This window comes from Marmota monax, unplaced genomic scaffold, assembly GCF_021218885.2.
Source record: "Marmota monax isolate L192 unplaced genomic scaffold, Marmota_monax_Labrador192_F-V1.1 WCK01_AAM20220418_F8-fsc00095, whole genome shotgun sequence".
In the NCBI taxonomy this organism is placed as follows: domain Eukaryota; kingdom Metazoa; phylum Chordata; class Mammalia; order Rodentia; family Sciuridae; genus Marmota; species Marmota monax.
This window is the reverse complement of record NW_026695244.1, coordinates 5,253,945-5,506,431: the sequence shown is the minus strand read 5'-3', so window position 1 is coordinate 5,506,431 and position 252,487 is coordinate 5,253,945. Positions and strand designations below refer to the sequence as shown.

Here is a 252,487-nt window from a genome sequence, read left to right as displayed (position 1 = left end):
CAAGGTACATCCCATGAGAATACTTATGGGAATAATTTCATATCAAAATATTCAATGATAATATCATAAAATGGAATATTTGTCTTCAGCACAGCAACAGAACATAATGAAATACCGTTAAATATTTCAGAAACTCTTTGAACAGGCACATCCCTATTTTGAAGGAGTATATTATGATAAAAGACACTTCAATTTTTTTTCTCTATTTCTATATCATTTATACATTAACTCTGCCCGAAAAAATATATCTATTGTGCTCTTTTCGGAACTAAAATAGCAAAGTCAACATCTCCCAGAGGTTACTTTTCTTCCAGGGGCTGAATCTAAGCCTGAGCCTTAAGTGCCAAGTTTTTAAGACTAAGGGCGGGACGCTGTCCAGGGTGCTGAAGTTGGCGGTGTCCAGGACTCCCCGTCAGCTCAGGCCACAAGGATCAAGTGGAATCTTTCCGATTCCCTTCTTTAGACATGATTCTCCGAACTTGGAAAGGTGTTTCTCCAAGTTCTTTAACGGCTGGGGTCCTCGGTGCGCCCTGATCCGAGCCCCACGCTCTGCTTGGCGCGTCCTAGCCCCGCACCTGGTCTCCGACCTCGCCCCACCTGGGCGGAGCCGCCAGGGACCGGCTTTGACTTGGCTCCGCTCACCTCCTTACTCTCCAGCTCTACTCCCAGGTCGCAGAAGGGCGCCCCTCCGCACTCACCTGCTCTGCCCTCTCTGTGTTCCCTCGAATGCGCGGAGAGGGTTCCCTCGAGTGCGCGCAGAGGAAATGCTCGGGCTGCTCCCAGAGCGAGTCACTGTCCCCAGCTTCCGCGTCCTGACTGCTACTGTGCCTCTTCTTAAGCAGTGGGAGTGTTCGGCGCCTCTTCAAGTCTACGTCAAAGCGCCTGGAAACTGCCGCCACCTCTCGCCTCCAAGTCCTTCTCCCGCACCCTCCTCTCGGCTTGCTCCTCTGAGGATTTCGTTTCTGGAAATGAGCAGGCTTGGCCACACACTCCCTTACTGACCCTGACCCATATCCGCCCTCCACCCAGCAGAATGGAGCCTTCTGCAATTTGGCTTCCCCTACCAACCTCGGGAGGTGTGCTGCTGCTGACTGGAGCTGGAAAGTTGGCGCCCGCTCCACCCGTCTAGGGCAGAGTGGAGGTCCCCAGGTCCCCCGCTCTCCAAGTGTGCCACTCTTGAGCATAAAGGGACGTGAGGAAAGGCCTTGAAATCTGGGGTCGGAAAAGGGACGTGGGCCCCCTTCCAGAGGTCAGCAAGAGCTCCCACGAAATAAGGTGGAGATTTCCCAAGATATTCTGGACGTGAATTTCTGTTGCCTGACTGAGGTCCTGGGCAGGAAGGAGCAAAACACCCTTAAAAGGCGCAGAAGTGGGTAGGGACTTGGCGAGACTGGAAGCTTCCCTTGACTGGATAACAGGAGATCTTATCTCCACCCTGGGTGGTTGCTGGCGTCCTTTTGACCCATTCAGTCCGATTTTCACAGCGGGGGTCCCTGCTTTCCAAGAAAAGGACATGCCAGGAATTCCTTTTGATTCTTACCTCGCAGCTAGTTAATAGCTTAGTCCCTGGTTAGAGCCCTGTGGCTCCCCTAGGACTCTGATGAGCCTTGGCATAACCTCAACTAAGATAAACCCAGCCCAAAGGCTCTAGACAATCGTCCTCCCTTCCCAAGTGTTTCCAGGTCCTGTTCTCCACCTCAAAGCCCCCTTAGAGTCCTAAAAAGAACTTGTAGTGTCCTTTAACCGAAGGCTTTTGTGCCAGCTTACTAGTATCCATGGTTACCTTCCACAGGGGCACCATACTTTGCAGTGAAGTTTACTGAAGTCACAGAAAAATCAGCCCCTTCCTCCAAGGGACAGGAATAAGGAGCTCTAAAGAGGAGTCTAATGGGGAGCTCTGGGCTTCTCCTTCTGCTCTGAAACTGGATGGAGTGTGTATCTTCATCTTTGAACTTAGCATAATGCCTGCCTCTGCCTATCTCCTGGAGGTGTGGGAAAGTATAATGGCAACAGGATAGGACTTGGGAAATGTCAATGTGTAAGTGATTAAAAAACAATGAGATAAGAAAAATCAGGAAAGTGTGGTACCTTAGAAGCCAATGAGGTAAAGCTTCTCACCAAGAGAAGAAATCAATCACATCACAGATTGAGTGACAGACATCAATAAAATGATGATAAAGAATTTCTATTGGATCTTAAAAACAAGAGGTCACTGAACAACTTCTCAAGAGCAATTTCAAAGGAATGTTGGGGAAGGAAAAGTTGTGATGGACTGAACCAGAAATGGAAAGTGAAGAAATGAAGACAGCATGAGGCGAACCCTCTTTAGAAAGGTTTTACAAAACAAGTGTGAAAAATTGGAACAGAAGGTTAGGGCGTGGATCTTGATCAGGCTTACAGGCTGAAGGAGGGAACCTAAGAGAGGGGGAGAAGTTGAAACCCAGGAAAGAAAGACGACTAGTAATGTCAGAGGGCACAGAAGCAATAAGGATAAAAGAATAAGGAGGAGGGAGTCAGCATCTAACAGGAAGGGAGATATCTCACCCTCTGAAACAGGTCAGAATGAAGGCTGCCTTTGGACTATAGGTGTGTCTATAGTAATATGGAAGAGAGCAGAGGCTGAGGGAAGTGGTGACTCATGTCTCAATTTTCTCAATGACAATGAATGCTTACCTGAAAAAAGAAAAGGAGGGTAAGTATTAAGTAGGGAGCTATAGAGGCTAGAAACGCTTTGAAAAATTCACTGAAGGAAAAAAAAGGAGAAGACAGAGACTAAAGAACAGGAATAAAACTTTAGATAATGACTGAGACTATGAATTTTTAACATACCACTTTGTATGTTTGGATGTTTTTTATGAGAATAACAAAATGATGAACATTATTATGGTCTGGATACCAACTGCCTGGGTTTGTACTGTGTAGCTTTTACTTGTCAAATTTTATTGATTCTTAAATATATTTTTTTGTACATCGAACATTTCTGCTAAAATCAAGATGTATCTGTAACCTTGTAATTAGAATAATAGCATTTTTAAACTTTTTTTTAAAATAATGTGTCTACAATTGACGGCATCTTTGATTTGATGTAATGCTTTGGAGAAGTTAATTAACCTCTGTGAAAACATTTTCTTGCCTGTAAAATGGGCAAAAATCTTCCTCATGTTTAGTGAAGACAAAATGAGACCACACACAGAAAAAAAACTTAGAAAGGTGCTACATGTAGAAAGTACTTGAATGTAAAGTTTTTTTGTTTTTGTTTTTGTTTTTTCTCTCACAGAGGTCAACTCTCTGGAGAATAGAATGGTCACTATGACATAGATTCAATGTTAAAGGTATTCTGGGAAGACGCTGATGAGAGAATCAAAGATGTATGTAGGTTAGAAAAAAACTAGGAGGAAAAAAGACTAGGAGGAAATGAAGGGGGGAAATGTAAGAAGAGTAAAGAAAGAGGATGCTGAAAATTAGGGAGTTTATACTCAGAGAGTGGAAGATTAAGACTCAGAGTCCGAAGATAATGGGTTGAAATGGTCACTCCTGTTTTATAGAAGATAAGGGTGTGAGACACTGCTCTCCAACCAATTGGTCTGGAAATAGCTCTTGTCAATAGGAGCAAAGATTCTACAAAGAAAAATTATTTTTTGAAGTATAGCTGGTGTCTACTCAGATACTTTTTTTTCAATATAATTATTTGAGAATAGAAGTATTGGCCTTTGGTGAAACTTTTACATTGCCATACTAGAATAAAATTCCCTGAATAAACATTTCTTATAAATACACACTTTCACCTAAAAATTAAGCAACCATTTGTTTCAATATTTTTGTTTAGAATAAAAGCCTAACCACTACATACTCTGTTGTAACAAATTAATTCATATTCTTTGATTTTCAGGAAAACTTGGAGACATTCTGGGAAAGGAGAATGTATACTATTTTAAACCCTAAAACTCACTATCAGCTGGATAATCACAAGAGGAAAATGACAGACCAATGCTTACATTCAGATGAGAGGAAAACCACCACTAAATCATTTGAATGAAGTTCTTTTTTATTTTGTTTTTTGTTTGTGCCATAGTTATGCATAATAGTGGAATTCATTTTGACACATTCACAAATGCATATAACATAATTTGCTCCATTTCAATTCCCAGTACTTCCCTTTTCTGTCCTCTCCTCTCTCCTCTGACCCCTGTTATCCACACTGTTTTTCTTTTTATTTATTTTACTTTGTTTTTTTAATTGGTACACTTTAATTATATGTAATAGTGGGATTCATAGTGATATATTCATACATGCACATTCATAAACTGTTTGATTTCATTCAGCATTTCCTCCCCTTTCTCACTCCTCCTCCCTCCCAACTGCAATTTGAATGAAATACTCTATATTCTGTTGAACACATAAGTATGCTTGATTTTATGATTTATCCTTATGGCTTCATTTTCATAGACTAGGCTCTGTCTAGCATTAACTAACATCTGCTCAGCACCTTCAATTTACAAAACACTATTTTCATGTACATGGTCTCATGTAATCCTAAGGAAAACACCATTTTGATCTACCCTCTTCCCCATTTTGCTATTAAGAGACTGTCCCTACTCACTTGGCTGGTGAGAATTAGAGTATGACTGTGTTTCCAAAACTTGGCTTTATACATTGTTATCTGTCCTAAACAGTGTGCACATGCAAGTATAAGCTCTGTCCCTCTTTGTTCTTGTTATTTCCCTATTTGATCCCCAATACCAACTGGGAGGGAGCAGATGATAGGTCCAAATTCCAGAGAAAATAATTTTAACAATTTACATCTAGGCTTGGTTTATCACATCATCATTCTTACTTGTTAAGACAAATATTGAGGAAACCAATGGGTCATTGAAAATTATATGACGCAAAATAAATGTTTTGACTGGCATTTGTCATCCAAAGTTGTTTCATCTTTTTGCAGCTGCAGCCTAGGGCTAAGGAATGACTGGTCGAGAAGTAAATTGCAATTAGCTGAATGTGCCCCATGGGTAGATTTTCTGATTTTTGCCACTTGAAGCAATTCTCAGAGACATTAAATAGGACTTCCGATTAATTTTAATGAAATTCAAGAGCAGTTATATAGATAGTTTGCATCTTCAGCAGTGCATTAAATTTGCAAATGATGGGGACAATCTTTAAGAACAGGGTGCTTCTTTAACATTTAGGATCAGATTGTAAAAATAATTATTTTCTCTCATTCTTTTGTGCTTTTCCATCATTTGAAGATGATAATAAACAGGAACAATTTCCTGGAATGCCCATTGGGGTAAGTGGATGAGTCACTCTTTAAGTGTCATCAAATTTATAAGGACAAGTTAAATGAAGTAGTCAGATGATACTGAACACTGATTTCAAAAGGCAAGGAATAGGAAAGTTACTCAGGGATACAGGGATATTTCATTCATATTTTTTCTGTTTGACCAACTGAATGTACTGTAATTGTCATTGCAAGGGTAGTGGTGATTTCTTTTCAGGGTGCTTCTCAAGGTTCTACCATCCTTTATCCATTATTTCCTTAAGGTTGCAAAGCCCACAAGGATTCCTTTGGCTTTGTCAAGACTTGGGTTTTATCTCTTGCAAGTACTCTAGCACTTCAAGAGTAGCCATTACAGGTATTGACTTTCAGAATTGTCCTGCCTTTCAAAGGAGACTGAAGTGATTTGTTTCAATTTGGTTTACATACAAAGGAAGCAATGACAATAGTCTAAGGTTTTAGCAATACTAAATTTCTTTTTCCCAAGTCTTCAATGATGATAGTTACAAAACAAAATGTAAAATCTCTACAATACTACATAGGGAGAAAAATTCACAGCTCAGAAAACAAGGGGTTTGGGGATAATCAGACTTTTGCCAAGAAGAAATCATCTTCCAGGTGCCATGGTGGCCACTTTTAACCCCACCTACTCAGGATGCTGAGGCAGGAGGATCACAAGTTCAAGGTTACCCACAGCAACCTAGTGAGATCATGTCTCTAAATTTAAAAAAAAATAATAATTTTAAAAAAAGGTTTGAGGATGTAGATCAGTGGTTAAGATCCCTGGTTTCAATTCCCAGTACCGAAAAAAAAATCATCTGTGAAAAGGACAAATGAGGCTGGGGCAGTGGCTCATGCCTGACTACAGTGGCTCACGAGGCTGAGGCAGGAGAATCTCAAGTTCAAAGCCAGCCTCAGCAATTTAGCGAGGCCCTAAGCAACTCAGTGAGCCCCTGTCTCTAAATAAAATACAAAAAAGGGCTGGGGATGTAGCTCAGTGGTTAAGAGCCCCTGGGTTCAATCCCCAGTATCAAAGAAGGAAGGAAGGAAGGAAGGAAGGAAGGAAGGAGGGAAGGAAGGAAGGAAGGAAGGAAGGAAGGAAGGAAGGAAGGAAGGAAGGACGGACAAATGAAAATGCTACATGCTCGATGCACAAAACATCTTAGAGTAAGATCCAGGCTCCTGAGATGAGGAACTTTCCCTTAACTCCTGCGTGTCTAGGGAGTTAAGTCCGCTCTGCTCTAGATTCCCATACAATTTTGTTCATACTTTATTTGCTTACTGTATTCTAATTGTTTTTCATGCCTACCTGTCTGTCCTAATCTTCCCACCTCCAGCCCAACCAGATTCTGGCACCTTAGAGTAGGGATCATGTTTAACTATTTTCAATATCACTACCAAACACACATACAATAATTTCTTAATCAATGTTGGTTGAATTTACTTTTGAGGATAGTACCATGTTGAACCTGAGACTGAGTAGTGAGACTCATTAATTGACTTTGATGAATTTTCTTTCCTATGTCTGTACAAAGTAGTAAAAGCATCAGTCAATTTAGTTTTCTGTTTTCTTTGCTGACTGTTCAAATTTTTAAAATATGCCTTTACTGAATAGAGATTTTGAACACATCCTCTGAAATAGAGCTTTTGGTTGAAAGACTATAATCTTTAAAGTATATTACAAGCATAAAAGTATAAAATTATTTTTCCCTAAGGGGGAAAAAAAACATTTCTCACTCAAAGATGGGATTTTAAATTTCAGTCAATGGAAAATGATAATGTTCTAAATCTAGATTGAGATCATTTTTGTAACATCGTGCATCAGATGAGAATGCATTTAGCTTCAAGTCACAGAAATCTGACTGTAGATTTAACAGAAAGGGCTTTATTTTTCTTACTAAGAAGTCTGAAAGCATGTGATTACTGATGTTAGCTCAGTGATCCAAGGACATTAGGTCCTACATTTCTATGATTCTCTTGACCTTCTTTGCGCTTACAGGTTGATTATCACAGTTACAGACATCACATATACATTCAAGGCAATAAGGAGGTAGAAGGATTTTTCTAGCCAGCCACATATGTCCCTTTTAAAACAAGAAAGCAAAAACATTATTATACCATATTATCAGTGGATTTAGGCTTGATATTCATGGGCTACAACTAGGTCACATGTTCATGGTCATTATTAGTACATGCAAGTCTGCAGAGAAGAGCTCCAATAGGAAGACTAAAGCCCAATGTCTAGGAACTTGGAGACTTGGAAATGGCTTTTTTTTTAATTAATAAGATTAACCCCACAAGGTGATATGAGCTAATGGGAAACCATGCATCAAATAAATTCATGCTTAAGTCTATATTGGGATAAATCTTTCATTGCTTATTGTTTTATTTTCTTAGGTCCCAACTTCCTTATCCTAAAAAATGGAAGACTTATTATTAATCACATAACACTATTTATTAGAGAAATAGAAGACGTGTCTTCTTGTACAAACTTTAGGGTTGCATCTGAACATGTCATTGTTTCTGGGACTTAGAGTAATTCATGTCACCTGTCTGATACATTATTGTTCTCCATTGTAAATTGAACAGGTTCAATTAGGTAATGTCAAAATTCTATCTTATTCTATCAATTTGTTATTCTATAATAAATCCACAATTAAATGCATGGAAATTCTGGCACTTTAGCAAATTTTTGAAATTTAAAATTAGAAGTAGTATAAATCACTGGAGGAAGGAGTTAAGCATTATCATACCCCATGAGTAAGAAATTGTATTCTTTGATATAAACACTGAAGAAATTCTTGCATTTGTACACCAATAAACATACAAGGATGTTTTTAGAAACACTACCATATAGCAAATCTGGAAACAACTTAAATGAAGCAACAAATTATGGTCTGTTTTCACAATAGACTCTTTCACAATGGTTATAATTAATAAAGTAGTTACTTATAACATCATAGAAGGATTTTAAAATATAATATTAAGAAGAAAAACATAAGTCCCAAAAGATTATATATAGAATGTCAATATTCTTTCTATAATGTTTAAATAACCAAAACTAAACAACACACTAAGAATATAGGTTAAAGAATATACGTATATTTTCAAATGACAATGAAATGATTATGACAATGGTCAAGGAAGTAGTAGTATTTATATTATTGGGGGAGGCATGGACATGATAAAAGAGACATACGTAGGAATTGCTAGTCACGTCCCATATTCTAATTATCCCTTTGAGTGGTAGATTCATGGGTATTTCTTACACAATTTTAATCAAATAATTATGTAAGTAAGTTAATACATATGCACACAAAATCCCAATGAACTAACAATAGGATAATCAAGAACCAAGGATTATTATTAACCCCATTCTGTGCACCTAAATTAAAAGTAAGAGAAAAAAAGAAGCTCTTTATCCTCAGCTAGAGTTCTTCCTTCCTCACCTAAAGCAGAGAATGAAAAAATTTATTCAGCAAAAACAGTGGAATTTTCTTGGCTATTTAAGACATCTTCAATGAGAGCATCTAGTCATTTAACTAGTGCTAGTAAAACACAGAAGAAAATAAGAAATTTATCACACACTGCCCTGAACTTCACTTCCTTTTGGTAGGACACTATCTATTCTTTGTGGCCCCCAGGGTCCCTCTCTGCACTGAGGTCACCACAATGAGACAGGTGCCTTCTTAAATCTCTTCCTAAGTAATTATTGTGATGATTAAATACTTGCTATTTCAAAGCATATCCTCTGCTGGGTGTCAGGAGAGATCATTGAGATACATTTTACACCACTGACAAAATCCTCAAGCTAATGGAGAACACAGTCAACAAAAATAGGTAAAGAACAAAGTACAAAAATAAAATGACACATACGCAAGCCAAAGCAATTTATTTGTTCAAATATGTACATACTCACAAACTATGTAGTATTCACTGCCATGGACATAATGGGTACATCAATGAACAAGGTAAGTAATGTCTTTGTTCTCATAGAACTTAACAACCTACTAGAGAAGGCTAAGTAAACAAGTAAACAAATAAACAAGAAAATTAGAGCAAAAGTGAAATGAAGGCAATAAAGCCATGTGCAGTACTATAGAGATCAAGGAGAAAAACACTCCTGTAAGAGCACAAACAACTCTGGTCCTTCTAACTTTTTAGATCTTCAATCCATGCAAGCTTTGAAATTGCATCAGTACTCATTTGAACAAAATCACAGCCCCTTATTCTTACAAAATTGACTTGTATCATCCAGATTCAAGTGTCATTAGGCATACACATCTGAGACCACTGAAACCTAACCAGTGTGTATATACAGAGCTTAAATAAGCCTTTTCTCCATTTGCCCACTCTGTAATCAGTCTCCTGTCCAGCAGCCCCCGCTTCCTTGAAAACCTTCAGGAACACAGGTGACTCACCCGCTCCACTGCAGCAGCTAGCAGATCCTGAAGTAGAATAAATTTCTTCTAACAACTCCCGGGTTCTGCCATGTCTGAGGGTCATATCCTAAAGCAAATTACTTATTCAAACAGGTATATAACATGTATTCATATAACATGTAGAAACAATATGCATATAATTTCCATGCTATTTAGGGATCCCATATTCAGACTAAGACTTATAATCAACCCACATCTTGGGGCACTCATTCTTACATGGCTTTAATTTAATAGCAAAGCAAAAACTTCTAGACCCTGAGTTGTGATGTCAACCAAGACTGCAATTAAATCTTAGTGAGAAGTGTTTCACTTCCTATATACCAATTTATATATATATATATATATATATATATATATAATATATATATATATATATTAACTTTATAAACATAAATAAAAAATATACATAGTTATTATAATTGAAAACTGACTACTTTGAGGAACACTCATTCTATTTTATAGAATAAAGAGTTACTCTATTCTAGATTACAAAAACAAAACAAATTAAGATCTAGAATTAGATTTAGAGAGAAAGCAAGAAAGAAAAGAAAGTTGATCATCTCTCCTCTAAAAACATGATATTTGCATTTAATATCCAACATGGCTTATCATCCCCACTAGAAAAATAATATATGATTTTGGCATAAGTCACTTGAGTTTCTAGTTCAATATGTGTTCCTCATTAGACAACAGGAACAAGTGAGAGAATTGTTCAGGAAATCTATTATAGAACAATTGCATTGATCCATTTCAGGACCAGAAAGACACCAGGCAGCAGTTCATACCAGAAGAATTCACATTAGACATTTCATCAAATGCCCAGCAGATTTTGGTGAGCCACAGGTTAGGGAGGCTATTGACTCTCTCTGTACCTTCCCCAGTTATAAACATTTCAGACATAAAACCCCCAAACAGGGGAGGAAATCAAAACAGCAAAAATAAAATTAAAGCCATGCTTATCTGCGAGTACACCCATGACCACTTTCTCGGACCACTTTTTAAAAAGTCGTATTTGTAAGTCTGACCTACCTCATTCACCATGGTTCAAATACATGCCAAAGAAAACCTTGATGCCCCCCGCCCAGTAAGTTTCTAGGCACTCCACTTCTCCCTTTCTCTAAAATAGTTCCGGGACAAGGGCTAGCCCTATAACACATTCTATATAACAGCCTTTCTCTGATGGCAGTGGTCAGGGAAGCAGACCCAACCCCTCATAATACTTCAAAGCAAGGAGAGTCTTTTCAGGGGTTAAGATTATTCTGCTAGGAATGTGTTATGGTTTAGATGTGGTATCCCCCAAAAAAGATCATGTGTGAGGCAATGTAAAAAGGTTCAGAGGAGAAACGATTGGGTTGTGAGAATCTCAACCCAATTAATAATAATTGAATTTAACCCCTGATAGGGATTGAGTCGTAACTGAAGTGGTAGGGTGTGGCTGGAGGAGGTGGGAATTGGGTGTGGCTTTGGAGTATATATTTGTATCTGGCAAGTGGAAACCTCTCTCTGTGCTTCCTGATCTTCATGTGAGCTGCTTCCCTCTGCCCTCTTCTGTCATGATGTTCTGCCTCACCTCAAGCCATAAGGAATGGAGCCAGCCTTCTATGGACTAAGACCTCTGAAACCGTGAACCCTCAAATAAACTTTGCCTCCTCTACAGTTGTTCTGGTTGAGTCTTTAAGTCACAGCAGCAAAAAGGTCAACTAAAACAGGATCCTTCCTTGTTTTAGTTTTTCCATGGTGAAAACAAAAACAAAATGAAGATCTTTTCAAAAGCAAGATCTCACCATGATTTTTTAGCTGTCAATCACTTTTTGTGTAAGGTGTTCAATTTTCAATGTAGATCACATTCCATGCAAGGAATTAAAAATCTCTTTCCTGTAATAAAAATAAATACATACAAAACTTTCTAACCAGACAAATTGCAAATTTACTTAGTTAACTATCAAAATATTGCAGGTGGACTAGAATTATATTAGTGGTAGAGCACTCACCTAGAATAAAATAGGCCTTGGGTTTGATCCCTAGCACCACACACACACCAAAAAAAAAAAAAGTATTGCAGCCAAGTTAACCAAAGAGATCATCTGTATAGCAAAATATTTGTAATAATCCACAAATGTAAAAGATGGCCATTTATGGATATATGAATTGTTTGCCTTTCTGGGTAACTGGTAATTATACAAACTCAGGTAAGCAAATGACTTCTTCTAGGGATATTCTTCTGTACTTTATTTATCTGTAGAAAACTGAAGGCCTTCTGTTCCATTCGGTCCTCTATCCACTTGGTATATGTCCTGAGAACAAAGCAAAATGCACTGAATTGACTACACTTCTCTCCTTTCATCTGAATGTGTGGTCTCATATAAACATTTTGAGTATGAGGCTTTATTGGATTTTTTTTTCAATTTTAACAAAGAAAATATTATTTTTTTCATTCCATGTATGGCTTCAGGCAAGACATCACAAAAAGACAGAAAGAGTGTGGGGGGGGGGTGGGCATCAGCTTTCTGACAACTCACAGAAATGCAGCCAGAGCCACTACATTGCACCCTGCTGTTCTGCTTGTACTGCCTCCTTTTATTTCCACTGTTCAGCTCATATCTCTCAAAATACTAAATGTCTGATGAAATGTCTTAAGCATCTCACCTCTCCTTTGTGTCTCACTGAGAATGTAATTTGGAAACTCAAGAACAGTTATGACTTTCTTTGTATTCCACCCTATGCCACCCGTCTGCTTTTGTGTCGTGGTGACCCAAGAATAATATTTTTTCTGTGGAGAGCTATTGTGATGTTATTGATAAACAGCTACTCCGCTGATAAATCAAAATTGGCTTCTAATAAGTATGGGGGTGTCATTCTCATTTCTCGTTCTTGGAATGCCAAAATGCTTGTAATTTCAGCTTTGGCCTCAAGAAAATGAAATTGAGCTCATAGTAATGGAAGTAAATGTTACTTTTAAAAACTCATTATTTTGCTACACTGAGATATTGTCAAAAGTTTCTTCAAGTGTGGACCTTCCAGTTTCTTTCAAAATTTTTTTTTCATATATTCCAGTAAAATCCCCAGGTTTATTGATAATTAGGTTGCCAGTTACCCATGAAAAGCCACTATTAATTCCATATCAGTTGAAATCATTGCTACTGCAGGAGGATCTGATTCACCCTCTTTCTAAATTCTTTTCTTAAGACCAACAAAATATTCAGTCCCGCAGTCAGTAATCCCAGCACCTCTATGATGGCTCCTTGATGCACGTATTCCATATTTTCTCCCAATCTCTTCAGTCTCTTCTATCTCTTTTCCCTTCCTTTCCTTTTCTATGGGTGCTGTGTTGTGTGCCTGCAATCCCAGCTACTCAGGAAGCTCAGGCAGAAGTACTGCAAATTCTCAAGATCAGCCTTGAAAACTCTTACCAAGATCCTTTCTCAAATAAAAAATAAAAAGGGCTGGGGATGTAATTCAGTGGTAGAGAGCCCTAGGTACCAATTCTCAGTACCACAAACAAAGGTTGAAACTGTCACTTAAATGATTTTACCTTAAAGTGTGACTTAAATTTTTATATCTATAGATAGCTCTCAAGTAAATATTTCTATCTTAACCCCTCTGATGAGTTCGCATGTCAGTAGCCTGCCAGGCATCTTCACCTAGATTTCCTATATTTTTATTTATTTATTTATTTATTTATTTTGTGGTGCTGGGGTTGAACCCAGGGCCTTGTGCATGTGAGGCAAGCACTGTATCAACTAAGCTATAACCACAGCCCACCTAGATTTCCTTTAGATCTGTTCAGTCTGCTGATTCTGTGTGAGTCATCTGTCGCATCTTCTGCATTAGCAGAGCCCCTGTGAGTTGTTCATTATCTTAGATCTGGGGTATGGCCCTGGTATCCTAACTGGCTTGCTGACCTTCCTACCTTTCTTTTCCACAATTCATCTTGTAGAACCTGCTCACAAGTGCCTGTAGAATCAAGTCCAACACGTGACAGTTCCGGCCCCATACCCAAGGCTACATTCATTCCTTACTTTTTTCCTTTCCCCTTTAAATACTCTATGCTCACATAAAACCAATCAGATTGGTTTGGTGATTGTTGCAGATGTGTTTTGTCAGGAAACAGTCTCTGGGCCAGAGAGTAGCAAACAGGAAGTTTGTTAGGGAATGTTTTTCTGCAGCTGTGGAAGGTGAGGAACAGAAGTAGGATTGAATGGAGGGAGATGAACTTCCATGCAAACCCAAAAGAAGAAGAGCTATTGCATACGACTCTTCAGAGCTATCCTTGACAGCCCCAGGCTGATTCACCAGTAGATGTGACCTACATTGAGGAGACAGCTTTCTTCAGCAGAGGCAACCCTCAAAAGGGCCAACAGTTGATGCCTGACTTCTCATGACAACGCCCGGCATATAGAGAATATAATGTATACTTCATCACCCCTTCTCAAAAGTAGATCTGGGCAGCACTTCATGGTACCCGAATTGACCTGCAATTCCCCACAGGCACTTTCCTTGAAGCTCAGTGGCAGATGTGCTATGGTTTGGGTCTGTCCCCACAAAGTCCACGTTAGGAATCTTCATTCTTCAATATGACAGTGTTGGGAGGTGTGGAGCCCTCATGGATGGATTAATGCCTTTCTTGGGTGAGTTCTCACTCTTGCAGGACTGGATTAGTTACCAAGAGAACGAATTATGTTATAAAGAATGTCCAGTCCTAACTTTCACATGTGCCCACTTGCCCTACCCTTTATGCCATGAATTGAAGCAGCATAGGGCCCACCCTATATGTAGTCACCTGATTTTAGATTTCCCAGCCTCCAGAATCATGAGAAAAATAAGCCTACTTTTTTGTAAATTATTTTGTTATAGCCATACAAAATGAAACTATAAGAGACTGCTAGATATTTCTTAATCCCCTTTCTTCCCTTAATAAATAACCCCCCATTATATTTTCTACCTTTCTTTACAATTACATGTGCTTAGGTAAGTTTTGACCAATACACGCAAATAAAAAGTGATATATAAAACCACCAGAGTGGTATCTAGAGGCCTTCCACAGCTCCTCCTTTACCTCCTGCTTCCTGGAAGGCAGACAGGGAGGTGGGACCCAGAACAGTTCACTGGTTCCACGAGGTAAAGCTGGTGCTAAGGACTGCACAGCAAGAAGACGGAAGGGGTGTGGAGCCACCATACCAGAGCTGGACTGCTGTTCAAGAGAGGACTTCTATCTTGTCTAAGTCCCTGGGATACTGATCATGGTGACTTCATTTGAATCCCACCTGAGATGTTCAACAATTTTGTGTCCATTTCCAGATATCCATAGTTCCCTAGTTGTTCAGATACCAGTTCAAATTCTCCTTCCGCCATAGAAATGTGGTGACCTCTTCCTATGCCCCTCTAGGAAATGGTGACCTTCCATAAGTCATTGATTTGTTGATCTTCCATAGTTATTAGCTGTATTCTTCTTACAGAACAGGAAATTTCATCATAAATGGAATTGAATTATTTCCCCATTTCTCAACCCTCTACCAAACTGTAATACCTTACAGGACTAAATCTGAGCAAAATTCTGACCTACCATGTCTAGCAACAAATCTTTTACTCAGTAGATATTTGCATTATGTGTTGACTTGAGGAAGTTCTTCTTAATATGGCCTTCCTAAAATTTTTTCACTCATCAGTTTGCAACAGAAAACTGTTTTACTCATCAGAAATGAAAGAAAAATCTTTTCTTATCCTTGCAGATTATTTCAAGCTAGTTAATGTGTTCCTTTTAAGGTAGGGTGGTCTAGGAATGAACTTTCAGTCTTCCCATGGGTCTTCCTACCCGACCTCACTCCATACTCTAGATCCAAGAGAGCAAAATATTTTCAAACAGATCCTCCCAGCTTGGATGCTCTCTCTCTCTCCCAGTGGTTGGCAAGGAGTGGAGTTCCAGCAGCTTCCAAGCAGAATCAGCCCACGGAGCCGGGCAGCAAATGCCTCTCTCTCCTGTTGCCACCCTTCTGCTCTTTTTTCTCTTGTCAAATGTGCTATGTTCCTTGTTTCCCCATGTCCAGAAAAGGATCCAGAATTGGACTGTTTGCACTGTGATTCTTGGCCTTGCACCAGCTTAGTAGAACAGTGATCTCAAGGAAGATGCTAAGCCTCTCCAAATTGGAGTTTTGTCAACTCTAAAGTGGGTACAAAAGAGGGACAATTAAGTGATGAAATCAGAGCCTAACAGAGCTGGGTTTCATCCGAGCTCCACCGTGAAGTGGAGCTCCTGTATTCTCTTCATGAATGTACCTAGAATGTCATGGGAGCACAAGGAAAGATGTTGTGAAGGAGGTAATGTTTGAGGTGACACTCAGGGATGCATTTGACAGGGACCAAGGAAAATACAAGAAAGCAGAAGTAGCCTGAACCAATACAAGAGGCTAGAATGTAATTATTTTCCTAGACATTGACCCATCTTTTTCTGGAGCCTTCAGAACATGAAACATGGCACATGGGCACACGCGCGCGCGCACACACACACACACACACACAGAAAATTGGAATGGGAAGGCAGAGCCTTTTGAGGGATCCCCTGGCTGTCTACCTTTGTAGGCTGCTTCTGTAATTATGGGAAAAACCCCAAAAATAAAAATAAAAAGAGATTTAAAGAATGAACAAAATATTCGTGGAGATTGCATCATGATTAGAGTGATTTTAATTTTTTTTCCTTAAAATTTTCTTTGTTTTCCAAATTATCTGCAAAATTTCAATATGTTAACTTTCATAATTAATCAGAATATGATACTTTAAAATGAACAGCTGTTCCTTACTACTGTATTTTTCAGCTTATGTGTTGTCCAAGAATCCTTTATTACACAGGGATCCCTGGACTAGCCTGATTGACTGATTTATCCCTGTATCCAATTGGCCTTGAGAGTCAAAGGTGGAAAGAAAGACTGTTTTAGGATTGATGTGGATCTAGTCAGGTACTTCTGGTTGCCAGGGAACAGACATCCGTAACCAACTACAGTACTCTAACTGATGGTAGACATGGTTCAGGATTTAGAGAGAGTCACTTAGGATGACTTAGTGAGCACCGAGACAAAGCCTCCATGAATATTGAGATGAAACTTATTTGCCAATGCAGGTTTAATTTATCTCCAACAAATGATCACATCAGAAGGAACTCGGTATGCAAAGCACCACCAAAATGAACTACCTTCAGGCAGGTGTTCCTTGATATGCTACGGCTTTCGGTAGCTGTTCCTTGTCCATACAAAACAACTATAAATCAGTATTTCACAGGGCAGACACAGGAGACTACCTGTCTGACTCTTCACAGGGCAATCTGTTACCCTGACTAGAAGCAAGGCCATGTCTGCATATTCATTAGAACTATCAGATGATTTCAGGGGATCACACATGAAAATGTCCTATTTCTTTAGACAGAATTTGCCCAAAGGGGCCAATAGGCTCAATGCTATGAAGACAGGTTCTATTTGCACCATCTTGATCCACATAGTTTTTTAAAAATATGAATGGGGGGGCTGGAGTTGTAGCTCAATGGTAGAGCACTTGCCTAGCATCTGTGAGGCACTGGGTTCAATTCTCAGCACCAAGTATAAATAAATAAAATAAAGATCCATTGACAACTAAAAAAATTTTTTAAAATATGACTCTTTTTAAAAATATGAATGGGCATCATTATTTAAGAAATAAGAATTTTATACAAAAATCTGGACAGTTTTTGCTTCTGTAGAAAGATAAATGGAACAGGCAATAACAGGCCCCAGTTTTCCATAGTGACAACTGGGTGGAGCTGAGTGGAAGCTACTCCCTCAAAACAAGTGTGTGCTGACCAGGTCAGCTCAGTCACTCTCAGGCCTCTCCTCCACTGATCACCCCTTTCTATTCACCTTGGTAAATGCTTTTCTCCCAAGGACCTTAAGGTTTTGTGATCCTTGCTTTATAGTAATCTCACCTACAATTTAAATGTAAAGCAATTTAAAGCTGTGTACCTGCCATTCAATATCTTTATGGAAGTCACAGTGGCTTCACGACTTATGTCTCACTGCAAAACAGAGGCCTCCCTGATGTCATTTACAATCCGAGTTACCTTTTTCTGTCTCTATCTTGGGACCTGGACCTGAAGAATCAAGGCACTCCACTGCAAGCTCATTTACCTCCTGAGGCTAAAAGCTATTTCAAGCTCCAAAGAGATCTGAGGATATCTTGATTTACTCTTGATCATTCAGGATGAAGAGTTTTTTGTTTTGTTTTGCCTTGTTTTTATAGGACCAATTGATTTACTTGGCTAGTAAATATTTTCCTGAAGGTGAGCTCCATGGGGTTACAAGTGAGGTCTTTACAGACACATCAGGACTCGGAGTTTGCACAAGCAATCAATGGGCAGGGCAGCATGGGCAGACCCCAGTAGGACAACTGGGTCCATGTGATGAGGGACCATGGCATTTCCTTTCTCTCCAGAAGTCATACATGGGGCTGAGAACTTGTTCTAGTCAAGGAGGCAGAACTGCTGATAGGTTTCTGAAAAGGCTGAGGACAGGCAACCTTCCCTCCAAGGCATAACAGATAGACAACCCTAACTTTGGTGGACCAGAAGTGAGACTGCACTTGGGAAATGATTTTGACCCTTTGATGATGAAGGGAGTTACTAAATGATGCTTTAAAAGTGTTGGTGATTCTTCTCATCCACCCCCTTACTCCAGTCTGAGATTAGCCAGGAATCTTTATGCTAAGAAAATACTAGAATTTAACAAGCTAGGTCAAGAAGTCCTCTGCTATTACTGACAGCCTCAGGCATAAGGGTCTGACTCATGATGAGCACATTAGTAGGAAAACATCTAAAAATATAAAATCTAACCGAAATCATAATCCTGACCCAAACAAGACACCCAGAGATCTGGAGTAGACAATTAGATCTGAACATGGATAGTTTGTTCTACTTCCATGGTATTCATGAATGGACTGCCCCCATCCCCCATCAGAATAAGTTAGCCTTGGTTGAATTTAACAATAGGAATCATGGTTTTAGGTTCCATTGCACAGGGTCAAACTTTTGCTCAAACACCACCTCCTCTCTGAAATCTTCCTGCTCCCAAGATCCAGGATGAAGTCTTCCTACTCTCTTCTTATCTAGTCCTTCTATCTACTAGGGCAATAATCACATAGCTTTTTTTTTCTTTTTTTTTTTTTTGGTACGGGGATTAAACTCAGGGGCACTCTATCACTGAGCCACATCCCCAGCCCTATTTTGTATTTAATTTAGAGACAGGGACTCACTGAGTTGCTTAGCGCCTTGCTATTGCTGAGTCTGGCTTTGAACCCATGATCCTCCTGCCTCAGCCTCCAGAGCCACTGGGATTACAGGTGTAATCTGGGCTCACATTGCTTTTAAGTGTGGATGGAAGGTGTATCGTTGTACCCTTGGGGCATGGCATATGCAGGATCCTTAGAGGTAAAGTGTTTGTGGGAGATAGATGAGGCAGGAAACAGTCTGAATTGATCCATGCTTAGCTCTACTTACCCAAGGTTCTGGCTTCTCCTGCTGGGCCTCTGCACATGTCAATTCTTGTACCTTGAATATATTTTCCATTTTATTAGAATGGTGAACTCTTACCATCTTTCAAGGTAGTTCAAAACTCACTTGTGTTTTTTTTGTTGTTGTTTGTTTGTTTTTAAGGAATCCTTCCTGTATCCCTTTCTTACCTGCCATCAGTCCTCTTCTTTTTACCCCCAGTTCTTCACTAGTTTACTTTAGTTATTACTTTGGGCTTAGAGACTTAAAATTATAAACACACACACACACACACACACACACACACACACACACACTGCTGTTAAACGTCAGGCTGATAGTTTTCTTTTGCTCCTTCTATTTCTAGGAGTCCCTGGCATTAAAGTATATGGCATAATAAATATTTGGCATAAAGTATATGGCATAATTAATATTTGCTGAATAAATAAATGAATAAGAATTCCCTGAATCTTATATATTAAACTAAAGGGTTAAATTTAAGTTTTTTTACAGATTCTATCTTCAGCATATAGATTATTCACCTAATTATTCACAGCCAATTTTTGACTCTAGAGTGGCTGTTCTATTATCTAGGGAATTTCTGGTTTCTGGGTCACCTTTCTCAATCAGTTACCAGGAAGCAGAGTAGAGCTCATCTCAATATCAACCTCAAAAAGAGAACGATTTAAAGGACAACATATTGAAAACTCAGATCACTCCTTTAAAATCAAATATAAAGGACACTCCAATATGTTCTCTTAAGTATAATATTTGTGCTATTTTAAGTGTTTCTTTATGACTTAAAGTCACTTTATTACATGCAGTGACATTGAAACATATGGATTATAGATAATAGACATTAAATTTAAAGATTATTCAGGCTTGGTTAGAAAAGACTCTTTTAGGGGAACTTTAAGTGACTGAGAAAGGATGAGCATCAATAAGGCTAGAAAAATTAATTAAAAGGGGCAAGATCACAAAAGGCAGGCAGAACTTGGAATGTATCCTCTGGGAAAAGAGCCCCAGCAGGCTTCCGCTAGTCTGTCAGCACCTCTGGGCATCAGTGCTGTGTCTCATATATGCTAAAGGCCAAACCAAGCATGGCAGTGAGGTAGAGGGAGACATACTTCAGACATTCACGAAGAAGGACTATAACGTGGTGACTGTGAGCTGGGAGGAAATATCTTCCTTTGAATGTTTTTGATGTGCAGAAGCAGATTTTCTTCTGTTTTTAAAATACCTTGATTTTATTTATTTTTTAAAATAATTTTACTTGTAGATGGACACAATTCCTTTATTTTATTTATCCATTTTTTATGTGGTGCTGAGGATCAAACCTAGTGCCTCACACATGCTAGGCAAGCGTGCTATCACTGAGCTACAACTCCAGCCCCCAAATACCTTGATTTTTAATGTGGTGTCAGGTTGAAATGTGGATGTTATTACTAGCCATCCCTCTTTCAACTCAGAGGGATACTTAAAAGCAAGAAGTTGATAACAGGACTGGGGTTGTGGCTCAGCGGTACAGCGCTAGCCTAGCACATGTGAGACACTGGGTTAGATCTTCAGCACCTCAAAAATAAATAAATAAATAAAGGTATTTGTATTGTGTTCATCTACAATTTAAAAAAAATTCAACAGAAGTTGATAACAGTATGATCATAAGGTGTTCTTTTTTTCTTTCTGATTTTTAAGAAGCAAAGAATTTCCAACCAATCCAATAAAACTGAATCCTAATCAGGAAAACATTTGTCACTAGTCAGATTTTATTTTGCTCCATTGATTGCTTAAAGTTTCATTGAGCCTTTGATCTAGATTGGTGTTAAAACTCTGATGATGTCAGGCACATGGTCATTTAATCAACAATGCAAGAGAACACAGAAAAAGGTTTTGGGAATAAGTGATCAAAGCATAAAGCTACAACATTCTACATTAATGAAAGTTTTAATATACACTTGACTGAAAGATGCATACAATAACTGAATCTCCATTCATAGGCGGCCAACAAGATGTGAATGAATTTATTAACTTCAAACAAAACTTCAGGTTGTGCACTTAAAAAATTACAAATCATTTAAAAATGGAAATTAACAATGGAAGAAACAATGACTATCAGACATGATGGGATGACTAAAGAAAGAATTCAAGTATTGTTTGTAGAGTTCTTCAGACATCAGTCTCTGAAAAGTTTGTGCATTTCCCATCTTTGCATAGTAAAAAAACAAAAACAAAACAAACAAACAAAAAAAAACCCCACACACATCACTTGGTAAAACTCCACAGCTCTATGTGATTCATGTTTCATAACATGCACCTATGGGTACTGCTCATTTGTCTAGTAGGAGTAGCTCTAATTCAGTGGGCTCATGCACTGTCCCAGGTGAGCAATGAAGTTAGCGCACGCCTCCTCATCCAGATGTCATTATTTATCGAAGTAAAAGTATAGCAGGTGAAATGGGAACTTGGTCATCACTTAACACTCTTGTTGGATAACATTAAACAGTGATCTGCTTGTGCTTTGAGCTCAAACTAATAAAAAGGAGAATTCACATCACAGAAATCAGCAAATGAATGGCAGGTGCGACAGGAAATACAGCAGAGTTTGAAACTACATAACCTAATACCACCAAAAATAATTATTATCCTTTGTTTACAATATGATTGCATTATCTTTCATATTCATACACACAAAGCTTAAAGCTTGTGTATTTTACATATACACACAAATAATTTGACATTGGAGCATAGGTTTGGTTACCCTTGAAATTGCCAGCATAACAAAAAGTTATACTGACATTTGCCATATGTACATAATATCTGGGGACCACTGTGGTCTGATTTAAAACATAACATCGCACATTTACAATGTTGTTTGTGAAATGTTCAAAAGTTAACAATAGAGATTTTTTTGTAACCATATGGTTTTGTGTCTATTAAGTCACCATGGTACCTCTGGAACAGGAGGGAAATGCATATGGTGTGTTGTTAGCAGCAGTTTGGTATCTCCTAGTGGAGAGGACCCACTAAGCAATGCAGCAACAGGGAGAGATACCAAGTAATCTGAGTTTCCTCCAACCTTCCTCTGAACTTGAAGAGCCATTTCCATTCAGTAAAGGAATACAACCTGTGTCACGTCAAACCAGAAGTAAGGCTGATGAACCTCTTAGATAGCCCTGTTATTACCATATAAACATGTAGCAAGTTCTTGAGAAAGGCTGCATACCTGTGTAGCACCTATTACTCAGGAAGCAATAACAGGATTAGAATGTTCAATTGTGGTCTATGGTAGCATATGGAAATTAAGGTTTCTTGCTCTATGATTGTGAAATTTCTATAATGAAAGATACCCTAGGGGGAAATCCCAATGTTTTAAGCAGTACATTTTTAGGACATCACCTTTTCCAAAGTCAAAGAAAAAGTTATAAAACTCATATTATGAATCTTGCTGAAAAGGGACTTAGCGCTAAATCTAGAAACTAATTGGGTACCATGAAGAAATGAATAGTACAACTGGAATGTCCTGTTCCTAAAACAGAGACATGGAGAATTGGCAGGGTGGGTCTATGGGGACCTTTAGTAGAAACTCGACTCTAGATGGATGCTCACTGGTGATGCAAAAGTTTGTGCATGGAAAACAAAGCTGTTTTGACCAAATTACTTTATTAACTCGTTTGCTTAGCACTTGAATGGAAGCTATACCTTAACCATAAACAGAAAACAAAAATCAGTGAAAGTGAAGGAAACTCAGAGGGACTTGGGAACCCCAAGATTTTATCTGCAAATGTTCCTGGAGGGAAAAGAAGAACATGAATTTGCATATAGTGGAATCCCATTATAATCCAGCACAACATTCTATGTGTCAACAAAATGCTGTGGGCCAAACGAGGCTTCCAGAAAATACTGCACACAGAATTACAGCCTGTTACAACAATGCCAACAAGAAGGTTAATTGCTGCTTCTGTCTCCATTCCCACTGTTACAATGGAGTTCTACCATATATATTTTTGAGAGAGAAAGATGGAGTATAGACAAAATATGAATAAAATGGAAAACTTAACTTTTCCCCAAGCTTTCAACATTTAAAAATTACTGTTTTATTATTATTATTATTTAAGGCTTTAAGTTTATCCTCCTTTCACATTAAGGATAGGGAAAGAAAATTGTCAAAACCAAAAACTAAAATTATGAGCTTGGCACTTTTGTGATTAATTTGAGAGGGTGGCTACCTTCTTACATTATACACATATGTTTATAATGACATCAAAATATTTTAGAGACTCTTCAGTGCATTTCACTTGCATTTACATACTTTTTGTTGTTTTGATATGGGTTATTTTGTTGTTTGTGACCCTCACCCTTTTGTTTGTTTTTGGTTTCCAGCATACTAACTTTAAGTTAGACTTGTTTTGTGCTCAAACTCCCTGCATCTGTGGCTACATCTGTCTTTTTAGCAAGCCCAACAATCATAGGACATGGTACAAGAGAGGACAGAGACGAAGAAGGAAAGAAAGAAAAGAAACAGAAAAGATGGGAGCAAGCAACAAACTTGAATTTACAGAGAATCTTGACAAGAAAAAAAAATCTCAGTACAGACAAGTGAAAATGATGTGTCAAAATCTCTTATTTCCATATTTACATTTATAAAAGAACTATACAATAGCATCATTGTTCAAATTCCAGCTCCCATTTCCAAAGGATGCTTGGTCCAGAAGGAAAAATAATAGGGAAAGTGAATCAACAAGAGCATGGTCCTGCGAAGTTCGGCCAAGGACTCATCTAGAGGGGAATGGGGGCTCTTAAGGGGCTGGGGAAGGGGCCACAGGGGGTGAGCATGGGTGAGGTTGTGTTATGTAGGCCCAGGCAGCTTCTGCGTGGTCATCTGTCATCTTCCCCTTAGGAATTCCATTGCAGGTTTTGCTGAGGATTGGCTTGCTAGCTTGTAGTAATATATGCCATGCAGTTTTTACCCTTTCAAAAATTGAATCTTCATGCCACTGGAGTTTGTCATTGGTAGTAAAAGAAAAAAAAATCATGCCAAATCATTTAGAAGATATTAAGTGCCAGCAGGCTGAGGGGGGGGGGATAATCATTTGCTATTTTTTAATGGTTCTTTTATTGCACTTAATGTTTTTTGTTCCTTTCTCCTTCAGTTAGGGAAAAAAAAAAAAGGATTCCAAACAGTTCTTTTGATAACATGGTCTTTTGTCCCACTTTTATTGACAGGTTGTGGGAGGGGTTCTTTGAGATTATTTCCAAAAGGGACAGTTTTCTTTTTTCCCATCCCCATCACCCTGACTTCAGCTCTGTAGTCATTACCACCCAGTGTTCTTGCTTACAGACTTAAGAGTTCCTGCATAGTCGCGGCAAGTGTGTCACACCCAGGACCCAGTAGTGCAAGGTGGCATCATCCCATGCAGCTGATTCAGATGGGGCCTTGCTGAGTCGGATCGAACCTCCTCTTCTTGACATTTCTTCCAGAGTGCGTCAAAACAAGATGCAAGCAGAGGGGGGGAAATCCACAATATTAATCAGATGATGATAAGAGAGAGATGATGATGATGATAGCAACGCTAGTTCCAGAGCTAAGCAATCAACTCACACAGAGGCAGTAGCCCCAAATAACTTGAAACACACAAGAGCCAATGCCTTTGAATGTCACTATACCTCCCCACTAGACTATGCACTTGGGTGTAAAGCAAAAGAAACTTCAAATTGTTCATTTGCAATCACAGGCACACTCTGTGGCCCAATTTGCCCCTTATTTCAGAAGTAAATGACATTGCTCATTTACTAGATGAAAATCTTTACAGGGAGGCCTCTTCCATGTAGAGGCTCCTGGGAGAATGAGCAAAACTCTGAAAATCTTAGAGCTGTTTCCCTTCAAGCCTCCAGAGTTCTGGACCAGTGGATTTGGTCTTTGCCAAGGTGGCAAAAAAAAAAAAAAAAAAAAAAAAAAGCCTTGCTCTACTAGTTATCTTCTGCCTTGGGTGTGTGAGCTCCTTCCCCACTATGGAACAAGCATTTTTCATACTAGAAAGTTCAGAAACAGAGTACACAGTTAGGTGGCACACTCAAAGGAGAATGGACACAGGCTCGGGTTAGTTAAGCAAATGCAGCAGTTTAGCTTAGTTGAAAATAAGCAAGTTACATTGCTTTGCTCACAGTGTCCAGTCTCCTAAAAAGTGATTCCTATATTTTAAAAGAGAAATGGAAAAAAAAAAAAAAAACAGCAAGACACTACAAAGCAACAACAAAAGTTGGTTGCAACCTCCCCATGGTCTGGCTTCATGTGGGGCATCAAGCAAGGGCTCATGCATTATTTTGCATACTGGCGGGTGCAATGCTGCTGCCACCAAGGAAGGCATCATGCAAAACTGGAGACCAAAGAGTCCCCAAGTTCCTCATTCTCTTGCCACTCGCTCGGCGCCAGTGGATACCCTGGCAGGCCCTAAGTACCAAAAAGATGACAACAGATTCCTCCTCCCCCATGAGTAATCCAAAATAAAAACACCACCAAAGATCAAAATATGGAGAAGGCATTCTGCAAAGTTTTTATTTTTCCAAAGGACCACTTTGAAGGCAAATCTCCTCTTTCTGTTCTTAAAAATGTTTCCATTAAGACATCAAGAATGGCCAGAGGATGTGGCTCATCAGCCTAACAGACAATCCATTGCAGAGAACTCTATTTGCAACAGAGCTACTTAGTTCTCTTCACCATTGCCACCCACTCTTTTAAGTCAATATTCTCAAAAGGAGACAATGCTGATCCTGCCCAGGAAAGAGGAAAAAACAAATGGGAGAGTCTCTCATAATGTATCTTCCCCTGAGCTCGTTTGCTGTGGAGCACAGGATCTGTGTCTGCTACCCAAGCTCATGTTCCCTGAAGCAGAAATTTAAGGAGCTACATTTCCCTTTGTGAGTCAGGTAGGAGAAACACAGACTGCCTGATTTGGAGAAATGACCCTAAAGGACCAGAAACCCCAACCTTGTTAGCTGTGTATTGCTAGAACTCAGTAGAAGGGTTAAACTAATGTCTCCTCAATTAATTTGAATATAGAGGAAAAAACAAACCAAGCCAGGACTGTGCTTATAAATGACTGTACTGCGCATATCTAAATCCCTTAATTCAAATGCAGGGACTATCAGATAAACTCTCACGTCCAAGGTTGTAACTGTAGTGCGATTTGTTTTCAGAGGAGATATAACATTCTATTTCAGCCTGGCACCCAGGCAATCTACGGTGTTGAAAGGCATGTGCTCCTTTTAAAGGTTGATTTCTGAAGCTTATTTGTACTTTTTATAGAAACAATGCTCTACATTGAGTTCCTTGGTCAGATGAAAAAATATTTTCATTGCGGAATATGAATGGGGATATTGGATTCCAGGACCTTTTCCCTTCCACTGATGTTCCAGCAGGTCGGAGGCAAGCTGCATCACAGGGGAGGATGAGGACAGAGGGGGACAGCCTTGCAGCAAGACACTGCCAGGCCTCCTCACAGAGGAACCACAAAACCACCATGGTCCATCTTAACATTGCAAATCATCTGTCCTGCATTTTTTTATATGAAAGCAAAATTCTTTTTGGTCAATTTTAATGTGAAAATATAATTTTCTTGGGCAGGTCATTGTTGTCTCCCCTCCCAAACAGTTTCCTCTGGTTACCCTCTCCTGAGATTCTGAGGGCAATTACTTTCTAATAACCACTAAAGTATTTCTGGGTCACTATAAAATATTAGCATGATCCATAACCTTCCAGTGATACAGTTTTTATCAATTTTTACTACTTCTGAAAATTTGGGCTTTAGTCTACAAGGTACATATTATACACATCTATTTAAAATTTACCACCCAGGTATCAACAGCAATCTTACAGCTATAGATATCTTGCAGGGTCTATGGTCATTGACTGCTATTATGTTCTTATCTTTCTCTACTTAGTCCCCTTACCCCTACCTGCCACCAAGGACTCCTCACTCAAACTTCTGCTAGACCACCTTGGACTGAATTCACATCCTCAGGGTTGAAACAGTCATGAAAATACATTGCATCTTCCTGGCCAGTCATCTGCTAAGTATGGATGATGAAGTACCTACCCTGGGAGTCCCATGCATTAAGGGAATTCAGCTCCTTATTTTGCACTGGGATATGGTCATGGAATTTAGAAAAGCAGGCATCTGGTTAACCCAGTCATAGGGAGACCAGCTAAAACTGATTCCATTTCCTAATGCTGTAAAAATCAAAATATGCTCTACTCCCACCCCCAATGAGGCACTTTATTTTTTTTAATATAGTTAACAAGATATAGCCCTTTCAATTTCATTTTATAAGTGAGCATCAATAATCTTTTCTTTAGCATGTCCAACAAAATGGAACACAGGCCTAAAAGAGTCTCTTAGAGCCAAAGTCAGGCTTGGTATGAACTCATAGACCAAGTAACTTATCAGAGACAGAAAACTGCATGTGATAGTTACATGCTTAATAAAATGAACACCTTCAGTGTCAGGAGCTGCTGTGGCAAGCCAGTATGGTCTCTGTTGGTAGTGGTTTCTACAGACTAAGATATTATAAGATGGTTGAACAGCTCAGTAATAATCCTAGAATCCATGTAATTTGAGCTGTCAACAAACTGTCACTCTCACCCTCATGTTCTTTCCTACCATCACTGAGAATTTCTCTGTTCCTATCGCTATCAACCACGGTGTTGACAAATGATGTGTGCATATAAGTGATCACTTTACTGACATCTAAATTCCTATATTCAGGGTGGGGTATATGTACTTGCTTAGCATGTGTGAAGCCCTGGGTATGGTATCCCTATCCAGCACCACAAAGGAAGGAAGGAAGGAAGGAAGGAAGGAAGGAAGGAAGGAAGGAAGGAAGGAAAAAGAAAAAAGTAATCATAAATTCTTATACCCAAATTTAGAGATTGTACATAATACCCTTGTCCAAGGTAATAAGGCCAAAGAGTCTGCACATAAGAAATTCATGCCTCATTTCTCCTAAGCTTGAGGGAAGATACTACTAAAATGATCCATCATCTACCTGACGTGTTCCAGTATCAGGCAAAAACAACAGCTTTAATTATCTAGGAGAGCAGCATGTTATTCAGCATTACGTGCCAGGAGCCTCTGTGAGTCAACGAGGACAGAGGTTAGCAATGCTCTGTGCCGCTGTCCATGACATTATTCTGTGTGGGTAGGTGATGAAGAGGAAAAGCAGTATAAGGTGAACAGAAATAATAGATATGGGGAAAGGTGGACAAATTGGTGTGCGATGTACCTATGTTCATTTTCCACAGGACTTCTCAGAGTACATTCTGAGACTGTAAACACCTGGGAACCTATAGACTTAATGATCCCTCAGCATCCTCACCTCTGGAGTCCAGAGCAGTTACCAAAATACACCCACTACCTTACTCAACATGTCAGAATGTGTAAATTAACAGTAATAACTCACGGAAGGAAGTACTTTCTTCTTTAGGGGAATTCTCCAATCTTGCTTGCAGAAGTCTTGCTTACATTAACCAAAGCTTTCAGACTCTACCGTTTTACTAAATATGTATTAATTGTAGGATCACAATAATTTTGATAAATATTCATCACTTTACACACACAAAGTACATACATTCACAAATGCAAACACTCATATACTCATGCTTTTTAACACTTATTTCAGAAGAAAAGAATTATTTTAAAAAGGCTATGTGACAGCTCACAGTATAGAGGGATTTCTCATTTATGCTTGTATACTGGAGCAAGACATGGATGGTATGACACTTTCACATCTAAATTATTTAGAGTATTTCACCTAAAGAAATGTGACATTAAGAAAAAGCAATGTCGTCCTTGGGCAATTAATACATTTTTCTTTAATCTGAAAGTTTACACACTCTCAAATTCTTCAGGAGACTTTGCTAATTTCTTTGTTAGTAATACAAAACTAATTTCAGAAAAGATTCCCAGTAGAAATATATTTAGAACAATCTTCTTTACAAATTATTTTCAACATCATATTGTAAAGGAACTTCTTTTTTTGGTTTAATTTCTGCTGTGCTCAATGAAAGACTCAAAGGTTTTCAGTTCAACTAGCAAATAACTGTACTTCCAAATTATCCCTAGACTAATAGTCTACAAAACTATTCAAGTTGGGAGGAAACTTAAACATGATCATTTGGCACCAAAAGTCTTCTATTTCATGGTTAGAAGTCACTGTTTCAGGCTTAAAACAAACTACACAGCTACCACTAGAATCAAAAAGTAAAATCATATAGCATCCAATAGTCCATGTGACTTTCTACAAAATTTTCTCTTAAAGTGATTTTTAGAGTCACAGGGGTTGGGAAGGGGCCTTGAGTTGCTCAGTACCCACACAGCATGTACCCACACAGCAGTCTCTACCAAGCTAGCAGCAGAGGCTGGTTCTTACTCCCTATGTGACTTAGTATCAACCCCCACCTCTTCTCCTGCTCTTCATCTCTCACAAATAGAAATCATCTGCATAGGGCCTAATCCACTTCTATACACAGTGATAAAGGCTTTTCCATTTTTTCCCCAAAGAAACATGCAATTCAAGCTGTGAGCTAGGCCAGGCCACTGTTTTGAGGTCCTGCTACAGAATAGTGTGCTCTTATCTCCAAATACTAAAATGGTAAATTTGGCATTGTACATGGTTGCATGGCAACAATGAATGGTGGACCATTTTCCAGGTCTTTGATGGTAAGGTATCTTAATGTCAAGAAGGCATATCCCTGGGCATATTTATGACAAAGGCCAGGGGGCATTATAAAATAAGAATGAACTATGGTATTGCTATAATGTAGAATGATGTAAAATATTTAATAGTAGTAGAAATCAAACCCAGGGCTTTGCACATGCTAGGCAAGTGCTCTACCATTGAGCCACAACCCCAACCCTACTATGGGACACTAAGATTTAGCTAGAATTTGGCCAGCCCAAACAAAAACACATTCTTATGAGATGCTACATGAGTGACCCACCATCTGGGCAATGCCTTATTAAAGCCATGAGGAGAGATCCATATATCAGTGCCCATTTTGTGTATGTGTTTATGCAAATATGCTGATACCAAACGACTATTTCACTGAACAAATTCAACTTCATAATATCTCTATAGAAAAGAAGTACCATTTGATACTATCTTTCCAAGTTGAAGCCACTCAAAAACTGTAGGCTTATTTGTTACATCTTGATAAGATAACAAAAAAAAAACCAGAAAATGTTGAATTTATTTAAAATTTATTTTAGTGGTTCATCTGTCATAATCAGCTTCTAATAACATTTTAGCTGGCTTAAATACATCAAATTCAGTATCCCAAATATTAATTACAAAAAAGTTCATAATTAAGACAATTATTCCATTAGTTGGAATCGAAAGCCTCCTATATTGAATAACTGGAAGGAGGCAAAGTGGGTTTTGAATTTGGCTAATGGGTTTTATTTTCCACTTCAAGTTGTTTCAATAGATCTGGTTGAAACCTAATTTATCACAGGGAATATTTGACTTACCTACAATATTTGGCTTACCTACAAATCATAATAATCAAGTCACCATAGCATAAAAAGTGATTATCCAATGAATCTAAGATATAGAAACAATCAAACTAGATAAATCAGGTTTAAAAGTTTTGATCAGAATTAAGGCTTATTTGTGATTATTCACTGTGGTCTATTTTAGCAAAATCTTAGTCAAGTGATCGATATGCAATCCAAAGTAAAAGGTCACTCAGACAACACACCAGGCCTGTCAGTTATGTCAATACTCGCAGTTAATTAGAAAATACTAAGTGTCACAAAGTCATTGATTTCAAATTCCAGATGGAAACCAATTTAGCTGGTTAAGGAATTAATGAAAATATTTTTTCAACCTTGTTTTGCAAACAAGGAAGCTTTTCCAAATCTCATATAATACGTTACATGTGAAAAATAATGACTACCAGGTTACTGAGCTTGTGAAAATTTCACCAGAACATAAGCCAGTTTTATACAGATATTAATAGGGATTTGTATTGATTCATTTCCAATATGCTTCCTTGATTACCTGTGTATACAGGAAAGGATCTCAGAAGACTGGCTCTTACAGCCAATGTCTTCTACTGAAGAGCCACTTTGCTCTTAAATGAAAGCATGCAAATTTTTTTTTTTTTTTTTTTTTTTGAACCAGGGTTTAAACCCAGGGGCACTTAACCACTGAGCCAGCACCCCCTACCCCCAGCTTATATATATAATTTAGAAACAGGGTCTTGCTGAGTTACTTAGGGCCTGGCTAAATTGCAGAGGCTGGCTTTGAACTCTCGATCCTCCTGCCTCAACCTCCCGAACCAAGCCACTGGGATTACAGGTATGCGCTGCCACGCCCAACTTCTTTCTACTTTTTAATGTTATCCCACTTGCCTGAGATGGCATTTGAGGCTCCATGTTCCTTCCCTTCTAACCCATTTCTGAGTAAAAATATTTATTCTTTACAGTTTTACTGTTAAAATCTTGTAGCAGGAACTCAAAACTTGGTTACGTAAGCAGAAAAAAAGAAGTGCCAGAGCCACCGAGAAGACGACATGCGGCGTTGCTTACTTAAATCCCCAGCCTGTGCCCCCAAGGACAATAGCTGCTACCAGGATGGCACCAGCGATGGAGCCTATTATGAGATTGGTGGCACTAGGACCTGTGACAAAGGATCATAGGAAGAAAGTCATATGAGCCGACCACTTTCATCACCACAAGGGAAAAGCAGTTCAGCGGTTTCAGGAAGTAAACACTCGGTTGTACAAGATGGCTAAACATTTAAATTGCTTTTTTTTTTTTAACTTAGCTTACTTGTACTTTAGATTCCACAGTGATTTATATGCCTTTTAAATCTCAAGTTTCTGCACCGTTGACAGTTAAGTTTCATTAAATTCACCTTTCGCAGAATTTGAAGCACAGAGGCCCCATTCGCTTTCGTTGCACGTCTTGGGTCTCTTCCTTCCCCTTCCCCAATTCCATAAATCAAACAAATAAACGCCCACATAGAGAACGCGACTGCATTAGAATTAGCTCTAGCAGACTGACAAATGAGGGCACAAGAGGAAGTAAATTGATTCTACAAAAGTCGTCAGAGTGCTTTTTTATTCTGCACTTTGGAGACACTTAAAATTCAGAAGTCAGAGAGAGATTATCAATAAAGACCTGACTCTGAAGGCTTGCTCTCAAAGAAAGATATTCTTCACCATTCTTTCTGTATTAAACACCAAAATGGGGGTCCAAGGGTAAGACATAAAGGAAGCGCAAAACTCATTTGGGTAATTTTGGGTAAGTGGAAAAAGAGATTCAATTGAGACTGTCTTTTAAATTCCCACTTACGAAGAGAAATCGGAGGCTTGGAGATATTAAAAATAAAGGAAGGGAGAGGAGGAGGGAGGGAGGGAGAAGGAAAAGGAAAGGAAAATAAGAAGCTTGAAGGACAGACAACAGGAAAGAAACTAGAAGGTAGAGCTTCTACCAATTGTTGAGTAAGAAATGATACATTGCAGTAACTCTATTACTCTCCTTCACTTGACATTTCAAAATCTAAGCAGTATTAAATCTAGTACAAGAATTGCCTTAAATGTTACATCCTCTAGGATGCCAATATATGCAGGTACCGTGCCCCTAACAACAAAATACTAACCAGGGAGCCCTTTCCCAGAAGTCACAAGGCCAACCTTGTTATTTTTTCTAAAATCCTCACATCCATATACACATTCATTTCCACATAAAAAATTCTCTTTTCTGCTCACACTAGTCCCCCCCAGCTGTGTACATAAATAGATAACACTTTCAGCAGTACTAAAATTGTATGCATGATGTTTTTGTCCAGAGAATAGCCAGTGCTTGTGGACACGAGCAGGCAGGTGCACGACAGTTGCGTGGAGTCCCAAGGGTGCGGGTCTCTTCAGGTCCCTGGGCTTTACTGTGGTTCTACAGAACATGAATCTCAATGGCTTTTAGAGACATGTCAATAATAATAAATAACAAAACCGAGAGCAATAAAAGCAGTTTTGCTGCCATATAATGAGCACTTACAATGTGCCAGGTGCAAATCAGAACATCTGACATATCGTCTCATTTGATCCTCCACATCACATATGAGGTAGGAACTATGACTATCCCTGTTCAATAGAGAAGGGAACAGAAGCTTCTAGAAGTTAGTAAGTGATGAAGGCAAGATCTGAACACAGATCTGACTCTAAAACTTATGCACTAAATCAAGGGTCAGTGAACTAGAGTTCACAGTCCGAATCTAACCTACGATCTGTTTTTCCAAAGACATTTTATTGGAACACAGCCATGCTTATTAATTTACATATTGTTATCTTTTGCCATGGCTCTTGTTTTGCTAAGACAGCAATGTTGAAAAGTTGCAACAGATATCCTGTACCCCTGCAAGCTGAAACTATTTACTATCTGGGCCTTTATAGAAAGTTTGCTAATTCTTGTTCTGATGGAACTTTATTCCATTTACATATATTTCCTCCCCGCATTTCAGGAAGGAATCAAAATTTGGAACAAGCACTTAAAAAAATTCACGTTTCCAAGTACACACTCAAAACGGCAGATAACTTGCATTTTGCTAACTTAGAAAACACAGGTGGGCATCAAACAATACATAATCCTAGAGAAATGATCTCTTGATCTCTGATTTACAATTCTAAACTGAGCAGACATGTTTAGGAAACTAAACCTGTGCAAGGAATCCTTAGTGACTAAATGAAAAAGACACTATTATTTAAGGTAGAAAGTTTTAAAACAATCTATATTGTACTATGTGAATTTTATTTTGTAAATGCTATATTTACTTGGTATCAGGTCAAAATTTGGAATATGAAGGGAAAAAGTCAGAAAACTGCAAAAACAGTTCATGAAACAATAACAGACCAATTTTTATACACTTATACACACTTACCTGTCACAACCAGAAATAGCAACACTTGAAAGAATGGATGATAGAAACAAACTGGGAACAAGACTGTGTTTACTACAAAGGCCATTTTGATTCTGCCCATCTCTAAGACTCAAGGGAAAACTTATTAAAATCCATCCCTTCAATTAGTATATTTCAGGATGACAAAATTATGACCAATAAATAATGTAAAAAAAAAATCCACATTTGGGATGATTTTTAGAAAACTACCTTTCTTCACAGAGGTCTCTCATATAAACGTATCTATAGAACTGCTCTTGGAAAGGAATGTCACTGGGATGTATAATCCAGTCAACGGATCCAAGGTGAAATTTTACAGGGCAAAGTTCTTGTTTTCTCTAAATATTTTTACCTCTGTTGCATACTTTATTTTCTGACAAGTAAGGAGAAACAAAAATCTCTTTTCCAGTAGTTCAACTTCTCCTGGCCTAACTAGCTTCACAGTCTATACTGCTGGAAGATGAGTTAAGATCCCATATAGAGGAGAATTCTTGTCACCTTCCACAAAGTGTGAACCTGGGGACCTGCTCTCCTCTTAATGGTATTTCAGTTCTTGGATTTCCCAACTTTCATAAAAGAACATCCAGGTGTCACCAACTAAGGGGACTAAGGTAGACAGAGGCTGAAATCATCAACATGCCTGTGTTTTGGGCTGGTCGGGTAAAGGGTATCTGGTGATTCCTTAAGACACTAGTAATTTCTTCTTGAGTCACTGTGAAGTGTTACCACAGTAAAAAATAAAAATTTTAAAAAAAGGGTGACTGGCTACTTCTGCTATCTGTAAAGGCTCTCTCTGTAACTACACACAGAGAAAAAAATCCCAACGATCTTTTAGTCTACAGATTAACAATCTCATTTGGTAGTATTACATGGAGAATTGACAGCTATTCTGAGGATATGGATCAAGTGCAGGACAACTTAAATAAAGACACCAGGAGAACTGTGCTTCTGAGAGCTTAATGGGCAAGTGGCACACAACACATTTATTTATACACTGAATACTTTAAACACAAACCCACTAGATGAATTGCAGCTTTTCACTTAAGGTGGTGCAGGTTTGGATTAAATATCTTTTGATTCTTAATGTTCCTTGCTCTCAAATATTTATGTGAACTTCACATTTGAATTTTTAACCTATTTTATAATAAAGAAATAAAAGCAGTTGTCAAAATATCCTCTTTAAAAAACATTGCACTGAAAACTCCTATATCATTCTAAATAAATGGAGAAAACATTCAGTGATCATCATTCTTATTATCTATAAAAAATGCTCTGTGGATAATTCCTACTTGTATAGGTGGCTTCATTTGATTGGTGAGGATTAAATTTATGACAGCAATCCTAAGAAAACATTAGTGTGAGAGCATTTTTGCCAATAAATAATGATAAAAAATGTTAAGGCTTGTATTTGAAAATTACTTTTATAAGTGGAGGAGCAATGGAAGTTTTGGATTAGTGCATTAATTGTAAAAATATAAGCACCCCCAAGGTTGTTTTATGCCCCACATTGTTCCAGACAGGAGAAGGTTCTACATTGCACGAGAAAGATCACAAGACACCAACACATCCAAATCATACCACAAGTTGTACCACCACAGGAAACACAGCCAGCAAGACACAGGTGGAGAAGTCAGGCACCACGCATCACCCCGCACACCAGGCACCGAACAGAAACACTCTGAAATGCACAAGGATGCTTACTCTATTCCCCACCCTGTGCCTCCAAAAATCACCCCCAGGGCCAGAATGGTGCCGGCCACGGCCCCTATGAGCCTGCTTGTGGCCATGTTCACTGTGTGGAGGGAAAATGGACATTTTTTAACAGAAAAATACACACTGATTTCACTCACATACAAAATAATCTATTCAGGAAATACTTTGAAAGTAAGTTAAATCTGGATGTCTTTGTTTGAAGGTTTGAAATTAAGATTGATATCTACGTTGAAAATATTTAAGGATAATTTTGAATTTACCTTCAAATTCTACATACCCTACTTTAAAACATAATCTCTCATAAATACTTTAAAACAAACAGTCCACTTTGAGTTCCAGTTCCTATTAGGTGCAAGGTAAAACTCAAATGTAATTTAAGTTATATAAGGGCAAATCTGTATTTATTAAAAAAGTAGTTATTAATACATATTGTCATAAGTTCTCAAACTGAAAGTATGCCCAACATCTTTTCAAAATTCAGAATATATAACTCAATTTTGCGAAAATCCTTAGAAATTTAAAACAGAGTCGTTTTTACATTAAGCACTTTTTACCTGGGAAGTTATAGAAAGGTATATTTCAAAGAGCTTTGCAAAGTTTGAATTGCTGTCTTAGAATATGGACATTTAGGTTTTTGTTTATAAACTCCAGTGTATGACCATGCACTGAGAGAACATTAAGGTCTCTGGGAAACTTCACTAGCTGCGGCAGATCACCAAGCTAGCCAATGCTGACAGAGCAGAAACTCAACACCTGTGCATCACCACATCTGTGCCCATCGGTGAGATGAAATCTGGGGTAGAAGTAGGAAGGTGGATTATTTAGGGTATTTTGTGTGTGTGTGTGTGTGTGTGTATGAACTTATAAGTGTATGGGTGCATTTACACTCATGTTTCTATGTAAATCAAAAGGACTGGCTTCCACTGACCTTGCCAATGAAAACAGAGATCAGCTTCCACAAAGCTGCACTTCACAGAGACTGTGTGCTATGAGAAACAGTGAAATGAAACAAAGAACCAAGACTCAAAGTCATAATTTTTTAAGGCTCCATATTGAGCTGATTGACCTTTTCAGTAAATGTTCTCCCAAAGGAAGAGCAAGAACCTCACTTCTCTAACCCTGTGGACCAACTGCACGATTACTTCATTTTATCACAGGGTAAATAATAGCAATGAGCGAGTCTAGTGTTTTTCACTACACACTACCCAAGTTCTTAAAAAACAAAAAAAAAATGGGGTCACAACAGAAAACAGTCTACTCAGAGCGCTGAAGGGAGTGGAAGAAGACCATCTTATAAGGTGTTGGTAATGTTTTTTCAAATGTGATGATACATTGTAATCCAAAATAACCTCAACCACAGCTCAGACTTTCAAATTATGGAGGCAAATACTGGAATGGAAAGGTATCCCAAATATAAAGCTTCATTTTTTAAAGCCCCTTAAAAAATCACTGCTTTCAGGATACTAACTTAACTAAAGCCCATAATTTTATAAATTTTTTTTGGGGGGGGCGAGGGGGAGGCCTTAGGTTTTAAGCTCTGGCTGTCAGAGCTGAACTACAGGAAACAGTCTTATTATCTCTTTAATTTTTATATAAGTCATATCAGATAAATTATATGGAAAACACTGCCCCATAAAATGTGATGCTAAGTGAATATTTGTTAATTTTTAAAATTTATAGTAAGATGAAAAATGAATAAAAATAGCAACTTTGAAAAGCCTTTTGTATTTGGTGTGGAATAATTTATCACTGTAGAAACAACAGAATTAGGCAGCCCATCCTGCCAGTGTTAGAAACCCAACCATGGGAACAAGAAATTTCCAGAGGCTTCGAATGTGTATTCCAGATAAAAGGATAGAGTCCATAATCTCCCTTGAGAAAGCATAATCACCCTCAAAGGCTTAACTAATAAGTACTCTTAACACAAGACAAGATAAAAGAAAGTGGGGAGAAAGCTTTTCCAGAACTTTCCTCTACCCCCCTTCTCCTTCCCTCCTGCTCCTTTTAGTTCTGCTGTGCTGATGAGGCCTGTGAAGATCATCAGACTCTGTCATTCGGAGCCATGAGGTAACCGATTGGCCCACAGATGGGTGGATTTTTCCAGGGATCATGTTTAAAAATGAAGGTTGCTGCAGCTGCTTTTCACAACTACAAAGAATTTATCTCCTCCTTGAAATTTTTTCCTTTTTCTTGGGCCTATAACACAGCTGTATTTCTATGTTGGTTTATTTATTATCTAACTGCATTTGTTCACTCACTCATTCACTCGTTACCTACTCAAAGCCTCTTTTTTCTCCTAGGCATGACACTGTGCACATGACCAGTTTCCTTTTTTACCCACTCACCCTACCAAACCTGAACCGGGAGCTTCCAGCAAACACAGTCTTCATATTACAAGCTTATTTGCTCCCTGAGGGTTGAACCCACTTACCTGTCACTCTCACATGTTTGTGAGTCCTGTTTATTACCTACCAGTATGTTTTCATGTTATTTCTGGGGTTTGTTGGTTTTATTAATTTTAGTCTTAGTTCCCTACTCTCTCAGTTCACTTGGGCCAAAAGGCAGAATTTCTGATAAGTGTATTTTGATATTAAGAATCAAACTAAAATTCTCCTTTTTAAGATTATTTTATATGTAGAATTCCTCTGCAAAGCATGCTTCAGACATTTAGAAATTGTGCTTGTTTGAAACCGAGTGGATGTTTTCTTTTAGAGAGTTTCTGAAACAGGAAGGTACACCATTTCACCAAGTGATTCCAATGACTCAAAAGGGGCTAAAATACTGCAATCTGTGTACTTCAAAGGCAGGAAGCAAAAAATGTACTCATCGGTACTCTGTGGACCAAAGTTCTTTCTGCAGAGATTTGTTACTTCACTAAAATTTAGGCTGAGAAGTAAATAGCAAATAAACTCTTCATACTTCACAGTATAATATTTCTGTTACATATTCCATCTTGCTTAAAATTTCAATGTAAGACATTCAATCAAATTTTCTTATTCTTTTCTATGAATTAAAAAATAAAGTTCATTTTTTGACATATTGGAACAAGTGCCTGATAGAATACCAAATAAATATTTCATTAAGAATACTATTCCAACTTATGTTGTCAATGAAAATATGGAGTTTTTATGAACTCAAAATGAACTCATAATTACTAAAATATTTTATTAAAGTTTGGCAAATACTTAAATTATTGGTGAGGTTATGGTTAATGAGAAAAATACTTAGGTGACATATAATTATACATGAGCATAAATATATATGATAGTGATAACGTCTGCAATCTCATGATCTGAACTATAAAATCAAAGATTTGTATCCACACAAAGAAAGTCATCAAAAGGGCATATGCAAAAGGTAAATGTAAACACTAAATAACACTTCTCAAGGTATTATTAACATTTAGTAACCACTGTTTTCAAAAATTGAATTCTAACAATATGATACTGCCTTTCTCCTCTAATTTCATAATAAGCATCACTGGAAAATAATGGCTCAGCTAATAAGCTTAATTGTTGCTTGGTTATTGTTTTGCCCTTTCTATTTATTATTGTGCTCAAAGAATGAACAGAATAACTTAATACTGTGCTTTAAATGAGGCAGTCCGGAATAACAGAAAAAGTGTTGGACTCAAGCTCAGGTGATCACATTTTATTTTTGGCTCTACCATTAATGAGCTGTTAACCCTGATAATTAAATTAGTTTTCTCATTTGTAGGACAATAAGACTGGAATGAATTGCCTCTAAGGTCCTTTCTAATTTGATGACGATAGTAGTATTGATTAAGCCCAAGCTTCTTAGTGACAATCTTTGCCCATAAATGTCACTGAAAGTATTTTATATGTGCCAGTTTCTTCTCTTCCCTCTTAGAATGGTGATAACAGATGATTATCAAAGGATAAAAGTCCTCCTGTATAACATAATAAGCATTGTGCAGAAGTGTCTACAAATTGATAGAAATTAAATTAAATTACACTGTCCTTACAGCAAGTGGAAATTTTTTTAAAAGAGTTCAAATGTATTCTATCCTTGTAGGAAAAAAAAAAATTCCTTCAGGGATTTCAGTAGAAACAAGTTGAGAGAGGAGTTTTTGTAAATGGAATAAATGTCTGCATAGGAAAAAATGAAGTGACCTTTGCAATAGAAAATCTTTTTTGAAAATACTTAACTCAGCAAACTGCGGATGTGGTTCGGTGGTGGAGTGCTTTATGTGTGAGGCCCTAGGTGTTCCATCCTTAGCACCACACACATACATACACACAAAGAAAAGAAAAGAAAAGAAAAATCCTTCCTCACGTGGTTCGTTTGAGAGGTTGGCTAGCATGCTTTAAACTGTGGGTCTACTGTAGACAACTTTAACAAGTACAGTGACTATGATGGCAGTGCTTTCGTGCATACTTTGAATCCCTACCCAGATGCAGAAGTTGAATTTCTCATTCTTCCAAGAACTTATAATTAAAAAGGAAGAAATATTTCAAACACATTGGTTCATTTCTGACATTGTGAAAAACAATGGAAAGAGAGCCATGGAATCTGCTTATTTTTGCTAATTTGATCTTGATCTACAGGGATGTAGTTGGGTACAATTCATCTTTTTTTGCCCAAATTTCATCATAAAAAGGCAATTATTTTCATTTAGCTTCTTGAATTTTCCATATCAAACAAGATCATTAAAATTAAATAAAACTAAATATTTGTAATACCTTCTCACTGCATTTTTACAAATGACTATAGCTATCCAGATCATTGCACATGCTGTGCATTTGGGGAAGACCCAAACACAGTGCTCAGTACAGCAAGTGCCAGCAAGATACAGTGTGAAGCTATGGAGAAAAACTTGGCACCCCAAATGCTGCAGAACCTATAGTTGAGAAAGTACAGATTTAATCAATATCATAATTTCACTACCTATTACTCTTTGGCAAGCCAATACAACAAATACATACGGATAAAGTGAAAATCAGCACCAACATGCTGCATTTTCCATTTCTTTTACGTATTCCCCAAAAAAGGGATGAAATATTTATGAATGCCTACTATGTGCCAAAAATGTACTCTTTTAAACAGTAGAGACTTGATAAATATCTGCTAAATGAACAAAGATAAAAGTAAGATGTATAGTTTCTCTCTTAGCATCTTCTTTTAACAAGAATATCCAGGATAAAGTTATAAATCTATAACAAAGTTTTAAAAAGTTTGGTTTCTGTTAGCATTTTACTACTACATTAATAGGTTTTTCTATACAGGACGAGAAGGTATAAATAGCCAATACTGGGGCTGGGGTTGTGGCTCAGCGGTAGAGCATTCATCTAGCACGTGCAAGGGTTCCATCCTCAGCACCACATATAAACAAATAAAATAAAGGTAGAAAAAATGGTTTTAAAATAAATAAATAAATAAATAGCCAATACTGATGACACTATTATTTAGTTGTGTACTAAAATTGTTCGATTTTTCCAGAAATCTAAAAATGTACAAAAATAACTGATCTTCATTTACACTAATGACTTATTTTCAATTTAATCAAAATTGTTAGAGATTCATAAGGATTCTAACAATATTGGCACCAATGGGTAAATTTTTACTCCAATGGCTCATTGTCTTCATTAGAATAAAAAAAAGGAAAATAGGCAACAGAAAAGAAATATGACAGAATGCTTATGTTGATTACCTATGAGTTGTGGAATGAAGACTGGTTTTTATCGTCTTTTTGATCCTTTCTCTATTTTTGACAACAGACATGTATTTGTTACATATTGTCTATTGGAGAAAATTTTTATAACAACCATCTATCATTTGAATGATCAAAACAGTTATTTTTTTAAAAGATAGTATAGAATATCACCACATTAAGAGAATAAAAAACAAGAGGCAGCTGTGAATTTTCTCTTCTCTGGAATACACCTGTTTGCTCTTTAACTCAAATTTAGCTTTGCTAGGGATGGGTGGGCAAAGGAATAGGGAATAGAACCAGATAATTAATAATCCCCTACTCTGCCTAAAGAAAAGCAATCCAAGTAAGTTTAGCTCTGCTTTTTTGTTCAGATTTCTTTATGCCTCACTTGAGGATATGCATCTAGATCTTTTTAAAAATCACAGACATGCTATGGAGAGAAAATTTGGAGAGAATGAACCTCTGCTTCTCTTGTCAGAGCTTAAATCTCTAAATCTAACTTCTGAAGGTGGATCCAAGAATGTTTTGTTCTAGTTTTAAAGTAACAAAAGACAAAATGTGAAAATGGGATAGTTTCACTTTTAGAAATGGAAAAAGAATAGAAATAGACTGTGAGGGTGTGATAATGATTCTTATAGAATTTTAATATCAAGGGCATATTAAGCAAATGCATGAGATGTGTTTTAACACACCCACTATTACAGAACAATTCACATGCATCCAAACTAGCTTAAATCTCTTTAGGAACTGCAGACTACAGAGCTTCATCTGCTTTTGGAGTCATATTTTTCCATATAGACTACACTGAAGTTCAGAGAGTTTAAATGAATTTTCATCCAAAATGGAGATGATCAACATCATATTATTCCTATGTGTATTTAGCTACTTGTAGGAGAAAGCAAGGCTATTATTTATAAAATACCGCCAGGAGTACCATGAAAAGGAAGCTGATGTACAATGTCATCTCTGTATGTTAAAATTGATTCTAGTAGTTAATTTTTTCTCAGGTATGATGCTATGGATGCTGTAGTAAACCAGTTGTGACTGAAGGTTTTTCTAGATCTTTTAGAATTGAATGGGAATAATAATGAGAAAATGATTACCATGTTCACGACAACACAGACTACATTTTAAGAATATGTAATGGAAGAGAGCATGAGTCTCAGGTCAGGCAATTGGTTCCTGATTGCAGCTCAGTCTCTTGTTGCCTGGGAAACTATATGTCACCTGACCTCAGGAGCTGGGCATCCTCAACTACAAAATCAGAGGGTGGTTCTGAGCAGCCATGGAGACTCCTAACTCTAAAATTCTAATTTTTTTCTTCTTAGGGACTGACTAAAACAAAGGTTCAGATCCTTTGCCTCTTCTTTGAAGAATTAAAGCTGTATTAAAAAATTTAACTCCTTCAAAAACTTGAGTTTAAAAAAAGCATGGAATGCCATAACATCCCCCTAGAGGGATTCAAATACTGAGGAAAGATCAGAGTCTCATGTCAGCCCCAAAGACTTTCTCTATTAGAAAACTGGAATAGCTTAGAAAAACTATAAAATAATTTAGCATTTGTGATCATAGAAAAAGGATGAGGTTTAAGGGAGAGAAAGGAAACTGGGTTAGAGAACATTGGTATACTTCTTCCTAATGCTGTTCTAGGCTAAGAGGTAATTCAAACACATTTTTACAAATATGATATACACAGGATGCTTAATTCTGCAGTAAAAATGACATACATTTTAATAACAAAAAGAGATGTTCTTATGTGTCTCCTTTCAAATCCATGAGAGTGTTGTGCTGGTGCATTGGAAGAGTGAGAATGAATGAAGTTAGGAAAAGAATAGAAACTGAAATCACACAAACCCTTGGGTCCTTCATCCGTGGGTGGGTGAGGATTTCTAACTGGATCTCGTATACTGCAGTCTGTTCCTGCCCAGGTGAAATTACAGATGCAGGTGGCTTCATTACTACACACCTGTAAAAACAAAACAACAGAGATGGAGCATTTTCACTGTGCTTCATGGAGTGGTGATAAATGTGAAAGAGACATAGGCAGGAAGAAAGCTTAAAAAATCATTTGGAGCCAGGCGTGGTGGTGCCTGCTGTAATCCCAGTGGTTTAGGAAGCTAAGGTAGAAGGATCACAAGTTCAAGGTCAGCCTCAGCAACTTAATGAGGCCCTAAACAACTTAATGAGACCCTCTCTTAAAATAAAAAGGGCTGGAGATATAGCTCAGTGGTGAAGCACCTCTGGGTTCCATCTCCAGTACCAAAAAATTCATTGGAAATATTTTTTTTTTTAAGTTTTCCACACCTTGAGATGGAGATGAGGGAAAACAATGTGTAGATCAAATCATTGAATATATTTTCTGTTTATTATATAAAAATAAAGACTAAGAAGAAGAAAGCCTTAAGTTTGTACTATTCATGATGATATTATTTAAGTATATAAATTTGTACATTAATGTCTACAAGGTAGTTTTTTCACACATACTTGTTTCTAGGAACATATAAGAAAAACACATGCTTAATTCAGTAAATTAATAGGTAGTGGGCTTAAGAGAAACTGCCCAATATTAAAGACAGTGGCACTGTCTGACATAAAACTCCAAGAGACACAAATGACTAATGTCCAACACAAACTCAGTGGTGGCAGTTTCCTGCCAAACAAGCACCTTTCTCAGCCAGCCAGGCTGAAAAACTGGGAGGGACTTCATCTCCCATCTCTTTCTCTGGGGACCAAACAGCTAGTTGGAATGAACTTGCAATTTAGATGAAATAAATAACCATCTGCAAACTAGAGACAAGGGTATTGAAACCCTTACCTCCCTATGAAATACATTCAGAGGCAGAGTATTAGAGACGATAAAATCAAACTTAGAAGTATTTGAATCTGAACTGTTATAATACTGACTATGATTAATAAGGCTGAATTTGACCTTTTTTAAAAACAAGAGGAAAAGGTAAGAGGGTATGAGGAAAGAAATTCAAGCCTTTTTAAGCATTAAGTTTTATATTCTTAGAGCAGTAACTGAAATACCTGATAAGTCTGGCCATTGACTTTATTTTAACATAGCAATTACTGAACACGTACCATGTGCCAAGTACTTGTGCCCAACACTTTATGTAAAACATCTTATTTACACCATTCCAGCACCCTAAGCGCCAAGAGAGTAACTTGTCCAACATTACCAAAATACCAAAAAGCAGAGCTAGGATTCAAACCCATGATTCATTTGAGCCCCCAAATCCAAGTTTTCAAATCACTGGACTATACTATATCCCATGAGTCTTTCCTCCAACAAAATCCCAGTCTCAAGATCACTGGACACAAGTTTTGTGGGCCTTTCCACCTTGTTCTGCTCCAGATCACCTGCCTGTCTATCAATTTTGAATTAATTTTACATTCATTTTAGTACCTCCCTTTTTAAATTATTGCCCTCAGTTTTTCACAGCCCCTTTTTTTCCATTTCTGAAGTCTGAATCAATTTTTTTTTGGGGGGAGGGGGGTAGAAGGAAATACTTGGGATGAAACTCAGGAACACTCTACCACCAAGCCACATCTCCAGCCCTATTTTGTATTTTATTTAGAGACAAGGTCTCACTGAGTTCTTTAGTGCCTTGCTTTTTGCTGAGGTTGGCTTTGAACTTTCGATCCTCCTGCCTCAGCCTCCTTAGCAGCTGGGATTGCAGGTGTGTACCACTATTCCCGACCCTGTGTCAATTTTGAAATGCCTTCCTTTTGATAAGCCCAATTTAAATAATAGTTAATTTTGTGTTTTGGGATCCAGCTTAGATTTACCAATAAAGGCAACTTGCCCAAACATTTTGTTCACAGAATTAAAGACACATGTGGTTGTGAATAGGGATAGCATTTTCTCTTTGGTTGACAACTGTCCATGTATAACTGTGTATAACTTTAAACCTGCAAATATCATCTTTGATTCAACCTCTAGCCTAGTGTGAACTGGCACCTAGATACTCAGTTTGTGCATATTGAGTCCATGACAGTGAATTACCACAATGGTTTAAGTTGTTTTGAATTATACAAAATAGTCACATGCGATCCATAGTTTCTGTGGAACCCACGCCAATTTTCTTCCACCTTTTTAGCTGTTGTAATGATGAATTTTATGTGCCAACTTCACTGGACTAAGAGATGTCTGATACATTATTTCTGGATGTATATGTGAAACTGTTTCTAGGTGAGAGTACCACTTGAATCAGTTGACTACCCAACCCGAATGGGCATTACCCAATCCATTCAGGGCTTGAACACAGCAAAAAGGAGGAGGAAGGGGGGTTCACACATACACACCTTTTTTTTTCCTGCTTAACTACTTGAATGCGGACATCTTCTCTAGTCCTAGGACCAGCAGCTCTTCTAGTTCTTATGCCTTTGAACTCAAGACAATTATAACACTGAGTCTCCATCTTATTGACAGCAAATTTGGGGATGTCTGAGCCTCCATTACCACATGAGCTAATTGCTCATAATATACCCAGATACATACATACATACACATATGCATACATATATCTATCTTCTACTGGTTCTGTTTCTCTGCAGAATACTCATCTGGATATCAAATAATATCTTGGGGATGTGGTGAATATAAATAGCCAGAGATAGGAAAAAAGAACAATAATAAAATCAAATTAATACGTGGCACATTCTTAGCAGGTAAGGGGACTAAGAAAATAGTCATAATCCATGCCTAGATGCTGGCAATAATCACCTAGGAGGATGGCTAAACCGGAAGTCCAGCCATTATGCACCCTGAGGGGACCAGACAATGGAGGTTCGAGCTGGAACATGGATGCTTACTTACCCCATGGCCTGAACAGACTTTACCCTTGGAATCAAGTGGGCAACTGCTCATATTTAGGGCTTGAATCTGTAGGCACTTCCGATCTAAACACATCATGGATGGGCCGCATGGTGTTCCATCTTCTACATAGCCCACGTCTGTATCATCATCTAAAACTACATGAGCACCACTAAGAAGAAAAAAAAGATCCACACAATCGTTAGCGGCATACTTAGAAATACAGGGTCAGCATGAACTGAAGAGGGTGTCTATGAACAGAAGTTCCTCTTAGTATTTTCCCAATCTTCTCTTTCCTTTTTCCCCTTTCCAGTCCCCCTAATAAAAGAGCATGAAAAAACAAAAACAAAAACCCTCCCTTTCATTATCATTATTACACTTCCCATCATCAGGAAAACCATCATTCACATTATGTACATTCTGAATCTTCACTTGTTTCCCTCACCCAATATTAAGATGAGGGGAGAGGCCTTCGTGTAAGAACAAAAGAAGCAAATATGTCAGGAGTTCTCTGAGGCTTTCAGATGTGGTAGGGGAGGGAAAAAAAAAAGCAGACGTTGAGCAAAAAGAGCCATGAAAGTATTCTGAAAATTATTATTATTACTTTAGAGGAAGGACTTGATGATTCATAATTGAAAAAATAAACCAGTGCTTTTCTATTGATATTTACTTCCAAAATTTCAAAGTTAGGGACAACATGAATTTAAATGACAATGCTATAATTACTAACAGAGTATCTTGCTGAGTATTTTACAAATATGCTGATTTAGAATGTAACAATGTAATTTAACAAGGCTGTTACAGACATATAAAAACATACACAAAGAAAACTTGTGTGCCTCAAAGTAACAAGCAAGGGAGACTGCAAATGTATTCCAGGAATGATCTTATTGTCATAGACCAGGCAAGAATTGCCTTTAAATCCACTTAAAAATACAGGAAAAAAAAAAAAAAAACAACAGCAATCACTTGACCAATACAGCATAGAACTCACTCAATTTACTAAAATTTGTTCAAAATTACTTTTGGATAATTCCTCATATCTTACTCACTCACATAAGTTGAAGATTTGGTATCTGGGCTACTAAAAACAAAAGTGCAGATGCTAAAGTCTATTCTATAGGGGAAATCCAAAAAGCAGTTCAAGTAACACCAGAAAATTTAAATAAGAGAATGGTGTCTTAGAACTGTGACTACTTGAAGGGAACTCACTTGGAATATATTACAATTTCTTGGCTAAAAAATAAGCCTCATACCTATATCCTATGTATTCTCAAGACAACTGAACATAAAATGTTTGCTTACAACTATAAATAATATTTTAATCAATATTTTCTATATGTGATTAGGTATTTGTTAAGCCATATTCTAAACCAGACTTATGCTACACAAAGCTTAAGCTCTTTTTGATAAAAATATAATAAAAGTGTTCAAATAGTGACATATTCCTTGCTCAAAATTGTAATCTTGAGTTTAAAAAAGCATACAGGTTGAGCATCTATAATCCAAAAATCTGTAATGTGAAACACTCCAAAATTTGAAAATTTCTGAACATTGACGTGACACTGTAAGTGGAAAAGTACACATTTGAGATCACGAGATGAGTCACATTCAAAAGTGAAGTGCACTAAAAATACTACATAAGAATTACTCCTCAAAAGAAGAAATAAAAGTGGTCAATAAATATATGGAAAAAAAGATTAAGTTTAATATGAAGGAGAAGTAGCAAATGTTAGATATTTTCAACATCCATGAAGCAGATTCTTTCTTTTTCATCAAATGCATTAAGAATATCTTGAATGACAATAGATATATATGTTTGTGCTTATAAAAAATAGATTCTCTCCAAAAATTAAAAAAAAAATGTATGTGTGGTAAAATGCTCACTATCATTAGCCATTGAAAAAATTCAAATAAAAGTACAAAAGATACCACCTTATCCCACTTAGAATAGTTATTATCAAAACAAAACCAAAAACAAATGCTGGCCAGGATGGGGAGAAAAAGGAACTATTACAATCACTGTTAGTGAGAATGTAAATTAGGACAGTCATTATAAAGAATACTAGGTAGGCACCTCAAAACACTAACTATAATTATCATATGATCCAGCTATTTGACTACTGGCTATTTATCCAAAGGAAATGAAGCCGGCATATAAAAGAGATACCTGCATGCCCAAGTTTACTCACAATAGCTAATATATGAAATCAGCCTAGGGGCCCATGAACAGACAAATAGTTAAAGAAAACAAGGCACATAAATACAATGGAATATCCTTCAGTCATAAAGAAGAATGAAATCCTGTCATTTTCAGCAAAATGGATGAAACTAGGGAACATTTTGTTAAGCAGAATAAGCTAGACAGAAAAACAAGTAACACGCTCTCTCTTATACATAAAAACTAAAAAGAAGTTAACTTGAAAGTAAAATAGTGATTACTGGGCCCGGGAGAGGTGGCACACACCTTTAATCTCAGCAGCTCGGGAGGCTCAGACAGGAGGATCTCGAGTTCAAAGCCAGCCTCAGCAAAGGTGAGATGCTAAGTAACTCAGTGAGACCCTGTCTCTAATAAAATACAAAAATTGGGCTGGGGATGTGGCTCAGTGGTTGAGTACCCCTGAGTTCAATCCTGGGTACACCCTCCCCAAAATAATAGTGATTACTGTGGAATGGAAAAGATACAGGGGTGGAGGAGGGAAGCATGGGAGAAACTTGGTTAGAAATAATCACTGCATGCTGCATGATTTTTTTGGAAACATCACAATGAACCCCATTAAAAATAAATAAATACATACATACATACATAAAAATTACCTTCAGCCTATGTGTTTAAGGTGTACAAAAAATTTCATGTTTAGACTTGGGTCCTACCCCCATGATATATATATATATATATATATATATATATATATATATATATATATAATCCCCAAAAATATGAAATTCAAAACTCATCTGGTCCCAAGAATTTGCGATAAGGGATACTCAAATGATAATTCTACTCTTCAGATCATGATTTAAAAGAATGCTTCACTGGTATTAACTAGTACAATTTGGAGCAAGGGTAATTTGCAAATCAATGTAATACTTTCTTTTTTAAGTAATTTTCCACATGAAAGATAATGATAAAATCTAAGTCAACTTTCCTCTTGTAAGAACATCTTTGATTTTTTTAAAAGAAAATCTTTGATTTTTTAAATTATTTTTTCAAAATTTTATTTTTTGGAATTTGTAATTCTCATGCTTCATGAGGCTAACATGTATGGTGTTACCTGCAGTCAATCACTCGGCCTTGATGATAGAAAGAAGTCGGGATGATCTCTCCTTGAAGTTGACCAATACGTGGAGCTCGAGTAAGATTGGTACAAAGTAAAAATCCACAGAACACGTCACTGAATATGTTTTTTAGGAAAAAACAAAGAAAGAAAGAACAAGACAAGACAAATCAAGCTCAAAAAAAAAAATCAAAAGTATTCAGTGTACATATATTCAAAAAATTTAAATATTCTCTTTCCTTTAAAATAGAAATATTCATTTAGATATTATAGTTGGCTATGATCCCCCCCTTTCTTGCCAGAAGGACCACATTTTTGCTTGGGGCAGTGAAGCAGACAGCCTGAAAGATGGATCATGACAAGTCCCAGTTACCTGTGGCATTCCCATGCCCACTTTCTTATGCAGCCCTCTACCCCACTCCCTATAGCTAAAAGGGGTTCAGGGCATAGAGATGTGGGGAAGAGGAAGCAAGAGAGTTGCTAGGAGGATTTCTGGATAAAGGTTAGAGCCTTTCAGGGAAAAGGCTTTACTCCTACCCCTATTTCCTACCTTTGAATGTGCAGTTTTGTACCCATCTTGTGCTCATAAGTTCACAGACAGGAAAAAAAAAATCAACATGCAAGGATGACAGAGCAGCAGGACAGAAATGATCCAGGTCCTTGGGGACACTGTTATACAACTCATCCACCAAGAGGGTACTTACTTCCAGCCCATCTATTAAATAAACCATGACTCTTAAAGAATGGGCAAAGAACTGAAGTGACATCACTAAAAAAAAAAAAATCTATATTCAATAAATGTAAGAAAATATGCTAAATGCTATTTAGAATCTGGGAAATGCACATGAAAATCACGATAAGATAGTAGTTCACACCCAAATGAATAGATAAAAGCAAAAAATCTGATAAGATCACGTGTTGGTGGGAATATGGTACAATATTCTCATATTCATATTATTAATGGCAGAGTTTACTAGTAAAACTATTTTTAGAAAATAGTTTGACATCATCTGGTGATGCTGAGGATATTCACTTCCTATGACTTAACAATTTTTCAACTAGGTACCAGGGCCTTAGAGAAATGTGTGCAAAGGTGCTCTAGGCTACATGTACAAGAATATTCATAGCCCAATAGTTCCTAATGGCCAAAACAAAGAAATAACCCAAAAGTCCATCAACATAGAATGGAGACTAAATTATAGTATATTAGTATGTGCATGTACAAAAATTAAACAAACAGTACAGCTATACACACCAGGAAAAGCTCTTAAAATGCTGAACTTCAGAAGCAAACTATCAAACAATGCGTGAAGTATTAGGGATTAAAAATTTAGGCAGCAGCCAGGCACGGTGGCACACGCCTGTAATCCCAGCAGCTAGGAAGGCTAAGGCAGAAAGATCATGGGTTCAAAGCCAGCCTCAGCAACAGCAAGGCACTGAGCAACTCAGTGAGACCCTGTCTCTAAATAAAATACAAAATAGGGCTGGGGATGTGGCTCAGTAGTTGAGTGTCCATGAGTTCAATCCCCAGTACTGAAAGAAAGAAAGAAAAAAAAAAAAAACTTAGGCAGTAAAACTCTTAACAAGGCAAGAAAACCATTGTCACAAAAGTTGGGCGAAAGGGACTTCCTGAAAAGAGATGGGAAGCTGTTGGGGAAGGAGACATTATTTCTGGGATGCTACAACATTCTATTTCTTTACCCAGGTAGGGGTTACATGGGGACTCACCTCATAATTATTTGGTAAAAGGCATACCTGGGTTACTTTTCAGTTTACATATTATATGTCACAATTTTTAAAGTTTTAAAAAAAAACAGTAATTTTCCTCAAAAGCTATCTTTTACAATGATCTAATCCAATGCCTCCCTTGTCTCTGTAACTTTAAAAAGTTACAGAGACAAGGAGAAATGATCAGATTTGTCTAAGACATGGAGTTAATGATAAAGCTAATCAATTTGGAGATACCCAACCCCATGAGTTTTCACCACACCAGACCTCTCCCTGCTTCTCCCTAGCACCTCAAGAACTGAGGCTCAACATCATAGCATATATATACCTCACTTGTAATCATCAGGGAAACTGTTCCCTGTCATTTTGGTTTAATTTTAAAGAAATGATAGTCAAAGACTCATTGCCTGGTAAGGCCTTATTCACTATCAAACACTATGTGGAATTGCAGACTTTCATGAAGTATAGCATAGAGATCATTAACAGGAGAAACAGAACTTCCCTTGCTCTGCTTCAAAACTGGGAGAGCAGCTATGGTGGCAGACACCTGTAATCCCAGTGGATCAGGAAACTGAGGCAGGAGGATCACAAGTTCAAAGCAAACCTCAGCAAAAGTGAGGTGCTAAGCGACTCAGTGAGACCCTGTCTCTAAATAAAATACAAAATAGGGCTTGGGAGTGGCTCAGTGGTCAAGTGCCCTGAGTTCAATCCCTGGTACCAAAAATTAAGAGAAAAATCCTCACTGTTAGGGGAAAGAAATAGAGGAGTTTTGACTTATAACTAAGTCAACTGACTTGGATCACTGGATTAACCTGAATAAACTATTGAATCACAATTCTAACTTTCGTCAACAAACCCAAGGGAAATATAATCGATGTATACTAAAAGCCTCTCCCTTCCTGAGTAAGGATGCCTCTAATATGTGCTAACCAGATGCTTTTTAGAAGGGAAAAGCCTCTGATATCTGATATAGATATTTGATGGCTAATTAAATCAAAAGGTGCTGCACATGTGAAATGACTAAAAATATATTATTAGTATACTTTGAATAGACTCCAAAATATACAGTCTATATAATTTACCTCTTCAACTCTGTGTATAATAGCCAATAGCACATTCATAGGTCAAATATTCTAGCTAAAGTAGGAAATTAAAACCTGATATTCATTTGTAATATTTTGGCAAAGTATCACTTCAAAACAAGAATCAGGTAAAATACAGAAATACAGCATATGAGGATTTTCTGAGTTTTATCGAAAGGCTGTGAGTCTGTTGCATAGTATCAGTTTTGCCTATTATCATTTGACACCAGATACACCACTGAATTTTTCAAATGCATGCTTCAATTTTTGAGTAGCCAGACATTTATAAAAATGAGTAACATGGGCTGGGGTTGTGCCTCAGTGGTACAGTGCTTGCCTAGCATGCATGAGGCACTGGGTTCAATCTTCAGCACCACATAAAAATAAAGATATTATGTCCACCTAAAACTAAAAAACAAATATTTTTTAAAAAGCAAGTAATATTTGTCTTGTTCTCATTCTACATTTGCATCGGGACCTCCAAGTGCAGTCATTATGCTCCAAAACTGAGCACTCACTGTTTGCTGCACTGGATCCACCGGTCTCCATCCTTGCCGCAGTTTCCCTTCTCTGTGCCTTCTGTGTTCAGCTTTTCATAACAGAACTTGTCAGATCCTGCAGCCTCTGTTGGAGATTGGCAAGGGGAGAAAATTAATTTTAGTTCTTTTTTGTTAATCACAACCAATAGTGCATCACTAAATGTTTAACAACTGGTTCTCCAGAAAAAGAAGGAAAAACCTTGATTTGTAGCATCTGCCAATTTCTGTAGTATAAATATTCCAGGACTGATTTTAAGCTAAAAAATTCCTGAAAATTTAGCAATGATTCTTGTGGGTTTATTCAAAAAAGCTCCAACACATGCCAGGCACAGTGGCACATGCCTGTCATCCCAGATAATTGGGAGGTTGAGAAGGGAGAACTATACATTCAAGACCAGCTTAGGCAATTAAGCAAAATGCTGTCACAATTTTTTTTAAATATAAAAAGGGGTTGGAGATGTAGCTCAATGGTAGAATACCAAGAGATTCAATCCCTAGTTCTGGAAAAAAAAAAGGGTCCTAATACAATTTGTTTAATGTGAGAAACAAATTTCTCATTGGTGAGTTTAAGGGTAGGTAGTGGGAAGGATCATCAGTAGGAATTAGTGAAATGACACGTGGAAATCTAACATACATTCTTAATTCTGTTCTATATTAATATTGGGAGATTAATTATAAAGTCAGCCCATTGAGATTTTGTACTGGTAGTTGGGTTTTGATATTTCAATCTTTGAAAAGATGATTAAGTGTCTATTATCTTTCCTCTATGAAAACTGGAACACTGAACACAAATCTCAGATAAATGATATTTGTTAATAACTGAAATCACTCATGCCAGGGGTTCTGTTTTGCTTTTGTGTCCTTTCTTTTCTTTTGGCCAATGACCCTCAGCAAGGAAGACCCATTTCTTGAGCTTCCTGTCTGTCTCTCATGAACTGAAGCTCATAGAAGAGGCATTGTAAATGTCATCAAGAGAATATGTGTATGAACATTTGAGAAATGTGCTGAGACAGGACCGTGTACCTATCTGTTCTTCAGAAATACCTGCGTTTCTTCACTGGAACTGAGATAGTAAGTGACACAAATTTTAAAAATCAAGGCTGACACTCTTCTGGGGTAAAAAACAGAAAGCTCACTTGCGGGTGTGGGGGTGGTGTGGATACATGTTGGAGCCAAGGTACAAAGTAAACCGTGCAAGTGCCAAGACAGTGACTCTGACCTCTGCACTCAAATCATCTTTGCAAGCAGATGCAATATTCTTCTCTGACAGCCATAATCACTGAATGACACCATTGGGTTCTGAGACAAGTCCTCAATTTGTGTAGTTGTTTTCTACATAGTTTGTATTATGTATCTTGTTGTACTATTTGAGGTGGGGATTGAATCTAGGGCCTCTCTCACACTCTAAGCCACACTTCAACCCCTCTATCGTTTTTGTGACTGAGATTCACTAATCTCTTTATTTTCACCCTTTTCTAGATTCCTTTCTTTTTAAACATCACTCCAAACTGTGTATCTCTGTCAGCATATGTGGCAGAGAAGAACAATATTAAAAGAAAACTGTGTGTATGACCACCAGGCAGGAAGATGTGACCTACTTGTTCCCCAGATGTACTGACACTGGTTGTCTCTGGTCTTGCACTCGCCGTTGTAGCAGCGGCCCTGGGGACAAGAGCGCACATATTGTGAAGCACACACAGCCAGTTTCATTCTACCCCAAATTCCAATGACAAGGTCTCTTTCAGGTTCAGCTAGGTTAGTTTTTTTAAATTTTTTTTCCTATTTCATACCCTAATATTTTCATAGTGACCAATAAGAATCTTAAGAGAATCCCACACAGTTAAAATTTCAAACTTGAAACAGATCTCATAGTACAGTATTTTAAAATCCAAATTAATTGCCTAAAAATTTAAATTTTATGGAAAACAAAAATTGGCAGTTTTTTTGTATCAGACAAAATGATATTTAGCTTCTCCAGTATGTACATGGTTATAGTTATAAAATGGATTCAAAAGCATTGTAAGTCATTTTTCCCATAATGGATAGGTTTAAATTATTTAAAAATGGTCATGACTTTAAAAATTAGATTTCTGATTCCTCAGCCATTATGTTGTTGTTGTTTTCTGTTCCCTCAATTTGGACAATTTGTCACCAGAGTTAAGTATATTTAATATTTGGTATGAGGTGAAGCAACTCTGAATTAGAACCTCATTGCAATAATTTTCTTGAATAATTTCCTTTCAAAATTACATTCATCAACAAAACAAAAACCTTTCAAGCTAATTCTTTTAAAATTATATTTAAAATTTATAGACCAGTATACCTGATTTTGATTGCAGGCGTATCCATCTTGCTTATGAAGATTTGGCGGGCACTGAAAAAATATCAGCTTTTTAGTTAAAGTCTGGCATGCTAATCACCTTATTCAAACACTGTGCTCAATATTTAAAAATGCAAAAAAGCAAAAAACTGGTGAATATCTAATTAGGAACATTTAGAAAAACACATGCAACTCCTCAAGTAGGTTATCCAAATTAATTCTATTCGTGGTAAAATAAATAAATAAGGCCCACAAAGTGGCTGTTTTTTTATAAGCTTCTCTGTTTACCATGAGGTGGACTAGAATAATATATTCACTTGCCTATGGAGATAAAAGTAGAAGGAATTAAAATGGACAGTGAAGGAAATGAATCAGCTTGTTATGTAGGAGTGGACACACTTGGGAACTAATTTGCAAGACCTTGCTCAGCTCCATGAAAATGTCAAATCTGCATGTGACACCATGACGCTCACCTTTAGGCTGCATTACTGAAACAGAAGAAATACTCTGCTTTTCAACACAATATAAATGCAGCATCGTCAGGATCCTTCTGACCTCTCAAGCCGCAAACTCTTTACTAGAACAATCTGTGATGTCGAGGCTATTGCATCTTACAGGCCCATTTATCAAATCATTCTTTAAGGTATCCTTTGTTTTCCCCAAAAGTTATTCTGAATAAGTGAACTTAAATTTTGCATGCATTTAAGAGAGCTGAAAAGTCAAAGGCCTAAGTACGATAATCTCCAAGAGGCTTTGCCATGCTCTTTAAAGCCCATCTCCCTCCCATGCTGGCATTCTCCACTCCCCATTCTCCGATGTCTCCTCTCCATAGTACTTAGCACCAATTGACGGTTCATACATTTTATACTTCTGCATTCATTATTTTTGTTCCTAACAAAATAAGGAGAGATCCATGTGAGATCAATGCAGGTTTTGTACCCTGCTACCTTCCTGGCACTCAGAACCATATCAGACATATTGTAGGTGTTTAATTATTATCGACTGACTGAGAAAAATAAATGAATGACTCATACAGACACAATTAAGTTATTCTATTCTGCACTTTACCAAGCTGTTTATCAGGTTTATCTCAGAAGGATAATAGAATTAATTTATCATGCTTAAGGAGCAGTACTGAGGAATACTTTGAGCTAAAATACTTTAGTTCTAGATTGTTCTAAAGAATAACTGACTGTAATGCAAGCTTCATTCACCACAGCTTTTCGTTAAACCTGTTTGTAAGTATTTAAAGGATGCAACTATTGGCACTAAAACCTGGAATCCTGAGCCAACTGCACAAAAGCAGGGATCCCTGAGGCCTCTTTCATCTATCTAAACTCACTCTGAATACAATCATTATTTCATCAATCAACCATCATTAATTATTCACTTACCCTAAAACTAATGCAACCATGGTAAACAGAAGTGGGGGGAAAAATGTTGCTACTAGAATAGGCACATGAGGGCCTAAAATTAATTTGCCATGCTTCACTGTTATAATTTTCAAGAAGAAAAATTCTGGGCTGGGTTTGTGGCTCAGTGGTAGAGCACTTGCCTAGCATGTGTGAGGCACTGGGTTCGATTCTCAGCACCACATATAAAAAAATAGATAATAAAGATCCATCAATAACAAAAATATTTTTAAAAAGAAGGAAAATTCTTTTCTTTACTAAAGAAAAAAGTCTTTAGTACAAACCTTATTACAAACTGCCATAGCCTCGTGAGATTTCTAAACAATTTGCTTTTAGTTTAGGCCAATAAAATCCAGTTGCTTATCACTGAAATGTTTAACAAGGAAATTATGGGGCTTCTTACATTTTCTAGGGATATTTAAAACAGAAGAATCACAACTCTGGTACCTCTCTCACTAAGAAGAGTATGGGTTCCATCACTAAATGTCACTTTGCCCTGGTTTAATGCTGTATAGGCAGGGTTGCTCAAGGCAATCTTCAACAGAACAACAGTATTTAAATATGTTTAAAATATACTATACTACCCAGTTAGATGACCTCTTTCCTAGTGCCAACAAAAACATTTCCCACATTATTAAATATCTTTATTATATCATCTAGTATTTTTTACCAAAGATTTCTCTCAGTTGTACCGGTATTTATTCTGTCATAAACTGAATTTAAAAAGTCGCTCAGACATACTCTGACCTGATATCAAATTAAGCAAAAACATGAGGCAAAAGAGATAAAGTAGTGATACACATAATGAAATATTATTCAGCCATAAAAAGAATGGCTTTATGGCATTTGCCAGTAAATGGAGAAATCTGGAGACTATCATGGTAAGTGAAATGAGCCAATCCCAAAAATCCAAAGGTCAAATGATATGTGGATGCTAAGGACAGCAGTCAACTGAATAGAAGTTCAGCAGATTTGACAAAGGGGAATGAAGGGAAAGAAGGGGGAATAGGAATATGAAAGACTGTGAACTAAGTCTAACGTGACTTTCCTGTGGACATGAAGGAATACACCACAGTGAATCTCCACATCATGTCCATCCACAAGACTAGGATCCTGTTGGAAGCCGTGCATAAATTATGGATTTGCTTGAGCCATCATAAGGCAGGGAGGTTATTTTTCTGGGAATTCTTGGGTAAAGTTCCCCAGTTCAAGAAAGCCCAGACCCTCCTGGCATCCTGTCTCAGCTCACAACCCTAGGTTCAAACACAGCTACCTGGAGATGGGTGTGACCTGCCAAGCCCCAGACGACTTGTTTTCCCTATTCTTATCCTGTTTTCCCGAAGAAGCTCCTCACTGAATCCCTTTGTATTAGAGTCTGTAAACAAGTCAGGATGGCGCCTAGCAAATGTTAGAGTCTGTAAACAAGTCTGGATGGCGCCTGGCATTTTGCCAGAGGGAGTGGTTTGTGAAGTAAAGCCAGCAAGTCATTAAGTGTGGAGATTCCTTATTGGTTGACTGCTGTATCGAGTTTATGCTAATTAAGATAAGCTGTGTGGAATGTATATATACCTCTGTTGTCCTACAATAAACGGCTCCCACTCCTGCTGTATCAATGTACGCAAGTTGTTCCTCACCGCCCCCCCCCCCGTTATTTTGATGCAGCTGTACTCTGGCACCTTTGTGTATTTCACTATAAATAAAGCATTTGCGGGCTTTTCCCTTTGTTAGGATCAGAACCATCACGTCTCCTCACCAGTCAGGCCCCAGCTCCAAATATTTTCTTGCATCTTTGGCTTTATTTCTTGATACTACTTTTTTTCATACTTTTTTTTTCCCCCCGGAGGCCCAGAACCTCAGAGGGTTACTTATTCCATTCCTATACAGGTTGTGGATGACAGATGGCACCTGGAACAGGGACCCTTGAGAGGAATTCAGATGGAAAAAGTGTCAGGTGGGTGTCAGGCCCTCCCTCATAGAAAAGTGTAGCTAGTCGATTTAAAGAGAGAGAGAGGGGCTGGGGATGTGGCTCAAGCGGTAGAGCACTAGCCTGGCATGCGTGCGGCCCGGGTTTGATCCTCAGCACCACATACAAACAAAGATGTTGTGTCTGCCAATAACTAAAAAAAATAAAAAATTAAAAAAATAAAGAGAGAGAGAATGGAGGAAAAGAACTCAAACTATCACTATTTGCCAATGACATAATTCTATATTTAGAAGATGCAAAAAATTCCACCAGAAAACTTCTAGAACTAATAAGTGAAGTCAGCAAAGTAGCAGCATATAAAAATCAATATCCATAAATCAAATGCATTTCTATGTATATGTGATTAATGCACTGCAAGAGAAATTAGGAAAACCGCCCCATTCACAATAGCCTCGAAAATAAAATACTTGGGAATCAATCTAACAAAAGAGGTAAAAGACCTCTACAATGAAAAATATCGAACACTAAAGAAAGAAATTGAAGAAGACTTTAGAAGATGGAAAGATCTCCCACGCTCTTGGATAGGCAGAATTAATATAGTCAAAATGGCCATACTACCAAAACTGTTACACAGATTTAATGCCATCCTATTAAAATCCCAATGACATTCTTCATAGAACTAGAAAAAGCAATCATGATCCCATTTGGAAAAATAAAAGACCCAGAATGGCCAAAGCAATCCTCAGCAAGAGGAGTGAAGCAAGAGGCATCATAATATCAGACTTTAAAGGATACATACTATAGAGCAATAGTAACAAAAAAGGCATGGTATTAGTACCAAAATAGACTTGTAGACCAATGGTACAAAATAAAAGACACAGACCCACATAAATATGGTTATCTCATACGAGACAAAGGTGCCAAAAACATACATTGGAGAAAAGATAACCTGCCTATTCAACAAATGGTGATGGGAAAACTGGAAATCTATATGTAGCAAATAAAATTAAACCTCTCTTTCCCTGCTCAAAATCAACTCCAAGTGGGTCAAAGACTTAGACACTATAACAGAGACCCTGTGCCTACTAGAAGAAAAAGTAGGCCCAAATCTTCATCAAGTTGGCTTAGGACCTGACTTCCTTAACAAGATTCTTAAAGCACAAGAAGTAATATCAAGAATCAATAAATGTGATGGATTCAAACTAAAAAATTTTCTTCTTAGCAAAAGAAACAATCAGGGGCTGGGGTTGTGGCTCAGTGGTAGAGCACATGCCTAACACGTGTGAGGCCCTGGGTTCAATCCTCAGCACCACATATAATAAATAAAATAAAGGTATTATGTCCAACTACAAATAAAAAATAAATAAGAAAAAATACAATCAATGGGATGAAGAGAGGGATTACATTTTGGGAGCAAATTTTTGTCTTATACACATCAGAGAGAACACTAATCTCCAGGATATATATAAATAAAGAACTAAAAAAAAACTTAACAACAAAAAATCAAATAACTCAGTCAATAAATGGGCTAAGGAGCTGAACAAAACAAGAAATACAATCAATGAACAAACATGAAAAAATGTTCATCATCTCTAACAATTAAAGAAATGCACATCAAAACTAATCTAAGATTTCATCTCACTTCACTCAGAATGGCAATTATCAAGAATATAAGCAATAATAAGTGTTGGTGAGGATGTTGGAGAAAAGGTACATTCATCCATTGCTGGTGAGACTGCAAATTGGTGCATCCACTTTGGAAAGCAATATAGAAACACCTCAGAAAACTTGGAATGGAACAACCATTTGACCCAGCTCTCCCACTCCTCAGTCTATACGCAAAGGATTTAAAAACAGCATACTACAGTGACACAGCCACATCAATGTTTGTAGCAGCTCAATTCACAATAACTAAACTATGGGACCAACCTAGATGCCCTTCAAGAGATAAATGGATAAAAAAAAATGTGGAATATATCCACAATGGAATATTACTCAGCCTTAAAGATGAATGAAATTATGGCATTTGCAGGTAAGTGGATGGAACTAGAGAATATCATGCTAAGTGAAATAAGCCAATCCCAAAAAACCAACAGCTGAATGTTTTCTCTGATAAGCGGATGCTGATCCATAGTGGGACGGAGGTGGGGGAATGAAGGAACTTTGTGTAGAGGGAAGTGAGGGGAGGAGTGGGTCTGTGGGGATGGGAAGGATGGTAAAATAAGACAGATATTATTACCCTATATACATGTATGATTACACTACTGGAGTTATTCTGCACCATGTACAGCCAGAGGAATGAGAAGTTATGCTCCATTTGTGTACAATGTGCCAAAATGCATTCTACTGTCATCTATAACTAATTAGAACAACAACAAAAAAGAATGCTGTCAGAGGCTACCAGACTGCCTGGCTTCTGAAGCTTCTTTGCCTACAGAGAGTGCAGCCCAGGAAAGGAAGAAATTTGATAAACAGCTATGTGTTAGTTCTCCAGCCCAGAGACCGGATAAAATTCCTGTGGGAGCATTTATCTTGTGGTTTAAAAATTGTCTTTATCCACCTTGTAATATGGAAAATGTTTGGTTTCTGACTCAATTTCTGGTTTAAAAGAATACAAAAAACTAAGGGAGAATCTTCAGCCCCCTGCATTTTTCTCTACCCTCTCCCTTCTCAGTCTTTGCTTATGAGAGCAGAAAGAGGAAGTGAAGGAAGGAGCCAAAACTCCACGATGCTTTTTAGAAGAACTTTTCAACCTTCCAGGAGATAAAACTCCAGAGGGAGATATTTTAACAGTGATTTGGCCACAAACTGCAGGCTGCTGCCTCGTTGTAAAAAACAAACCAAAACTATATCTGTGCTGCCGCTGCGATCCTACAGGATTTACAACAGCAACAACAACAACATCAAAAGAGTTTACCTTAAAACTCAAACTGTTTCTGATTTGACCACGCTTCTTTGTTAATAACCTCTTTTTCTAATTCTACAGCACCGGGAAAGGAAATATGGAAAGATCCTAAACGTACACGTTTTCTTTTCCTTTAAAACAAGGATTTTTTTTACAGGCTTTTGCATTCTTTGGATGTTTCTAAGTTCATGTATTTTTCTAATCAGTTTTATTTAGCTATGCAGGGTTTTTTCACTCTTTGTTCAAAGGCCAGTTCCAGGAGGGACTGATGCTGGGGGTGAATCTAGCAATCATCAGGACAATAAGCCAGCAATCTGCAATATTTTATTTCAATGTCCTCATGATTATCAGATTTTAGACCTGCTATTCCATCCACACAGGCCTGCCTTATAATTAAATCATATAAAAGTCTGATTGGCTCTAATATCTTAATTTCTAACAGGTCAAATCTAATAAAAGCTTTGATAAAAATCTGTAGTCTTGTTTCCTACCTGCGGAGCCTCACTTATAAAAGTTATGAATCTTTGTTTCTTGTTTTGATTCTTCTTCTATAGTGTTTTTATTGTTGCCTGTCTATATGTGATTCACAGGGTACCAAAACTGGCATATAGGTGAAAGAGCATTCATTAATTAAAATTTTTAAAAAATGGATCCAAATACCTTTCATTCATGCGATTTAAAAAAAGGTTCAATTTAAATTGGGTAAACAGATGAAAATAAAGATGTCTTTAAAATTATTAACCCAGGTTTTTCCAGCTGATCAGATAATTAATAAAGTTGCTAATTCCTATTTTATATCAATTTGCTTCTAACAATTTTATTCAATAGGAAAGAGATGATTAGCACTGTTATCTACATTTGTTTGATGTCTTGGCTTTTACAGTTAAGAATAAGTTAAATTTAAGATAAATGGGATTAATTATATAAGTCTTTATTAAAGGAGATACTTATTAATTTACAAACAATGCTAAAATATCATCTACTAAATATAGAAATATCAAGCATTCTTAACTAAAATGTATTTAAATGTTAGATGTGTTTGTAATTTGATTAATATAAAAAAGGTCTATAATTCCTTTGTTCTCTATGTTCTGAGAATGGAGTTGCTGGGACTTAAGCTTCTTTTCTGTCAGATGTGATTTATTTATAAGGGTCTAACAAATTTTTCACCTGTTAAAGTAAAAGGCTGTAAATGACTAAGAAAATTAAAATAAAATTTGTACAAAATACATTTCAAGGGCTAGGGCTGTAGCTCAGTGGCAGAGCACTTGCCTAGCATGTGTGAGGCACTGGGTTCGATCCTTAGCATCACATAAAAATAAATAAAATAAAGGCATGCTGTCCACCTACAACTATAAAAAAGAAATTTTTAAAAAATACATTTCAAAAATTTTACATGTAATTAAATTGGTTATATATAATTAACACAATCAACTAAGGTTACTTAAAATGTTTTACTCTTTTAAAAAGAAAAGCTTGGCTTTGTGCTGTTTCTGACATAAGACCTATTTACAAGTACAGATAAGTTCTTTACACAGACCCCTGTTAATTGGGCCTTCTAAATAAAGAATGAGAGAAGAAAGAAACACTTAAAACATTAATTGACTCTCATTCAAATAAAATAATTTCTTATGTCTGTGGAGTTTTATTATTTAGAAAAACTAGTTTTAAAGGAATTAAGATTTGTACAATATTGGTAAAACAATAACTGTTGTTTTAAAGTATCACATTACATTCCAGATTTCAAAATTTTTTTTAAAAGCTTAATTTGTTTAATATAAAAAAATCAGCGTAATTGTGATACTGTTATTGATTTTTACATCTACTAAATAAATTTTTATTTCCCAAATAAACAAGTCTTTACAAGATTTTACTAAGCTGATGCTCTCCATACTAAAGCTTTCTACAAGTGGTCTCTTACAAACTTATACAGATATAAAAATTTAGTTGGAAATTTAGTTATGTCATTTAATATTCTATAATTGAATAAACATAAGTTATAGAATTTTATGTTACTCTCTACACTGAGAAGTAAACTTAATTATATTTCTAAAGGACAATAAAGAGAGCCTAACTTATTTAAAGGTTAACAATATGAGATATAAAACTTTTGCTACTTTCCCTCAAAGAGGGGGTTAAAAGCTCTCTTAACTTGTCTGTTTCATGTTACATTATGTTAACCAATTCATATTAATTCAAAAATTATACATAAAATGTTATATAAAAGTTTTATAAAATAATATTCAAGTAAGAAACTAAGATTAGTTTCAAATTAAAGCACCTCACCTAAGATTTGCCAAGAGGCCACCTCATTTAAGACTGCCTCTTATCTCATTCAAGATTAAAATAATTATTCAAGTTCATTTAAAATTAAGTTCAAAATATAGATTTTTGTTATAAAAATTATTATATTCCTAAAATAAACAAAAAATACTATATATAAATAAGTAAGGGTTCAAACTATTATAAAAATTAAATATGTTTTTACTCTTGTTAGTTTCATATTGTATTTTCCTTACAAACTTTACAACTATTATCTGTTAATACCTTACACAAGTACAAATTCTAATATAACTTAAGTTAATTTAAGATAATAAGGTCATAAAACTGGCTTTTAGTATCTATACCGACCCCATTTCATATTTTGTTGCTCAGCCCATTAATAGAAAAATATCATAGTCTGTTGGTAAAAACTAGGTCTTCTTTTACTTTAGCTCAACAACATTGACTTTACAATCCTCACATGCCTAACAGGTAACTTCTGCTAATTTTCCTGGCCAAATAAAAATATTTATTAAGTCACTTTGTACTGTTTAAATACTTGTACAGTGCTGGGCCATTCTCTACAATTTAAAGCTAATGATGTTCCAGCTTATATCAACCTTTTCCTACAATTTAAAAAAAGGGGGGGGGGGAGGACAGAGCCCCCACATAACCCCACTAAATCTCACAAAATCTTTAAAACAATTTTTTTAATTATGATATTAAAATTCTCACTGCTTCTGAGCCACACATGCAGCAATACAATAAACAAGATTCAGTAATAATATAGGGTAGAAGCTATGCTTGTGTATTTCCAGAAAACCCAACCTGTCATCATGGAGACGACTGAAGGACCTGACACTTTAGGCTGAGCAGATGGTTCAACAACAAGGAGGTATTACGACTCCAATCTCAATGTTTGTGGTTATGCTGGTTCTATTGAGCTGTCAGGTAAGTGGAGTCCACGGAGAAACTTATTGGACCCATTTCCCAGATCCACATTTAGGACATCGAGCTGTGTGGACTGAAGAATCCATCCCAGTATTTACTAATGATATTCATATAATGGGAAGTTTCACAGACAAACACATTACACCTATTCATGCCACTGGATTTAATCATATTGGCTACAGTGAGAATCCACCTATATGTTAGTCTCATGATAAACATGCTGGCTGTTTAAAATAACTTTTGAGTAAAAGACATCAAATAAGAGACCTGGATCAACCAATCATACTGGCCCTTGGTACTTAAGATCTTAGGATTAGTATGGGACTTTCCCATAACAGGCCAATTATTTCCAGGGAACATCCACCAGTACCTTGCTGCCCTAATAGTTTTGCAATAGAATTTGGCACCTTCCCTAAATGGATGGAATGCACAGATGCCTTGTCAATGCAACATAAAGTTTCTAGAAATGGTGGACAGATTTTGGATTGGTCTCCAAGAATGGATAAGAGACAGCTACATCTGGATGCCATGACCCCTGGAGTATTCGTTGGTAATATTCTAACTTTCAATGAAGGTGACATGCAAAAAGATCTGTGACATTTAATAACAGCCTCAGATTTTCTCCATTATACGGATGGCTCTAAAGGCAGGAACTGGAAGGAGGGCTTCTGCTATGGCCTGTAAGCCTATCCAGTCTCCTACGCTTTAATTACTAGAAATGTAAGAGTAAAGAAAAAAGATAATAAATGTCATGTAACTTGTAAAAGGTGTAATCTGACTAATTGCATCACTAGGTATAATAGAGGGAAAGGAACTCTGATTCTTCATCAACCCTCCTTTGCCTTACTCCCAGCTAACATTTCAGGGCCATGATATGCTTATGCCCGGATTCAAGTTTTGCAACAGATACATGCTCAGCTAACCAGACACAGGTGAGCTTTCAGCCTCATAATTCTTGGAAGGTATTAGGTAAATACTGATGAAAAGATTGAGACTAAATTAAATGCTTTGAAAGCTACTGTCATAAATATAGGAAATAAAATTTCTACTCTCAAATTTGAACAAAGGCTTAGCCGTCATGCCAGCTATAAATATGTTTGCAATGCTGCAGACAAAATAATGCTTCCCAGTGGGATTGGGAAAAGGTCAAAAAATCATCTAGTGGGCATTTGGCATAGCAATAATAATAACTTGGACCTTGTGAAGTTACATAATCACATCCAGGATATTCAGAAAAGCAAAATTGATCTCATGGTCCCTGCATCTCCAGCTACACAAATACTTCATGAATTAAATGGCTTTACTCCTGGAAATATGTTGAAGCATTCTGCATGGCATATTACTGAAATGATATGTTTGCTACTAATTCTTTTTTGTGTCGTGATAATAGTTTGTCCTCCTCTCAGAACAAAGATCCAGGAATTCCAAGTAAGTGCACACTGCTTTCATTTAAAAAGTAAATAAGGGGGGAATTTGGAAGTTGTGTATAAATTATGGGCTTGATTGAACCATCATAAGGCAGGGAGGCTACTTTTTGGGAGACTCCTGGGTGAAATTCCCTGGTCTAAGAAAGCCCAGATCATGCTGATTCCCTGCCTCAGCTCACAGCACTAGGTTCAAACACAGCCACTTGGAGATGGGCATAACCTGCTAAGCCCCAAACAACTTGTTTTCCCCATTCTTATCCTGTTTTCCTGAAGAAGCTCCTCACTGAATCCCTTTGGTGCATTTCACTATAAATACAGCATTCCTGAGCTTTTCCCATTGTTAGGATCAGACCTATCAGGTCTCTTCCACCCATCAAGCCTCTTCTTCAAATATTTTCCTGAATCTTTGCTTGCTTTCTTTCTTTTTTTTTTTTTAATTTATTTTTTAGTTGTAGTTAGACAAATACCTTTGTTTTATTTATTTATTTTTATGTGGTGCTAAGGATCGAACCCAGGGTCTCGCTTGTGTGAGGCAAGCGCTCTACCCCTGAGCCACAACCACAGCCCCATGCTTTATTTCTTGATATTACTTTTTCAGACTCTTTATTTCCAACCAGCCCACACCTCAGAGGGTTACTTATTCCATCCTCACACAGGTTGCAGGTGACAGGATCCTAATTAAAATAATATATTTCATGTTTATATAAATATGTCAAAATATATTCAACTGTCATATATAACTAAAAATAGCAAATTAAAAAATACCTATAGATACTGATTTATAGAGATTCTATTTTCTTAAAAATTATCAGTCTCAATTAGATTCAAAGTTTACTGTCTCTGAAAGAAGAGAAGAAAAATTTTGAGAGACTTTAACTCCTACTCCAATTGTCCATTTGGAAAACATTCTGATCATGTTTTACATGATAATAATAAGAAAATATTCTATTCTAATATGCCAATGAGAAATTAATTTAACTGTAAAATGTTTAACTTATGCCAATGTAGTGAAAAGGAAAAAATGTTTTCCTTAGACATTAGACTATCAGGTTGAACAAAGAGGCCCTATTATAAAAGCCTTATATTCAGTAAATTCATGGCAAATCAGGAGTTAAAAATTGGAATGAGAAAACTATACTTCCAAAAAGACTGAATACAAAGAACTAAAACCATCTATGATGGTTATAAAAATAATATTATTCTACAAAACTAACAATATAATTCAGTGAAATAGTTTATCAGGATTGTCAGTACATTTGTCAAGAAAAGGAGAACACACAGTTCTCATACTCTGTCATTATGTTATAGAAAAACTGCAAAGAAACCTGTTTATATATTTATTTTATATATTTAAATATAAGAAACAGACATGCATGAAAATCAATCTCTCTCTCTCTCTCTCTCTCTCTCTCTCTCTCTCTCTTTCTCTCCACACACACACACACACACACACAGCCTGAATATACTTCCCTATACCATATCATTGAAAGGGTCCCTTTGAATTAAGCCTTAGATAATACATATACAGACCTTTAAAAATGGTTATGTATATTTCTTTCTCTCCTTGTGTTTTTTTTCCAGTGAACAGAGCTCACTCAGTGTTAACTCCAGCTGTTCCGCTCCTTGATTCACTTCTACCACATGGAAGTGGAGTGATTGGTGATTGGCAGATAAGTTTGGGAAGAAAAACTAGGCATTCTAGCTCTGTTCTGTCATTCTTCTCTTAGAAGCAAGTCTGCCCACATAAATCATGCATTCTCTACTACTTCTCCATGACAGACCTACCCCTGCAGGGAGAGGTCATAATGGACCTGATTTTATCAGTACCCTGTTAGAGAACCAAGATTTATGAAGAGACTCATTTAGCCCTCACATTGAGCTCTGGCCTTCAACCCGCTCTTTTGAAAAGTGATATTTTGACCTCCAACTGTATTCTATCTGTTGGGAGCCCCTTGGAAGCTACGATACCTTATAAAAGGTAATCCTACTGATGGGAACTTATGCTAAGGAGTTACCTCAATCAAGAAACACTGTTTAAAATGCACAAAGATATTCACTACCATGCTAATAAAATAATAAAAAACTTCCAAAATCTAAATATCCATCACTGGATATAAATCAACGGATAAATCTACAAGAAAATAATAATTACAATAACTGTGCAAATAGGAAAATGTTTTTGAAGGGTTATCAGAATTAAAATGAAGGTACGATGAAATCCAAACTTCTTACCATGGCTGCAAGTTCCTACCTGACCTGATTCCTGACATTTTGTTGAATCTTTTCCACTCTCCTTGCTTTCCTTCCATTTCTGGCAGAAGCCAAGCTTCTACATTTACTGTTCACAAACTAGTTCCTTCTTATGTGTATCTTTCCTTATCCTAGGAAAACACAGCTGATCACCCTGGCTAACGCTCCTATGCCATCCTTTTTTTCCACAGGAGCTTTCTTTATGCAATCTAACATGTTTATTTACTTATTTGCCTTTTTATACCGGCAGAAGGTAGGTTTCACAAGAACCTCCCATGTCCTGGTATTTACAGCATTGCGGGACACATAATTCAACAAATGTTTATTTGAATAACAAAGACTTGGCATGATATGACATAAACCAAAAACATAAAAAATTATATAAAGAGGGAATTCTAGAAGGCAACATTAATTACAATGTTATAATCACTTAGTGGAGAGAAAATCATATCAAAACTCAAAGGCTTCTCCTAAAAAAGAGAGATCAATAGAGGAAAGGGATCAAGGGGTGGGAGGTGCGGAGGGAAGGGGAAGTGCTGGGGAGTGACATTGGTCAAACTGGATTGTTAGATTGTGTGCATTGCATGTACGGATGTATAGCAGCAGATCTCATCATTATGTACAACTATAATGCATCAATAAAAAAAAGTAGGGGAAAAAAAGAAAATCATGCTAAAATGTAAAAGCCTTGAAGCCAAGGTTAAGTAGTGGGGTGGAGGCATCAAGAGACTAAGGAAGGCAGACTTCCACACTCAGTCCACCCCAAGACAGTGCTGCTTGTCCTTAGTTTTCTACAGTGGGTTCCCATCCAAAAGTTGTTAAAAGGCAGGGTTTATAGCAATAAAATATTTGAAACAGTATATTAGTGCCCCATTAATGTACTATTTAAGATGTGAGGGCCAGGGGAAAAAATCAATTAGTAAGGTATAAATTTTAAAAAAGCCTATGAAGGGGAAATTTGGAAGGAAAAAAAAAAAGTATAGGTCCAAAAATAACATGCCCAACTTTCCTAAAAGTCTGATGAAGAGTTAAAAATAACCAGAAAACATAACATGCCAAAACATAAAACAAGAAAGAAAACATGTTCACACATGTAATCTACATGGAAAGTTTCAATATGTACATTGTACAATGTGTTACCAAAAACTCAGTCTGCCATACCTGGCCAGAGTCTCCAGTACAATATTCAGTGATATCACACCCGTTCACAGCATCCCGACACTCATAACCTCGTGGCTGAAACTGTAAATCAAAACCCAATATTAGGAGCTAGTACTAATTAATCTTTGAAAAAGTTACTCTTAAATTCACCAATAATCTTCTTGTAACCAACCACCACCAGTCTCTTTTGATGAATTAATACAATAACTACAGGATGATACAAGGCCAGACAAGACTGTCTACACTGAAGATGAGTCATCAGCCAAGGCATTAAGTATTCAGGCTTCAATTGAACTGTCTCCAAATATTATTTTAGGAAAGCAATGTAATGGAAATTATGTAAAGAAGAAACACTGATTTGTCTTGAGACAGAGGAGCAAAACACTGTAATATAAACATTTAAGATCTCTCTAAACGATTGATATACATTTCCAACCTGCACTAATTTATTTAATTTATATTTAGCTTGAATGTTAATCTTACCTTAACTAAATATATACAATAAAATTACAATGAATCTACATAAATTAACTTCAGTGATGCCAGTGATTGCCTATGATGTACAAAACATTTTGTTTATATGGGAAAGGATGAGTACAACATGAAAAAAGACTCGTTAGCTTTAAGCAATTTATAATCTGGTAGGGGGCATGAAGCAAGTTTAAATAAGCTAGAATTTTCTAGAATATAGTACCATAGAATATCCCTCTGTATTGAAAAAAATCAGTAAAGCTATGTAATTTTATACTTACAGGAAATATCACAGGCCTCATATATTAGGAAAAGGAATATCAAAATGACTTTTCAAAAACTGTGGATCACTATAAATAGAAGACTGTGTCCACACATATTCACACACAAATTGTTCATACACATATATGAACATACGTAATTATGCTCTTATCTAGCTTTCCTGATTACATAGAGGATTCAAAAAGCCAAGTGGAAAAATATGAACACTACCTTTTATACTTGAGGTCTAAAATGAATTAGGGAAAGTTTTGAAGTAAAAGTTATAAGTAGGTCCTATTATCAAAAAGATTACAAGTATTGTCCCTCTTCTATTAAATGACTTGTTTGAGTCTCATCTGTGTTAGTAGGGCAACTCCCAATGTTTATTTTGGAAGCTGCATAGGTATATTTTCTTAAGGAGATGATGGAGGATAAGATAGTGGATAGAGAGTAACAGTAAAGGCAAATGTTGTGAACCACCAAAGTTGGATGGAATTACTGATTCTACAAAATTATTGAGCCAGCATGCACACATTTATGACAAGCTACACAAATGCTCAATGCACATACTGAGATATTTGGTTAATCTGTCAATTAAAAGAAAGACGAAGCTGTCGGGTAACTCACAAGGCATGAGGTATTGTTACAGCAGGGCCCATCGCTGCAGTGGGCCCCGTTGGACAGGGAGCACTTCTTACAGCACAATCCATAGCATTCCTAGAGAAAAACATCTTAAATGAGTAAAGCCACTCTTGACATTCTCTCTACATGTGCCTTATGCAAAAATCCAAGTGAGCAAACATGTGTAATTATAAGCAAATATTTTAGCAAAGAAAGATCACTTTAAACAATGATAGTCCCCTTCCTGCCACATTTCCTAGCACAGCATGATCTCCTATGGAAGGACTTCTCTCTCAAAGAGTATCTAATTGTTAAGCAATGCCCCACCTCTGGTTAGCCCTACTAACATTCTTACTACCCAGTTAAGTTTTATAAAGGCAAAAGCAATGAAGAGCATGGAAAAAAAATGTTTTGTGATTTGGTAAAAGTTATCCAACCTGATATGAGTCATGGATTTTTAAAGAGGTAGGGAATTTGATTAGAACAATCCATTTGTCCTTTTCAGACAAGGCCCATAAGGACATGACTAATGCTAGCGTGTCTGAGTTGGGAAGGAGTATTGATCAGAGAGGTCAGAAAGAAAGGCAGTGGGGCGACAATGAACAGCAGAGACGCCTCTCACTAACACTGTTCTTATTAGTGCTGGAGGAGCTGTACTGAAGGTAGAGTCCCCTCTTATACCCACCACGTGGAAACCACAGTCACATTCCTCCCCAGCTTCTACGTATCCATTTCCACATTCTGTGGGCTCAAATAGCTGAAAGAGATTAGGAAGAGAAAAGGAAAATATTTTAATTTATCACAGAAAATCAACACACCAACCAGACCACATACATAGCTCTACACCCAGCTATCATGTGGTATTGTTCTATGACCTGTTATTAAGTCATCTTTTTTTTTAATTATTTTTTAGTTGTAGTTGGACACAATACCTTTACTTTGTTTATTTTTATGTGGTGCTGAGGATTGAACCCAGGAGCCCGCACATGCTAGGCAAGCGCTCCATCATTGAGCCACAATCCCAGTTCCTTAAGTCATCTTATATAGGATGTCTGGGTGGGAAACACTATTCACTTACTAATAACACTTCTAAAACCATACTTGAAAGGTGGGAAATCTCCAAGGGGTTTCACTGGTAGTGGGCTTGAGAGATGACCTCTAGCATTATAGTTACTTTTTATGGAAATAAGCTGTCAAGAGGGATAGATCACTTTTCATATTTGCTAATGGAGCTAAAATGCATTGCTAATAAGAATCACAGATATCTAAATATGCTGACTTATCTCAAGGCAGATCAGAAGACATAAAAATTGTCAAAAAAGATAAATATGCTTCAGTCACAGCCAAACGTGATACATAAAATCAAGTCAATGCAAACAAACTTGTAAAACAATGTTGTAAGAAACCCAAGCCCATCCTCCTCATTGAAAAGAAACCTGTATCTGTCTGAAACATGTTAGATGAATGTGCAGACACAAGCGTGAATCTACGGAAATCTCAATATCTCAGTCATAGCTGGAGTGATAGAACCATCAAATTTCTAGAATAACCCATCCTATTGGTGTCATGAACTTGCTTCTAGATAAATGCTATTAGGGACCAACTGTTGAGGCAGCACATAGCTTAGGAGAAATAGCCCTATTTCCCACTTCCCTGGGGAAGGATTTCTCTGGGCATGATCATTACCTTGGGTGAAGCACATTGTAACACAAAATGCTCAGAGCCTTGGATGTGAGAGAGAGAAAGAGACTCTGTCCCCAGCAGCTGTATACACCCTGAGGAAAGGTTACCTTCTACCAAGTCTACCCATGAAAGACCTGACCTCCCTTCCACTTCCAGGAAGGCCAAACTATTATAAGAAGCAAGGAAGCTCCCACCCTAGCTGGGTGAGACTCCACTGGGGGAAGTTCAATGAGTGACATCAACAGTGCTAATCTCTGTTAGCACTCTCTTAGGATAAAATGTAAAATGGAAGGGCCAGTGAGAACACAATCAGCACTTTCTTTTAGGCCTCTGGTCCTTTCTTTCTTGGGCTTTTTCTCCATCTTGAGATGTGTCATACCTCAAACCACATGAAAAATATGGCAGATGAGAAGATTCCCAAAGCACACAAAATATGCGCATTAATAATATGAAAACAACACATAACTCATGCATATATATACCCTCACTGACTAAAAATACTTGGGAAAAAATTAGTTATTTGATATATACATATAAACTCTTCCACTGGAATCCACAGGGCTTTCTAAAAATCGTTGTAATATGTAATTTAAGAAGAGAAATAATTCTTTATTTACTAACGTTCAAAATTGAAGATGTATACATAGTTACTTTTATACAGTTTCCAAATTATTGCAATAATTGTCTTCCCGCTCATTGGCAATTTGAGAAAAGCAATGATGAATCCTTATAATGCATATATAAGAAACCTTATCCTTCCCAAATCAGTGAGTGTTATTTCCTCAAGCTTGATGCTTATAATTAGCTGGTACTCTGCAAGCTAGGTAAAATCAGCCACGTATACAGCAATTAAAAAATGACAGCATCTTGCATCATTTCTTTATTACTGATTTTTACCCACTTCAAACACTTCAAAGCTTTCAGGTTTCTGGTGCACTAAGATCAATGTCATAAAAGATAGGCAGCCTACATTAATGATGTAAGGTCACTTTAAAAGTTCAGTTTCTTTTTTCCACAGCTTTACTGAAATTTTATACAGATATCACACATCGAGCTACCATCCGCTGACTCCAGCAGTATCACTTAATTATGGAAATGGAGAGTTACTCTATCAGTTACTCACATTAGCACTGATTTTTTTTTAAGAAAATCTCACATGATTCCACTGATCTCATTTGCAAAGTATTAAAAACATTTTTGTAGTAATGAACTGTATTTGACTTATAAAGCAGTATTTTAAAGAAAATATGAAATTTGCTGTGTTAGAATTTCTATACCATCTGATAATTAGCATTGATCCTATCTTTCTGTCTGCTGAGGAACTTTATTTCCAAGCAGATCCTTATCCAAAAGCTCTATAGTGAGAAAGTCTGAGAATTCTGGCTTTGCTGGATTTTATCAAAGTATAATGATTGGCCATGTTCTATCTAACAGTCCCAAGAGGCCTGGGACACACCCTACAATTGAACAAATTAACATTTCTGCAATAAGACTTGCAAGTATTCACCCTATGGGGGATAAATACAGATTTTAAATGTAGTTGTATTGTTAAATTGTTTTCTGCAAACTCATAAAAACCACATTTAGAAATTTTCAGTTTTTTGAACTCAGGATTTAGGGATAAGGGATTTTTGACACTGTATATAAGTTCTGATGAAATACCAGGACAATGTGGACCTCCTCTGGGTGGAGAGACTATGGAGTATAAATACCTATGGTCTTTATGGCAGCCATAAATATCCTGAAATATCATGTTTTGGCTGGCTGATATTAGCAATGTTTCCTGCCTGGGAGAGCAGAGAAGTAGAGAGGGTGTTGGAGTTAGGCAGGCCAGCAAAGGGGAAGAAAGGCAAAAAGACAGAAAGATGAAAAAGAGGAGGAAGAAGTTGGACACCTAGAAACAATGAAAAACGGGTTACTTTCTTAGTCTACTGCACTGTCTCTTAGTAGAGAGGTGCATGCAAATATCAAAGATATTAAGTTGAAGGGGTTTTGCTTTGTAGAGGGTTTGGGGTGCACCTAGAACTGAACAGTGATTTATAGCTCGGTCATTCATTCAAACAGGATTCAATCTTCCACATGATAAAGACTTTTTGTAACTAAGCATTAATCTGACTGACAAGAAACCTGCTTTCTAAGACAATTATATGCTATCTGGCACTGTTACATTGTTAAACACTGGAGAGATAATTACACTTCTGAAGTTACTAACCTTTGTTGGTCTATTGAAAAGACAGGCTCCACCTCCTCTCTGTAAAAAGTCTCTGTACTCCAAAATGCTGCACTTTGAGAATTTTCGGGAATGGGATACCCTGAGGAAATAATGCATCAATGATGTAAATAATATACCAAAAACAGTCATCAGAGAAGAAAATCAAAACCTCTAAATGAGAACAAAATGTTTATTCTGAATCCAGATGAATCTACACAAATTTTGACAAGGCACTTATGGTCCCAATTGTAAAATAAGTTTGTGTGAGTTTGTAAAAAATATGAACACAAAGAAAATCACAGAACTGGGGACAAGGTCACAACCTCCTCAGCTTTCAAGGCCTCTTGTGACCTTGCTTGAAACAGTTTTTTTAAAGTTCACTACAAAACCTTTCATCTAGGCTGCACTTTAAAGTGTGGTCATTTTATTTGCTATGTCTCAATAAAGGCATTCTTTTGACTGTGCCTTGAATAAAAGGAGCTCCTAAGCCTATAAGACTCAATTCTGGAGGAAGGAGTTGGGAGGACAGATTTTTTTAAAGACTACAATTCAGCCTTCAACAAAATGACTCAGGTAAACCAGAAAACTGTAAAGAGATGTGCTGGACCATACACCTATGTGTACATATGCTTTTAGTGTGTCTATACACAGGAAAAACAGAATTAGGATAGTTCCCATAAATAACAGCTCCTCATTCTCAATTTCAAATATTATTGGGTGATAGGAAAAATTTAACAGGAATATAAAATGAGCCTCTCTGTGATTTACTTAATCAAATTAATACCTCTATGTCAGCACACAGGGAATATTATATGCTTTAAATGCATATTAATGTGTAATGTGTGTGTGTGTGTGTATGCCATTATATGATCAAGGTTAAGGTGAATCATACATACTGATTTCTCAGAAATTGATTTGAGAGTGACAGTCTACTTATTCCAGGATATAATACAATAGTATATGAGAGATGAGGGTTATTTATGGAAGTAAATAAAACCTGTCACCATTGACAGTGATATCTTACAAAAACAATATACTTGAGAAAAAATACATTAGTCTTAAATAGTTTTATTATATTCTATGAATAATCGGTTCAAAAATTCATTTAGAAATTAGGAGTTGAAAAAGAAAAAAGACATCTCCTTGTAAAACTAATATTAAAAATAGCGCTGCCTTCCTACAACAGTCCTCAGAAATGCCTGTATACCTTTAAATTATTAAATTGTGGAACAAGAGTAATGCAACAATGGAAACTATGAGTTTTGAATATAAACTTCATTTCTAGGAATATGCTGTAAAGTTGCAAGGATGATGGGGGCTGACTGTGCAAACCTCTCTGCCCAGGAATTGGACTCCTGGAAGGGTATGGTAGAATAAAGAAGGGGCCTGCACGGTGGGTAGGGGCTTCTGGTAATAAGACTCAGAGAGTTGGAAGGAACACCAATGTCCTGCCAAATGTGTTGGGCAGGTGTCCAGAATGAGCAAAAGAAGTAGGAGGGGCTTAAATAAGGAAATCTCTCCCCTCTACTAGGAGTGGGCTATAGCTTAGGATGCCTCGAGGCCTTGGGGCAGTGGCCGGCATGGGGCACAGGTCCCTGGGAAAAAGCCGTATTTCCGGGCCTGGATTCATTGACTCAATAGTAGCTATGGGGCAACTGCTCTACTTTCCAAAGTATCCTCAAAAGAAAAGAGAGAACAGGTGAGTGAATGTTCAAACATTTACCACTAGAACATTATCTATTTGACACAATAAATCTGAGAAGAAAAAAAAAAAAGCTTCATTGTAGTACAATTTTTACTAGTGTAAGCATATATATTTATAATTCATTAAAAAGTAAACTGATGCCTAAATTGATTTTCATTGACTGCATCAGGTACCATTTTTTATTCCAATGTACTAAAAAATTAATATCTCCCCTAAACTTAGAAGCATATAGAAATGTGCTTCCTTAATAATAAGCAGAGTAGCTAATACATTTTACTTTTATCACCAAACTTAAATTAAAAATTAAAATACAAAGTGAATTAGTCCTGACCACTTTAAAATATCAGAGAATTAATTATTGAATTTACACTAACTGCTTAGCCTAAAAGACCAGTACCTGAGACAGTGTGTCTCTGATTACATGTAGCAATTTTAGCAAAAGGCCTATGTCAAATGCATGTGTAAAAACTTACCCTGTTTCCTCCATGATGCAGCCACCCCAGGATTCTGTGCAGTCACATTCTAGTCCAATGGAACAGGAAAAAGGGAAACAACAAAGTCACATCTTTAATTTGTATTACAGTGCCTACATAAATCCTTATTACCAATTCCATGTCAATAGAATTGAGAATGGGTAGGTAGTCTCAGGACAAAATTTATTTCACTTAAGCAATATTTCCTTATCCTTTCCAGAAGCACAGATTGCTTCCTAAGATAACACCTGGCAGGAAATAAAACTATGCCCCTCTTTATTTTTCTAACTTGGACAACTCAATTAGGTTCCTAGTTCCAATGTATAGTGAGAAGTACCCGAAGGGCTATAGAGACTGGAAAGCCTGAGTTCTAGTGTAAGTTCCACCACATGAGAGGGTCCGATAGGCAGGAGACTTAGTCATTCTTGGGTCTCAGCATTTCCACTTCTAAAATGGGAATTATGTCTCTATCAGACTGTTTCTGGGGTTCACAGAGATTGTGCGCTTGTATGCTCTCCATGAATACAATGAATTAGCACTGAAGTGCTTCTAATAAAGTCACACTGGTGATTAGAGCAGGGAATTTGATTTGCTTGAGTCAAAGCCAGGATTGGTCAGAGACTTGAGGAACACTGTGCTAAAAGGTCTGGCAGAAGAGATCAGTCTAAACAGACATGCACATAATCACTTAAATACCAATCATAAGTTTAATATACATATCAGAAACCGACATGCTGGTACTAAAATGGGCTCTTCCTTTCATTTATTTTTTTCTATTCTCTTTTCTATCGTGATGATATTTTTAAAGAAAGACTTCCAAATGTATTTTTTTTTTTTAAACTCAAAGCTTAGAACTCAGGAACTAGCTACCTAAACAAACATTTTTCACGAAAGAAGACAGAACTGTAGACAGGAAGGAGCATGGTGGATGTTAGGAATGAACTCACTTCCTTGGCCTGTCCACCCCTGTAATACTTCTCAGCTGACCCCGACACCAGCCTCTAGGATTTTAAACAAGGCCATAAATCTAGTTATACACCTTTCTGGTTTTAAGGTCTCCATGACAGCTCATGAAATTCTAAACATCCCTTTAATGTGGAATGAGTGTTTCTTTGGAGAAGCAAATACTTTGAGCAAGATATTAGAAAGTTCATGGGGATTTGCAAAATGCCTCCAGACAGCTGTGATGACCATGTACTTGATATTTAAGATACCTATCAAAGGATTCAGTAAGCACATGGGTATATATATTTTGTTTCATTTTTTCATACTATTATGCATTAATGACCAAAAAAGTATAAAATGTAATACAATGCTACAGTAGATTTTTCCTTTTCTTTTTTTTTTTTTGTGGGGGGAGATTGGGGTGGAAGGAAGACCTCTTATTCCTGGTATCTCATATTTACCCAGAGGAGTGGGGATTCCACTTAATTTCTAGCTAAGTGAATATGAGTGAACACACTGGTCTCTCTTTCCACAAGAGAGACCAATTATGATGTCTGTGGGCCATAGGTACTTGCCTTCTGCCACAAAAAAAAAAAAGTATTAAAATTATATTTTACTATTTTGTTGGTAGAAAAAGGAATATAATTCAGGTCGGGCTTTATTATAATTTTAAAAGACATTAGAAATTTTCCTGAGCCCCTAAAATGATGACGGGTCATAAACACTTAGTCCACTGGGTAAGTCAGCCCTGTCTTTCTGTCTTGCATCTGATTGATGAAGAAAGTGGTGCCTAACATCATGGTTTTTTAATTGAAAGGATCTGAGACCCTGTATGGACTCTATCTTGGACCTGCCTGCCCAACAGAGAGAATTCTGTTCTATCTCACCCGCCCCAAGCTTAAAAGGCCTGGGGACAGGCTGGGTCTAGGGGAGCCTTTTTTCTCCGACTTTTCTGATGTGACTAGGTAGGTAAGTTTATTTCAAGTTTAAATGAGAGAGATCCTTTTTAACTCTAGATGTAAGCTATTTCCCAATCTAACTATACTATTACCAATCTGGTAATCTTGTGTCCATCTTGTGTCCATACTCAGCTGGTTAGAACTCAGAATGGGAGTATCCATCACTCCTAATTGTAACAATTCTGCAATGTGAAAAAGAGCCAACTCAAGTCCTGAGCAACTGAGTATGATTTACGGATTATTAAGAGGAAATTTCTATAAACCAAATAGATTAAGAATTATCTTTTTTTAAATTCTTTTAAAATTAAATTTATTTATTTATTCTAATTAGGTATATATGACAGCAGAATGCATTTTGATTCGTTGTACACAAATGGAACACAACTTTTCATTTCTCTGGTTGTACATGAAGTAGCACTGTACCATATGTGCAGTCATTCATGTATCTAGGGTAATGATGTCCATCTCATTCCACCATCTTTCCTGCCCCCATGCCTCCTCCCCTCCCCTTCCTCCACCATATTTAGTTGCAGTAGTGTCCATCTTGGGACACCAGCTGGGGACTAGATTAAGAATTATCTTAAGTTGCTTGTTTTAAAAATGTTTTAGAGGAAGGAGATATGGTACAGGTAAACTTATAATGGCTTCAGAATGAAAAATATGTGTTACCCAGACATGCATTATACAGAAGAATGGCCCACAAAAGTGAGTGAGAAGGTCAATGTACATACTTGGCTTTCTGCTAGAAGGTTCCCATTGGATTCCAAGGTTTTGAGCCAGGCTCTGTGATAATACTTGTGCCACTGCCATTGGAAGACCATACTGTTTTTCAGAGTTGAAAGTGTGTGGGAAACATTTGAGAGAGTGCACAAAGCTAGTTATTATTTCTTAATTGTTACCACATATCATCTCAACTCCCTATGCAGAACCTCACAACATCTAAAGATGGCCTATGCTCCCTCTCACTTCTTCCCTGCAATTAGGCCCAAGAAGCAAAAGGCCCTTCCTCCTAAGAGGGAACTCTCAGGGCATTCAAAACAAGCTCTATCATGGAAATATAATGACAAGTCCCAAAAAACTAGTCTCTGTCTCAGCCCATATCAAGCCAAGAATAAATTCAACTTAGTACAACTATGTCACAAGAGGTCCCCACTGAATGATGGCTATCGGGATAACGTGATAAAACATATTCTAGTACTGATGAGAATTTAGATATAGTTGGTTAGGCTTTCTGAGGTACTTTGGCCAACTAAGAATCTTCTTTATAAAAATAAAGGTATCAAAATACAAACAATGATATTAAGAAAATATTTGTTTTGATTCATTCTACAGATTGGAAGGTAGAAGGCATAAAGATGAATAAATATGCATAGGGAGAAAAAAACCCACAATACTACTGTAAATTCTTTGATTTAAATGAATTTAATCTAACATGGACAGAAGAGCACACTGTAACTTTAAAAATTATAAGAAAAGGATTAAAAAGCTTATAAAAATTTAACATCTTCTCTATAGACACCTAAAACCTCCCAAGCTGGTTTTCAGCTTGCATTTACCTGATAAGTATGCAAAACTATGATTATCATACCCCAAGGATATCATCATGAATCCTACCATCTATTTTGGATTAATCTAAGCCACTCATGCCACGTTCTCAACACCAGAATTTAAAACAAGCATGAGAAGGAATGTAAACTGGCCCTAAAGAAGAAAGTGAGCATATGCAAAGAAAAATTTTTGCTTAAGGAAAACTGACAAAATTTACCTCGTTCACACCAACCCCTCTTGTGCGAGAACAGACACCTCCGAAGTAACTCAGACTGCTTCTCTTATAGTGGAATGTCACGCGCCTTAAGGGAAAAAATGCTGTTAGAAAACCAATGTAATGGCTCCCATATAATGGCTCCCTAAACATGTCTGCTCTCCTACACTGAACACCCCAAAACCATCCTCCTTAGGAAATAAAAATGGTATTTTTAAATACACTTTAAACTTATGTTGCCAAAATACCTTTATGGTGTATAAAACAATCTCAGTTGAGCCAGCATTAACTGAGCACCAAGCAAGCATCAAGTACCAGCACAGGAATTAAAGATACAGAGATTAACAGACCACAGCTCTGGATCCTTTTCTAGAAGAGAGTATCTAGTAGTTCTACAGAATATTACTGATCATTATAAATTGATAATTAAAGACTGAAAGAAAAGAAAATAAAGGGTGAAGATGGGGAGAATAAGGAGTACACTGGTTGGTTTGATTCTAGGAAGAATGTTAGAAGACTGTCTTCACTATAAGCAGGGAAGGTAACAGCTTGTTACAGGAAGAAAGAAAGCATAGTACTCCTCCTCCTTGGTGAGGAAACTCAATTATATTATTTGGTGGTTCATCAAAGACCATTTTTCCTAGCCTTTGGCCATGTGACTAAGATCTAGCAAAAGATTTGCTGGTGAAATTGATGCATCCAAACTTTCAGGAAATGTCCTTTACAAAAGTTGACTCAAGTGCCCGTAAGGAAGCCTGGAGCACCAGCAGCCATCTTGGGTTGTGACTTGACCTTGAGGATGGAAGTTATATGCTCTGAAGGTAGAGCTTATGGCCATGGAACCAGCACTGGGATCCCAGCACTGGGATCCTACCACTATGCTTCCTAGATAATGGAGAGGGGCACCAACAGCAGTCTTGTTCAAGTCACTATTTTCTGATACATAATTTAACTGACACCACAAAGGAATAAAGACAAAGGTCAAACTGAAGACTATAACAGAAGCCTAAACAGGTACATACGAGATGAGGTGCACGGCGTCAGCATGCTGCTTGATACGCTGCCGGTATTTGGAGAATTCATGGAGCATCTGCACAGGATTGGTGGTGATGTCAATATGATCCTTCTCAGTCCAGGTCTCTACAGCCACCAGGACAACCCTGGTATTGAGCTGCTCCTTGTAAATCTAAGGGTATACAACAGGACAGGTGCAGGAGGAAAACACTGGGTCAAACATGCACGATCAGTGAGTCAGAGTCAGCGGAAGGACAGGAAGGGGGAGGTGAGAGAACACGGGGTCAGAATTAGCTCATCACAGAGAAACTGCTTTTCCTTTCTCTTTCCCAAGAGCAAAAAGAAAGAAAGAATAACTATATAAGTCAGTCCCACATCACCTTATCTCATATAAGGTTATTTCCACCCGATCTGTACATTTGGTGGCCTAGCATTTCACGAGGGTATAGAGAGTCAGGTGTAGGGATGTCAAGATTCTAAAGTCAGGACATAAATTGAGAACAGGGTTCATAAAAATCCCCTTTCAAACCTCGTAGGAGGCAACAGGCTGAGTGTGACGGAGTGGCTCTAAGTGCAATATAACCAGTTACTCCTGCAGGATTGGTACAGGCCAACGAACAGTGGCTGGCTTGTCCTTGGAGCCATGTTATATGAAAAGTAAAATAATACAGAGAAGCAATCACAGAGCTGAGATCAGAAGAGGAAAAGAGCAGATTTATATCAGCCACCTCACCCTCGCCACAGGGAGGATCACTCCCAATATTTAGACTGTTTCTCTACATTTGGCCCCCAAACCAAATAACTTACACAATTAAGCAACTTCAGTGAGTGCTTCCATTTTGTCTTATTTGCCAACGAATTAAGAAAACAATGGCTGATCTGTGAACACACTGAAGGGGACCATCAGGATGCCATTGTCAAATTGAAGCTATCACGACTCTACATAAAACTGAGTTAAGCGTAATGTCTTTTAAAAATTAGTGATCAGCTCCAGAACCTTATATGGCAATGACACTTTGCAAGATGTGACTCTGTTCAGTCATGCTGAAATGACTAACAAAGACGTGCTACCAAGTAAACAGCTTTTTCAGGGAAAATGATGTGTTTATGATTCTCTTTTTCATTTTCACTTAACAACTTTCCTCTAAGAAGATTGACAAGACCTGAAATTAAAATTAATCGACCAGGTGTACACTGGCTCTCAGAGGTTCAAGCTTAACTTTATATTATACATTCTATGCACATCCATTCATATTATTCATTTCCTCAGTGGCCACCAGGCACATAACATAAGCTAGGTATGCATAATGTATGTTATGAGAATTCATATGGCTGGAGGTTCTTAGTTTGTTTAAAAGGCAGAAAAGAAGGCAGCTCCTTGGAGTCAATAAATATCACTTAGATGCTCAGCAAGTTATAAAAGATTTTTTTCACTATTAAGAAGGAACATACAATAAATATCAGATAAAAATGCATTTAGCTGAACAAAATAGCATTTTGCATTACAATATATAAAGTAGCATGCTATATTTAATGTATGCTAGTCAAATTGAATTATTCATTGGAACAGAATGCTTAATATCCAGCTCTACAGAGTTCCTACCCAAAGCAGAAAAAGGAAGAAAATCTTAACAATCACTCTTTGTAACATAAAATGGGGCGGGGGGGGGGGAGGGAGGGAACATAACAATAGTAAGGATTTGAAGAATTAGAAGCCTTTCAAGGAAAAAAAAAAAAAAAAATATATATATATATATATATATATATGTTTCAAATTAGTTTTATTTGAGACTTGCACCTAATTCTGTCATCTAGAAATAAAGTCTGAAACATTTCACTAATGAGAATACTAAGGTAACAAATTTGTTCCCTTTAAAATTATTTTTCTATTATCTATATTTTCCAAACACACTCTGCCTCAATCTATTAGTTCTTCTTTTCTAACGCCACATATTCTAAAAAAAATTAGAATTAATTTTATTAACAAAATTCTACTTGTCAGTATAATTTTTACTCCTTAGGGTAGCTAATTTTATCCATTGTTTTTTGTCCCTTATAGACTCTGGTGATACTAAGGTTTAGATATTGCTTAGAAGCAAGACTATACATTTATTACATGCTAAAGAAAAAAAAGTTACATGTTTAAGGAGATAGAAATGTTAACTACCCTGATTTGACCATTGCACATTGTAAACATGTAGCATATTATAACACTGCACCATAAATACACACAATTTGAATAATAATGAATAAAAATAAGTAAATAGAGGTTTAAAGGAAGCAATGCTAGTGCAGCTTTGGAATTCTGAGAATACTCAGTAACTCCCTGAAACTCTGATAACACTACTGCTTCTGAAGCAGACTACCCTAAAATTTCTTAGCCAGACAAACTTAATGATTGCATTTTTACTTTTGCCTAGGAAACAGCTAAGAAAACAAGTCAGCAAACAGAGATAGAGATATAAACTGTGCCATCTCCGTTAAAATAGGTTTAAGAAAACTGGGGTACTTACAGAATCCACAAGGTTGACCACAGATTTTGCAAAGTTGTTGGTATGTGCATGAGAAGAGCGATGCTTCTTATACTGGGGGGGAAAGAAGATGTCCAAATCAGTCACTGCCTAATTATAATTTGATGATAGATTTCAAAATTCCATAAAAGCAGAAATATCTTAACAATAGTAAAAATGAGGATCAAAAATACAAAATTTGGTTTGTGCCATGTTGAATATGGTGTTTCTCTCTCTCTCTCTCTCTCTCTCTCTCTCTCTCTCTCTCTCTCTCTCTCTCTCTGTGTGTGTGTGTGTGTGTGTGTGTGTTAGGCAATAAAACTCTAAAACACCCACCAGGATATTCTAGGTGATGGAAAGGTGTGAGAAGCTTTATCCCTGAGAGTAGATTTTTAATTGTCTTAATGTCTACCAATTCAACCCTTTGTTTTCACTGAAATGACATTTCACAGTTTATAAAGAGCATAGACCAAAATATTTAGTCTTCATTGGTCATTTCCCTCACCTAACACTCAAGGCCACACATGAATCAAGAAAATTCCTCATGCAGCACCTCAGACAGTGCCCATGACATGGAAAGCAGGATCCCTACAGGAAATGTTACCTCCAAAGGAAACCTTCACCTCTGAGTGCTTGCAGTCAGACAAGAGGAGACATAAAAGTAAGTGCACTGATGGCCGTTTACGATTATTAAAGTAAATAAAGAAAAGCAAATTAATAGAATCATTCTACAACAACATCAGGAGGGCTATGCTTTTAGCCAGGAGTAGTGCATTTTGCTGAACAGGTCATTAAGAGGAAAGCTGAGGTCTGCCATGGGAAAACCATGCCCTCTACTGGTCCATGAGGCCATCATAACTTATAACTCTGCGGGGGGTGGGGGGATACGTATATTTAATATATATATTTTTTAACATATACACATATGTTGCACATATACTTAAAAACTCCAATTCAGATTTGTACCACAAGTCTTTTAAACCTGTCTTCAATTATAATGATGAAAATAATGTGTCTTTCATAAAGATTTAAAATATTTTCACATTGGGAAATCATGATATTCTTTTTTCTCCTTTACCCTACAGATTTGCCAGACCCCCTTGATTTCTTTCTCTTTCAACTCCTGTGACTATGGTTTTGAAACAATAACAACCACAAAAAGGTATGGCTAAGTGTTTTTAAATTAAATCTGATGCCTGTTTTTAGAACACTGGGAACACAGAGGCTGCATGATAAATGTGTAATAAGTTGATTCATATATTGCTATAGGTAGCGTTCATTAATTCATAACTACTGGTATAATATTGCTACTATTGTTCATGTTATTACTACCACTGTGGAACACAATTGGGCCCAAATTGTCTCATTGCATTCTTTTAAAAATAAGTTTCAATGTATGCACATAAGTGGGTCATAAAATATCACATTCATCTAAAATTTTTCAAACATCTTAACAGATTTAAACTTCAAATTAGTATAAAGAAATTTTTATAAATAGCTTGCCATTTTAAGTTGCCTAGCAGATTCTACAAGCTGAAATTTTTCAAAAATACCTTTTAAGAGTAAAAGGAAAAGTCTCAATATTAAGTTCCTTCGAGATGATGAAAATGTGTTAGAACTACACATAGTGATGGTTACACACAATGTGAAGTTACTAAAAGCTAATGAATTGCAGACTTCAAAAAATCTTGAGGTTAAATAGCATATGTCACGTAAAGAACAGAAAAATATTAGGTGACACCTATTCTAAAGCAGTGGTGTTACATACCTGTTAAGAAGAATTTTATCTTGCTCTGAATATCAATTTATCCATTTTAGAGATATCTTTTTTATAGCATAATGGTCATAGAAAACATGACTTGCAAGTTTAAAACACTACTAAGGTGTGTGTGTGTGTATATATATATATAATTTATTTATTTTTATGTAGTGCTGAGGATCGAACCCAGGGCCTTGCATGTGCTAGGTGACTCTCTACAGCTGAGCCACAATTCCAGTCCCAATAAGGTCTTTTTAAAATCTACCAAACACCATGTTTTTTCCATTTATTTCTTATTTGTAATTTTCAAGTTTCTGATTTTCTTTTGAGAAAGATCACTCAACCTGCTGTGTGATGAGTGAATTAGAGAAGATCAAGAATGGAAGCAGACGGAGCTTTGGAGAAACCGTCCCCTTTTCACCTGCAATCGTCCAGATAAAAAGTAATGAAGGCAAACAGCAGCAGAGAGAAGTAGATGACCTTGAGATGCATTATGAAGGTAGAAATGCCAAGACCTGCAGGTCCAAAGGATGTAGAAGGTGAGTCAGGACAGGAAGAAAAGGTGGCACAGGCTGTGAACCTGAATAGATGGGAAACTGTGATAGCAAACACCTAGGTGAATCCCACCACTGTGCCCCCACCCACAAGAATGGGTTCTTTTAATTAGAATAAGACATAACCCATACCTATATAATTTTATCAAAATGAATTCTATTGTCATGCATAACTAAGAAGAACCAAATTAAAAGATTTTTTTTTTTTTTTTACATAATGAAAGTAGGAAAGAGAAGTTTAGGATTAGGAAACTGAGTCTATGTTCTGTGGTCCAACTAAATGCCTGAATTGATGTAGAGAGAAGAGAGACTTCCTGAGCACGTGGTTCCTGCACCTGTCTGTCATCTGGTGAGGGCCTTGTTGCTACATCATAAGGACAGAGGACACCACATGGTGAGAGAGTAAGCACACCAGCTCCAGTCCCTTTACCCCATCTTAGGAAGCCACTAATGCCACTGGGGGAGTGGGCAGCCCTCATGACTTCACTTAACCCCTAACTGCTTCCCAAAGGCCCTACCTCCAAATACCACTGACACGTGAATATTGGGATTAAGTTTTCGGCACTGGAACTTGCGGTGGACACATATAAACCCTTCAGGTTCTGGTTGAGAGGTGTTAAATGGGCGATGCCTACTCAATATTTTTTTTTTTAAGAGAAAGAGAGAGAGAGAGAGAGAGAACTTTTAATATTTATTTTTTAGTTTTCGGCAGACACAACATCTTTTGTTTGTATGTGGTGCTGAGGATCGAACCCCGGGCCGCACGCATGCCAGGCGAGCGCGCTACCACTTGAGCCACATCTCCAGCCCAATGCCTACTCAATATTGAAGTACAAATGTCAAGCAGGCAGTTGGACGCAGGAGCATGGAATTCAGAAGGCTAGAAATATAAAGTAGAGAGTTAAGAATTTAAAGTCATGATACTATTTAAAGCCTTGAGGCTAGAAGTTGTCACTCAGGGAGTATGGAATGGGAGCTCTGAACCTAGCCTTGGGGCACTCCCATGATTCTAGGAGTCAGCTTTAAAACAAATGACCACTGAGGTAGAAGAGCTGTCATGTCATAGACGACAAGAGAGGAAGAAAATGTTTCAATAAAAGAGAGTAATTTTGTCTAATGTTGCTGAGAGAGTAAAATAAAGATAGAACAGTGACCACTAGATTTATTAACCTGAAGCACTATTTAATTGAGCACCTAGAATTTATTAGGAACTATGATAAGAGTTTCTCCTACAACCATTATTTGCTCCTCAAAACTCTACAAAAGGGGACTGAAGTTGTGGCTCAGTGGTAGGGCACTCGCCTAGCACGTTCCAGGCCTTGGGTTCAATCCTCAGTACCACATATAAATAAATAAAGGTATTGTGTCCAACTACAACTAAAAAAAAAATTTAAAAATAAATTTTAAAAAAACTCTATGAAAGTAATTTTATTATCCCCAAATAACTCATCTAAGATCACATGGTTGAAATTCAAAGCCCACTCAAGGTTAAGACAGAAGATAAACTTGTTCAGTTAACAATTATTTTTAAATAGTTCATATATATTCCCAACAAATCATAATTACTGATGAGAATTTGTAATTTTTAGGTACATATAAATTATGTACCTATGCTTTTAAAGTAGGGAAAACTAAATGAGGTATACATTAAAAAATATTTGAATGATCATCACCCATTTGCACTTATTGGCTCCCACTTAAGAATACAGCAAAAAAAAAAAAAAAAATGGAAGCAAAACACTTGATTTTCATGCACTTTAAAATATCTCAACCAATTTTCTCTTAGAATAGGGTTTGTAATATTTAGTTTTAGTTTAAGTGGTTCAAAGAGATGTTTATAGACTCTTATCAAAGCTGTAATTGGCACAAATTAGGTTCCGCCATCCAGGTACTAAGATGCTTTCTACGAAATTGATGGATTTTTCTTTCTAATTGAAAGCCTCTGATAGCGTGATGCCTGCTCCAAATAAGATATGTACATTTTTCAGGCAGTCAATATTAGGTTACTGTGAATTAGAGGTAAGCTTGAATGCAAATATAGGCAAAATGTTTCTATTTCCTGCATGAATGAGAACTAATTTCGCAAATAAAGAAAAATGTTCAGTCTCCTATTATGATAAAATGTACCTTCACGTTTTCAGATCACTGAAAACAATTTACATTTAAACTGGTAAATTTGCTTTTACTTCCTGAACAAATGAAACCTTAAGAGATTTGCCTTTTGAAAAAAATTTAAATTCGAACTTATTTTCAACCCTAAGGTAAGAGTTATCAGGTAACTGCTGCCTCACACAGTAAACATTGTAAGATGAGTGTTTTCCGTGGGATGATTATTCTAAATCCCAATGGCAAATCTCTAGACATTAAAAAATAGATGGATCAGATATTCTGCTTCAATTTCACTTTCAACATGGGAATTTAAGTACTCCAATCCATGTTTTTTAATTTACTACCTCTTTGTGGCAATCATATTTAAAAACTATTTTCACCTCAAAAAGGGATCTTTTTCTAAAAAGAAAAATGTTCTTATTAAATGACACACTCATTTGAGACTATCAAATATAGAATTACAGAAGAATGTAATGTTCTTGAAGAAAAAGAATAATATTTAGTTTTGTTATTCTAGAAGTAATATTTCTTTAAAGAATAGAAAACATCTTAAGTAATTTCTTTCTACCTCAGGCATTATTTCCACCCCAAACCAGAAGCTCTGAAAAAAAATTAACATGTATTTCCTCTATATATCAGTTCACATTACAGTTCTTTATTTCTGGTTTTAAAAACAGATAAACTGCTTGCCTAGCATGTGTAAGTCCCTGGGTTCGATCCTCAGCACCACATAAAAGTAACTAAAACAAAGGTATTGTGTCCATTTACAACTAAGAAAATATTTTTAGAAAATATTCATGAAAATATTCAATTTTCAGCCTTTACCCTTTTAATAATAATTAAAATAAGATGAATTACCAATATTTATTGGTAAAAAATTGAATTTTGAACAAAAAAAAGTGATAGCCGTAAAAGGTAACTTTATCACAGAATATACAATATACTCTACAGAAGTTTTCTATGTATAAAGCAACATTTTAAGAAGAGTGCTATTTCCTTACATGTAAAATAAAGATAAGATTATATAGGGGCTGGGGTTGTGATTCAGTGGCAGAGTGCGCGCCTAGCATGTGCAAAGCACTAGGTTCTATCTTCAGCATCACATATAAATAAATAAAATAAAGGTATTGGGTCCAACTACAACTAAAAAATTATAAATAAAAAAGATAAGATTATACAAATGTTCAACATTTTAAAAGATGAAAAAAATAAATTCAGGGCAGCTAGGGGCATAGCTCAGTGGCGTAGTGCATCTGAGGGCATGCACTAGGTTCAGGGATCAATTCCCAGCACCTCAAAAACTAAATGAATAAATTTAATATAAACAATATCTAAATTTTTTTAAGTTTTCTATGTTGTAGAATTACTGAAAGCTACTCTCCGATTGACAGCCTTGTGTACTTTTTATACATAGTATGGTAGAACAAGAGATTTGGAATTGCAAGTCAAGGTTTGAGAACCGATTACATAGATTACTGATTATTTAGGAATGTACTTTGTACAATAAAAGGAATTACATACATTTTAATTATTATATACACTGCTTTAAAAGTATTTGCATAATGGGGCTTTAGGGAAAACTTAGGCTTTTTGTTGGCAGGTGGAAGGTAGCAGAAGATTGAGCTACATCCCCAGCTACCCTTTTTATTTTTTATTTTGACACAGTTCTTGCTATGGTAGTTTAGGCTCTCACTAAATTACTGAGGCTGGCCTTGAACTTGTGATCCTCCTGCCTCAGTCTCCAGAGTCACTAGAATTATAGGCATGCACTACTGTGGCTGGCAAGCGTAGGCTTCTAAAGCCATAAGTTCAAAAAACATGCCACAGTGCTCAGATTTGAGAAGTTGCTGGAAAAAAAAATCTCAGTATTCCAATCAATAAAAATAATTAGATGAGAAGATTACCTTGTTAAGGTCCTACAGAAGCTCATATTTTAGTCTCTATTACCTGAAATCACTGCCTACATATCTATCTGGTTTTCCTTCTCACCAGGGAAGACCACTTCTGAATTGTATGTAAGTCTGATAAATTCTGCTTCTTTTTTTTAATTTTTTTAAGTTGTTGATGGACCTTTATTTTATTTATTTGTATGTGGTGCTGAGAATCGAACCCAGTTCCTCATGCATGCTAGGCCAGTGCTCTACCACTGAGCCACAACCCCAGGCCCAAATTCTGCTTCTTAATTGTCACATCTCAAGCAATGTATTTAAAGCCTACTGGCATAGAAAATAAATCCACATACAAAACTAAGAGAAATTCTATGGAAAGCTTCATATTCAATACAACTGAATTGTTATTTGATAATTAATTTAAACATCCATTAAATAGGAGACCCAAATGTTTAAATATAAGTCATTTTTTTTTTAAATACAAGCTTTAAAAGGAGTTCTCAAATAGGGTCTACTAATTGGAACTTCAAGTTGTCACTTTAGCAAGAAACAACATTATCATATAATCTACCAATCTAACATTGGTTTTAGTTAGAGTAAAATAAAGACTTAAAGATATGTGCAAAGCAATCTGAATTTTTGTTCCTACCTTTTACAAGGTTTTTACCTGTATCTGACTTTCGAACATTTTTAAAAAGATTCTCATCTTTATAAAGTCTTTCCATAAAGGCAACTTCATTTTCATAAAAACAAGTACTCTTAACATATGCAATTTTTAGAATTAAATTACATAACTATGACAGAAATAACAGTGGCCTAAACAGTTAGGGGAGTGTGGAGTAGTGCTGGCGCCAGCGCCCAGCAGCACACAAGAGCCACCTGGACCCAACCTCTCCCAGCTCCCTTCAATTAATGATCTCACCTTGGTAGCCTGAAATCAACCAAAGTCTGACTATTTATTTACATTATGGAGATCAGCAAATGTTATGTAAATCAGTGCTTTTTGCCCGGGAACTGGGTGTTACAATTTATCACATACCACTAGTATTGGACATAGCAGCCTAGAGGGTCTTCCACGAGTCCTGGGCTTTCACCCAGGCATTTTATCAAGGAAATGGTTAGGTAGAGTACAGTTAAGAGTTTTGACTTCAATTTGAAGAGAGGTAAATGGAGAGTGATGGGTGTTTCTCATATTTCCTTTAAGTGTTACTGAAATGACACATCCAAAGATACTGTACTTCCACAGAGCTAACAATAGAGATTATTCAGCTTTCCATTGTTCAGTGAAATAATTCATTGGTTCAGATAGTCTCTTTAGATAGACCTTTATTATACTTGCTTATTTATTACATTTATTCACAAATAATAAGCTAAAAATAACACATTAGCAGAACAAAGGCAAGAAATAGAATAGAAAGCAGTGTTCAAAGGCATAGATGAAGAAAAGTAGGAAATGAGACTTTTTTTTTTTTTGGGTACCAGGGATTGAACTCAGGAGCATTCAACCACTGAGCCACATCTCCAGCCCTATTTTGTATTTTATTTAGAGACAGGGTCTCACTGAGTTGCTTAGTTCCTTGCTTTTGCTGAGGCTGGCTTTGAACTCGCCATCCTCCTGCCTCAACCTCCCTAGCCACTGGGATTATAGGTTTGTACCACCACGCCCAGCAGGAAAGAGACTTTTTAATAAAGTCAAGTGAAAGATGTCAAATACTAAATCTATCCATTATAATCCCTATTAAATAGAGGAAAAGTTTTTAGAGTTGTGGAAATTCTATAAAACCCAGTCAGTGTCTCCAAATACCAAGAAATCAAGTCTTTTAATGCTCAAAAAAAAAAAAAAAAAGTAAAATGTCTAAATATCTTGGTTTTAGTAATTAACAAATGTACTCAAGTAAGCTATTGGGTATAAAACTTGGTGATTCTGTATTCTTACCGTTTTGTGATCATTAACAATCATAAGCTCCAAATATTTCATTTCTTCAAATACACCACGAGAGGGCTGTTAAAAATAAAAATATTTGATAAGAATAGTGATTGACACAAAATTTCTCTAATGCTCAGTTGTAGAGAACTCTATCAGAAATCTGGAAATTGGTCAAGGAAAAAAATTTTTATAGGTGACTATGAAGTATTATTAAACACTCCAGTATTCAGAAAGGAACTATATTATCATGAGCCCATTTTAGTTTTAGATGGCTTTAAATACAAAATTATTCCATACAATAATGTATAGCACAATTCTATCAAAATTAGTAAATTATCAATTTCTTTGGCATTAAAATGTAATCAAAAATATTCAATCTACTTAAAGTGTCAAAGAGAATCTACTTAAAATTCATTTCATATGGATAACAAATTTTAATTACCTCCCAGAATATCTGAAACAGTATCTATTTAGATAAACAGAAACATTAGCTTCTCTGGAGTGCAATTCTAATAATAATGTACCAGTTCTGAATGACACAACTTCTGGAAGGAACAAACATTGAAAATCATTGTATTCTAAATTCTTCTAAATTTTAATTATTGCCAGAAAATCTTTTAAGAGTAAGCCCTCATTTAGACTTATTTATTTTTCATACACAGTCATTGATCAATTAAGTGGTAGACCATAGGGAAAGCAAAGCCTATATAAAATGCTACTGCCAACAGCCTCTTCGAGAGTAACTACAAAGAAATTTCTAAGAATAAAAAGTGTGTATCTATAATCACCATAATACCAACACAGGCTCATAAAAGAAAGGCTTTAACCTTGAACTAAGTTTTTGAGGGGTGGTGGTCTAATTTTTTCACAAAAAAAATTCATTCAGGAAAACGTTATCTAAAATGTGCAATTTTCACTGTAATTACCCATTAAGTTATCTAGTAAATTACCATGCAATCTATAAGCTGTGGAATTAATTCTCGGTTACATGGTACCCACCATGTAATTACTAAACAGTCCCCGTCATTATGGCTTTCTAATCTATTATGAAAAAGACGAGGAACATAATTTCAGATACAAAACCCCTCTATATTTATCAATATGTGTGAGGTACACAATAGTTGTTAATCATGTAATTATTTTGTAACTGTCATATCACTAGTGTTCAAATAGATTCATTCCAATCTTTTCTGAAAAAACACATCCAGCTTCAAAGTTTGTTATAACTAAGTTCTTAATTTGTAAGAAATACACATAAACATAATTAGACAATGTTTCAAAACCTAACTCTTCCTGCATTTTTGTTGACAAAAAATGTTTTATGTGATGCTATATAAGCCATATCACCTCCAGCCCAACCTGCAAGAAATCGTCCTGTACCTTCAACAACAACAAAAAAAAAATACTATGATTTTCCTTAGAAGATACTTTGATATAGAGCAAAACCAATACATTTATATAACATCGGGGGTTCATAGGACACAAATCAGTTTGAATAACTAACAGGGAGGGATATATAAAAAGCAACATGCTGATAAGTCATGGGGTTTTCTCCTTCGTGTTTTGCTTTGAAGAGAAAATTTCCCAAATCAAAACTGTTCTAGGGACACAGCTACTGCACAGGACAGGCGCACAACCTAAGGTAGACAGCCCCACGAGTGGCTCAAAGTCACACTCACATTCACGGCTCTCTTCCTCCTTTTCAGCCACTGTAATTCAGACAGAAGGGGCCACTGGTCGTTGCTTTCTGTACCTGTGTAAGAGAAAAATGAACACCAAAATTATGCTTGGCTGCATTCCAGTGGATGTTTTCAAAATATGTGAAGGAAGAGCAGCTTGATAAGTCATCACAAAAATGGGATAAACTAAGGATAAAAAGAGTACACTGTTCATTAAACATTTCACACCCTCATGGCCAAAAAGAGAGTTCAAACATGTGTTTTTTTCCAAACATCATGAAAAACAGGGTGTTCAAGATTCACTAGAAATATATATTTGGCCTACAACCACATGATAATATCTGAACATCTGAGAGAATTCTACTATGCTTCATTCATTTTAGAATTAAACATAATGTATGACATAAGCTTTTGCATAAATTATTAAAGACTTCTGACACTAATATACAGGAATAGCATCACGTAACCCCACAAATTCAAAAGCAGCCTCTGCCAACATGAGCACGCTCATGATGCCTCAGAAGCAGAGCCTAAGAGGGAGGTGATAAGAGTTGGACAAAGAGATACACATTAGGAAAATTTAAGGATGGTTCTTGGTGTGAATCTCTTTTCTCAGTTCGATCACATTCTCTGGTTCCCAGTGCAGTTTTACCCCAGGGGTTTATATTTCAGTTTTTCCATCAAAATGACTCTCGGTTCACTCCACTGCCTTCCACAGTCTCACCCCCAGAACTCAGAGTAATTCCACTTTCCAGCAAGCCCGCATGTCTGGCCTGAGTGTCTGCAGAGTTCCACCAAGTCCAACCACATAAACTAGAATGGCTATTTTAATTAAAACTTACTGAGATTCTTCATTTGCTTGGAATATTGTCCCGCCAAGGTTTTCTGGATGATATGTGGTCGACCTGTGCTTTTCTGAAATGAAAACAATGGTAGGCAATAAAAAAAGCAAGATGTGAACAAGTTATTATGGAATGGTGTGAGAACTTTCTCTGATGTCCTTCCTAAAACAGAAACATGTATGTCAAACTTTAAGCTATCAAAAATGAAAAGTATATGTCTCATTGAAATGGTAATTTTAAATAAAATAAAGCATCTTCCAATATCCCTGTTTAGATAAAAGCAGAGCTTTAATTATTAGCTATTTTTTAAGCCTTACCTTCTTCAAAGCTATGAGTAGGAAATTCTCAAGAAATAAACACAAAGGGTCAATAAACATATGAAAATGCTGAATGTTAAGTATTTTAACATTCTTTCAAAACCTAAATTTAAAATGAATGATATGCCAATTTCTACCATTAAGTTAGTAAAGATTTAAAAATTGTCATATCCATAGTTAATTATTGTTGCAAGGAAAAAGCATTCTTCACACATTGTTTGTGGAAGGAAATTGGTATCACAGTTTCAGAGAAAATTTAACAATGTCTATCAGAAACCTTGAAAATACTCATGTCATTTGGCCTATAAATTACACTTTTATGAATGATTTATTACCATTACTATTACTATTAGCTTTTGTTATGGCTTGGATATGCAGTGTCCCCCAAAACCTTGTGCGTTAATGCAGGAATGTCTGGAGGTGAAATAACTGGATTATGAGTGCTGCCACCTAATGGGTCCATCCTAGCTGGCATGGAGTGGGTGGTAACTGTAGGCCTGTAGGGTGTGTCTAGAGGAGGTAGGTGCATGGGGCCATGCCCTAGAAGAGTTCAGCTTCCCTGTGGCCCTTCCCCATCCCTCTGCTTTTTGGCTGCCATGAATTGAGCTCTTTTATCGCACCCTTCCGCTATGATGTTCAATCTCATCAGAGTAATAGAGTTGGCCAACCATAGACTAAACCTCTAGAACCATGAGCCAAAATAAACTTTCCTTCCCTAAGCTATTCTTGTTGGGTGTTTTGGTCCCAGTGACAAAAAGCTGACTAACACAGCTTTCATTACTGAGAAGATAGTAGGTGCCAGGCAATATTTAAATACATATTACCTAATTTATTCCTAATTTAAAATATATACACATAGTATATATTTTATCCTTATTTAACAAGTAAAGATATTGAGACTCAGAGATACTTTGAGTTAAATTATATTGTAAAATAATGATCCAAAGGCTGGGAATATAGCTCAGTGGCAGAGGGTGAGGCCCTGGGTTGGGTCCCAGAAATGGCAACAGCAACAATCATCATCATCATCACCATTATCCAATCAATTTATTTAAAAAAGTTTGGAAATATATCATTGAAAAATAGGACAAATCTATGCAGAAAAATAAAGATAAGTTATCTTTGAGGATGGATAGATACTATTTAATTATTTCCTTTGCTTTTCCAAATTTCCTATATTAATTTAATAATCAGAAAAATATTTATAAAGGAGAGCCTTCTTCACAGATTACATAAAAGAAAATAATGAAGAATTTTACTATTTATACTTTCCTTGTGATAGAACATGGATTTCCAATGGAAATATTCTTTCTGTATCATTTATTACAAAGCATAGTAAAATTAATAAAAATAATATGGACATAAAGAAATCCAAATTCACTGGGTGTGGTGGCACATGCCTGTAATCCAGTGGCTTGGCAGGCTGAGTCAGGAGGATGGCAAGTTCAAAGCTAGCCTCAGCAAAGGCAGGCACTAAGCAACTCAGTGAGACCCTGACTCTAAATAAAATACAAAATAGGGATGAGATGTAGCTCAGTGGTCAAGTACCTCTGAGTTCAATCCCCAGTACCCCCCCCAAAAAAGAAAAGAAATCCAAATTCAATATTACTCAGCCATAAAGAAGAACGAAATTATAGCATTTGCCAGCAAATGGGTGGAAGTGGAGAGTATCATGCTAAGTGAAATAAGCCAATCCCCAAAAAACCAAAGGCTGAATGTTCTCTCTGATATACAGATGCTAACACACAATAAGGGCAGGTGGGCAGGAAGAACAGAAGTTCATTGGATTAGACAGAGGGGAATGAAGGAAAGGGAGTGAGAATAGGAATAGGAAGGACAGTAGAATGAATCGGACATAACTTTCCCATGTTCACATATGAATATATGACCAGGGTAACTCCACACCAATACAACCACAAAAATGGGAAGTTATACTCCATGTATATATAATAGGTTAAAATATACTCCACTGCCATGTGTATCTAAAAAGAACAAACAAAAAAATGTGGGGAAAAAAAAGAAATTCAAATTCAAGTAAACACTTGATTCTAATAACAGGTGAAAAGAAATCTAGAGTAATAAAATTCACAACTGGATCAGCAACACAATTTTTTAAGCTTCAAACACTGTTCCTCTCCCTCTACCCATGGTGAGGACGAGAACAAACCATTACATGAACAAAAGGCAGGCAGTAGGAAGGCAGGCAAAAAGAGAAGATAATAAGCATGTAACAATCAGCTCCTGTATTATATAATTATGGGCCTAACAACATGAAAGCAGTTCTTTAAACATTATGATAATCATAGTTTACATACACACAAACCTTTTCAGCAGTTTAACATGCACCATAACATACATTTATTAAATCACCGAATCTGCAAAATTACCCAATTAGGGATGCATTGTAAAATTATCTCATTTACATATTTTTAAAACTCTAAGGCTTAGAGAATTATTATTTTGGATTGTTTGTTCTTTGGGGTTTTGTTTTTAGGATAAGAGGGCATTAATCAAAGCCAAAAATCAAAGTGATTTTATTTTTCCTGAATGAGTCCAAAAATTTTGCTGCATATGGACTATTTGTCTATAAATGGAGTCAGGGGAATAACACTTTACTTAACCTAAATATCTTAATCTAGGTTCCATTTTCTTTACCATCTGGCAACTTTGAAAGTAACTAGGTTTAAAAAAATGATACGGGTTTATTCAAACAGCAACCATTTACAATTTAGTAACTTTTCTGCCTCAGATTTGGAAGGTATCCCATATTCCCATGTACTTTAAGAAAAAAAAATGTTTTCTGCTCCCCAACAAATGACTGCAATATTCTGACTCTGTCATTCTCAAAATATTATTTTTTTTCCTTTATCAGTCCTCTTCACTGATCTGACTTCCCTACTGTTACCTCTCAGGGCCTCCTGCCACTTCCCCCTATTCAGTCCTCTCCAACTTCACCATGTCCCCCAAAGCTCCCTGAACACATTAGGCTCACTCCTGCTTCACAGCCTTTTGTATTTGCACATCTCCTAGAATGTTCTAATCTCCTTAAGGTCTTTATTCAAAACACCTTCTCCATGTGGTCTTCCCTGCTCGCTGCACATAATGTTTAACTCTCCTCTCTCCCTGGCTTCATTTTCTCTCCTTAGCAAGCATCATTATTTAAAATGCCACACAAAATTACTTGTTCATCCTGTGTGTTCCCATCTGCCCCTGTAGACTAGAAGCTCCATTAGGCTGAGGTTCTATGTCTATTTTATCACTAATGTATCCCTAACACCTAAAATAGTTCCCAGCAAGTAGTAACACCCTCCATACACTATTTGATGTCTTTTAGGTTTGGTCACATTCTATTAGTGAGCCACATGACCAAGATTATGTGATTTCTTATCTAGGTCACACTGGTGTGCCCATGACTAAACATTATTTTCTTCCCTATCTTGAAACTTACACTTTGTATCATATAATCAAATTCCCTCATTTTCAGGGAGCAGAAATTAAGTACATGGTTAGAACCACAATTATCTAAAGGAGACTGTGAGAGGGAAGTTGGTTACCATTTCGTTTTGCAGGAGCAGGGCTACTGCAAAACGAAACGACTCCTGATCTCACAGTGGACTAGAAGAAACTGGCCTGGCTACAGAAAACCCTAGTTGCATGCCTCTGATTATTCCTTATTGGTATGTGGGCACGGCACATGCAATGTAAGCTTCAAAACTCATGGGACCCTTCTAAGTTAGAAATAAGGTAATAAGGATAAGCACACTTTGAAATCTACATTTTCTCTTACTGCTCGAAGGCAAAGATGCTGAAAAAGTGAAACACCACAGGGAAACTGATGTCCCACGGCAGTCAGGCTCACCTCGTCATGAGTCAGCTCCAGCGGCTCTATCATGTACACGAAGGTACTGTCTTCAAACATCCCACTGTAACAAGAGAACCCACAGAAGGAAAGAATGAGCGAATACCGCAAAGGCAAGAAATAAAAAGTCAGCTTCCTAATAGTGCCCTCAAAATAAAGAGTGCATCTAAACCAACACCTTTATAACTGTTCCAAATCCAATTCACATATCTGTATAGAATCCCACTGTGTCCCTCTGCTAGAAAGCACACAGGCTACAAGAAGTGGAAAAACGCCCACCAAGAGTTAAAAAAAAAAAAAATTATTCCTGATAGAATTAGTTTCTAAGAGCAAATGGGCAGATGAGAACATTAATCTAGGATGACTCCTGTGGTGGCAGTATCTCAGGTTATTTTAGAATCGTGTACAACTTGTACAAATTTCTTAGCTTGCAAATCCAGTGTCATCTAGAAGAGAAATGACAGGCCCTCATATAAGAATCATCCAGAACCATCTGATTTTGAAGAGGAAAGCAAACGTACACTTATGCTTGTAAATGATGAGTACATTTCCATCAAGCGGTACAATTGTGTCATTTACATCATATTTAATTATGACAGACATGAGGTTTTTAATATAAAGTATGAAAAAAGAAAACATCTCAAAAGCCTTTCTCATCACATGGCTGAACTAGATGTTCACATGAGGTGCTACGGTGTTTGGGTCCAAAAGTGCTCACAGATGGTTTTTTTAGAGCCTGCCTCTAACTCAAGACACGAGTGCCTCTCTTTATCGTTCCACCCTTGCCTGGCTAACTCCTAGCCATACATAGGTTTGACCCAACGGCTGCTGCATCCTCTGGAATATGCCTCAGGGAGCCTGCCTGAACTGAGCTCAGTCTCTCTTTATCCCTGCTGCTTGGACCCTGAATATTCCCCAAAGACCCGTATGTCAAAGGCTTGATCCCCAGAGTGGTGCCATTGGGAGGGGTACAACCTTTAAGAGGTGTGGCCTAGTGGAAGGTCTGTAGGTCATTGAGAACATGTGGGACCCCAGGACCATTTTCATTCTCTTATTTTTCTCCTGTTCATGTGATAAATAATTTTATGGTTCCACATGCTCCTACCATGAGATTACCACCTCCAAACAGGCACAAAGCAATGGAGCTAATCAATCTTAGACTGAAACCTCCAAAACTTTGAGCTAAAATGAACCTTTTCTCTTTATAAACTGGTTATCTTGAGGTTTTTGTTATGGCAACAGAAGCTAAAAAAAAAGAGCTAATGTGCTCCTGTCCTTCCCCTTCATAGCACCTACCAAAATGGTAATTAAATATCATCCTGTGCAATCCTTTGTTTAATCTCTGGATCTTCTGCAAACCCTAATTTTTAAAGAGAGAGAAACTCTGTATCCCTGTGAACTACTCCATATCCAGTCCCTAACATGGAACTGGCACAGATGATCACTAAAATAAATATCTGGGGGAAAAAATAGAAAGGGTGAACAATGAAGGCAAACTTAGAGGGAAAGAGGGTCCAAAGAGATCCCCACATACTGAAGTCCATTGCATGTTGACAGAGCCACCTTGGAGTCTTTGACACCTCTGATGCTTCCATGGTAGTAACAGTGCTCTCCACCCTACAAAAGAAAAAAGTTTGACTGATCATATTTTATGCACTGAATATCCCTCTTTGGATGATTCTATAAAGCAAAAACAGACAAACAAAATCAAAGATGGGAATGTATGGGCACTATGTATTAATCTATGTATTAATAATCCTAGAAACTAGTCCTATGTGAATGAGACTAGACAATTTTTAAAATTTTCTATAAAAGTATGTGTGCATTAAATTTAATGAAGGAGTAAAGGCTCTAGTGGGAATAAAACCAATGTAAGTGAAAAAAAAATTATTTACATTTCTTAAGTATGTATTATAGGAGCAGATTCTTACCAGATGTTACACAGCTGTTTCCTTTCTCCCCTGCTCCACTACCCCAACCTCCAAGCCAACCATTTTTAACTCTTCAAGTTGTTTCTTCTTGTGTTTACCTATGCGTTTTTAATGGAATATTTATATGGCTATGTCCTGATGATTTATTTCATTTTAGAATTATCTTCCTAATACAGACTCATGAAAACTCCTCTCACCCTCAATGCATTCCAATACACATCACTAGTTTTTGGTTAAATCCAAATTTAAGGTTTATATTATGACTTTGCAAATATCTTTCACAGCTGTGATACTATAATTACATTTTCTTTCTTGCCTCCATTTAAGTTTTTTAAAGTTTTGCTTCATTTTCTTGTTTATTTTTTCATGTAGTTAGCATATATGCATCCCTAGTATCTAAGAGTACTCTAAAACTCTTCTCAATATGGTCAAACATATCAAGTAACACAGCATATCCATTTTGCACCTGGAGACACCCCCCTTGTTTCTTTTCAGCCTCATGCTTTGGTCTCCACTGTACCTTTTTAGGCCCTGTGCACAACCGCCATTCAGGAGTTCTCTGTGCTGTACTGAGATCACCCTTTGCCTGCCTCCTTCTATATTGGGTCCTAGACTCATGTCTTCCCCATCTGAGGCCCCCATTCCCCTCTATAGAGAGGTTCACTTCCTCTGGTACTTTCTCGGAAAAGCATTCATGGAAGATAAATTTAGTGAAAACTTGTGTGAACAAACATTTCTTTTTCAACCCTCGCAGTAGATCCACAGTTTTGGCGGTTAGAGAATATGCCAGATAGGACATTATTTTCTCTCCGTATCTCAAAGACCTTGTGAATACAGTCTTCTTGTTTCTGAAGGGGCTGTGACAAATGAACATTATTCTAATGTTAGATGTTTCTATAAAGTCTACTGTTTCTCTTTTAAGAAGGCTTCAGGAAATTCTATTTAGTCCCATTTTCATGCAATCCCACACTGTGCCTTGGTCTGGGTCATTTCTCCTTCAATACACTGAGCACTCTGGTACTTTGTAATCAAGAAGACTCATGCACTCAGTTCTGGGAAACTACCTTTTATTATTTCTCTAGTGATCCCTCCTTTCCATGTTTCTCCACAGATTAAGCGCCTTCACCAGACTAGAAAGGAATGGCCACCTGTCTAAATCAGAGATTCCTCTTCAAGTAAACCTTCAACCAACTTTCTCTTTTCAAACGCCTTCGATTCCTGAGCCTTTCTGAGTTTAGTGACATGAGTTGTTTTTCTGCTTCCTATCTCCCACCAAGAGAACTTAGCAGAACAGGAAAGGCTCAAAGCCAAAAGAGAGACCCTTCATCCATCTGCTTAATCTCCTGAAATTTTATGGACACTTCTCATCTGCTGACTTCTCTTCTCTTGTCCTTGCCATTGTGCTTTTATATATTTTTTTTACTCCTTAATTTTTATAACTCCATATATATATAGCTTTTCTGTTCTCAAATAGCAAACTTGCATAGAGTTACTGGCTGTATATGTTAAATTCTCTTTGTGTGTTTAACTCTGAAACCTATAAGGACAAATGATACCACACATCTCAGCAACTTGAGAATTCAGGTCAATATTCAGCAATTTACATTTCAGATTCTTCACATGGTTCTAAAAATGGCCATGGGTAACTGTAAATTCCATCAAATTGGTTATTTAGCACTTTGTATCACACCAAAAAGCTATCTTAAGTCAAGTGATGGTTAGAAGTAAATGCATAGTAAGCTCTCATATTTACTTGACCTTTCTAAGAAAAGCTATTTCCAAATTTTCCTAAAAATATTCTTTTTTTCCCCATAAAGTATTTCCAAGACCTTTCTTAGATCTAAGTTTCATTCACCTGCAATGGAAAGTCACGGTTGATGCTCACTGTCAAGGTCATTGTTACCTTTGAATTAAGGTAGGATATTATCTGAAGAGAACCAAAATTCTCTGTATATTGGAATGTGGATAACCATGTTTTCTAAACCTTAAATGAGATCAAAGATAATATTCACCCCTTAATGTTTAGCATAATAAGAAAGTTTATTATCTAAATTGTAGTTTTATTAAGCACTATAAACATTTTGGTAGTTTCCATTTATAGTATCAGAAGGTTTTCTGAATTTCTTAATATTAAATTTACAAGATTCTTAAAAGTATTGTAGAAAAATACTACTTGGCAACTCTTCAGATCTTTATAGCACTTTCTAAATGCCACCTCAAAATAAGTAAGATCTTGAGGTATTCTGTATAAAATAAGCTCCCGAGAGAGAAGAGGCAACCTTTTTGGGGTAATGAGCATAATGATAGTGGGTCAGTAAAGAGGGGCTACATCCAGAGGGTCTGGTTCCCAGTAACACTGGATAGTCAGCCCAGGAGTGCCTCCCACCCAATAATCTGCCATCTTAAATAATCATAGCATGACTAAAACCATTAACTCCATGTACCAATTGGGAGACAGGCACCAAGTGCTGAAGGCTCTGGCCAACAAGAGCAATAGACAAAACTGAATTCCACATCTTCAGGTTCTCGAGCTAATGTCTCTTTTTCCAGTTAGGAAAGCCTCAGACCATTCACAAGGACTGGCCAGCATCAGCCCCTTATGAGTGGTCACAGATGGATTAAGCAAACAGCAGGAAAGAAAACCAAGGAAAGCTAATTAGGCACATGATGCAAGTTATCTGTGTGCCCCCACGGACATCAGCATTTTCACATCCAAACTGTGAGTCAGTTAATTAAATTCAACAAAAAATAGAGCATCTGATAAATGGAACTTACTGGCAGAGGAAATTAAAATCCTGGTAAGCATACTAACTTTCTCAACCCACCACTTCCACTGAAGCAGAACACTCCACGAGCCAAATAATGTTCAGACCAGAACTCTGCCCACCCCCACCAGGATGGCCAAGCTCCGAACCCAGGCCTGTTCTTCAAATAAGGAAATCCTGAAGCCACAGGCATCTTTGAAAACACCTCGTAATCAGGTATGGCTAGGGACAGCAACTTCATAATTCTAGTGATACCAAACTTAGAGGAGAAAAAAATACTTGGTTCTCTGATACTATTGATTTAATAACAGGAATTGTGTGATTCTCCTCCCTTCAATGAAAACAGATCCACCAATAACTCCCTTGAATAACAGTTAAGGAATAAAAAGGGGTATAAACCCACAAGGACAAAGACAAGAGAGGAAAAGGCAGCAGATGGGGAGTGCCTATAAAATTTCAGGAGATGGAAAGCAGATGGAAGGGGTGGCTCTCTCAGGTTTGAGCTTCATCTGGCTTGCTAAGTTCTACTGGGGAAAAAACATAAAGGAGCAAGCCAACATTTAATTTTTTAAAATTGTCCCACCCCACCATTGTGTCTGTTTACCTCATCTGCTTAAGTAAAGTTCCACCAGCAGGTTCTTATTATCCCCATAGCCTAAGAAATTCCCATAAACCTGAACATCTATGGTGACCCAGCCTTGACATTTTCAATCAACTCCTGAAGGTCTGCATAAACATTTTAAAATAAACTACCCAGATCTTGGCTAGGAAATGTGTATGTTAGGAGATCCAGGTTATGAATATACTAAAAATGATGACATCATACTCAAGTTATTATTCTACATACACATTTTTAAATACTTCAAATGATCAACTAACTGGTTATACAAATCTATTTTTTAAACCAGAGGTCTGTTAGCAGAAGATAAGTAGGAAAAAAAAAAGATATCTATAATGTGGTGCATGTACCTGAATTGGAAGACTGCAGAATGAGAAAAAGGAAAAAAGCAATTTCAGAGAATCAGGGAATTTGAAACCCCAGCACCAGTTTAATTATTTACCTTCATTAAATTTGACAGGGAAAAAAAACATTCTTGCAGCAGTTTGTTAATAAAGTATCAGAACAATTTGGCCATACCAATGCTATATAAATGTTCAACACTGCTCAAACTTAATTAACAGCTGGGCACGGTGGCACACACCTGTAATCTCAGCAACTAGAGAGGGTGAGGTAGGAGGATTGTGAGTTCAAAGCCAGTCTCAGCAAAAGCGAGGCACTGAGGAACTCAACGAGACCCTGTCTCTAAACAAAATACAAGATAGGACTGGGGATGGGGCACAGTGGTCGAGTGCCTCTGAGTTCAATCCCCAGCACCAAACAAACAAACAAACAAACAAAAAACCTTAAAATAGCCTTGAATAGTCAATATTGTCACTATCTTGATTTCCTGGGGCATTTTTTAACCCCATGCTTCTTTCGTTTTCTATAATGTGCTCAGAATGTTGCCAAGAAAGGTAATTTTTAAAATAATTAGCAATAATAATTTTGATTTTAAACTCAAATAACCAATAATTCTACATCTAATATAAAAGGTTTCTTTCCTTATTATGACTTAAATTGCTCACGATTTACCAGTGATGAGCAATGTTTTTAAAAGCCAGTTATTAATTCGAAGGCTATGAAAAAATCAAAATGTACACACTAGTAAAAAAGCCATTTCACTTAAGCTAAAGGGTGGAAAGCAAGCTTTAAATCACTTCTTTTTGGTTAGAAAAATAACACAAAATGTATGTTTAAATCCAATTATGACAATCTGAGAGGAAAAGGAAAATAGATGAAGAAAAGCAGCCTGAGAAAATTTATTAAAAATAATAATAATAAAAGAAGAAGGAATGGGAACAAAAGAAAAAGAGTGAAGAGAAGAAATAAAAAAGAAAAAGTTAGAGAAGACATGAAGACATGTAACCGAAAAGACCCCTGCCCGGCTCTGAGTAGTCGCAACAGTGCCCACCCCTCCCTCATCCCTGGAGTCGGCCTTTGGTTCAGCATCCACAGACTGAACCACAGCAGGATGAAAATACTCAGAACTCACGGGGCCCTTTTTTCTTATCATATTCCCTAAACCATACAACAGCTATTCACACAGCATTGACATTGTCTTAGGGATGGTAAGTCGTCTAGAGATGATCAACAGTCTACAGGAGGATGTGCAGAGGTTACCTGCAAAGACCACTCCATTTTATTTCGGGCACTTGATCATCCTCAGACTGTAATCCAAGTGGCGTCCTGAAACCAACCTCCCACAGAAACTGAGGGACAACTACGTTGAACAGGGTCTTTGGGACACTAGTTCTTCAAATTTCCTCTGCTCTACACAGAACTCCTTCCTTCCAGGAACCTGCACACAGGGGTCCACTGATGACCTCTACTCTCCTGCTGCTCAATAGCCTTCACTGATGCCCAAAAGCCTTCACTGATGAAAGCTTAAGCCGAGCCATGATGTTGACAAGGAAAACTCAAAGGACATTCTAAGAGGGTGTTATGGTTATATGAAAAGAACAAGGGCAAGAACAGAATGTTTTAAATGGTCCATATCTAAAGTATATAACTATATATAACTATATATATATATATACACACACACACATAGATATATAGACATATATTTTTAGACAGATAGATAGATATAGATATGGTTACCATAGTCAAGTAAACTACCATGTCTTACCCCACATATTTATTTTTTGTGACTACATAGGATAAGAGGACCTAAAATCTACTCTCTCAGCAAATTCCCACCACACGATACAATATTTTTTACTATAGTCCTCATACTATACATTAGATATCTTACATTTACATCCTACAGAACTGAAACTTAGTGCCCTTCGACCTATATCTCCCCATCCTCACCCACAAACCCTGCCTGTTTTTGTGTATTGACTTGTTTTAAATTCCACATGTAAATAAAACCATGTAGTACTTTCCTTTCTGTGTCAGTTTATTTCACTGTATGCAAATACAATGGAATATTATTCAACCTTTAAAAGGAGATTCTGCCATTGCGACAGCGTAGATGAACCTAGAGGACAGTGTTGAATGAGTAAATAAGAAGGTTTTATTCATAAGATCAATCTTAAAGGGTCGTGTGTATTGAATAAGGTGGGTAAATAATCTCCTTCTTCCACCTGAGAGTTTTATTCTGTTGAGATATAATGCACACACATCAAAATTTAGTCTTTAAAGTGTAATTCCATAGTTTCTAGTACACTTACCAAGTTGTGCAAATGTCACCACTAATTTCTGAATACTTTCATCACCCCAAAAAGAAATTCTGTGTCCATTAGCATTTATTCTCCATGCTTCTTCCCTTCCACCCCACAGGCCCCTGGAAAACACTAACCCATTTTGCGGTGTCTAAGGATATGACTGACTACTCTGAACATTTTGCATAAAAAGTGTAAAATGTGGTCCTCTACACCTGGTTTCTTTCACTTAGCATAATGTTTACATGGTTCATTTATGTTGTAGCACGTATCAATACTTTGTCCACTGTGTGAATATACTGCATTTTCTTTATTCATTCATCAACTGATGGACATTTGAGTCGTGTGCACTTTGGGTCATTATCAATAATGCTGCTATGAACATTTATGTACAAGTTTCTGTGTGGAATGTTTGTAATTCACTTGGATATATACCTAGAGGTATATACACTGAGGCATACGGTAACTCTAGGCTAAACTTTTGAGGAACTGACAAATTGTCTGGTGTGAGGATTTCAATTTCTCCATTGTCTCTCTAGCACTTGCCGTTCATTGTTCATCTTTTCTATTACAGCCATCAGCTGGGCGTGCAGCTGTACCTACCTACGTTTAAAACCAAATGAGTGACACGAAAGTGATGCAGAGATCAAAATATCACCTTCTTATTGACTAGTTGAGAAGATAGCAAGCCTGTTAATGCTACCTCCCTGAGTGGGCCAGACTTACCCATAGTCAATAAACACCCCCCACACAGGGACTGTCACTACAAGACTAAGAGCATAGATGGACCCCACACAAACAGGGGGTTAGGAGAGTGACTATATAGGCATGTGCACTCTTCCATGGGCAAGAGTGAGAAAAAGGGCTGGAAGAAGCCAAGGTGAAACCAGCATCCAGAAAGGACATTTTCCCCACCGAACAATGACAAAGAGATTATAATAAGGTGGAAGAAATCTGGGAAGGGTGTACTTCATTCATCTATTCAGTCATATACTGCTGGTGGTAGTTTCTTTTATAAGAAGAAGAAAAATCAAAGAATTAGCAAGCACTTAATGGCTCACCTAAAAGAGATTTAACAGGAACATGTTGAAATTGAGAAGTGTTTTATAATATTATATTGAGGCCCAATCCTTTATTTATTTTTATTTATTTATTTATTTAATTTTTTGGTACCTGGAATTGAACTCAGGGACACTGGATCACTGAGCCACATCCCAGCCCTATTTTACATTTTATTTAGAGACAGGATTTCACTGAGTTGCTTTTTTGCTGAGGCTGCTTTGAACTCACGATCCTCCTGCCTCAGCCTTCCAAGCTGCCTAATACTTTTATAAGAACTGAAATGTTAAAAATTAGCTTATTTGGAATAATCTCATGAGTAAAGTTGATTGACATAGCAACAAAGCAAAAGCTTGCAGCCAGGGTCCTGGCAGTGATTTTTTTGCTTGTTTGTTTGTGGTGTGGGCAGGGGTCATGACACCAAAAGCACAGGCAACAAAAGCAAAATAGACAAGTGTAACTACATCAAACTAAAAAAGCAAAGGAAACAATCAACATAGAGAAGAAACAGCCAATAACAGAATAGGAGAACATACTTATGAACCACATATCTGACAAGGGGTTAGAATCCAAAACATGTAAGAAACAAAGCTTAAAAGCAAGAAAACTAATAACCCAAGTTAAAAATGGGCAAATGATTTGAATAGACATTTTTCAAAAGAAGACATAAAATGGCCAATGGGTACATGAAAAGGTATTCAGCATCCCTAATTATTAGGGAAATGCAAATTTAAATAATAAGATATCATCTAACATCTCTCAGGATGTCTATCATTTAAAAAAAATTTTAAAGAAGTGTGGGGAGAATGTAGAGAACAGCAATCTTCGTAAACAGTTGGTAGAAATAAGAATTGGCAGAGCCATTGTGGAAAACAGTATAAAGTTTCCTCAAAAAGTTAAAAATAAGAAGAAAATGAAATCTGCATCTCAAAGAGATAACTTCACTGTCACATTCACTGCAGCATTGTTTATAAAAGTCAAAACAGCAAAACAGCCTATTGAGGGCCGAACAAATAACAAAAAATGTACATATAATGGAATATTATTCTGTGTTAAAAAAAAAAGAAGGAAATCCTGCCATTTGTGATGACACAGATGAATCTGGGGGACACTGTGGTAACTGAAAGAAGCCAGGCATAGAAAGACAAATACAACACAATCTCTCCTAATGTGGAATCTTAAGTAATCAGAACTCCTAGAAGCAAAGAGTAGAATGTTGGGGAAAAGGAAAAACAAAGACGTTGTTCAAAGGGTACGAAGTTTCAGTCATGCAAGGTAAATGGATTCCAGAGATCCCATCTGAAGATGGAGCAGTTTCTAGATGGAGTGAATTTTAGAGATCCCATCGAGAGATGCAATGAGCAGACCGGTTTCTACATTAATCATAGCATCTTGAATGTGCTAGGAGGATAGATTTAAATGTTCTCACTACAAAAATAAATAAATATATAAAGTGATAGATGTGTTAATTAGCTTGAGTGTAGTGATCATTTCACATTGTATATGTATATCAAAACAGTGCTTTGTACAAATTAAATGTATACAACTCATATATAAAATCTAACTTGTGTAACTAATTATATTTAAGTCCTATTTTTCAATTACACTTCAACAAAGCTGGAAAAAAAAAGAAATCAATCACAAAACAACACATATTACATAGATTTTGTTTCTATCCAAAAGAGGTAATCCATAGATATACAAAAGTGGCTTAGTAGTTACCTAAGGCTGGTGAGAGAGAAGATAGGATATGACTGTTAATAAGTGGAGTATTTCTTTGTTGGGCGAAGAAAATGTTCTAAAATTACATTATGTTGATGGATGCACAGTTTTGTAAATATACTAAAACCAATTTAATGATATACTTAACCGCATGCAAATTAGATCTCAATAATTTTGTTCAAACAAAAGATAACTAAGTTATTTTTTAAATTCGTGGGAAAAATTGTTTTATTGTTAACCAAGTACAAAGTACTGCAGTGCGAACTCAAATAAAAAGTACTGCTGAGGGACTGGGGTTGTGGTTTTGCGGTAGAGCACTCACCTAGCACGTGCGAGGCCCTGGGTTCGATCCTCCGCACCACATAAAAATAAATAAAATAAAGGTATTGTGTACAACTAAAGAATAAATTTTTTTAAAAAAGTACTGAGTTGGGAACAGGAAAAATGTTCTTCCATATGCATCAATTGACACCTGGCACTTATATTATGTACTTAAATTTTTTTTTTACCTTTCTAGTTCCTGTATTTGTGTCATTTGGAAAGGGATCTTTTTTATCCCACTTTCACTGAATAAAGGTAAAAGCCAAGACATTATCCTCTTCGTAGATACAAGTGGGAAGTAGGGCTTGACAGTGAGGAAATGGAAAAAAACTAGACAACCCTCTTCCAAGGGTGGATGTGGCATTTGTTTGCAATTAATTCCCAGAATATCCTAAGTGTCTGTGTTTCCATTCTTCTCTCACCTTGTGAACAGTACACGGTGTGTGGGGGTGGCCAGGTGTGCTTTATGTGTGTACACTTTGGTGATCTTTGGAAGGAAGGATTACATAATGTGTACAAGTTGAACCTAGCCATTCTTACATACTAATTTGTTTTTCTGGTACTCTGTACAAAGGTTTTCTTAAACAACATGGAAAGTAATCATTATAAAGTTTACTGTAAAATGGCTCTAAAAACATGTATGCAATGCTAGTGGAATGTGAATTTCTATAACCTTTCAGGAAAAAAAACTGCCACTTTGTACCAAAGCCTTCCAAAAATTGAACAAACTCTGCGACCCAGAAAATCCAATTCTCAGAATTAATTCTACAGGAAGTATTAAGGATGTGTTCTTTCCTTTGGGTTGGAGTGAAAGATTAGCAACAATTTAAATGTCAATGACCATGGGATTTTCAAACAAATTATAACAAATTAATTTAAAAGAATGGTATGCAGTTTTAAAAAGTGAAGGTCTACAAGATATTTAATGCATGCCAAAGTATTTATACTATCATTAGAACTTTTAAATCTTGCCACAGAATTGTGTGTACCATATCATCTTGAGGTTTACAGGGGTATATAAACATAGACACATAAAAAACAGGCATTTACCATTAACTCATTATCCATGAAGCAAGAAGCTTGTGTAATTCTTGAAAAAAAGGGAGACAGTAAAAGAACATGCCCCTGAATGCCCCTTTCTGTTCCCAAAAAACTTGCCTGGTTAAGGAAACAATGAGAGGACGTCTGGGCCAGAATGTCAAGATGCGTATTATCTTGAAGGATACTGACTTTCTCTCATGTGTGCTGGGAATTAGGGCAAGTTAGTGTTATCTGTGGAAAGCTGCTTTCTTGCACGCAAGCCAAGATAGTTTCTCCTTGGGATGCTGGTCATATAAGGAACTAAGCAAATTAATATAAAACCCTTCTCCCTAGTGGTACTGATCAGAGAACCATGGAGAGGGAAGAATTTATTCAGGCATCAGCTTCCGGACAAAGTATCCTAAGGAATATGAGGTGATACTTCCTGACAAGGTACTGGATGTATTATGTGGGTCAGAGGTGCAGATGTTCACCCTGTTGCCACTGGACTTCCTGATAAAACATCTGTCCAGCCCATCACCATTGGATCTTACCCAAAGGAATTTTTCAGTAACCTTACATCTCATATTTTGTGTCCAGGTATCTTGCTTGGTTTCTCAGCAACCTACCCCACTGCACTAGTACAACTAGGCTGTGAACGTCAGAGAGCTATTTGGAGAAAATGAGTCATAGTGAGAAAAAAGGAATAAACACAAAAACAAACTGCAGTGAACATGTTTTCTTTTGCCATCCTCTGTTTTAAATTTTAGTTACAATCAACAGGAAGCCTGGAGTGTGTTAGTAATGATAAGGCTTCCTTTGAGGACCTCAAATGACTTCTGGAGGCCAAGTAGCTATTCTGCTTCTTTAAAAAAGGAAAAAAATCGACTGAACTTCTTGGTGAGAAGTTTAGATTAGGTTACTGCAGGATGCAAAGGTTGCTCATTTGCTGAGTCTATAAAGTTCTCGTGCAATCTTGTCTACTCCAGACTCATGATTCAGCATCCGCAGTGTTCAGGGCACTGGCACAGCTGACAGAGCTTTGGTTTGTACAAATGCCAGGAAGCACCATTCCTGCGCTTGATTTAGCATTGCTGCTCACTTTCCACAGCATTAACTTTTAGGGCCATTCAACAAACCCCCAAGATGCAGCCTAAGACAAGAACTGATGAATAGTAATAATAATAGAATCTGTGGCATACAATTCAAAGACTAAAACACACTTCAAATTACAAATGTGCCCACTATTAATTGGACAGTTATAGATCCTAAGAAATACCATGGCCCCTGGGCGGTATTTACAATTAAGGCCACCCATAAATATTTGCTGAGAGGCTACAGACTGAGGATCCCCATGCTCCCTGCTGCACAGCTTGGCAAGTCCACACATGAAAGATGCCACTTTTATGCTGACAGTCATTAGCAATCTAGAAAAGAGCAAAATCAATGATATTTCCCCACTTTGCTTTGTTCCATTTCCTCTCCTGTGTCAATGGTATTGATGGATACTGCTAAGCTCAGTGGCACTACCCAAATCAGAGTCCCTTTCTGTAGCCATTCCACAGACTTTCATCATGACTGGTGGAGATCACTGTGTTTTTTACTTACAAATGATCTCTCTCTTGCTTTAATTTAAGCCCTCTTTCGCTTCATTGATCCTCCATGAAGAGAAGGAAGTTTAACCTCCAACTGAAGGAAATCAAATACCTTTATATGACAATGTTTAATGACCTTGAGAAGGTTTCTTTACCCTCTCTCTGCCTCAGTTTCTTCCTTCGTACAACAAGAGTAATAATATCCACCCCCATAGGACTGCTGTGAAGATTATGAAGAGAGTGCTCCTTAAGTCTAATTTCCTCTTCTTGTCCTCTCCCCTTCTTGGGCACCAAAGTAACTTGTACTTAATAGTCATTCTAAGAGCCCATCTATTCTTATAATTCAGATGCTGTGACTATAAGAGCCTAATTGAGCATCTCCAATCTCAAAAACTGAAATCCAAAACACTCAAAAAACTTTTTAAGCACTAACATGACACCACAAGTAGAAAATCTTACACTATGAGATTCATGCACAAAATTATTTTAAATGTTATATAAAATTATATTCAGGCTACGTGTATGAAATATAAATGAATTTCATGTTTAGACTTGGGTCCCATCACAAAAATATCTCATTATAATTACAAAAACATTGTGAAACTTTTTTTAAATCCAAACCCCAAAATGCTAAGCATTTGAAATAAGGGATGCCTAATTTGGACTCAGGTGTTGATCTGGAAAGTTTAGCCCTTTATACCATTACATAAGATACTGTATGCATGACTAAAACAATAAATATTTCCATATTATTCCGGATATATAGAATCGCTAATGTTACCTCAAATATTTGTATGTTGTAATGAATTTCTCCTTGTAACATAGTAACCTTGCATAGGAGGCCAAATGTTTTCGTTGACAGACACACCAAGCAATCTGGGGTGCAGGGGCCCGTCCTGTGATGGGTGTGCTTACACAGGCTGTTCCAAAGCTTTAAACCATACCTTTGAGTACTGTGGCTTCCCATTTTCATAGTGAATCTCCACGTAATCAGAAGACAGCAAACCACTATAAAGGAAAGAAAATAGAGTGATTTCTGCATCTGAGACCCTGGAAGTGTAAAAATAGCCAGCTCAATAAACGAACGAAGGGGGGCAAAGCACCAATGGTCACAGTCCACCGGTAGTATAAAGACAGGTCATCACCAAGTTGCAAACACCATCCAGAAACAAATCGGTCTTCAGTCTGCTTAAAAAGACAAGACACAGAAAACTGAAGGGTGATTCATTTGATATGTCAATGAAAATTGAACAAACTAAACTGCAAGGAGTAGGAGGAGACAGGAACCCCCACCACCCCTCCAAAAAAATCCCACAACTATATTCAAATAATTGAAATTTCATAAAAGCTAACCAGTGAAGAAGAACATAGAACAAGAACTGGCAAGTTTTGTTTTTCAATAAAGGTCAGATAATGATTTTAGGCTTTGCCAGCCACCAGGTATCTCTGACAACCACTCAGCTCTGCCACCATGTCACACAGGTAGCCACAGGCAATACACAAATGAACGGTTGTGACTGTATTCAAAAAAAAAAAAAAAACTTTATCTGTGGACACTGAAATTTTAATTTCATGCTATTTTTGATGTGTAAGGAAATATTCATCTTTAGATTTTTTCAACCATTTAAATTTTTTTTAAATAAAAAAACATTCTTAGAATGCAGACTATAAAAAAAAAATAGGTAGGTCTGTATTTGTCCTGTGAGCTGTAGTTTGGAAACTCCTAGTGAAAAATAATGGTAAAGAATATAGACTTTGAAGTGAGAGAGAGCAGGCTTAAATCTCACCCAGCCCCATTATTGGTGGTATGTCCATGGGCAAGTTCCCAACTTGTGTCAAATGGGGAAAGTCAAAAGTGTGAATCTCATAGGACACTGGGAGGATTAAATGAATCCATGAATATTAAGTGCTTAGCCCAGAAATCAACACTAAGTATCCAGTAGTAGGCACTGTGGCTATAACTACTGAGACTTTAACTCAAATTCTAAAAATGTTGTTCCCTGAACAATGTGTGAAATATAAAATTTGTACCTCCTAAAGAGCACTGAATTAGGGGCACCTGTGTTCCTTTTTGGGTCTGCCACTAGGAATAATGATAACACATGATACTGGCATTTATTGACCACTTGCTGTGTCCAGGCACTGTTCTGAGGGCTACAGAGGCATTAACTCATTTAATTCTAATAGTAATGACGGAGGTCAGTATGTCCCACTTGGAGCCACTGATGTATCCTAAATTTAGGTCTTTGCTTCCTTTTGCAAAAAACAAAAGAATACAACCGAAGATTCCTCAGGTCCCTCCTGTTCTGAAATTCTGACTTTCTATAATTTTGCCACATTAGGAAACCTTGGCATTCTTCTTTAAACGAAGAATGGGAGGACTCTGGTTTTGCATCATTTTGGGAGCTGCACCTAATGCATTCTATCAGGATCCAGTGAGAAGGGTTGCAAAGGGGTAGCTTAGAGCCAGTCAGCAGTCAAATGAGAACCTCAAGTGTATGACCAGTACTCTGTGCCAGAGGACAACCTTCGCAACACAGAAATACAGTAGATGCTTATACTCAGTCATATTTTCCTATTGAATCCCCCAATTCCTACTGAATTTGCACAATTCCTATTATAAATCAAATGTGTACTGACTGACAACTGTCTACATTCAAAACTTAAATTATAGTATATCTATTAATTCCCTTTTAAAAATTTAAGTACTGGTAAAAGTAATGACATTACTAACTCTATATACATGGGAATGCCTGACAGGGTACAGAAACTCTTTCACTGCCAGTTACTAAGTCAACTACCAGCACCGTGGATGCACATAAACAGGGCTCTGGATGATAACACCTCTCTGAGGAAAGCATTGGCAACAGCAAGAGCAGAGAGGTTTCCCTAACTGGATCTAATTGCATCTCTCTACCAGTAATTTCTTGTTTTCAAAATTCTCAACCACACAATTGCTGGTGCAGGCCTAGGAGTTGGAAACAAAGTTATTTTAGACCATTATTTTTGCTTGTGGTGAGAAGAGTGGATAATAGCAGTCAAAACATTTGTCATCAAATCTTATAAAGGTCATTTTAATAATCCTATTTTGCCATTTTAAAGGGATTATTTCACTTATGGCCATACCTATGTCTATTAACTCTTGAATTTGAGAAATTTTTTGGACCTTTATTTCATTTATTTCTTTTTATGTGGTGCTGAGGATCGAACCCAGTGCCTCACACATGCTAGACAAGTGCTCTACCACTGAGCTACAACCCCAGCCTGAATTTAAGAATCTTTTTTTTTTATTTAATTGATTTTATTTTTTTAAACACACATCAGTGGAATACATTACAATTCGTATTACACATATAAAGCACAATTTTTCATATCTTTGTATGTAAAGTATGTTCATGCCAATTCATGTCTGTATACATGTACTTTGGTTTTTTTGCATTACAATATTATTACACATATATACCACAGTTTTTCATATCTCTGTTTGTATATAAAGTAGGTTGACACCCAATTCATGTCTTCATACATGTACTTTGGATAATGATGTCCATCACATTCCACCATCCTTGCTAATCCCCTGCCCCCTCCCTTTCCCTCTCACCCCTCTGCCATATCTAGAATTCATCTATTCCTCCCATGCTCTCCCCCTCCCTATCCCACTATGAATCAGCCTCTTTATATCAGAGGAAACATTCAGCATTTGTTTTTTGGGGGGATTGACTAATTTCACTTGGCATTATCTTCTCCAACGCCATCCATTTACCTGCAAATGCCATGATTTTATTCTCTTTTAAAAATCTTATAGAAGAAAAACAGCTACTTTTCAAGGAACCTGTGACCGACACTGACACCTCAGTAGTTTGCCTCATACAATCTCCTTCTAGAAACAGAATGTTCTGATGTGGCAATTGTTCTGGTTCAGCTATGAGATGTCCTCCAAATGTTCATCTGTGAGGCAATGCAAGAATTTTCAGAGGTGAAATTATCAGATTATGAGAGTGGTAACCTAATCAGTGAGTGCATTAACCCACTGATATGGATTAATTGGATGGTAACTGAAGGTAGATAGGGTGTGACTGGAGTGAAAAGTCACTGGGGGTGTGACTTTGAGGCTTGTATTGTGTCCCTGGTGAGTGGCGCTCCCTCTGCTCCCTGATTGCTGTGATCTCAGCGGCTTCCCTCTGCTGGGCCTTTTCACCATGGTGTTCTGCCTCCCTCGGGCCCAGAGCAATGGAGTCAGCCATCTAGGGACTAGACCTCTGAAACCATGAGTCCAAATAACCTTTTCCTACTCTAATTGTTCTTGTCAGGTGTTTTGATCACAGCAAAGAAAAAGCCAGCTGAGGACTGGGGATATAGCTCAATTGGTAAAGTGCTTGCCTCATGGGCATAAGGTCCTGGGTTCAATCCCCAGCACCACAAAGAAAAAAATAAAATAAACAAATAAATAAAAACTGACTAAAATACCAGTACTGATATATTTGGTAATTATTGATCTAAACATACATTGAAATTTTTCATTTACCATTTAAGTGTTTGGTTTAGAAGAGTCAATTAATTTGCAGGAACTTATGAAAGGGAGTTTCTGAACATGTAAACTTCTAAACACCTTTTCAATTATTTAAGTTACAGAAAATCTATATATGGTGGCTACTACCATACTTCTCAGGCAGGGTACTCAGTGAAAAATGGATGACTTTTGGGAGTAAAGGGATAAGTATAGGATGAAAGTTCAAAGCCAAGAGGAAGAGAGTGGAAGAACTGGAACGAAGAAACTCTTGAACCCACTCCCTCTGGACCTTCATGGTCACCCTACACCACCAAATAAGTGAAAAGATCATGAACTCTAGAATAGGGCTGAATGGAATTTTACTCAAAATGTAAGGGCCAAGGATAAATCTTAAAGATGCTGAACTCCTAACAGCAAGAGAACAGCAAGACTATTGAAAGGTGGTAAAGGAGCCAAGAGTGAGGTCAGAGAAGGGAACTGTGGCAGAAATAATGCTGTGTATCCACCAAAAGCCATTTCATTTTTCCCTTCCTGGTACAGAAGACCACATTTTTCACCTTGCCCCGCAGTCAGGTTATAGCCAGGAGACTGGATTATGGCTTATGAGAGAGGGGAAGAGATGTCTGCCCCTCTACTGTGACCATTAAAATCCCTGCATGATTATCCAAGCTCTCTCTCTGTGACAAAGCTGGATGCCACAATACTCCAGATGGCGATGGCATAGCTGCAAGATGGATGAGGCTTAGTTCCTGTGACAGGATTTGGAGAAGAGCTGCTTTAGGAGAGCCACTTAACCTGCACTTGACCATAATGTGGAAGAGATGATAATTTAATATGTTAAGTATCAGATTTCATGGTTGTTACTGAAACCCTGTCTAAACTATCCTAATTCCAGGATTTATCACAAAGAAACCTTTTGAAAATTTATGTTCAAAGAATTTCATAATCATCAGCAAATATATAAACGGAGCTGCTATTATATCTAATCTTTTGGAAATTCACACAAAGAGAGGGATATGCCTTATGGAGGTTTTGCCTTTATAAATATATACATAGGTTTGTTTGAATCCTTGAGTTTGAGATTCATGTGTGTAACAAAAGCAGGCAAGTGAAGAGCCAAGCCAAAACTCCCAAAAGCATACATCTCCCATTACAAGAAGGTTCAGTGAGGACAAGCCAAGAACCTAAATAACTGGAAAAGTTATCAAGATTCCCTAGTACCTAGAAAAGTTATTAACCAAGAAAATCCCTGCATGATTTTCATCCTGTATAGGATGAAAGGGTAAATGACTTCTAGTTTCTTGGAAACTAACTCAAATCCATTACTTTTTAAAAATATATTTTTTAGTTGTCAATGGACCTTTATTTTTATTTATTTGTTTATATTTGGGTGCTGAGAATTAAACCCAGTGCCTCACAGGTGTTAGGCAAGTGTTCTACAACTGAGCTACAACCCCAGCCCCATCAAATCTGTTACTTTTTTAAAAAAAAGAACCATATGCCTTCTTTGGGGCAATCATGATCATGAAGGTTCAGGAGTGGGCTAATCAAGAAAAATAATTGCTCAGAATGAGACAAGAAGGATAACAGGGCCTTGGCCTATAAAAGACCACTAGGAAAGATATGCAGTAGACCACCAGGGAAACCATTTGTTTTATATTAATTAAAAACTCACTTCCATGTAAATAAACAAACTACAGTCTCTAGAAGTCTTTTCTAGGACTAAAAACTATATTCTCTGAAATTAGGTGTTGAGCCCACAGTCTATCTCTAATTAGGAAACTGAGAGAAACAAGCTCTTCTGAAGGGACCTGGGGGTGGAGGGCATTCACTCCTTCCCCAGTAGAGCAAGGTGAAATGATGATGAATAGAAGCACCAAGGCTCACCAGCCAGATGGTCATATAATTTATCATCTAAATCAGGACATTTCTTGGAGTGGATAGAGGCATATTAATAATTGTGCTACCAAAAGAGACATATAGAAACCAGGAAGGACTGTCCTCAGGAAACTAGGACACATGATCACCCAACCTTAACAGCCATATTTAAGGTACACACATCAAGTTCTACATGAGAGGTCAGTAGGGTGTACAGGTGAAGCATAATCAAAGGCTGAGATATTACTAACTGAGCGGTCAGTGAATATGTCTCCTTCACCACTGCTTTGGGGTTCTGTGATTACACTTCACATAGCCACTATTTTCGGAAGGCCCTAGGTAGGTGGCTTAGGTTCCCTCTCTCAGCATGTAACTTCAGCAGGCAACAGTCCTAGATGTGGGAGTCAGGAAGCCAGGGGCACCAGTCACTGTAATACACTGGACTTGTCTTTGCCAAACAATGTCTTTGTTCTAGGTATTGTGTAGTAGCACAATATTCAAAGTTAATTCTCAGTAGTAAAATATGTCAGTTACTTCCCTATGTGTTCAAACTGGTAATGACACAAATAGAGTGAAAACAGCAGATGACATCTGGAAATGGAGTGCCATGAATGCCCATTTTCAGAATGCAAATTCAGTCACCTGACTGCTGCTTTTTAATGCTTACCTTTTCAATTTTTGAAACCCTGATCACACCCAAATGGCCCCTGACAAATTCTTCCAAGAAGTCCCCTGCCACTCCTTCCCACCAGGTCTCACAATCATTTAGTCATTCAGCGATGGCCAATGCTGGTCACCATGGAGACCCTCAACTTTACAGGGCCTCAAGCAGCGACATTGTGCAACAGCTTTACACCCACTCCCTCGTCCCACTTGAAGGTTTTCTTTCCCTTTTATACACGGAAGGTAATTTGAATTCATCAAGTAATTACCGTACGTGGTAATGAAGATAGACACATGATTTTAACTCAGTACATTCATACAAGCATAAGCTTCTAACCTGCAATTAGGCTTGAGTCCTTATATTGCTTTTGTTTTTGAACACAACAGACTTAAAAAGTAAAATTATTTTTCAATTACTACCTTTTTAAAGTTTAGGGGGAAAATTTTTGATTCACACTACCTAAAATAGTTTTTATGTCAAAAGTTTTTTGAGCTAGAAAGTATGTATTCCTGTGTGTGTAAATAATAAAATAAGGCATTTATGCTGGGCAAAATATTGTAGATACGGAAAGGTTGGGAAATAAGAGTGCAGCAATGATGTATGAAGTGGGTGAAAATAATTATAGGTTGGATAGAAGCTTTGTGTTAAGGTAGACAAAGATGCCATTCGAGGCAAGGGCTGAGGTGTGTGGGCATATTTCATAGGAACAGAGCTGCAGGAAGAGAACAATCCCAGCAAGAACAGGACGTAGGGGTTTAAGCTTCTTTTCGATCACAACAGGAATTTAATGAGTACCTAAACTACATGAGAGACTACAGCAGAAAGTTCAATGTGTAGGTGCTTCTACATCCCAGGTGATGAGGCCATGCACCATAACACAGTTTAGAAAGCCCTAGTAAAAGGAGCACAAGAAACACGGGGCTGCAAGTTAATCGTGGAGTGAAGAAAGGAGGAGTTAGAAGAGAAATATGGGATGGACTTGAGGTGGTAATACAAGCTGAGAGCCTCCACTCAACTGGTTTGATCCTCCAGCAAGTCAAGTGAGAGTTCCCTTCTAAGCAGGTGACATCAGGCCAAATGAAGTGGCTAAATAGTCATTGTTATGGATACCAGTGTCTCTAAAAGTAAACCAGAATTCTGAGATTTCTCTGACAGAATCACAAGCTCACAAAATTAGTTTTAACCCAATGGGTTATGAAAAAATAAATTTTAAACAGAAAAACTGAATCCAAATAGAGAGGACACATCTTTTGAATCCAGTTACACATGACTGAAATGCTTTCATGCACAAATTTCAAAGCAAATAATGAATATTACAGTCTGTTGAACATTGCTAATCCAGCTTCTTTTCTAACATACCCAATATTTATTATCACAACTACTAAACCAGGCATTACACATAGTGAAATTGCAGAGAATGGAGGAGAATCCATTATTAACCTTGACCTCTCATAACCTTGTCCAGAAGAAACAGCTCTCCTCCAAGTCCAGTTCTTGTCACTCCTAGGAAAGAGGTCCATATTTCTTTCATTTTTTAGTCTATTCAGAAAAACTGCACATTTGTTTATACAATATTCTGTTCTTCTCAGGCTTATAGGAAATGTTCGAAGAATAAAAAAAAAACAATAAAAAAACAATAGAAATAGTAAGAGTTGAGTAAGAAGACCAGTTATGAGATAAATATGCAAAGATAAAATACATTTATATGTAAATAAGTAAAAACAATCTAGAAATAATCTGGAGGAAAAATTTCTAGCAATGTCAACAAGTTTTGCATATGTATATATGTAGATAAAATATATGTTCATAAGTATGAGACATAGATATATACTCACATACATAGGCATAAATAATCTAAGAATAAATGTAGGTTTAAATAAATGTGAAGAAATGTGCATGTGAAATTAACTGCAAATTGTTAGTTTAAAAAAATAAAACATAAAAGAAGTCATTACTGAATGAATCATAGTCCCTGATTCTCCATGGCAACACTCAATATTATAAAGACGTCTATTACCCTCAGCCCACTCTGTAGTTTTAATGTAATTCCAGCAGCTTTTTATTTTAACTTGACAAAATGATTCTAAAATTCATCTTTAAAAAAGAATGCTTAAGTCTAGTTCAAACATTTTTCAAATAAAAAAAGAGTAACCAAGAGGACCTTACATTACTACTACAGTAACTAAAGATAAAGAACACTAGCTTAATTAGACAATCAGTTCAGGGGGCAGGACAGAAAGACAGTCAAGTTCATATCAAAAACTCAATATATAATAATAACAACATTTTAAACCTATAAAGAATAAAATAAAGAATAAATGTTTCAGACAAATGACTAAATATTTGGAGACAGTTGGATCCCTACATTACCCCTTACGCCAAACTAAGAATATATGTATGGAAGCTAAATATGTTCTGAAACAAAGCAATATATTTACCATAAAAAACATAGCTGAACATTAAGGAACAGAGGTCTTTTAACATATGACCTTAAACCCAGAAGTCATAAAACAAAACATAGATAAGACTGTAAAAATGTGCAGGCTTCCATAAATAACAAAAGATATACATACCATAAACAAAATTTTTAAACAAATTGAGAAAAAAATGATAAATGTATGAGTGCTGGAGATAAAGCTCCGTGATAGAGTGCTTGCCTAGCGTGCACAAGACCCTGAGTTCAGTTCCCACCACTGCAAAAAGAAAACAAAGATATTACGGAAAATATATGAAAAACAAAGTGTTACTATTTATAACATAAAGAGCCCTTAAAAACCAAAACCAAGTAAGAACAGTCCAATAGAAAACTGAGTAAAAGACATTGACAAAATAGAACATAAAAAGTGTAATTCATGGGGGGGAAAAAAAAGAAAACAGAAGTACCAATGGAGATCAATCATATATGAATGTACAACTTTACTAACAATAAAAGACCTTAAATCAAAATAACATAAGATATTATTTTCCTCCTTCAATTTAGAAAATAAAAATGAATGATAGTGGTAAAAGCTAGCAAGAACATAGGTAAACCGGCACTTTAGGGGGCATTTGGCAATGCTATCACCCTGGAAGCATGTTCACCTTTGAGTCCACAAGATCTGCTTATAAGAAAATAACTAGACAAATGCACACATTCTCAGACACACATGATGTAGATGTGAGTACCTTTATACATACTATTATAGACACTTCTTCTATTGTTCAAATCATCACTCAAGAAAAAGAACAAATGAGAAAATATCGTTCGTTGGTTTTTTTTAAATATGTGTATATTCACATATTTTTAATAAATGTGAATAATTTTTAATATAGGTGTATATTACGTATAAGAAAAAGTCTGAAAAAACATACCCAAAAATGTAAAATAAATTACTGCTGCCTGTACAACTTTTATTTTCTTTCCTTTGTTTACTTATGTTCTTTAAAGTATTTACAATGAATATATAAATCACTTTTTAATAACAAACCACAGTACAAGCTATATTTCTTTAAAGAAAGAAAAGCAAAGCTCCTTTAATAAAGGAATTATTAAAATAGTGAGTAATTTTAGGACCAGGAAAGACACAGGACCACAGACATTCATAATGTCACCACCAGCCACACAGAGAGCAGCAGCTGGGCTAGAGTGCCTCTGTGTCCCCTGACTCAATTAGATGGTCATTCCCTGAACACATGGAGGCGTCCGTGCTATAGGGAGTGGGCAAGGACAGAAAGGGAAAGAAAATGCAGTCCCTACTCTCAAGGTGAATATAAGCTCAGAGATAAAATAAGACGAGGTAGCTCATACCCTAATAAGATAAAAAAACAAATCGTGAAGCAGCCCTCAATGAAGAACTGAATTTCACCAACTGTTATCAGGAACACTTTAGTAAAGAAGTAGAGCTCAGGCAGGTTCCAAGACACAATTTGAACAAGGAAGTCTACACAAAGAGCAGACCCTCTAGACCGAAATAGCGTGGATGAACACAAGAAGTCAGGCAGGCATATTAAGGAAAAGCTAAAAGCTCTGTTTGACCAGGGCATCCATGACAAGGAGGGATCATATTGAAAAGGCAGATTTGGGACCAGACAGTACACAGGCTTAAGCAAGGACTTGGAACTTTCAAAGGAAAGGGCGCTCTAGGACAGTGCCCTTGGACCTGAAAGGCTATTTATAAAAAGCTGAAAGCAAGCAATGCGGTCTGTGTCCACAGAGGCTGCAAAGACTTTAGGGCCTGGGAAGGCTGCACGCAGATAAGGTTCTTTTACTGGGTCAATTAGAGCCATCAGCAAAGTAATTAATGTTAGCAGCAGGAGAGACCGGCAAGCAACCAGCAAAGACAACAGGAAGAGGCCTTTTCACATATGAAACCTGTAGCTTTAACTTTCCTTCACTCATCCAATTAATGACTGAAGACAGAATAAAAGGAGGGAAAATAAAGGATGAGAATTAAAGAAATTATTAACAAAGATTAATCTTATCAAAATGTTTCTATTTCTTCACTTTTACTATAAATTATAGATATATGCCCTAAAATTTGTTATGCACATGCTAACATGTAGTTTGTAGTTTTATGCTACTTACTAGTTAAGATTTTAGAAGACCTAAAATTGTCTTTTGTGTGCTCTCCTCTTTTTGCCCTACCTAGGCGTCGTCTAGTCCTTTATGGACACTGCACTGCCACAAGCAGAGCCTGCAGGGTATCTGCCAGCTTAACTGCAGGCACCAGATCTTTGCAGAGGAAGACCTTGAGACATACAGGTTAAGGGTGAGTCTTCACAGCCCAATAAAGGAAGAGGCATTTGAAGCTGCCACCCTAGATTTCTCTGTACTGTGCAGAAAATGACATTCTGTGCGATCAAGGTACCGCGCGTACATACACCACAGGGATGCTTAGGGACAACACTGGGGTCTTTCCTAAATAGCAGATATGTTATGTTTAAGAAATTGTCACCATGTGGCAATTGCAAACATTCTTCTGCAGTAATATCAAATCTTTAAGGCAAACAGGAACACAACATAGTAAGAAGGAGTGCAGGAGGAGGAAGGGAAAGGAAGAGAATTTTTTAATGGTTTCTTCATTCAGACCCAAAATAACTATCATACAAAACAGCACCTATTGTTTTAGTTAGGATTTAGGAAAAAAAATGTTTTCAAAAAAGCCCACCTTCTGAGCACATTTTAAGGCATAAAAAAATTATTCACTGGATCTTTGAGGGTTAAAAAAAAAAAGAAAAAAAGTCATGATTTACCTAATGCACAACTAATTTTTTTAAAGACAATTTTCATTCTCCCAAATGATGTGCCATTTCAAGTTAATACCAAGATAAGAGACTTGTGAAAATTACAGAATTTATTAGAAGAAGTACCATTCATTTGTGGCTTCTCAAAAAAAAAAAGGGAATCTTCCGGCTGGCATGGACTTGGGATTCAGTGTGGCTCACCAGCCTGCTGGCTAAACCCTGTCCTGTTTGCTCACAGTCACATCCTCGGTCAAGGAAGGATGTCCCGATTCAGTAGGCATCCAGAAGCTGATCATCTCAGATCTGGGAGGAGCCCCTAGCACTGGGGAGCTAGCTGTCACCCTTATATAGAACAAGAATGTTGGATTACAGCTAAGGAAACTTTCCAGTGACTGTGAGTATGGCTGTCATCAACTCCTGCCCTAAATATAAACCTGTGCTCTGGGTAGCACAACCTAGGAGTTGGGCATTGGCAACACACACACACCCCATCTATTTGGTAAATGCTTTGTCAAATAGTCAGCTGTCAGTACACCAAGATGACTTCAGGCCAGTCTTTTCCAGAAGGTGGTGAAAGAAGAGTTCCATTCGTGTTACCTCTATGTTGTAAAGAGTTGTCTACATTTTGTTCTAATTCTACATATTTTTATGTGCCTCCATCAAAAGAGTGTACTTCAATTTCCAAGACGTAAAGAGATACACTCTTTCTACAGATTAGATTAATAACTAACAAGAAACTTTTATGTAGAAACTAATCTAAGAGATAATGATCTAGATCTGCTAAAGCTACATTTGTATCAACTTCAAAAGTGGTCTGCTGAAACACAGACAACACGATTACAAAGCCATTACTTAACTGTGACTAAAATTAATCAAAATCTTAGCGTCATATTAACATGCTTTATCATAGAGACATGAAAAACCAAGTGTAACAGGGAAAAATTAGTACTCATCCTGAAAAAGTATTTTATGATAAGCAAAGCTGATGACAATTAATGTCGCTTTGAAAGACGTGTATAAAATAGTGATTAGAGGTGAGTAATTTCATCTACTCCAGTTTAATTATAGAGTCTAGACATTCTGCCTAATACTAAAACTGAATTTTTATCTTTTAAAAGCTATTCAGATCATTATTTGCACTTGGTGCTCTAAAAATGAATCTTTAAAATCATCAAAAATAAGTTATAGACAGATGTGTTCCTTCTGTTAATGTATATGTGATGTGCCAGGGATGATATCAAATCGATGATAGTTAAAAAAAAAAAAAAAAAAAAACAACAACAAACAAAAAACTCTAAATCAGAGTTTTAAGAAAATTTCTATAAATTGCCTTTTTTCCTACAGTCGGACAACTTTCATTAAACAGTCTTTAAATTTCTGTCTAGGTAGACAATCTCACATTCATAAAGTGCCTCTCAATGTTTGGATCAAAAGCAAAACCTTTATAAAATTCCAGAAGCAGTCAAATCCCAGAGAGACTGACACAGAAAAAAGGAGAAACTATTCTATTTAGGTCTTCCAGGGGGTCTATTTTTAGTTTAATCTTAAAACCAGACATTTTTAGAACACTGGTAGAAATTTAACATTAACTGTATATGATCCATAGCAGCAAATAAGTATCAATATAAGTTTCAGGACCATGAGTGGTCAGGATTGGAAGTGACAGTAAAAGAGAAGGATCCAAAATGACCTGACTCATATCCAGTAAAGCCATAGCCAAACTACTAACTCATGACAGGGGTCAGAGAAAACAGTGAGCTACTTCAGGAAAAATCCAGAAGCTACCAACCTGGTAGTGAAAACCCTGGGTCAGGAGAAGAGTCGGGAGTTGAAGTGCCTATTGCAGCTACAGATCACACCAGCCCATGCTTAAGTAAGTTTTGCCAAACTACCATCTCAGAGAAAGGGCAGCCACTTCATTGCAGCCATGGTTCTAGGTACAGGTGCACCTACACAGAATAGGCATTCCTAACAATGTTCTCTTGATGACAAGTTAGCAAATCAAAAAGCTAAAAAAAAATAAAAATAAAAAAAAGATGTGACAAGATGTGACACATCACACTATAGACTGAGGAATCCACAGGAACATAAGAGTCCTACAGACTGAGCTCAGGATCCAGATAAGCAATGAGGGACCTCAGATAGCTCATGACAGTGGTAGCAAAGAGTCACTGAAGTCAAAGACATTGTTCACCCTCAAACTGAAAGGACGAAATAGGAAATTTCCAATTATTCCTTATAACAGCAGGTGAATATACTGGGGTCAGCCCATGGAATATCTGTATTATATATGTTTGACTCTTTTTACATTAATTCTAATTTTAATAAGAGTATTAACTAGTTTTGTGTTGCTACAGTGAAGTAACTGAGGCAGCTAACTATATAAAGAGAGAAGCCCTGATGTGAGGAAGAGCTTACTCTGCTAAACAGGAGGTCAGAAAGAAGGAGAATGGAGTCCAACATTCCAAGACTCCCAGTGACCTAAGGACATCCAGTAGGTCTCTCCTCCCAATAGCATAACCTAGGGACCAAAGCTTTAATCACAATGGACTCCTGGGGGACCCAATTAAACAACTAAACTACATCCAAACTACTTCAGTAAGACAGCTGAAACCCTTCAAAAGAAAATTCAGGACCCTTCTAGAATTCATATATTGAAGCCCTGTTCCCCCAAGGAAATGGCATTAGGAGGTGGGGCCTTGTGGAGCTTTAGGTTTAGATGAAATCATGGCAGTAGTCTCCATGGTGGGGTTAGTGTTCTTATAAGAAGAGATCAGCATGCACGAAGACCTTGGTTTGATCCCCAGCAACACAAAACAAAAACAAGAGAGCTTTCCCTCTCTCTTCCTGATCCCCACAACTAGGACACAGAAACACAGCCATGTGCAAGCCAGGACGGGGCCTTCACCGCACCTGCACGTGCAGGCATCTAGATGTCAGACTTCTCAGCCTCCAGAGCTCTAAGGAATAAATGTCAGTCGTTCCAATCATCCTGTTTATGGTATTTTGTTATAGCAACCTAAGCAGACCAGGACAACTGATGTGCTTCCTCTCAATTCTAAACAAAAATTTGTTATGGATATCAGAAATAAACATGTGTTTATTCTATTGTTATCACTGAAAACTCTATTCCATTTCATTATTTTGTTGTTCTTGTTTTGGTTTGGTTTTTAGGATTTTTGTTGTTGTTTCATTTTGTTGTTGTTGTTATTGTTGTTTTGTTTTGTTTTTTTAATTCCCAAATCTCCTACCTAAGCTGCAGGATGAGAAGTCACCACAATTTGGAGGTTGGGGTGGAGGACATGTGACAGTGAGGGACACACAGACAGCTTCTAGTGTTCTATTTGTCAACAGGGATGCTGGGTATAAAGGAAAGTTCATTTTATTCTTCTCCTTTTTTAAACTGTACAAATATACTTTCCACTCCTCTATGTATAGATTTTGTAATTTTAATAAATCAGGGGAAAGGAACCCAAAATATCTACAGAAAAAAAGAAACAGACGAGCCTACTCCCATTCTGACATTAAGAATTTCGAGTGTAAGACAAATACAGCCAGAAAGAGACCACGGAAAAAGCATTTGGAATTAGAAAGCTGTCACTATAAGACCAGAGGGGGAAGAAACTAAAGAACACGTGGGAGGTGAAAAGCAGACAACAAAAGGCAACTTTCTCCTTCCCTAAAAATAGCAGGACTGTCAGGGCTTGGAGATGCCAGTGTGCATGTGGGAGTCCATTTCTATTAAAAGAGTAAAACTTAGAAAGAGACGAGAAGTTCTTGGAGGACAGGAAAGTAAGGCAAAGAAAAGTTCAGAAATTGCACAAAATAACAGTCCTGACGGAGTTCGAGTGACTCCTGTGACCTGATTGCCAAACTAGTTAACTCTCAAACTCCAACCAGCAAAAAAGCAAAAGGAGAGCCAGGCGCAGTGGCGCACACCTGTATCCCAGCAGCTCAGGAGGCTGAGGCAGGAGGATGGCGAGTTCAAAGCCAGCCTCAGCAAAATCGAGGCACTAAGGAACTCAGTGAGACCGTGTCTCTAAATAAAATATAAAACAGGGCTGGGGACGGGGCTCAGTGGCCAAGTGCCCTTGAGTTCAATCCTCTGTACCAAAAAAAGAAAAAAAAAAAGGAGGGAGACAGAGAATCTTCCCCGCACTGGCTTTCCATGGAAGTTCACAGAAGATCAAGGACTAAAGATCACAGAGAGCACAGCTATGACAAAATGGGTTTCGAAATAAAATGGCAAGTGGGCTGGTGTTGTAGCTCAGTGGTAGAGCCCTTGCCTAGTATGTGTGAAGCACTGGGTTTGATTCTCAGGACCACATAAAAATAAATTAATTAAATAAAGTTCCATCAACAACTAAAAATATTTTAAAAAATAAAATGGCAAGTGATGCTATCCTTTACCAATGCCTGGAAGACTCTAGAAACCTAAATTTGATTTTTTTTTAAACCTTGTTTTCAAACACCAAAACTGTCATGGTGGGAAAATATCTATCTCAATTGTTTTGATGATCATTGAAAAACACATTTCTGAATTCACTATGACAACAATTGTCTTCCCTTTCACACTCCACTTTCTCTCAGAGATATGTCTGTACACAGAAAAGTGAAATCCACAGATGGAACACCAGCGGTGGGGTCTAGGGAAAAGCAAGACCATGACCATGCTGAAGTATGCTCACTTACGCTGTCCAAGCCACTTCCGGGTATTTTTTGCTCAACAAATCTTCTTCAGAGTTCCTACTTTTTCATCAAAGACAATATATCATGGAGTGAGAATACTTAGAACATCCAGTAATTCTCAAGAGGGTTCTTCTAGGAGTGTTTTTCGCATGTGTAATCAAAGGTTCAGATCAGTATTATAAATTGCTCTGCTTTTATACATAATTTTTTAAATCCTAAGGCCATGTAGTGGCACTTAATAGCCTTTTAAGATGATTAATCATATCTAAAACCAGAAGACATTTTTGAAATGGCTAATAATTTAAACACCCACACTAAAATACAATCCAAAATCAGAAAAGATGAGTGAAAATTGCATAATGGGGCTTTTTTTTTTTTTCTTTTTTCAGTGCTTCGTGCCTGATCGGTCCTATAATTCTTAACTAGAAGAGAATTCTAGTTCACTCTTCTGATATGAGGATATTTAACAGCTTCTTTACAAATTTGAAAGATATCTCTAAATTTTTATATTAATTTTAAATGACATATAAATACACATATTTGTGGGGTACAATGTGATAATTTGCTATGTCTTTGTAATGGGTGGTATTTCTCTCTCCTTAAGTATCCAGCATTTCTTTGTGTTGGGAACCCCCAAATCCCCCCCACCTTTTTTTTTTTCTTTTTGGTACTAGGGTTTGAACTCACAGGCACTTAATCATTGCCACATCCCCTGATCTTTTTGTGTTTTATTTAGAGACACTGAGTTGCTTATGGCCTCTCTAAGTTGCTGAGGCTGGCTTTGAACTTGTGATCCTCTTGCCTCAGCCTCCCGAGCTGCTGCAATTACAGGCGTGTGCCACCACACCTTGATCTACTGGTTCTTCACAAGATTCAGAATAAATTTTTGTGAATTGTGGTCACCCCACTGTGCTGGAGAACATTAGAGCTTATTCCTCCCAGGTTAACTGTTTGGGCACCCTTATCCAACTTCCCTTCATCATCCTAGCCTCTAGTGACCACTCTTCTACTCTTGTACTCCTATGAAATCATATTTCTTAACTTCCACATGAGTGAGATAGTAACTCTGATTTTTTATCCTATAACCACAGGTAAAAAGCAGCTACATATCAGTTCTCTTTATATCTTTTATCTGGATACTGACATTGCATCCCTTCCTAGAGGTGCCTGAGCTTCACCACATGTGCCACTGAAGCTATGTTCTGAACTCCCAGAATCACAGTCCTCTCCACCCAGTGATGGGTAACTCAGTGAATGTTCCTAGTCAACAGACCCCCACTGATACAGAGTCATTCATTCTGGAAGTCCAAGGCTACAGCCACTATAACACATGTAAGAGAAATACATAATGGTCAAAACACTTCCAAGGGGTCGGGAGTTGTGGCTCAGTGGTAAAGTGCTTGCCTAGCATGCGTGAGGTACTGGGTTTGATCCTCAGCACCACATAAAAATAAATAAATAAAGATATTGTATCCATTTACAACTAAAAAAAAACAAAAAACAAAAAACTTCCACTGATTTTTTCCATATTCAGATTCCTTACACAGATAAGTTCCTTATAAATAACAAAGAATTAAAAAGAAGAACAAAAAATAAATAAACCTACCCATTTCCTATAAAAAGAAATGACTTCAAATTTCAAGCTACTAAAATCTGTGAAGCTAAAAACTGTGAAGTCTGAGCCAACACATACCTCCCCAGGATCTGAACAGGCCAGGGGACCTTTCCGGGGTGACGTGAAGGACAGTGGGAGTGCAAACACCCACTCACCACACAGAGCCCCAAGGCCTGCCTTGACTCCCCTGACCCATGAGAGGTGCTCCTCTCCAAGGAGGAGGACAAACCAGTAGAGGATAAGCAAAGCAACACACCCCAGTGAGCTGAGGAGCCGTACCTTGCTCCTTCTTCCCCCCACTTGCCTTCCCAAACTCTGCTTCCACAAATGGTTGTCCCCATGCACAGATGAACCATACAAAAAAGATGGAGAGAGACCTAGGCATAGACACGGAAGAAGAAAGAAGAAAAAAAAAGGAAGAAAACTGCCCAAGTTCAGGGGAGATGAAGGATATGCAGCACAAAAAAAAAAAAAAAGAGCAAATGTTCAGGTACTATGGCCTCAAAGAAATTATAGAAATAACCTTTTTTAAAAAAGGAATTCAAAGAAATATCATAAAAGAAGATGAAAAGGTAGCTGGTAAACTCAGAGGGAAAAAGTGAAATAAAAAAATGAATATTACAAGGAAGCAAATCAAATCAGAAACAAACAGGAATAAGAATGAAAATCTAGTCAGGAATCAATGATAGAATGATATAGAAATGACAGACAAATAAGATAATATATACACACACTCTGGATGCCCCCAAATAAAACATTAGAACACATGAAAGAGAAAAGTTAGACAAAAATAGAACATGACTTTCCTAAAAATCAAAGAAGATTTGAATTTGCTGCTCAAAGAGGCAAACCATGCATGATGCTAGAAAAATTGATAAAGCATCATTAACATAAATGGTGTTACTGATCCTGTCAAAGATACTGATAAGGAAAAATCATATGATCATCTAAGGTGAAAAAAGCAAGCTCTCACAGAGGGGAGAAAGCAGACTCATTCACAGCAGTTCTCAAGCTCAAGGACGGCGGAGCCATCTCTATAAAGTGCCAAGGGAAGCGGGGCTCAAAAAATTTCATAACTAGCCAAGTTATTCTTCAAGTTTAAGGATAATAAAAATAAACATTTACTAACAAAAAAAAAAAACCTTCATGAAATACAATACAAAAGAAAAAAAATTCTATCTCAGGTAATCTACTTTTCAATTAGTTCCAGTCAAGCAAAACACAAATAACCCAGGAAGAATGCAATAATCATAATAAAAGGAACTATGTTAGGTCTTTGAAGTTATTTTAGGTAAAAATGAACATTTATGCTGTGAATTGTAGCTACTGAATGGAAATCTTATGAACCTTACAAGGTAAGGAGTATTATAACAGGTGAAGATGAAGGAAAGTAGAAGAAGTATTGGTGTATTAAGTCCCTCTTTTAAATATATAATCTACTTGAGAATTTTCTCATTAAACAACTTCAAACCAAGATCTTCATAACTTTAATGGAATTTTCTTAGAAAGTAATATCTTTTATTGAAAATAAATATTCATCCCTCAGTGATTCCTTTGATTTGTTATTTGTTCTTTTAAATTTAATACTTAGGAAGTTCAAATTTTGTTGTTTATGTTTAAAATAGTTTACAAAAAGGGATTATTCTATGATAATATTCTAACTATCTACCAAGTCTCCCATCAACATGCAAAGAGAGTGCTCTTGGTTAAGTTTACAAATATAAATAATGATTATTTCCCAATAACAATCAGTTTTTTTACTTTTTCTTTGCACTTTTTATTTATATCTTGAAATTTTATGAGCAGTAGTAGCATTTTTATAAAAACAATAGGATATTTCTTTCAAAAAAATTGCTTTTGATTTAACAGCTACTCTGCTATACCTCAGAAGTACAAAGATTAATGACAAAAAGAAAACTCATCCAAACATCTGCCATGAGCTGCTTCTTACAGGATGCTTCAGTAACAGCAGGTCTGCAGCTTCAATATCGAGGATGTACAAATAATGGGAGAGACATTGCTCCATCAAGCCAAACTGCTATTTTAATGAGCCCCCGCGTTTGGATGGAAATCAATGACTGACCTTTGCTGGTGATCTCAAAAAGAAACACTGAAAGAATTATCTATCCATAGAGCTACTAAGGTACCCTGTTTCAAGTTTTATGTTATTGTTGACTTTTTCAGAAATAAGACAAGGTTTTTGTTATTCAAAAATAATTTTATTTTTATTTTCTACTTCAACACCTAGAACTTGGTGGGTGCTTGATGCATGCTAACAATTCACTGCATTGATATCTGAAACGCAGAGTAGGTTTAACTAAGCCCTTTGCATTTCTAAGGCCTATTAGTAGGCTAAGGTAAACAAGGAAATTTTTTAAAAGGAGGAAAGCCACCTCTTTATCTCTCCCCCAACACCAACCCATAATACACTTACCTCAAAGGTAGAGGTATTAGAAATAAAGGAAACCCAAGCAGGCTGCATGAGGTTCACTGGAATGCAGAGCTGTGTTCTAAAATCATGATCTGCACCCAGCTCATACATATAAGGGCTAGAATAAAGTCCACTGGGAAGAAAGAGCACTCCCGCCAAGTTTAAAGACACGTAGGAACTTAAAAATCATATTTGAATTTTTTTTTACATCCGTGAGACTGAATACAAACAAAAAACTATGACTTGAAAATACTCAGCACTGGACATTCAGACAAAATTTCATTAAGAAAAGTTTCCTTTTTGAATGAAGCAAATTAGGAAAATCCATACGCTAAATCCTACCATGCAAGGATCTCACTGAAACTTATACAAAATGCCATGACTTTATTAACTGTCAAAACTTTAAATACACTTTCTTATAGAAAAAAAAATAGCCCAATATCCACCATGAATGTTGAAAGTCCAAGAGCCCTTAAAATAGATGTGAATCTTTTTTTATTCCAAAATAAGATAAAATCCAATCCCACAATGTCTTTTAGATCTTATGATCACTTTTGTATTTTAGAAAATTGATTTCAGCCTTCTCACTCTTTTTCATTTATATTTCTCAGTTTATACAACCATTAATTTTGACAAATGCCCACTGTTCAATGACAAAAATACAAGTATAATTAACTGGAAAACTAGATTTTTCTCATTCCACTTAGGTAAAACTAAAGGATGTAACTATACCCCTGTTTAAGAAACAGACTGTTTTGTGAACATGAAATAAATTATTTTTTTAACAAATGGTGATAAAGCATATAGTTTTATCCTTCAGAAAGCACATATCCAAACCAAACAAAAAGAATGAATCTGCAATGCTAGAAGGTAAAATGCAGTTGACTGTCATCTGTTGACCTGAACATGCAAATACAGACTTCAAGCTATAAATGAGAAAATGTCTGGAAGCGTAAAAAGCCAGAGAACCTAGGAATAGGATAGTATGTGAGAGCTGGTATTGTGAGTAGGTAGTGCAGCCCTGGGGAAAGGCTCCTAATTGGAAGTTCTCTGCTGAGCAAAACACCAGCTACCACCCCCTTCCCCAGGTCTGAGGTCAGGAATGGAGACAAAGACCATCACCTCTCACTTTTTACTCACCACTATTTGCACTCCCGGAGTGCTCTCACTTTGTTTCTCACACCACCCCACAGGTTCAAGAATCCCTTTGCATAAACCCTGTCCTCTATAAAACTAGTTCAAATATGGCAAAAAAAAATAACTATGTAGAAAAAGACTAGCTTTTTATTGGTGAGAGAAAAACAAACAGCTTGCCTAGGGTTTGGGTAAGAAAGTCCTTGGCACCTGGTGACCTCTGAGAAGCAAAATTTAATTTAAGGGAAAAGAAATTGTTTCTTTTTGTATGAAATCTCTAAACTTAAAATCTAACCCTTCTTAACATGATGATTCATTTTATAAAGTGTCGACGCACCCTGAAGAAAGGCTGGACCTTCCAAGGAATATCAATGAATTGATATTGAATTTATTGTAGAATCCATGTTGCCCCCATGATATCATGATATCAATCTGTCTGTGTCCATCTGTTGTCTCTCTCTCTCTCTCTCTCTCTCTCTCTCTCTCTCTCTCTCTCTCTCTCTCTCTCTCTCTCTCTCAGGAAAGTGCTGGCTAAAGAGCCACATTTCCTGTGCACTCACAGCTAGATAGCTGCCTTTTTAAAGAGTCAGAATGTTCATCAAATCCCAGGGCTACACTCTATGTAAACTTATGGGAAGCCTTAACTCCTCCAAGCCTTGGTTTCATCAGATGTAAACAGGGATGATAATAATAGAAACTGTCCCCTGGGTTCTTGGGAGGATAAAAGAGTCAGTTCACATAAGGAACTTCAGACACCACAGCACGCCCTGGAAATGCTCAGAAATTCTATTATTTTTGCCTGAATTCCAAATCCTGCTAATTTAGTCTAAGCTGAATTTTTTTATCCTCTCACTGATAATTTTGGAGGTGAAAACCAGATCTAAACCATCATTGTTAAAAACTTGAGATGGAATATACATATCCGCTTGCAAATCTGATAACTGGTAGGCTTGATAGTCCCCCTGTCACTGCAAGCCAGCTGGCTCTACCAAAGTTGGGAGAGGAAATTGTATAGGAATTCAGTCTCGCATTTAACCTCCACACCCACATTCTCAGTCCCAGAATCCTCATCCAAAGTCTGACACATTCATTCTACTTTCTACTCCATCTTTACTATTAAAATACTCTGAATTACTTAAGTAGAGTGCACCGTTTAACAATTCCATGTACATAATCTGTAGCCCACATACATAAGTGCCCTATTGGCCATACTCCCTAGTCTGAAAGGAGAATGACAAGAGTTGCGAGCTGCAGGTCTATAGATTCCAGGACTCAACACATCTCAGGATGACCTTGAGCAAAAGAGTCTGTAACTGCTGGGCACAGCAGGCACACCTGTAATCCCAGCGTCCCAGGAGGCTAAGACAGGAGGATCCGTGAGTTCAAAGCCAGCCTCAGCAATAGCGAGGTGCTAAGCAATTCAATGAGACCCTGTCTCTAAATAAAATACAAAATAGGGCTGGGGATGTGGTTCAGTGGTTCAGTGGTCAAGTGTTCCTGAGTTTAATACCTGGTACCAAAAAAAAAAAGAATTTATTACTAACTTTAGAGTCTTCACCTGCAAATGACGGGATTCAATGCAAGCGCTATGATTACAAAGCCCATGTCAAATCAGTAGCTACCAGAGTTATTCTACTATAAAATTTAAAATTAAACCCCTTGTTTAATTTAGATTAGATTCCTTAAGCAGGTGGAACATGGTCAGCATCAAATGCACAAAGCAAAAACATTTATCAAACCTCAAGATCCCTATTTTAAAGATGGGGCATCTCTTACACTTGGACAGAGAGACCTCAAATCTTTATTCAAGGTTACTAACCCTTGACTTACATAAAATGCTAAAAATTTGGTTATTTCTTATTCTTGCTCTAACATATTAAAATGGAACAAATTAATAAAACCTAAACTGAAACAACAATTTTACTGGCACCAAAAGTGATAAAACCCTACTCTGTTGCTGGTCAAGCAGGCAAAACAATAACTTTGGATAGAAGAAAAAAAAAGTAAAATTGTAGCTAATATATTCTGCCCAAAAAACAAGAAAGAATTTAACAGATTTTAAAGTAATCTTAAAAAGTTTAGCATGTTAAGGCATAAATTTTAGTTACCCGAAAAACCCGTTTAATGTGAAACAATTCATCCCAGTGACCCTGACTAAATGAGGCTTCACAGTATATCTTTAAAAATAGTCCTTCATGTGTTTTTAGGTGATGGAAAAAAAATAGGTCAAAATTTACATAGTCACAGCATATACAATTGTAAACGAAGCCCTGATCATTTTGAGTGGTTTTTAAATATTTTCAATCAAGTGCTTCCATGAATAGCAAAACAGGAAATAAAAGACTACTTATAAACCATTTACCAACTATCAAAAAGGCCAAGACCAGAATCAACTTTTGATGGAATATTTGCAAAACAAATTGATTGCTGGTCAGGGAATGGAAAGTTGCCAAAGGAATAGAACACCTGTTAAGTGCCTATTATGTATGCAGGTCCTTTTCTCATGCTGTTTCTCAGTTAGCCCTCCCACCAGTCTTGGTTTATAGTTTAATAAACAGAAGCTCAGCATGGTCTCATGATTTCCCTAAGCACCAGAATAAAAATGCAAATCAAAATATTTTGCTACAAATCTAAAGAACACTGTCCACCGTACCACACTACCAATGCACTTACTGCACAAATACTGACTGAGCCTCTACGTATGTTCAGCAGAGTTTTAGGTGCTGATGGGTGATGTGTTCTTTCTTTCCTCTTCTTTGTATTACCTCATATCCCTTCTCATCTAACTTTCAGACTGGTGCCTTCTTAACCTATCCACTGTAAGAAATCAGTCACTCAAATTCATATTCTTGTTCCACATGTATTGTGGCGGGGGTGGGGAGGCTCTTTTGACACATGGAATGACACACGACTTTAAGTAAATATAAATCCAATCCTATAAAATGGAAAAAGTGAATATGCTTCTCTTTTTTAATTATTCTAACTTTTCAAATCAACGTACCAGACGTACCAGACAACATAGTGCCAAGAAGAGCAAAATCTTACTCTCCAAAAGATCATCATGACCTGACCAAATCAATACAATCCCACAGGAGCTAATTTACACTAAAGGAGATGCTGCTTCAACACATAAGGCTGAATCTTATATTTCTGAAATCATTATCCAATAAAAATAAGCAATTAGCCTCTCAACTATGTCTAAAAAAATAAATCACTTGGTCATCCCACAAGTGAATGTGGAATTCAAACACTCTACTGAGCAACATGTTTTGCTGAAGAACAGACCAGTGCAGACTTTCTAGAGGACAATTCTGTGGTACATCATCAAATTAAGTGTATGCCAGTAATCCTGCTCTTAACTATATGCATCAGAGACATTCTTACACAGCACATGGGCTGCGTTTATACTGACTCATACATATACATTATAATATGGCTTGTGATCATAGAGAGCCAACAGGAATCTAGATTTCTGCCCCAGGAGAATGAAAAAGTGTTGGATACACTCTGTAAAATACTCTGCCACAAATTAGACATAATAGAAATGATACACACAGTTAACAGTCAAAGGTCTTAAAATACTGTGTTGAGCAGAGGTCTATATAGCATAATACCATTTATATGAAAAACAATTTATGCTCACAAAATTATGATATAGATTTTTATAAGATCACATATAAATAAAAAGATCATGTAAAATGCATTAGGATAGTTACCTTATCAGGATGTGGGCAGGGAAAATAAGAAGGGTCTAGAGATAGACAAGAAGGAAAACATTTAAAAATATTGAGGGCTTGCCCATATCAATAGCACAGCATACCATGAATGAGAAGGATGATTAATACAACCCTTTGAGCCTGAAGTTCATTTGAAACTGAAAAGGGTTCAAGTTATAACCACCCAAACATGCTATTTATGAGTGCTTGACCTCTTTTCTACTGTTCTTCAAAATCAATGGAAACTACTGATTTTTACCACCAATATTTGTATTATATATGAAAGATTTCAATAAACAGCATGTTATAATTACAAAATTAAGAAAAAAGAAAATAAAAAAGCCTTTTAAATGCCTAAACACGGAGGGAAAGTTTCTGCTGGTTCGTAAGTAACATAGGAGAAAATCACTACAGTTATTAATGAAATGCTTTTATATAAAGTCATCAAAGAGTGACTTATTTGGAACAAAGACAATGGCCAAATAGCCCAGTTAAACAGCATACCCTAATACATAAAAGCTGGTATGTGCATGCAAAAAGGAGACTTTCCAATCAGAGTTGGATAGCAGACGTGTAAAGAATAATAAACAATAAATACAAAAGTATGAGAATTCATACTATGTTTTCTACATTATTTTTCTATGCAACATCATCACTACCCAAACTAAGACAAAGGAAATCAGTGTGTTTTGTATACTATTTTTCCCAATCGATCAGGTCAGGTACAGATTAATTTTTAGCACTGAATGTGATTTTTGCAATAGCCTAATGTTTTGTTTGAAGAAGAAACCAAAACCATATTTAAGTTACTGTGTTTCAGTTCACCAAAATGCAATATATTTTATCACATTTCCATGCAATTTATCATATATTTAACACATTGGGTCTTCTAACTGATGGTTAGTTATCAACTGTTCTTTTAATGAACTGCATTAAATTCAGTTCATCTGAAAAACATTAAGGCAGCAGCAAAAATCTGGCAGAATTCAACTGGAGATGGCTTTCACCTTACAGAAAATTCTCAAGGACTTCAAAATACCATTTTTTAGACTACAAAAATCTCCCGCTGTTCACTAGTACTGAACACTTGCAGGGAGAAACTATAAATAGCTTCTTACATGTTTGAAATATAGTATTTTTCAAGTATTAGAAAAAAAATCTTTTTTTAAAACTTTCTAATCTTTTCTTCTTGGAAAATAGCCTGCATTCTTATTTTGTATTCTAGGTGAACATATATGAACAGAATTTTGGCTATTTTCTTTGGGACAATAGCAATCTCAGGAACCAATTTCCAAAAGATGTGGTTAAGTGCCTAAAGTAGACTAGTATTCAGTGTCCATGAGTGTGTGGCTTTTAAGTACAAAAACTGGGAACAAAGGACAAAAAAAAAAAAAAATTACAGAAAGACAAAGAAAAAGGGCTTGCTGGCAGTCCCCATAGTCTGAAAATCAGTTACATCAGGCTTCAATATGTTCTGAAATACACCAGAAGACTTCTCAGTGGGGATAAGAAGGGACAGCAGAATCAACTGCAGAGCAGCCTGCATGGCCTGTATAGATTTATCTAACCCCGATGTTTCATGATAGAAAGGAAATCTATATTTTTTTTTAAAGCCACAAGTTGTTCTTGGAAACAGGAAACAAGTACGCAAGTAATTTTTTTTTCCACTGGGGTGTCCTAATTAAAGCTCTTTTCATCAATTCAACAACCATTATAAACCCATCCAACTTCCAAGTGAAGATTCAAAAATTACACACTTAGCCAAGTCGTTAAAAGGGCAGCCTAACAGCCCTTCCCACCTAACAGCCCCTTTTCATACAAAAAGCAAGACCTTCCAGAGGAAATTTATATCTTGACTTTAAAACTTAGAAGAACACCAAAGCAGGAAATATTCTGAGATTAAATCCAACTCACAAAGGACAAGTTGAATCATGTTTTCTTCAATAGTGAAAAAACTACATCTTCTACTTAAGAAAAAAAGTGTGGGGTTGGTACATTCCAAACCCTTACCAGAGATGACTGATGACAGAGGGGTCAACAGGGGAAGGGGAAGGTGGCAGGAAAGCATCCCGCTGTTAACCATGGACTCCCCTCCCAGGCGGAAGCAGATGGCAGGAGACTCAGCTCAAAGACACACACCCTCAGCCTCCTGGACTTCCCTTGATGCCAAGAGCAGAGCAAGGACGAGTCTGCCCCTCTGGATTATGTACAAAGGAGAGAAGATGGCATCTATGCTGTTTTAAGGAAAACATTGCTTACAGAGTTGTTAGTTAAATTAAACGAAGAAATACATTTTTTTATTCCAGATCATCTATCATCCCCTGCTGAGGTAGAGTTAAATCTTACCAACATAAAAGGGGTTTTTTCTTCCTAAAAGCCACATTTGAGCACCCATTCTTCATGAGTGTGCTTGCACATCCGTGCCACACACATGTTAAATAATATCTAAAGATTTGTGTTCTTTTTGTACTCTAAGAGCCATGAAATTTAATTATTACTTACCAGGAAGTAGCCTTCAAAGAAACAGGCAAAAATACTGGTTTCTTTTAACTTTCTATATGGCTTGGCTATATGACAATGGGTACAAAATGTGACACCTGAATATGAGATTTTCCACAATGATCATTACAACCCAGCATTAAGCAAGCTTTACATCCTGAGCCTTAAAGGAAGAAAGAAGAAATCCCTGCTTAATGAACAGCTAAGATAAAATTTCAAACAAGTCATGCAATATTTTAATCATAAAAAATTCTTCCAAACAGCATATCTTACAAATTCAAAGCAAGGAAAATGCAGTATGAGCATTTCATTCATGATGCCAGGTGCAGGAACAGTTTGCTGCCTTTAATCCACAGACCTGGAAACCTTGCCTCAAACTGTCTTTGTGAGAAAGAATTTCTAATAGTTTCTTGCAGTTTGCTCATTTTTCACAGCTCACCAAATCAAAAACACACAAAGAATCCAGGAGTTAAAGATGGATGAAAAAGTAGAAATATGACTTCCTTCTGAAGGTACTGCTGTCATGAAATGTTTACATTCACTCATGTATACATTAATGATCTTATAAGGATGAGAGTAAATTAACCTTCTAAAGGAATAAAGGCACATAGATCTTCCTAACTTCAGCTGAAATATCAGTACTTCATTTCTGCAGCTTATAAACCTCTAGCTGTTAAAGTTTATCAAGCAGAGGTAGTAGTGAGAGAGAAAAAAAAAAGATACAAAATAGCTACCCCGTGTCAACAGTCCATCTCCTGTATAGATCTAGCAAACACTGCATATTAAACACTGACTCATCTGTGAAAATGAGTTATTGTCCTTCATCACATCCAAAAATATTAAATTAGTCATGCTTGAATTCCTCAGCCTAAATACTCAGCTCAACCATCCTCTCCTCTGTGTATCCCTTCTTGATCCCACCCTAAATTATGGGTTTCTTAAAAGGACTACCTCTAATTCTTGTTTCCCCATAACCCAGCACAGTGCAAAAAGCAGAAGAAAAGGGGAGTCGGTGGACAAGTGCTAGGAGCCACATAAGGAAGCCCTTTAGCATTGTCTGAATAGCTCTGAAGAGCAAAGCATCTTCTTAGGGCCAAATACCAGGTCAGTGCCTAATAAATTAATACTAACTGACATTTTAAGGAGAGCACTTTTAAAATAAATCATAATGAACCACAGTTAGGACTCTAATATTGGGGACTGTAATTTACAATTAATTTTAAAAGAGTAGGGGAAATGACTCTCCACAATGATTCTAGTCTATGAATCATCAGAACAATTCTTACTGGAAACAGAACACCGCCAAGAATCTTAATGAGCCATTTCATCTAATGTCAAGCCCTAACTTTATATAAATCTATATAGATTTATATAGATTTAGAGGAAAATTTAATAAATTATGATTTGAGGCTAGATTTATTCAAGGAATAGAATTAGTAAGAATAAAGCGAGAGGTAAAAGACAAAAAAATAAACTTTTTTTATTTCTCTAAGTTTCTCCTTTGATAGAGGTTTTCAAATGCAACATCAGATTTCTGTATCACTGAAAAAATATCTGCTGTGGTTTAAATGTATGTGTACCTCTAAAACTCAGGTTGGAACTTAGACCCCAAGATGATACAGTATTAAGAGGTGGGGCCTCTGGACAGTGATTAGGTCCTAAAGGCTTTAGCCTCGTGAATGAGATTAATGCCCTCACAAAAGAGGCTTCAGAGAGCTTCCTGGGTCTCCCATCTCTCCTACTATGTAAGGGACACATTGCCCTTCTTCCCTGTGAGGATGCAGCAACAATGGAAGCAGACATTCCTCGCCAGACCTCAGTCTTTGACTTTCCAACCTCCAGAACCCTGCAGAGTAAATTTTGATTGTTTGTAAGCTATGTGGTCTGTGGTATTTTGTTACAGAAGCACAAATGGACTAAGGTACTGTTTCAGCTCTCCAGGTTTTGATGGTGAACAATGCTGGGTTCTGATCCCTGCTCTGTCACCTAGTAGGTGAAGTTTTGTCATTTCTCTAAGCCTTCTTTTTTTTTTCCTCACTGCATGCCTGAGGTCTCTTGCTTGCCCCTAGGTCTCCACCTTCTCTTTCCCTTCAAAACTCTTTTTTCTCTTTTTCTGCTGTTGGCAGTACAGGAGATTGAAGCTAGGGGCACTCTACCACTAAGCTACATCCCCAGCCATTTTTATTTTATTTATTTATTTTATTTTATTTTTTTTTTTTTTAGAGAGAGAGAGAGAGAGAATTTTTTTAATGTTTATTTTTTAGTTTTTGGTGGACACAACATCTTTATTTTATTTTTATGTGGTGTTGAGGATCGAACCCAGGGCCCCGAGCATGCCAGGCGAGCACACTACCACTTGAGCCACATCCCCAGCCCTATTTTTATTTTATTTTTGAAACAGAGTCTCACTAAGTTGCCCAGGCCAGCCTAAGATTGTGATCCTCCTACCCTCAGCCTCCTCAGTAGCTGAGATTACAGCATGTGCTACCAGGTCCAGCTATCTTGGCAACTCTTAAACAAGATTTAGGTCTGAGTTGAAACATGTATTCCATAAACTATTAGCTCCCTATCCACTCCCACCCCTACCCTGAGTCAGGTGCCCCTCCTATATGAAGTAGAAGCATCCTGTATTTTCCCCATCCATTGTACTCCTTGGATTTTCATTAATTACCTGTGGACTCGTCTTTCCCCCAGGGGCTCTGTGAGCTTCATAAGAGGAAGACTTGTCTCTGGTGCCTCTGACAAAGCCTGGCACTTCACAGGCACTAATTAAACATTTGTGAAATAAAAGTACTAAGAATGATTCATTAAAGACTTCCATAAATGGAACTCTATTGATCAACCACTGAGCATAGAAAGTACTTGGCTAATACAGAGTCAATATGAGAAATCCATTTAAGTATTATTTCTAGTCATTTGCAAAACCATGGCTGTACATATTAACCATTATGCTACTGAATGTCCTACTATATCCAAAGGGATAAACTCCTCCTTGATAGGGAAACATTTATATCTGTGAACAAACTTTTTTATCAGATAATGAAAATTATACAACCTAATATGTTGCCTTTCTCATTTAGTTGTCAGAAAAGTAAAATCTAAATTCTACAGTAATTAACTCATTTCAAATGCCTAGTCACATCTAATCCTCTGTGCTTTTCACTTTTCTGTTATGATTAATTTCTGATAGAATTTTTATGCATTATTTAGTCTTCAAAAACCAAGAAGTACTCTGAAGAATGAACCAAGTTCAGGATTTATTTGCCTACATTCTGCATGGGAGTGAACATCTATAAAGGATCTCCTTTTATCCATCAGTCAAGAAATAGTCTCTTAGCCGGGCACAGCAAGGCACACCTGTAATACCAGTGGCACAAGAAACTGAGTCAGGAGGATCACAAGTTCAAAGCCAGCATCAGCAAAAGCAAGGTGCTAAGCAACTCAGTGAGACCCTGTCTCAAAATAAAATGCAAAATAGGGCTGAGGATGTGGCTCAGTGGTTAAGTGCACCTGAGTTCAATCCCCAGAATACACATACACAAAAAATAAATAATCTATTGATGCTCTAGGTCATCTTTTATATCCTATACTACACAAAACAGTTAAATATGATCCCACTAAAAATTAGGTCCTTTTGATTCTACCAGAAATTCTTACTGGCCAATTTTTTTCTCCTGGGTGCTAATGACTATAGTCTGGCTCTTCTCTTCTGGGCATTCACAATCTTCTCTTCTCCTGGAACCTAGAAAATCTAAATCTAGCTCCTGTGGCCCTCCTGATTTCCCCAGTCTGATGTTTGATCTTTCTGAGTCCATTTACCCATAATTATTATTGCCAATAGGAAGAAGGTGTAAGAAAGCGTCTTCTTAGAGACAGAGGGTGACATCCCTGCACTTCACCACCAGAGAGCTACAGTAGAGCTTGTCCATCTGTGGAAATCATGAATCACCATATAAATACCAATGGTCTTACTTTAATGCCCTTGTTATTATTATGCTTAATTGTGAAAGTCATTCTCAAACCATTTCTGGAAGAAAGGAGGGATACACATCTTAAATAGAACTAGAGCATACTAAAGATTAAACAATATTTATCTCACTTTAAAATTTTTCAAGAGTTTCTGGACCTGTTCTACCAACTCAAAGATGAGTTATCAAGAGCAAATGATAATGATAATATCAAAGTATTCAATATAGGTTTAGCTTTTCAATCCAAAATGCCGAGGTAAGACCTGATAGTTATTCACCTGATCAGAGACTATGTGGCAAAAATAAGAGCTACCTGGCACTCTATACTCAAAATGCTCATAATTAAGCAGGAAAAGATATCTGCAGGAAAGAAAACCCCAGAGCAATTCATTTCTACCAGCAGTGGAAAGTTCAGAATAACTACCATACGTCGTATGGCACAGTGGGAATCAATCTTTACAGTGACTCTGGAGCTGTTTGGCTCTTAAGATTCCTTATTATGGCAGAAACTTTTTTTAAAACTACCAAAGTAGTTCCAACCTTCCTAAAGTATCTAAATGCAAGAGAACACACTCTCTCAAAGCAGCACTAGGAAATGACAGTAGGGTGATCCGCTAAGAGAGACAAACAGATTTACCCATTAAAGAGCAGCACGTAACGATGAATGTCTCACTGAAGTGGACTAGAATGATGGGCTTGTTTGCTGAAGGTGCCATAACAAAGCTCCATGACTAGTGGCTTCAACCACAGAAATGTATTTTCTCACCTCCTGAGAAGTCTGCCATCAATCAAGCGTCAGCTGGGCTGGTTTCATGCTGAGGCCCTCTCCTCGGCTTCCAGATGGGCACCTTCTCACTATGTCTTCACATGACCTCTTCTCTGTGCACATATCCAAATGTCCTCTTCCTGGTGTCTAAGGACACCAGTCATTGAATTTTGGTCTACACTAAAGACTTCATTTTACCTTAATGACCTCTTTAAAGACCTCATCCCAAACACAGTTACCTTTTAAGATACTGTGGTTTAAGATTTTAGCATATTAATCTGCGGGGGAGGCGTGGGAGATACAGTTCAGCCTATAACAGTAGTCCACCTTAAAGATTTCTGCATTTTATTCATGTTATTAAAAACTGACCAAAATTATTTCATTTTTCCTCAGTTAACAGGAACAGATGTGCATCAGTAGAATGATATCCCGCTCACCTACTAAACTGATAATCCAAAGCTGTGACCACAACAGCTATGGTGAAGGAGGCTCCAGGCAGACAGCCCTGCTGGAGGCCTAGCATGTGACTGACATTTGGTTTATAAGAAGAAACATGGAGAACAACTTTTTTAATGAGCAAATTACTGCATGGAATTTTTTCTGAAAATCAGCATTTTCTAGATGTTCATCTTAAATCAAATACCTCTTATTCCTAAATCTTTTTCTATATCCAGAACTACCTTACTGGTTGTATCACATCAAGATTTTTATCCTACCTTTATTTCTTACTTGATTCTTCATTTAGGGTATCCCTGACCATGCAGAGACACTGAGATCACCACGATCATCTGAACCCAGCCCCCGCCATGCCTGGGCACTGACCTTCATCACTGTGTACCTCAAACACCATGCTGAGGGAAAAGAAATGTCACTGTGAATCAGTGTGATGATCTTTGCATGGGAGAAGGCCAGCATTGAGGCTGGTGCACTCATGTAACTGGGAATATGACATCCAATCTTCTTTCTTGAGATGCCTGCTGGTCCAGGACAACTTTTAGCATTTCCCCCTCTGGTCCAATATAAGTTTTTTTCCTCTTAGCCTTTGGTTCTTACCAAAGTAAATACCTTACTCTCCGAATTTCAGGCCCACTCCCCAGTTATAGGTTACAGCCACTTGCTCTTGAATTTGTACATAGTTCTCCCTGAACACTGTGAAAGTCAATGTACAAAGAGAGGCTGATAAGAACCCCCACTTTCTCTCACTGGAGCAACGTTATCATGGGAACACACTGCTGTCTTTTTAACATAGGAGGTTTTACACTTGGGGCACTCTGAGAATTCTTCCTTCTCTGACCTGGCAGAAGTCAGAGGTGCAGGGATTTATTTCACTTCCTTCTCTGACCAAGCAGAGATCAGAGGACTTATTTCACTTCAAATAAATAGGAGAGCATGCTGGGGACCTGGACAGTTATCTCAGAGCCAATCAGATGGCCTGGAGATTTAAATAATGAAATATTCATTAACCACCTCTTGCCATGTTTTTAAATTTTTAACGAATGTCTGGCAAGCTGCTGTGGGACAACAGAAGTAAAAATGTTATCACAAATATTTTCAACTCAATGAAAAAAAAATGGCATCTGAAAAAAAAAAAATGCTCACTCCCTTGGATGCACATCAACCAAGGGCCTGCCAAATCATCTCCAATGTTTTCTTCAGTTTGCATTCAAGAAGAAAAAGATCACATGGTATACCCACCCCCACCTCATTTACTAAAGTCAGAGGAAAAAAATATATATTGACTGAAACCGAAGAGAAAACCAGCAGGCCTTTATATAAGATTTGTGCTTTACTCACTAGATGATAAACTTTATACATCCAACAACTGTTTTTCGATGCTCAGTTCCCCAATACCAAGTCCAGTGACTATCTTGCTGTGGTAATAATAATGAATTATAAATACAAATATTGAACACACTCTTCCAATTAAGAACCATGCAAAAGTACTCACACATCATTGCATTTAATCCTTACGACAATCTACAATTAAGAAGGAAAGTAAAGCTTAAAAAGTTAAAAATATGCCCATATCGTGGGTACTATCCAGCTACAACATGGAGGAACCTTGAAAACATTATGCTATGTAACAGAGACCAGTCACAAAAGGCCATACATAGTATGGGTTCATTTATATGAAATGTCCAGAATAGGCAAATCTGTAGAGAAGGAGACAAATTAGAGGTTGCTAGAGGCTTGGGAGAAGGGAATGGAGTGGTTTCTACTAGGTGCAGGCATTCTTTGGGGGTGAAGAAAATGATCTAGAATTATACTACAATGATAATTGCACAATTCTATAAATATACTTTAAAGGTGTAAATTTTCTGGCATGGGTGCCAGTGATGGTGATGGTGGTAGAAAAGGAGGAGGAGGAGGAGGAAAAAAAGATTGGAAGAAGTTTGGAAATTTGCCCAAAATCATATAGCTAAGTAAATGGCAGACCTCAGATTCAAACCCAGCTCTGTTAGACTCCAGAACCTGTGCCCTCAAACACTGTGTAGCTCTTATTTGGTTTTTACCCCCCCAAAAAAATTGTTGAAGACATCAGCAAATATAATAGTAGGCAACAGAGACTTAGCAGACCATCTAAGACCTAAGAGCAGACCTCTAAGGACTGAGGAACATTAAAAATTGTTCATCCGATGTCCATTAGAAGGGGGCGCTATAGTGCATGCCTGTATTCCCAGCAGCTCAGAAAGCTGAGGCTGGAGGATCATAAATTCAGCCATAGCAATTTAGCAACGCCCTAAGCAACTTAGTGAGACTATGTTTCTAAATAAAATATTTTTAAAAGGGCTGGGGATGTGGCATAATGATTAAGCATCCATAGGTTCAATCCCTGGTACCAAAAAAAAGAAAAAAAAAAGTCAATGAGATGTGGTCAACATTTAGGAAGGTATCATTGGCAAAATTTTATCTAAAATCCTCTGTAACTAGAAACAATGGTTGTTCTAGACAAAAAAAAAAAAAAATTTAAAAGAGAGTATCCTGAGAGCAATGTATCTAAAAGTCTCCTAAGGCCACAACCAGAACTTTCTGGGCTAACTGAAATGTAGACTTAACCACTCCACTTCCAAGCCTTCCATGGATTCCCACCCAAACCACCCAAACCCCTCACCATGGACCACAGTCCTATGTGACCTGGCTATGTGGCCTCCTCTCTGAGCTTATCTTGTCTCCCATCATTCCCCACTATCCCCCCTACACTCGAGTCACAGCAGCCTCCATCCCTCTTGAACATTCCATGTCGCCCTCATGCTGTGGAACCTTCCCTTGGTATCACAGGTGACTCCTCTTTAACAATCATGCCTCAGTTCAAGGTTCCTCCTCAGATCAGCCTGCTGCTTCCTCACCATCACATTGGGCATCCCCACGGCTCCATCACACAGTCCTGTTACATTTTCTTCCACATACTTTTTATGTACCAGGTCAGTGTCTGCTTCCTGCCCCAGAATGAACCTCTCATGTTGGGAGGCAGGGATCTCATTTGTCTTAGTCCCAGCAACATTAGCACCTACCAGAATCACAGGCATGTAGCAGATGCTCACTCAACATTTGCTGAACAAATGAATAAAACAGCACCACCATGAGATGCCTCAGCAAGCCAAAGCCTCCCTGTGCAATCTGTGAGAGCAGGGGCTCAGAGAAGCTCTCCCAACTGAAACTCCCTGCAGGGCAGGCCTCGTGAGCTGGCCTTCCAGTCCTGGTGAAGTCACTCACCATCCACATTCTGCATCCACCGCCTGGATTAGTTGGTAGTGACATCTTTATGCTCTCATTCCTTCCTTCACACACCGAGCCAGGTACTTACCACAAGACTTTTCCCTTTTTCCTCCTCTGATAATTTAAAACTGCTGCATGCAATGTGGCAACCATCACCCTCTGCTAGAAAGGAGATCTCTTTCCTCAGAAGCTCTTTTGGTTCCTCCATTTCTGCTTTCAACATTTTTTTAAATTTTCAAGTTTATTCTAATACGTATCTGATTTTTATATTATTCTCAGCCACTAAAGGTCATTAAAATTAGAACCCCCACCCCAACACATCTCATGCTCTAAACAGTTCCCCTGCTCCAGGTCATACCCGTTTTGTACTCATGCTGCACTCAGAAGGCTCAGGACTCTGCAGAGAGGAGATCCTGGCCTCCCTCCCACTGCACTGACTCATCCCTTCAGAAACCTCCATTTTCTCCCAGTCCGCAAGCCTCCTGCAGACCTCAGCTCTTCCTTACCCAGGCTAGAGCCTGATGCTTAACCACCCAAGTTATTCTGCAGTGAGTATGCAAAGAGCTCTGCCTCCACTTTTCTTCCTCTGCTGCCTCACCGACCGAATCTCTCCACTGTGCTCTTCCTTTTCCATTCAAAATACCGCAGTGATGGAGCCCAGAGATTACAAATCAGAAGAAAAACTAAATTTAACCAACATCATCAGGAAGACACCCACAAGGACTAAACACCTGATATGTGATCTTTAATGAAAGGTGCTCATAAATTCTTTAACTTGACCCTGTTGAGCTTCCTTGCCCGTTCACCTCAGCTGTTAAACTTTGATCATTTTCCTCAAGCCCCAACCACCCTCTGTGCCATCATGAGCCTGCGGCAGACAATGCTGTCTCCAAGATCTTCAGAGTTCCATCTCCTCGATTCCCTTCCCTCCTCTGCAAACCCTCTCCCCCTGCACACACCCTAACACCTCCGTTCCAGTCCAGAAGAGCTGCCTCTCCTGGTTAGAGCTGCACTCTGCCCTTGCTTCTCACCTCACTCCCTCAGTCTCCACCTAATCCTGCTCTGTAGATCACCTCCTCTCTCTTCTGCGTCTTCCACCTCTCACGCTTACCACCCCATCTCTCAGTTGATCAGCTTGTTCCTCTGTCACTAAAAAGCACTGCCTTAATTCCAATGTCTTCCAGCTCTTTTCTTCTCCCCCAAACTTCCTCAATGGGTACTTACTGTCTCCACATCACCTCTCCTCAGTCACTCCCAGCCCACTATACCCTAACCCTGCCTTCCACCCTCTGGGAGCTTCCCTGAAACTGCTGCCTCTAGACCATAAGTGACAACTTGATTGGAAAATGCAAAGGGCAATTTTTGCTCCTTAACTTCTAGATTATTCTGCTGCATGTGATGCTGTAAACCACACCTTTCTGTTTTGAAACTGTCAGTTTAATCACTCTCCTGATTCTCCACCGACTTCTCCAATCGCTCGTTCTCAGTCTCCTTCACGAGCTCTTCTTCCTCTCCCTACCACTAAACAGTCTCCAGCTTATGTTCTTATTCCACCTCCCCTTCCTGGGCCACCTCATCTACACCCATTTTTATCATTAATATCTATATGGAAGTGACTCCCAAGTCTACTCTCTCTAGCCTCCACCTCTCCCCTAAGCTTTTCTCCAACTACTCCCTAAATATGAGCCCATGTGTGTCCCAAAGCCCCTCAACTCTGTTGTCTATTCTGACTTCCCTTCCCTTCACCACTTAACCTGTTTATTCCCTGGAGCTGCACATGGCAGCTGGTCCACCTTCTGCCCAGCTGTCCAGTCAAGGCTCCTCTATTGGTTTTACTCTTTTACCTGCTTTGTCATCCAAGTTGAGGCAATTTTAATACTTTTTATCAACTGAAGATTTATTGAAAATCCTCCTTTCTCCCTGCCTGAGAATAAGACCTTTGTTTGCTCCCCTTGATTTCTTCACAGCCCAAGGGATAACAGCCAAGCACTTGAGTTTGATTTTCCATGCATTGGGTTGTCCCTATAAAAGGGACTTTTATTAAAAGCACTGACTCTACACAGGCTTGCAGACGTCCAGGGTGTTAACTAAAAGCAAAATTAAAAGGTTGGCATCTCTTCTTTCATTTCATATCTGTCTCTTTCATTATCTTAAATTTTGTTTCAGATTCCTGCTCAGCTCTGTGTGTAGGCATGCTAATCATTTAAGTAGTGTTCATATAAAGCTGGTAATTTACCCCTTTAAAGCTGAAGACACCAACTAAGGGCAGGGCACAGTGGTACAAGCTTGTAATCCTAGAGACTCGGGGTGAGGCAGGAGAATCACAAATCTGAGGCCTCGGAAACTCAGCAAGACCCAGGCTCAAAATCAAAAAGGGATAGGGATGTGACTCAGTGGTAGGGTTCCCCTGGGGTTAGTACACACACACACACATACACACACACATACACACACACACACACAGAGTGTTATGGGCTGATTTGAAAGTTAAGTCAGGCTGACTCCATTCTGCCCAGACATCTCACCCTGCGCAGAATTGCTCCATCCTTTCCTCACGGGTCCACTTGCATAGAAGTTGACCCCCACTTGCACCCTGACCACAAAAATTATGGAGCTGTTTTGAGTTGATACGAGAAATATGAATTCTAAGAATGTTCTGTTAGTTGGTACTTTCCACTTCTATGACTTATGTACTTGCTTCACCCTCCCGTTCCTTTCTGGTTTTTGGTTCTTAAAGCTTGATTCTCCACCTGCACCCTTTGTCTTGGATTGCAGAACTGTCTACTTTCTGCTTCCTTGGCCCTGACCAGAATAAATCCTCTGTCTTTTCTTCAAAAAGACCCGGAGTTTTATTTGAAATTTTAGAATCAAGCCTTAACAAGAGTAACTAAGATATTTTCCAGATTTTTTTATTTTTTAAATATTTCTAGTCATAGATAGACATAATACTTTTATTTATTTATTTATTTCTATGTGGTGCTGAGGATTGAACCCATACACTCGCACATGCTAGGCAAGCACTCTACCACTGAGTGACAACCCCAGCCTTACTTTCCAGATTTGTAGGGACATCATAATCAACACAGCCAAAAGCCAACTTTTACAACATCCTGTCTCCAAACCTGAAGGAACTAATGTCATCTTGATTTCTTGACCTGTCCTTTTCTCTGAGTCATTCTCTCCTTTAGTCCCCTTGGAGACCAGCAACATTAGGTCTGATCAGTGAACATCCTGCGATGAGTGGAAACTACCCCAGATAACAGCAAACTCCAATCCTGAGAGAATGATCAACCAGTCCACAGTTTGACCAAGACTGCTTGACTATGCACATTTCTGGTTCTGCTTCTCTATATATTGGGGGAACTCATAAAAGTACCCCTGAGGACAGGGCTGAGCATGCTTGATTCCCCTTGTCTTCCTGGTAAAACCATACTGAATAAATTCTTTTCCTTCCTTTCTCCAATCCTTTTTCCATTTGGTTTCAGGTAGGTGGCCAGATTTGATTTGCAGGGACTTCCTGAAGAAAGGCTCCCCACTAGCCCAGGATTCCAGGAACATCCCAGACTTACTTCTCCTGAATCATCTTTTTCTGCCTCAGCCTTGTAATTTACAAGGAAGCTCAACAAACATCTGAAGCTCCCTCAACCTGCCACATTTCCACATGGCCCTGCCTCCTTAGCAAACACGGCCTCACATGCCTAGACCACATTTCTCCTTTTATTCCTTCTCCTTCCTATTCTCCAACACTTCCCTTCCTGACTATCACTTGTCCTCCAAGATGTGGCTCAAACATCACCTTTTCCAAGATGCCTTTTGACATTTCTCCAGCCCAAGAAGCTGCCTCTCCTTGATGTGTCCATTAACTGCTAGGCAGGAACTTTCAGGGACAAACACAGGTATTTGCAGTAAAAGGAGCTGCTGCCCTTTCAAATGACTGCTAACATCCTTTCAAGTTGTTTATTTGTTGTTGTTGTTGTTGTTTGTTTCAGATAAGGTCCTTCAAAGAAAACCACAAGAAATGGTTTGAACCAGGCAAAATTGCTAAGTCACTCTTCTAAGTGACCTACAATGAACTTTGCTCATTATAATCTTATTATCGTGTTAAAATGTCCACCCCAGAGGCATTCCCATCCACCATTTTTGAATGTGCAATGTAGCAAGAAGTGTGATCTTGAACTGAGCATGCTCAGGAATATGCCCACCTCTATTTGGGATAAGTCTTTCCTATACAAATATGCAGGAGTCTTCCCATGTTCAGAGACATGCTGCTTTGGGAGTCATCTCCAGCATGCTCCTTACTTGCTATGAGTAATAAGACTTTCTTCACTCTTCTGTCTCCTGATTATGCTAGTTGGCTTTGCACTCGCCAAAGAGGGGAACCCTTTGTGTTAAGTTATACTATCATAACATTCCATGTTAACCTCCAGCAAGACACATTTCATACTCTTCTAAAAGAATATTCATCTGCTGGGTATGGTGGCACACTCCTGTAGTCCCAGCAGCTTGGGAGGCTGAGGTAGGAGGATTGCAAGTTCAAAGCCAGCCTCAGCAAAAGCAAGGTTCTAAGCAACTCAGTGAGACCCTGTCTCTAAATAAAATACAAGATAGAGCTGGGAATGTGACTAAGTAGTCTAGTGCCCCTGAGTTCAATCCCCAATACAAAAAAAAATTAAATTAAATTAAAAAAATAAAAATATATTCATCTATAAAACTTCCCCTACTCCAAATTCCTCAATGCAAGTACTATTCATAATAGATGTTCAATGTAATTCTTTTGCATTTTAAATATTAGTGATAAATAATTTCTGGTATGTTCCCAGGATTCTTAAGTACACTGTACATCCCGTATGACCCTTTCTCAGTCATCCACTATTTGTTTGGGAGGCTCTGCTATGGTCATAATACTTTAATATTCAAAATACAGCACTGGTGGTTGCTGTCATCATGCTAATTCTAGAATGATGGTATGCACTGCAGTAAGCATTAAAAGAATAGAGGGCCCAAACAAACTAAAATTAGCCATACCTTGCTACTCAACATAGTCTGATTTGGCAAGACAAATCTCTTCAGCAGTCACAGTGCTGATATAGCGTGGTGAAATGGAACTCAACCAAAGAAGAAAACCTGCAATATCTCTAACACAGGAAATTCTAAATTCTGCTGATTCATTCTGACTTCAAGCTGCAATAATGCTTGAGTAAGGAGCACCCAAGCTGACTCTGCATTTTTTTTTTCTGCAGAGCTCACAGAACTTGGCACACAAGAAATTTAATAGTTGTTCTTTATAGTCCTTTGTAATTCCTCAGATATTGGCTACAGTCACCTACATTATAGTGTCCAATAACATTAAGTGATCTTTTTTCCTGCAAAAATGCAGTCCCGGTCAAAATACTGATGAGAACTGAAAATACTGATTAAAGTTTCTGTAACTGAAGAAAATTACACAGAAAATCCCTTTCACAAAGAAAGACTCAGCACTAGCTCTATTGGAGCTCTTCAGCCTGGTTAAGATGACATCTCTTATTTACTTTTGTACAAAAACATCTGTACAACTGGTTCCAGATTAGGAAACTGCATTTAAATATCAATATAAACACTTGCACGGAGACAATTGGGTAAATTTTCAACAGCACCAAATTTCTAAGAATTTATTTTAGAGCAAATTATGAAGCAAAGAGCCTTCTCAAAATAGGGACTTGCAAGTCATTACTTACTTTGTTCTTCCTACAGTCATGTGCATTGAATTATAAAAGGTAAAATGAAAGAAATCTCTAGACTGAAGTCTAATTATACTTCAATCAGTAATTTATCATACTTCTTATATATAGTGATGATTCAAGTTAACATTTAATTAAATAGCGTTACTTCAAATATTTATTCTCTTCAAAATCATAATATGTAAGTGCTGTATTTGAGATATTTAATATGTTAAATGTCTTTTCTTTTAGGAAAAGGATTTAAAGACAATTCACTGTTCAGACTTTTGTATTTTTCTTTAAGTGCTCTATGACATATAATCTGGTAGAAAACATCAGTGCTTCAACGGTAACAGACATTATTTTTACTAAACCAGTGTCTTAGAGATGGAGTTTTATGGTACCTGCTTTAGAGGATTATGACTGTATACTTACTTGTTCAGTGTGAGGTCAAGAATGAATTTGGAGCCAAAGGCTTCAATCTGGAAGCTTGCCTGGGCCAGATGGACGGCCTGCAGAAGCAAAAAGACAAAAGAACCTTAACTTACTTTCCTGTCTCTAAGATTGATTATTTTCATACCAAGAATGTTATTAAACAGGACCAACTTTTTTTATATATCAATTCATTTCTTTAAAAGACTAGGTGTGTTGTCATGGCTTTGCTGGAAAGATATAGATATCTGAGCAGCAAAGAACTAATAAAAGATAACCAGTCCTTTAAAATGAACCCTTTGAGATAAAAATCAAGAACATATTCTGCAAGACTTCCAAAGTGACTATGATGAAATATGCAAAAGTCTAACTAATTTAAAGCTTGATTTCATCCTGTTTTGTGCACAAAGCTAACTACACCTTTCTGCAAACCTAAGTGAAAAATCCTATCATCACTTTGATCTTCAGTGGGAATTGGAATTTTCTCTGGAACTTTCTCTAAATGATGTATTGGCAGAATATGACAGTAAAATGGGACTGCACAGTCTTCTAACTTCAGAAAGCACTTAGAGCTTGCCCCTCTGGGAACACTCAGAGTCCATGTCCCCCTTTAAAAGTCACACATTTACAAATACTGTCATTATGATGCCTTAATTCAAAAATACAAAGATAATTTCATTTCAAATCATATTTATGAGGTGTTAAAGATTAGTGTAGCTCAAAGAAGCATCGTGAATAATATACATTAAAAAATCAATTAAGTGTTATCAAGGATTTCAAGATGAAACTTACTTTCACCGTCCTATCAGAAAGAGAAAAAAAAAAAAAAGGACAAGGATAAATGCAACATTTATACCCCCTCCCTTGACTCACAAATGTCCTTTTTCTCTGCATTCCAGATGCATCTGTGAAGCGCTCAGTACATGGAAACAGGATACCAGTGTAACACACTAGGCACACCCTTTCTGGTACTTTATATGCCCACCTTCTCCCATTACCTCTCCACTCCTCTTTGCCCTTGACTCCATTTTTATTATTAAAACTCCCCCCCCCCATCCTCCAGAGAAGTCCAGTTGGATTATTCCCCGTGATACCTCCTTCACACACTAGGAATAAACTCTTGGTCCTCAGAGCCTCAGGATCACTTAATTTGTTCTTCCCTCTGTCTGGTGGAATGAGTGCTACCCTCCATCCTTCCCTGGACAGTGAGCTCCTCACACATATCACAGGAGTCTTGCAAACAGATATAGATCAATGACCCTCCTCCATAATATCCAAGCTTCCAATAATTCCCCAATTATTTATTGTCAAGACTGCTTTATCATGCCAAACCCATAAAACACCATGAATAAACCATGACTTCTACTTCCAGTCAAGCACAACTGTCGATTAAATAGTCACTCAATAAGATCAATAAACAAAAGTTTCAAAGGAAATTAACGAATATTAAATTTTAAATACAAAAGAATGAGAGATTCCTGAATGTTTAACACCATAGGATGTCAAGTCAAACTCCAAATCACCACATGAAACAAGGCCACAGACTTCTCTTGGGTTCCAGCATCCAAACTACTGCATGAAAAAGAAACATCTATCATATCAAAAGTGGGCTCTGTCATCTGCAAATAAACCTTTATTTGGCTAATACAAATATCTTTTCATGCACTTATTTTGCATCTTGAAGTAAATATTTTTGCATGAAAATATTTACCTGGATGAATACTTTGTAGGGAAGATTTTTCAGCTCTGGATTCCAAAAAAAAAAAAAAGTATGTAAAAGTTTCTGAGAATAAGATAGGTCCTTGAGCTGGGGTTGTGGCTCAGCAGTAGAGTGCTCACCTAGTATGTGAAAGGCCCTGGGTTCGATCCTTAGCACCACATACAAATAAATAAGTAAAATAAAGGTATTGTGTTCAACTACAACTAAAAAATAAATATTTTTTTAAAAAGATAGGTCCTCAAGCATGTTTTCTTCTAAGAACACTACATAGCTGAGGAAAAGTTCATCAATGCAACCTTTCTTAAAGGAGCTGATAAATACACCTCCTGGAGCTTCTTTATAAATAGTAAGAACTGTCAGTGACCCAGTAAAAGCCTCCTTTTGTAGCAAGTAAGCAACAAGACAAGTACAAATACCAACATCACCCTAATGCAAAATAAGGTAGCCCGTGGTAACCACAGTACCCCCATTTTATACAATTGTTAGGACTTACAGTTTGATTAATTGCTAAAACACATTTATGCCAAATCAAGATGACACATTTCAGTTTGACAGAATTTCATAAAGGAGTTAGCAAATAATACTGAGCTTTTCTTTTGCTTTTTCATTCACTCATTCTACACTTTTTACACAAGTTTCATCTTACGTAAAAAGATGGCTGGGACACAGCCCTGGACCTCAAAAAAACAGTGACGTCCAGGGAAGAAGCCTCAGCATCTAACAGGCCACAGCAACCAAGACTGAGCACATCCAGGGGCAGAGGGATACAGGATGGCTATTTGAACAAAACTGCAAAAGATGAGTAAGAATCCACATGTCAGGGGAAGAGAAGGCATTCAGGGCATTCAGGGCGCAGCAGAAAATATTTACTAAACTCGAGTGAAAACGTGAGTGTGGGGAAAAAAAAATTTTTTTTGATTTAAAAAAGAAGAATGTGGCATGTAGGAAAATAGCCTTCAGAGAAAATGACAATGACTCTGAAAAGGTGGACTGCAGACTGGAGAGCTTTGTGTAACATGCTCAATGACAGGAATGAGGTCAAATATGTACATGGAGCCAGAGAGTGAGCTATGTCCATTCCCCCCACTCACTCAACATGTCTGGCACATTTTATCTTCATCATCACCACCATCAACAACATGATCAAACGTGAACAGAACAACAGCCACAACGTACGGGTTTCTCCACAGAGGGGGTGGGGTGGAATCTCTTGTTATGAACTTTCATCAGTAAAAGTGTTTGATCATTTTAATTTATTTTAATTAAATAAATTAAAAAGAAAAAAGGCTGCGCTTTTTTCTTTAAGATAATTTCAGATTTCCTCATGCATGTATCTTTCCTATGTATCAAGTGCAAACTGTATATACATTTAATAGAGTTACATTCTTTTTAAGTAATTTCAACACATTATTTATATGTTACTTTCTGTGCACTGCTTTTCCTTCCTCTGCTTTACATTGTGCAATTGTGTGCAGAGTACAGATTCTTCTCCACACCAAAACAAATATCTGAAAAGTGCTATTTTTCCCTATCAATCTGTCATTTGTGCCCTGTCCTTGACACAAAATAGCTTTTAACTTCTGGACTCCATGTTATTCCATTGCAAGTTATCACGTTTTCTTTAACAAAATAATATACAGTTTTGTTAAATATCCATTTTAAATATGTTCTAGAACAAGGTAAGTGAGCCCTCATTATTATTTTTTTAGTAAATTTAAAAAAATTTTAATAATAAGATTAGCACACCTCTTCCTAACAGTAGGAAATTGAAAGAATGGCTGAGATGAGGTTTTGACAGGACAGCCATATCACTTTGGGTTGATTTAATATAGTGTTATCACTGCCTAACTGACAAGCATTACTGAAAATACAAAGATTACCTACAGTCTTATTCTTCTTTTACAAAGATGGAACTATATGGTGAGGTTTAAAAATGTGTTCAGCAATACAAAATCAGATTACAGGAATACTTCAGAGAAGGGTTCATGAACCACACATGAGGTCATAGTTATTCTCTCCTTCAGAATATCTGTTAAACAGCCTTGTTTTTATAAGAACATCCACTATTATAGCACTGGGGAAGAACACAAGGTTTTATAACCAAAAAGCATCATTTCACAAGAAGAATGAGCACATCACTGGGCTCAGAATTACCACCCTGAAGAACTGGGAACAGCTGTTGCCTCAGCACATTGGTATTTTTCTTTTGACTCAGAATCTGGCCCAGGGAAATTACAGGAGTTCTATAAACAAAAACAACTAAACTCAATTATATACACAAACCTCCTTCACTGAAGAACAATTCACACATCTTCACAGTGTGCTTCGTTTTTCTGTTTCTTTGTTCCTAGTAAATGGCACCTAATGGTATCATGTTAAATAACTGAGAAAACCGTTAGCTTCTTCAGCTAAGCCTTGTTTTGCACCTGATTATCAAGCACTGCTGGGACAGTAAGTAGCTGTATATGCTCAATTTTGGGTAAAGAACACTGGATAAGCTGAAGAAATGTGGCTGTTTTCTAGAACAGTTAATATGTACATTAAAACAAGAGAAAAATAACCATCTCATTATAGAAGTAAAAAGCAGGCAATTGAGAGTTTGCGAGTTTCATGTAACTATACTTCACAGGGGAGACTCTCTGCCACTTAGCAAGAATCTGTAAGTTCTCTAGAATGTACCTATAACTGGAACCGAAAATGGGAAATGGAAAGCCTCCACTTTCCAAAAATTCAGACAATATTTCCAGACTCAATTTCATAATTCAGGAGAAATTGAGCCACTTGACAAAGTGGGTGTCTATGCTGTCAATCACCACATGCCTACCTTTAGCATGTTCTATATCATACACAGTTTGGGAAGCAGAAGAGAATTTGGAAGTAGCTTTCCAGCTTGTCAATGGATAGATGTCTTCTAATTAGGGAGACATCCGTTCAAGTGATGAAGGAAATATGTCCAGAGTAGCAAATCAATAAGGTAGGAAAATGTTTTCCAAATGAAAGTAAGAGGCCCTGAAGGGCATCGAGCAGGTCCCAGCAAACGCCAGTGAAATGATTGAAGCTCTGCTCTTTAAACGGGGCTGTGGATCTAAGCTTCCAAGAAGGAGGGCGCCAGAGAGAGCAAAATGTGGTCATTAGAGTTAGTCAATCTTTCTTCTCGTTTGAAAGAACCATAGGGAAAGTAAAGCAGCTAAAAGCTGATTATTAATGGAACTGCAGTAATCTTTTTCTTGTTTTTATTTTTTATGTCCCTCACCACTATGATAATTTTTCTCATCCTAAGCTTATTAAAATATTGAATATGTACGCCGTGCATGTATGCAGCAGGTTTGTACCTTTTCAAGAGGCGCTTTCTCTTCCTTTACCTTGTTGCATACGGCTTTCTTTTACACTTAGTGTTTAAATAGACCCTTCAAGAGTTTCTATTTCATATTCTTCAAACATAGTGGGGAAAGTTTGCAGAATCTCAAACATCATCTTCTTTTGAGATTCAGGACATTTTCTGATGTTTCAGAGAAGACAGATTTGGAAATTCACCGACAGGTAAGAAGAGTTAGGGGTAGGGGGAGAGGAAGCCAGGAAGCTGAGACTAGACTAGTAGCCTGCCTTGCTGTAATGAGCTGAGCTGCTGGAGTCAGAGGGCGCTTCCCAGGAAGCCTTTGGACAACTTGGCTGCTCTGTATGATTTCCTTTTACATAATAACAGGAGGCACAGAATCCAATAAATGCCAATAATTAAATACCAATAAACTATTGAGTGTAAATTGACACAAGTTGGAGAACAACAAGTCAGTTTAGATCACAGGGTTTTTCTGCAGATGCTTAGTCAGGCTATCCTGACACTGCAGAAGCAAACATCCACCTTGTAGATCTTTTTCCTATACAATGCAAAACCCAAATATAGTTTTAAAGCCCAAAAGAAAATGTCAACAGACCATTTTTAATTGCAGTCTGGTTCTCATCTCTTATTAGAAGTTAGTACATTGGGGAATGTGCAGATGCGTGTTATAATAAAAATAATAACACCTTGTTTTCTCCCATTTTAATCATCTCCAGGCATTATCGTGTCTAACTAGGACAATATACCATGTAGGTGATAGGCTGAGCTTTTGACTACACTATTATAGAAGAAAAACAATCTTTAAAGGCACAGAAAGGTTAAGTGATGTTTTTGTCCAAGGACATACATCAGACCTATGCAGTGTTAGCTTCAGCTCAGTGAGAAGTGCCAAGTTTATGCCAGAAGTCCTTAAACCTCCAAGCCTCAATGTTTCCTAATCATTAAAATATAAATAACAATAGCTTACCACCAGGATGTCTGTGAGGATTAAATTATACAATAATGTAGCAGAAAGTTTCTGAAAAGGTTGGCCACATCAAAAGAGCTCAATAATTCAGAAGAGACACCAAAGTAGAAGGAGAAAGGGAGAAAAAAAATTGCATCAACATTTTGGAAAGAGATCAGTCAGCCCCACCTTAAAACTCTCTTCCAGTCTAGCTGGCCACCCTTCTAACAAATTCCAATATGCATTTATATTCTGCAGAATTTGCAAATGTTATATTTTTAATTACTAATTACCGTTATATATTGTACTTTGACCTTGTTCAAGTTGTCGTGTCTCTAAAGCAATATGAATCATTTTCCTGAGAAGAGAAACAGCTGCAAACGTTACATGAAGGCAGTTTTGCAAATTAAGGTAATTTGCTCAACATTCTTGCCAAGATGCATTTAAATAGGTAGCTCGTGGAAGAGAATATCATCATGGTTTTTTTTTCTAGCATGTTCCAATTCACAGTATTACTGGTTAAGACATTAACGAGTTTCCATTGAATACCTACCATGTGTGAAACACTAGCAGATGTGAAGATATAGCAGAATTAGGATTCATATCAAAAAGTTTATAATCTTATTGGGGAAATAAAATTAGAAAGCACAAAGAGTGAAAATACAATAAGCCAATTAAAAAATAATATTATGATTTTGTAAAAATGTCACACGTAATTTAAGCATGGTTAATTATGAAATTTGGAGTATGGACCACAGGCACATTTGAATTTGAAGAGGGAGAATTCTGGGAGCTGGAGAGAGCTGACAAGTTTACAGGGAAGTTATCCTCAGTATTCAACAAATAGAATTCAGATAACTCTAAGATTTAATAGGATAAAATTACCCAGTCTTCCTAAGTGTTTGCTAATAAATAAGTGTACCAGAAACATACTTTTGGAGTAAAACACAGGATGCCTTCCATTCTGGAGTGTTAAAATGCAATTTAGATAATGGTGAGAATTCAACATGACAGTTGATCATAAAAATACAGCATTTGATGAGATCAATAAATGGTGTGAACATATATACACAGTCCAAAAAATGCTCATGTATTCTGTTAGCAAATGTCTCATTTAGCCTTAAGCTAGGAAGCTGAAGCCATGTCCTTTGGAGGACAGTACAAAAAGAATACCAAAAGATCAGCAAAGCACACCCAGCTCACAGGCCAGAGACTGGCACCTCCTTATAAAGGAAGCGGGTCACTGATTCTGTTGTCTGTGAAACCTAGCCAGGAAGGATTAAACTTCGTCTCTGAAAAAAACCTAGCCAATATTCAATTACTGAATCTGACGATACGGAGAAAGGAAAGCATAGGTTTATGGATTTGCAAAACTTCTGATCAATCATCTACCAGAGCTCTTTTCTAAATTAATCAATTTTTTAAAGAGATTTCAGTTTTTATCTTCCCCTGCCCTTTTCTTACCCACCATCAGTTTGAGATGCTCTTAAAGTTGATACAGGCAAAAGATGAACACTGAAAAGGAAAAAAGATGACAGGCCTGGATACTCCAGTTAATAAATTGTGGGTTTGCTATACGAAAATTTTCTTTTCAAATTTTTTAAATGTTAAAGAAGAGAAGCTATATTTCATATAATAGGAGAAGGAAGACAAACCGAGAATTTCCTTAGTGATTATTTAGCAACCCGAGTGGACCCTGTAATGATATACTTTCACTGTCATCTTCAGACATTCACATTAAATGTCTTCTATGCATTTACCTTTGGTAATTAATCTTTTTCTGGATATTAAACTGACAATACCAGCTAATGAGAGAGAATGAATCACCAGCCTTCAGACCACTTGCAATGGGAAAATGAGTAAAGCATTACAAGTATCACTACAGCTGTATTCTTTAGCTTTCATATATTTTCTGAAAGACGAGTAAGAATACAACTATGACAACAGTTGCCATGGAAGCAGTTCCTTTCTGCCGCCTTCCTGAATAGTAACATTTAATTTGATGCATTAATCTAGTAGCTAAGGTGTGATTCATTTTGTTCTTTCTCCTCATCAATTCCTACATCGCCGCACCACACCGCTCCGAGGAGGGCTTCTCTCTCTGCTAATAATTCTGTCATAAAGCAAGAACATATTCTGTCTTTCTAGACAGAATTATTGAACACCCACTAAGTAATTTCAATAAAAGAATAGAACAGGGTATGGAAAGCAAAAACCAGCAAGCTCCATGATTAATGTCTGTGACTCATTACCCGACAGCTTTTTAAATTTGCTTATATAATGTTAATACTATCCTTACAGGGGAAAAAAAATAAAGCCCCCTGAAGCCAGAGCTCCATGAGGAGTCCTGGGCTGTTGCCCTGTCCTTGGCATTCTGGCTACGGCAACCCAGTGGACTTATGTCAATTCAAATCTCTCTCCAGGGCCAAATAAGGTTCTTTAACTTGCATGTTACGTCCACAGAAGGATTAGTTAAGAATGAATGAGTCTGAGATACAAAGTGAGAATTATGGTCCAGTAATTACACAGTTCACTTGTGCATTGTTATATTTAGCAAACCATAAATGATATAGAACAGATTCAAGTATTAATTTTCAGTTCTCCCTTACTAAGAAACTATTCAAAACATATATCTAAGGGAGGCTGAACAGACCTGCCCCAGCGAGACCTCTCTTCTCTTAAAATACCTTGATCCTACTGATCCTCAGTAGTGGATCTCATATAATTCTTGTCCAGGGATTTTTATTGGGATAGCTAAACCAGAGCAGTTATTTCTATTTGCAGGACTTTTTCTGGCTCTGTTGATGAGATTGCTCCAAGTTCACACTGAAGAGACAGCTGTGTGACAACGGTATTTCAAAGAGGTATGCTTTCCTTGCCTACCCTCTTCAAGATCCATGTCACAAGTCATGTATTCCTGGGGTACAGCCTCCTTTTGTCTACAGTGATCCACTCTATGGACTAGAGAAAGGTCAGTTTTTCTGATCCTCAGCAGCTTCTGGCTCTGTCCTTTGCTCTGAATCTTGACTATATCTATGATATTTGATGGGTTGCATTCTGCCCCATTGGATGGAAAGAGGAACCTTAAAATTGGGGGTCATGCCAAAGACCGATTTCTCCATTTTCAAATATGCAGGTGCCATTGGACTTCCCTAAGTAATGCCCTTAAGGCTTGTTCCTGACACGAGGCTCAAATCTGTCCTGTTTCACAATTTTATTCAAAACAAATACCATGTGTGACACACATATTTTACCCAAAGCTAGGTGTGGAAAAAGCAATACCCAAGCACCTTCATGTTCTCTAACATGGAACTTCCATAAAGTTCTGCAAAATGTCAACCACTTACCCTGTGTTCACCCAATTTTTAAAACTAATTTGTAGAATATTGGACATTATAAAATGTTTTACCTGTTTTTAATAAGCAAATATTGGCTCTCACAACATCTATGTAATGTTTTAGGTTTGTTATCAAATGAGAACCTAAGCAATAATATAATTTTTTTTTATTTTCTGAGAACCTATTTCTGTATTTTGCAAGTTATCTTGACTACTTTTAATATTTCAAATTTGTCATCCTTTTTGACATACATTATCATATATTTCATTTTAGGAATTTTGGAAGGTATACACTTACTGATTTTAATTTATTATCTGTATCTCCTCTCTGCAGCCTGATCTTATGTCACAGAGATTAAGGCATACATCTGACATCCTACTAAATAATGTAGGTTCATCAAAGTCTCTTATTAGTTTAGCAATTAAGTCTGTATTGTGAAACTAGAAACAAAAAAAAAACTCCACAGCATTGTACAAATCTCTCTACTTCTCACACCTGTCCCTTGAGTTGCTACTTAAGTCAGCAAACGAAAGAAATACTATTCTTTAAATCACAGTGCTCCAAAATATTTCAATAGTGCCAACGAATAAGAAACAAATAATTTCACAATTTTATATTATTTCAATTAAAGTTATTTCAGGTGATTTTTTTAATTATCTGAAATAAGCAGAGAACTATATCAGGGAAGGATTTAGTCATGATTAGAGAGGACAGGATGTTATTAATATTTGATAAATAGTCCAAAATAAAAACTACTTAGAGAACATGAATTTTTCCAAAAAATGGAAAGACTATAGAAATTTAATGCTTTTATCTTGGCCAAAAGAGAAAAAAATACTATTTAAATGAGACTGCTAGCAAACTTTTCTTTCTATCCTCTATGCCAGCGAACACTAAATTACCCAGTTTCCCACAAAATAAAAATTATAGAATCTGGAAGAATGTTCTAGTACTTACATCAAGGCAGCAAAAGACTACATCTGCTGGCTTGGTATGTAAATAGTTGTAACATAGGAAATAGTGACAGAAAGATAACAGTTCTCCTAACTTACAGGTTTGGCTTTCTATTGTGAGGTTTCTATTGACAGCACTATTGACATTTCAGGTTGGATGCTTCTTTGATGGGAGAGGGGGGATATCAGTGAACTGTGCTATTTGATAGTATCCCTGTCCTCTACCCATAATATGCCAGTAGCATATCACCCCCAGCTGTGACAACCCAAAATATCTCCAGACATCACCAAATGTCTTTGGGGCCAACATTGCTCCCTGTTGAGAAGCCCCCTCTCTATATATATACACAGAAGCTATATGAATTTGGGTTCCTCTAGATGCATTGCCTTTACACAAAATTTGTTCAACTTTGTGTTCAAAGTTCATTTGCAGCCATCACCCTTGAAACAAAACAGCAGGAAGCAACTGATGCAAATAGAAAAGGGGAGTATGGTTCTTTCACCAGTGAAATGTAATCCACCTGAAAAGAATCAGATTTTAAAAAAAAATGTATACCCACAGAGATTCCCCCAAATTAAACTCCAAGTTTAAATCTGTCAAGTTTTATCCTTCAAAAAACAATGAAGAAATAAATTATGCAGTTCAAAAATTTAATCTTTTTAAAGGATGCTTAATGCTGCTTTCTTCATTCCCAAAGTGGCAGCTTCTTATTATCTTTTGAAATGTCATTTGGTGACTCAAAAGAAAACAACTGTAATTTAAACAGCAAGAAATAAGAGAGAATAAGTCAGTATGTGGCCTCTGTTTGGAAGCTACGAAGTTGCCTTTCCAAGATTCATGTAACATCTTTACTCCGTGGGTGAAACTACCAGGTCTGTAAGTGCCATTTGCCTGCTGATGGCTCCCACATTTCCATCTCATCCCCACCTGTCCCTGACACAAGACCAAGTCACAGAGATGATCAGCCATCCTCCAAAGCAGAACAGGTTCAGTTTCCTCTAGGCCTTCTTCCAAGCTTTCTTCCTCAACCTGTCCATGTTGAAAAATGATAACGCTGTTCCCCAGGAAAAGGTCTGCCAGTTATTCTTCACCCCAGGTTAATTTCCTATTGCTACTCTATCAAATTCCCGTATGTGTTATGGCTACAAACAACATAAATTGTTATCTCACAGTTCCAGAGGTCAAAAATCCAAAAGCAGAATCTAGAATCTAATGTGAAGATGTTGGCAGGGCTGGTTCCACTGAGATGCTGTGGGGAAGGACCTGTTTCCTTGTGTTCCCCAGCTTCCGCAGGCTGCTGTCCTCCTGGGCTCAGGCCCCCCACCCCCATGCCCCGCAGCATACATCCTCTTCCATCATCACATCTCCTTCTCTGACTCTGACTTTCATAAGGGCCCTTATGATGATACCCTTGTTCCATCCAGATAACCCAGAATAAGCTCCTCATACCAAGTTCCTTAACTCAATGACATCCTCCAAGTAGCATGAGAAGTAGCATGTACACAGGTTCTAGGGATTCAAATTCATCTTTGAAGAAGGGGAGCATTCTTCTGCCTACCACAGTTTCTCTCCTTTTCTAGTCCACTCTCCAAATCACCAGCAATCTGGAAGCTCTACCTTTAAAATATATCCCAAATCGACCTACTTATCTGCAATTCCTCTGTTACCACTCCAGTACACGTCACACCAGACAACTGTAAGCCCCTCCTCCCTGGTCTCCCTGCAGCAATATTTGCTGCATCTTTTGTAGGATTTCCAAAAGGATCTTTTTTAAGGTATTAAACAAATACTGTTTTTTCCTCCCTTAAAAACCATCAGTGGCTTCTAGATGCAACCAGAACAAACAGGCCCTTCATTCTCCAGCCCCTTCTTACCTTTAAAAAATAATGAAGCAGGAAATATGCAATTATTTTTCCTTCTGCAAAATGTCTCTGAGTCCCTCACCATGAACTTGCAGAGGTCTAGTAGGCTAAGTAGTTCTTGGCAAACCTGTCTCTGCATCCCTCACCATGAACTTGCAGAGGCCTTGTAGGCTAAGTAGTTCTTGGCAAACCATCATAGAGGGGTAGCGTGTTCTGGCTGCTCTTCCTGGATTTCCAAGCTCACCTCTCTCCCCAGAGGCAGAAGGCAGCAACTTACCACAATTCTAACCCTAAGTCCCACCCCTCCAAGTCCATGTTAACCATAGAATGCCTGCTAAGCCCACAGAAAATTCAAAATGTGCAAGAAGGAAATATCAGGAGGTCAGGGAAGAAAGGAAAGAGCTTGCCATGGTGTGATAAATTCACTTTTCATAGCAGTAGACCGAAGATAATATCTTAGGTTGATGGATATCTAAAAATAGGGCAGGGATAAATTATTTAGCATGGTAAGAACTAAAAACAGAAATCTAACAGTCTTTGAGGAGTGCTGTTCATTTTATAACTTAATGAACTCTGAATTCTTGGGCCATGTAGGTAAATATATCAGAGTAACCACTAATTTTACACAACATATTTACACCAATTTTAAATGGAAGAGTGCACGTTTGTGCAAATGGGTCACCAGTGTTTCATCTGCTGTAATGTTGCTTCAGTGGTTTGCCAACACTGCTATTTAGAATTTCCTCATCAGAAACTGTCTTGCCAAGGACTTGCTGGTGGCAAATCGGGGGCATATGAGTTTCTATTCAAAACTCTTCCTGAGCCTTCCTCTGTTTTTGCTTTTCAAAAACTCTTTTCTCCTCAAATAACCTCACCCCCCACCCTGAGCCTCTTTTCATTTTCAAATAGTAAAGTACTCACACTCTTCATCCAACACACCCACATCCCAGGGGGCAGCTACTTCACAAACCAGCTATCTCTGCAATAATGAAGGACTCCTAACTCCAGCCAGTACCCACATTTCTTCATCTCTGATGATCACCCAATCACCTCTTATTGGAGGATAATTCACTGAATTTTAGGATCCCCAGGGGTTCTAGAGAATAAACTCACCCATGTTAAAATGACCTTAGACATAATAATATAAATCACTGGGCCACATTCAGCCCTACAAACTCAAAATCTTTTCAACTATCTCCCCAGATGGTTCCAACACACAGTAAAGTTTGAAATCTTCAAATCTAATTCAATCTCCTTATTTTCTTTAAATGAGGAAATTTAAATCCAAAGAGGTTAAATAGCTTTCCCCAAATTGGCTATCTAATACAGAGCCTATTAATTATTCTACTCCTAGTCCAGTCTCCCTTTTAAAGGAATCTATGAGGTAAAACACACCAAAAAAAAAAAAAAATAGAAGAAAACTAGCTCAATGAAATAAAGCCTATCTATCAGAAATCTACAGCTAACATCATACAGAACAGTGAAAGACTAGAAGCTTTTCCTCTAAGATAAAAGAGAAAATAAAAATGCTTGCTTTGCCATTTTTAGTCAACATAGTGGTGGAAGTCCTAACCAGAACAATTAGGCAAGGAAAGAAAAGCATCCAATTTGGAAAGAAAGACATAAAATTATCACTGTTCACAGATGACGTGATCTTAAATGCAGAAGACCTAAAGTCTCCACACACACAGACACACACACACACACACACACACACACACCTAGAACTAATAGGTGAAATCAACAAGAATTGCAAGATAACAAAATCAACACTCAAAACTAAGCTTCACTTCTATACACAACAACGAACAATCCGAAAAGGAAATTAAGAATTCCATTTACAATAAAAAAGAATAAAACACTTAGAAATAAACATAGTCAAGGAGGAAAAAGACTTATGTACTAAAAACTACAAACCACTGAAAGAAATATAAAAAGACACAAATAAATGGAAAGGTATCAGGTGTTCATGGATAAGATCCACCATTGTTAAAATGCCAACACCACATTCAAAGCAACCGGCAAATTCAGTGCAGTTCCTTCCCAAATTCCAGTGGCATTTCCTTTTCAGATTGTTTGTTGTTGTGTACAGAAGTTAAGCTTATTTTTGAGTGTTGATTTTGTAATCTTGCAATTCTTGTTGATTTTACTGATTAGTTCTAGGTGTGTGTATGTGTGTGTGTGTGTGTCTGTTTTGCAGAAATAGAAAATTTTAAATTTATCCTATAATTCAAATGGAATCCCCAGGGACTCCAATAACCAAACCAGAATCAAAAGAAAAAAGAAAAAGAAAGAACAGGGGCTAGGAGTATAGCTCAGTGGCAGAGCATGTGCTTAGCATGTGTGAAACCCTGTGTTCAATCCCCAGCATACACAGACACACACACACACAAAAACAAAAACAAAAAACAGAAAAAGAACAAAAGTAGAGGTCCCACCTTCCTGTTTGAAAACATATTACAAAGTGTGCTAATCTAAATAGTGTGGTATTGACATAAAGAAAGACATGTAGACCAATGGAATAACAGTCAAATTATCTTAAAACAAAACAAAACAAAACACACTAGCCCTGACAGATGAAAAGAGCCACAAATAATTTATCACAATGATGGATCAGGAACATGCTAAGTTATTATGCATACAGTGTGACAATTAATGACAGACTTTAATTCTCTCCTTTAGAGGCCCCTTCCATGAACATACAGAACCAAAATTTACTTTGCCCACATGTCAAAACCAAATTCAATATCTTTTTAGACACTGTAATGGGTTGCAGTTGTTCATTCTGTTGAAGATTAAGCTGAATTTCTGCCCTTTAGTAAAAACTCATCTAGAAAAAAATTTATCTTCAACATATAGCCAAGACTACTCAAAGTAGTCTTGGCTATATGTTGAAGTCAAGTAGCCAAGACTACTCAAAGGAGAAAGGAAAGTCTTTTCAACAAATGGGATTGGGAAAACTGGATAGCTACATACAATAAATAAATAAATAAAGTTAGACCTTTACCTTACACCAAGTACAAAAATTAACTCAAAATGAATCAAAGACTTAAACATGAGACCTAAAATGACAAAACTCTTGGGAAAACCTCCAGCAGATAGGCCCTAGCAGTGATTTCTTAAGTAGGACACCAAAAACATAAGAAACAAAAGAAAAAAATAAATAAATCAGACATTACCAAAAAAAAAAAAAAAAAAAAAAACTTTTGTGTAACAAAGGAAATCATCAACAAAATGGGAAATCAACCCACAGAATGGGAGAAAATGTCTGTAAGTTACATCTGATAAGGGAATGATACTCAGAATATATAAAGAAATCCTTCAATCAACAACCAAAAAAAATGGGCAAAGGATAGAATATACATTTCTCCAAAGAAAATATGCATATTACCAACACACACATGAAAAGATGTTCAACCACACTAATAATTAGGGTAATGCATCCAAAATCACAATGAGACACCATTCCACACTCACTAGGATGGTCAGTACAAGAAATAGAAAATAGCAAGTATTGGTGAGGATGCAGAACACTTGGGCATTACTGGTGGAAATGTAAAATGGTCCCACTGCCGTGGGAAATTATATGGTAATTCTGTGATTACTCTAAAATTAAAAATAGAAGTATATATAATCCATCATTCTGCTTCTGGGTACACATTGAAAGGAATCAAGAGCAGAAATTCAAACAGGTATTTGTATACCCATGTTCACAGCAGCATGATTCACACTAGGCAAAAGGCCAAAGCAACTCAAGTGTCAATCAGTGAACAAATGGATAAGCAAAATGTGGTACAAACATACAATGGTATATTAGTCAGCCTTGAAAAGGAAAGAAATTCAATACATGTTAGAACATGAGAACCTTGACATTATGATAAATGAAACAAATTAGTCACAAAAGTACAAATATTTTATGATTCCATTTATATGAGATACCTAGAATGGTCAATTTGCAGAGATAGAAAGAAAAATGGTGGTTACCAGGGGCTGCAGAGAGGAAGGAATGGGGAGTTAGTGTTTTATGAGCACAGAGTTTCAGTTGAAGAAGATACAAATGTTGGGCTGGGGTTGTGGCTCAATGGTAGAGCGTTCATCTAGCACATGCGAGGCCCTGGGTTCAGCACCACATAAAAACAAATAAAAACAAAAATAAAGGTAATATGTCCAACTATAACTAAAAAAATAATATTTAAAAAAAATAATAAAAGTTTTTTAAAAAGATAAAAATGATATAGAGATGAGTAGTGTCTAATGGTTGAAGGACAGTGAATATTTTCAATGCCACAGAAACATATACTTGAAGGGTTAATATGGTAAATTCTATGTTATATAATTTTCTCACAATAAAACAATTTCAATCCTGCAAAAACTGAACTATTCATCCTTATTTTTTCAAACATTATTCTCATTTGTATTGTTCATCTAATCAAATCTCAACTTTTAGCACATCTCCAAATATTCCTTTTGAGCAATTTTTTTTCAGAACCTCAGCCTATATCCAATTTTCTTTGATCATTCTCTTCCCAGGAAGCCCAATATTTGCAGGATAACCTACTTTCCTTTCACATAAGGGCCCCACCCCAAATATTCTGTGAAGACTCCTGTAACCACTATGAAGCTTCTCTTCTTTGGCCTCAAGAAACTTCCCCAGCTACCAGGAAGAAAGCACCCCTCTTCATGGAAATGAGAACCAATCCTCACGTCTACACAGTAATAATACTTCCCTTACTCAGTCCACTGCTGAACTCAGAAGCATCAATTCTATTTCTCTGGTTAGTAAAAAGTACAATCTTCTATAAGACATTGACACATCAAAAGCATTTCTGGACAGCAAAAGATAACCCTGAACATGTCACAACCTTAATAAGCACATTTAGGTGTTGTTTTTGTTTTGTTTTTATGTGTTGCAATTTTAAAAACACCTAATCCATTTGAATTGTATAGTCTAGGACTTGAAAATAGAAAAATCAAATTCTTAAACTGGAATGTGTCTCCAGTGGCATTATGGTTTTGATCTAGAATGTCTCCCAAAGGCTTGCATACTTCAAGGCTTGATTCCCAATTAAATAATTTCCAGAGGTGGGTGGGGCTTTGGGGAAATAACTGAAGGCTCTGACCTCATCAGTGGATCTATTCATTTGATGGATTAACCCATTATGTCCCATCATCTAACATACTGGACACGAATGAAAACATAAACTTATAAAGTTTTATAAGAAACTCATAAGTTGCTCAATTTAAGTTTTTATTGGTGTCCTATAAACAGTTATGATGGGACATAATGGGTTCATTTTTCATTAGACTACTGGAGATGATGGAGATGGCAGATGAAGCATGACGGAAAAAAGTAGGTCACTGGGAGCATGCCCATGGGGACTATGTCTTACCCCTGGACCCTTTCCTCTCCCTCTCTATACTCAGCTGCCATGAGCTGAGCAGCTTGCTTCCACTACACCCTTCCACCAGGATGTTTCTGCCTTGAAGCCAGTTGGCCATGGGAAACTTCTGAAACCAGGAGCCTAAATAAATCTTTTCTCCTTCAAGTTGTTTATGTCAAGTATTTTGGTCATAGTGACAAAAAAAAAAATCTGACTAATATAGTAAGTAGGTAAGCCAGTTAGTTTATTATACACTTTTTTTTTCCAGCACTGGATTTTGAACCCAGGGCACTCTACTACATCCCTGGATTTTTTTATTTTTTTTTTTTTTTTGAGGCAGGGTATCATTAAGCTGCCAAGGCTGATCTCAAATTTGCCATTCTCCTGCCTCAGCTTCCCAAGTTGCTGGAATTACAGGCATGTATCACCATGCCCAAGATAGTTGATTACACTTTTAAACCATCAGTGAACATGATATTTAAATCTTATTAATCTTCTTATGTTATGTGTATAAACATACAAACATAAAGAGTACTTCCTTCTATCCAACTATAATTACTAGTAATGACTTAATTTTCTTCAGTGGCCATGTTATGATTGGAGGGGGGAGAGTCACTCCAAGTTGATGGGAAGTTCCTGGAGGTTGTTGAGCTGATAAGTGACATGATCCCTGTGAGTAAAATAGACCAAAACCAGAGTGGAGGAGGAAGGACAAGACCAGGAACAAGAGTTGGAAAGACAATATAACAATGGAAGCAAGAGAAAGTGGTGGATTAGACCAGAGGGGCCAGTGGAGAAGTGCTTAGATTCTCGGTTGCATTCGAAATGAGAATGAGATTTGATGGCTAGAAGTGTTGTTTTTAAGAAAAAGAAGGGAAAAGGGTCTCAGCCTGAGCCACTGGAAGATGCTTGGAGGGCCTGGTTAGGGCAGGAGATGTTAGAATTAAGAGCTCCATTTTGGACATGATAAGCTTGAGTTGCCTATTAGACGTGCAAATGGAAACCTAAGATAAATAACGGGAATGGTAGTCTAGATAACAAGGGAAAGATGGTGCCTCTGTGAAAGCACCAAGATTCTCAAAGCTTACATCACAAACAATGTTTCATTCAAACCCATCAAATAAGGTCATAAACCTTTAATACATAAGAGTGTGGAAACATCTCAGGGGAAATCCAAGACCTCTGGAAAACTAAAGTGGAAATATAAATTTAAGACCTCATAGGCAGCCAGGACAATTTATAAACTTAATATTTGGGCAACAGTAACTGCATCAGAGGCCTGAAAAGGATTACTACCCAAATATATATATATATATAAAACATAGATTTAATTAGAAAGGGAAAGAAAAATGATTAATCATTTCTGAAAACTTTACTACAGACCATTATGAAGCCAAAATAAGGACAAGGTAGCATCATTTCAATGTCCCATTGGTTCTGGAAAAAAAAAAAAAAAACAAGCAATAGTGTTTCTGCAGCCTGACAGTTTGAACATTCTGCAGAGATGCAAGTCCATTATGTCACACAGGACAGCCCACAGTAATTAGCAAGATAATTAGTGAGAGTTCACTGTTTTTAGCAATGATTGATGGTAGGAGAGGAATCAGTGTATGTACTCTTCTCAGTAAAGGCACACGGCCCAAGATTTTACCCCTTGGTCACAGCCTGAGCAATTATATCCCAGGGTCCAAATCAAAAACAGAATTGTGTATCTGCTATTTTTAACCCTGTTAATTTTTGTCTTATTTGAAGGTCTGTATACTATTCTATTTGTTACGGTTTTATCATTGTTACATTTCATTCCAAAGCCAGAAAACTGTCCATGGCAGCTGAAAGTATTTCTTGGGTTTGGTTTGGTTTGGAAAATTGGGGGAGGGGAGGAGAAGTGGATGTCTAATTGGGACATTTCTGGGAGAAATTGTCATAGGAATGTATGCTATTTAGAGTACAAGTATTTGAGGCCACAGCATACACATTCAGCAATTAGCTCCAAGAAGAAAATGGTTCACCTTACTACTCACTGAAATGCCTGATGTCCACACCTTCTCTGAGTGCTTAGATTATTAGCAAAGGTATAGGGACACTTTTCTACTCCCCCAGAGTACAAGCACCAGTTTATCTACTTCACATGGCTCGGGGACTGCAGGCTCTTAGACATACACATATCCTCATGTAGTCACTCCTTGAAGCTACTTCCATCCAACACGGATCAACCATGCACATGGCAACCACAACACCAGAAAGACTCTGAGAATCACCCTCCCCAGAACTGTCCTCAGAATGACCCTCAAAACCCATCTTCTTGTTTTAATAGAAGAAATCTTTTATTTAGGAAAGAGCAGTTCCAGAGGCTGCTCAGTAATTAATACCACTTACTAAGTATTTCCACACACCAGGCAAAGCACATCTTATATGGGTGATCCCATTTAGGCCAGGCACAGTCTCTGAGGTGGGAACTTTATTATTGTGCATGTTATTGATAAGGACACAATAATAAAGTGTCCTTAGTCTCTAAGGCTTAGAGAGAAGTTAGAGAGACTAAGCAACTTACCCAAGTCTGAATAAATATTACTGCAGATTTCTCAGAACCACCCCCCATCCCCCAGCAATTCTTCTACGACTTCCTTACAACAGAGGTAGTAAGGCAAGTCCGAGGAATTTCTGATAATCTAAACAGCATAGTACAAATCATAGTTAACCCACAAATAAATGGATACACCAGATCACTAAAATGCCAGTTTCCTTGCTCTGAGATGAAACAGCATCAAAAAACTAGTTACCCTGAATTTCACATGCTGACAAAATGTTTAAATTGGGTGTTATGTCATTTCTTCCAAGAGTAACAAAATAAAGCATAGCTTAACCAGTTCTTATTAAATTCAGCTTGTTTCAAAGACCTACTTCTTCAAACTGGATATCCCTATACGTACAAGAGAAAAACTACTTCAGAGTTTCTCAAATATCTGGCATATAATTTGGAAACACCAAACATGACCATCCTTGTTCAGTGTGTAAGGAAGGAGAATCTGATAGAGGAAAAGAAAATTAAAGTTAATAAAAAAAGGTAAACAGACAAGCAAAATATCCTACAAATGCCACCAGTTTTAAACAAGATTTTTTTTATCTGAAGTATTCAGTTGTGGGGGGTGGGGGGATTAGAAACCTTGCTGGTTGCAGAGAAACACCAGGAGAAATGTGTGGGTGTGAACACATGTACTCGGTTCAGAAGACATTAGCCATAGGTCCTTATCATCAAGAGGAAAAATACCTAAAAGGAACAGAAACCTCCCTATCCAATCCAAAGTTTCAATGAAAAAAAAAAAAAGAAAGTGGAAATCCACAGACCAAGGTTCTGATATTTCTGGTCATAGCAATTATTCTGAAGACCTCGAGCAACTGACCTGACCTCTCAGGATTTAGTTTCATCTTTAAGAACACAGAAATACTAATCTTGGTAAGTACACTGCGAGAACCATGTGAGATTATAGATACGACAGTGCCTCAATAAATTGTTTAGGTTTGATACAAAAGCTGCATGTTCTATTTGTATTTTTATCAAGGCATTGGAGAGCTGAGTTGCAAGTTGATTTAAGGCATTCTACTCAGCTGACAGGAGGGGACTTCTCTAAGCTTTGAATGATGTGCACTTAATGGAACCCATTGGCAATACCACTATTGCACATATAGTGTATTAGCAGGTCTGTTAACAGGTAAGAAGAAGCACAAAGAACCCAGTAAAGTGACCTGGACTATAGCTAGATACAGCAAATTCTTAAACGTCCACACCAAGGGAAAGGAAGCTCCAAAACAGACACTGGATCCAGCAGATACTCAAACATCAATTTCTCCATTGTTCTGGGGGGCTTTTTATATGTCTCTAGCTGTGCTTAGATTTGACTACATCTAGATTTACTCTTGACCCCCAGGAAAGGCAGGAGGAAGCAGTCCAGGAGCACGTGATGACCTTGTTCACACGACTCAACTAGAATTAAAAATATGGCAGGACAATTCCTTCAAGTGGACACTGCCATGCAGATAAGCAAGAGGCGGGTGTCCCCAGCTATATAATTACAGAGCCCAGCTCAGAGCAATGTAGGCACTTGCAATGGGGTCCTATTTATACTTCATTCACTGGTTTATTTGAACTTAATTACTCTGTAATTAGTGTCTATCTGTAGAGGAAATTTGCTTGAATTTCCATCCTTTTCATCTCTAAATAGAAGGCTTAGAAAAACATTTAGTGTTAAGGTAGTTCTTGTTAACAAATAAATTTCTTCTACAATAGAATTAAAAGGAGAATTCAAATTCATTACTCTGTAATTCCAGATAAGGAACGTTTAGCTTCCGTCCACCAGTGAAGACACCTATATAACAAAATGTATTTGAAGCACTGAGTTAATTCCCAACTGTGGCAGAATAGGTAGCCAGTGACGGAGAATTCTATTCAAATGTGCCATGAATGAACATGATTGTTTTTTGACTTTTCATTATTCTGAATATAAAATATGGTAACTGGGTCTACCCCCATTTATAATGGAATTCCTAGAATTAAATTCAGTTAAAGTTATACTGAATTTATATGAATTCTAAACACAAAGGCGCCCCTGAAAAATTGCAGAATTCAGACACTCAGTGGGCTCTGAATGAACGAATTATAGGAATGAAGGAAATTTTCAAAAGGTTAAAGGGCTCCTATAGCAATTGTGAACAGAACACTTTGTAAGAATAAAGCCTTTTGATTATGTATGTTCTCAAAAGGAAAAAAAATACTTTCATTCAGAAAGCTCATCCTCAATGAGCAATTAATTACCAATATCTTAATGATGGACGGAACAGGGTGTCCTGCAGCAGTAAGGTACGAGAACTTGAACTTAAAAGTCTGGGAATACATTACTGACAGAGTGGGTTATTATCATGAATCACAAGGGTTTTCCACAACTAACCCCAGAACTTGGACAGATATGAATGGAATCACCCAGACAAAATTACTTCCAACCATGGACTGCCTTTGGATAAAGAGCCCTGGGGAAAAAGCTAGAAGGACAAGGGAGAAGCAAATGAGCGTGATGAAGAGGAAAGTGGCAATTCTTGAGAGTCTCCGTCCTCTCCTCCCTCCCCCACCCTCACCCCCACCCCCAGGAAAACGTGGCTAGCTGAAAGTGAGCTTGTGGAATGTGGAGAACGGGAGTCACATGATGAAATAAGTGTTCCGCTAAGATTAATCTGTCAGCAGTGAGACGGATGGATTGACAGAGAGAGAGAACAAGGGGTGGGGGGGGGGGGGACAGAACAATGCAGAGAGAGGAGGAGGAAGGGATTCAAGGGAGCAACGTCAAGACTTAATAAGCCACTATTTATAGGCAGGAGATGAAGGAAAGAGGAGTCAAAGATGACTCCAAGGTTCACTCTCAGGATGGGAAACCAGCCCCACCGCTGAGAAAAACAGGGTTAGCAAAAGGAGAGCTCCCTTCTTGCCCAATTTACTTTCATATTGGATAAAGCCACTAACCCTGGGCCATGCCACCAGGCACAGGCTCCTGAAAATTTTGTGGTTTGATTGTTGGTCTGTTTGTTCGTTTGTTTTGGTACTACAGATTGAACCCAGAGGCATTCTACCACTGAGCCACATCCTCAGTTCTTTTTTTTGAAACAGGGTCATGCAAGGTAGCTGAGGGTCTCCCTAAGTTACTGAGGCTAGCCCAGAACTTGCAATCCTCCTTCCTTGGCCTCCCAAGTCACTAGGATTACAGGTATAAACCATGCCTAGCCTGGGTTATTTTCAACTGGCTACAACGAGAAGGACTCTGGCCCACGATGTCAACTGAACTGAGAATCAGTGAAGACAGACTAACACCAGTAGTTACATAGCTAGCAAAAATGAGTCAACCCCTGAGCAGAAAGATTATTTAGAGACACACACTGAAGCAAGACTTTCAATAGGACAGCTGTGGACTGTTCAAATCAATCCAGGGTACAATGATCAAAAATGGTCTAGACTTTATGGAAGAAAAGAATCAAAAATTATGGTCCAAACTCAAATGCCTACAGGAGTCAAGCAAGTAACAGAAATGAAGAAGGGTGGGTGTTGGGCAGCAAGGTATCTTAACCTGTCTGGTTTCTGTGGCTGTAACTGAATAATATCATAAACTGAGTAATTTATAAAGAAAATCAAGTGTAGTTAGTTCATGGTTCTAGAGGTTGGGAAGTCCACAAGCAGGCCTCTGCTGCCTGGAGAGGGCCTTCCTGCCACATCATAGCATGGCTGAGGACATCATATGACAAGATAGCATATGTGCTAGCTCATGTCCCTCTTCCTCTTCATATGAAGCCACTGAAGCTATCACAAGGGCTCAGCCTCATGACTGCCTCTAATCCTAATGCCTCCCATTGTCCCCTCCTCCAAGTGCCACTAACATGAATTTGGAGATTAAGTTTCCAACACACAAACTTTGGGGGGAGACATCAGACCTCAGCACAAGAAATAGGATGGAGGGTGACAATAAATGGCCTGTGTCCACCCTATCTAAAAAGGAGCCACTTCCTGACAATAGGTGGATTTAGCTTCATTGCTCTGCTCGATCAAGAGTGACCCTGCACCCACCACCTTCTACCGCGGTTCATTTTTTATGTTCTTCAAGCACTTGTCAATGCCTGGAATCACTGTGTGCTATTGCTGTTCCTGCTGTGCTGTGGTCTGTCCCCTCTTGTTAGAAGGTGAGCTCCAGGAGGAGCCACGTGCTTGGCATTCAATCAATGCATGCTCACCTCTAGATTCCCCAGGGCTTACTATGCAATAAGACATGAGCCCAAAACCAAACCCCTCGTGTCGAGACATCCTTCACAGCCCTCACCTTCTGCTCCCGTCACTCCCAATGCCTCCTATCTCCCTCCAGTATAGATTCTGCAAAGAAAAGACCTGGGTTCAAATCCTGGCTCTGTCTGGCACTCACTAGCTGTTAATCCTTTGTGGAAATAGTAAGCAAAAGTCTTGGGGCTGGGGATATAGCTCAGCTGGTAGAGTGCTTGCTTCACATGTACAAGGCCCTGGGTTCAATCCCCAGCACCAATAAATAAATAAATAAATAAAGTTTTTCTAGAGAATAAAGTAGGATTTTTTTAAAAGTCACTACAAATATAACACTAATGCCTGATTCTTTAAAATTTCCCACACTTAGGTTTTCCCTTCTCGCACTTAGCCACATCCAAGGTGCTGCTGCTACCCAGCAGGACACATGGTGCAAGTAGAGCCTCTGTTCTGCTGCCCCTGGCTTGTCCTCTCTCCACCTCCTGCACAAATGCATTTCCTAACAGTTCTTGAGGACCAGCCCAGTTCTCTTTTCCTCTGTGCTGTTTCCTCTGACTTCCTTGGGCAAAGATTACTCTCCTCTCTGGGTGTCCACAGTCTTCTGTTCTCACAACTGTAACTACACAGACATGAACCACAAGCCACCAGCTCCCTGACAGCCCACCAGTGAGCAGAGTAGGGACTAAGTGTTACTCCTTGTCCTATTCCCCAGAGCCTAGCAAAGTGCCTGATTCAAAAGAGGTTTTCAGTAAATGTGTGCTGAATCCAACAAACCTGAACACCTAACAGATGTGAATCTGATCTACTAGAAACCATACGAGCAGGGAGACACATCTTGCTGTGCCATCAAGCAACCACCTCATAACAATGACAAAAGCTATCACATGGTCAGCTCGTGGTTGGCCCATTAGTCACCTCCTAATCTTCAGGGGATTCATGCCAAGACCTTCAGTGGATACTGAAACCAGGTACAGTAACAAACCCTATACAGATTGTGATTTTTTTTTCCTGTACACACATGTATACAATAAAGTTTAATTTATAAATAAGATAATAAGAGATTAATAATAAAAAATAAAACAAGTATAACAACATATTGTGATACAAGTTATATAAATGTTCTCTCTCTCTCTCTCTCTCTCTCTCTCTCTCTCTCTCTCTCTTAAAATCTTATCATACTAACCCTTTTTCTTACCCACAATCACCCATCACAACTGAAACTGCAAAAAGAAAAGCCATGGATAAGGGGCACTACTATAAAGGTATTTTTGTTATATTAAACAATAAAAGCATAAGGTATAACTTATACAGTGCCCAAAAACTCAAGACCAAAAAATTACCTCTCCCATTGATCCAGCATAGTGTCAAAAACACTAAATCTTTTTTTAATTTTGATTTGATTATATCATGAAATTTTATGGGAACTGCTATACTATACTCTTTCTAACATATGGATGTTCAATCATCAATTCCTTTGACTGATATTTACTGAAAGCCTCCTCTATGCCAGGATTCCAAATAAAACCACTACAAGTCTGAATTCTACATATCATAATTTTATAATGACTGCTTTAAAAACCTGGAAAATTTGGGAGGGGGCTGTTGAGGACAATATAGATTTTATATTATAATATAATAGATAGCCACTCTATTAAATCTGAGGAAGGGCCCTGTGACAATTCAGACTTGTCAAACAATTAACTTTATACAATGAGTGAGGAAGAAGCAAGGACATGTCCAAAGTGTAGTTCATAAAATTTTAAACAGCCAGGCATGGTGGTGTTTGCCTTAAGTCCCAGCTACTTGGGAAGCAGAATTCCCACTCTCCCATGGTCCAGAATATGGGACTTTCTGTTGACTTTTAAAAATTGATTCCTGGGGCTGGGATTGTGGCTCAGCGATGCAGCGTTCGCCTAGCACGTTCGGAGCCCTGGGTTCGATCCTCAGCACCACATAAAAATAAATAAATAGGGATATTGTGTCCAACTGCAACTAAGAAATAAATGAAAAAAAAAGGAGGGGGAGAGCTCAACATTTAAAAAAAATAAAAAATAATAAAAATAGGAATTGATTTCTGATAATAGGTGTCATAAAAAACATGTGTTCCAGAATTCTAAAATCGTGTGAGAGTATCTCATATGTAAGACACTTAGGACCATTTACACCATGCCAAGAAAAATGGAGCTTCTGAAAAGTCAATAAATGTAGAACCAGTCTTGTCCAAAAGTAAAGTAGAAAGCATACATAATCACTGTCATCCAAATTCACTTAGGCTGGGGGAGTAGGTCAGTGTCAGGGCTTACACTTAGTATGCTTAAGACCCTGGATTCAACCCCCAGCACTAATAAATAAATAAATATTGAATTCACTAAACCTCTCACTCCTCAATCTGGGGTGGTAGAGATTAGAAAAGGCCTGTTTACCCAAATATCATTCCACGACAGGAGGCAGTTTTGTTTGATTTCACTTATATCTGTCCAAACTCTAGGTCACATTTCCCCATGCCCTGTGGAACTCCCTTCCCAACCAGAAGAGAAAAGAATTCTAAGGGAATGGGATAGAGGACAAGTAAATTTTGATCAAAGAAAAATTTCTGGAAAAAGTTTCTGAATTTCCCTAGGAACAGACCTCATAGGATTATCTCAGAATGGATAAATGAGTGAGTGAATGAATGAATCTAAGGGTTTCTCCTGCTTTCTAAATGTATGGCTCATAAGAATTGATTTTTTTTAAACTTAAAGATAGATAGATAGATTTTAAGCTAAGTGTTTTTTCCTTCTCCCTTTTCACATGATACTCAATACAACACTGGTGGCACCAGAGGTAGAGGGGATATTTTCCCCCACACACCAAGCCATTGCGTTGAACACAATGCTAGTGTCCTCTGATTCAATTCATAACACCATCCATTTGGAGATTGGGTCAGAGCCCAGAAATTGAAAGCTTAGTCCCACAAGACTTCAGTTACTCATTTCAGATGCCAATCACAAGCCCCAAGTTGGGGGCTTGAGCTTCTGAAAGACATGCTATAAACTGTGGTTCCCATGATGCCCTCCTCAGAATTAATTTGATAAGAGACACCGAACTCAAAGACTATATATTTTGTGGGAGGAGGGAGGAGGGTTTTGGGGATTTGAACCCAGGGACTTCTGCATGTGAGGCAAGCACTCTACCCACTGAGCTATATCCCCAGCCCATTTACTGACTTATTACAAAAGCCATTACAAAAGATGCAAAGTAATGGCCATATGGAAGAGATGGTTAGAGCACATTATTGGAGAAGGGGCAAGGAGCTTCCATGCCCTTCCATGCCACCCTCTAGGAACCTCCACATGTTCAGCTATCTGAAACCTTCCAGAAACTAGTTCCTTTGGGTTTTTATGAAAGCTTCAGTTCATAGACAAGACTGATTACATTACTGTCAATGATCAACTTCATCTTCAGCCCCTCTTCTCGGGGGTGAGACTAAAAGTCCTAACTCTCCAATCATTCCTCAGTCTTTCTGGTAACCCATCCCACCCTGAAGCACCTAGAGGACCCCAGACACTAGTCCTCATATTATCATACAAGAGATCTTTATCACTCAGGAAATTCCAAGGCTTTTAGGAGAACACAGGATGAAGACCCAATATATATTTCACAATATCACACATGACAAAATTAAATTTTTCCATTTGGGGTATTAACACTGCCACATGATAGTAATATTCACTTTCTAGGTAATAAAAAATATATATAATCAATTATCAGAAAATATAACTGTCTGTAAAGAAATGAGTTTGCGTAACCACCAAAAATCAAAGAACATAACCATTTAATTCCGAGTTGTCTATGAATTCCCCATCTGCTCTGGACTATCTTGGTTTATGCCTTTCATCCTGATATGTTTATTAAGTGTGCCCACCCCTCCAAAAAATGGAGATTTGGACAATTGGTTATTCACTACTCCAGATGGAGATTGAAAGAATTCCTGAACATTCTTTCTTTCTTTTGGTACTAGGGATTGAACTCAGGGGCACTCAACCACTGAGTCACATCCCCAGCCCTATTTTGTATTTTATGTAGAGACAGAGTCTCTGAGTTGCTTAGCACCTGCTATTGCTGAGGCTGGCTTTGAACCCGCAATCCTCCTGTCTCAGCTTCCCCAGCCACTGGGATTACCTGCATGCACCATTATGCCCGGCTCCTGAACATTCTTTGACAATGAAATTAATGTTTTCAATGACAACATATGTTCAGAAGTACTTGACACGATCTGCTTTTAAACTCTCCAATTTTGAAAGAGTTAATAAACATTTTAACTTTCACAGCTGTTAAGTAATTAGGACCCATCACTACTGAGTACTTATGAAACGGCTTCAGACATAAATGTGGAGCTTGGCCTGGCAACCTATATTTGGGAACTTCCCTCTCCACTTCTACCCCCAATCTGGGGATCCAGGAGAGAGGCACAGAGGCACAATGATTCAGCATTTCTAAGGCATTTCTAAGCATTTCATTAAAATGTGCTTCAGTGCAATGGAATTAGGGGAGGAAACAGTGACCCATAGCACACAGATATTAAAAGTGAAACTTTTTTTTTATAAAACCAAAAAATAATGACATTCCATACTTTCTCAATGAAACATTTGTAAAGCAGCCAAACTAACAAGTGTGTCTCCCAGCACTGTTATCAGGCAAGTCATCCTAAAATGTAGCAGGAAGCATATGAACCCTTTTTGTTAACTTGTTCAAGAGATGCTTAAAAACAGAAGCAGAAGAGAAACCACAGAACACAATGGTCAACTTCAAGGCAGCCCCCACATCAGAATGATACTGTACGTACCTGGACGGGAACGCTTTTTAGAATGCTGCTTATGTCACTTGTGTAACTCCTGAAGGGACAGAGCATGTCTTTTCCAACCTCCCACCCTCAGTTCTTATCTGTGAATCCTTCATATACAGCTTGCATACCAACAATGTGCAACAAAATCCACTGAATTAAACAACAAGAAGAGAAGAAAAATGCTTTCATATATGATTTCTATATAAACATTCTTTCCAAAGTAGAAAAGAAACCCACCACCAGGGTGGGAGTGGGGAGGTTAAATCATTCCAACAGCAAGTGAGTGATCCCTAGTTGAGATTCTATTCCTCTACCCAAGTGGTGGGTAAAGGTTGAACAACCTTATTATCATAGAAAGTCAGATATATAAGTCAAATCATGTTCCACAAACAAAACAACTATGCAAACTTAGGCTATAAGACAAGCATTAGTCATAGCCCCCAATACCTCAGTTATAAAATTCTTCTGAAATTTCTTTCACATTTCAGCTGCATAGGGCTTGAGAAACTTTAAAATAGATTTTAATACAGGTTTTTTTCTCCTCCAGCAGCCTATGCAAGGGCACTGAGAACTAACTAGCCACTTAACCACTGAAGGTCTCATTCATAAGGAAAGTTATGGACCTTCATTCATTCTATCAAGGGGACCCTGATGCCTCTTCCTAAAGGCAACACCCACTACTCACTTCAATAAGGCAAATGGGTAGATATGATGTGTTAGTCCATTAAGTAACAGAGAAGCTTCTGGTGGGAAAGACCTGGCAGAGAATTAAATGGTTATGTTCTTTGATTTTTGGTGGTTATGCAAATTCATTTCTTTACAGACAGTTATATAAAATGGGGATAAATGCTGTTACCACTTATCTATATTTTAGAAAACTAAATAAAAACAAGAATATAAACCACAGATGGTTTTCTTAAATTCTTGAAGCTTAGACAGTTCCTGTGCTTGTCAATGAACAGATATAGGTCAAAATGAAATACTTACCATGTGGACTCTATTTTCTGCTCCTAATAAAGAACAGAGGCACTGATAATCCATTGTGTAAACTTGCCTGGATCCAAAATATTATTAATTTAAATAAATAATTGTAAGAGTTTAAGTAGATCCCTTAAACTCTTTGACATTAAGCATCTTTTGTCTTCCACTGAATATCCTTTTTAAAATCAGTGCCACTTTCTGAACTAAACTGAAAGTAAAACAACTCCTCCCAATCAATGCAGATGCAGTTTTGAAGCACTATGTCAACCAAAACTGGTGTTCATATTATGTAAATAATTTTTTCTAGTCTTCATAATCTTTTAAAATGTCAAACTGTTGACTACTAATAATAGAATTGCAATATTTTCTTCCTAATGATCAACTGAAGGAAGAGTAAACTTAAACACTCCAGTTCTAAATGGAAAAACTGATGAGGAAACTGCTGCCAAACAGCCCCTTACAACAATCTTGTGTGTGCAGATTGAATGGAGTTTTTACATCCTGGGAGGTAGAATCCTGCACCCTTACATAAAGGCTCACAGAATCAAGGCGGGACATAAACACAGTCATACTATTGCTCAGTGCCCAATGCACCTGAAAGATACATGGACCATGTTTCAACTGCTAAGCTTATAAAGGTATCCAAAACTGCCAATTCCAGTTTAGTCAGAGAAAAAAAACAAACAGTAACCCTATCCCAAGTAGATAGTAACCCAGTAGATCCCAAGTTAATTTCCTCCAGTTTCTCCCCTATAATAATATTAGTTTATTTCTTAATAAGAAATGCTGCAGTAACATTTGTGAAATCAGATTTTGGCAGAAAATCAAAGCAAAGGAAAACTCTTCAATGGTAGGTACTTTGCCTCCTGTCCATCCTCCTGCCTACCTTATTATGTTTTTGCTGGTGTCTTGCCTTTGTGTCAAGAACATGATAAGGGCTTTCTGAGTCTTGGTTGATATAATATATGAGTCTTGAAGGCAGTGTGATTTCTTTCTGCATTACATGGCTGTAACTGATGTTACTGCTGCTATTCTGTTGCAATGTATTGTCTTCATCTGCCAGGACTCCCAATTTTTTTTCTGCAGTTTCATTCCAGTGCGGAGCTGGGGGGACAGGAAGCACAAACATACACAAACACACACATATACACCCCATAAATACATATGTACTAAAATGCATTTTTTCATTAATTACATTAACAAAGTTTTCTATTTATAAGCAGGTAAGAAGTGGAGTCAGAGAAAAGCAAGTTATGGCAACAATGAAATGGCCTGAATAAGTTAACAGCCAATAAGGCTTATACAATCATGCACTAGAATCAAGTATACATTTTTTTAGCCAGTCTCAAATTTATACATCTAGATATTAGGGGGAGGGGCAGAATGTACTTAGGGAAAAGTCATTAAAAGTACTTGTTCAGGGGTCTTGACCCTCATCTCCACCCCTTCTCTGAGTCTACAGAAGTTCAACTGTACTCTGCTCAATAGTATCCCATCTGAGAACTAAGAACACTCCAAGGATAAGTTGAATGCTGACTTCATGAACACGGAATTTTAATTGATTCTTTTAACAAAATGGAAATTTTCCCATTCTTTTAACTTTGAGATGAGCAAAAATCCTTTACCATAGAGGGATATGGATGTTGCGGCCTTCGATTTCTTTTTTTATTTTCCTGCCCAGGCCAACTTTCTGCTTTCAGTGATTTCCAATCATGAATGTATTGGACATTGTGTTGTTTTTAATTGTTCATGACATGCATTTTGAGAAATCACAACCAAAGGTGGTGCACAAAGTATGTCTTCTGCACTTTTTTTCTTTGATCCCTGAAGTATGCCTCCCTCATCTTAATCTCAACTGCAGTGAATAAGCCCAGTGGGAAATTTGAGGAAACAACCCATTGCCACTATTATCATTGCATGCTCCCCGCATTCATATTAAGGCTCCAGCACACAAGAAGCAACTTGCTCCCTTGCTGCATTTCCCAACCACTGGTTTCCCCTTCGCAAGTTGCATGAGATCGCTGAAGGACCCAGGATCCACTAAATACCTCCCAGTGGTACCACAGTAATTGGGATGGGTTTTTTGTGAATGCAACATAAATGGACTTCCAAAAGTGAACTAGAATGAACCAAGGGGTTAGGAATGAGAAGGGTGGAGAGGTAGACAGGGAGGCACGGAAAGGCCAAGCCTGGGACATGTCCAGGGCGCACGGACCCGCGTGCCCTTCGCTTTCCCCTACAGGGCCCCGCGGGGAAAGCAAGGCAAAGGGCACTGGGCCATACCCACCGCTGGGCGCAGGGGCCCCCCAGGCACGGGGCCGGGACGAGGAGGCGAGCGCAGGCAGCAGAAGGACGAGGAGCAGGAGACAGGGCGGCGCGCGGGCCGGGGCGCGGACAGGCACTGGGCCGATGGGGCCGCAGCAAGGGCCGCGAGAGGCGCCGGCAAGGCTGCAGCCTGCCAGGGGCAACCGCCGGGAGCTGCTGCCGGGCGGCTTCATGGCTCATAGCTCCCGGGCGCCGCTCGGTGTGGCCAGCTAGAGCGCCAAGCTGGGCTGCGGGGCGGTTGCGGGCGGAGCCGGTCACGCCGGCTGGACGCGCATGGTGCCACCGCGGGCAGGGGGCTCAGGGCTGGGGGCTCAGGACTGGGCGGCGCGCCCTCCTCAGCTCTCCTCTCAGCCCCTCCCTGGGCGGACGGCAGAGGAGTTCAGGGGTCCCCACCGCTCCGCCAACTTGGAGCCTCCTCAGCGGTTGCTCGCTCCCCGAGGCGGGCGCGGCCGCTCAAGCGACTGCGGGGGCTGCTGCCGGGCCTGAGGGTGCTGAGGCGGCGCGCAGGAGCGAGCAGCACGGGGACGCGCGACTCGGGCGTGCGCCCCTCCCTCGGGAACGCGCCTGAGACGGGTTTCGGGCCCTGGTACTGATGCTGATGCTGATGCTGATGCTGATGCTGTCGACGGGCATGGGACGCACTGCGCATGCTTTACTGTGGGGAAAGGGGGAGCAGCAGAGTGATGCAGCATCCCAGGCAGCATCAGAGGTGACGGTGGCACCTCCAAAGATGAGGGCGGCGGGGGGGGGGGGGCGGGCAGTCAAGGGGGAGTCTGGGGAAAAGAAAGAAAAGTGTGGGGACTCCTGGGCCAGAAACAGGCACGATCAGGAGAAAACAGCCCAGGAAATCGACCTTTCTTTTCCACCATCCCAGACCTCACATACCCTGTCCTATTCCAACCCCCATCTGCTTAGGAAAAACTAAGGCCAAGCATTTCCATCTTTATCCTTTATGTATTTTCTTTCTGCAAATAAACATAAAGGATTGCAGCCAGGGAAGTAAAAATAGCGTTGCTTCTCATTCAGCTTGCTAACAGCGAGTGGGACCATGGCTGGGAAGCACATTGGTCTATGCGGGCCACAGAGCGTCAGGAATCCCCACGCAAGAGTACTCCACCAGGGCCTGAGTCCTCCCCTGTCTGTGCCCAGGGGCTTTGAGGAAAGCATATGAAGCCTGAAAGTGTTTGCTCAAAAAGTTCAGGAAGTATGACTGGGTGCAATCAGGAGGGGTTTAGACATTCTGGAAAGGAAGAAATACAGAGATTCAGAACTGAGTGTGCGGCAGCTATCTTGGGAAATCGCTGTTTGTCAACCATGGGGATGAGCAGGCGTTTAGGAGGACACATTTCTATTTTTGAGATCCAGTCCTAACTTCTACAGAGAAAAAGGGGGGTATTTTCTCTCGCTGCTGTAAACAATGTAAATCCAAGGTTCCTGCTTTTGGCGGGTTCACAGCCACTACATTTGGTGGCTTCAAATTAGAATTGGGGCTTATTTCTGCCCCCAACCTCCCACAGTGCAAACACTCATTCATTCACTCTCCCAATGACAGTCTGAGTAATAATGTTGGGCTGGGATTGTGGCTCAGCTGTAGAGTGCTTGCCTAGCACGTGAGAGGCCTTGGGTTCAATCCTCAGCACCAAATACGAATAAATAAAATAAAGGTATTGTGTTCAACTACAACTAAAAAAAATATTAAAAAATAATAATGTTGTTTATTTAAAACTGAGATTATACCATCTATGGGGGGTGGGGGCGGTGTCAAGAATTACATGATGTAAAAAACAGATGTGACTATAAATCACCATAGCCATGAAAGGACAGTGTTAGCCTTATATCCACCTCCACCCAACAAAGAGGAAAAGAGGAGAAAGAGACACAGCACATGTTGTTCACATAAGCAGACCTAAGCAGAGCTGTTAGGGAAATAGATACTAATTTTAGTGCTTCCTTTCTATATCAGAGCTAGAGTGTTTGCTGACACATATTTATGAATGCAAATTTGTAAGTGGTGCTACCTCCCCCACATAAAGGCAGCAACAGTTTTCCTTTTGCTCATCAGTGTGCCCTAGGGTCTAGCATAGTGTCCAAGACCTAGAATATCTCTTGGGAAATCTGTGATCAATACATAAATGAGGAGGTGGTGCACTTAAGAAGGACACATGCTTGAGACAGGCTGGTGAACACTCCATCTCCCTGTAGGCCAGTGTGCCTGCAGCCCTCTCCCTCCAGACAAGCATGTCCTTGCTAGATTTTCCCATTTTATTTTGTTTTTAATATTTTTTTTTGTTGTAGATGGATGCAATGCCTTTATTTTATTTATTTATTTTTATGTGGTGCTGAGGATCCACCAGGGCCTCACGTGTGCTAGGCAAGTGCTTTGTGGCTGAGCTATAGGCCCAGCCCCCAATTTATTTTTAATACGATGTATATCCTGTAAAAGGACCTGGGAGGAAGGAACTCAGAGAAATGTACATGGAATTAGAAGGGAGTCTGACTGAAATGAAAGGAGAAAGGTGCTTACATGCAAGTTATTTAGAAAGCATCTCTTGCCGTTGAGTGACAATCTTTCAAAGTTTGTTCTAGTAAATAAACCTTCCAGATGAACTGGACTAACGGAATATCACCAGTGATAAGCTACCATTCTATGCACATGGTGGTACTGGTAGAGTGTTCAATTTAATTTTTTTTAATTTATTTGTTCTTTTTAGTCACACAAGACAGTAGAATGTATTTCGACATACTATACATACATGGACTATAACTTCCCATTCTTGTGGTTACACATAATGTGGAGTTCTCTCTTTCCTACTCTCATCCCCTCTCCCTTCCCTTCATTTCCCCTTGTCTAATCCAATGAACTTCTATTGTTCCTCCCCACTCCCTTATTGTGTGTTAGCATCCACATATCAGAGAGAATATTCAGCCTTTGTTTGGTGTTTGGGGAATTGGCTTATTTCAATTAGCATGATAGTCTCCAGTTCTACCCATTTACCAGCAAATGCCATAACTTCATTCTTCTTTAAAGCTGAGTAATATTCCTGTGTGTGTGTGTGTGTGTGTGTGACATTTTCTTTATCCATTCATCTGTTACAGGGCACCTAGGCTGGTTCCATAGCTTAGCTATTGATAACTAAACTGCTAAAAACATTAATGTGGCCTCTTCACTACAATATGCTGATTTTAAGTCCTTTGGGTATATGCCAAGGAGCAGGATAACTGGGTCAAATGGTGGTTCCATTCCGTTTTCTGAGGAATCTCCATACTGCTTTCCAAAGCGATTGCACCAATTTGCAGTCCCACCAGCGATATAAGAATGTACCTGTTTCCCCACATCCATGCCAACATTCTTTGTTACTTGTACTCTTGATAATTGCCATTCTGACTGGAGTGAGATGAAATCTCAGTGTAGTCTTAATTTGCATTTCTCTAATTTCTAGAAATGTCGAACATTTTTTTCATATATTTGTTGTCAATTTATTTTTTATCAAGCAGTGGATGCTGTCTTACAGTTCATAACCAATAAAACAGCATTTGTTTATAGAACTTAAAGTATACAGACATAACTGGAGGCAAGATAATGTATCAGCAAATAGAACAGTGAATCAGAGAAAGCGCAAATTACTTCGAAAAAAATTACTGGCAGTCCTTAACCTACAGATTTAAGGGAAGGTGAAAAACAGGATCAAATATTCTTTAATAGGCTACTTTGTTAGATTTACTAATTTTCTCATTAGGTTGTTGGGAATTTTTATTGTTATAGATTTTACTTCTAAATATTCCTTCAGTTTTTTTCCTAATATGAGTGACTTTCTTGATCACTTACTACCTATTGCTTTGCTCTGTATTCATGTACAAGCATGTCATCTTTCCCCCATCAAAAAGTACTAAGAGCAAGGCTACATCTTAGTAGGAAAGGGAGGGAATTCAGCAAATGGGACTGGAATGAAGTTTGAGTGGTGGGACAGCTCAGGTTACAATTGCATGTTGGCTCCCATGGCCATCAGTGGACCATCAGAAGATATGGAAAACTGCTGCAGTTGTAGGTGAAGGTTGGCATCCAGAAGATCATGGGGGGGAAATCATATAAGGCAATATGGACAACAGGCAAAAATAATGAAGGTACATATAAGCAATGTCTGGAGGGGGAATGGGATTGTGCAGCTGGTCTAGAGAGGAAGGACCCCCAAAGACCTCTCTTGCTAATCTCTTTCAGATGGCAGAACTGGATCCCGTGAGAAAATTGGGCCTGGATAGGAACAAGGAAAAGATAGGAGCAGAAATAGATTTGGAAAATGTCTGACACAAAAAGGCTGAGATTCTTGTTGGCGGATAAAAAAGTGGTTCCAGAAGGGCTCTGGAGGATGAAAACAGTTGAAAAAGGAGAAGAGCGTAGCAAAGCCAACTCATAAGCGCAATTACAATGGTGCAAACATTTGGCCAAGAAAACAAGGTCAAAGAGGTGTGTGCAAGTTGGTGGGTGGTGCTGATGCTGAGGAGAGGTGGAGGGCAGAGAAACAGCACAAAGTGGGGCGAAAGGGCAGCAGCACCAGCCGAAGAGCAGCCTCTGCCCTAGAGCAGAGGCAGATTCTGGCAGACTCATCCCCAGGAGTTTTCAAAGTCTCCTTCTGGGATGGCTGTGAAGACTGATTCTACAAGTGGAAATTGATGCTTTGAAGAGAAGACCATAATCAGTTTCTTAGTAAAAGTACAAAGGCTCCATTGTTGATACTTTCCATGTGGTTCAGAGATCAGCAAGCATTTCTGGAAAAGGCCAGATAGTAAATATTCCAGGCTATGTGGGCTTTATATGTTTAAATAGCATTTCAGAAATGCAGAAACTGTGTAGCCTGCAAACCCTAGTTTGTCAACCCACCATTTTTAATGACAACGACAAAAAAGTTGTTTTTGTGAGTTGCATATTAATATATGTTAAGGTTAAAATTTTTATCAACTGCATCAATTCATATGTTTGGGAAAAGAAGAAGAGAAAAAAGTGTGTGCAACAATAAACAGGGCTCCAATTCCAGAAGAGCTTGCTCTTCCACATAATTTGCCTATTGGTTTAATCACTAAGTAGTTACTAAATTCTTCAAAGATGTTCATTGTGTGACCCTTCCTTCCTAAGCAAGGAAGCATTTCTCCTTTTGGAATTAATTCCCAGGCTTAAATGAGGGAGAAAATATCAGAACTCATTTGCAAAAAAAAAAAAAAAATCTATCAAAGAGATTCCAGACTTTTCCTTTATTTTGCCAAGCTGCATTTTCTGGTGAGCAGAGAGATACTGAATGGATGCTACAGCCATGACAGTTCAGAGGATGGAGTAACACATGCAGCGACAGTTCTTCCTGGGCCCTGTCACCATTAGTGATCTGCCTGAGCTCCTCAGACTCACTCCCAGAGAAGGGTATTGAGGTCGTGAGTGAACACTCCAGGCACAGAGCCACACACGATGTCACAGGCAACCTGCAGTTCATGAAAAATAAACCTGCCAAGTCTGTATTTGATCTACCACTGTTTATTCCGGAGGACAGACCACAGTTTGACAATTTCAGAAGTCACAGTGTGACTGATTCCAGCACTTCGGGGCAAAGAAAAAGTATGCATTACCGAAAGTGCAGTGATCACAGACATTCCTACTTGAGTAGCTGAACACATCAAATGTATCCAAGTGTTAAGTGGGGGGACAGCTAAGAGAGGTAACTACTGGAACTAGAAATGAACTTGTTAAAGGATATGGTGTTAAATCAAATTTAACTAGGAAATCATGACAGAACCAAATAAATTTGAAACAGAGTTATTTTGTCCCACACTTCACAAACATTAGTCTTGTTTCTTTCATACTTCAGTGTGTTTACAAGCTATGGCACAGAGGGCTAAAGAAGAATGTTATTAGGAATAATCACTAAATTGACCTGTAATTCTTAAACTCTCACAGAACAGTGTCAGGAGTTTCTGTAGAATGATCACAAATTAAGGTCAGGGGTTGAAGGGTGGAACCTTCTACCTTTAGAGCTAGCAACTGAATTTGATCTCCAAGGGTTAGAACTTCAGTTACAAAATTAATATGCTAATTATAATCCTTCCATTTGCATACTAACAATCACTAAGCCCTTTAATAACACCTGCTTTAATAATTACTGTGCATTTACATATTGGAAATGATTTTATCTGTATTATTTTACGTGATGCTCCACCCTGCAACACAGAGAGAGCAGTCACTATTAACTCTTTTCAGGAGCTCCATCTTGAATGCAAGGGGACTAAGGTTTGTACAGAGATTCTCTATCCTGGCTGCAAATTCAAATAACCTAAAAAAAAAAAAAAAAAAAAAAAAAAAAAAAAATTTTTTTTTTTTTTTGTACCAAGGATTGAACCCAGGGACACTTAGCCACTGAGCCACATCCCCACCCCCTACCCCTTTTTTAACTTTTTATTTTGAAACAGGGTCTCAGTAGGTTGCTTACAGTCTAGCTAAAATGTTGAGGCTGGCTCTGAACCTACAATTCTCCTGCCTCGCCTGCCTCAGCCTCCCAAACCTCTGGGATTATAAGCTTGTACCACCGCACCAGGTCTAAAAACATTTTTTTCTTGTAAAATTTCAGGTGTACAACATGATATTTTGATAAATATGGTAGTTACTATGGTTGAGCAAATTACCATATCCATCATCTCATATATAATTTCCCCTTTTTAGGGCTGGGGATGTGGCTCAAGCAGTAGCGCGCTCACCTGACATGCGTGCAGCCCGGGTTCGATCCTCAGCACCACATACAAAGATGTTGTGTCCGCCAAAAACTAAAATAAATAAAGATTTTTTAAAATAACCAAATAATAATAATAATTTCCCCTTTTTGTGTGTGGTAAAAACACCTAAAATCCACTCTCTCAGCAAATTTTCAGTATATAGTAAAATATTACTAACTATAGTCCTCATGTTGTACATTATATCTCTAAATGTATTTATTCCACATAACTGCAACTCTACTTTTCAACCTCTTTCATCCCAATTTCCCCTCCATCCCCTGCCCCTAGTAACCATCATCATATTGTGCTTCTATATATGTAACATTTTTAGATTCTACATGAGATCACTCAGTATTCATCTTTCTTTGTCCGACTTATTTCATTTAGCATAATGTCCTCCAATTTCATCCATGTTTTTGCGATTGGAAAGATCTCCATCTAAATAAAACCACTTAATTCTCCTACTTCTTTTATCTTCTGTGTCTTGAATATTTCCAAGAGACAGTTTTATCATCCAGTCCTTAGTATGTATATCTTACAAACTCAACAATTCCAACTTAAATCCTCTTAGGTAGTGCTGAATTTTACCAGAAACAGAAGAGAATTCAGGAAATAATAAGAAATCAACTAATACAATAAAAATAAGAAGAAAAAGGATGATGCTTCAGACTGAATGTGTCTTGTACCTCAAGGGTTCAGGGGTTGGAAACTTGATCCGATGGCAGTGTTAAGAGATGGTGGGACCTTCAGGAGGTGCGGCTTAGTACAGGGTCATTAGGTTATTGAAGGTGTTGTCCTCAGAAGAAAGTAAAGCAGTCCTCATGGGATCCCGGTGAGCTATTGCAAGAGGGTATAGCAAGACTGAGCACTCCCTTCTCTGGCTTCCTGTCTTGCCATGGGGTCTCGCCATATCTCCATGATATCTGTCATGATTTGACGTAGCCAAGGGAGGCCCACATCAGAGTGGTACCATACTGCTTGGACTTCCAGTCTTCAACCATGAGCCAACTAAACCTTTTTTTCTCTATAAAGTAGCCTGTTGCAGATATTTCATTATACTAATGAAATGCTGATTATTACCATTCCTATTTTTACTAATAAGGGAACTGAAATTTGGAGAAGTTAACTTGTCTAAACTCTAAGAGTCAGGACTAGGTCAGGAACCCATGTTTGGCTGACTCCAAAGCATAAACTCCCATGTCATAATGATGTCATAATGATTCTCAAATATTGTCAACCTATAAAAGATAGTAATAAAACAAAATTTTAATGCTAAAAAATACTAAAATATGATCCTCTATTTATTCCACATTTAATTAGCAACTAATTGTGTTAAAAGCTAGAGATGAAAAATACTGATATTTTATTATCTGTTTGATATTCTATTGTCTATTTAACCAAAACAAAATGCCTCAAAGTCTCTACAAAGAAACTATAGTATTCGGAAATCATGGTACTCAAACTATATGTGCAATTTTAAATTATACTTTTTTCTATTTAAAACCACTGACATTGATCCACACACAACTACTGTGAATTATGTTCCTCATATTACATTAAAGATTTTTAATACACTCATCATATACAATTATTTGTGTAATTCCAAAACAAAACTCTAATCATGGTCCAAACATTTGTTTCTTATGGTAGAACCACCCCCCAAGATCCTTACTTATCAGTTAATTCAAGTTTATTTGTTTGTTTATTTATTTGTGTGTTTGTTTTTAGTATTGAATATTCTACCCAGGGGTACTTTACCACTGAGTTACATCCCTAGTCCTTTTTATTATTATTATTATTAAATACAGGGTTTCAGTAAGTTGCTGAGGGTCTCCTTAAGTTGCTGAGGCAGGTCTTGAACCAGCCTCTTGCCTCAGCTTCCTGAGTCACTGAGATTACAGGTGTACACCATGGTGCCCAACTTTTTTCTAAACTTAAAAATAACCAACATAGTCGTCTATTAAATTTAGTTTAATATGTTCAATTATAATTAGCAACCTTTATTAACCTACATTTATAAAATAATAAAATTAGGAGCTGGGGGGCTGGGGATGTGGCTCAAGCGATAGCGCGCTTGCCTGGCATGCTTGCGGCCCGGGTTCGATCCTCAGCACCACATACAAAAAAACAAAGATGTTGTGTCCGCCAAGAGCTAAAAAATAAATATTAAAATTCTCTCTCTCTCTCTCTCTCTCTCTCTCTCTCTCTCTTTAAAAAAAAAAATTAGGAGCTGGGGTTGTGGCTCAGGGGCAGAGCACTCACTCATCTAGCATGTGGGAAGAGGCCCTGGCTTTGAGCCTCAGCACCACATAAAAAATAAATAAATAAAATAAAGGTATTGTGTCCAATTACAACTAAAAAATAAAATATTTTAAATTTTTTTTTAAAAAATAATAATAAAATTAACTTGTGTCATATTAAGATATTTAGATTTCTTAAAACATAATTATAAAAGCTTAGCCCCTGGGCAGAATCCATTAAACATCTTTATTCTACTGTTTTAAGGCAAAAAGAATAGCTACTGCTAGAATTCACAACACGCTTTTGCATACCTTGTGTCTTTTAGTGCATAGCCTTTTGTAGGCCAAAGTTGAACTAGCTGCACTATTTCTGTTGGGTTGTCATGGATTAGACTATTCAAGTCATGGATATGGACATGGCTTAGAGACAAAAATTGAGTAGAAACAAACAATCACTTCTCCAGAAGGAAAAGATAAACTCCAGGATTCTCCAGAGTCCAGTCCTAAGACTTTTATTGGCTATTTTGATAAATTATCAGAGGGAAAGACTGCATGGTGCAATGCCCTGTCTTGCAGAAAACAGTAAGTTCTTCCATGTACTAAATGTTTGGGTGAACTGGGATCAACTATAAACAGATTTTCTGAAGCTCTATGACATGGCCCAAAAACCGATAAAAGCGTTTTAATATCAACAAGTTCTGGAAAAAGTAAACTATATATATAAACAGCCATACATCCCTCCTTGAAACATCTCTACATACATATTAACATTCAAATTATCACTGGCAATATCACACACATGCACATACACAAATGGACACACAAACATACACATTCCATTTCAATGTGGGAAACAGAATGCAGAGTCTATATTGCCCATTCCTTGAATAAACAACTTAATCTAAAATCTAAATCTATTCTTAATCTAAAATTGCCATTAAAACAATATTGGAAACCAAACTGAAAATTACTGGCCAAACTCTGATGTACAAGTCCACCATAAAGGAACTGGATGCAATCCATGAAAAAGCATTTTAAATGGCCAAGATGAGAACAATCCTATAAGAAAAAAACAAATCATCTGGCAAGATAAAAAAAAATCCAAATCCTGAAATATTTTAATAAAGGGATAGCATCTGAAAATTGGGAGAATAGAGCATGGCGGTACACACCTGTAATCCCAGTAATTTGGGAGTCTGAGGCAGGAGGATCACAAGTTCAAGTCCAGCCTCAGCAACTTAGCAAGACCCTGTCTCAAAATGAAAATTAAAAAGAACTGGGGATGTAGCTCAGTAGTAGAGCGACCCTAGGTTCCATCCCCAGTACCCAAATTTTGGGCAAATAACAAGTAGAACCATATATCATGCTAACTTAGTTGGTGGTGGACTCCTCTTACAGAACCTTCTCTAGCCAGATATACCCTCACTTTGGAAACATTTTAAGAAATAGGTCCTTAAAGTCATATCTGCATCACATGGTCTTGCTCCCCCACTCCCTTGCTAAACCCAGCCATAGTTCATTCATTCAGTGTCAGGAATCAGACCTAAGCTGGACCACTCAAAGAGCTTCATCTTCCAGCCACACTTGATGGGCTCCATGGGGCCAATGAAAGTCCTTATTTGGGATTTAAAAAAAAAAATGGAACTGGGACAATAAAGTTGATCCCTCTCTGAGGATATAAAGCTCAGCAGCTTTTTCTCCTAGTCTACAGAGCCAAGGTGATGTCTGCCTGCAGTAAGCAGTGAGCAGCCCAGTGAGCCAAGACTTCTGAGAGTGAAAGAGTAAGAATGCCTTGGACAAGTTCAGATGTAGGATTCCTGCAGTCCTTACTGATAAACAGAAACTGCCTCTGATAGCAACCACAGTGGGAAGAACAAACAATGGTTATGCCTGTGGGTTTATATGTCTAATATTTGAATACCATAAAGACTGGTGTTGAGAAGGGCAATCTTTAATTATAGTACTAAGGTCAACTTCAAGGATTTTTTAATATTCCTGGTCACTATAGGGAAACACTAAAAACAACAAGGAAGGATCTAGTTCCGCAGCTGCAGGGGGTGGTGTCTAAAGGCAACCCCCAGCTCTCAGCTTTTTTAGGGTTAGCTAGAGGGGTGAAGTTATGGTGCCCAGGAGTGGGGTGATTATATCCAATCACTGCTTCAGGTGAGGATATAAAGTCCTGGCCATTGTGGGTAGGTGCAACACATTTAGCAAATAAAAATACAAGATTCCCAGTCAAATCTGAATTTCCAGATAAACCATGAACCATTTTTTAGTATGTCTCCAAAATTCAAAGCAGGTGGACTGTATTTTTATCTGGCAACCCAAGTCTTGCCCTGTGCAACAACCCTAATGGGTCACACCATCCCAGAGCCCTCTGGGGGTTGTGCCAACCTATAGTCTGCTCACCTTCTCCCTTTACCTCCTGAGTTCCCTCCCTTCCTGGGACCTCAAGGCCATTTCCTAAAGAGCTCCTGTACGTGATACTGCACCTCGAAGTCTCCTTCCCAGACAACCCAACCTGTCATTAACTTTCTGTTTTGCCCAACTTTTGAAAAATGCAGGTCATAAAAATAATCTCCTAAAAGTTTCTGAAAGTCTAAAATAACAAGAAAATGCTCATGGAGTAATTTTTTAAAGCTTTTTAAAGTTCATTAATTTTAGAATAATATTAATAACCATTTCCTGTAAGCAGAAATAATACATGTTACGAAAGAACTATTTTCCAAAATAAAATAGTACGGTGAGATAGTAGATCCTTTTCCACACTCCTTTTTCACAAGTCGTTTCTTTGTCTGTCTTTATTAAAAGACATGGATTTGGGAGCTGGAGGTGTGACTCAGTGGTAGAGCACTTGCCAAGCATTCACAAGGGCCTAGTTTCTATCTGCAAAATATAAAGCAATTAAATAATTTATTAATACTACACAAATAGTAGTTCTTAACAGTTAGTTACATTGTCGAACCTGATATTCTATCATGGTTGTATTCTGTCACTTAAATGGGTTACATTTATGATCCGATATTGCTCAAATTTTTCTGGGCTTTATGGTATACTTGAGCCCTTGTATAATCAACACATACAGACATTCCTCTTCCTTTATGGGACTTAATTTTATTATCATTTAAAAGAAATATCGGTAGTCAATCTTTTATTTATTTGATATATTTCGCGTTCTAAGTCAAGAAGACAGCCTTCAATTATTACGTTGTTCTTTTGGGAATTCACAATCCATTTTGTGATGATTTGCTTTCCTAAAGGTTTTACAGGAAATGCATTTTAGCAAAAGTCAAGAGCTGCTGAAAGCCGCAGAAAGACAGTTACCTACCGCGTAGAGACAGGAGCATGCGACTCAGGATCAAAGAATCAAAGGTCAAGTCTCAGCACAGATTTATGAGGAGTTTTGAAATTGATGCCTGTGGAAGCGCTCAGTAAACACCTCACTGCAAAATTCTTATTTGTTATATTTTGGAACTTACTTTAATTTAAATACTTACTAGTCATTGTAAATTATTCAAAAAAAACAACAGGCTTGGCATATGTTTCTACTCTTTGATGTTTTTGTCATGAAGAAAACGATGCTTTTTTGTAGTGTGGGCTTGGAACAGAGCATGGGTTTTAGTGTTGTGATACCCAAGAGCACATATCCTATTTCATTTCTGGGAGATTTCACAAATGGAGCAACATTTGGGAGCCAAAAAGTCAACCCAATGAAGTAAAGCACTGCACATATAGATGTTATATTAATGGATTTATCACTGTTGACATTTACTCTTTAAAGGATAAAGGATATCTGGGGTCCTTTTCCTTTTCATATAAAAGCAAAGGCCCATCTATTTTATTGACTCCTGTCAATTACTATAAAGGAATGAGATACAAGTCATGCTCAATCAACAAGGTGTGGCAAACACAAAAATTACCCTCCCCATCTCATTACCAAATTATACAAAAAAAGGTGACAACAGTGTTTAGAATCCCTAGTTTAAAAAGTTCAACCTATACCTACTCTGTAATGTGCCTATGCCATATTGTACTCTCCCTTGCCCTCTCTCTACCCCTCGACCCCCATTGTTCCTGCCCTCTGCATCTCTTCCTAGCTTCTCTAGAATCTTCTGACTCATCTACTCCATTGTGGTTAAGCCTTGTTTGGCTGACTGTGGGTTTAGGATCACTTCTCATAAGTTAAGCCAGGCTAAGCTGTTCAATAGGACCACCAGGAGCTATATAGGGTGTGGTGAAGTAATGTTAAGTAGTGACTAGGAGGGTAAGCTGGGACAATACTCTCCCAGAGCAAGTACTCAAGGGAGCCTCCTTTCCCAGCAAGGCAGTGCTGAGGGAAAGAAGCAATGTCTTCAATAAATTTGGCCACATCCACATTTGGCCTGGGATCAGACCTATCTGCAAATTCCATTGGCCATTTTTTGTGCTTTATTGCCAAATGAAAACCTCACGTGGTTGTTCCCAAATAAAACAAAATGTTACTAGAAAAATAAATGAGATATAAAAAACTAAAATAGTATATCCCAAAAGGTACCTGGTCGTATTTTTGCTTAAAAATCCAGGTAAGAAAATCAAAGGTCACTGGATCCGAGAAGCTGTGAGTCAAAGCCACTGAATTCATCCTCCCTGTCAAAGCAGGGATTCCTGTACCACACAGAGCACAGGGAGGTGGTGAAAACAGAGGAAGTACCAGACTATGAGGAATGGTGGGAACTGCAGCAAACAGGGAAACATGGTTTGACCATATGGGGCGGCCTCTATACAGCTCTACGTAATTGTTGTTTTCAGATAAATGGATCCAGTGTTGCTGGATTTTCTAAGTTTGCAAGAGAAACTAGAAATCCAGATTTTTAGTGCCTTTAATTTTTCTTAAAATGTTAATTATTCTATTTTAAACACTACCTGAAATCAAAGAAAACATAAACGTGGACAATACATGGCTCATGGTAGTGAATTATTCTCTACAAAAAAATCCTGCCTATGGCCAATACATATTTCAGAAGCTCTAATCCGAAACTTCTTCTTAAATTGAACCACAGCCTATATTGGCATAACTTCCACTTTCCATTATGTAACTCTACCCAATGCAGCCACACAGAATAACCCTCTTCCTTTGTTTTTCCTTTTTGCTCTTGAAATATCCTCCAAAAACAATGTCTGATGCCAAGCGCAGCAGCTCAGGAGGCTGAGGCAGGAGGATTAAGAGTTCAAAGCTGAGCTGGGCTTGTGGTTCAGCGGTAGAGCGCTCGCCCAGCATATGCAAGGCCCTGGGTTCGATCCTCAGCACCACATAAAAATAAAATAAATTGTATTTGTAGTTGTATTGCGTCCAACTACAACTAAAAAATAAATTTAAAAAAATAAAATTAAAGAGTTCAAAGCCAGCCTCAGCAAATGGTAGGCCCTGAGTAACTCAGTGAGACCCTGTCTCTAAATACAAAATAGGGCTGGGATATGGCTCAGTGGTCGAATGCCCCTTAGATCAATCCCCAGTAACCCCCTCCCAAAAAAAAAAAAAAAAAACTATGTCTAAGCCTTTAAAACTTCTTATCTTTTTAAACTCCCCATCAAAAAAAAACTATGTCTAAGCCTTTAATACTTCTGACCTTTTTAATCCATCTATTTGTTCTTTACCCTCCAAACTATCTTTTTAATTTATTTATTACTGGGTTATAGTTTCCCTAAATTGTTTTCATTTTGCTCCTTCTTGAGTACCTACAGTGACTCCCTATTGATTTGCATTTGAAATATGTCTGGGTCTGACCCATAGTTAGCTATTTAAATCTTCCAGTTTGTACCTTCTGCTGTAACAAACTGTTAACAAAAAACGATTCTTCCATTCCTGATGTTTCTTTCTGAGGGGTGGAAGTTTATGCATTCTACTTCAGGCTTTTTTCTGGCCCTTTACTCTTCACTTTTCTGGGTTCAGATATGATTGATCTGATGACTAAATTGAAGACTAAACTAGACCTGCTCACATCACCTCTGGGATTGAGTTAACCAGAGAGAACAGAATTTTTCTATTAGTAGCATCCATGGGTAATAGAGTGATACTTTGGCCTCCATCTACCTTTCAAATTGTACAGAACCTGATGAAAGAACTGGGGAGCTACTTATGGGGCCCTTTGGAAAATGCAACCCACCATGTTCCTTCCCATCTCAGGAGATTCTGAAATACCACAGATCATTATAACTAAAAGTAATCTCAGAGAACATTTAGTTCAGTTTCACCATGTATTAAAGATAGGAAAAGTAAGTCCCAGAAATGTCAGTGACTTGTTCCCAAACTAGCTGTTAGTAGTAGACTTGAGACCAAAATTTTAAGACAAGATATGGGATTTTGAAAAACTTCAGTTAATCAGAAAATTGTTGTGTGGCAAAATTTACAATTATCATCATGAATTAAGAATTATAAGTTTTAATTTAATGGTTTTGCTATAATACTTATATACTCTATTGCTTACAGAAGAGTACATTAAAGATTCTAAGCTTTACCCAGTTTATTTGATTAAAGGTGGTCTCATGACCTAGCATTCTGGCAGTTCTTATTATTCAAAAACCTATCTAAGCCAGGAGTAGAGCATATGCCTATAATTACAGTTACTCAGGAGGCTGAGGTAGGAGGATCATAAATTCAAGGCCAGTCTTGGCAACTTAGCAAGACTTGTCTCAAAATAAAATGAAACAAAGGGATGGGGCTATAGCTCAATGGAAGAGAGCTTACCTAGCATTCATGAGGGCTTGGGTTCAATCCTTAGTATAGAAAAAAAAATTTATGTCAGAGTCAGTGTTCTCCAGAGAAATATAACCAATTATATATAAAGAATTGGCTCACCTGTGTATGGATGCTAAGCAGTGGACCCAGGAGAGAAAATGCATGCTTCCAGCCAAGTCAGAAGACCTGAGACCTAGGAAAGGGAATGGCCTAAGTGTCAGTCTGGAAGCCAGCAGCCTTAAGATGCAAGAAAATCAAACGTTTCAACCTAAGTGGCCTCAAGAGACCAATGTCCCAGTCGACACAGACAAGCAAACAGAATTACTTCTTATCCAAGAGACATTCACCTGTTTTGTTCTATCTAGCCCTTAGACTGATTGGAAAAGGAACACCAGTGTTAGAAAGAGCAATCTGTTTTGTTTAGTCTACATTCCAATAGCACACTGAGAATGATGTTTGACCAAATATCTGGGCAACACATAGTCCAGTCGAGTTGATACACAAAATTAACTATCACAAGTCACCCCTTGCCAACTTGGCACCATACAAATATCTTTAAATCATACTTAATCTCAAACTAAGACAATAACAAGATCATACTGCCTCTTAACATGATATGCTCATATTAACATGAGTGCACTAGCCCCTTCCTTAAAAGAGGGGGTGAAGTCCTAGAGTATTTATTCTTATTGACATCCATAATTTAAACACTGTTATGTACTTTTCACTCATAATCTGGGTAAACAAAGAAGTCTGCTGTCTGCCAGGAGTGGCTAGCCCTGTGGTTCTGGTCACCTCAGGTCCAACCTAGGTGCCCCAAAAGCCAAGAGGCTTAAGATCTTATCACAACATATGCCTATGTATAACATTGATAGTCTATGCATACCAACTGAAAAACTTAATCCTAAAGTCAGGGTTCACAGCTTGCTTACCTTTATTTCCCCAGAATCTAATAGAGAGCTGGTGAAACCAAAAATATTTATTGAAAGATAGACATGAACATATAGCCTCCTTCTGACCACAACAAATGGAAAGCACCAGATTTGAATGGTAGAAAGTCCCCAGAATACTGGACTGATTATCCTGAATCAGTTTGATCAGGAGAAACTTGATATTGACCCTCATCTACCAGTTGCATGTATTTTTTAAATAATAATAATATGTATAAAACTGCATGAATTAGGTACACATTCACCACTGATAGAAATGTAAACAAGCATCAACCATATATTTATGCCTTTGGACTTTTAGGAATTTTTCCTAAGAAAAAGTTCAAAAATGCAAAAAGGAAAAAAATTATGCCAAAGATACTCTTTATAATATTATTTTGCATACCAACAAAGAATTGATTAATCATGTGACATAATTTTACAGTTTTTAAAACTTCATTCACAAAGAGTTTTGATGACATGAGGAAACACTTATGTTTCATTATTAGGTGATAGAAACAGAATTTGAAATAGCACAGGAGCTATGATTTTATCCATTTTAAATATGTATATACTTATCAATATTCAAAAAATGACCAAATGAACATGGAGTTATGGGATTATGGGCAATTATTATTTTCTCCTCTTTATCTGTACTTTATTTCTGTACTTTCCAAATTTTCTACAGAAATATTGTTTAACTTTAAAAATCATGAAATATTAGTTAAGCCATGACTCTGGAATCTGTAATGAGATGAAAAATGTTTATAATAGTAAACAAAAATAAAACCAAGATGCATAGTTATATATATATAATGACTAAAATTATTTAACTTTTCAACTATGTGTGTATATTAAGAAAGAGAAAAAAAAAAGAAAGAGAAACAAAGTGATAACCATAATTGTCCCTGGGTAATAATTTTGAGTAATTCTCATTTGCCTTTCCACTTTTCTGCGTTTTTCATTTTGGCATAATGAAAATAAATTAATTTTATGATGAAAAAAACAATAAAATCCCATGTTTTCAATTTCAAAATTTAACTCTGACTAATCTTGGTAGCATTTCCAAAGCAGAAGATTAAGTAAGGCTAAATTGGAGAGGAGCTAATTATCATGCAAAGAAGAAGCCTTTGGCAAAAACATCAGGGAGAATAAAACAGTTTCATTGTGAACTTTAAAAAGACCCCTTTCAACTCCACTTTCATACCCCAGTCTGCAGTCAGCCTTGAGAACAGCAGCTAAGCAATGACGTTTCCTCTGCTATTACAGTCAGTGACTTTTTCTCTGCAGTCCAGCAACAAAAGGCTAACTTCGTTTTTAAATGTAAGGCATTTCCAAAAAACAGATACTCCCCTAAACAGACACAAAGGCAATAAAACCATGATGTCTCCTTATTGCCTTTTTCATCTTCAACATGTTTTACTAAAATTCATTTATCAAGCAGTGACAGATGTACAGAGTTTACCAAAAAAGGGCACAGCCTTTGGCATATGGTCAAGGAGAATATCTTTCTGCTCATCTGTGTTGACAGGAGCTGGTAATATGGTTAACATTTCCTCCTTGGAAGGGAATTTTGCCCCATTTACTGGCATATCTTTCTTATATTTCCGAGATCTGACAATGTGAGCATCTGGAAGCCCTATTACTGTCCAGCACCACCTCGAAGGGGCTAGAAATTTAGCAGTTCTAAGGACCCAAGAGGGCTACGAGAATGCAAAATCATTCAAATGGAGAAATGTATGTCTTCTGTTGCTCAGACTGTAATCTGCCAATCGTTCTGTATTTAAATATGATGCATTTGATATGTATTTAAATATATTAAATATTTAAAGATGATGGGAGTAAAACAAAGAAATTACTGGAAACAACATTTTAGTTGCTAATAAATTATCACTTTTAAACTAAAGGTCTGCCCCTTACCCCCAATGGAGCATTTAGTACCTCAGAGAAAGTATTTACCCAGGATCTTTCCCTCATCTCACCCTAAGGCTATAATCTGGAGCCATGCAACAAAAAATCCAGATTCATTGACAAATTACATTCTTTGAAATTTGTCCAATGTACTCTATGCTTTCTAAATTACACATTCTAAAATTAAAGTAAAAAATAAAATGTACATAGAGATAAATAAATTCCAAAAGTTTGTGGAGTAAAATATAATGAACAGAAGAGATGCCATTGGGGTAGATGGTACGAGTTACTCACAAATATCTCATTTTTCTCTTTTCTGGGCACACAGCTTGACTACATTTCCCAGCCTCCCCTGAAGTTAGGAGAGGCCATGTGACTGATTTCTGGCCAATGAAATGCAAGCATAAGACACAAGCATCACTTTGAGACCTGACCATAGAAACACCCCATATATAGCTCTGCCATTCTCACCTCATTTGCCAGTGGAATGGGGAAGCCCTAGAGGACATTTTTTTAATAATGAAAAAGTAAAGAAACAGAAAAGGATTGATGGTCTAGAGCTGCCCAGAACCATTTGTCTATGAACATCCATGTCTAACTATGGCATGAGCCCAAAACTAAACTTTTATATAAGCTACTGAAGTGTTTGGGTTGTGTGTTTCAGCCATCAGCCTGTCTGGCCTGGAACAGGTATAAATATATTAATTATACATATTTAAGCAATTATAGAAGCAAGCATCTATGTAGAGCACTTCACCTGTGTTATATCCATGATGAAAATCTAAAAGATGGCAAATTCTGTATTTTCTGCCCATAGCTAAAAAATACAAATTACCATTTGATTTAGCAAATCACTATTCCATGGATGTAGTTAAGTACTTAAAATTTATTTTACATAGCCTCATGGCCACAAATCTGAGAACTTGACATCGTTATGCATAGTCATGATTAGATTTGGGGGAAGGCATCACGGAGGCGGTAACATTTCAGCTCTGTCTTGAAAGAGGAGGAGGAGTAAAACGTGATTACTGTCCTAGAATTTTCAACAGGAAAGAGTTCTTACAGAGGAGGAAATGAAGAGAGAGAGAAGTTGGAACTTGTCCAAGGTCACACTATTGGACTATAGCCATCCTTGGGTAAAGTAAGGAATCCCCTGGCGCCCAGTGTATTATTTCTCGTATTTCCTATGCCCCTATACAACACTTCATGTAGCAATGTGTAAGTGTTCTGTGTTATCTCTCATGGGCAATGATGGTATATATTTTCAAATACCTGGTAATCTGCTTACCAGTTTACACTGGTAAACAGATTTAAATAAATGTGGGAAGGTTCCTTGCTGAACTGGAGCAGAACTTCTAATATAATCATGACCGTACTTAAGGTAAACTATCCCATTCTTACTGTCTCCAAATTGCAAATATCTAGCGACATACACTGTGGGGTAGCTAATCTCCAAAGATGGCTCCAAAACCATAGGCCTTATGCTATCCATGTCCTTGTATGGTCCCCCTTCTACACAGACTCAAGATTTCCAATAAAATGCAATCAAAGGGCACATTACCAATTGCAGCCTTTCAAAGAACTGACTGCTTCTGCTTCCTCCCTCTTGAAACATTCAATCTGGGGAGTCCAATGCTACAGTGTAAGAAGTCCAGCTATTCAACTAGAAAGACAATATAGAAAGACCATGTGGAGAGAAGAGGCCTGAAACTACATGGAGAGAGAGAACCACTTGCCCCAGAATACCAGTCACAGTCATTAGGAGTCAGAGGGTAGACTATGGTAACTAGTCTCCAAAGATGCCCTCCCACCCTGCACTGTACCATGATTGTCAACATTCATGTGTTACTATGGATTATAATATGAAGAGTGTTTGCTCAAGTCCATGTGTTAAAAGTTTTGTAACCTGGTTGCTAAGTTCAGTACTAGGAAGTCATGGAATATTTTAGAAGTGGGACCTAGTGGAACGTCCTTAGACCATTGAGGACATACCCTTAAAAGAGATTGTGGAACTGTTTCATTTACTCTCTCTCTCTCTCTCTCTCTCTATATATATATATATATATATATATATATATATATATATATATACGCACACACACACACACACACATATATGTGTGTATCTACATTACATATGTGTATCTACATTTGTATATATATATATATATATATATATATAGAGAGAGAGAGAGAGAGAGAGAGAAAGTATATATAGAGAGAGTAAAATATGATATATATGGAGTAAAATATTATATATATACATATATACATAAGTATATGTATATATATATGGGTGTGTTGTGTGTATATATGTAGAAAGAGAGAGAGAGAGAGAGAGAGAGAGAGTGTGTGTGTAAGAGAAAGAGCTATTGGATCAAAGCTATTGGGCCACCTGATTTTGGACTAGAACCTCCAAACCAGGTGCCAAAATAAGTTATTTATAAGTTATTTTATAAGTTAATTGCCTCTGGTATTTTGTTATAGTAACATGAAGCCGGTCAATACACATGCCCTTGCACTGTGCTCCTCTTTGAATTTGGGCTGACCTATGACTTAACAGGGAGAATGCAGCAGAAATGATATAATACTTTATCCACTCTAGCCTTTTAAAAGACTAACATACTTTGTTTCTTCCATCTAGAATTTGCTTTGGGGAACCCTGGGCTGCCATGTAGGAAGTCCTGCTACAGAGACCACATGGAATAGCCATGAGGCTATATAGAGAATGAGAAGTCCAGTGATCCCAATCAAATACAGATGACTAAAATGTAGATAGAGCTGCCAACTGACTACAAGAGAGATTCAAAGGGAGATTAGCAGAAAAATTGCCCAGCTAAGCCCAGAAAACCCACAGAACTGTGAAACATGATAAAATAAACTCATAAATCATTATTTTTGAGTGTGTCTGTGAAGGTGTTTTCAGAAGATACATAGTATGTAAGTCTGAGTAGACTATGTGGAAGAAATTGCCCTTAGTATAGGTGGAAGTTGCCCTCAATAGCTTCTGGCTATTCCATTGTCCAGGGGTCCAGAAAGAACAAAAAGATCCTTTTTCCAGGATCTGATATAGATAAAGATACAGATGTATAGGATCTTGGAGAACCCTAATACTAATACAATCACCATATGCCAGACTTTAGAGAAGAGTTTGCCACACTGAACCAGAATTGAGGACAAGTGCTTGTTATGGTTTGAATGTGAGGTATCCCCCAAAAGCTCACGTGTGAGACAATGCAAGAAGGTTTGGAGGAGAAATGATTGGGTTATAGCCTTAACCTAATCAGAGAATTAATCCCTGATGAGATTAACTGGGTGTTAACTGGAGGCAGGTGGGGTGGGGTCAGAGGAAGTGGTTCATTGGAGGCGTGGCTTTGGGGTATACATTTTTTACCTGGAAAGTTAAGTCAGTCTCTCTCTCTCTCTCTCTCTCTCTCTCTCTCTCTCTCTCTCTCTCTCTCTCTCTCTCTCTCTCTCCCCCCTTCCTCATTACCATGTGAGCTGCTTCCGTCTGCCACACTCTTCTGCCATGATGTTCTGCCTCACCTTGAGCCCTGAGGAATGGAGCCTGATGCCTATGGATTGAGACCTCTGAAACTATAAGCCCCCAAATAAACCTTTCCTCCTCTACAATTGTTCTGGTTGTGTCTTTTAGTCACAGCAGCAAAACAGCAGACTAAAACAGTGCTGAATAGATGGATAAACCTAAGCAACTCTACCAGCAGATAACTTTTTTCTCCTCGACTTCACTCCTATCCTTTGTGCCCAGTCCTGCCAAAAGGTGAGGCAAAAAGTTTGCCACCAAACAGAGAAAGCAGTGAGCCCCAATGGCAAGTCATAGGTTAGTGCCATTGGTTACAAAGTCCCAGTAGAGCAATAGAGAGATTAGGCATCATCAATGTAGATAAGCCAAGAGATAGTTACTAAGGATGAATGAGGGGAACCAGCAAAACTGAAGGATGACAGAGAATGGTTGTTTGACATAAACTCTTTGTAAAATAAATCCAATTTTTGCAGATTCACAGAAAGGAGGAAAGTTGAGATGAGGTGAGGGAGGCTATTAATCTAAACATATACAAACAGCTGAAGTCATTTTATCTATGAACCACAAGCTTGTTGGAAAGAGTTTGATTGCATATGTCAATCTTTTAATAGGAATTATTGCAAATACCTGTCTTAATCATCTTTGTATCTATGAGTTTCCAGGACCATGCCTGGTACACAGTAGGTCTCATTAAGCATTTGCTTAGAAATACTATAGCAATCAGGAGCTGAGTGCAGTGACACATGCCTATAATTCCAGCGGCTCAGGAGGCTGAGGCAAAGGGATCACAGATTCAAAACCAGCCTCAACAAAAGAGAGGAGCTAAGCAACTCAGTGAGACCCTGTCTCTAAATAAAATACAAAATAAGGCTGGGGATGTGGCTCAGTGGTCAAGTGCCCCTGAGTTCAATTCCTGGTACTCCCCAAAAATTAAATAAATAAATACTACAGCAATCAGAAATGAATAAAAATTGTAATGACAGCAACTGAAATCAAAGATGCATTAAATAGACTTATCCACTGTTGTTTAGAATGACCTTTTATGTTTAAGTGAAACTGAATTGCTGCATGCCAGTTGAAAAAGTAATTCATAAATATTAAGGGTAAAATATGAGTCATTCCAACTGACATTGGATCTAATTTTATGCACAGAACCAGTTTTATTTTATTGATTAAATTTATTTCTGAAACCAAAGGGAGGGGCGATATCTGAAAATGCAGACAGTGGGAGACAAATGTGATGAAAGGTCCTTCTGCTACTACAGGAATCAATCCATCTCCTCAATCACCCTTCATGTGCAGACAGCCAAGAAAAATAATACCATGCTTTATGAAGGTGACAGAATAGGAAAAAGAACACAAACATATTAAGAACCAATTTACTCAGTGCAGAAATGTCTTGTAACCACGTGACTTCTCCTGAGACCTTCTGTAGCAAGAACCCTGAGGTTGCTAGGATAACACGAGGAGGCCAGAGCCCAGGTGTCAATATGGAAACTTAAGGACCTTTATTGATCTCATAATATCCAGCTCCAGAACTCATCTTTAATGAAGTGTACAGGAATTATAGCCCTGCCTGGGTCATAACATTTTTCACTGTTCCTGCCCAGGTCAATTCCTCCCTCTTATCACCATTCAAGCCACACCCAATAATTATTGGAAGGACCATTATCAGGAGAGAGCGTACAACTGACTCTACACATCATCTCTTTCAATTCAGTTTTGAGGTGGTTCTTTTTGGGGGGAAGGATATTTATTCAGGTAATGTATTTATTTTTTCCTGTTTTATTAAGGTATAATTGACAAACAAAAATTTAATATTTATAGTGTACATGATGTTTTGACATGTATAAACATTGTGAAGTGATTATCAAGCTAATTGTTATATAAATCATCTCATATGATTTCTTTGTAGTGAAATCATTTAAGATCTATTCTTAGCAACCTTGTTGACAATAGCTACCATGCTCCACAACTAATTCTCCAGTTTAAGTTCATTCACCTTCTAGAGTCTTATCCACTGTTCTTCTCTTTTAGGGGGCTCTTTTTTTTAACCAGGAATCAATCCAAAGTAAAAACTTTGTTATCTGAAAATGAATCCAGGGGCACTTAACCACTGACCCACATCTCCAGCCCTTTTTGTTTTATTTTGAGACAATTTTGCTAAGTTTCTGAGGCTGATTTCAAATTTGTAATCCTTCTGCCTCAGCCTCCCAAATCTCTGGGATTATAGGCATGTGCCGATAAGCCTGGCTTGGGGGGCTCTTGTATATATTAACTATATCCTCTCACATCCTAGGACTGAATCATATTGCATCTTCAACATCCAAAAAGCACAAACTTTATCATAAATATTAAAAATATTATTTAACTATATGCCAAATACACACACACACACACACTCATCATGCATTGTTTTGGATGCCAAACTCTGTTTTACCTTCTTCTGGTAAGCGAATTCTTCAGGAACCATCTTTTACCTACTTTGAATACACAAGGTTCAAAAGAATTGATCCCGCAACTTGGTTTGGGATGGGCATACAGTCCAGGCTTGGTACATGTCTGGTCACTATGATTGACACAATGGCAGATCTATCATCCAGTTAAATCAAGGGCAGCTAATTCTGGACATTTGCTAGAGCAAATGGGGGAGGGACCTCCCTCTCATCTTCCCACCAAGAGAGGAGAGTTTGCCTGAGAAAAGAGACAACGCTGATAAAGAGCGTGGTGACATCTACGCTTGAACTTTCCAGGTGGGTGAATCAATAAATCTTCCTCAAAATCTGTTTGGATTGTGTTTTCTAAAACTATAACTAAGAGTGTTCTGACATAAGGGAGTTTTGAAACATTTAAAGGGGATGTGGGACCCACTCAGAACCCCAGAGTGGGTTTGAAGATTATTTTAAACTAAAGACATTTAAGGTTCAACAGATGCAGAAAGAAGCCTTCTCAGAATATCTGACTGAAAGCAGCAATTTCTGTGAAATGAGGCTACCATAAATTCCTTCTCTGGGGGAGTTTTATGGCCATGAAGAAGGAAGAAAGCCCACAAGAACCAGCATAAACAAACATTATCGAAACTGCCTTATTAAACTTCCACTTATTCCTTAAAAAATCCATTTGCCTTTCCTAAAGAAACTTAGTTCTCCTCATAGAAGCTGCTTCTTCCCTCTCCTTTTACCCTAATAGGTTAGGTTCATAAACCCTATCTTACACCAGTTAGCTGCTATATGTATATGAATAAACCTTTTTTCTCCTGTTCATCTGTCTTTCATCAGTTTAGTTTGCAGGTCCCCTAACACTGAAACTAAGAGGGTAGAGGAAAAATGTCTTCCTTCTAAAGAGGACAAAGGGAAGAGAAACAAAGCTAACAACAACACACTGCCAACTCTGGGTGCCCGGCACAGCCTCTATACCAATTCTATCTGCATAGTCACTATTAATCTTAACCCATCAAATTAACGAGGGTAATAAGTAGACTAAACCAAGGAAATATGTACTTTTTAAAAAAATAATTGTAACTTTTACTTTAAAATTTAAAAAATAATTTTAAAGTAGTTATAGATAGTTGAATAATTTCTTGGCTTGTCATTTCACCACTTTGCAAACTCCAAAGTAAAAACTTTGTTATCTGAAAACACACTAAGCCGTCTCCCATTCCCGACTGGTTGACCATCCATGTTTTGCTGCCCTATGGTCCTCCCTCAGACTGAAGCTACAGGCACATAAACCTAAAGTCTAAGAAGAGAACAGATCATCCCCACCATCATGAGCAAGCAATACCATTAACCAGACGTGTCTTTCCACAATGTCAGAATTGATTGTTATTCAATAACAACATGTTCAGAAGCTCTATCACTTTCACCCATTTTAATTCACCGAATACTTACAGTTAGCCTTGAGCAGGGCAATCACAGGTTCTTTTATACTGTTTTATTTCTAATTACTAATATCTATCACATATCACACTCTACACAATGATATACAGATTACAGAATGGCTAAGAAAGGGTTAAGCAGCCACAGGTTTTCCACGGGCTGAGAACAAAGGCAGAGAGCAGAGACACACCCAAAAGAATCCCTGGGGGTGCTGGATAGGATTATAAACCAGCCTAAGAACTTGTCCAGGGCACAAAACTTTATAGATCGAGCTAAGCAGAAGCCCTGGGGACTCAGTCTGGAGTTCGTGGAGTTGGTGGAGTTCTTGCCTGTCTACCTCATGCCGCCTTCACCAGATGGTCTGATGAGAGGTGTGTGTGCCCAGCCAGGGTCTTGGATACCTCTCCTTCATGTGTTTCAAGGGAGGAGACTACATCATTTGGTGGTCTTGAGTGTTTGATATGCTTATGGGCCTCCTTTCTCTGATATGGGTTTGATACGCCCCTGCATCCATATGCTTCTGATTTAATTCAGTAAGTTCACAGGTGGTTGTTTTTTATTAACACACTTAATTTATTGATTAGTTTGCACATTATGATTGTCCTGTGCAGCTGGGGGTTATTCTTTTGGATAGATTCTATATTCCAACATATGGTGGTAATTACTTGTTCAGACAAGATACCAAGTCATTTTGCCTTAACACTTGCACTCAAAATGGATAAATAGCTCAGGGTTAACTACTACTTTATTTAGTGGACTAACTGAGAGCTAGACACAGCCTAAAAACCACTGTTATATGCATCATGAAGTGACTCAAGACAGGGCACAGGGGGCTTTCCACACCCACTCCACTTTCCAATTTCCATATCCCCTAGTGATTGTCTGGGCTGTAAGTTTTTCTTTGACTATCCTGCAACCAACAGAATTAGAGCTATGCTAACAAAGATCTTGGCACCTTCTCTTGCAAGCTGTAAGGTTATATACAAAACTCCTCCCTGGATCTCTGAGGTCTACCATATCTTGATTTCCATAGTAGATATTTTTAAAACCTAGAAAAACAAATGAAGTAGTATCCATGGATTGATGGTAAATTTTCTTTAATTTTTGCTATGGTTTGAATTTCCACTCCAAATTTATGTTGAAATGCAATTGTCATTGCCATCATATTGAGAGGTCGGACTTTTTAAGAATGATGAGGTCATGAGAGCTTCCCCCTCAAGAATTGATTAATATTGTTATCACTGGAGATGGTTAGTTACCTCAAGAGTGGCTTTATTGTAAAAGTGAGCTTTCTCATGCACATCCCTCCCTTCACACACACACACACACACACACACACACCCTTTCTCTCTCCCCACTCTCACCCTTCATCTCTTTGTTTCTCATTCTTTTGATCTCTTGCCATGTGATGATGCCTTCTGCCATGGATGGTAGAACACAGTAAGGAGTTTCTCACCAGATGCAGCCCCTCAATCTTGGACTTCCCAGCCTCCACAACTATGAACCACTAAACTTCCACTGCTTATAATTTATCCAAGCTGTGGTGTTCTATTACACCAGCAGAAAATGGACTAGGGTAATATTATCTATACATGTCTGTTGCAGAAACAAAGTATAATATAAAGAAGTTTTTCCTATACGCCTTCTTTGGATAATTTCCTACATCCTCTTGGGGGCCAGAAATATTTTATTACAATTCCTCAAGAAAGTGCTTCTCCTGAGCTGTTCTCTATGGGTTTACTTTTGTCTCCTTTTTCCACCCCCATTCCCTATTCTTTGCCTGCTCAGTGTCCTTGTATCTGTAGACCCTGTTCTTTATCTTCTAAATGAACTTGTAGCTGAACTTTTAGGTGACACAACTGCATTTCAATGTTGTGATTCTCGAATGAAAAGTGTCTTACTCTGAATGAATGGGAATTTCAGGCAAGATGGAAAGTCATGCAAAAGCAATTTGGGGACAAAGATGACATCAAGGTGCCTGGCTCTCAAACTATATCCCAGATGTACACGTATGTTCCTTTATGTGCCTGGCCCTCATCTCCCCCTTTGGCTGTTATCGATCAAGATCTAGCAGGAGGGGAAGCAGCCTGAAGAGGACTGAATCATCCAACTTCCTGGTGGGAATTCTCCTTTTCCTGACCACAGATTAAAACAATCATTTTGCAGATTTCTTAAAAAAAAAAAAAAAAAAAAAAACTTGCTATCGAGTTGTACCAAAAAGACTATTGTAAATCATTTTTTTAATAAGAAAGAAATATAAGTGTCAAGGCTAGGGCAAAGCCCTTGAAGCTGCCTTCTTTACCAAGACCCAAGGCCAGAGGCCCCTGTAAGGAGCAGCCACAGTGCTCCTCCCCTTCCCTCTCTTTTTACCCCCCCCCACCTCTGGCTTCCATTCTCTATTTCTAAATCTCTTGGTGTCTTAGGTCTGTGTCTCCCACTTGGACCTTTGCTCTCTGCCTTATCTCCTCAGATTGCCAGCTCAGATGAGACTTCTAGGTTTGTCAATTCTCGAAACACTGATTTGTGGTTCCTCTGACAAGTCATAAATCCACAGAACTTCAAAAAACATTAGTAAGCCAGATACATATTCTTCTGAAGGCAAAAATGATTTCAGTGAATTTCCTTTCTCAATTGAAAAGCAGAAAAACCTTAAAGCCACACTAGTTAGGTAAATACAGCCTACATGCTGAATGGAAATATGGAATTCATTTTTAAATGACATGTTTTGTTTTAAAATATATACATAGCAACTTAAATTGGGCTTAAAATTTTATCAGTTATAGCTTATTTAAAGAACCTTTAATGAATAAGACTTTTATTTCTAATCCACCCACTCCACAGTTTCCTCTTATCCTGCTCCGTCTTTTCTTTTTTTAATGTAAATTTTTTATTTATATACGACAGCAGAATGCATTACAATTCTTATTACATATATAGAGCACAATTTTTCATATCTCTGGTTGTATACTCACCCCTGCAATACCCATCACTTTTAGAAATGCTATGTGATTTGATTATTTATTTTTATTATTAATTGTTGTCTCTCCCTTGCTGGATGTAAGCTCAGGAGGGCTAATATTCTTTATTCTGTTCACTGGTGTGTCCCACATGCCTCAAATAGTGTTCAGCACCTTACAGTCAAAACTGAGTATACTGATTTGAATAAATTAGTCCATTATTCTAAATATATACAAAGGACTCAAATTATTTGGTTCTATTTGGTTTTGTTTTCATTTCCCCTTTTATTTTTTTTTTTTATTTCACAATGGTAACCAATCCCTTTGTTGCCAAAGTCCCAAGTCCAGATAACCACTTCTTGTTCTTTTTCTTTTTTCCCTCTTTGGTACTGTGCCGCGTCCGGCCAAGGGAGCCGAGTCCGGCGAGGGACGGCGAGGTTAAAAGACACACAGGACACCAAGGTTCTTCATCCAGGAGTCAATATCTTTATTGCTAACACACCTTTTTTTATACCCCAAGCAGCAGAAGTGGAAAACTACCCAAAAGCAGGAGGGAGGGGGGAGAAATTTAGTTTCAACATCTATTATTGTCAGGTACCAAAACCTCCCTTAACAATAAGTCCATCAGACCAGAAAAGGTCAAGGCATTCCCGTGGGATACATATGTCTCAGACGGATAAGCAGGAACAGAAAAACCGCAAGTTCGCCATGGCCTTGTGAGCTGGCCACACTGGCATGCAGAACAAACTAGTGGAGGTAGGGCTCCAGGGGCCAGGGTGGACCTGCTGCCAACAAGTCCCCCTCTTTTGTTTTTTGCATGCCAGTGGGAATCAAGTAGCCCCTGTCTTAGGTCGTTCACAGCCCTTGCGATGCTTACCCGTCTCTGGGAAGGCCCCGATTCCCTGGCTTAGGTCGCACAGCAAGCGTGAAAGTTGCCCGTCACTGGGTACTACAAGATCAGCTCAAGGTGTTATGACCTATCAAGACATTATTGCGGTGAACGCTTAACTGTCTCCACCCACGGGACCCACGACCGTCACCACCGAATGGCAGATGTGATCGGACCGAGAGATTAGACAGCAAAGATCCTAATACAGGAAGGCAAGAGGGAGAGGTATGCATAGAGAAAAGATATGGCAGGAGTTCTTCTTTTAAGGAGGACACTCATCTTCGGATCGGTCTGAAGTATATCTCAGAGGGGCGATCATCTATCTTCAAGCGTTGATAGTGAACCTGTATCGGCTTAGAGACTAAGATATTAATTTGATCCTTAATGAATTGTACTATCTTATTTACAATGCAGGGTCCTATTGCCACTACTAGAAGGAGGCCTAACAATGGTCCCAATAAGGGAAGAAGATAAGGCAAAAATCCATTAAGTCCAGTCCAGAGAGGGTTCTCAAATAATTCGCTCCTCCTTTTTTCTAGGTCTTCTTGGAGTTGTTTAATTTTTGTTCGAACTATGCCAGACTTGTTAGCATAAAAACAGCACCTCTCCCCAAGGGCTAAACAAATTCCCCCTTGATTGGCAGTAAGCAAGTCTAAACCCCGCCTGTTCTGAAGAACTACTTCTGCTAGGGAGTCTATCTGGTCTTGTAAGTCTTTAATGGTTCCCGACAGGGTTTGCACATCATCTATAAGCTGTTGAGATAGGCGGCGGTAAGAATGTATAGCCGTACCCAATCCTGCCGTGCCTGTACCCACAGCAGCGGTTATTCCAAGGCCAACAAGGAGTGGTAAGGCCTGTGTCTTCTAACTAAGATGTCTAGGCTAGGAATGGGTAGGGGTTCATCTCCTGAGATAATTGTGATATCAGGAAGCAGTAATGCCAGAACACAACCACCAGTCCAATTTGCTGGGAGCCTGGGAAAAGCTAAATTTCCACCACACATAAAGACTGTACCATTAGGGGGACAAATGGGCGGAGTAGGTGAGGAGTAATTCTTTACTAATGAGCAGTTTCCAAAGGAAGAGACTCCAACATCAACATCATAGGTATTATTTTGCATCATGCCCAGAAGGCATGACATAAAACCACCTAGAGGCTGCACCTTAAAGGGTAGCCCAGATTGACATGTGTTGTCATCATCAATGGTATAATTGATGGGAACCGCCAATGGCATGACTGCACCTGCCGTCATGCAGAGCCAGCAATCACCAGCAAGGGTAGGGTTGGAACTGTTAAGTAAAGAAAAGGTAGTTTCTAGGATATCTAATGTATTGGCATCTAAATCAGGAAACTGGGATTTGGGCAATATCAAGGGGTGGTATGTAGGCTTAGGGATCTCTGGCTTTAAAAGCTTAATCACCTGAAGGTGTTTGATAGCATCAGTGGGTCCCCCTCCGTCAGAGATTCCGATAGGGGCCTGCATGGGCCAGCAGGAAGGTTTACCCACGACGCCCTCACATCCCGCCTCCGTTAACCGAGTCGTGATGCCTTCCCCTCCCCGGTCACCAAGAAAAGGAATATAATTATAAGTGGTCCCCCATTCTCCACGGGTGTTAGTTAGGATGGCCTCAAAATACTGTTTTCCTTGATTATTAACACAAATTGAGGCCGATGTATAACAGGAGATGTGCATTGCCGGGGTGTAATGACAAGTGGCGGGACAGCTTCCAAGAGTCTCGGTAGGATTAGGGACAACAAGTCCGGGCTTATTAACACATACCCATTTTGGTTGTTTAAATCCTCCGATGTTTTCATTGAGTTCAGCCGCCATGTAGGCTACTTTAGTCCCACAATCAATGCTCTGGATATAACCAGAGGGGGCCGAGTGCCGGGGCCCTCCCTTACACTCACAAGGGGCTCCAAAAAGATATTCATGAATATTCCCAGGTGGGGGGTCAAGCCCTCCTTCAACAAACCTGTCCAGAAGGAATGCCACAAGCGGGGTCCAGCTCATGAGGTGTGTCTCGGCACTCACTTGAAGGGGTGAGAACAACAGCGGCAGGATCAGCCATCTTGGGAACTTCATTTTGTCTTGAATTTTCATTCACTGGTCTGGTGCAGCGCTCTGGGATCCAAATGGGCTTCTCAGTTCCTGGGGGAAAAACACATACAGCTCCCCTCACTCTAGCTAAGAGTGGAGCCGGGGGTTGCCACTTTCCGGTGGATAAATCTTTCCACCTTATTTGAGCATCTTGTACAGTGGGAGGGGAAAAGTGGCGTTGTGCAGCCGTGCGCCCTCCAGTGTCAGTGAGTAAAAAATTTAAAGTAAATAGGGTTATGCTTAGAAGTGCTTGTGGTCCCTGACAATTCCGGTATATCTCCCCCTCTTTTGTTTTTTGTAAATAAGTTTTTAAATGTTGATGGGCTTGTTCCACAATAGCCTGTCCCTGTGGATTATAAGGGATTCCAGTCTTATGATTAATTTCCCATTGGGTGCAAAACCGTTGAACTGCCTGGCTTACATATGCGGGACCATTATCGGTTTTGAGGCATCGTGGGGTGCCCATGGAGGAAAAGGCTTTTAGAAGATGACTGATTACATCCTTAGCCTTCTCTCCAGTATGTAAGGTGGCAAAAATGAAGCCAGAATATGTGTCAGAGGAAACATGTATAAAGGAGAGCTTACCAAAGCTAGGGAAGTGTGTAACATCAGTTTGCCAGACATCATTAGGTTGTAGTCCTCTTGGATTAACCCCAAGGGAAGGAGAATGAATAAATGGTGCACAGGTTGGACATAATGAGACAATCTGTAAAGCTTGGTCTCGTGAACATCCTGTGTGGAAGCGTAAAGACTGTGCATTTAAATGAAATTTGTTATGGAATTGTAAGGCCTTATCATATTCGGTCGTCACACAGGAAAGGCCAACAGCATGAGTAGCAGCGTCTGCTTTTGCGTTGCCCTCTGACAAAGGTCCAGGGAGCCCTGAATGGCTTCGGATGTGGCCAATGTATAAAGTATCTCGTCTAGCCCAAATGAGAAGCTGAACTACCTGTAGTTGTTCTGTGATGGTGGATTGCTTTCCAATATATGATGCTGTTTCTATGACTAGAGCCAGATTGGCTACATACAAGCTGTCAGTATATACATTAAGAGGAATAGAGCTATAGACTTTGAGAGCTATGATTAAAGCTTCAACTTCTGCCTTTTGGGCCGACTGACCTGACACAGGTTGTCGGAGAATTTGAGATCCATCAAAAACGACGGCAAATCCATTTTTGGCCCCATCTGTATACACAGTTTGGGCCTTTGGAATAGGTTCCCTTTTCATAATCTTTGGGAAGATAATGGGACACCTTTTAAAGCCCTCCAAAAGTCTATGTTTAGGGAAGTGATTATCAATCTGACCCTTGAAGCTGCACAGGAAAAGACACCAAAGGTCATGTTCTTGTTGTAACTTGTGTATCATATCTTGAGTGTAAGGTTGAATAAGTATGTCAAAGGTTTTTCCAAACAATGCATCACCCAAATATTTAGCCTTCCAAATTAAGTTAATAACTAGCTCATAAAAGGGAGTCAATACCCGGGGGTTAGAAGCCGGCAAGTGGACCCAATAAATGGGACCCGTTTGCCAGAACACTCCTGTGGGAGTAATTTTAGAAGGTAGAACTATAAATGACAAGGGCAGAGAATAATCTATCTGCGTAATCTGCATGTCCTGCAGAGCCTCTTCTATTAGCCTCAGTGCTCGTAAGGCTTCTGGTGTAGGTACTCTACATGACGTAGGAGAAGGATCTCCTCGCAAGAGGTCATACAGGGGTTTGAGCTCTCCAGTTGGAATATGAAAGGACGGGCGCAGCCACTGTATTTCTCCAAGGAATGTCTGCCACTGATGTAAAGTTTTGAGCTGATTTATCTGGAACTGGGGTCTCTGGGGAAAGATTCCTATGTTATTAATGATGTATCCCAAGTAATTGTAAGGGTGTTGAAACTGCACCTTTTCGGGTGCTATGACCAGCCCTGCCCCTTTTAGAAGGGATTGGAGGACTTCATAAGATTGAAGAAGTCTTTCTTTCTTGGGCCCTGCCAGTAAGATGTCATCCATATAATGAATGAGGTAGAGCTGTGGGAACTGCTGTCGAAAGGGTCGTAAAACCTCAGCTACAAAATATTGGCACATTGTAGGACTATTAGTCATCCCTTGAGGTAGGACGGTCCATTCATACCGTTGGTAAGGTTCCCTAAAGTTTGTGGAAGGCAAGGAAAAAGCAAAACGCTTTTGGTCTCGTGGGTCTAAGGGGATAGAGAAGAAACAATCTTTTAAATCTATGACAATAAGATGCCAATCCTTTGGGATCACAGTAGGAAAGGGTAGCCCTGGTTGTAAGGGTCCCATGGGTTGCATAGTTTTATTGATAGCCCGTAGGTCCTGAAGAAGCCTCCACTTCCCAGACCCCTTTTGTATAACAAAAATAGGGGTATTCCAAGGGGAGGTAGAGGGCACCACATGTCCTAACTTAAGCTGGTCTTGAACTAATAGGGAAGCGGCCTGTAATTTGTCCTTAGTTAGGGGCCACTGTTCTACCCACACAGGGTCATCTGATAACCAAGTAATGGACAGTGGAGGTGGCCGCACTTCAGTGGCCCCTAGGATAAATTTCCCAGTCCTCTCTGGTCTCTTCCCCGCCGGGTAACCTGTTCTGCTGGATCCACGGGTGATATTCTGCCCTCATGTCTCTTTCCTAGTCCCCTTCCAGGGATCCATCCCATGTCTAGCATTGCATCATTAACAAAGTCATTATTTCCTTTCAAAGTCTGGGTAGTGAGAATAGCCCCCATTTGATGAAGCAAGTCCCTCCCCCAAAGGTTCGTGGGGAGTCCAGTCACCACATAAGGCTGGAAATGGCCACTATGTCCTTCGCCATCTCTCCATTTTAAAAAGGAAGCACTTCTTTTTGGTCGGGTTTGTCCTATCCCCTGTAATATGGCCGAGGGACTCTGGAGGGGCCAGGCAGGTGGCCATTGTTTTTCAGAAATGACAGAGACATCCGCCCCCGTATCTAGTATTCCCTTGAAAGCCTTGTCCTGTATCTCAATGGTCAGGTTGGGACGCGAATCCAAATGAGCTACCCAAAAGGCCTGGGGAGTTCCAGTGGAGCCAAAGCTGCCGTCGCCGCCCCGGGACCCACGGAGGGTGTGCCCAGGAATGGAAGCTAAGGGTAGCAGCAGCAATTGAGCTATACGCTCCCCGGGGGGAAGAATAACAATTCCTTGGGTAGCTTCTACTACTATCTTTATTTCTCCCTGATAATCAGCATCAACAACCCCCGTAAGAATCTTCAAGCCCCACTGAGTTGCGCTACCTCGTCCCAACACTAGTCCCACTGTCCTCTCTGGCAGGGGTCCAAAAACCCCAGTAGGCAGCTTCTGAGGTCCCATTTGGGGAGTTAATACCGCTCGGGAGGTGGAACTGAGGTCCAGTCCTGCGCTTCCTGGTGTTCCCCTGGGGAGTTCCCAGATAGAAAGGGGTTGGTCAGTGGGAGGCGGTGGAGACGCCCACTCCCTGGGGCACTGTTCTGTCCCTGCACTGCCCCGTACACTTTGGCTTCCGGGGCCCGGGGCGGGCCCCTGCTCCCATTTCCCGACAGTATTGGGTTACCCTGGATGTCAAATTTTGACCTGCACTCACTGCTCCAATGATTTCCTTTATGACATCTAGGACAAATTTCAGGTGTCCCTCTGCGAGCACCCTCGCTCCTTTCCGGGCAGTTTCTCCTTATATGTCCCTCTTTTCCACATTTAAAACACCCCTTAGAGCGGGTTCCCCTGTTATCAGCTTTTTGCATTCCAGTCTTAAGGGCAGCAGCCAAAACCTGACCAGTAATATGAGGCCCATCTATATCTTTGCATGCTCGAATCATGTCATCTATACTTTTGGCCCGGGAGGACTTAATAGCATTTTGGCAGTAAGTGTTAGCGTTTTCATATGCCAGTTGTCTAATAAGTGGCATAGCCTGTTCCAGATTAGGGAATATTTTTCCAGCAGCCTGCATTAGGCGGGCTATAAAGTCCGAATAAGGTTCAGAGGGTCCTTGAGAGATCTTGGAAATTTTTGCTTCAGTCTTAGAAACGGGCAGGGCTTTCCAGGCATGGACTGCAGCTGAGGCTATTTGAGCATAAACACCTGGGTCGTAATTAATTTGTTGGCCTATGGTGGCATACTGCCCAGTTCCTGTCAACATTTCAGCATTTCGCCGTTGATGGCCCGCATTCAGGTTAATCTGAGCCAGCTCGCGGCACCTTTCATGATATTCACTTTTCCACAATAAGAAATCCCCTCCAGATAACACAGCCCTGCAAAGTTGCTGCCAATCATTGGGTATTAGTTGACTGGCTGAGAAGGACTCGAAGAGGGTCAATGTGAAAGGGGCATGAGGTCCATAATTAATGGCCGCCTCCTTAAGCTGTTTTATGTCCTTGAAGGCTAGGGGGACATGGGCTCTGGCCGGCTGTCCATCAGCATCGGTGTTTTCAATCATTGGAAAAACCTGAGCCGCTCTAGAACCCCAGTGGACCCCCGCCCATCTAGTAGGGGCGTCCTCATTCCAATCAGGATTATAGGGAGGAGGTGCGGCAATTGAGGGGGCTCTAGGCACCCTCACATTTGCCCTTTTAAGGCGATGTTCTAGTTCCTCTATCTCCCTTTCTAATCCCTCCTCTTCCTCAGAGAGAGAACTGAGGTCCTCAGGATCCTTTTTGGGCTTAGAAATCTGGAGGCGTTTCCTACCCTCCGAGCCCGAGTCCTCAAGGGGACCCTCATCCTTTAAGGATTCTGCCATTTGCTCCTCCTGCACCTGAGTAAGGGCCTGTTCACATTCAGCAAGCTGATCCTTGATCTTTACTTTATCTGTTAATAAAGCATCCTTTACCAACCTCCATAAGGAAAAGGTGGCAACTGGGACACTGTCCGAGCCCCGGTCCCTCAATAATTTCTGAAGGTCATGCCTCACCAGGTCCCAGTCACTATTATTAAGAAATCCTCCTGTCAGAAACCAAGGACAAGCCTGGGCAATAATTTCAACGAATTCGGCTGCAGTCTTAGTTTTTATTCCTGTTCCTTGTGTATTTAACAGCTCTTTCAGTTCGTTGGCCAGACGAACCTTCGCTGTTGAGTTACCCATGGTACGTACCCTGTCTCTTTAAAATATCTTTAAACCAATCCTCCCCCTTCCTTCTTAGAAGGTGAGCCCCGTCCGCTTACCCCTGCTTTCCGGATCTCGGTGGGAACCTCCAATTGCCACGTCCGGCCAAGGGAGCCGAGTCCGGCGAGGGACGGCGAGGTTAAAAGACACACAGGACACCAAGGTTCTTCATCCAGGAGTCAATATCTTTATTGCTAACACACCTTTTTTTATACCCCAAGCAGCAGAAGTGGAAAACTACCCAAAAGCAGGAGGGAGGGGGGAGAAATTTAGTTTCAACATCTATTATTGTCAGGTACCAAAACCTCCCTTAACAATAAGCCCATCAGACCAGAAAAGGTCAAGGCATTCCCGTGGGATACATATGTCTCAGACGGATAAGCAGGAACAGAAAAACCGCAAGTTCGCCATGGCCTTGTGAGCTGGCCACACTGGCATGCAGAACAAACTAGTGGAGGTAGGGCTCCAGGGGCCAGGGTGGACCTGCTGCCAACAGTACTGGGGCTTGAACTAGGGGTGTTTAACCACAGTCATATTCCCAGCCCCTTTTAATTTTTTATTGGAGACAAGGTCTCAGTAAGTTACTTAGGGTCTCACTAAGTTGCTGAGGCTGGCTTGCGATCCACCTGCCTCAGGCTCCTGAATCATTGGGATTACAGGAGTGTGCCACTGGACCCGGATTCTTGTTCTTCTTTCTTTCTTTCTTTTTTTTTTTTTTTAGTGCTGGGGATCAAACCTACGCCCTCTCACATGCTAGGCAAGCTCTCTACCATTGAGCTACATCCCCAACCCTGAAACATAATTTTTAAATCACTTGATATTTTCCTCTTCTTTAGTGTTTCACTGGGAGTCCATTCATCTCCTGATTCTGATTTTGTTGACTTTTTCATTCCCATTTTCTTAAGAGTGGTTTTACGTTTGGGATGGTGGGCTCCTCTTGGGTCGGGTGGGATCTGTGGTTATTTTGTCTTGTGTCGCTTCCTCTGTGTTCTGCCTTCACTGTGCAGTCCCCAGGGACAACTACCACTCAGATCCAAAAGCCACTCTTGCTTTGGAGGGAGGGTGCTCCTGGCCCAGAGGGATGGGGCTACCGTGGAACTAGTTACTGGGCAAAAAATAATAGGTCCTGCCGCACAGCTTGCTCTAGTTCCTCCCGTCCCCTACAGGGATTCAGCTTTAGAAAGTCACAGCTTCAAGTAGTGATCAGAGCCGTTTCAACCTCCTTTCATGGTCAGGGCAGTCCCACCCAGCCTTTGGTTTTGCACAGTGATGCTGGCTCTGGTGCCCCACTCCTGCCAGCCACTTTGGTTTTCATTGTCCTGTGGGAGTCATGCTCCTAGCCCTACCTATTTCTGGACCCACAGCCCAGCGGGCCTCACTGCAGTCCCCATGTACTGTGGAGTGTTTCTATTTCTAGGCCACGAAAATATTTAGTTTTGGTGTTTTTTGTTTTGTATGTGTGTGTTGTTGTTGTTTGTTTGTTTGTTTGTTTAACAGCTACGTGTTTTAAGTTTGGAACATAGAAGAACATTTTGAGGATACCTGCGCTGCACCACTAATGGAGAAGTCTGAAAAGAAGCTAAGAAGGGTATAGTTAGAGATAAACCTGTAAATCAGGGGTCAGAAATTAAAGGACATCAGTTTTGCTTCAGGATGGCCCTGCTTCCCAAGACAGCAATAATCTAACCAAAGATAGCAGATGTATCAGCTAAGAAATCAGTGATGCTCAAATCTCATTTGCTGTAAGATTCTAATACAGAGATAGGCTAAAGAGGAAAGGAATGGAGAAAGCTTAGCCAGAATGCCAGAAAATTTGTGTTGTTTTCTAGGTTCCATCCTCGCCAACTCCTACGACCTTAAATTCAGGGGAAAAAAAAATGATCAAGAGATTAATTGTGATACCAAATTCCAAATTGCATTGAGAAAGTCACCACTCCTATAGTCTGGCTCCTCTTCTTACATGACTCAGAAATGAGCAATGAGAATCTCACTAATCCCTGGGGCTGTGTTATTCCTATTTGTATTCATTCTGCATATTAAAAACTTCCTCATTTGCTTTTTTATTTATCTCCATATTCTTGGTGCCCAAATGCTGAACTGAGCTGAAACCCCATGTGAAAATTCCAACTCAGCTCTAGCTCAGTAGTAGAGTGTTTGCCTAGTATGCATCACACCCTGGGTTTGATCCTTAAAGCAGAAAATTTTTTAAAAAATTAAAAATTTAAAAAAATTTTTTTGAAAGGTACCTCTAAGCATCCCATGTTCCTGACTTTGTATTTGCCAGAGTCCTAATTTCCTGCTCCTCTCCATTTCTCTATCTCCCACCAGATACCATGCATTATCATTTGTTTTCAGTCTGGCATCTATGTTGAAGATGCAACTATTTTATACTTTGAAAAATTTCAGCCCTAATAATTCCACTCCAAGAATTACATATCCCTTCTGCCTCCACATTTGTACCAGCTGAAGAATCCATCATCAACAAATTTCTGAGCTAGAATTCCTGTTGAGGTGTTTCTCAAGATTTTAATGGTGTAAGGACAAGCTACATGTTGTCTCCCGTGTGTTTCCTAGCTTTCTAGCTGGCCCGCAAAAGTGCTCCTTTCACAACATTTTTCTGTGCTGCAGCACAATCTAATTCCTTACTCATGTTCCATTTCCACTTCCCCAGGGAATCCCTATCTCCTGCAGGTAGATTCATATTTTTTTCCAAACTTTCACCTGTTCCTACGGTAGGCCCAGTCCTCCTCAGAACGTGGAGGCTAACACATTTGTCTGATTGATGTCATCCTTCCAATTACATTCTGTTTTCACTTGATCTCAAGAGAAAAAAACAAATCTATTTTTAAAGTCTTGTTCCTCTCCACATCCAGACTGGCCATTTTCAACGGTCAAGGAATATGTTTTTTGTTCCCAGATCAGATTTTGAATCCTTCCTCCTCTTTGTAGTTTTTTCCCTGCTTCTGAGCACGCATATATACAATCAGAGCACTCTGGCTCCAAAGGCCTTTATATTTTCTAAGAAGATTATGCATTCCTGCCTAGGAAAGGTCCATTTAGGAAAAAGAAAGATAATATGCATATGATGTTTTCTTAAAGAAGATGGAAAACAAACAAAAACCATGAAAAGACTCATCAATTTGGCTCCATTAAAAATTTCTTAGGTAATGGTGCATGCCTATAACCCCAGAAACTTGGGGGAACTGAGGTAGGAGGATCACAAGTTCAAGGCTAGCCTCAGTGATTTAGTGAGACCTGTCAAAAACTAATAAAGTCTAGGATATAACTTAGTGGTAGAGCATCAATAGGTTCAATATTGGGGGAAAAAAATAGGTCTGTTTGACCAAAGACTCTACAAACAAAGCTAAAAGAGGAGCAAAAGTAATTAAGAGAACACACTTAATAAAAAATCATCCTTCAGGGCATGGGGATGTACTGCAGTGGTGAAGCACTTGCCTAGCATGAGCAAAGCCCTGGGTTTGATTGCCTGCACTGCAAAAAAATAAATGATAAAATAAATATTGTCCTTTAGATCGATAATAAAAATACAAGAATACAATGGAAATGTGAACAGAGATTATGAACAGATGATTCAAAAAAGATAAAATGCAAATGGCCAATAAACATGAAAAGATGCTCAAGCTCACTAGAAACCAGGAAAATGCAAATTAAACCAAAAAATGACATTCTGTGTCTTTCCATTAGATGGAGAAAAATAGTTTAATGTTATTAAAGTATTTTTGTAAGGCTTTGAGTAAGTGGGTTTTTTGAGATACTATTAGTGAAGTATAAATTAGTTCAGACAATTTACATTCCCTACAACACAGCAGTTCCCCATATAGATTTTTTTTATTCAAGAGAAAACTAGCACATAGGCACGAAGAAACACTTATGTGAAGGTCCCATGCAGTAAAATTTATAATAGACAAAAATCAGTAGCATTTTAACTAGCAATAAGACAATTATAGATATACAATAGTGTATTACACAGCAGTCAAAAGTAGATAGTAGATCCATTTGTGTCAGCATGGATAAATCTCAAAACACCATTGCTAATTTTAAAAGGCAAGCTGCAGAATATGTACAATATGGCACCATTCTGTCAATCACACATACAAATGATACTCAAATTATATTCTGAAAATTCATAATAGTGATTACCTCTAGGAATTAGAGAGAAGTATATGTCACAAGTAGTAAGTGGACTTATTGTAGCCTCCGTTCATTCATTAAGGGCTTACAAGGTGCCATGTGGTGATTAACATACATTATTATATTTAATCCTCAAAACCATTCTGTGACATAGGCATTAAAATCTATTTTCCAGATAAAGACACTTGGGCACAGATAGGTTAAGTAACTTGCTTAAAGTTGCAGATTTAACTGGTACAGTAAATTTGCTCCTAGGCAATGTGGCTACAATCCCTCTCATAACTATTCTACTATGATGCCTGAGCTACTGCATTGGGGTAATGAGGTGGTGCTCAAAGATAACTTAACAGCAGCTTTAGCAGTTGGTTTCCAGATTGGGGGATGAAGAAAGTATTCAGGAATCACTCGTATGGTTGAAAAACAATTTTAAATAGGAAAAACAACTATTGAGATGTCTTAGATGGAACCATCTCCAAAAGGAAAAGAATGAATGAACAAGAAGGGAGGGGAGGAGGGAACAAGAAGGACAGGGAAGGGCATTTCCCCCTCAGCATCTGTTTAATGATGACATCACATCTCTGGTTAATCAGATACATATAGTACTCCAAAACCTATGCCACTATCAGGCTTTATCTTGTCCCAGGTTGAGAAAAATGAGATAAAAAGGTAGAAAAATTCTGGAATTGTCCCTATTGCCCATGGTTGCAGATACCTCCAGACCAAAACTATCTACAGAGAAGCTCTGTTTTGAGAGAAGCAACTCCTTTGCCCTTGAATGAATTCCTAACCCACAATAAACAGTTCTGGCTCATTACCCAGAGGGTATTCCTGGCCCACAGTCTGCCTTATCATTTGGCTCTAATGGAAAGAAAAGACAATTCAACTCAAATTGCAATTAAAGCAGGGAGGGAAAGAAGAGTTTTTCTCAGTTCCTGGTAACCGTCCATCTGTTGCCCTGGAAGACCTTCCAGGGGGCAGCAGGGTCCATGGATCTAAGCAGAACACTTGACTTCTTTTATCACCTCAGCTGTGTGGGAATCCTATTTTCTTAAAAAGCCAGTCAAGGTGAGAAAACCCTACCAAATGAGGTAAAAGACAAATTTGCTCCAGCAACCATGTTTAGCCTTTCCTTCAGCCCTAAGTTCCAGCTCCAAGAACAGCGACTTCAATTGTGTTGTTAGACTTGACCAATCCACTATCAGTGGTCAACCTCTTTGTGGGAGGAGTGGTAGCTAAGGGAAGTGAGATGGGAGCTCCCCCTGGTGGTGGGAGCCTTCCACTACCCCTGGTGGGGCTGATGGGTTTTTGCAGACTAGCCTACATTTCTCAAATCTATCGATCCTTTCACTTACCTTCTTCTGGATCTAAATTTTCCATGGGATTTCTGAAGTAACATTTTATGATAAGAGTTCTTGTTCAATAATATTGAATACTGTGATGATGGTTACTGGGATTAGCTCAGAATATTTTCTCAATAACGGACAGTACAGTCTGCTTATTCTCATCTGATGTTGTCAGTCCACACTACACTTCCATCGTGAACTAATTTTTAAGCAAGTCTTTATCTTCAGGAGCTGTGGTACAACTAACTTGGTAGTATCTGATTTTTCAAATATTCTATGACCAAGGAGAAAATAACTCAAGTGTGTGTGTCATTCACTCTAATGTAGTCCTTTGAGGAGGATTTACATTAGTCCTATGAAGTAGAAAATACATCCTGTTGAGTTTGATATACATTCCTTACCCCCAAATCACCCTCTGAACAAGACCCCTGAACTCTGGCTCATGGTGTTTTCCTGTCTCTTTGGCATTCCTTCCACATATATCATAAGCCTAGAAATTGGCAACTCTTCTCACTAATGCAGCACATTTTTTTCATCCTCAAGTAAAAACTCTTTATAAAGAGTAAAATGGCTAAAATTAAAAGGCAAATAAATCACACATTGAAGAAAAAGCTGCATTTATATATGATAAAGCACTTATATGAAACTATTAAAGACTGCTCAGTCCTCAAATCAGAACAACAGAATCAAAATCTCCCTGATTTAGGAAAAAAATATCTGGAGATAGAATCTGGACATGTATTTTTTAACTCCCCAAGTGATCCTCAGGTGCTTACAAGTTAGTAACGATTGGGCTAAGGAAACTATGATAGTTGTTATGCAATTGAATATTACATAACTAATAAAATGTTTTCTCAATTTGGAAAACAAAACCCACCAAAAAGTTGCAATGTTGGCACAAAGAACACCTTATACTTATCAGTATCCAGAAATACCCTTTTATTTTTAAGCAAAGGATCCAGTTCAAGATTTTATTTTGTTTCAAATTGTTAACAGCCTCTTGAATTTCATGATCTAGACTTTTTTAAGATTATAGGACAATCTTTTCGAATATTATATTCAAGGCAAGGGTGTCAGGATCCCCCAAGATCACCTCCAGGCTTGACAATTTGCTGTGAGGATTCACAGGACTCAGCATAGTTGAATTCTTGACTATCATTTATTACAGTCAAAAAATACAAAGCAAAATCATCAAAGAGTGAGAGATGATGGGAAAACTCCAGAAAACATCAGGTGCACACTCCCAGGAGCCCTTGCTCCGTGGAGTCACAAAGGACATACTTAGTTCCACCAGCAGTGAGTGGTGATAACACACGAAATGTTCCCTACCAAGGAAGCTTATTAGAGATCAGTGCCCCCAGGCTTTTATGGGGATGGTCTCATAAGCACACTCTAACAAGTACCCAAATTCCAGATTTCCAAAGGAAAGCAGATTCAGCATAAACCACATTTCTTTTACAAGCAGACAAGGCACAGGGAACCACTCAACTCAGTTAGTATGGTGAGAACACTTCCATACACAAGTTCCCAGCCACCAACCAAGGGTCAGCCTTGCAAGCAGACTCAGACCCGATGTTAACTCTTATCTATACAGTGGATTTGTTTACAGTTTCTATAGTTAGTCCCAGATAATGTGTATTTGGCTGGAATATTACAGTTGTATTCTTTTCATTGCCACTATTGGGTGAAATATGTCATCTGTTGGTTCCTAATATGGTTCTATTTTGATGTGTAATTGCTGATAGTTGACAGACTCAAGCCCTGTTTCTCTCCCTTCTGCCCACAACTGGGTGCACGCTGCTTCAAACCTCATAAGCCCTGGCCCATGCTCAGGAACCCTGACCTCATCCCACCCATTTTTTGCAGCAAAAGTCATAGTTCACCATCCCCTTGCTCTCCCAGTCATTTTCAGACCTGGCTGGGGGTCTGCCTAACTCTCTCCAGAAAGACTCAAAATTGAATAATGAATCACACCCATTCTCTTGGTGTGTGCGTGGCCACATCAATCACGACATCAGACCCAGTTGGGTGGGGATGAGGAGAGTCCATCTCACATTTACAGAGTCCATTACTGGCAGTGGTAGCTTCATTTGGTCAAGGATTCTAAATTATAAAGTCATGTTTCACCCTTTTTCAATCAACAATGTTTTGCAGAAAGGTAATTTGAGTCTATGTAAAAATCTCATTCTTCATCGTACCTTCACCCACTGGTTCACATCCATTAAAGTTAATTACTGTGATTGTTGCCAAGTGGAAATTTCCCAATATCATCAATCCTTCTGCATTTATTAGTTGGCATTCTACTCCTAGGGACACTTCTCTCATCTTCCTATTTATTTATTCATTTATTCTTTTGTTTCTTTTGCCATGTGTTCATATTTTATTCTATGGGTTATTATCTATAACTGTCCAGTATTTATCTTGATGCTCAAATTATCAGAGTTGACCAATGAAAGCCTCTTTACACAGGCTTCTGGGAACTTTTGCTCAGGATCTGTATTTCTGGTTGAGCTTGTTATAACTGGGGTATGACTGTTCCCAGACCCTTTCTGTGAACAGAGGTAGGATATATATGAATGCACACACATCAAGTCTCTCTATATTTCTATAGATACATACTTAAAAAAACCTAAGCTTACACGGATACCACAAATTCCAATCCAATAACTGAGTTCATTCTGTTTTCCTTTTTCTCTATAATTGTACTCATCTCCAACAATGAGAAGTCTGGCTCTTATTATCTCCATGCCTCTGTAAAACCACTTTCCACCCCTCCTTACTTTCAGCCAGCACTCTCATTAAACCTGCCTCTACAAGCTACCTAACTCGTCTGGATCTGCCTAATGGTTTTTTGGTTTATAGCATTATTTGCATATATAATTGATATACAATAAACTGTATCTATTTAAGTGAACAGTATGATGAGTTTTTTTCTAAAATTTAAAAAACAAGTTTATTCAGTATACAACACTAAAATACTTGGACACTTGGTTGAAAAAAAGTAGAGCTAATTTGCTATAGTATGCTATTTTGACAAATTAATATATTTATATTCTTGTATATAAACATAAATATCAGTTCTCTCTTTCTTTATTTTTTATTCTAATTTGTTATATATGACAGCAGAATACATTACAATTCATATTACACATATAGAGCACAATTTTTTATATCTCTGGTTGTACACAAAGTATATTCACACCATTGTTCATACATGTACTTAGGGTAATGTTGTCCCTCTCATTCTGCCCTCCCACCCCTCTGCCCTATCTAGAGTTCCTCCATTCCTCCCCTCCTATACTCCCCTTCCCAACCCCACAATGAATCAGCCTCCTTATATCAGAGAAAACAATCAGCATTTGGTTTTTTGGGTTTGGCTAACTTCACTTAGCATTATATTCTCCATCTCCAAGTATGATGAGTTTTTGGCCTAAGTACATACACAAAAAAAAATCACCATCATCAAAATAATTAATATATCAGTCACCTCAAATAGCATCCTTGTGTCCTTTTGTAAACTCTCTTTCCTGTCCCTCTCCACAATAATTCCCCTTGTTCCCAGACAACAACTGATCTGCTTTCTGTCAGCATAGATTTGTCTGAATTTTCTAGAATTACATGTAAATTTGAATCACACAGTATGCACATTTCTTTCTTGATGTACCATTATTTTGAGAGGCATTCATTCTATTACCTGGGTGTTATGGTTTGGATGTGAGGTGTCCCCCAAAAACTCAAGTATGAGATAGTGTATGTGTCTATATTTAGAGGGAAAATGATTAGGCTATGAGAGCCTTATTAACCCAATCAGTGAATTAATCCCCTGATAGGATTAACTAGGTGGTAAATGAAGGCAGGTAGGGTGTGGCTGAGGAGGTGGGTCATTGGGACTGTGCCTTTGGGGTATATATTTTGTATCTGGCAAGTGGAGTTTCTCTCTGCTTCCTGTTCATTAGGTGAGCTGATTCCCTATGCCACACTTTTCCACCATAATGTTCAGCCTCACCTCGAGTCCCAAGGAATGGAGCTGGCTGTCTATGGACTGAGATCTCTGAAACCGTGAACCCTTAAATAAACTTTCCTTCTCTGCAATTGTTCTGGTCGGGTCTCTTAATCACAGAAGAAAAAAAGCTGACTAAAACACTGGGTGATAACTCATCCCTTTTTATTACTAAGAAGTATAGACACTAGTGTGGCAGTATGTATAAATGTGGATGTATAACCAATGTGATCCTACAATCTGTACACGTGGTAAAAATAAGAATTCATACTTGAATCAAATGTATGATATATGTCAAGATCATTGTAATGTTTTGAGCAATCAATAAAAAAAAGAAGTATTTTCTTGTATGAATGATAAATACTTGACTCATTCACCCATCAAAGACATTTTAGGTTGTTTTAGCTTTTGCTGATTAGGAATAAACATGCTGTGAACATTCATATACAAATTATTGTGTGAACATGTTTTCTTTTGCCTTAGGTCAATGCTTAGAGGAGACTGGTTGAATTGTATAGTGGGTGCATATCTAAATTTTTCAGAAACCAACAAAATATCTTCCAAATGTACCACTTTACATCAGCAGAGTGTGAGGGTTCCAGTTAATCTACTTCCATATTAGTACTTCATGATTTTACCAGACTTTTATAATTTTAGCCATTCTAGTGGGTGCAAAATAGTTTTAATTTGCATTTCCCTAATGATGAAGGCCATGGAGCATCTTTCTATGTGTTTATATAGCATCTTTTTCATTTGTTTGTTTGTTTTAGTTGTAGGTGAACACAATACCTTTATTTTATTTATTTATGTGGTGCTGAGGATCAAACCCAGTGTCTCACACATGCTATGTAAGCACTCTACCACTGAGCCATAGCCCCAGCCCTTATGTAGCATCTTATATCAACTTTTACACAAGTTTTACCCATTTTTATGAGTTTCTTGGTCACGGTGTTCTTGAATTGTAACAGTTCTTTTAATTCTGTACTCCTTTGTCAGGTATGTTTTGAAAAATACTTTGCCTCCAGCCGGCAGCTTGCCTTTTCACCTTCTTAAATTGTCTTATAAAGTACAAAATATTATAAATTTGGTACAGTTCAAAGAGTTGAGTTTCTTTTTATATTTCTTCCTTTTCATGGTACATTTTTAAAACTTTGCCAAAACAAAGATCACTAGGATTTTCTCCTGTGTTCTAAAAGTTTTGTAGTTTGAGTTCTTACATTTAGGGATGTGACCCATTTCAAATTTATTTTCAAATAGGATATGAGATGAGGGGTTTTTTTCTTGCTTTTGTTTTGTTTTGCATTTGACCTTCTCATTTTTTCCAGCACCATTTGCTGAGAATTTCCTTTCCCCCACTGAACTGCCTTGTCTCCTTCATCAAAAACCAATTGGCCACATCTTCCAATTTTATGCTGATGCCATACTGTTCTGATTTCATATGTATATATAATACATATATGTTTATTCATATACACACATATATTTATTTATAAATATATATATTGGTACAGGGATTTAAACCAGGGGCATCTAGCCACTGAGACACATTCCTTTTAATTAATTTATTTATTTTTATTTTGAGACAGGGTCTCACTAAGTTGCTGAGGGCCTCACTAAGTTGTTGAGGCTGGCTTTGGACTTGAGATTCTGCTGCCTCAGCCTCCTAAGCTGCTGGAGAACACTAAGTTTTTAAACTTAACCACAGAGTATATATCTTCATTTAGGTGAATTTTTAATTTATCTCAGTATAAATTGAAATATAAATAGAATTGAAGTGATCTACAGTTTGACAGGTAAATAACATGAAATTGTTTTAATCATTCAGCCAAACTTGCAACATTTATCCCACTAAGTTATCATATATTTTCTTTTCATATTATTGAATTCAAATTAATAAAATTTTAAGAATGCATCTGTATTCATGACACATATTTGTCTAAAGTTTTCTTTTCTTAAAATGTCTTTGATTTTTATTTCAGAGTAATGTAGGCCTCAGAATAAATTGTGAAGTAGTCCCTCCTCCCTCCTCAGTTTTCTGGAAGAGTCATGAAAAATTGGTATTATTTTTTTCCTTAAATGCTTGGTAGACTTGAACAGTGAAGTACCTGAGCCTGAAGTATCTTAATAGGAAGGCTTTCCTATCACAAGTTTAAATTCGTTTAGTAGATATCTGGCTATTCTGTGTATCTATTTCTTCTATCTCTTATTGAGTGAGTTTCAGTAGTTTGGATCATTCAAGGAATGTGTCTATTTTATCTAAGTTGAATTTATTGGCATAAAGCTATTCAAAATATTTTTATCATGCTTTTATTCTCTGTAGAACCTAAAGTGTTATCACTTCAGTCATGCTTTGAGTAATCTGTGTCCTCTCTATTCTTTTCCTGATCTTCCTGGATGAAGGTTTATTTATTTTATCTATGAGAACCTGCTTTTGGTTTCACTGATTTTTCTCTATCATTTGCTTATTTCTATTTCATTGATTTCTTATTACTTCTTTTCTCCTGCTTACTTTGTGTATATTTTGTGCTTTTTTTTTAACTTATTTCTGAAATTTCTTGATGGTGTGGATGTCTTACAGAAGGTCGGTTCTTTATTGTGGAGTTGCCTAAAGAATCAGAGAAACTGAATGATTCAAGAGAAGGTAGACCAGTTGCAGGTATGGCCAATGCCTCAGGACAATGAGGTGAGTCAGTAGATGCTGTATGTATGAGCTATAAAATGACTCCTATTTCACTTCTTCCCTCCAAACAGCCCTCTCTTACAGTCCAACATAATCTGAAATAAACATGAAAGGGAATTACAGGAGATGCAGTTCCGCCTCTCCATGTCCACCCATGATGAAACTGTCATGAAACCATTGATGTCTTTGTATTGAAAGTCAGTTTCTTCTAAGCAGCATAGAGCTGGGTCTTGCTTTTTTTTTTTTTTAACCAATCCAATCTTCCTGCATTTCATTGAGGAGTTCAGAACATTTACACTTAATGTAATTATTGATATGGTTGTGTTTGTATCTACCATCTTGCTGTTATTCATCTATTCTCTTTATCCCTTTCTTCCTTTTAACTTCCTTCTTTTGAACTAATTATGATTCTGTTATAGATCCTTTGTCGGCTTTCTAGCTATGGCTCCTTTTATTGTTTGTATCATGATTACTTTGGGGTTCAAATTATACATATTTAATTTATTGCAGTCCATCTTTTATACCACTTCATGTACAATATTAAAACCCGACAACCATATACTTCTATTTTCCCCGTCCTTGTATTATTGTTGTCATACATTTTACTCCTACACATATTATAAAGTTCGCCACACATTATTATTTTTGTTTTAAATGGTCAATAATATTTTTAAGAAATTTTCAGATAAGAGAAGAGGATATTTACATTTGATCACATATCTAACACTACTGTGCTTTTCATTCCTTTGTATAGATCCAGATTTCCATTTGGTATCATTTCCCTTCTGCTTGAAGTTTTCTGCTAATATTTCCTTTTGCTAATATTTCCTAATTAATCTTTCAGTTTTAGAAAATGTCTTTGACCTTTGCTTTATTATAAATTTTTAAAATTATTTTTCATTGATAAATAATCCTAATTCCATAAAATTCACTCTTTAAAGATATGTTTCAATGTTTTTAGTATATTCACAGCATTATGCAACTATTGCCACACTTCTCTCCTCCCCAAAAGAATTCCCAAACCCATTTGTCACTTCCCATTTCCTCCCCTCCTTACCCTAAGCCCTCAGCAACTATTAATCTACTTTTTGTCATTAAAGATTTGCCTATTGCAGACAGTTCACATAACTGGAATCATAAAATGTGCAATCCCTTTTCACTGCCTTCTGTTACTTAACATGATGTTTTCAGGATGCATCCATATTGTAGCTTGTATCAGTACTTCATTTATTTGCAATATTCAAATAATTTTTTATTGTATTGGTATGTAACGTTCTACTTACATATTCGTTAGTTTATAAACATTTGGGTTGCTTTTAGTTTTTAATTATGGACAATGCTGCCATGAACATTTATGGAAATTCTGTGTGAATACATTTTCATTTTTCTTTCATGGAATTACTATGTCATGATAATTGTATGTTCAATATACCTCTGTTTATGAAAGATACGTTTGCTGGTCATGGAATACTAGTTGATGGGGTGTTGGTTTTATTTTTTAAATACTTTAAAAATGCTTTTCCACTGTCTTGCTTCCAGTCAAAAGTCTGTGATAATTCTTATCTTTGTTATTTTTCCCCCCGTTTCTTTTTTTTCTCAGGCCACTTTTATGTTTCTCTTTTTCACTGGCTTTAAGCAATTTGATTAATATGTCTTAGAAAATTTTTCTTTATGTTCCCTATATTTGGAGTTTATCAGACTTCTTAATCTGTGTGTCAAGAGTTTTTACCAAATTTGGAAAAGTTTTAGTCATTATATTTTTTAACAATATCTTGGGAACTCTCATCATAAGGCTGCCCAATCTTCAAAGCTTCTGCAGATTGTTTTCACTTTATTTCCATCTTTTTTCTTTATTTCATTTTGAATAATTTATATTGCTATTAAGTTCATAATCTTTCCTTCTATAGTGACTAAATCAGCTGTTAATTCCATCCAGTATATTTTATTTCATTTATTCGTTGTGTTCTTCATCTCTAGAAGTTTTGAGGGTTTTGTTTTGTTTTTTGGGGTTTTGTTTTTTTTTTTTTGGTACTGGGGATTGAACCCAGGGGTGCTTCACCAATGAGCCACATCCACAGCCCTCACAACTCAGCGAGACCCTAATTGCCTAGCTAAATTTCTGAGACTGGTTTTGAACTCATGATCCTCCTGCCTCAGCCTCCCAAGCCACTGGGATTACAGGCATGTGCCACTGCACCTGGCTTAGAAGTTTTACTTTCATTTATAAAAAATCTTTCACATCTCTCTTTGACACATTAAGTTTCAAGTTTTCAATTCAAATATTTCAATTAAATATTTTAATTAAATTAAATATATTGGAAATCATAATCTAGAGCTTACATGTTATTATTTAATTAATGTAATTATATTACTACATAATTGTTTTATTATTATTACAATTATTTGTTATTATTATTACAATTATATTATATATTATATATTTAAGTTTTCATAGGTGTTTCATCTGGGATAATGGGACAAAGTGATTTAACATACTCATGCTTCAAAGCGATTTAACATACTCATTTACCTTCTTTAATATAAGAAATAAAATTATGATATCTGTTTTAATGCCTTGTCTATTAATTCTGTAATTTATATTGTTTCTAAGTCTTCCAATTGCTTTTTTTTTTTCATTATGACTGATATTTTCCTGCTTCTGTGCATATCTGGCTTTTTTATTGTATTGCAAACATGATTAATTTTACCTTGCAAATGCTAGGTTTCTTCTGAATTTCTACAATGATTCTTAAGCTTTCTTCTTGGAGTTAAGTTACTTGGAAACAGTTTGGCCCTTTTAAGGACTGTTTTTATGGTCGTTTTATTCAGGACCTGAGCAGATTTTATCCTCCAACAGATGTCATCCCACTGCTAAGATATCATCCTGAGTACACTACGAGATATCCACAAACCATGAGTCTCTACACTTTAAATGGTGAGATACAAACTCTTCCAAACCCTTTGCAAACCCTCATGCTTTTTCCTTCTGGTCCTTTTGGGTAGTTCTTTCCCCAAACCTGAGTAGTTTCCTCACATGCATGTGCTGTGCAATACTTCCGATGAGAATTCAAAGGGGATGCTCTTCAGATCCTCAGGGCTTCTTTCTGTGCAGACCTCTTCTTTGATCCTGTGAGTGAACTGGGCCTGCCATGGCCTCCTGGAACACTTCCATCTCCTTATGGGCTACTGGGAAAACCTAATTCCTATTGCTCTATCTTGTCCCAAAGCAGAAGATTTCTTAATGACATTTTGATGAAGGAAAGAAGGAAGGAAATCAAGATCTTTAAAAGTAAACAAAAAAAGAAAGAGAAGATGTAAAATAAGAAGAAAAAAATTATAGAATTCTTAATAATATCGGGAAAAATCTAAGAAGTATAATTTTTTTAAAGAAATGAAACTATCCATACAATAGGATCTCATTATGGAACAAAACAAAAACAAAAACAAACTTGAGCCAAGACTAAGGGAATACTAACAATATTGCCCTTGAGTATAATATTTTTCTAAGTTTTAGTTTTTCTGTATTTTCCAAAGTTTTTTAAAAAATAACATTATGTACCATTTTCATAATGAAGAAGAAAAATTATACTGAGATAAATTGGATTTACCTTAAAACAAGAAATAAAATAAGGAGAAAAAGAAGACAAATGTCCTAAGCTCTGTGACAATTTTTAAAGGTAGGAATTCCACAAGTGGGATTCCATAATTCTTCATAGTAAGATTGGAAATTCCACTTACCAAAATGTCACACCACCCACTCACCACTACCACTAAAATGTAGTCCTCAAAAATCTAGGAGACTGAAATTCCAAATAAGGTGCTACACAATAATAAATTAGACTCTCTTCTCACTTACACTGACCTGAGGACTCTTAAATGAGAGTGAGTGGCCAAAGATCCTCTGGCATTTGACATAGGTGCCAAAAACCTGGCTCTAGCTGTCTAGATTCTTGACTTAAGGCTTTGATGCTACAAATAAGTTTTCAGAGTACACGCTGAACTTTCCACTAACATTTAAAGTCCATAGATTTTTAAAAAAGGGGAGGGCTTATTTTAAACAGTCCAAAGAACAAACAAAAGTGTACGGATTGCTGTACATAAAAACCTCACTGCTTTGCCAGACGTATGTAGCATGCCTTCCACCACTCTTGTTTTCCATCCTGTAATGATAAATTCAGAATTCACAGTCTTTAAAGAGACTCTGTTTAAAGATAGTTTATCTGAATGAATATAAACAAAATAAAAATCATCCCCCCCACCAATGCAAACATTTTGCTTCTTTGTTCATTGATTCCCTAGTGAAATTCAGTGTTTCTTCTTCTGTATAAACCTTTATTTGCTATGGCTAACTCCATTTTCTGCTTTCCTGTTCATACATATTAAAGGACTCAATGACATAATCGGCTTTGCATTTCAGTTGCTTAGGGCTTTCAAAAATAAAACACAAATACCCACAGCTGTTCTAGGCAATCACTCAGCTCTTTGGGAAGAAAATACAGATATAGAGACAGGTGGCTCTGCTCTAAGTACAACATTCAGAATCAAGGGTACAGGGACTGCAGCTGTGTTTCTAGGAGAAAACCAGCAAACTCCCAGGATTTCTATGCTAAAGACAGTTGTATGTGGATATCCAGAATCAAGGCAGTGGCCTTTCTTCAGTCTCGCTTCTCCTGAAAGTTGACCAAATAATATTGAAGGTCTTTCACTATGGGAATAACTCAGAATTTCTGATTGCCCATGGAAGTAGTTCAACCATCAAGAAAATGGGGAGTTGGTTGGGAACATGCTGTCAGATTGGTGAGGTTGATTAAGAACACACTGGTGGGGCCACTTTCCATTCCAACAGCTAGCCTGATTGCAATAACCTGACTTTCTGGGTACAATTCAGCAAAGGCATGGAGATAGAGCAAAGGAAGCTGATAGCCCAAGCAGCTTTGGAAGAGAATAACTGAGTGGTTAGTACAGTCCTACTTCACCCTTAAAATACTCGTAGCTCTCAGCCTAGTCAAAGCTTCTGACTGCTACCCAGAGCAGGTGAGATCACAGAAGCCATGACTCCTGTTTCAAACTGTGACTGTCCCAGCTGTGTCTCGCTCCTTCAGCTGACCCAGACCTTACCTTACAACTTCTTGGATCTCAGCACTCCTGCACAACTTTCATCAGCTTTAGTCACTTCTCAGAATTTAGATTTAACACAGAATTAGGTTGGCAGACCCTACTCCATCTCTTAGTCCCATGAGCCATGGGGCTAGCCAAGTTGACCTTCTCCCAAGTAAGGAGAGAATCAAATAGCAACTTAAATTTATATACACTCTTTCTACCCTACATCACCATAAAGCAAGAACCCCATCCTCCAAATACCAAGGATCTTTGCTGTAATTGCTTATGGGTGCTTCTGACCACAGAGGTGCAAAGAAAGAGGCAGGTGACTTGGGGGCAAGCCCGCCCCCAAGACTAAGTGACTAAGTGAAGATTTAATGGTAATGTGGTAGTGTCTCTCTCTCTCTCTCTCTCTCTCTCTCTCTCTCTCTCTCTCTCTCTCTCCCCCCCCCCCTTTTGGGAATAATGCAGACTGGGACATTCAATAGCAGCTACATATATGAAGGAAATCAGAAAATCACTGCATGTGCTCAGGGAAAGGCCCAGACTCAGAACCTGATCTGAAAAGACAATTAAGTTCATACCTCAGGCTGATCCTTGACACAGATACAACCTACAACAAATATGTGAAAAACAATAAACGTCAAACCCTGGGGAAGAATCTGATTTCCACAACTACCATATTATTAGACTAAAATGTCAGTGTTACACAGAAAATCGCAAAGCATACAAAGAAACAGGCAAGTATGGCCCTTTCAAAGGAAAACAAATAAATAAACAAAAACTATCCCTGAAAAAGACCTGATGGCAGATTTACTTGACAAAGACTTTAAAACAACTATCTTAATGACACTCAAAAAAACTAAAGGAAGACACAGAGAAAGACAAGAAGATAATCAATGAACAAAATGAAAATATCAGCGGCTGGGGTTGTGGCTCAGCAGTAGAGCAATTTGCCTAGCACATGCAAGGCCCTGGGTTCAATCCTCAGCACCACATAAAAATAAATAAATAGAATAAAGGTACTGTATCCACTACAACTAAAAAATAAATATTAAAAAATTAAAATATCAGTAAAGAGATAGAAAACCTAAAAGCAAACCAAAAAGAAATTCTGGAATTGACAAATATAATAACTAAAATGAAAAAAAATTCACTAAAGAGATTCAAATGCAGATTTGAGCAGATGAGAGGAAGAATCAACAAACTTGAATATAGAACAAGGGAAATTATTGACTGAGGAATAGAAAGAAGTAACACTAAAGAAAACTGAACAGTCAACAAAGTCTGGATGATACAACAGGAGAAATTCATTCTAGGCTGAAATACAATCAAGCTGAGCACTTCTACTGTTTTTAGTAGAAATAAAATGGAAATTGACATAATAAGAAAATAAAATCAACATATTATGAGTCATTGTATGAGTCATAGAAGAAAAGATTATTAGAATAATGGCCCAAAACTTCCTAAGTGACAAAAGACATGCATATAAGCATCCAAAAAGCTCAATTAATTCCAAAAAGGGTGAACTCAAAAAGACCAATGTGGAGATTGCTACTGTGTGGATCTGAAATGTCCCCCAGAAGCTCCTGTGTTGAAAATTAAGTCTCTCCAATGCAGCAGTATTTAATGGTGGGGTCTTTAGAGGGTAATTGAATCATGAGAACTCTAGCCTCATGGATGAACTAATCAATCCACTGATGGATTAATAGTGTAGTGGGCTATTGGATGGTAGTGTAACCTTTATGAGGTGGGGCTGGTTGGAATAAGTAGGTCACTGGGGGAATGCTCTTAAATGCTATATTTTGTCCCTGGCCCTACCCTTCCCTGCCTCTCTCTCTCTACCCCCCCCCACCCACCTCTCTTTCAGCCACCATAATATGAGCAGCTTTACTCCACCACACGTCCCTACTATGGTGCTCTCCCTCATCACAAGCCCAGAAACAATGAAGTCAAATGACCCTAAACTGAAACTCCTAAAACAGTGAGTCAAAATAAATACTTTCTCCTTTAAGTTGATTTTCTTATGCATTTTGACACAGCAACAAAAAGCTGACTAATAGAGAGATACATTCTAATCAACCTGTTGAAAGCCATAAACAAAGAATTTTGAAAGCAGAAACAGAAGCAACTCATTACATACAAGTGATACCCAATAAGATTATCAGCAGATTTCCTATAAGAATCTTTGGAGTCTAGAAAGCAGTGGGTTGGTATATTCAAAGTGCTACAAAAAAATTTAATAAACAAAAAAATATGAAGCAAGAATCTTATATCTGGAAAAACTGTCCTTCAAAAAATGGAGAATTTAAGATAACCCCAGACAAACAAAGTTGGTGGAGTTCATTATCACAACATCTGTCCTGTAAGAAATGCTCAAGGGAGTCCTGCAGGATGAAAGGAAAGGCCACTAGATGGTAACTCAAAGCCATAAAAAGTGAAGAAATGAAAATCACAGATAAGATAAATACATAGGCAATTATAAAACCTGTTACTAAACAAAATAAAAGCTAAAATACTATTGCAAAAGTGGTTTATTTTTAATTTTTTATTTGTTCTTTTTAATTATACATGACAGTAGAATGTATTTTGACATTTTATATATACATAGAGTATAACTTCCCAGGAAGTTTCCAGAACAGGAGCAGGTACCCTGTTAAAAGACACCTAGGTTGGTTCCATAGTTTAGCTATTGTGAATTGATATAGATGTGTCACTATAGTATGCTGATTTTAAATCCTTTGGTTATATACCGAGGAGTGGGATGACTGGGTCAAATGGTGGTTCCATTCCAAGTCTTCTTAGGGATCTCCATACTGCTTTCCATAGTGGTTGCACCAATTTGCAGTTCCACCAATAATGTATGAGTGTGCCTTTTCCCCCACATCCTTGCCAACACTTATTGCTGCTTGTATTCGTGATGATTACCATTCTAACGGGAGTGAGATGAATCTCAGTGTAGTTTTGATTTGCATCTCTTTGTATTGCTAGAGATGTTGAACATTGTTTCATATATTCGTTGACCATATTTCTTCTGTGAAATGCCTGTTCAATTCCTTTGCCCATTTATTGATTGGATTATTTTTTGGTTTTGTTTCTTTTCTTTTCTTTTTTTTTTCTTTTTTGGTGTTAAGTTTTTTGAGTTCTTTATATATCCTTAAGATTAATGCTCTTGGGGCTGGGGATGTGGCTCAAGTGGTAGCGCACTCGCCTGGCATGCATGCGGCCCGGGTTCGATCCTCAGCACCACATACAAACAAAGATGTTGTGTCCGCCGAAAACTAAAAAATAAATATTAAAAAAAAAGATTAATGCTCTATCTGAGGTTGCAGGTGGCAAAGATTTTCTCCCATTCTATAGGCTATCTCTTCACATTCACAAAGTGCTTTATAATTCCACATTTTGTTTTCTACATGATTTAAGAAACTAACACACTGCAAAGTTATTAGCATAAAACCTATTTTATTATAACTTTGGCTTGTAACTCCACATTTTTTTACTATATCCACATTTTTTACTACATAATTTAATAGTCAAGCATTTTAAAAAGTATTACTTAGGTGCTGGGGATGTGGCTCAAGTGGTAGCGTACTCGCCTGGCATGTGTGAAGCACTGGGTTCAATCCTCAGCACCACATAAAAATAAAATAAAGATATTATGTCCACCTAAAAAACTAAAAGAAATAAATATTTTTTAAAAATTTCTAAAGTATTACTTATGTTTTTGTAACACAACATATAAAGATATCAATTTGTAACATTAACATTTAAAGGGATGAGAACAGAGACAAAAAGGAGCAGATTTTTGTATGTTATTAATATTAAACTGGTATAAATTAAATTTGATTGTTTTAATGTTAGAATATTAAATTCCAATGAAATTTTCCACAAAAAAAAATGTGGAAAAAAGTAATAGTAAAATTTTTATGGAACCACAAATGAACCTAAATAGACAAAGAAATCTTAAGGAAAAAAAGTTAGAGGTACCATATTATCTGATTTTGAAATATGGTACAAGGCTAGTAATCAAAACAGCACAGTACTAAAAACAATAACTAAAAAAAAAATCAGACATATAGACCAATGGAACAGATTAGAGAACAAAGAAATAAATCTACATATTTATGGTCAGCTGATCTTTGTGAGGGTGCCAAGAATACACAATAGGGAAGGGATATGATCTTCAATAAATAACAGTTGGGGAACAAACAGGATATCCATGTGCAAAAGAATAAAATTTAACCCTTGTCTTACAATACATACAAAAATCAATTCAGTGTTTAAAGGCTCAAACATAAGACCTGAAACTGAAAAACTATCAGAAAAAAAAGCATAGGGGAAAAGCTTCCTTTCCCCTCATATTTATTGGTGCATTATAGTTGAACATATTGACCCGGATTTGTTGTTACCTATTTGTACACACACAAAATAGAACAATATTAATGTGGCCAATTTCTCTCCCCAGCACTTCCCCCTCCCTTCCCACCTCCCTCCCCTTATTCCCTTTCTTCTACTGATCTCCCTTTGATTTTTAGGACACTCACCCCCACTTTTCTAGGGAAAGCTTCTTAACCTCAGTCTGGGCAATGAGTTTCGGAAACTCATTGGAAAAGCAACAAACAGGACTACATTTCAGTTTAAAAGCTTCTGCACAGCAAGTGATAACATCAACAGAATGAAGAAACAACTTGCAGAATGAGAGAAAATAAACTGCAAATCATATATCCTATAAGAGATTAATACCCAAACTATATAAGGAACTCAATTCAATAACAAAAAAACAAATAACCCAATTTTAAAAAAAAAGGCATTTGAACAGATATCTCAAAAGAAGACATAACAAATTATTAACAGGTATAAACCATCAGGGAAATGTAAATTAAAACCACAACGACATATCATCTCATACCTATTAAAATGGCAAATTATCAAAAAGACAAAAAAATAATTAGTGTTTTTTAGGGATGTGGAGAGAACAGGACCCTTCTACAGAGTTGTTAGGAATGTAAATCACTGCGTAGCCTTAAGAAAAATAGTGTGACAATTCCACAAAAAAAAAAAAAAAATTTTAAAAATTAAAAATAAGAACTACCATATGATCTGGCAATCCCACTCCTGGGTATATATGCAAAGGAAATGAAGTACTGACCTTATAAAGATACCTTCAATGCCATGCTCATTCCAGCATTCATTATTCACAGTAACCAAGATATGGAGACAACTGAAGTTTCTGTTAACAGATAAGTGGGTTAAAAAATGTGGTGCATGAGTGTATGTATAATCATCATATTTTACACCATAAATATGTACAATTTTTATTTGTCAATTGTACCATAATAAAGCGCAAGGGGTGGTGGGACAGGAGATTGTCAGAATTGAATCAAGCAATAGATAAGCCTAAAATAACAATTGAAGACTTTAATACCCTATTCTCCATAATGAATAGAAAAGGACATAGAAGATAAGGAAATGGAATATGAACAACACAATAAATAACTATAAGATAGACATACATAGCAACAATAAACATTTTTCTCAGGTGTCCATGGGACATTTTCCAGATTAGACCATATTTTTCGCCACAAGTTACATCTCAAAAGATTAGAAAACATTGCTATCACACAAACTATTTTCTCCTATCACAATGAGATAAAGTTAAAAATCAATAACAGGGAAAAAGAAAATTCACAATTTATGGAAATGAAACAACACATTCTGTTTTAGCCAGCTTTTTCATTGCTGTGACCAAAAGAACTGACAAGAACAATTAGAGGAGGAAAAGTTGGTGCCCACGGTTTCAGAGGTCTCAGTCCATAGGTGGCCAACTCTATTGCTCTGAGCCAGACATGCGAAGAACTAGTATCACAATGGAAGGGCCAAGCAGAGAAAAGCAGCTCAGGATATGGCACCAAGAAGCAGAGAGAGACAGAGAGAGAGAGAGACTCCACTCACCAAGAACAAAATCTACACCCGAAGGCACACCCCCTAATGACCCACCTCCTCCAGCCACACCCTAACTGCCTTCAGTTATCACCCAGTTAATGCTTATCATCGAATTAATGCGCTGATTAGGTGAAGGCTTTCATAACCCAATCATTTCACCTCTAACCCTTCTCGCATTGTCTCACACGTGAGCTTTTGGGGGACACCTCACATCCAAACCACCTCACACTCTAAAGCAACCAATGGATGAAAGAAGAAATCACAAAAGAATTTTTTTTTGGAAAAATATTTGGAGATAAATGAACATGAAGAACATGAAAATGCCACATAACAAAACTTACTGGACCCTTGTACACAGTGAAAACAATGCTAAGGAGAAATATAAATGCTGTATTCATCTGTTTTTCATTAATATTATGAAAACCCGAGCAAGGCTAACTTTAGGAAGAAAAGATATATTTAACTCACAGTTTTGGAGGCTGAAGTTCAAACACCATGCTGCAGACTCTGGCAAGACATCCCCCACCCCTTTAGTTGTATACCATGGCAGATGATCGTCTTCTTAGCAGACTCCCAAAAAGGCACATGGCATCACATGGCAAGAGACAGGGTGAGTTCTTCTGGCTCTGTCCCTCTCTCTCTTCTTTTAAAACTACCAGAATTCCTCCAATAACCTTATCTAAATCTAACACCTTCCCAAAGGCTCCTTTCTAAATATCATAATCAGATTAAATTTCCACCCTCTTAATATCTCAAAATGGACATTAAACTTCTACACATGAAACCTTGGGGAACATTCAAACCATAGCAAATGCTTGCAATGAAAAAATAGAGATGCTTCTCACTCCGGAGACACTGATCTGTTTGGGGGTTATTTCCTCAAAGAGTGTGGGGCACATGGAACCAGTAACCTAGCAGACCTGCCTTTCTTATTTCCTGTCAGCCTGTTGGTTGCTGGGTAAAATGAGGAGACTGGCCTGTAACCTTGGAAATAGCATGACTGACTTCCATATCATCTTTGAATATCAGAGATAATTCTAGTTTCAACATTTATTCACTAAAGATCTGGTTTGCTGATTTCCCAAAGTCTGTGGGGGCAGCAGCCATTTCCAGAAGTAAACAATGTGTCAGCTGCCTATGAGTGGACTGGGTGGTCCAATGACTCTTTAAAGTATTTATGGAAGAATCGTAAAAGAAAAAAAAGTGCATTTCAGCCAGCACAGTGGCACACACCTGTAATCCCAGCAGTTCCAGAGGCTGAGGCAGGAGGATCACAAGTTCAAAGCCAGTCTTGGCAACTGCAAGGCACTTAGCAACTCAGTGAGATCATGTCTCTAAATAAAATACAAAATAGGGCTGGGAATGTGGCTCAGTAGTTGAGTGCCCCTGAGTTCAATCCCCCCACCCCCCAAAAAAAGGAAGAAAGGAAGGAAGGAAGGTGCACTTCAAGAAGCAACTCCAATGCCATTGAGATTTTTGCACAGAAAAAGAAGATAGTTCTGATAAGCACCTGTAATCCCACTGCTCAGGAGGATGAGGCAGGAGGATTACAAGTTTAAAGCCAGCCACAGCAACTTAGTGAGGCCCTAAGCAACTTAGCAAGATTGTGTCTCAAAATAAAAAAAAAAAAAGGGCTGGGAATGAGGCTCAGTGGTTGAGTGTGACTGGAGTCAATCCTTGGTAGCAAAAACAAAAAGTACTGAATATATGAGTGATACAATTCTAACATATTTCTTTTTTTGGAGGGAGGGTACCAGGAATTGAACTCAGAGGCATTCAACCACTAAGCCACATCCCCAGCCCTATTTTGTTTTTTATTTAGAGGCAGGATCTTACTGAGTAGCTTAGTGCCTTGCTTTTGCTGGGGCTCGCTTTGAACACATGATCCTCCTGCCTCAACCTCCTGAGCTGCTGAGATTATAGGCATGTGCCATGGTGCCCAGCTCTAGCTGTTTACTTCTTTTTGTATGTGTGTGTGATGCCAGGGATTGAATCCAGGGTCTTGTGCATGTGAGGCAAGCACTCTATCAACTGAGCTATATCCCCAGCCCTCTTTAGGAGTTTCTTACATTATCTTTGCTAACCTATCTACTTTATACATAATATCTGAGTTATTTTTACTACTGCAGTAGTAAAAATAATCTACTTATGATCAGAGTTTTATTCTGTATGGACAGAGGAATCACATCAATAGGAGGAGAAATAGGAACAATTCATTGTGATATTGGCCCCCAAATTGACTCTCATTGAATACTTACTACAGGTTTTGATATGTAAATTAAATGTTTCTTTATAATTATGTGCTGCCTCCTATTCATTGTGACTTCAGTTTCATCTTTTTCTACTCTCAGACTCTGTAGATGCCTCCTTTTTGCTTGAACAAGTTTTTGGCATTGAAATATGATTATCATCTTTTTTTCAGTTTAAAACTAAGAATTCCATCTTCATAAATAGACCTTTGGTTCAGTTATTGTTCCATCCTAGGTTATCTTCCCTGATCAAGATTAGGATAAGGGCTGGGGTTGTGCATCAGTGGTAGAGTGCTCACCTAGCATGTGCAAGGCGCTGGGTTCGGTTCTCAGCACCACATGAAAATAAATAAATAAAGGTATAAAATATTATTAAAAAAAAGAATAAAATAATTTCTAGGCTGGGGCTGTGACTCTGTGGTTGAGCGCTTGCCTTGCACGTGCAAGGCCCTAGGTTCGATTCTCAGCATCACATAAAAATAAGTAAATAAAAAAAGGTATGAGTCCAACTACAACTAAAAAATAAAGATTCTTAAAAAAGAATAGAATAATTTCCATTCCTTTCCAAAAAATAAATAAATGAATTTAAATGAATAAATAAGACAAAAGCTCTCAAATCAACAGCTTAGCTTTATAATTTAAAGAACTAGAAAAAGAACAATCTAAAACAAGAACTAGCAGAGGAAGAAAATAATAAATATTTGAGCAGAGATAAATGAAATGGGAATAGAAAAATAATAGCAACAATCTAAGAAGTTAAATATTGGTTCTTTGTCAAAAAAAAAAAAAAAAAAAATCCAGGCTGGAGATATAGCTCAGTTGGTAGAGTGCTTGGCTTGCATGCACAAGGCCCTGGGTTCAATCCCTAGGACCAAAAATAACAACAACAACAACAAAAATTCTAAATTGACAAATCTTTAGCTAAATGGACTAATTGAAAAAATAGAATATTCAAATTTTAAAAATCAGAAATGAAAGTGGGAACATTATTGCTAATCTGTAAAAATAAAACATATCATAAACTGGAAATCCATATGCAGCAAAATGAAACTAAACCCCTATCTTTCACCATGCACAAAACTCAACTCAAAATGGATCAAGGACCTAGAAATTAAACCAGAGACCCTGTGCCTAGTAGAGGAAAAAATAGGCCCAAATCTTCATCATGTTGGATTAGGCCCTGACTTCCCTAACAAGACTCCTAAAGCCCAAGAAATAAAATCAACAATCAATAAATGGGATGGATTTCAACTAAAAAGCTTCTCAGCAAAAGAAACAATCAATGAGGTGAACAGAGAGCCTACATTTTGGTAGCAAATTTTTGCCACATGCACGTCAGATAGAGTACTAATCTCCAAAGATATATAAAGAACTCAAAAAATTTAACACCAAAAAAACAAACAAAACACACACACACAAAAAAAAAAAAAAAACCCAAACAATCCAATTAATAAATGGGCTAAGGAGTTGAACAGACACTTCTCAGAAAAAGACATACATTCAATCAACAAATATATGAAAAAATGTTTAACATCTCTTGCTGGGAGCCATTAGCCAAGTAGGTATGACAATTTCCTTGCCAGCGTACCCCATGTTGCTGACATGTTGCAGTGACATTGAATGTAAGTAACCTTGCTCAAGGACCAAGGCAGATTAGGGTGTTCCCGGTTTTAAGATAATCGTGTTTAGGGCGTTCCCAGTTTAGGTTCCAGGTTTAAGGTTTAAGATTATTCCTGCTGGGAATAGGG

The 252,487-nt window shown here is 37.9% G+C and overlaps 1 protein-coding gene across 3 annotated transcripts; it reads right to left on the bottom strand.

The window, feature by feature from the left end:
• Window positions 1-21,213: 21,213 nt before the first annotated feature.
• Adam23 (ADAM metallopeptidase domain 23) lies at window positions 21,214-188,758 on the bottom strand. Of its 3 annotated transcripts, none has more exons than XM_058578160.1 (26): window positions 188,225-188,758; window positions 186,824-187,041; window positions 155,792-155,868; window positions 113,795-113,858; window positions 100,705-100,787; window positions 99,171-99,234; window positions 94,995-95,067; window positions 94,153-94,226; window positions 92,483-92,548; window positions 84,239-84,310; window positions 81,734-81,897; window positions 80,715-80,799; window positions 79,681-79,771; window positions 77,046-77,094; window positions 74,868-74,967; window positions 71,658-71,729; window positions 70,979-71,068; window positions 69,620-69,700; window positions 55,331-55,381; window positions 54,606-54,669; window positions 52,987-53,092; window positions 49,656-49,775; window positions 46,384-46,552; window positions 43,416-43,527; window positions 35,876-35,966; window positions 21,214-24,690 (listed from the first exon to the last, which is right to left on the bottom strand). In XM_058578160.1, exons 1-26 carry the CDS (start codon window positions 188,433-188,435, stop codon window positions 24,642-24,644), a joined length of 2,496 nt encoding a protein of 831 aa, XP_058434143.1. In that variant the 5' UTR covers window positions 188,436-188,758; the 3' UTR covers window positions 21,214-24,641. The 3 variants fall into 3 exon arrangements, with proteins under 3 accessions (XP_058434143.1, XP_046319066.1, XP_046319067.1); XM_046463110.2 differs by lacking the exon at window positions 35,876-35,966 and adding an exon at window positions 31,807-31,897 and having other exon boundaries at window positions 188,225-188,756; XM_046463111.2 differs by lacking the exon at window positions 35,876-35,966 and having other exon boundaries at window positions 188,225-188,757.
• Window positions 188,759-252,487: the final 63,729 nt, after the last annotated feature.

Bases quoted from the DNA above. Each gene is read 5' to 3' on its own strand.
- Adam23 (XM_058578160.1), bottom strand. From the start codon at position 188,435: ATGAAGCCGCCCGGCAGCAGCTCCCGGCGGTTGCCCCTGGCAGGCTGC. The intron at 94,227-94,994 runs GTAAGTTTTAAT...TCTCTTACACAG, and splicing joins CAAGCAAATGAAGAATCTCA to GTACAGAAAGCAACGACCAG. The intron at 46,553-49,655 runs GTAACACCATAC...TTTTCTTCTTAG, and splicing joins GGCCGAGTGATTGACTGCAG to TGGTGCTCATGTAGTTTTAG.